The following is a 267,799-nucleotide window of genomic DNA, read 5'->3' as shown; positions in this document are numbered from 1 at the left end:
TGTCTGTCTGTCTGTCTGTCTGTCTCTCTCTCTCTCTCTCTCTCTCTCTCTCTCTCGCTGACTCTCTCTCTCGCTGACTCTCTCTCTGTTTATCTCTCTCTGTCTCTCTGTGTCTGTCTCTGTGTCCCTGCCTATTTCTATGTGTCTCTCTCTGTCTCTCTCTGAATGACTCAACATGCTGGCTTCAGTTCATATTCAAGATGTAGATCTTTCAGTTTCAACTTCTACAGAACTGACGACTTTGTCAAAAAAACACCTTTCCACAGAACATAACACACACAATGTCACAATCATAGCAACACACTCACACTTGCAATGGCACATAGAAACATGTTCCTTCAGACATACATACACTGGTCCACTGTTATAACATGGAAAATGTACAACTCCACAAAACTTTACAAATCTCCTCTCAAAATGATCAATAGAAATCCACATGATTGTCTCCAGTCTCAGCTGTAGTTCATGTCACATGCAGGGTCATGTCATTTAAATGAATACATCTTACAACCACATCTTTTTTTTAACAACTTAAAAACATTTGGAAAACACTGGGAGAGTTTTGCTTAAAGGGATAGTGTGAGATGTTGGGGATGAAGCCCTCTACTAACCCAGTCAGATGATCCCATGGGCACCATGTTTATGTCTACATGCAGTTTGAAGGAAGTTAAAGCTAGTTTTGTGAGACATTGCTGAATATTTCCCTTTAAATAAACAGTTGAGAGAGATTTGTAAGTTCTTTCATTTGATGCTGAGTTTCAGTCATATTCTGACTGTCGTCTCTCTCTCTCGTCTCAGAGTTGCGCGGCCTGAAGAGCGCCCTCGAGTGGCAGGAGGCCCTGGAGGCGGTGCGGAGCGAGGCCCAGCAGAACCCACTGCCCCTGGAGGTGTTTAAGGTGAGGGTAAGCCACACAGGAAGTAGCCCTGTGACACAGGAAGTGCTTCTACACGCAACCATCTTAATGTGTACTCTTGTGCAGGTTTGTCAGTTCCTGTGACCATTTTTACTGCGTGGGCTTATCAGGCCATGTGGGGCAGATGGTTTAACTGTTACACGAATCAAATACTCACTTAATCAATGTAGTCAAACCCCTGAGTTCCAATCAGTCATTTAACAGACGATATCAGGTCATAAGATTCCACTCCACCCAGTTAAAACTCTTCTCTGTCCTGGATACCCAATGGTAGGACAAGCTTCCCACTAATGTCAAGACTTCGCCAATCTTCTCGAAAAAAATCAAGAACAAAAAAAATGTATGATACTAAAGAGTATCATGTATAAAATCCCTTGGTAAACAAAAGTACTGACTTTGTGAATAGCTACTTTGTCGAGGGAAAATGTACTTGCTCCGATTGTGGTATGTGGTTGTCTCACCGAGCTATCTTCAGATGGATGTACCAAGTCACTCCGGACAAGAGTGTCTGCTAAATCACTAAAATGTCAGCGTAAAATGATTACGTTACGTAGCTCCGACACCTCCGCTCCTGCCTGTGTGTGTGTGCGTTTATTGTGTGTGGGTTTATGGTGTGTGTGTGTGTGTGTGTGTGTGTGTGTGTGGTGATAAGCTGCTGCCCCTAAGTCTGGGTGTGTACCTGTCGTACAGACGACAGTGATCTGACTAGACCTGTCTGATGGCCTCGGTGTCAGTGGGTTTCAAAGGGCCACGCTAGCTAGCTCTATCTGTCCCTATAGGTCAAACACACCTGTCAGACAATTAGTCAGACTCACATAGCTATTATTTGTTCTAACTCCGAGCATATTTGGGCGGTTGAGCAGACGAGTCAGTAATATCAAAGTAATAACAGTTTCATTGTATAGCCTAGTCCCGCTGCTTAGTGTTTGTTAACAAACGCCTGTTTGCAGTGACCATTAAAAGACGTGTGTGTTTTCCACGGTGACCCGGTGGTTTCAGGACCATGCAGACCTGACCAAGCACTCCTTCCGGACGGGGATGAAGCTGGAGATGGTGTCGCCTTCGGAACCGTTCCACATCTGCCCTGTATCTGTCACACAGGTGGGCCGACCTGGCCATCTAAAACCTTAGCCAACTCTACAAACAGTATCACACCCCACCAAACAGTATCACACCCCACCAAACAGTATCACACCCCACCAAACAGTATCACACCCCACCAAACAGTATCAAACCTAGTCATACCCTTAAGTGTTTCTATGTGTTAATGCAGCCATGGTAATATCGCACCCATCATTCTGTCTCTCTGTAGGTCTACAATGAGCACTACTTCCAGGTCACAGTGGATGACCTCACTCCAGAGGCCACACCCCTGTCCCTGGTGTGCCATTCTGAGTCGCCGGGCATCCTCCCCGTCCAGTGGTGTCTGAAGAACGGGATTGGTCTAGAGCGGCCCAGGGGCTACCAGAGCCAGGACTTTGATTGGGCGGACTACCTGAAACAGAGTTGGACTGAGGCTGCCCCCGACGCATGCTTCCCTGATGTAAGATACATTCTCTTCCTTCCTCCTTCAATTCCTCATCCTTCTCTCTCCTTCCCTGTCTCCATGCCTCTTCTCCCCAATGTCCTCATCCTTCTCTCTCCTTCCCTGTCTCCATTGCACCTTTAAATTAACGATTATTCATAAACAACAGACATTCCCTCTCAATCAAACGAGACCAAGGAGAATGTGTGTGGCTTAAGTCTTTTGTGCAGAAGGATCCATTGTTATGTCTACTGTTTATCCCATTGTGTGTGTGTGTGTGTGTGTTTATCCCATTTTGTGTGTGTGTGTGTGTGTGTGTAGGCGTGGCAGAGCCGAGGCTTCGCTAAAGACATGTGGCTGGAGGCCGTTAACCCTGTCAGGCCCACCGAGGTGTGTGTGGCTCAGATCACACAGGTCAGGGGTCGCCTGCTGTGGCTCAGACTGGAAGGTGAGTCCTGTGTGTGTGTGTGTGTGTGTGTGTGTGTGTGTGTGGACAGCTGTCTTACCCCATGCTCTTTTGTCCCTCTCCAGGCCTGCCTAAGTCCGTCCCTGAATGTATTGTGGATGTGGAGTCCATGGACATCTTTCCTGTAGGGTGGTGTGAGACCAATGCTTACCTCTTGACTCCACCACTGAAGCCTGTCTGTAAGTATCCCCGTATCTTTCTCTCTCTCTCACACACACACACACACACACAGTGAAAACCCTATTATTTTGTGTTGATTGCAGGCCAGCAGCAGAAGAAGATAGCCGTCGTCCAGCCAGAGAAGCAGTAAGTTCGCTGATGCTCCAAAACTACAGAGAACCACTCCAATTTAAAACCCTCACTGTTCCATTCCCTTTTTTAAAAGCCCCATCCAGCACTTTAACAGTTCCATCACACAGATTGCTATTCCACAAAAAAAAACAAATCAATGCATTGCCAAGCCATGTCAGCAGACACAGAAATGTCTGGCCTATACTTTACAATACAACCTCCTAGATGGAGAACACACTTAAGTGCATAACCTTAAAAGCCTTGAGGCCCCTCTCTCTCAACCCCCCCCCCCCCCCTCCAGAACAGTAGCTAGCTGTTCACTTGGAAATTGCCATTTTATTTTCAGAGGACAGATTTATTATTGATAAATGACATGTTTCAGTCGCGGCTGGGAAACGCAGCTCTGAAGGATCAGGGTAGTGGTCGTTCAGAGACGACATATGAGGCTTTCAGTAACACTTTGTCAACCTCTCCCGTCTAACCTCTTTTACCATATCTCTCACCCAAGGGACTCATTCATCAATAGCCCTCATTGTTTTCCGTTGTTGTTCAGTTGTGTTAGGGGAAGGACATATATCACACTCAGCTAAATCTGACAGGGTCTTAAATAGCTGTGTCTTTGATTGGACGACTTTGCTGTTCACTCGATTGATTGATTGGCTCATGGGTTGATTGATATTCCGTCTGTAGGTTGGCTCCGCCGCAACCCGTGGAGACAATCCCTCTCGACCTCTGCGAGCCCGTTGCCATGGATACAGGTAAACAAGATTCATAATTAAAATATGAGTTGATTTATTTACAGCTATTAATGAAAATGAGAGTTAATGATGATCATGATTAGCATGGAAAAGCCCTGTAGAGAGAGAGAGAGAGAGTGTGTGTGTGTGCCACACCTGTTTCAAAGCAGATTCATATTTATGAACAAACAACATTCATCTGTCTAACAGTTGCTCTACACAATCACGGTTGGTACCTCACAGCTTGTCTCAGAAAAGTGTTGAGTTCGAACAAGCTTCTACATATTAATCAATATTACACTTCTGTTAGCACTCCTCTCAACATTTTACACAGCCAATGTTCTGTTTATGTAGTGTGTGTGTGTGTGTGCGGGGGGGGGGGGGGGTGTACATCAGTATTGTGTCCATGAGACTCATGCCCTTCTGTAAAAAAAAGTAACTTGCTCATATGCATATTTATAATTTTACTATTCAACCGGAGTTGTGCTATTCCAGTTGTATGAGTAACAAAGTGTAACTGAGGCGTGGCATCACACTACATTATGTACAGCACACCCCGAATACAAGCCTCGTTAACAAGCCAGTGGAGTTTTAAAACAAGTCATACATAATGTAAGTGTTGGGCTGCTTTTACTCAGGCAGCCCAATTCTGATGTTTTTTCCACTCATTTGTCTGATCTTTTTCAGGGCTGATCTGATCGGTCAAAAGGCAAATTAGTAAGAAAAAATATCACAATTGGGCTGCCTGTCTAAACTAATTGGACTTCTATATAGTCTATCAAGAGTTTGAACTTGATAGGCTGCCTGACATTCTAATACCTGTCTGTCATTGGATGATTGTCTGATGTCCCATGATGCTTCTCTCTCTCCTCCCCAGGCTCAGCCAATGGGAGATACTGTTGTTCCAGGATCTACGTGAACCACCGCTGTTTCTCTGGCCCTTACCTGAACAAGGGGCGCATCGCTGAGCTGCCACAGGCTGTAGGGCCGGGGAAATGCACTCTGGTCCTCAAGGAGGTAGGTAGAGGAACATCAACATACTGACATCCAGATCTATTCCCACTACTGTTGACCAGAGTCCTATGGGATCAGAAGACTAACAACAGACTCTGGAGGAGGTAGAGCGGCAAATGCCTAATTAAAGGACCGGAGGGGGGGTGAGAGAGAGAAGGAAATGTCTTGTTAACCACTTGCTGTCTCTCAGCTTCAGTTTAATTTGAACTGTCAGTAATTTCTGTTTACACACACACACACACACACACACACACACACACACACACACACACACACACACACACCCGCAGTAACTCAGCAAAAACAGCCTTTAATTTCCCTGATAACCCCTGTGAGTGTGAATGTGTGTTGACTTGAGTGTGTTTGTGTTCTACTGGTTTTAGTAGTTCTCGAGTTTTTGTGTCATGTTCACTTCACAACTAGGGAGAAAAAAATGACAATGTCTTGAAGAAAGTGTGTTCTCCTGTGTGTCCCCGTGCAGGTGCTGAGCATGTTGATCAATGCGGCCTACAAGCCTGGGCGTGTCCTGAGGGAACTACAGGATGTGGAAGAGCAGCACTGGGACTGCCACGAGGAGACCCTCAAAGCCAAGTGAGTCCCACCTGGAGGAGCTCGACCAGGATTGGAGCGACCATTAGCCGGTGAACATGCTGAGTGTAAGGTCCGGTATGAGCAATTCCGTTGGCCCGAGCTGACGCGGTTTCTCTCCGCTCCTTAGATACAAAGGGAAGACGTATCGATCGTCCATCCGGATCGTGCGTCTGGCAGAGCAGATCCCAGACTTCTGTCGTAGAGTGTGTGGGAAGCTGCAGTGCTGTCCCAACCTCTTCAGCCCCGTCCAAGTCACAGGCCGGTGTCCTGAGAGCTGCTCCATGCAGACCAAGACCAAATATAGTGAGCGTATGTGTGTGTGGTTACTCTACTTGTGTGTTCATGTGTGGGTTTCTGCTGATGGGAACTAAGATCAACTTCATATATGTTTGTAGGTTGGTGTGTGCGTGCGCGAACAAATACAGTAATTTTCTACAAGTGTGAGTTTGTGTGTCTGTCACAAAAAACACACACACACACGAAAATACACACAGCCATTTGTTTGATTAAACCTCCTTTTACATGAATAGCTGACCTGCATCAGAATTGAGCCCATATGAACTGTGTTGAGTGTTGTACCCAGCGTATTATTACGGTAAGAAGAAGAAGCTGTCTAAGCCGTTTGGAGGAGAGGAGAGTCTGGAGGCCAAACCCACACGACGCAGGAAGAAGAGGAAGGCCATCTTTGTCCAGAAGAAACGGCGCTCGTCTGCAGTGGACTACACTCCTGCAGGGTCACCACAGGTCTGACAGAGCTCTCCATCTATGTCGGTCTGTCTGTCGCTCTCTCATGTCTCTTTCTCTTGTGTGTAAGAGTGAAGGCTGTGTTCCCCTCCCCCTCTCTTTTTCGTTTTCTTTCTTTCTCGCTCTCTCTCCGTGTCTCTCTTTCTCTCCGTGTCTCTCTTTCTCTCTGTCTCTTTCTCTCTGTCTCTCTTTCTCTCTGTCTGTGTGTCTCTTTCGCTTTCTCTCTGTCTCTCTTTGTCTGTCTCTCTCGCTTTCTCTCTTTTTCTCTCTCTCTCTCTCTCTCTTCGTGTGTCTCTTCTCTCTCTCATCTCTTTCTCTCTCTCTTCGTGTGTGTTTCTCTATTATATAATGGACTTGATTGTCACTGCACTAAGATGGACCCTATAACTCCTTACAGGACAGTGATGAAGACGAGGATGAAGATGATCTTATGTTGCAGTCGGGCAGTGAAGAAGGCACCAGCTCTGAGCCACGCGAGGACCACATAGACACATCCTTTGTGGAGGTGGCTAACAGCCGGCCGCGGCGCGCCGTGACGCTACGTAGGGCCACCCATACCGGCATAGCTTCGGGCAGCCGTGAGGGTCCTGAAAGCAGGAGGCGGAGCACTCGGTCCCTGTCATATAACCAGGGGAACAAGTACCACCCACCCAAGAGACAGGAGATGCAGGTGAGAGCAAATGCTACACGCAGAGACACACACATACACAGACCCACATTAATGCAGATGTGATTAAGTATTTGACAGGTTCTTTGGCTCCCTGGTGGCCGGGTGGCCCAGATATGGTCAGTGAATGGCGCCCGGCTGTCATATCCAGTCAATAAAGGTCCTGTATGGAGATGAATCTTTGTGGCCATGTGTCCTGTGGCCCTCCAGGTGGAGTGTAGTGAGGCGGAGTGCCGGCTGGTGTTGGAGAGGAACCCTCTGGAGTGGTCCGTAGAAGATGTGGTCACCTTCATCACCTCCACCGACTGTGCTGCTCTCGCCAACATCTTCCAGGAGCAGGTACACACACACACTCTGAAATACATGCAGACACACACGTCCCCAATTCAACACACTTTCTCGTTTGATGTACAGACTCTCTCTTCACATTATCATTGACATCGTCAACCTTTCCTCTGTCTCTCTGTCCTGATTCTCTGTATCCCTGTCCTTATTGTCTCTGCAGGACATAGATGGCCAGGCGTTGTTGTTGCTGACCCTGCCCACAGTCCAGGAGTGTATGGAGCTGAAGCTGGGTCCAGCCATCAAGCTGTGTCACCAGATAGAGAGGGTCAAGGTGGCCTTCTATGCCCAGTATGCCAACTGATCCTGGGCATATCACCTGGCACCTTTTACCCTGTAGAGCACAGGCTGTCTGGAGACACCCCGCCCAGTACACCTTCATCTGAGGAAGAGGAGGAGAGATGATTTCGCTTAATGCCAAGTCTGGGATTACCTGGTATGGAAGGCTGGGAGGAAAGTGGGAAAACTGGTAATGCTGTCGTTTGGGAATTCCTCAATTCTGGACATGGATTACCCAGCCACTTTTCCGTGGATTACTGATGTCACATAGAGAAGGAAGTGACATCAGGGGAAGTAGAAGAGGAGCTACCCACGTACGGAGCTCAGGACGTCATCTGCGACAACAGGCAGAGATGGATTGGAAGGTTCAGATTTCCATAGTACTGTGTGGAAGGATCAGTCAACTGTGAATGGTTGAGTACGATACATATGAGTCAATCCATATGGAATACAGATCTGTGAAGAAACTGATCGAAATTGAGGATTATTTTCTTGGAACATTTTGAAATCGAGGATTATTTTCTTGGAAAATCGTATTTTTTTTTTTTTACATGCTGTTTGAGACTAATTGCCCTGGCAGCGTTTAACTTATGAACAAATGTTATTAATTATTTGTTCAATGTTTTCCCTCTTTGTTATATTTAAGTAAATTAGCTTAATATATTTCATTAACGAAAATCGGTTAGTAACCTACAATATATTTGCAATATTTATTGTATTCCTTATTGAATAGATGTCATATCTAATTTGGATGTAAGAAAAATATATTTAGCAAGAGTTGATAGGCTATTGAAATGTCCAAGTCTTTGGGTTCAAATATGTATTTAAGGAAGTTCATGAGTTATTCCAGTCAATAGTAATTTAGTCCTGTTATTAAATCATCCGTTTTTTCTTGTGTGCATAGGGAAATATTAGGTCCGTTGCATTTTCTCATTAAGTTTGTAAAAAATCCTGGTTACACTTTATTTGGATAGTCCATCTGTAGATGCTCTACGGGCTATCAATAACATTTCAACTAACTACTAACCCTTATTCTAAACCTTACCGTAACCTAACCCTTATTCTAAACCGTACCCTAACTGTAACCTAACCGTTATTCTAAACCGTACCCTAACCCTAACCCTTATTCTAAACCGTACCCTAACCTAACCCTTATTCTAAACCTTACCCTAACCCTTATTCTAAACCGTACCCTAACCGTAACCCTTATTCTAAACCTTACCCTAACCATTACCTAACCCTTATTCTAAACCTTACCCTAACCGTAACCTAACCCTTATTCTAAACCGTACCCTAACCATTACCTAACCCTTATTCTAAACCTTACCCTAACCGTAACCTAACCCTTATTCTAAACCGTACCCTAACCATTACCTAACCCTTATTCTAAACCTTACCCTAACCTAACCCTTATTCTAAACCGTAACCCTAACCCTTATTCTAAACCGTACCCTAACCGTAACCTAACCCTTATTCTAAACCGTAACCCTAACCCTTATTCTAAACCGTACCCTAACCGTAACCTAACCCTTATTCTAAACCGTACCCTAACCATTACCTAACCCTTATTCTAAACCTTACCCTAAACATAACCCTAACCCTTATTCTAAACCGTACCCTAACCGTAACCTAACCCTTATTCTAAACCTTACCTAACCCTTATTCTAAACCTTACCCTAACCTAACCCTTATTCTAAACCGTACCCTAACCGTGACCTAACCCTTATTCTAAACCTTACCCTAACCCTTATTCTAATCCGTACCCTAACCGTAACCTAACCCTTATTCTAAACCGTACCCTAACCGTAACCCTAACCCTTATTCTAAACCTTACCCTAACCATTACCTAACCCTTATTCTAAACCTTACCCTAACCTAACCCTTATTCTAAACCGTAACCCTAACCCTTATTCTAAACCGTACCCTAACCGTAACCTAACCCTTATTCTAAACCGTACCCTAACCATTACCTAACCCTTATTCTAAACCTTACCCTAACCCTTATTCTAAACCGTAACCCTAACCCTTATTCTGAACCGTACCCTAACCGTAACCTAACCCTTATTCTAAACCGTACCCTAACCATTACCTAACCCTTATTCTAAACCGTACCCTAACCCTAACCCTTATTCTAAACTGTACCCTAACCATGACCTAACCCTTATTCTAAACCTTACCCTAACCGTAACCCTAACCCTTATTCTAAACTGTACCCTAACCATGACCTAACCCTTATTCTAAACCTTACCCTAACCATGACCTAACCCTTATTCTAAACCGTACCCTAACCGTAACCCTAACCCTTATTCTAAACCGTACCCTAACCATTACCTAACCCTTATTCTAAACCTTACCCTAACCGTAACCTAACCCTTATTCTAAACCTTACCCTAACCCTTATTCTAAACCTTACCCTAACCTAACCCTTATTCTAAACCTTACCCTAACCGTAACCTAACCCTTATTCTAAACCTTACCCTAACCCTTATTCTAAACCGTACCCTAACCGTAACCTAACCCTTATTCTAAACCGTACCCTAACCGTAACCTAACCCTTATTCTAAACCGTACCCTAACCCTAACCCTTATTCTAAACCGTACCCTAACCCTAACCCTTATTCTAAACCGTACCCTAACCGTAACCTAACCCTTATTCTAAACCGTACCCTAACCCTAACCCTTATTCTAAACCGTACCCTAACCGTAACCTAACCCTTATTCTAAACCGTAACCTAACCCTTATTCTAAACCGTACCCTAACCGTAACCTAACCCTTATTCTAAACCGTACCCTAACCCTAACCCTTATTCTAAACCGTACCCTAACCCTAACCCTAACCCTTATTCTAAACCGTACCCTAACCGTAACCCTTATTCTAAACCGTACCCTAACCGTAACCTAACCCTTATTCTAAACCGTACCCTAACCCTAACCCTTATTCTAAACCGTACCCTAACCCTAACCCTTATTCTAAACCGTACCCTAACCGTAACCTAACCCTAACCCTTATTCTAAACCGTACCCTAACCCTAACCCTTATTCTAAACCGTACCCTAACCCTAACCCTTATTCTAAACCGTACCCTAACCCTAACCCTTATTCTAAACCGTACCCTAACCCTAACCCTTATTCTAAACCGTACCCTAACCCTAACCCTTATTCTAAACCGTACCCTAACCCTAACCCTTATTCTAAACCGTACCCTAACCCTAACCCTTATTCTAAACCGTACCCTAACCGTAACCTTAGCAAGCAGTTGCTTATCAACAGAAGGTCAGTTGCTTATCAACAGAAGGTCAGTTGCTTATCAACAGAAGGTCAGTTGCTTATCAACAGACGGTCAGTTGCTAGTATCTACAATGTGACCAAAGTCCTGAATTAGCTTTTTACCCTTTTCAAGAAGTTGCTTTCACAATCATGTAAACAGTCAAATAGGTTGTATCCATCTATGCAAAACCCAGTGCAGATATTTTTGATAAGTGTTGATAAGAAAATACATTTCTACTGATTTTGTAATGACGTTTTGTTTTCTAGTTTTTATAGAGATGAAGAATTCATCAAAGTGTTTTTTAAAACCACGTATAAACTCACAGGCGGGTAGGCCTGAATGAACTACGTAGGTAGTCATAACCATTCCATTACTGATCTGGATTTCATTGTGTTTCTTCATGCAGGCAGTGACTAATAGCCTGTTGTATTTCCAAGACTGTAACATGTTCTTAATGTAATATACATTGAATTTAATACAGACAGCACATATTCAGATGAGAGTATTTCACAGCAGCAAGACGAGTCGTGCTTCACCAATTCTCTGTTACTGCACAGTTGAATTAATTTAATAGCACATACACCAACTCTGACACTTTCGATTGAGCCAGTCTGAAAAGTGTTTTAATCAACTGCTACCTAAAATGGTTGCTTGGCAACACAATCTCTACCGTCTGTTTTGCATGATTTTTTTCCCCCTTTTCCCAGCTGTATCTGAAAACAAACTGGATACATTTTGATTGCAGAGGAGTAAACAACCATTTAACTGGTTAAACATTTTTTAAAAGCTGTTTAATAAAAAACAATTATCTCATGTACAAGACAATCTTCTGAAGTCAGTTGATGTTTTTAATGTATTCAAACATTGAATGTAATAGTACATATTTTGTTAACACAATAGTCCAATATTAAGAGTAAGAGCTGGCAACCGCAGATGACTACAATATTTTGTCATATCGTCTATAAGGCTTCAATCCTTACCGTGTCTTGTATTTCCTCAATTTTTGGGGGCAAGTGTTGAGAGGCCTGTCACTTAAGATGGAGGGTTGTGATTGGATATGATCCCAGGTTAGTGGATCCTGGTAAGACCTACATAACTCCATTCATATAGAGCAGTAGTACTGTGTGTCAGGACTCCGCTATGATAGACTGTACAGGCCTGGGAAACAGAGCACGTAGAGGAAGAAGAGTTAACCATGTGTGTTTGTGGTTAAACACCTCTCTGTGCTCTCGCACTACAGCACTCCCATTGCAGCAGGCCTATATCTGGGTCACGACAGCACTGGTCTGGTCGTTCAGAGAGAAGGATAAGGACAGAGGGACAACAATCAAGTTAGAAAATGATTAGGCTATACCGTTTTCAGTAATTGTCTTGGTTAATATTCACACACACCACATTGACACTCGCACTCAAAACCCAAACACATTCACATAAACGACCACACACGCGTGTTTGCAGACCGACACAATACAAATACACATACATACAGTTGAAGTCGGAAGTTTACATACAATTTGGTTGGAGTCATTAAAATTTGTTTTTCAACCACTCCACAAATGTCTTGTTAACAAACTATAGTTTTGGCAAGTCAGTTAGGACATCTACTTTGTGCATGACGCAATTAATTCTTCCAACATTGTTTACAGACAGATTATTTCACTTATAATTCACAGTATCACATTTACAGTGGGTCAGAAGTTTACATAGACTAAGTTGACTGTGCCTTTAAACAGCTTGGAACATTCCAAAAAGTTATGTCATTGCTTTAGATGCTTCTGATCATTTAACATCATTTAAGTCAATTGCAGGTGTACCTGTTGATGTATTTCAAGACCTACCTTCAAACTCAGTGCCTCTTTGCTTGACTTCATGGGAAAATCAAAAGAAATCAGCCAAGACCTCAGAAAAAAATTGTAGACCTCCACACGTCTAGTTCATCCTTGGGAGCAATTTCCAAACGCCTGAAGGTACCACGTTCATTTGTACAAACAACAGTACTCAAGTATAAACACCAAGGGACCACGCAGCCGTCATACCGCTCTGGAAGGAGACACATTCTGTCCTAGAGATGAACGTACTTTGGTGCGAAAAGGGCAAATCAATCCCAGAACAACAGCAAAGGACCTTGTGAAGATGCTGGAGGAAACGGGTACAAATGATCTATATCCACAGTAAAACAAGTCCTATATCGACATCACCTGAAAGGCCACTCAGCAAGGAAGAAGCCACTGCTCCAAAACCGCCATAAAAAAGCCAGACTACGATTTGCAACTAAACATAGGGACAAATATTGTACTTTTTGGAGAAATGTCCTCTGGTCTGATGAAACATAAATAGAACTGCTTGGCCATAATCGTTATGTTTGGAGGAAAAGTGGGAGGCTTGCAAGTCAAAGAACACCATCCCAACCGTGAAGCACGGGGGTGGAAGTGTCATGTTGTGGGGGTGCTTTGCTGCAAGAGGGACTGGTGCACTTCACAAAATAGATGGCATCATCAGGAAAGAGAATTATGTGGATATATTGAAGCAACATCTCAAGACATCAGTCAGGAAGTTAAAGCTTGGTCACACATGAGTCTTCCAAACGGACAATGACCCCAAGCATACTTCCAAAGTTGTGGTAAAATGGCTTAAGGACAACAAAGTCAAGGTTTTGTAGTGGCCATCACAAAGCCCTGACCTCATTCCTATAGAAAATCTGTGGGCAGAACTGAAAAAGTGTGTGCGAGCAAAGAGGCCTACAAACCTGACTCAGTTACACCAGCTCTGTCAGGAGGAATGGGCCAAAATTCACCCAACGTATTGTGGGAAGCTTGTGGAAGGCTACGCGAAACGTTTGACCCAGGTTAAACAATTTAAAGGCAATGCTACCAAAAACTAATTGATTGTATGTAAACTTCTGACCCACTGGGAATGTGATGAAAGAAATAAACGCTGAAATAAATCATTCTCTCCAGTATTATTCTGACATTTCACATCCTTAAAATATAATGTTGATCCTAACCTACCTAAGACAGGGAATTTTTACTAGGATTAAATGGCAGGAATTGTGATACACCTTAGCCAAATACATTTAGACTTAGTTTATGTAATCTTCCGACTTCAACTGTACATACATACACATTACACACTCCCGCACACACACAGTTTTACACATCATTTGCTGCTGCTACTCTACTCTATTTGACTCTTATCATCTATCCTGATGCCTAGTCACTTTACCCTGCCTTTATATAAACCAAAGTATCTGGATACCCCTTTAAATTAGTGGATTCAGATATTCCAGTCACACCAGTTGTTGACAGGTGTATAAGATCGAGAACAGTTATGCAATCTCCATAGACAAACATTGGAAGTTACTGAAGAGCTCAGTGACATTCAACGTGGCACTGTCATGGATGCCATCTTTCCAACAAGTCAGTTCGTAGAATTTCTGCCCTGCTAAAGATGCCCCTGTCAACTGTAAGTGCTGTTATTGTGAAGTGGAAATGTCTAGGATCTAGACTCAGCCACAAAGTGGTAGGCCAGACAAGTACACCGAACTGGACCGCCGAGTGCTGAAGCACGTAGCGCTTACAAATCGTCTGTCCTTGGTTGCAACACTCACCACCGAGTTCCAATCTGCCTCTGGAAGCAACGTCAGCACAAGCAATGTTAGTCGAGAGCTTCATGAAATGGGTTTCCATGCCCAAGCAGCCTCACACAAGCTTAAGATCACCATGCGCAATGCCAAGCTTCAGCTGGAATGGTGTAAAGCTCGCCACCATTGAACTCTGGAGTAGTGGAAACGCGTTCTCTGGAGGGATGAATCACGCTTTACCGTCTGGCAATCCGACGGACGAATCTGGGTTTGGCGGATGCCAAGAGAACACTACCTGCCCCAATGCATAGTTCCAACTGTAAAGTTTGGTGGAGGAGGAATAATGATCTGGGGCTGTTTTTTATGGTTCGGCTAGGGCCCTTAGTTCCAGTGAAGGGAAATCTTAACGCTACATCATACAATAACATTCTAGATGATCCTGTGCTTCCAACTTTGTGGCAACAGTTTGGGGAAGGCCCTTTCCTGATTTAGCATGACAATGCCCCCATGCACAAAGCGAGGTCCATGCAGAAATGGTTTGTCGAGATTGGTGTGGAAGAACTTGACTGGCCTGCACAGTGCCCTGACCTCAACTCCATCTAACGCCTTTGGAATGAATTGGAACGCCGACTGCGAGCCAGGCGTAATCGCCCAACATCAGTGCCCGACCTCTCTAATGCTCTTGTGGCTGAATAGAAGCAAGTGCTCGAAGCAATGTACCAACATCTAAACTCTGCATTGTTGGGAAGGGCTTGTAAGTAAGCATTTCACAGTAAAGTCTACACCGGTTGTATTCGACGCATGATAATAAACAAATACAATTTAATTTGTTTTCTTGAAAAACGTATTATTTAGTAAAAATACTCTCAGTAAAGGAGCTGAAGTAGAGGACTTTTCCAAAGGGAATATACTTTGTACATTACAGTAGTTGATCAAAAACAGCGTAATTCAAATGAACCTTGTCTTCCGTTAATTGTCTGCCACGAAGCCATTTGATAAACAAGTAGTTCAAGCAGACAGATATGAAGTGGCGCTGTGGGTGCATCATCATTCAGAAATGATTCACTATTGATTAAGGTTTATCTGTGTGGAACGACTGTGTATCTATAGCATCACACCTCTGTGTAACCAGCCAAACAATTTCCTCTCTATTCTTCATTATTCATAAGTCATCTGTACTGCCTGTGGGACCAAATCACCATCTGCTCCTCTCCCATTTCCATATGCCTTTACAAAGGATGCATCTGAAATGGGAAAAACAGACAGAGAAAAGAGAGAGATGGAGAGATACAATATGAATCTTTCTCTGGACCCCCTCATCTCTCTCTCAAAGATAATGAATTCACTGATGTTATCTTTGGGGGAATGGATAAAATTATAAAAATGGAAATAAATTGCTCCTTTGAAAAATAATTAGCAGTGAAACACAACAGGAGTGTGTTGGAGGGGGAGGGAGGTGTGTGTGTGTGGGTGGGGTGGGGGGGTATAAAATAGCAAAAAGCCATCAGTTGGATTTGAATTTCACTGCTTGTCTTTAGGCTTTCATACCAAATAGAATGCATTAAATGCATTAAAATGGTAGAAAATTATTTTTCAAAGAATAATATTCTCAAATGATATGCACTGTCTACATGTCCTGTTTCTTCAAGATGTATCCAATCAGGCTGTCAGTAAGCCTTTGATTTCCTTTATCATGTATTAATGCGCCACTGACTGCCAACCAGCCAAGCAAAGCTAGCAGAGAAAAAAAGAGACGAGTCGTGAGCCTCTCGAGGCAAAAAATACATCACTCCTTTATGAGAAATATCAAACACATCTTTCCTCAGCTCTAACAATAAGACTGAAGGTGAGTTTGAACCAAATCATACACAGAGAGAGGTCAAGGAGGCTTCAAACTCAGTACAATGGAACCCAGTGGAGAAGGACAGTGGAGGGCAAACTCTTCATACAGGCAGAACCAGGAAGAGTAAGCAGATCTTATATCTGCACGACATATAGGACAGCTAGCTAAAGCTACAAGTAATGAACACAACTAAACTACAGCTCCACTTGGAGGTCAACTTCAGCTATTGGGTACTCTCTTTAACTACCTGTCATAGAGATCCAATTAAAGACTATGGGTGCCACCGAAATGGCACCCTATTCCCCACTTTTTACCCGAGCCATGGGTAGTGCATTATAAAGGAGTGCACTACATTGGGAAAAAGGGTGCCATTTCAGATCTATGAGTGGGATTTATCCCTGTTGTTCTGGTAAAGGGATGTTATTGTGTGGTCCGTTAAAACCTCCCTAAGAGGACTATCTGTTAGTAGTTGGCCTAATGTGAGATGGAGGGGGTCTGTTGAAGGTTTTTTGTTCATCTCTCTAAGGTCATAGTGTTCATGGTGATCACTAAGGCTTCACGCTGCGTCAGTGAAATGTAAAGCCTGCAAGGCTGAGAGCTGACAGGACATTACAGAGCGTCTACTCTTCTTTTCTCCTCTCTTCCTCTACTCTATCTCATCCCCCTCTCCCATGCTCCATTTTGAACCCATTTCCCTCTCATGGTGATCAGTATTGTATCCTATTGGAGTGATCAGCCCAGATGGTTAACGCAAGACATGTTCTAATTATCATGCTCCATTTCTGTGTGTGTTGGTGCGTACGTACAGGACATACAGTACCAGTCAAAGGTTTGGACACACCTACTCATTCCAGAGTTCTTCTTTATTTGGACTATTTTCTATACTGTAGAATAATAGTGAAGACATCAAAACCATGAAATAACATATGGAATCATGTAGCAACCAGTGTTAAACAAATCAAAATCTATTTTATATTTGAGATTCTTCAAAGTAGCCACCCTTTGCCTTGAAGACAGCTTTTGACAATCTTGGCATTCTATAAACTAGCTTCATGAGTTAGTCACCTGGAATGCATTTCAATTAACAGGTGTGCCTTGTTAAAAGTAAATTCCCTTCTTAACCTAGGACCCGGTTCCGCGAGCGGAACCCCTTGCTAACAGCCAATGAAATTGCAGGGCGTCAAATACAAATCAACAGAAATCTCATAAATCAAATTTCTCAAACATACAAGTATTAGGCATCATTTTAAAGATTAAATTCTCGTTAATCCAGCCACAGTGTCTGATTTCAAAAATGCTTTAAAGTGAAAGCTCCACAAATGATTATGTTAGGTCACCACCAACTCACAGAAAAACCCAGCCATTTTCCAGCCAAAGAGAGGAGTCACAAAAAACACAAATAGAGATACAATTAATCACTAACCTTTGATGATCTTTATCAGATGACACTCATGGGACTTCATGTTACACAATACATGTATGTTATGTTCGATAAAGTGCATATTTATATTTAAAAAATCTCATTTGACATTCAGTAGTTCTAAAACATGTGGTGATTGTGCAGAGAGCCACATGAATTCACAGAAATACTCATTATAAATGTTGATGAAAATTCTAGTGTTATGCATGGAACTTTAGATACACTTCTCCTTAATGCAACTGCTGTGTCAGATTTAAAAAAACTTTACGGAAAAAGCATAATCTGAGAACGGCGCTCAGAGCCCAAACCAGCCAGAGAAATATCGTCATGTTGGGTAGTCAACATTATTCATAAATAGCATTATAAATATTCACTTACCTTTGATGATCTTCATCAGGATGCACTCCCAGGAATCGCAGTTCCACAATAAATGCTTGTTTTGTTCCATCATTTATGTTCATTTACTGTATGTCCAATAGCTTCTTTTGTTAGGGCGTTTGGTAAACAAATCCAAAAGCGCGATCTGGTCCAATCGGACGAAACTTTCAAAAAGTTATATTACAGGTCGAAGAAACTTGTCAAACTAAGTATAGAATCAATCTTTAGGATGTTTTTATCATAAAAGTTCAATAATGTTCCAACCGGAGAATTCGATTGTCTATAGAAAAGCCATGGAACGAGAGCTAACTCTCTCGTGACCGAGCGTCATAAGGATGTGACACTGTGCCAGACCACTGCCTCAAAGAGCTCTCATCCGGTCCCAATTCACAATAGAAGCCTCATTCAAGTTTCTAAAGACGGTTGACATCCAGTGGAAGCCTTAGGAAGTGCATCTTGACCCATAGCCCACTGTGTATTCGATAGGGCTGAGTTGAAGAACTACAAACCTCAGATTTCCCACTTCCTTTTTCTCAGGTTTTTGCCTGCCATATGAGATCTGTTATACTCACAGACATCCTTCAAACAGATTTAGAAACTTCAGAGGGTTTTCTATCCAATACTATACAATATAATAATATGCATATATTAGCATCTGGGACTGAGTAGGAGGCAGTTCACTCTGGGCACGCTATTCATCCAAAAGTGAAAATGCTGCCCCCTAACACAAAGAAGTTAATGCGTTTGAGCCAATCAGTTGTGTTATGACAAGGTAAAAGACCAAATCCATATTATGGTAAGAACAGCTCGTAAACACAAAGAGAAATGGCAGTCCATCATTACTTTAAGACATGAAGGTCAGTCAATGCGGAAAATTCCAAGAACTTTGTTACTTCAATCGCAAAAACCAGTTACTTCTGCTGCAGAGGTTAAGTTCATTAGAGTTACCTGCACCTCAGATTGCAGCCCAAATAAATGCTTCACAGATGTCAAGTAACAGACACATCTCAACATCAACTATTCAGAGGAGACTGTGTGAATCAGACCTTGGTTGAATTGCTGCAACAACAAAAAACGACTAAATGACACCAATAATAAGAAGAGACTTGCTTGGGCTAAGAAACACGAGCAATTTAAAAAATATATATATTTCACCTTTTTTAACCAGGTAGGCAAGTTGAGAACAAGTTATCATTTACAATTGCGACCTGGCCAAGATAAAGCAAAGCAGTTCGACACATACAACACAGAGTTACAGATGGAGTAAAACAAACATATGGTCAATAATACAGTATAAACAAGTCTATATACTATGTGCGCAAATGAGGTGAGATAAGGGAGGTAAAGGCAAAAAAAAGGCCATGGTGGCGAAGTAAATACAATATAGCAAGTAAAACACTGGAATGGTAGAGTTGCAGTGGAATAATGTGCAAAGTAGAAATAGAAATAATGGGGTGCAAAGGAGCAAAATCAATAAATACAGTAGGGAAAGAGGTAGTTGTTTGGGGTCAATTATAGATGGGCTATGTACAGGTGCATTAATCTGTAAGCTGCTCTGACAGCTGGTGCTTAAAGCTAGTGAAGGAGATAAGTGTTTCCAGTTTCAGAGATTTTTGTAGTTTGTTCCAGTTATTGACAGCAGAGAACTGGAAGGAGAGGCGGCCAAAGGAAGAATTGGCTTTGGGGGTGACCAGAGAGATATACCTGCTGGAGCGTGTGCTACAGGTTGGTGCTGCTATGGTGACCAGCGAGCTGAGATAAGGGGGACTTTACCTAGCAGGGTCTTGCAGATGACCTGGAGCCAGTGGGTTTGGCAACGAGTATGAAGCGAGGGTCAGCCAACGAAAGCATACAGGTCACAGTGGTGAGTAGTATATGGGGCTTTGGTGACAAAACGGATGGCACTGTGATAGACTGCATCCAATTTATTGAGTAGGGTATTGGAGGCTATTTTGTAAATGACATCGCCGAAGTCGAGGATCGGTAGGATTGTCAGTTTTACGAGGGTATGTTTGGCAGCATGAGTGAAGGATGCTTTGTTGCGAAATAGGAAGCCAATTCAAGATTTAACTTTGGATTGGAGATGTTTGATGTGAGTCTGGAAGGAGATTTTACAGTCTAACCAAACACCTGGGTATCTGTAGTTGGCCACATATTCTAAGTCCGAACCGTCCAGAGTAGTGATGATGGACGGACGGGTAGGTGCAGGCAGCGATCAGTTGAAGAGCATGCATTTGGTTTTACTTGTATGTAAGAGCAGTTGGAGGCCACGGAAGGAGAGTTGTATGGCATTGAAGCTCGTCTGGAGGGTTGTTAACACAGTGTCCAAAGAAGGGCCAGAAGTATACAGGATGTTGTCGTCTGCGTAGAGGTGGATCAGAGACTCACCAGCAGCAAGAGCGACATCATTGATGTATACAGAGAAGAGAGTCGCCCCATGAATTGAATCCTGTGGCACACCCATAGACTGTCACAGGTCCAGACAACAGGCCCTCCGATTTGACACACTGAACTCTATCAGAGAAGTAGTTGGTGAACCAGGCGAGGCAATCATTTGAGAAATCAAGGCTATCGAGTCTACCGATGAGGATGTGGTGATTGACAAAGTCGAAAGCCTTGGCCAGGTCAATGAATACGGAAGCACAGTATTGTTTCTTATCAATGGCGGTTAAGATATTGTTTAGGACCTTGAGCGTGGCTGAGGTGCACCCATGACCAGCTCTGAAACCAGATTGCATAGCGGAGAAGGTGCAGTGGGATTCGAAATGGTCGGTAATCTGTTTGTTGACTTGGCTTTCGAAGACCTTAGAAAGGCAGGGTAGGGTAGATATAGGTCTGTAGCAGTTTGGGTCAAGAGTGTCCCCCCCTTTGCAGAGGGGGATGACCGCAGCTGCTTTCCAATCTTGGGGAATCTCAGACGACACGAAAGAGAGTTTGAACAAGCTAGTAATCGGGGTTGCAACAATTTCGGCAGAAAATTTTAGAAAGAAAGGGTCCAGATTGTCTAGCCCAGCTGATTTGTAGGGGTCCAGATTTTGCAGCTCTTTCCGAACATCAGCTGACTGGATGGGAGAAGGAGAAATGTGGAAGGCTTGGGCGAGTTGCTGTGGGGGATATAGTGCTGTTGACCGGGGTAGGGGTAGCCAGGTGGAAAGCATGGCCAGCCATAGAAAAATGCTTATTCTCAATTATAGTGGATTTATCGGTGGTGACCGAGTTTCTTATCCTCAGTGCAGTGCGCAGCTGGAAGGAGGTGTTCTTATTCTCCATGGACATTACGGTGTCCCAGAACTTTTTTCAGTTTGTGTTGCAGGAAGCAAATTTCTGCTTGAAAAACTATTATCCATTATCTGAGGATAGCACCTTAGTAAACAAAAGAGAGAAAACATATTTCAACCCTGCAGGCGCGACACAAAACGCAGAAAAAAATATAAATCATGCCTTACCTTTGACGAGCTTCTTCTGTTGGCACTCCGATATGTCCCATAAACATCACAAATGGTCCCTTTGTTCGATTAATTCCGTCCATATTTATCCAAAATGTCCATTTAGTTGGCGCGTTTGATCCAGAAAAACACCGGTTCCAACGGTTCCAAAATATCTCAAAAGTTACCTGTAAACTTTGCCAAAACATTTCAAACTACTTTTGTAATACAACTTTAGGTATTTTTTAAATTAAATCATTGATAAAATTGAAGACTGGATGATCTGTGTTCAATACAGGAAGAAAACAAATTGACGCTAGCTTTCTGGTCACACGGCTCTATCAAACAGTACACATGAAGTGACCCTCGTTCAAGATGGCCATACTTCTTCATTTACACAAAGGAATAACCTCAACCAATTTCTAAAGAGTGGTGGCATCCAGTGGAAGCGGTAGGAACTACAAGCAAGTCCCTTAGAAATCTGGATTCCCAATGAAAGCTCATTGAAAAGAGAGTGACTTCAAAAAAAGATCTGAATGGTTTGTCCTCTGGGTTTCGCCTACTACATAAGTTCTGTTATACTCACAGACATGATTCAAACAGTTTTTGTGTTTTCTATCCACATCTACTAATAATATGCATACATTATCTTCTGGGGATGAGTAGCAGGCAGTTGAATTTGGGCATGCTTTTCATCCAAAATCCCAAATGTTGCCCCCTATCCTAGAGAAGTTAATTTTAAGCATGTTCCAGTTTAGGTCACCTAGCAGCACGAGCTCTGAAGATAGATGGGGTGCAATCAGTTCACATATGGTGTCCAGAGCACAGCTGGGGGCAGAGGGTGGTCTATAGCAATGGTGAGAGACTTGTTTTTAGAGAGGCGGATTTTTAAAAGTAGAAGTTCAAATTGTTTGGGTACAGACCTGGAAAGTAGGACAAAACTCTGCAGGCTATCTCTGCAGTAGATTGCAACACCGCCCCCTTTGGCCGTTCTATCTTGTCTGAAAATGTTGTAGTTAGGGATGGAGATTTCAGAGTTTTTGGTGGTCTTCCTAAGCCAGGATTCAGACACAGCTAGGACATCGGGGTTGGCAGAGTGTGCTAAAGCAGTGAATAAAACAAACTTAGGGAGGAGGCTTCTAATGTTAACATGCATGAAACCAAGGCTATTACGGGTTACAGAAGTCATCAAAAGAGAGCGCCTGGGGAATTGGAGTGGAGCTAGGCACTGCAGGGCCTGGATTCACCTCTACATCGCCAGAGGAAGAGAGGAGGAGTAGGATAAGGGTAGGGCTAAAAGCTATGAGAATTGGTCATCTAGGACGTCTGGAACAGAGAGTAAATGAGATTTCTGGCGGTGATAAAATAGCTTCAAGGTATAATGTACAGACAAAGGTATGGTAGGATGTGAATACAGTGGAGGTAAACCTAGTCATTGAGTGATGATGAGAATGATATTGTCTCTAGAAACATCATTGAAACCAGGTGATGTCATCGCATGCGTGGGTGGTGGAACTGAAAGTTTGGCTAAGGTATAATGAGCAGGGCTAGAGGCTCTACAGTGAAATAAGCCAATCAACACTAACCAGAATAGACGGTGGAAATCTGTCCTTTGGTCTGATGACTTTGGTCTGATGGCCGTGTCTATGTGAGACGCAGAGTAGGTGAACGAACGATCTCCGCATGTGTGGTTCCCACCGTGAAGGACGGAGGAGGAGGTGTGATGGTGGCACACTTAACCAGCATGGCTACCACAGCATTCTGCAGCGATTTGCCATCCCTTCTGGTTTGTGCTTAGTGGGACAATCATTTGTTTTTCAACAGTACAATGACCCAAAACACACCTCCAGGCTGTGTAAGGGCTATTTTACCAAGGAAAGTGATGGAGTGCTGCATCAGATGACCTGTCCTCCACAAACACCCAACCTCAACCCAATTGAGATGGTTTGGGAAAAGTTGGACCGCAGAGTGAAGGAAAAGCAGCCAACAAGTGCTCAGCATATGTGAGAACTCCTTTAAGACTGTTGGATAAAGCATTCCTTGTGAAGTTGGTTGAGAGAATGCCAAGAGTGTGCAAAGCTGTCATCAAGGCAAAGGGTGGCAAAATATATATTGATTACACTTTTTAGGTAACTTTGTGATTTCATAGTTTTGATGTCTTCACTATTATTCTACAATGTAGAAAATAGTACAAATAAAGAAAACCCCTTTAATGAGTAGGTGTGTCGAAACTTTTGACTTTTACTGAAAGTAAGTGTGTAACTTTTCATTCCATGTGGAAAATGACAGTAATGAAAGTACTTCATTGGTATGTCTTTGCTCATAGGCAACATGATTAGATGGTAGATGTTTCCCTGAAATCGAAGGTCGCGGTTTGTTTTCTCTGTAGTAGCTGAATCATTTCCTTGCTTGTCTATCTCTCTCTGTTCTCACTGTGCATCTCTTTGTAGGTCTGTGGGTCGCAGCTTTCAGTTAACTTTTTAGGGGAACTCAGTCGAGGTCTCATCTTACTGTTCAGAGTTAGAATAGTAGAATACACAAGGTGCAATTTCAAAATTTGGTTGTGCATCAGCAGTTTTCCACTTTTTATATGCCACTCACTCAACTCAATTAGCCCCATGTCAGTTAAAACTCTTCAAAACTCTTGGTGTAGTTAGTCTAGCCAGCGAACTAAACGTAGGAATCATGACCAAATTACTGACCGGGCACGCAGCTCATGTGCCAAGGGGCCTTGACCTCCAGGGGTCCCCCATTGATTTTGTTAGTCACTCTCACTCAGATATCATACTAACATGGTGTAAGTCATGACAAAATGTGTAGAATTACAGGGAATTAGCTTTTAAAACGGCTAATTTCTGCTAACAGATTCCGCTGTACGTATTGATTTATAGATTTTAATCCAGGTGTTGATTAAATATGTAGCGGCTAATTGTCTAGCTAATAGCCTGTGTGTCTGTAGATGGACTGAGGTAAATGAAGCTACAGCAGCCAAGGTCATAATGGCTGGGGTCATTTATGCTTGTTTTTGTTCTTCTCCAAATAGCACTTTCGTGTTTTAAAATGGTATTAGAGGATTGTCCCTGGATACTAGAGGAGAGTCCCTGGATACTAGAGGAGTGCCCCTGGTTACTGGAGGAGAAGAGCCCCTGGATACTAGAGGAGAGCCCCTGGTTACTGGAGGAGAAGAGCCCCTGGATACTAGAGGAGAGCCCCTGGATACTAGAGGAGAGCCCCTGGATACTAGAGGAGAGCCCCTGGATACTAGAGGAGAGCCCCTGGATACTAGAGGAGAGCCCCTGGATACTAGAGGAGAGCCCCTGGATACTAGAGGAGAGCCCTAGGATACTAGAGGAGAGCCCCTGGTTACTAGAGGAGAGCCCCTGGTTACTGGAGGAGAAGAGCCCCTGGATACTAGAGGAGAGCCCCTGGATACTAGAGGAGAGCCCCTGGATACTAGAGGAGAGCCCCTGGATACTAGAGGAGAGCCCCTGGTTACTAGAGGAGTGCCCCTGGTTACTAGAGGAGAAGAGCCCCTGGATACTAGAGGAGAGCCCCTGGATACTAGAGGAGAGCCCCTGGATACTAGAGGAGAGCCCCTGGATACTAGAGGAGAGCCCCTGGTTACTAGAGGAGTGCCCCTGGTTACTAGAGGAGAATAGCCCCTGGATACTAGGGGAGAGCCCCTGGATACTAGAGGAGAGCCCCTGGATACTAGAGGAGAGCCCCTGGTTACTAGAGGAGAGCCCCTGGTTACTAGAGGAGAGCCCCTGGTTACTGGAGGAGAAGAGCCCCTGGATACTAGAGGAGAGCCCCTGGTTACTGGAGGAGAAGAGCCCCTGGATACTAGAGGAGAGCCCCTGGATACTAGAGGAGAGCCCCTGGATACTAGAGGAGAGCCCCTGGATACTAGAGGAGAGCCCTGGTTACTAGAGGAGTGCCCCTGGTTACTAGAGGAGAAGAGCCCCTGGATACTAGAGGAGAGCCCCTGGATACTAGAGGAGAGCCCCTGGTTACTAGAGGAGAGCCCCTGGTTACTGGAGGAGAAGAGCCCCTGGATACTAGAGGAGAGCCCCTGGATACTAGAGGAGAGCCCCTGGATACTAGAGGAGATGCCCCTGTTTACTAGAGGAGATGCCCCTGGTTACTAGAGGAGTGCCCCTGGTTACTAGAGGAGAAGAGCCCCTGGATACTAGAGGAGAGCCCCTGGATACTAGAGGAGAGCCCCTGGATACTAGAGGAGAGCCCCTGGATACTAGAGGAGAGCCCCTGGATACTAGAGGAGAGCCCCTGGTTACTAGAGGAGTGCCCCTGGTTACTAGAGGAGAAGAGCCCCTGGATACTAGAGGAGAGCCGATGGATACTAGAGGAGAGCCCCTGGATACTAGAGGAGAGCCCCTGGATACTAGAGGAGAGCCCCTGGATACTAGAGGAGAGCCCCTGGTTACTAGAGGAATGCCCCTGGTTACTAGAGGAATGCCCCTGTTTACTAGAGGAGTGCCCCTGTTTACTAGAGGAATGCCCCTGTTTACTAGAGGAGTGCCCCTGGTTACTAGAGGAATGCCCCTGTTTACTAGATGAATGCCCCTGTTTACTAGAGGAGTGCCCCTGGTTACTAGAGAAATGCCCCTGTTTACTAGAGGAATGCCCCTGGTTACTAGAGAAATGCCCCTGTTTACTAGAGGAATGCCCCTGGTTACTAGAGGAGTGCCCCTGTTTACTAGAGAAATGCCCCTGTTTACTAGAGGAATGCCCCTGTTTACTAGAGGAATGCCCCTGTTTACTAGAGGAATGCCCCTGGTTACTAGATGAATGCCCCTGTTTACTAGAGGAATGCCCCTGTTTACTAGAGGAATGCCCCTGGTTACTAGAGGAATGCCCCTGTTTACTAGAGGAATGCCCCTGTTTACTAGAGGAATGCCCCTGGTTACTAGAGGAATGCCCCTGTTTACTAGAGGAATGCCCCTGGTTACTAGAGGAATGCCCCTGTTTACTAGAGGAATGCCTCTGTTTACTAGAGGAATGCCCCTGTTTACTAGAGGAATGCCCCTGTTTACTAGAGGAGTGCCCCTGGTTACTAGAGGAATGCCCCTGGTTACTAGAGGAATGCCCCTGTTTACTAGAGGAATGCCCCTGGTTACTAGAGGAATGCCCCTGTTTACTAGTGGAGTGCCCCTGGATACTAGAGGAATGCCCCTGTTTACTAGAGGAATGCCCCTGTTTACTAGAGGAGTGCCCCTGGTTACTAGAGGCTTTACAGGGGTTCTGCTAAAAAATCAGGTAATTTCATGCATGCGTTGTTTCCCAATATTCCCAGGTTTTCCAGAAACCGACTATAGGATTCCGGATTTCAAATCAAATCAAAGTTTATTTGTCACTTGCGCCGAATTCAACAGGTGTAGACCTTACAGTAAAATGCTTACTTACTGGCTCTAACCAATATTGCGGGAAAAAAGGTGTGTGTGTGTGTGTGTGTGTGTGTGTGTGTGTGTGGGGGGGGGTAAGTAAAGAAATAAAACAGCAGCAAAAATACATTTGAAAATATGAGTAGCAAGGCTATATACAGGCAGTTAGTTAGGCTTATTGAGGTAGTATGTACATGTAGATATGGTTAAAGTGACTATGCATATATGATGAACAGAGAGTAGCAGTAGCGTAAAAGGAGGGGTTGGCGGGTGGTGGGATGTATAGTTAAAGTGACATATATGATGAACAGAGAGTGGCAGCAGCATAAAAGAGGGGTTGGGGGGGTGGCACACAACGCAAATAGTCCGGGTAACCATTTGTTTACCTGTTCAGAAGTCTTATGGCTTGGGGGTAAAAACTGTTGAGAAGCCTTTTTTCCTAGACTTGGCATTCCGGTACCGCTTGCCATGCGGTAGTAGAGAGAACAGTCTATGACTGGGGTGGCTGGGGTCTTTGACAATTTTTAGGGCCTTCCTCTGACACCGCCTGGTGTAGAGGTCCTGGATGGCAGGCAGCTTTGCCCCAGTGATGTACTGGGCCATACGCACTACCCTCTGAAGTGCCTTGCGGTCGGAGGCTGGGCAATTGCCGTACCAGGCAGTGATGCAACCGGTCAGGATGCTCTCAATGTTGCAGCTGAAGAACCATTTGAGGATCTCAGGGCCCATCCAAATCTTTTCAGTCTCCTGAGGGGTAATAGGCTTTGTCGTGCCCTAGTCAATTAATAGCATTCTCACATAGGTGTTCCTTTTGTCCTGCTTATTCCCTCCATATTTTGGAATTTTTACAACCATGTTTTCTGGAAAACCAGGGAATTTGAGGATATTTACCTGATTTTGGGATAATTACCTGATTTTGGGATATTTACCAGATTTGGGGATAATTACCTGATTTTGGGATAATTACCTGATTTGGGGATAATTACCTGATTTGGGGATAATTACCTGATTTGGGGATAATTACCTGATTTGGGGATAATTACCTGATTTGGGGATAATTACCTGATTTTGGGATATTTACCAGATTTGGGCATAATTACCTGATTTTGGGACAGTTACCTGATTTTGGGTCAGTTACCTGATTTTGGGATATTTACCAGATTTGTGAAACCCTAATTGTGGATGGGGGAGATGTTTATGTGTGTACTATATGTATGTATGTGATGGGGAATGTGTGTGTGTGGGAGGTTATGTATGTGTGTGTGCATGTGTGTGTAGTATGTGTGTATGGGGGTGGGGTAGTATGGGGAGAATGTGTGGAGGAATTTCTTGGGATTCATACAGCTGCTGGGTGGCTGCTGGGCTGGTTTCCATGGCAACGTGTGAAAAAGAGGTACAGTCTGGCTCCCTCTGTACCGTATCTGTGAGCCGTACAAAGGAACAACACTTTGAAATCACCTCCCCTCTCTCTCTCTATCTCTCTCTCTCCCCCTCTCTCTCTCTCTTGCTCTCTCTCCCCCTCTATCTCTCTTGCTCTCCCCTCCCTCTCTCTCTCTCTCTATCTCTCTCTCTCTTGATCTCTCTCCCCCTCTGTTTTTCTCTCTCTTGCTCTCTCCCCTCTCTTTCTCTATCTCTCTCTCTTGCTCTCTCTCCCCCTCTGTTTTTATCTCTCTCTTGCTCACTCCCCTCCCCTCTCTCTCTCTATCTCTCTCTCTTGCTCTCTCTCCCCCTCTGTTTTTATCTCTCTCTCTTGCTCTCTCCCCTCCCCTCCCCTCTTTCTTTCTTTCTTTCTTTCTTTCTTTCTTTCTTTCTTTCTTTCTTTCTTTCTTTCTTTCTTTCTTTCTTTCTCTCTCTCTCTTTCTTTCTCTCTCTCTCTCTCTCTGTCTCTCTCTCTCTCTGTCCTCCATCTTCCCATCCTTACTCTCCTCATGTCGATAATATAGCTCTATCGTACTGCTGTGCACTAACTCACACACTAGGCATCATCTCTTTGCCCATTCATTCACATACTCAGAGAGATTTGCACAGATGGAAGAGTTGCCCCATTATAGGTTCATGTTAATAAGTGCAGTTTGGTGTGAGGCTTTGGTTGAGAGATTCTGAAGATACATTGAATTTCCATGTATTAATAAATGGTATCATTAAACAGGAAAAGGATTGAGGAGTTTTATGCTATCTTTGTCAGCTAAATCCATATGTAACGTAACTCTGGCTGCTTAATTTAGCTGGAAACTAAGACGTTGAAGGTGTAGGGAATTCTAGGGGTTTAACACACCTGAGTCACTATCAAAGAGGATTCCTGGCAAGGCAAAATAGATTCCCCCAGATATAGGCTACTGCAGAAAAGGAGAGAAAGACAGAGAGAGATGGGGGGGACAGATAAAAACTTAAAACATGAACATGCTTTCCTCTTTCCGTGGAACAGAATCTGCTGAATCTCTTGGATTTTATTAGATGAATTTAATAATGAATAGATGTTTTTTTCCAAGAGGTTACGTCATAGTTAATAAAAAAGAAAAGAGAACTGAAAAATAAATGATGACTTTGTAAAATGTCAGAGAGTTGCTGTCAGTGAGTGGCATAACCCCAAAAGGGTTATTCAGCAGTCCCCTAGGAAAACTATTTTTGGTTCCAGGTAGAACCCTTTTTAGTTCTCGGGAGAACCATTTTGCATTCCATGTAGAACTATCTGTAGAAACGGTTGTACAAGAAACCCAAAAGGGTTCTACCTGGAACCAAAAAGGGTTATTCAAAAGGTTCTCCTATGGGGACAGCTGATAAACCCTTTTATGTTCTAGATACAGTAGCACCTTTTTTTCTGAGTGTACTGTTACTATCATGTCTAACAGTAAGGGGCATTGACTACCAGTGTAGAGCAGAACTATTGAAAGATCATGATCTTTTATTTTATTTTTTCCAAAGAATCTCTTGTTTACCACAGAAAAATGGAGAGAGAGAACGAGAGAGAGAAATTTCCCATGTGCTACACCATATGAGTCCGTCATAGGATTTTTTTTTTTAAAGGATATGACATTGTGAAGGGTTTTCAACGAAAAATAGAAGAAATGAATATGAAACTGCCCCGCAGTACTGTGTTTAAGCATGGCACTGGCTGTAGTAGGGGAATTACAGCCCAGCCTGGCTATCTCTCCTATCTCCTATCTCCTATCTCCTATCTCCTGACTCAGAGACAGCCTGGGCTGAGGCTGCAGGCTGGAGCGAGTGGGAGAACTGGTTTGCATGACCAGCATGGCATAAGACGCACATTGCACAAGCGCTGAGATTCCAGACTAACAAGCACCTACTGGGTGGAAGACAACTAACAGTCATTTTTTACCAGTGATAGAATAGCCTTCTTTCAAGTGTTTTTGGAAAGAAAAAGACAACATTGCAATATATCTAACCCCCCCCCCCCATATCTCCCACATCACAACCACATGGTTTAAGTATCTGCCTCCAGATATGAGGCATTGTGGATAATGTGTTGTGCATTCGCCAGACACCATTTACCTCATAGTCAAGTATCGCCATCTAGTGGATGCAGCTGACATGCTCGAAATGACTTGAATTAATAGAATTACAGCTGGGATGGGAATTGAGCAGCTCAACAGCTGCGGGACAGCTGGATTATCGTCCATCTTCCAATGACCCTTTACTGCTGACCCTTTTCTGGCGTGATAGCCTACCCCTGGTTTTCGGGAATTTTCCTATCCAATTATAAACTGATCAGACCCATACTGTTATCTATTTGATTTATTTTGCTCCTTTGCACCCCAGTATCTCTACTTGTACACTCATCTTCTGCACATCTATCACTCCAGCGTTTAATTGCTAATTATATCGCCTCTATGGCCTATTTATTGCCTTACCTCCGTTATCCTACCTCATTTGCACACACTGTATATATACTTTTTCTATTGTGTTATTGACTGTGTGTTTGTTTATTCCATGTGTAACTCTGTGTTGTTGTTGTTTGTGTTGCACTGTGTTGCTTTATCTTGGCCAGGTCGCAGTTGTAAATGAGAACTTGTTCTCAACTAACCTACCCGGTTAAATAAAGGTGAAATATATATATATATATTAAATGCGTTGCGGAGATCCATTCCAGCCTACCCGTGCTTTGCACACCAGTAATACCACTTCACTCCACATGAGGGCAGCATTGAATCCTTCATTAATTGATCAGATTTATAGTAAAGGGGCGTTACCTTGATGTCTGCGGTAGTGCTGCTGGTGCTAAAATAGAGGTGCACTTATTCTGATAGGTTATCATTGGTGCCTCCACAAGGCTACTTCGACACAGTTATTACAAAACTCTGAATCAGCAAGATGGACATTAGCTTTAAATGAACCGCAACACCAAAGAAGTTGTGTTTTGGAGTTTGGAGTTTGACTTTCAAAGGTATGCATGAATGTTTTTCATTATGCCTATTCATCATTTGCATATTGACTAATTTCCAGTCTGTAATAGAAGAGTTTTGTATATTACTAGCTATGACTATTTATATTTGATTTATTTGGGTATTTTGATCATTCCACTAGTCTGAAATATAGACTACTGCATAAATTAAGAGACAATTTCAAGTTTAAATCCCGATTGGCATGCACTTATAACCTTCCCACCCATGCACCAACTTGTCAGAGACTTTAAAACGATGTAGGCCTATGGTCAACGGTAGAGAAAGATGAATGAAATATGCTGCATCGTAGCCTAATATGCATATGTGTGGAGTAGAGTTAGTTAGAATTAGTAGCCTACCATGGACACTTATTTGCTGACATCATTGTCGTGTTTCATGTCTTCAGTGCTGCAAGACTTACCGCGTTTCTAAATGTCAGCCAGGAATGAGTTAAGTAGTTGTACTTATGGACACAGATTTTGTTATTATGACGCACACCTCAAGGGTTGACGCTACACTCTTAGAAAAAAGGGTTCCAAAAGGTTATTTAGTTGTCCCCATTGCAAAACCTTATTTGGTTCCAGTTAGAACCATTTTGGTTCCAGGTAGAACTATTTTTCGGTTCCATGTAGAACCCTCTCTGTAAAGGTTTCTACATGAAACTCAAAAGAGTTCTTCAAATGGTTTTTCCTATGGGGACAGCCGCAGAACCCTTTTAGGTTCTAGATAGCACCTTGTTGTAATTCCTTTCAAAGGGATTTTGTGGAAACAGAGGCCAATCACTTTGCTCTTATTTTCCCCTTTGGTCTCATAACACTCTACCCACCAGCCACTAGTTAAGTGCCTTGTCGAACCGTCACATGTTCGAGGACCTCTGCAGATGTCACACACATGAGTCCTTGTCAATTACAACAAAGGGAAGTTCTTCAAAGACTACACACACACACACACACACACACACACACACACACACACACACACACACACACACACACACACACACACACACACACACACACACACACACACACACACACACACACACACACACACACACTCCTCTCTGATGGTGTAGTCTACAGAAGAAGGTTTGATGGGAGGCTCTTTGACCCTCATGAAAGGTCCACTAAAGGTCAAACTGAGGAAAAAGTTGTTCATATGGCGATGGTCATTGTGTTTGAACTCCCGACTCTGTGTGTGTGTGTGTGTGTGTGTGTGTGTGTGTGTGTGTGTGTGTGTGTGTGTGTGTGTGTGTGTGTGTGTGTGTGTGTGTGTGTTTGAAGTGGGGAGGTCAGGATGAAAGAGATCGCTAGTCTTTCATGAGGGGCTGTGGGGAGACACACATTACAGTAAGTTGAGTAGTTGAGGGAAACAGTATTGAAAGAGTTCATCTTGTGTCAAACCTCTATGACCCTTAAGGTGTCCACAGAGGATCATAACCAAAACATAACGATACAGGACATGAAGTGATTGTGTTCACAACAGAAATACCAGGGTTGCTAATCTATTGTAAGAACCTCTGGGTGTAACAAGGACCACTGTTGTTGTTCCAGCATAAATACATGGGAATTAGGACAACTTATATATAGAGGGAGAGAGAGAGAGAGAGAGAGAGAGAGAGAGAGAGAGAGAGAGAGAGAGAGAGAGAGAGAGGGAGAGAGAGAGAGAGAGAGAGAGAGAGAGAGAGAGAGAGAGAGAGAGAGAGAGAGAGAGAGAGAGAGAGAGAGAGAGAGAGAGAGAGAGAGAGAGAGAGAGAGAGAGAGAGAGAGAGAGAGAGAGAGAGAGAGAGAGAGAGAGAGAGAGAGAGAGAGAGAGAGAGAGAGGGGCTCTGTTCACTAACACAAACAAACCCCACAGAGCCCCAGGACAATTAGACCCAACCAAATCATGAGAAAACAAAAAGATAATTACCTTACACATTGGAAAGAATTAACAAAAAAACAGAGCAAACTAGAATGCTATTTTGCCCTAAACAGAGAGTAGACAGTGGCAGAATACCTGACAACTGTGACTGACCCAACCTTAAGGAAAGCTTTGACTATGTACAGACCCAGTGGGCATAGCCTTGCTATTGAGGAAGGCCGCCGTAGGCAGACCTGGCTCTCAAGAGAAGACAGGCTATGTGCGTACTGCCCACAAAATGAATTGGAAACTGAGCTGCACTTCCTAACCTCCTGCCAAATGCATGACCATATTAGAGACACATATTTCCCTCAGATTACACAGATCCACAAAGAATTCGAAAACAACCCCAATTTTGATCAACTCCCATATCCACTGGGTGAAATTCCACAGTGTGACATCACAGCAGCAAGATGTGTGACCTGTTGCCACAAGAAAATAGCAACCAGTGAAGAATAACCACCATTGTAAATATAACTCATATTTTCCCTTCCTTTATTTTCCCTTTTGTACGTTAACCATTTGCACATTGTTACAACACTGTATATATACATAATATGTCATGTCTTTATTATTTTGGTGTGTAAGTGTAATGTTTACTGTTCATTTTTATTGTTTATTTCACTTTTGTATTATTATCTACTTCACTTGCTTTGGCAATGTTAACATATGTTTCCCATGCCAATAAAGCCCCTTTAATATAATTTAATTGAGAGAGAGAGAGAGAGAGAGAGAGAGAGAGAGAGAGAGAGAGAGAGAGAGAGAGAGAGAGAGAGAGAGAGAGAGAGAGAGAGAGAGAGAGAGAGAGAGAGAGAGAGAGAGAGAGAGAGAGAGAGAGAGAGAGAGAGAGAGAGAGAGAGAGAGAGAGAGAGAGAGAGAGAGAGAGAGAGACCCATGTGTAATTTCACAGAACCAAACTCAGAGACAGGAAGTGTGACTAACGAGTTAGACTACAGGAAGTCCCATCATGTTAACGAGAGCTTTATGTAACATGCAGAGAGGTGGTGGGTGCTAAAGAGAGCTGCAAGTAGTTTGGAGGTGCAGACTCACAGTTTGGGAGGTGTGTGTGTGTGTGTGTGTGTGTGTGTGTGTGTGTGTGTGTGTGTGTGTGTGTGTGTGTGTGTGTGTGTGTGTGTGTGTGTGTGTGTGTGTGTGTGTGTGTGTGTGTGTGAGTGAGAGAGTGTGTGTGCGTGTCTGCGTGTGTGTCAATGCTTGTTAATTAAAGAGACTGAGCACTTTATATTGTTGTATGCCATTATAGATGTGTTCCCAATAGTTCTCGAGAACAGAAGAGGTTTGTATCTATCCTGGAGCACAACTGAACTTTGTTCATCAATAGTGGTGTTTTAGCTTATGTACAGTAGCATATGGGGATTACTCCTCAGCTGGGAAGTGTCGCCACTTGCGCCGACTGGTTAGTCAGGAGGGCAGTCACGTGTGCAAGTAAGAAGTCCTCGGTTCGAGACTCGGTGTGAGACGAATCAAGAGGAAGCAGGCAGCGTGACGTCCGTTACGTTTAGTTGTTGCTCCGTTGGTCCTTCTGCACAAATCATACCTGTCAACAGAAGTAATGGTGACATCACACATAGCATTTGGCAGTGTGTGTGTGTGTGTGTGCACTTGTGCGTGGGTATGGGGGGTTTACGGGAGGTATGTTTGTGGGTGACCCAGGCCCGGGTTGGGCTGGAACTGCTGGAAGTTCTTCCCGATCAGAGTTTAGCATTACACATCTATTAATAGGGCCTTCCCAGTCTCCTCTCTGACACTGAGGCTGACACACAGCTCTCTGACAACCTGGCCTCAAATATCACTCTGACACTCAGTCTCTTTCTCCACCATCAGCACTGCCACCAAGCTAACCACAGACAGCTCACTGGTGTTGGGAGCACCACAGCTTAGAGCTAGTTGGTAGCGCCTGATACTCAGGGATTATACTGGACTCCGACGTTCCTGGGGAAATAGGCTCGCTGAGGTTTATTAGCCCCTGGAGGTATGAGCTATTTTGGATACACAAAGAGGGCTGGTTTGTTCGGTCTTTAGTGCTAAATATATGGTGTTTTGCACTAAGAGAGCTGATTAGTTTGTTTGTAATGGTAACAAGGGGTACTGGTTTGTATTTGTTTGGTGTACTATGTACTGGTCTGGTGGAATGTATTCTAGAGAATTGGTAACTAATGCTGATTTGTGACTTGTCTCTCATCCTCTCTGTCTCTCTATTTCTCTCTCTTTATCTCTCTCCTTCTATCTCTCTATTTATCTCCCTCCCTCTCTTTATCTCTCTATCTCTCTCTCTGTCTCTGTCCTTCTATCTCTCTCTTTATCTCTCTCTTTCTCTCTCTCTTTCTCTCTTTCTCTCTTTATCTCTCTCTCTCTCCCTCTCTATCTCTCTCCCTCTCTCTATCTCTCTCTCCTTCTATCTCTCTCTTTATCTCTCTCTCTCTCTATCTTTATCTCCATCCATCTCCCTCACTCTCTATCTCCATCCATCCACCTCTCTCTCTCTCCCTTTCTCTCTCTCTTGCTCTCTCCTTCTCCTTTTCTCTCTTTTTCTCTGTCTCTCTCTCTCTCTCGCGCTCTCTCTCCCTTTCTCTCTCTCTTGCTCTCTCTTTCTCCCTGTTTCTCTTTTTCTCTGTCTCCCCCCCCTCTCTCTCTCTTTCTCTCCCTCTCTCTCTTCCTTTCTCAGGGTGACGGACAGCTCTTATCAGTACCAGAGGAGCGAGGCGTCAAGAGCGGAACTGCCGCTGCGAGCCAGAGCCCTCCTCTCCTCTCTCTCCCTCCCTCCCATGCCAACCCATCTCTCATCTGGAGGAAAAGGGCAGTCAGCTCATGGGGCCTGTGCCAGAGAGGGGGGTGACATCCACACAAAGACTACTCTCCCCAAAACAACACTGACACTATCTGCGAAGACAAGGACTAACTGAAACACAACTCTCCACTGAGAGGATCACTGTTTCTGTGGCGAGGGAGGTTCTCTGAAGGTTTTCTGGAGGTTGTGTGACCATTGAGGTTTTTGTCTGGAGGTCAGTGAGGGAGTGGTACCTGCAGCCATGTCTCCTTTCCTGCGTATCGGCTTCTCCAGCTTCGAGATGGACCCAGGTCTGGCCTACCATGAAGAGGTGATCAACCCGTACTGTGCTGTCTACATGAAGGAGGCTATAGACACAGGTCAGTTGGAGCGTGTGTGTGTCTGTCTCAGAGAGATGTGATGGGGAAACATGGGAACCTCTATGATTTTCTGTAGGACTGTTGTGTCACATGGGCTGCAAGTGAAGGAAGAAGTTGTGCCCGGTGAGTATGTCCCTGTTTACTTCATCTACAGTGTCTATGCATTAAAGAGGGCAGATATATTTATAGACAGACATTTAATAGAACATATCTTTCTTCTCCAGGGGTTCCATTACTGTAAATAGCCTTATGATTCATGTCAGTATTACCTATCAATAGCAGTACTTCAGAGTGCTAATGGACAGTTCTGTTTCCTTGTTGACTATATTTAACCGTTGGTAAAGATGACAGTTACAGGCTAAACAGAGAGAGACGTGGGGAGGAAAGAGGAGGGATCTACGTTGTTTTCTCCCAATTCTTTCTCACTTCAACCACAGAGCTGTTCTGGTAGCTGGACAGAGATAGAGTGGTAGAGAAATGCTGTGTGTGTGTGTGTGTGTGTGTGTGTGTGTGTGTGTGTGTGTGTGTGTGTGTGTGTGTGTGTGTGTGTGTGTGTGTGTGTGTGTGTGTGTGTGTGTGTGTGTGTGTGTGTGTGTGTGTGTGTGTGTGTGCGGGATGTGCCTGGGTGTCTTAGCTCACAGGAAGACCTGTTATTCAGTTTCTTTTCAGGCCAGTTTGTACTGCAGTTTGTACTGCAGTTTGTACTGCTTTTGGTCAGTATGTACTGCAGTTGTACTGCTTTTTGGTCAGTTTATAGTGCAGTTTGTACTGCTTTTTGGTCAGTTTATACTGCAGTTTGTACTGCTTTTTGGTCAGTTTGTACTGCAGTTTGTACTGCTTTTTGCAATGACATCAAAAGGCCCAGATGACAGTAAATAGCAGTACAGTATGAGGTTTAGCACCAATATTCCACTGTTGGTTTAGGTAGCCTACAAGCAGCTGCAAACCGACTGCATTTCATTGTGCCAATAGAGCGCATGGAAATTGAATGGAACACCTTATTGAGGAGGAGAGTTTAAGGTCTGGAGTCAGAGTAGTTTAAGGGAGTCCTTACTACAAAGCTGTGACTGGCTCAGACTCGTTTCTTAACTCCACTGTGACTAAAGCACCGAACAGAAAAATGAAAGCAACACCTCAGTCAAATGTCACATAACCACTACAGAGAAAAACAACAACAAAGGAACGGGTCGTGACTTGGGCTGACAAAAGGGCTGACAGAAGCCTACTCAGAGCTGCGTGGGACTTCTAAAGCAAAACGTATCGCCCTCTCATGCCAAAGGCGGGTTGGAAACATGATGAAAAATATGAGCCGTCTGTCTGGGGAGAATAGGACAGTTTTTTCCCTGTCAGAGAGAAATGATTTTCAGTATAGACAACAGCTGGTAGCGTTGTCTCTGTCCAGAGAAAGTCTATGGACCACTGATAGAGATATACGTATCATTCTATGGCAGGAACTTGCCAAATGGCGGAAGGAAAATAGTGCGAAGTGAAGGTTATGCTGTAGGTATACATCACAGGAGGCTGCTGAGGGGAGGACGGCTCATAATAATGTCCAGAACGGAGTCAAACACCTGGAAACCAGCCGTTACCACCAGCCTATCCTCCCAAATTAAGATGCCACCAACCTCCTGTGGTAAAGACAGACCACTCTGGTCAGGTCACATGTCAGGAAGAATGTAGGACCAATGACAGATGGACTAATGTTAAGATTCTCGACTGTTTCTACCTGTCTTTCTCCCCCCTTTACATACACACCCTGACCCCTCCAGAGAAGGGCCAGGTGTACAAGCAGAAGAAGCCCACCATGTACCCCCCCTGGAGCAGCACGTTTGACGCCCATGTCCACCAGGGTCGTGTTATGCACGTGGTGGTGAAGGATAAAACCGCTGAGCTAAAGTCTGAGGCCGTGGTGCAGCTGGACACCCTGGCCTCACGCTGCAAAAAGGAGAACGGCAAGCTGGAGATCTGGGTAAGACAAGGGGGGAGGGGGAGGGAAGCAGGGAGAGGGAAGAGAGGGAGGGAGGGGTTCCACTGGCTTAGGGTTGGAGCGAAGGGAATGTGTTGTGTCCACATAATTTGATATGGGGATATATCTGTCTAATTCTCTCTCTCTCTCTCTCTGTTTCTCTCTCTCTCTCTGTATCTCTCTCTCTGTGTGTGTCTCTCTCTCTCTATCTATCAAATTATCTCTCTCTCCCTCTTTCTCTCTTTCTCTCTCCCTCTCTCTCCCTCTCTCCTTGTCTCTCTATATCTATTGAATTCTCTATCTCTCTTTCCCTCGTTCTCTATCTATCTCTCTGTATCTCTGTCTCTCTGTCTCTCTCTCTGTCACTCTCTCTCGCTCTCTCTCTCTGTCTGTTTCTCTCCCCCCCCCTCTCTCTCTGTCTCTACCCCCCCTCTCTCTCTCTCCCCCCTCTCTCTGTCTCTGTCTCTCTCCGTCTCTCTCTCGGTCTGTCTCTCCGCTCCCCCCCTCTCTCTCTCTGTCTCTCCCCCCCTCTCTCTCTCTCTCTCTCTCACTCTCTCTCTCTATCTCTCTCCCCCTCTCTCTGTCTGTCTCTTGCTCCCCCCACTCTCTCTCTGTCTCGCTCTTCCCCCCTCTCTCTCTCTGTCTCAGGTGGAGCTGAAACCACAGGGTCGTCTACTCATGGAGGCCAGATACTACTTGGAGAAGAGTGGTGAGGGTTCAGAACCATTGTAGACTTTGTACGGTCTGTGTATGTCTGTTCCTGTGTGGTTATAACCATTCCAGAAGCCCATCTATTCCCAATAGTTTCTGTCAGTTACCTCTCTTATTGGGGTCTTATGAAGTTATATTGTAACAGGCGTGAGGAAAGTCCCACCACTATCCATAATCAGCACTCACAACAGGTGGTCCAATGATTGTCCAGGACTAATCATCTGATCATTTAGCCTTTTCAATTACATTACTCACAAATAGAAAGATATTCACCTTTACCCTTTACCCTTTACCCTTTACACACACACACACACACACACACACACACACACACACACACACACACACACACACACACACACACACACACACACACACACACACACACACACGACAGACTGACGTTGATCATGGAGGGCGTGTTAAATGTGCAGCTGTCAGTGTCTAGTGAATACATGCTTGTGGGGCTGTAGAACAGGAAGTCAGCCAAAGGCCTTCTTCCTCTCTCCCAAACACAAACGTACACACACACACACACACACACACACACACACACACACACACACACACACACACACACACACACACACACACACACACACACACACACACACACACAGTCACTCGCACGCCCACAGCCTGGCAGAAGGACATTCCCATCATGCGTTCACAGAGGAGCAAATATGACTAGCATGTCTCTCTCTTTCTCTTCCTCTGTCTTTTAACTGTGACAAGACTATGCGCTGTACATAACTTTCATGTGTCTGTGCCTGTTTCCCAGACGCCGCAGGTTCAGGTGAGGGAGATGGATTTGGAGAGAGAGACAGGGATCCGGGGGTCTTTGCCCTCCACGCTCGACGCGGAGCCATCAAACAGGCCAAGATCCATGAGGTCAAATGTCACGAGTTCAGCGCCACTTTCTTCCCCCAGCCCACCTTCTGCTCCGTCTGTAAAGAGTTTGTCTGGTACGTCCACTTTCTTCCCCCAGCCCACCTTCTGCTCCGTCTGTAAAGAGTTTGTCTGGTACGTCCACTTTCTTCCCCCAGCCCACCTTCTGCTCCGTCTGTAAAGAGTTTGTCTGGTACGTCCACTTTCTTCCCCCAGCCCACCTTCTGCTCCGTCTGTAAAGAGTTTGTCTGGTACGTCCACGTTCTTCCCCCAGCCCACCTTCTGCTCCGTCTGTAAAGAGTTTGTCTGGTACGTCCACCTTCTGCTCCGTCTGTAAAGAGTTTGTCTGGTACGTCCACTTTCTTCCCCCAGCCCACCTTCTGCTCCGTCTGTAAAGAGTTTGTCTGGTACGTCCACGTTCTTCCCCCAGCCCACCTTCTGCTCCGTCTGTAAAGAGTTTGTCTGGTACGTCCACCTTCTGCTCCGTCTGTAAAGAGTTTGTCTGGTACGTCTACTGAGCCAAAACAACAAGGAACACCTTCCTAATATTGAGTTGCCCTCAGAACAGCTTCAGTTTTGGCGGGGCATTGACTCTACAAGGTGTCCAAAGCTTTCCACAGGGATGCTGGCCCATGTTGACTCCAATGCTTCCCACAGTTCTGTCAAGTTGGCTGGATGTCCTTTGGGTGGAGGACCATTCTTGATACAGACGGGAAACTGTTGAGTGTGAAAAACTCAGCAGCGTCGAATTTCTTGACACAAACCGGTGCGCCTGGCACCTACTATCACACCCCATTTTTGTCTTGCCCATTCACCCTCTGAATGGCACATCTCAATTGTCTAAAGTCTTAAAGTACCTTCTTTAGACTGTCTCCTCCCCTTCATCTAGGCAGATTTAACAGTTGACATCAATAAGGGATCATAGCATTCACCGGGATTCACCTGGTCAGTTTATACACTACATGACCAAAGGTTTGTGGACACCTGCTCGTCGAACATCTCATTTCAAAACCATGGGCATTAATATGGAGTTGGTCCCACCTTTGATGCTATAACAGCTTCCACTCTCCTGCGAAGGCTTTCCACTAGATGTTGGAACATTGCTGTGGGGACTTGCTTCCATTCAGCCGCAAGAGCATTAGTGAGGTCGGGCACTGATGTTGGGCGATTAGGCCTGACTCGCTGTCGGCGTTCGAATTCATCCCAAAGGTGTTTGATGGGGTTGAGATCAGGGCTCTGTGTAGATCAGTCAAGTTCTTCCACACCGATCTCAACAAACCATTTCTGTATGGACCTCGCTTTGTGCATGGGGGCATTGTCATGCTAAAACAGGAAAGGGCCTTCCCAAACTGTTGCCACAAAGTTGGAAGCACAGAACCGTCTAAAATGTAATTGTATGCTGTAGTGTTAAGATTTCCCTTCACTGGAACTAAGGGGCTAAGCCCGAACCATGAAAAACAGACCCAGACTATTATTCCTCCTCCACCAAACTTTACAGTTGGCACTATGCATTGGGGCAGCTACTGTTCTGGCATCCGTCGAACCCAGATTTGTCTGACGGACTGCCAGATGGTGAAGCGTGATTCAGCATTCCAGAGAATGCGTTTCCACTGCACCAGAGTTCAATGGCAGCGAGCTTTACACCACTCCAGCCGACGCTTGGCATTGCGCATGGTGATCTTAAGCTTGTGTGAGGCTGCTCGGCCATGGAAACCCATTTCATGAAGCTCCCGACAAACAGTTTGACGCCCATGTCCACCAGGGTCATGTCATGCACGTGGTGGTGAAGGATAAAACCGCTGAGCTAAAGTCTGAGGCCGTGGTGCAGCTGGACACCCTGGCCTCACGCTGCAAAAAGGAGAACGGCAAGCTGGAGTTCCGGGTTTCCACGTGCTGACGTTGCTTCCAGAGGCAGTTTGGAACTCGGTAGTCAGTGTTGCAACTGAGGACAGACAATTTGTACACGCTACGCGCTTCAGCACTCAGCGGTCCCGTTCTGTGAGCTTGTGTGGCCAACCACTTTGCGGCTGAGCCATTGTTGCTTCTAGACGTTTCCATTTCACAATAACAGCACTTACAGTTGACCGGGGCAGCTCTAGCAGGGTAGACAATTGACCAACTGACTTGCTGAGCTCTTCAGTAAGGCCATTCTACTGCCAATGTTTGTCTATAGAAACTGCATGGCTGTGTGCTCGATTTTATACACCGGTCAGCAAAGGGTGTGGCTGAAATTGACGAATCCACTAATTTGAAGGGGTGTCCACATACATTTGTATATATAGTGTATCATGGATAGAGCAGGTGTTCTTAATATTTTGTATACTCAGTGTACGTGCTCTACAAGTACCCCTTCTATCTGTACAGTATGTATATCACAACCTAACTTTATTTAAAACCTAGTACCCCTTCTGTCTGTACGGTGTGTATATCAGTGTACGTGTGTATATCACAACCTAACTTTATTTAAAACCTCTTCTGTCTGTATGTTAAAACCTAGCTTTACAAGTACCCCTTCTGTCTGTACAGTGTGTATATCACAACCTAACTTTATTTAAAACCTAGTACCCCTTCTGTCTGTACGGTGTGTATATCACAACCTAACTTTATTTAAAACCTAGTACCCCTTCTGTCTGTACAGTGTGTATATCACAACCTAACTTTATTTAAAACCTAGTACCCCTTCTGTCTGTACAGCTGCAGCTGTACATAGTCTATCAGTAAATATCCCACCCAATTTACCTACCTCAACCCCATACTGTTTATATTTATTTACTTTTCTGCTCTTTTGCACACCAGTATCTCTACCTGTACATGACCATCTGATCATTTATCACTCCAGTGTTAATCTGCTAAATTGTAATTATCTGCCTACCTCCTCATGCCTTTTGCACACAATGTATATATACTCTTTTTTTTCTTTTTTTCCACTGTGTTATTGACTTGTTTATTGTTTACTCCATGTGTAACTCTGTGTTGTTGTCTGTTCACACTGCTATGCTTTATCTTGGCCAGGTCGCAGTTATAAATGAGAACTTGTTCTCAACTAGCCTACCTGGTTAGATAAAGGTGAAATAAAAAAAATAAAAAAAATATCACAGCCTAACTTTATTTAAAACCTAGACAATTGGATTGCATCCTAAAGACATCGTTCACATAGATTTATTTCATTGTCACTCTGAAACAAACACTACAGTATTTCTATTTAAACATCACCCACATCATCCAGTGTTTGTTTTCTGGTTCCTGTTAATGTTGTGTTTCTTTTCCCCACAGGGGTCTGAATAAGCAGGGTTATCAGTGTCGACGTGAGTATCTCTGCTCTCTCTCTCTCTGCTCTCTCTCTCTCTCTGCTCTCTCGCTCTGCTCTCTCTCTCCCCTCATTTTCTACCTATTCCATATTCTATCCCTACACTCCTCCGTCCTCTCTCCTGTCTACACTCTCATCCCCCCATCCTTGGTCTTTCAGAGTGCAATGCAGCCATCCACAAGAAATGCATTGACATAATCATCGCCAAGTGCACTGGGTCGGCCATCAACAGCAAAGAGACCATGGTAGGCCTGTACATTGTAGTCCATTTCTATACAACAATGACAGTAAGTGATTTTGAGCATCTTGGATTTGTCATTATATGTAGTTGCTTGGGTTCTAATAATAGTGGCAGTAAATGGTGATGTGTCCACTTTGTCTTGGTGTTTGTGACATGAGGAGCCTCAATGTAAACGACTGGAGGTCCTGTTAGATTGCATGCAGACAGACTGACATACAGTGTATCTGGGCTTCTGGTGACTGTGGTTTGCCTCAGAGGTAACACACTTGTTAATTGTCAGTTAAAGTCAACCACATACACACGGACTAACTCACTCTCTCTCACAGTACACACTGACTAACTCACTCTCTCTCACAGTACACACGGACTAACTCACTCTCTCTCACAGTACACACGGACTAACTCACTCTCTCTCACAGTACACACGGACTAACTCACTCTCTCTCACAGTACACACTGACTAACTCACTCTCTCTCACAGTACACACGGACTAACTCACTCTCCTCTCACAGTACACACTGAGACAGTGGGTTGGTTCTTCGAAGCAGACAGCTCTGTGGTTACCGTACTCACTGTTTACCAGTACTCACCGATCCTAGACAGAGAAAAAAATACAGTTTTATCCCAGGGATTTTACTTCCCTAAAAAGTCCAAAGCAGTTGTTGCCTACTTCCTGTGTCATATTTCCATGGCAACAAAGGGTTGTAGTGCGGCGTGTTCAGGTGACCGAGTGTGTTTGCTGTGTGTTGCAGATCCACAAGGAGCGCTTTAAGATCGACATGCCCCACAGGTTTAAGGTGTACAACTACAAGAGCCCCACATTCTGTGAACACTGTGGCACGCTGCTGTGGGGGCTGGCAAAGCAGGGACTCAAGTGTGAGGGTGAGAGGACAGTCCACAGGAGGCTGCTGAGGGGAGGGCGGCTCATAATAATGGCTGGAGCGGAGCAATTGGAATGGCATCAAACACCTGGAATCTATGTGTTTGATGTATTTGATACCATTCCACCTATTCCGCTCCAGCCATTACCAAGGTGCCACCAACATCACATCACTGTCATTACACAATCACGTCATACCATTACCAACTCAAATCATAACAGTGCCCTATCAAACCATTATATTGCACCATGCCTTTTCACATGATTCCCTATTTCAAATATCAAAATGTATTGATTTCATCGTCCCATTCCATCTGTGTCTGTATACTGTGTAACCATGTGTGTTGTCCATGCAGAGTGCGGTATGAACGTTCATCACAAGTGCCAGAAAAAGGTGGCCAACCTGTGTGGAGTCAACCAGAAACTGATGGCCGAAGCCCTGGCCATGATCGAGACTAAACAGCAGGTCAGAGTTCAGGGGTCGAGGGGTTAGGAACGGTGATGTCAACTTGGCAATTTTGTAGCAACTTTTGAGACTACCCATTTTTTCAAACAGCACCTAGCAACAAATTTAGCTGCTTTTAAAAATGTATTTGGAACTTTTAGCAACTTTTGAAAAGTGACTCAAACGATAAAATGCACACATTTTCCCTCTAAATGACACAAAAACGATTTTCTCTGTCACACACTCGGTCACAACACACTGGCTGCGAAAGTGACTGGCTGCGAAAGTGCATTGTGAGTGACGTCAGCAGCAGGCGCTCAGATCATGCCCAGGCAGAAGCAGGCGCTCAGATCGTACCCAGGCAGCAGCAGGCGCTCAGATCGTACCCAGGCAGCAGCAGGCGCTCAGATCGTACCCAGGCAGCAGCAGGCGCTCAGATCGTACCCAGGCAGAAGCAGGCGCTCAGATCGTACCCAGGCAGAAGCAGGCGCTCAGATCGTACCCAGGCAGCAGCAGGCGCTCAGATCGTACCCAGGCAGCAGCAGGCGCTCAGATCGTGCCCAGGCAGAAGCAGGCGCTCAGATCGTGCCCAGGCAGAAGCAGGCGCTCAGATCGTACCCAGGCAGAAGCAGGCGCTCAGATCGTACACAGGCAGCAGCAGGCGCTCAGATCGTACACAGGCAGCAGCAGGCGCTCAGATCGTACCCAGGCAGAAGCAGGCGCTCAGATCGTACCCAGGCAGAAGCAGGCGCTCAGATCGTACCCAGGCAGAAGCAGGCGCTCAGATCGTACCCAGGCAGAAGCAGGCGCTCAGATCGTACCCAGGCAGAAGCAGGCGCTCAGATCGTACCCAGGCAGAAGCAGGCGCTCAGATCGTACCCAGGCAGAAGCAGGCGCTCAGATCGTACCCAGGCAGAAGCAGGCGCTCAGATCGTACCCAGGCAGCAGCAGGCGCTCAGATCGTACCCAGGCAGCAGCAGGCGCTCAGATCGTACCCAGGCAGAAGCAGGCGCTCAGATCGTACACAGGCAGCAGCAGGCGCTCAGATCGTACACAGGCAGAAGCAGGCGCTCAGATCGTGCCCAGGCAGCAGCAGGCGCTCAGATCGTACCCAGGCAGCAGCAGGCGCTTCAGATCGTACCCAGGCAGCAGCAGGCGCTCAGATCGTACCCAGGCAGAAGCAGGCGCTCAGATCGTACACAGGCAGTAGCAGGCGCTCAGATCGTACCCAGGCAGCAGCAGGCGTTCAGATCGTACACAGGCAGCAGCAGGCGCTCAGATCGTGCCCAGGCAGCAGCAGGCGCTCAGATCGTACCCAGGCAGAAGCAGGCGCTCAGATCGTACCCAGGCAGAAGCAGGCGTTCAGATCATACCCAGGCAGCAGCAGGCACTCAGATCGTACCCAGGCAGAAGCAGGCGCTCAGATCGTACCCAGGCAGAAGCAGGCGCTCAGATCGTACACAGGCAGTAGCAGGCGCTCAGATCGTACCCAGGCAGCAGCAGGCGTTCAGATCGTACACAGGCAGCAGCAGGCGCTCAGATCATACCCAGGCAGCAGCAGGCGTTCAGATCGTACACAGGCAGCAGCAGGCGCTCAGATCGTGCACAAGCAGAAGCAGGCCAGCAACAATTTCAGCAAATTGCAAATCATCGTTCGACGAGCCAAACCCAATGAATATAGTCGGTCATGAATGTTAGATTTTGAACAAACTTACAATGTCAATCAACATGTCTCAATCACAATTGTACAGCCAGAAGTACAGAAATGAGTGGGAGTCTGTACCTGAACAAATGTCAAATCATATTTTTTGCCGAGCTGGCCAGTCAATTTGAGTAACGTTAATGTGTATTCTACGTAATGACGCAGTTTTACGTTATCACGCAATGACATCACAACGTCATTTAGCAACTTTTAGCAACAAATCAACCTGCCTCGAGCAACTTACCCTGACAATGAGTTGGCAACACTGGTTAGGAAGTCAGTGCTGTCCAACAGATCTACAAGTGCATTTCATAAAAAATATTACAAAAATGTATGTTGATTGTAAGTAAGGAATCTATCCCTGCCCGTTATACAGATACCATAGCATTGTGTTATGTTATTAATTATTACATGTGTCTATACATTTTCCTATAGGCCAGGGGCTCCAGAGAGAGTGAGATCTATAGTCGAGGCGGGCCGGTGGGTGTGGGCCAGGCAGGGGTGGTGCGGGAACCTTCAGGTTTAGTGGCAGGTCTCCCCCTGACAGCAGCCACCGCTGGGCGAAAAGGTAAGGAGACCACACATGGTCAACCTGGTCAGTCATGCAACTGTAAGGAATTTGTAGTCAACTTGAGACTTAATAGGACTAAATTACTATCTCCCCTTCTCCACACCCCCACCCCCCACCCCCTCCAGAGGAGCAGGGGATATCGTGGGACACCCCAGCGGTGGGGGACATGCCTGCCCCTGTGCTGGAGGAGCCTGAGACGCTGTACGCCGTCCCCAGAAAAGAACACCTTCACAAGTTCACCCTGGACAACTTCATCCTACACAAGATGCTTGGCAAAGGCAGCTTCGGCAAGGTACCAGAGAAAGGGAAACGACTGCACCTACTGAGCCCCTAGATTCACTGGGGGTGTACGTTTTCTATCTGGGCTTAAGACATATCATCATAAACGGAGACATGAGTTTCGTGCTTCTATGACATACAGGGAGTTTACATTGACGTTTAGATTAGATTTGAGTCATTTAGCAGACACTCTTATCCAGAGCGAGTGAATACATTTTCATAATTTTTTTACATACTGGTCCCTCGTGGGAATTGAATCCACAACCAGTTTCTCAGTCCGTTGATAACTAGGACATTTATCAAGCCCAAGTCTTGTCTCAGTTTATGGTGATTTGTCTCTAACTAATGGAAACCGTGCAGATGAAAGTGTACTTCGTTATTTATAACAAACATATACTGTGTACAAAACATTAGGAGGAGACAGGTTAAACCAGGATTTTTAAGTCTTGAGACAATTGAGACATGGATTGTCTCTGTGGTCCATTCAGAGGACAGGAAAAACTTTTGAAGTGCCTTTGAACGGGGTAGTAGGTGCCAGGCGCACCGGTTTGAGTGTGTCAAGAACTGCAACGCTGCTGGGTTTTTCACGCTCAACATTTTCCCATGTGTATCAAGATTGGTCCACCACCCAAAGGGCATCCAGTCAACTTGACACAACTGTGGAAAGCATTGGAGTCAACACTCACCAGCATCCCTGTGGAACGCTTTTGACACTTTGTAGAGTTCAGTCCCCGACGAATTGAGGCTGTTCTGAGGGCAAAAAGTGGTGCAACTCAATATTAGGAAGGTGTTCTTAATGTTTGTTATACTCAGTGTATATTCGGTTATATATACTCAAGCCTGTTCGCCTGGGTCAGCATGACCTAAGCAGAAGTTTCTAGCAGGGCGAGAGGGCATTGCCATCTGTGTATTGTGGTATAAGGAAGAGAGCCTAGCCATGAGGAGTAAGGTAACCTTAATTGAAGTGCAATGTTGGTGTTGTGATGATTATGTTTGGACCTGTAAACATGTTGGTCAGAATGTTCCAGAACCAGAATGTATTAGAACTTCGCTAGAATGGACGTCAATGGAGGAGTGTCTCGGACACTGATTGGCCTCTAACAATAATCTTTAGTCATAGTTAGGGTTACAAAGGGAGGGTACGTTACCGGTAGCTTTCTAAGTTTACCAGAATTTTGGAAACTTTCAGGATTTTATGAAATGTTCATAACATGTAAAATGTATAAAATAGTAAATTAAGATGATTTGAATAAACAAACTAGAATGACAAGCTTAAAAACATGATCCTAAATATAACCCATGAACTTAGTGAATACCATTGGTGTTGAATATGAGTGTATCAGCATAATATATCCTTTACATTTTTACATACTTTTATTTATTTTACTCTGTCAATGTTTTTATTGCAAATGTTTTTATTACACCAAACTGGTGGCAGCTGTGAAAAAAGTCAATAGTTGGAAGAGTTGCAGAGTTAATTGAAAATGATGTCATTGTTGATTAGATGTTTTTTTTCTGGTGATTCATACTGTCTATCCACTAGAATCTCACCGACAATATGGACACAGATATAAAGATAAAGAAAAAATAAATATTGTGAGTGAAAACATTTTATAAAAATGAATCTGGTATAAATTATTGAAGTTACCATAGATTGCCATAGATTACCTGTTAATTACCAGGAAATGTACTGCGATAAATTACCGGTAGTTTTTCAACGCTTGTAATAATGATGTTATGAAACCAAAAAATCTAAAAGTGTGACTTGTGTTGCCTAGTCTTTGAACATGTTCTAGCCATGCTCTGTGTTCTTGGATCCAGTGGACTGAAGAGACTTCTCAATTGTACTTTGCCTGACTGATCCTTCACCTCCGTTTGACAAGCCCTGAATAGGTGAACGCAGTGATTTCCTACATGTACGTATCATCTGTGTGTGTTGATAGGTGTTCTTGGCCGAGCTGAAGAGCAGCAGAGAGTTCTTTGCGGTGAAGGCTCTGAAGAAGGACGTGGTTCTGATGGATGATGATGTGGAGTGTACCATGGTGGAGAGGAGAGTCCTCTCCCTGGCCTGGGAACATCCCTTCCTCACACACCTCCACTGCACCTTCCAGACCACGGTAACACACGCACATGCACTCAACACACACACACACACACATACATGCACTCAATACACACACACACACTCACACACACACACACACACACACACACACACACACACACACACACACACACACACACACACACACACACACACACACACACACACACACACACACACACACACACACACACACACACACACACACACACACACACACACACACACACACACACACACACACAGAGAGAGACAAACCACAGGTTTTGTTGATATGACGGTGTTGTGTGTGTGACAGGAGAACCTGTTCTTTGTGATGGAGTATCTGAACGGAGGTGACCTCATGTTCCACATCCAGAACTGTCACAAGTTTGACGTGCAGAGATCGACGTAAGTTAACCCGTACACACTACCAGGCTATGTCTACCAGACACACACACACACCCTCCATTCTCTCCACCAATCCCTCTCTCCTCACATCCCCTCTCTCCTCCCTCTGGCTGTAGGTTCTATGCTGCTGAGATTATCTGTGGGCTCCAGTTCCTACACTCCAAAGGCATTGTCTATAGGGATCTGAAGCTGGACAACGTGTTGCTCGACTCTGAAGGCCATATAAAGATAGCAGACTTTGGGATGTGTAAGGAGAACATGGAGGGAGAAACACGGACCTGCACCTTCTGTGGAACACCAGATTACATCGCCCCAGAGGTGACTGCATGTCCACCATCACTATAGGAATCTACACTCTTACTATCAGTATTGCAACACTTAAAAGGTGTATAACCAATAGAAAAGTTCCCTTAGGGAAGTAATGTTTCTCACAGTCAATTCTGATCTCATTGATTTGTATCATTAATCAATTACATACCATCTCCGTCTAATGTACTGCTTTTAGATAAACATCATGAAGTGATGATGATGAGGAAGAGATGTCATGTTGAACTGAACGGTCATGGTTTTTTAGATTCTGCTGGGGCAGAAGTATGGCAGCTCAGTGGACTGGTGGTCGTTCGGGGTCTTGCTGTATGAGATGCTGATTGGACAGTCTCCATTCCATGGTCGCGGTGAGGAGGAACTGTTCCAGTCCATCAGGACAGATGACCCCTGTTACCCCCGCTGGCTGGCCAAGGACGCAAGAGACATCCTCATCAAGGTCTCACTCAATGCAACAACTTGGTCCACTCACTGCAATGCCACAACGAATGAACGATGGCAACGTTGTCCACTATGCACCAGATTACATACATCAACATGAATGATTGACGGTTGGGATGGATGTGACGTGTACCGCGTGTGTCTGCGTGTGATTGGTTACCTTTCATGAGGGTGTTCTTGTGTCTTTTTCCCATTGGAGTGGAGGTTATGAACTTGGCGTCCTCTGTCCTGGTGTGTGTGTGTGTGTGCGTGTGCGTGTGCGTGTGCGTGCATATATGGTATGTTTGTTTTACAGCTGTTTGTGAGGGAGCCGGAGAGGAGGCTGGGTGTGAAGGGGAACATCCGTCAACACTCCTTCTTCAAAGACACAGACTGGAACGCTCTGGAGAAACGAGAGGTGGCGCCGCCCTTCAGGCCAACTGTGGTACGTACATCCTCAGGCTGCGAGTGTGTGTGTTTGTTTACATCTGCATTTGCATGCATGTGTGTGTGTGTGCGTTGTAACCTCTCCCCTCTCTCCTGTCCATGCAGAAATCCCCCAGTGACGTCAGTAACTTTGACAAGGAGTTTATCAATGAGAAACCCAGGTTGTCGTGTGCAGATCGTACCCTCATGAACAGTGTGGACCAAACCATGTTTAACAACTTCTCCTTCGTCAACCCAGCTGTGGGCCACATCAAAGGCCCCTGACCTGTGATAACGTTACAACAACCTACCAGCAACATATTCACAATCCATCAACAACCAACTGTACCAGCAACATATTCACAACCCATCTGTGACCTTCGGACAACCTATTCGCAACGCATCAATTACTCATTACGACAACACATCGCAGACAGGAGTCAAGGACACTTACCTAACAGATCAATAAACGTATCCACAACCTGTCAATAACATCTCACCTGTTTTATAGAGCCAAGGTTCACAGCAGTGGAGGCTGCTGAGGGGAGGACGGCTCATATTAATGGCTGGAACAGAGCAAATGGAATGGTATCAAACACCTGCAAACCAGGTGTTTGATGTATTTGATACCATTCCACTGATCCGGCTCCAGTCATTACCACGAGCCAGTCCTCCCCAAATAAGGTGCCACCAACCTCCTGTGGTGTACAGACTACTGTAGGAGTCACTACCTGATTCCCCAGATTGTGTGGAATACTGAGAATGTTGTATTGTACTCATAACCTGTTATTCAATAGTGTCTGTTATATCCCTGCACATAAGTGTCTGTTCAATCAAATGTAACCATTTCCTGGGACATTTTCTATTTAATTCTGAAAGTGTATCAGTAGTTTTATTAAATAGAGCCACGGTTAGTATATTAAAATGTGTTGCTTTGCCATTGTTATTGCTCAGATCCAGGTAGCTTGTCACACTATCGGACGGTGGAGTGGTTGGTTTCAATGTACATGGATAAATTAATGGTTTATGTTTACATGATACTGTGTTTTATAATGGCCCTTCTGAGGCTTGTGACCGCTGTGACTAAGTTATTATAGAATCTAATGACATAGATGATGCCTAGATTCAGCAGTGATTGTTTGTTTTCATTCTGTACATTAAAATAAGATTTTTGTTAATGCATGTCCCATTACGTATTTGCATTCTAGCATGAGTTTGTGTCACAGAGTGCGAGAATGAGAATTTAGTTGAAGTACTAAAACCGCTATCTTCCTTCCTCTCTCTCTCTTCCTGCCTCTCTCTCTCTATCTCCCACTCTTTCCTTCCTGTGCCTCACCCTCTCAGAGACTAGAGTGACAAACTGGTCAAAGTTACCATTGCTCTTTCTGTCTGCAGTTGGGACCCTGGTGTTACGTTGTGATATAATGTATTATCATCTCACCAGCTATAAAGGTAATTTATGATTAATCTGTGATTTGATACTGTACTTCCTTGATAGATAGATAGATACAACAGTTCTGTGCATTCACAGGGCAGATCAATTAGCAGTGCCTTTTCTCTCCAGTGGGGGGCAGCATGGGGGTAGACTGACTCATTCACTCACCCACCTGTAGCCTACTATCTATGCATCTATAGCTCTATCCTCCCTCCCAAATGTTTGTTCCTTTTTCCGACAAATCTCTCTCTGCCTCACCCTGCCGCCCCACCATCCCTCTCCTCCTAGCGCTGTGGTACCCTGGGACAGACAGACTAATCTGAGAGCGAGCGATCCGTCACTGACCCATAATCCACTTATACACAGCAGCAAACTACTTCCTGCCACTGGCCCAGGTACAGTCGCCACTTGACAACCATGTCACACCATCGAGGGTAGAGATGAGGATGGCAAAGAATTTTAATGTAGAGCTCCAAGGTACTATCACCTTTCAGGTAAGACCCAAATGCAGACTGTGTTGAAGTAACAAGTTTATTACAGCAACAGGGCAGGTAAAGGCAGGCTGGGGTCGATAATCCAGGGTAGCGGGACAAAGGGACAGGACGGCAGGCAGGCTCAGGGTCAGGCAGAGGTCAGTAATCCAGAGTAGTGGGGCAATGGTACAGGACGTCAGCAGGCTCAGGGTCAGGTCAGGCAGAGGTCAGTAATCCAGAGTAGTGGGGCAATGGTACAGGACGTCAGCAGGCAGATCAGGGCGTGACAGGTACAAAGTGGTGAACAGAAGCTGGACTATAAATTTAGATTAGAAATGTTTAGAAAGGTCTGCCCTTTGAAATAGTTTGATTAGATATTGTTTGTGTAAGGTTATCAAACTGTTTGTATCTTCTTGAGCAGTGTTTCTGAAACCTCTTCTGGAGTACCAACAGCCTGTCCACGTATTTCATGAATTCCAGAACTAACACAGCTGATTTAACTAATGAGGGGTCTGATGATTAGGTGACCATTTGAATCAGCTGTGTTAGTTCTGGAATACATTAATGAAGTGGACTGGCTGGGGTTACTCAAGGAGAGGTTTGGGCTGGAGGAGACCATTTGACTACATTCCCTGATAATTAAATCAGCAAAGATGCATTTACACCCAGTGACCACTGGGGGGCAGTGTACTACCACATATCCCCTCAGTTCCTCACAGGAGACCCACAAGTCATGCAGCTAGCTGAGCTCACATGATGAATGCTGTGACTCAGTAAGTGACACATAGCTGGAATGTTTTGAATGTTTGATGTTATCAGTGGACAGGACTACACGCTTTCACAGTCAAACGTCATGCATGTAATCTATGAATGTAGAGTTCTGTAAACGGACCCGGGTAACATTCGATGGCATTATGAATTCTATATTATTTTGAAGGCATTATGGATTGAGTCCTATATCTATAATGTGACCGCCAGTCAGACAGTACGTATACTGTCTCATCACCACATAGGTCAATGCTCATCTCTATACATCTGTGCACACACGCACAAGCACACGCATATACAGCTGGACTCTCACCTCTAGACAGGTGACACTGTCTGTCTGTCTGTCTGTCTGTCTGTCTGTCTGTCTGTCTGTCTGTCTGTCTGTCTGTCTGTCTGTCTGTCTGTCTGACCGAGTGACACTCTCTTATTGTATCTAAGTCATCCTCGTGTGCACGTGGCATTATGCCAACAGAATAGTTTCATACAACAGCCTCGTTGTGGCAATATAATCTGACCTACCTGAGAAGGTCATGGCTATATAAGGCAGGGAATGTCTATATCGGCAGTGAATCAGTCTGTGTTACCCCATCAGAAGACATGTGTTAAGTAGTAGTGGGCCGTGCCTATCTGGCTGAATGTGTGAGTTCTGACTCATTCCCAGACTTACTGTAAACACAGACAGGTCTGCCGACTGGACATTTACAGCTAACGGAAAATAATAATTCCACATACACATACACACCCCAACCAAACACACACACCCACACATGCGTGAATATATGCACACACACGTGCTAAACATTGAGCCATTTAAAAATGGATTCCCCTGGTTTACCATTGAAGCTCCTTGAGTGTGTGTGTGTTCATGTTGTGCTCTGTGGGTATTTAACTAGGCAAGTCAGTTACGAACAAATTGTTATTTACAATGACGGCCTACCGGGGAACAGCGGGTTAACTGCCTTGTTCAGAACACGGAGTTTAACCTTGTCAGCTCGGGGATTCAATCGAGCAACCTCTCAGTTAATGGCCCAACGCTCTATCCACTAGGCTACCTAACTTGAGCCCTTTTTTACCATGCATCCCGTGACAGGGCCAGCTTCCTGGGGCAGTAAGGGAGCTAACGGGATACAGCAGGTATTGGGCCGTCGCGACATCTCCATAGGCCTTCTCTTACGCTCACACAGGAGGGATTCATGCTTAGCTAGTTGGCATGACAGGAACTTCAGGACATCAGTGTTGTCTAAATCCCATCTACTCTACCTTACACACACACACACACACACACACACACACACACACACACACACACACACACACACACACACACACAGGACATCAGTGTTGTCTAAATCCCCTCTACTCTACCTAACACAGCCTGGTGAAACAACACTGAGGGAACAGTCAGAAATCCGCAAGACCGGCGTCAAATCCTATCAAATCAATCAAATGAATGTGCAGAGGTTCAAGGTATTTGATGTAGATATTGTTCTGTATGTACATGAAGGCAGGGTAAAGTGACTAGGCAACAGGATAAACTATAATAGTGAAATAAATGGTGGTTTATGTTCCATATGTTTGATCTGTTTTTTGTTTTTTAAATGTATTTTTTGTTGTCATTGGTCATAAAAAAGGTGTATATTCAATACATATATAACACTGCAGACCAAACTAACAGAATTACATATGAGACATGTCTTATGAGTCATACTAGACAGAGAAAATGAATAAATAATAATAATAACAATAATAATGGAGAAGAGGACAAGGCAGTAATGTCAGCAATAGTTACAATTGAGTAATAAATAATAATAATCTTCATGACAAAAATGTCATTATAAACTGGGTGGTTCGAGCCCTGAATGCTGATTGGCTGACCGCTGTGGAATATCAGAACGTATACCGCAGGTATGACACTGTTTGTGGGATGGAGGGCTGGATTGAAAACACTTTATTGTGATCATTTTCACAGCTGCGGTTAGCAGAATTTGTAACAAATAAATACTTTTCCTGCCTGTGATACCAGCAGGTATGACACCCAATACAGCAGTCTTAAAATCCGGTGGGATTTTTGCCTCAAAAACTTTGCACAGGTCCCAGAAGTTGCTCAACCTTGGCCAGGTGCAAAAATATATGCCTTTTTGTTCTCCACATCCTCGAGCACTCGTGGGTGGCGGTGATTCTGGCTTTTGCTGTAAGTTTGGGGGTTCAGAAAAAATCTCGAAGTCACATTCCACTTAAATCCTCTCCAAGAGTTAGAATTTGTCACTTTGTGTGCTTCAGTACATATTACGCGTCATTCTTGATCTGAGATAAGCTCCTGTATTTCTGTCTCCCATGTACTTTTAAAGTACATAGAGACATAATCATCCATTGAAACAAGGTTCAGGTACGAAAGGGAGATTCTGTTGGTGACACGCTCTTGATTTTGAGACCTCTTCAGGAACCATTCTAGTGTTTTACTGGGTGATCCTAATCTTTATGCCTCTCTAGAAAGTGTCTGGCTTGTTAGAATCTATACAAAAATCTGTCCTAGTGAGGCCGAACTCTTCTGTAAACTGCTGGAATGACTTTAATTGGTCTCTATGGAAAAGTTGGTGTATGAAAGATAGGTTAAATGCAGACCACCCTTTAAAACCTGAGTCCATCAGAGACGGTTCAAGGCCCTGAATAAAAACCATAGAGCTAAGCTTTGAGACTGACGTTTGTATGTGGAATGTTTTCTGAACTGTTCTCCAAATCTTAACTGTGAAGTGAGGCCAGGTGCTTATCGCATGTTGACTGATATCAAATCAGAAAAAGGTAGAGCTGCCAGGGGTATTGAAGTACAAAAGTACTTCTCCGTGTTGAGCCATCATGACCCACTGTCATCAACAAGCCAGGTAGTCAATGGTTTAAGTTGAGCTGCCCAACAGGAAAACTTAAGGTTGGGCACAGTAGGGCCACCTGACTCTTCAATCGCACTCTTGGACGTTTTCCTCGCCAAATAAAACGGGAGATCAATCGGTTCAGGGGGTCAAAAGTAGAGGTAGCTATAGGAATAGGTCACTTCTGAAATGAGTACAGTAATCTTGGCAGGATGTTCATTTGGACTGATTCTCCTCTCTCCATGAGAGAGAGAGACAGAGAGAGAGAGAGAGAGGCAGAATGTTCTGTCTGTCCATATCCACTCTACTTCTATTGATAAGTTTAATACCATTTATCTAGATCAGCAGGTATGGTAATTCATACATATTTAATACCACAGTCTGGCCATTTAAAGGGAAGCAAGGCCTTTGCTTGCTGTGACATTTCGCCTCCTATTTCCTATTTTCTGTTTTGTCAACATTGGCTTTGTACCCTGAGTATAGACCAAACAATGCAATAATCTCCATGAGACATGGGATAGATGCCTGTGGCTCAGATAAATAGAGGAGAACGTTATCTTCATATAGTGAAACCTTGTGTTCCTCTCCAACGATCTTAATACCTTTAATATTCTCTTCATCCCTTTTCAGGTTGAATCTGTTTTCTACATACTGTTCCATTTATTCCAGTCCAGCCATTACAATGAACCTGTCCTCCTATAGCTCCTTCCACCAGCCTCCACTGGTAGGTGTGTGTATATGTGTGGACATGTTTAATTATACTTGTGGGGACCAGAAATCCCCAAAAGAATAGTAAACACATTTTTGGGGGAACCAACTGGGGACATTTTGATAGTCCCCACAAGAAAAGATTATCTTTTTTGGGGTTTAGGGTTAAGGTTAGAATTAATGTCTGTGTTAGAATTAGGGTTAGGGTTAAAGGTTAGATGTAGGGTTAGGGTTAGGTTTAGGGTTAAGGTTAGGTTTTGGGGTTAAGGTTGCACCCTCTACAACCACTGTGATTATTATTATTTGACCCTACTGGTCATCTATGAATGTTTGAACATCTTGGCCATGTACTGTTATAATCTCAACCTGGCACAGCTAGAAGAGGACTGGCCACCCCTCATAACCCAGTTCCTCTATAAATGTATTCCTAGGTTCCTGCCTTTTTATTGAGTTTTTCCTAGCCACTGTGCTTCTACATCTGCATTGCTTGCTGTTTGGGGTTTTAGGCTGGGTTTCTGTATAGCATTTGTGACATCGGCTGATGTTAAAAGGGCTTTATATACACATTTGATTGATTGATTGGAGCACATTTGGAGAAACTTGGCAAAATGTCTCATTCTGCAGTGAGACTGTGAGAGCTTGTTGGTTAGGGGGTAGAAGTTGTAGATGCTCTGGCACCGTTTGCCAGGCGGTAGCAGAGTGAACAGTCTATGGCTTTGGTGGATGAAGACTTTTTCTGGCTTTTCTCTAACACCGTCTTATATGAGGTCCTAGATGTCAAGGAGCTTGGCCCCACTGATGTACTGGGCCGACACACCACCCTCTGTAGAACCTGGTAGTTGATGGGGTTGCATTTGCCAAAAAAGCGCAGATGCAGCCAGTCAAGGTGATCTCGATGGTGCAGCTGTAGGCATGTTAACACACAGGCACACACATACTATGTCATTCCGTTGTGGTAATATGAAATCTAGAATTAGGAAGAAGTTGAGTAAGAAGTATGTTTTTTGTCAGGGTGATAGAAAGTTACTGTTGCAACATGGGAACTTCACAGAGAACTTTAGCCTTTATTGTTTATTGTTCAGTGCACAAGATGTGTTGTTCTGTTTAAATCTAAGGAACCTCAGATGTGTACGCAATAAAGGGTTAGGTTGGTGAATTACACTGTCAATGGAGAGCTTCATGTTCAACATAAGGGCAGGGAGTTGTCCAAATATATACAGAGTGGACAAAACATTAGGAACACCTGCTCTTTCCATGACATAGACTGACCAAGTGAATCCAGGTGAAAGCTATGATCCCTTATTGATGTCACCTGTTAAATCCACTTCAATCAGTGGAGATGAAGGGGAGGAGATGGTTTGAAGAAGTATTTTTAAGCCTTGAGATATGGATTGTGTGTAAAGGGTGCTGGTGGCAGGGATGTCAGGCGCAGGAGAGTGAACTTGGTATGAAGAGAGCAGTTTAATAAATGCTAAAAAAAAACCTCTAAAAACCAAAATATACCAAAAATTATATTAAAGGGTACAAAACGCGTCGCCCACCAGAACATACTTGCACAACAACATACAACAAACAATCACGACAAGGACATGAGGGGAAACAGAGGGTTAAATACACAACATGTAATTGATGGGATTGAAACCAGGTGTGATGGAAGACAAGACAAGACCAATGGAGAATGAAAAATGGATCAGAGATGGCTAGAAGGTCGGTGACATCGACGGCCGAACACCGCCCGAACAAGGAGTGGGACCAACTTCGGCGGAAGTCGTGACATTGTGTATGTATGCCATTCAGTGCCTTTGAACGGGGTATGGTAGTAGGTGCCAGGCACACCGGTTTGAGTGTGTCAAGATCTGCAACACTGCTGGGTTTTTCACGCTCAACAGTATCCCGTGTGTATCAAGAATGGTCCACCACCCAAAGGACATCCAGCCAACGGCAGGCCAGTGGTCAAAAACGGGTCATTGATAAAAGAGGACAATAGAGCCTGACACAAACTGTGCAGAGCAACAGACTGGCTACAGTTAGTCAACTGACAGTCCAGTACAATACTGCTGCCCAGAGACCCAGAAAAGAATGCACAACTTGTCGTACCTTGATACGAATGGGGTTTGGCAGCTGACGACCTTATAGTGTTCCACTTCTTTCAGCAAAAAAACAAGAAACTGCGTTTGCAGTGGGCTAAGGAATGAAAACACTGGACACTGAAGAATTAGAAAAACATTCCCTGGTCTATTGAATCCCGATTCCTGCTGTTTCGTACTGATGGGAGGACGAGGGTATGAAGAAAACCACATGAGTACATGCATCCATCATGCCGCATGTCAACATTGCGGGCTGTGGTGTGATGGTGTGGGGTGTTTTTTAATGGCACACATTGGGCCCCTTGATAAAAGGGGAGCAACGTTTGAATGCCACAGGATATCTGAACCTCATTGCCAGTCAGGTGTATATCTTCATGGCAGCAGTGGATCTTTCTGCAAATCAATTTTTTTGACCTGGATAATGCCCCATTGCCACAAGGCTAGGATTGTCCAGGAATGGTTCTACAAACACGACAGTGAATTCAGCTTACTGCAGTGGCCTGCCCATTCACCAGATTTCAATCCAATTCAGCATATGTGGGATGAGATGGAATGAGTTATTCAGAGTAGAGGTCCACTACCAGTCAACTTGACACAACTGTGGGAAGCATTGGAGTCAACATGGACCAGCATCCCTGTGGAACGCTTTTCGACACCTTATAGAGTCCATACCCCGATGCATTGAGGCTGTTCTGAGGGCAAAAGTGGGTGCAACTCAATATTAGGAAGATGTTCCTAATGTTTTGTACACTCAGTGTATGTGCATCGTGCACAAACATACTGCAAAGTCATCATCTGAACTGTGTTATTCTGGACAGAGTGTTTGTAAGGCGTATATGGGTCAAGGAGGCCAAAAGGAGACATATTTTATTATTGGATATTATAAAAGTGATATAACACCATATTACTTATACTGATGGTTAACTGCCACACTTTACTCACATTTCTGTGTTGACATGCAGACACACACACACACACACACACACACACATAGCTATGTTATTCTGGTGTGATAATGTGATATCTGGAATTTGTAAGAAGTGGAGTTAGAAGTATGGGTTTTTCTCGGGGTGATAGAAAGTCACTGTTGCAACATGGGAATTTACGTAATAGATTACATTACCCTTTATTGCTTAGATTTATTGCACAACATTTGTTGTTCTGTCTTAATCTAAGGAACCTCAGATGTGTACGCAATAAAGGGTTAGGTTGGTGAATTACACTGTCAATAGTCATGCTGTGCGTGATGCACATATACATGAGCAACGTCCACAAACGTACTGCAAATGAATCATCTGAACTGTGTTATTCAGGACAGTGTTTGTAAGGTCACATATGTGTCAAGGAGGACAGAAGAAGACATTTATTTTATTATTGTGTTTGTTATATATTATAAAAGTGATACAACACCATATTACTTATTGTCCTCAATCATTGGAAAAGTGCGTGGGGTTATATCCTTCCTGTTTGGCCCTGTCCGGGGGTGTCCTCGGATGGGGCCACAGTGTCTCCTGACCCCTCCTGTCTCAGCCTCCAGTATTTATGCTGCAGTAGTTTATGTGTCGGGGGGCTAGGATCAGTTTGTTATATCTGGAGTAATTCCCCTGTCCTATTCAGTGTCCTGTGTGAATCTAAGTGTGCGTTCTCTAATTCTCTCTTTCTCTCTTTCTTTCTCTCTCTCGGAGGACCTGAGCCCTAGGACCATGCCCCAGGACTACTTGACATGATGACTCCTTGCTGTCCCCAGTCCACCTGGCCGTGCTGCTGCTCCAGTTTCAACTGTTCTGCCTTATTATTATTCGACCATGCTGGTCATTTATGAACATTTGAACATCTTGGCCATGTTCTGTTATAATCTCCACCCGGCACAGCCAGAAGAGGACTGGCCACCCCACATAGCCTGGTTCCTCTCTAGGTTTCTTCCTAGGTTTTGGCCTTTCTAGGGAGTTTTTCCTAGCCATTGTGCTTCTACACCTGCATTGCTTGCTGTTTGGGGTTTTAGGCTGGGTTTCTGTACAGCACTTTGAGATATCAGCTGATGTACGAAGGGCTATATAAATAAATTTGATTTGATTTGATTGTCACGTATAAAACGGATAGTTTTCATCCTGGACGCTGAAACATAGTTCAAATCTCATTTGATAACCAAATTACAGCTGATAGTTTAAATAGTTTGAAAACCAGTCACATAACACAGTCAGTCATAATTGTGACCTGGCCCCTCCTCTGGGGCTGTCCAAGCATAGTTGGCAAGCACAGGGATGTTGTGATGTAAGAGATTAATTTGCTGTGATCCACTGGGTCCAAACCTGCTGGCCACTGATGTGTTTTCTGTCTGTGCTGCCAGTTGAACTCTCATCAGCTCCTCTCCTCATTCAGAATACGTTTCAGAGAGTTTATACATACTGAAGTTAAGCTCTCACAATTATTCCCTCCATCTCCTTCTGCCTTTTTAGAAAACAACTCCTCCCATTTCCTCCTCTCTCTTTCTTTCTATACTTGGACCACACGGGTAAATAGTCTGTTTTTGTCCCTCTTCTACCCACTTGTTCTGACATAGTGTCTGCCTGAGTGAGACACCAAGCTTTGTAGCAGGTAGACAGTGGGTATGAAGTGTGTGTGTGTGTGTGTGTGTGTGTGCGTGCGTGCGTATGGGAGACATGACTCCTCACCAGATGCACACAGTACAATGCAGCCTTGTTACCAGGGGACTAAACTCAGGGCAAATCTCCATAGTTGTTACTGCCGGGCCTCTGACCACTGCTGCTGCTGCTGCTACTACTATATCACACACACACAGGCTAGAGACCATTCAGAGAGCTCACGGGAAATGTAAATCTTTTTTTTGCGGGCAACTGGGGACCAGGGTCCGCTATGTGAACACGCTTTCAAAACGAGAAACTGTCCTTCTATGTCTGTCTGTCTCACATGTTCACTGGAAAATACTCACTCCTACTGCTCTTCTCATATAAAACATTGATTCCCTGTGTTGGAACAGTCTGAAGCTATGCCCAATATTATTATTCTCATTCTGAACCAGAGTCTCGATGACTGGACAGTATGAAAGCTCACATCCCTACTGGACAGTATGAAAGCTCACATCCCTACTGGACAGTATGAAAGCTCACCTCCCTACTGGACAGTATGAAAGCTCACATCCCTACTGGACAGTATGAAAGCTCACGTCCCTACTGGACAGTATGAAAGCTCACATCCCTACTGGACAGTATGAAAGCTCACATCCCTACTGGACAGTATGAAAGCTCACCTCCCTACTGGACAGTATGAAAGCTCACATCCCTACTGGACAGTATGAAAGCTCACATCCCTACTGGACAATATGAAAGCTCACATCCCTACTGGACAGTATGAAAGCTCACATCCCTACTGGACAGTATGAAAGCTCACAACTCTATCGTAACCTTTCTTCTACTCAATCATCTGATCTGTGTAGTTTACCTTAGTAGATCAATGTAGTAGTTACCTTCCAATGGTAATATAATATAGGTTAGACGATGCCACCACATAGACAGGGTGGGTTACATTCAATGGTTGAAGGTACAAACACGCCTTCACACCTGCCTGGCATAGGTGAGGGTAGACAGGTCACCTTATGTGAGTAAGTGTGTCAGTTGACCATTAATGTGGATGAACGGTGACTTGTGTTGCTGGGTGAATGGTAACTGGGGATACTGGTCTCTCAGTCCACCAACCCCCTTCCATCTGTCACTGGGGAGTGAAGTGGAGCAGAGAGAATGAGAGGCTGGGGGCAGCCTGGATCAGGAGTCTGACTGGTTTCTCATGAGGCCAGACAGGCTGAAGGAGTCGGAAGCTGTAATGTTCAGATACAGCGGTGAGAGAGAAGATACTACACTGTAGTCAGCCTACTGGAACAGTAGTGTTGGAACATACTTTCACACAGCCATCCTGAGTCGTGCCCCTCAATGGGATGTGAGTGAACTCACGTCCACCTAAATGACCCCACCCTCCTTCTATTCCTCTCCCTCTCTATTTCCTCATCCTCACAATTGAGCCTGACCCACTCAGGGGTACGTGAGCCTCCATCGTGATTTTATAATTGATCCCGGAGAGCGATGTAAAGTGATGTGTGGAGGCTCACGTGCCCCTGAGTGGGTCAGGCTCAATAGTGGAGAGGGAGGGAGAGGAGAGGAGACGTCAAATTAAAATGATTGAGGCTAAAAAGTCTGAAAGGGGGATTTGTGCAGACTAAAGTGTATTTCCTGGAGAGGAAAGGAACATGCTCACTCACATGCACACACAGGGTGATGCCATCTGTACCAGTGCCAGTTGGCATTGCTGTGTCCTCCGCAGCCTGTTAGCCCTCAGCAAGCTTTAACCCATTTCCTGTTGTCAGGGAGGCCCAGATTATACCTCCATTTTATAACCCCCTTAAGCTTGTACACCAAATATGTCAGACTGACTGTACTCTAACTTCCTCTCGACAACAATCCTTCCCAGCCCATCTGGCAGTTTCAGCTTGGTCATCATGACTCGAGGCTGTCGTAACTTGAAACACTGCCTTTTGTTTATTTAGTGGAAATACCAAAACAGTCACAGGAAATACTGAAACAGTCACAGGAAATACTGAAACAGTTGGAACCAATTCTTATACAGCAGAACAACTTGTCTATATATCTGCCTATTAATCTGTATTTTCCTGACTCCGATTGGCGCAGCGGTCTAAGGCACTGCATCGCCATGCTTGAGGCATCACTACAGACCCAAGTTTGATCCCAGGCTATGTCACAGCCAGCCGTGACCGGGAGACCCATGAGGTGGTGTACAATTGACCCAGCATCGTCTGGGTTTGGCTGGCGGAGATTTCTTGTTTCAGTGTTTCCATTCATTCTGAAAATCTCCCCATCAATGACCCCCAGACAAGAGAGAGGGATGAAAAGAGGAGTGGCTCTTTTGAAATGTCTCTCATTTAATTTCCTTTTAGGGTTACAGGGGTAGGCCGTCATTGTAAATAAGAATTTCTTAACTGACTTGCCTAGTTAAATTAAGGTTTAAAATAAAAAATTATTACAGACAGGCGGCGCACAATTGGCCCAGCGTTGTCCGGGTTATCGCCCTCTAGCAACTCCTTGTGGTGGGCCGGGAACCTGCAAGCTGACCTTTGACGGTGTTTCCTCCAACACATGTGGCACATGTGGTGTGGCTGTAACTACCAATTCGATATCACAACATTGGGGAGAAAAAGGGGTAAAAATATATAAATGACTAAGTAAACCAGCCTATTCTTTCTTCGTTAGGGTAGTAAAAGGTCCATTCTGTCAGCTCTGCTGTATTCAAGCCCCAGTAATGAATACTCCCCCACTGGGCACAGACATCAATTAAATGTCTATTCCACATTGGTTCAACACAATTTCATTGGAATTAGGTGGAAACAACATTGATTCAACCAGAGTGTGCCCAGTAGGCCCATTCCGTTCACTCTGAAAATCTCCCTGTCAATGACCCCCAGACAAAGAGAGAGGGATGGAATCTCCCCATCAATGACCCCCAGACAAAGAGAGAGGGATGGAATCTCCCCGTCAATGACCCCCAGACAAAGGGAGGGGATGGATCCCTACAGACCCCCAGACAAAGGGAGAGGGATGGAATCTCCCCAGCAATGACCCCCAGACAAAGGGAGGGGATGGAATCTCCCCATCAATGACCCCCAGACAAAGGGAGAGGGATGGAATCTCCCCGTTTCAGTGACCCCAGACAAAGGGAGAATGGAATCCCCATCAATGACCCCCAGACAAAGGGAGAGGGATGAAATCTCCCCGAGTGACCCCCAGACAAAGGGAGAGGGATGGAATCTCCCATTTAATGACCCCCAGACAAAGGGAGAGGGATGGAATCTCCCCGTCAATGACCCCCAGACAAAGGGAGAGGGATGGAATCTCCCCGTAATGACCCCCTAGACAAAGGGAGAGGGATGGAATCTCCCCGTTATTACCCCCAGACAAAGGGAGAGGGATGGAATCTCCCCGTCAATGACCCCCAGACAAAGGGAGAGGGATGGAATCTCCTCTAGTCAATGACCCCTTGTGGGGAGGGGATGGAATCTCCCCGTCAAGACCCCCTTTGACAAAGGGAGAGGGATGGAATCTCCCCGTCACATGACCCCCAGGCAAAGGGAGAGGGATGGAATCTCCCAATTCAATGACCCCAGACAAAGGGGAGAAAAAGGGATGGAATCTCCCCGTAAATGACCCCCAGACAAAGGGAGAGGGATGGAATCTCCCCGTTAGGGACCCCCAGACAAAGGGAGATTCTGGAATCTCCCCCGTATTGACCCCCAGACAAAGGGAGATGAATGGAATCCCCCACTGACCCCAGACAAAGGGAAATGGAATTCCCCATCAATGACCCCAGACAAAGGGAGAGGGATGGAATCTCCCCGTGGACCCCCAGACAAAGGGAGAGGGATGGAATCTCCCCGTCAATGACCCCCAGACAAAGGGAGAGGGATGGAATCTCCCCGTCAATGACCCCCAGACAAAGGGAGAGGGATGGAATCTCCCCGTCAATGACCCCCAGACAAAGGGAGAGGGATGGAATCTCCCCATCAATGACCCCCAGACAAAGAGAGAGGGATGGAATCTCCCCATCAATGACCCCCAGACAAAGGGAGAGGGATGGAATCTCCCCGTCAATGACCCCCAGACAAAGGGAGAGGGATGGAATCTCCCCGTCAATGACCCCCAGACAAAGAGAGAGGGATGGAATCTCCCCATCAATGACCCCCAGACAAAGGGAGAGGGATGGAATCTCCCCGTCAATGACCCCCAGACAAAGGGAGAGGGATGGAATCTCCCCGTCAATGACCCCCAGACAAAGAGAGAGGGATGGAATCTCCCCATCAATGACCCCCAGACAAAGGGAGAGGGATGGAATCTATCCGTCAATGACCCCCAGACAAAGAGAGAGGGATGGAATCTCCCCGTCAATGACCCCCAGACAAAGAGAGAGGGATGGAATCTCCCCATCAATGACCCCCAGACAAAGGGAGAGGGATGGAATCTATCCGTCAATGACCCCCAGACAAAGGGAGAGGGATGGAATCTATCCGTCAATGACCCCCAGACAAAGGGAGAGGGATGGAATCTGTCCGTCAATGACCCCCAGACAAAGGGAGAGGGATGGAATCTCCCCGTCAATGACCCCCAGACAAAGGGAGAGGGATGGAATCTGTCCCCATCAATGACCCCCAGACAAAGAGAGAGGGATGGAATCTCCCCATCAATGACCCCCAGACAAAGGGAGAGGGATGGAATCTAGCCGTCAATGACCCCCAGACAAAGGGAGAAGGATGGAAAGAGGAGTGGCTCTGTGTCTGTCTCGTTTAATTTCCTTTTAGGGTTACAGGCAGCTACAGGCCGGTTTGACAAACACAGGCCTCATAAGTGAGTGTGACAGTGAGTGTGTGTGAAGGTGTGTCTTGTGATTGATGTAGCAGTAATAAAGCCATTTAGGACTGTTTACAACATGATGATTAATGCTCACAAGGTCGCATCATGATGACATTTTCCAGGTGTGTGTATGTGAGTGTATATGTACACGTACAGTGCCTTCAGAAAGTATTCACACCCCTTGAAAAGGTTCATTGCTTTGCCAAATCTTTTGTGGTATTACTTTAGTGCCTTGTTGCAAACAGGATGCATGTTTTGTAATATATTATTATTCTGTACAGGCTTCCTTCCGTAAACTCTGTCATTGAGGTTAGTACTGTGGAGTAACTACAATGTTGATCCATCCTCAGTTTTCTCCTATCGCAGCCATTAAACTCTGTAACATGATGAAATCCCTGAGCGGTTTCCTTTCTCTGCAGCAACTGAGTTAGGAAGGACTCCTGTATCCTTGTAGTGACTGGGTGTATTGATACACCATCCAAAGTGTAATTAATAACTTCACCATGCTCAAAGGGATATTCAATGTATTTTTCCCCCATCATCTACCAATAGTTGCCCTTCTTTGCGAGGCATTGGAAAACCTCCCTGGTCTTTGTGGTAGAATCTGTGTTTGAAACTCACTATTCAACTGAGGGACCTTACAGATATTGTTTGTTTGGGATACAGAGATGAGGTAGTCATTCAAAAATCTGGTTAAACACTAGTATTGTACACAGAGTCCATGCAACTGCTTATGTGACTTGTTAAACAAATTTGTACTCCTGAACTTATTTAGTATTGCATAACAAATGGGTTTAATACTTATTGACTCAAGACATTTCAGCTTTTTGTGTTTTATTAATTAGCAAATATATATATATTTTTAAATCCACTTAGACATTATGATGTATTGTGTGTAGGTCAATGAAAAAAAATCTCTATTTGCTGCAGGAGGGACTGGTGACCTTCACAAAATAGATGGCATCATGAGGTATGAAAAATATGTGGATATATTGAAGCAACATCTCAAAACATCAGTCAGGAAGTTAAAGCTTAGTTGCAAATGGGTCTTCCAAATGGACAATGATGCCAAGCACACTTCCAAAGTTGTAGGACAATGGCTTAAGGACTACAAAGTCAAGGTATTGGAGTGGCCATCACAAAGCCCTGACCTCCATCCTATAGATAATTTGGCCTACAAACCTGACTCAGTTACACTAGCTTTGTCAGGAGGATTGGGCCAAAATTCCCCCAACTTGTTGTGGAAAGCTTATGGAAGGCTACGCGAGATGTTTGACCCAAGTTAAAACATTTAAAGGCAATGCTACCAAATACTAATTGAGTGTATGTAAACTTCTGACACACTGGGAATGTGATGAAAGAAATAAAAGCTTAAATAAATCATTCTCTACTATTACTCTGACATTTCACTCTTAAAATAAAGTGGTGATCTATGCTATAACAGGGAATTTTTACTAGGATTAAATGTCAGGAATTGTTAAAAAACTGAGTTTAAATGTATTTGGCTAAGGTGTGTGTATCAAAAAAGGATCAGATTAGACTGACAGGATTACTGTGTCCGTCTTATCAGACATAAGAAAACATGATCACATGATCTGTTTATGGGGAAGAGCGAATCACCTTGGTGAGGACAGAGAGCTGAGTCATGACGAGAGAGAGAGATAGCAAGTGGAAGAATGAACTTCCCCTGAATGAGGACATGACATATGAGCAAAAATGAAACTACTTAGCACTGCAACACTAGTTTTTTTTTGTTTTTGTATTGTGGAGTGCTGGCTTAGCAGAGACAGCGACAGTGCACCCCATAACCCCATAATGACCAGGCGAAAACATATTTTTAGTAAATATGAGAGAGAGAGAAAGAGAGAGAGAGAGAGAGAGAGAGAGAGAGAGAGAGAGAGAAGAAAGCAAGTGAGACAACACTTTAAAACTAACTTCCCCTGAACGGGGACATGACAATGACACGAGAGGAAATTAAATTACTTAGCGACATTACATTAGTTTTATTGTTCTTTTTTTGTTGAATTTTTACCCCTTTTTCGTGGTATCCAATTGTTAGTAGCTACTAACACGATGTCTCATCGCTACAACTCCCGTACGGGCTCGGGAGAGACGAAGGTTAAAAGTCATGCGTCCTCCGATACACAACCCAACCAAGCCGCACTGCTTCTTAACACAGCGCACATCTAACCCGGAAGCCAGCCACACCAATGTGTCGGAGGAAACACCGTGCAACCTTGGTTAGCGCGCACTTCGCCCGGCCCGCCACAGGAGTCGCTGGTGCGCGATGAGACAAGGATATCCCTACCGGCCAAGCCCTCCCTAACCCGGACGACACTAGACCAATTGTGAATTGCACCACGGACCTCCCGGTTGTGGCTGGTTACGACAGAGACTGGGCACGAACCCAGAGTCTCTGGTGGCACAGCTGGTGCTGCAGTACAACGCCCTTAACCACTGCGCCACCCAAGAGGCCGACATTACATTAGTATTCAGACCCTTTGCTATGAGACTTGAAATTGAGCTCAGGTGCATCCTGTTTCCATTGATTCTACAACTTGATTGGAGTCCACCTGTGGTAAAATTATATTGATTGGACATGATTTGGAAAGGCACACACCTGTCTATAAAAGGTCCATAGTTGACAGTGCATGTCAAAGCAAAAACCAAGCCATGAGGTCGAAGGAATTGTCTGTAGAGCTCAGAGACAGGATTGTGTCGAGGCACAGATCTGGGGAAGGTACCAAAAAAGTTCTGCAGCATTGAAGGTCCCCAAGAACACAATGGCCTCCATCATTCTTAAATGGAAGAAGTTTGGAACCACCAAGACTCTTCCTAGAGCTGAGCAATCAGGGGAGAAGGGATTTGGTTAGAGAGGTGACCAAGAACTTGATGCTCACTCTGACAGAGCTTCAGTTTCTCTGGGGAGATGGGAGAACCTTCCAGAAGGACAACCATCTCTGCAGCACTCTCACAGTAAAAGGAACATGACAGCGCCCTTGGAGACTAAAGGACTCTCAGACCATGAGAAACAAGATTCTCTGGTCTGATGAAACCAAGAATAAACTCTTTGGTCTGAATGCCAAGCGTCACGCCTGGAGGAAACCTGTCACCATCCCTACGGTGAAGCATGGTGGTGGCAGCATCATGCTGTGGGGATGTTTTCAGCTGCAGGGACTGGGAAACTAGTCAGGATCGAGGGAAAGATGAACGGAGCAAAGTGAAGAGAGATCCTTGATGAAAACCTGCTCCAGAGTGCTCAGGACCTCAGTCTGGGGCAACGGTTCACCTTCCAACGGGACAACGACCCCAACCACACAGTGAATACAACGCAGGAGTGGCTTCGGGACAAGTCTCTGAATGTCCTTGAGTGGCCCAGCCAGAGCCCGGACAGGATCACGATCGAACATCTCTGAAGAAACCTGAAATTAGCTGTGCTGTGACGCTCTCCATCCAACCTGGCAGAACTTGAAAGGATCTGCAGAGAAGAATGGGAGAAACGCCACAAATACAGGTGTGCCAAGCTTGTAGAGTCATACACAAGTTGACTCCAGGCTGTAATCACTGCCAAAGGTGCTTCAACAAGCACTGAGTAAAGGGTCTGAATACTTATGTGAATGTGATATTTCAGGGGTGTTTCAAAAAAAACATTTATAAAAAATAAAACTGTTTTTGCTTTGTTATTATGTGGTATGGTGTGTAGATTGATGAGGGAAATAACGATTGAATGCATTGTTCCATTCATGTCTCTGACTGCAGCTTCTCTTTTCTCCCACAGAGATGATCACATACACACATGCACTACAGTCACGCATTCATGCATATACTGTACACACCCATGCATGTACACGTGCATGAACAAACGCACTCGCATACACAGGGAGAACGCCGGTCTGCACCACCACATACAGAACATACAAAGACAGAAACTTGGCCCAATAGCCTACAGCCAAAACCAGGACTCATTCTTTATGTATAACCTTACAAAAGTGAGAGTAGATAGCCTATGCAGGTATCTGTCACGTATAGAAACTTTCTATCTGAGTCTATAAAACATTAGTTTAGCCTGAACTGGGTATGCAAAATCCAATGCAAATTCAATGCAAATTCACTTTCCTGACATTTGCTTGTGTGTCTGCATGAGGTCATGTGACTGGGTCGAGACAGAAGTGTACATGAGAGTAGTCACATACACTCTGGCCGCTGTAGACCAAAACCCCAGCCAACCCAGTACAGGCCAACCACACCAGGCTGTGAATCAGACAGCGCCTGCCAGGGTTGGCAAGTAGCAAAAGTGTACGTTTGGCTGGAGTTGAATCACCGCAGCATGCATGCCACAGTTACCCCACGCTCCCTGCACAAACCCCATCTGAATGAATGATACAACGACAGCACAGCAACAACTACCAAGAGTAACATCTTTAACTCTGCCCAGACAACATAGTCTGACTATTTGCAAGACAAAAAAGCCAAGACCTTGCAATCATGAGTGATTGAGTTACATGTAACTGCAGCTATGTGACCACTGTAAATAGTACTGTATTGCCATCTGAGCTAGAGTGCTTCTGACCTGCCCTTGGTTTACACATCAACCCTCTGGCCTCTGCCATATCAACAACACATGACATGGGCCTGATGGTGCAGCTGTTTTATGGACACTACTGTATCTCACCAGGTCAAAGGGTACTGGACCACCACATAGAAATAGGTTGTGTCCCAAATGTCACTCTATTCCCTACATAGTACACTTATTTTGAGCCCTGTGGGCCTTGGTCAAAAGTAACAGGCTATAGGGAATAGGATGCCATTTGGTATGCAACCATAGATTAGATGGAGAACGTTGCTTGTCCCAGATATGAAGAGGGAGATTGCTATCACTTTCTCTTTCTCTCCAATAGGGCGATACATGGTAGAGCTGGGTATGGGTTGAGAGCCAGTGGTTTATAGACTGCTGTAGTGCTGTGGGCCAGAGTACAGAATGCTAGGCTAATCCCGTTCAGCACAGTACAACACAGGGATTCCCTGAATGTAGGACACAGACAGACATTCTGTACTGCCATGCAGCTCTGTGTGTCTAGACAATAGAGAAACGGGCAGAGGGACAGAGGACAGCGAAGGCTTGGACCCTGCTATTCTAGGAGGATTAGTGACGGATAAATAATGCCCATGTTATTACACACAAGCAGCTTCATTCCGGAGCACTGTTTCAGAGCCTTTGTTGTATCATTGGCTTCTCCTTTGATGTCCGCCTGACTGAAATCTGACAGCCAAATGAGAAGAGTAGGGGAGAGAGGCGACAGGAATAGACGTAAATAACAAGTTCGGACAGAGCTGGACCTACCTCAGTTCAACACAGATTTAATGAATAGTATTGTGTCCAATTACATTACACCAGTGTTTCTTAATCTTGGCTCGGGGGACCCAAAGGTGCGTTTTTGTTTTTGCCTTAGCACCAGACACCTGATTCGAATCATCAAAGCTTGATGATAAGTTTATGATTTGAATCAGCTGTGTAGTGCAAGGGCAAAAACAAAAATGCGCCCCCCTTTGGGTCCCCAGGACCAGGATTAAGAAACACGCATCACTGTTCTTGTGTGTGTGTTCTACTGACCTGTAAAACAGCTTCTCCAACATGTTTTACGCCATGGACTGTTTGGGAGTGTATTTTTAACAGAGAATGTTTTCATTCATTCTCAGCACCAGACACATAAAGTAACTTCCAACACTTGAGTAAATGAGCAATACAAAGTATATTGAAAGCAGGTGCTTCGACACAGGTGTGGTTCCTGAGATAGTTAAGCAATTAACATCCCATCGTGCTTAGAGTGATGTATAAAAATGCCAAGTTGCCCATTGTGGCTAGAATAAGAGATCTCAGTCAACAGATCTCAACCCAATTGAACACTTAAGGCGGGAGATTCTAGAGCGGCACCATGAGACAGCGTTTTCACCAACATCAACAAAAGACCAAATGATGGAATTTCTCATGGAAGAATGGGGTTGCATCCCTCTAATAAAGTTCCCAGAAACTTGTAGAATCTATGCCAAGGTGCATTAAAGCGGTTCTGGCTCATGGTGGCCCAACACCCTATTAAGACGCTTCATGTTGGTGTTTCCTTTATTTTGGCAGTTACCTGTAGGTCAGTTTAGGTGTTGACAGCTAGTGTTTTGCTGGCTCTGGTGACACTATTTAAACAGATGTGTTCAAATGTGGCATGGTACAACAACAAATTCCAGCTCCAAAAAAAAGTTTCTGGTCTCCCTCTGCAAATTGAAACACATTGATAGGATAGGGTGTTTGCCTATCAAGTCGTTTTTCTACAGGCCTCAGCACTCTCAATACACTTCTATATTGTCCTATAGTACCTTTAAGAATCGCAAGTGTTTTGGTGACAATTTAGTTGCTTTAAAAGGCTCTAGCATACTTCTCCAAAGGGAAACACATTGTTTGGGTGTTTGCCTTTCAGATAGTGTGCCCAACACACATAAATAATGAAGATATGACATCCACAAGATGGCTTGTTTTCCCGGAGATTTATTGGCCCAGCAAATGCAGAATATACACGTTGTCCTCTCAGACACTTTGCTTGGCATACACAAGTCATACACCGTACTCAGGCAAGACCAGGTGCCATCCGCTCCAAACGATTATCTAAATCTACATAGAAATAAATAGTTTGAGAAAAAATGTCTTACAAAAAAACTAAATTCAAGTATCAGAAGCAAACAAATGAACAAAAGTAGTACTGCCAATATGATAATGCAGAAAATATTTGGCTGGCTAGCAAAAAAAAAAACTTTAAACATTTTTCTCAGTTTCATTGTTGGCGTAGTTACTGTGTTTTACCTTTGTGAGGCAGAGCAGTACACTCTTTACAATGAACTATTAATCCTTCAAACAGTGAGCAGTACAAACGAGCATCTACAAAATACCTTCCCACTCAATTCTAGACTTGAACATTCCAAAACACTGAGCGTTCCTTCAAGTCTGATATATTTACATGTCTATTTACAGAACGCATTTTCATAACAAAGATATAAGTGCTCACACATGTTAACAGCTGTCATACAAAGAAAAGTGAAACACGTTACACTGCATGTACTCTGAAGGTACCATATATCTGAATTTCTATGGCCAGCTATATGGGCTTGCAGGACAAACACTAGGCACTCTAGGTCCGAATCTCCTTTCGGAGAGAAACACAGAAAGAGACAATTGTGTCTATGGACACAGTCATACACACACAACTCAACAGGGATGTCAACTTTGCTGTGCAAAATGATCATTCATTTCATAGCACACGAGTACACCAGTCGTTCAATTTAACATCCTTTAAGTAACAGTATGATACTCAAATCTTAAATCATAACAAAAAAGTGAATAAGTGCTCAATGTCAACAAGTCAGAGTCATTAACACAATTTGGAGAATCATTATTTCAGAGGCACCCCTATAGTAAAATGTTTAGGTCGTAAACTAAACGTTTCCATCTGTTTTTAAAAGGGTGATATAACCATTCATTACTCAGATCTCAGGAGGGTGTCAAGAAAGGTAGACTTCAAAATTTGGCCTGGTTCCAGCTCTCTGAAGGACGCCTTGCCGACTGCCAAGTAGTCACTCAAACCAGATATAATAGCTCCTTAGAATCAGAGCTATTACCCTAATTAAACCACAGATCCAGGGTGAGCTGTCACTACAGATTCACTTCTGAGAAACCAGAGGAGAAAACAGAGTGGTTGATTCGTTCTAGTTTGCCCCTATCCTCTGTACAAACCTTATGAGAACCAACCGAGCTTAGGTGAGTCAGTGTTCCTCAAGACATTCACTGAACATATTGTACAGTAGCATACATTATGTTTTACTGGTAAATAAATATGCTATAGGCTATACAGAGTCATGGCCGGGTCCACTCGGGTCTATCAGCTGTAGTTACATAGACCCAAGTCCCGATGACAATCAAACAGGATCCGGCCCATACCCGATGGAAAACTTTGAATTTTGGACCCGGGCCTCGAGTCTCAGGTATTTTGGGTTTGGGTGGACCCGAGAAGACCTCTAATGTACAGTGTTCTCACTATCTCTTTCCCAGAGGAAAAGTGTTTGAACTACAAGCACTGGCAGATGACACACAGACCAGACACTCACTAACACGTCTGCGTGAGAAAAGAGAACCATAGTGCCCTGTGATCTCCAGAAAGAGGAAGATGGGGGGGGAAAACACAACAATATCCATTTTTGGTGACATTGTGGAATTTTCTTTGCCGGCATGACTTCCTGGGGTCTTGGATCAGGTGACGAGGCGGTGCGATCTCATTAGCAGAGCTGCAGGATCTCATGGCGATTGTTGGACTTTCTCTTCATGTTCTGAGGGAAACAAAAGCATCAAATTGTTAAGAAGACATGGGGAAACCATTACAAACAAACAAACTAAGAGTCATCTGTGAAACAAGACCCATAAAACATAAAGAGGGGGAAAGATCCTGTCCTATAGGCTAAGTGACACCAGGCTTAGCATGAGATGACGTAACATGACAGAGACTTTGGTTCTGCTCATCCATGTCGCCTGAAGCCTTGATGAGCTACTCATTCATATTCCGTGGTAAATGTAAACCATGTGTGGGCTCAAAAACGATTATCCAATCTCCCTATCCCATGTCTAAGTACACCTCAATAACTAACTATAGAGCTACAATAGGTGTGTAAGAGTGTGTGTCTTTACTTGTCTATGGGTGTTACTGTACACTGAGTGGACAAAACATTAAGAACACCTGCTCTTTCCATGACATAGACTGACCAGGTGAAAGCTATAATCACTTATTGATGTCACTTGTTAAATCCACTACAGTCAGTGTATGTCATGTCTTGTTATGTCTGTTCCTGTCCTTTCTCTTCATTCTCTCTCTCTGCTGGTCTTTTTAGGTTACCTTCTCTGTCTCTCATCCCTCAGCTGTTCTACATTTACCCTAACTAGCTCATTCTCTCTTTCCCCACCTGTTCTCTCTTCCCCCTCTGATTAGGTCTCTATTTCTTTCTCTGTTCCTGCTACTTTCAGTGTCTGATTCTTGTTTGTGTTTTTTGATGCCAGAAGCAAGCTGTCGTCTCGTTTGCTTCCACCTTGTCCTGTCCTGTCGGAGTCTGCATGGCAGGTGCAACCTGCATTATACTACGTTCTTTTGTTCCATTGACTACGTTGGAAGAGGATTTATGCCATTCCTGTTTTTTATTAAAGAACTCTGTTTTCTGTTAAAACCGCGTTTGGGTCTTCACTCAAGTTCATAACAGAAGAATCAGACCAAGAATGGACCCAGCGGCTTTGGACCCTTTTCACTCCGCCGTCGAGATCAGGGAGCGATGCTAGGCAGACACGAGGAGGAATTGTCTGCTGCTCAACATGCTGTTGAGACCCTGGCCGTCAAAGTCTCCGACCTCACAAGACGGGTTCACCAACTCCACCTCGATCCACCGCCCACTTCCAGGGTTTCTGAGTCTCCGGAGCCCAGGATCAACAACCCGCCGTGTTACTTGGGGAGCCCACTGAGTGCCGCTCATTCCTCACTCAGTGTGATGTGGTGTTCTCTCTCCAGCCCAACACTTACTCCAGGAGCGCAGCCCGCATCGCCTACGTCATTTCTCTCCTTACCGGACGGGCGCGTGAGTGGGGCACGGCAGTCTGGGAGGCGAGGGCTGAGTGTATTAACCAGTATCAGGACTTTAAGGAGGAGATGATACGGGTTTTTGACCGTTCTGTTTTTGGCGAGGAGGCTTCCAGGGCCCTGTCTTCCCTATGTCAGGGGAATAGATCCATAACGGATTATTCTATTGAGTTTCGCACTCTCGCTGCCTCTAGTGACTGGAACGAGCCGGCTTTGCTCGCTCGTTTTCTGGAGGGTCTCCACGTCGAGGTTAAGGATGAGATCCTCTCCCGGGAGGTTCCTTCCAGTCTGGACTCCTTAATAGCTCTCGCTATTCGCATAGAGCGACAGTTTGATCTTCGTCGCCGAGCTCGTGGAAAGGAGCTCACGTTCTCCGTTGCTCCCCTCTCCACATCACTGCCACCTGCCGCATCACTGCCATCCTCCCCGCCGGCTCGGATGCTGAGCCTATGCAGCTGGGGGTATTCGCATCTCGGCCAAGGAGAGGGAACGGAGAATCACCAATCGCCTCTGTCTCTACTGGGCTCCGCTGGTCATTTTGTCACCTCATGTCCAGTAAAGGGCCAGAGCTCATCAGTAAGAGGAGGGCTACTGGTGAGCGCAACTACTCAGGCCTCTCCTTCTGGATCACGCACTACCTTTCCGGTCCATCTCCGCTGGCCCAAGTTCATCTGCTTCCTGCAGTGCCTTGATAGACTCTGGGGCGGAGGGCTGTTTTATGGACGAGACCTGGGCTCAGGGAACATGACATTCCTCTCAGACAGTTAGGGAGCCCAGGGCCTTGTTCGCTTTAGATGGTAGTTCTCTCCCCAAGATTCAGCGTGAGACGCTGCCTTTAACCCTCACTGTCTCTGGTAATCATAGCGAAACAATTTCTTTTTTAATTTTTCGTTCACCTTTTACACCTGTTGTTTTGGGTCATCCCTGGCTAGTGCGCCATAACCCTTCTATTAATTGGTCTAGTAATACTATCCTATCCTGGAATGTTTCTTGTCATGTAACCTGTTTAATGTCTGCTATCCCTCCTGTTTCCTCTGTCTCTTCTTCACAGGAGGAGCCTGGCGATTTGACAGGGGTGCCGGAGGAGTATCACGATCTGCGCACGGTGTTCAGTCGTTCCAAGGCCACTTCTCTCCCTCCACACCGGTCGTATGACTGTAGTATTGATCTCCTTCCGGGAACTACTCCCCCCCGGGGTAGATTATACTCTCTGTCGGCTCCCGAACGTAAGGCTCTCGAGGATTATTTGTCGGTTTCGCTCGACGCCGGTACCATAGTCTCCTCCTCCTCCCCCGCCGGCGCGGGGTTCTTTTTTGTTCAGAAGAAGGACGGGTCCCTGCGCCCATGCGTGGATTATCGAGGGCTGAATGACATAACAGTTAAGAATCGTTATCCGCTTCCTCTTATGTCTTCAGCCTTCGAGATCCTGCAGGGAGCCAGGTTTTTCACCAAATTGGACCTTCGTAACGCCTACTCCCCTTAAGACAGCTTCTCGCAAGTTGGCCCCGCGGTTCATTGGTCCGTTCCGTATTTCCCAGGTCATTAATCCTGTCGCAGTGCGACTTCTTCTCCCGCGCTATCTTCGTCGCGTTCACCCGGTCTTCCATGTCTCCTGTGTTAAGCCCGTTCTTCGCGCCCCCGAGTCCCTCCCCCCCCATCCTTGTCGAGGGCGCACCCATCTACAGGGTTCGTAAGATTTTGGACATGCGCCCTCGGGGCCGTGGTCATCAGTACCTAGTGGATTGGGAGGGGTACGGTCCTGAGGAGAGGAGTTGGGTTCCCTCTCGGGACGTGCTGGACCGTTCGCTGATCGATGATTTCCTCCGTTGCCGCCAGGTTTCCTCCTCGAGTGCGCCAGGAGGCGCTCGGTGAGTGGGGGGACTGTCATGTCTTGTTATGTCTGTTCCTGTCCTTTCTCTTCATTCTCTTCTCCTGGTCTTTTTAGGTTACCTTCTCTGTCTCTCATCCCTCAGCTGTTCTACATTTACCCTAACTAGCTCATTCTCTCTTTCCCCACCTGTTCTCTCTTCCCCCTCTGATTAGGTCTCTATTTCTTTCTCTGTTCCTGCTACTTTCAGTGTCTGATTCTTGTTTGTGTTTTTTGATGCCAGAAGCAAGCTGTCGTCTCGTTTGCTTCCACCTTGTCCTGTCCTGTCGGAGTCTGCATGGCAGGTGCAACCTGCATTATACTACGTTCTTTTGTTCCATTGACTACGTTGGAAGAGGATTTATGCCATTCCTGTTTTTTATTAAAGAACTCTGTTTTCTGTTAAAACCGCGTTTGGGTCTTCACTCAAGTTCATAACAGTGTAGATGAAGGGGAGGAGACAGGTTAGGTGCGGCAGGTAGCCTACTGGTTAGAGCGTTGGGCCAGTAATCGAAAGCTTGGTGGATTGAATCCCTGAGCTGTCAAGTTAAAAATCTGTCGTTCTGCACCTAAACAAGGCAGTTAAACCAATGTTCCTATACCGTCATTGTAAATAACAATTTGTTCTTAATTGACTTGCCTAGTTAAATAAAGGTTTTAAAAAATGTAAGAAGGGTTTTTAAGCCTTGTGACATGGATTGTGTACGTGAGCCAACTAGAGGGTGAATTGGCAAGACAAAAGAAAGTGCCTTTGAATGCTTTATGGTAGCAGGTGCCAGGCGCACCGGTTTGTATCAACAACTGCAACACTGCTGGGGTTTTCCTGCTCAACAGTTTCCCGTGTGTATCAAAAATGGTCCTCCACCCAAAGGACATCCAGTCAACTTGACACAACTGTGGGAAGCATTGGACTCAACATGGGCCAGCATCCCTGTGGAACTCTTTAGACACCTTGTAGAGTCAATGCCCCGACGAATTGAGGCTGTTATTAAAAGTGGTGCAACGCAATATTAGGAAGGTGTTCTTAAGGTTTTGTACACTCAGTGTACAAGTGCCCCTTCTGATTGTGACTTAAGTTGACTGGATCTTTCCACACCCTGAATAATTATCACCTGTCAACATGTAGCTGCAGAGTCTGAGACACAATACTACTGCTACTACAGAGTAAACTGGGAGCTAAATCTAGCTGCTTTCTCACTTTACCTTTGAAACACTAAAAGAGAGAACAGTTTCAGACACTGAAGGATTGTGCAGATGGGCGGAGGTCTTTAAACAGATCAGAAAATACATTGAAGATATAGACGTTCTAAAGACGTAAGTCACAGAACAGTGTGTGGGGGTTGGCGTCGTAACATGCAGATAGCAATGCTTGTACAATACTCTGACATCAGCTGGAAGGAATCCGAGGCTGAAATGGTACACAAGGTCATCGTGAGCGGGAAGGGGGGGAAAGGGAGGGAGGCACTTGGCACATGTATTCCTCAGGGAGTAACGGGATGGTTTTCAAAACCACATTGTAGTGTGTCTGTGAGAAACCAGCCTGGGAAAACTACTGGGATCTTACACAGTACTTTCAATGGAACACTGACCAAGGATGATTTATTTAATGCTATGGGGGAGAGGATTGGAAAGAAAAACAAAGAAAGGCGGAGAGAGGAGAGACAGGTACTTACAGGCAGACTTTGCCCAGCCAGTGCTGCACAGTGAAGAGGAGAAGGAAGAAATTATGAAAAGAAAGAAAGAGTGAATGTGAAGCGAGTAAAGAGACAAACCGCGTAGAATGGAAAATTGCTTAGAGCAGAAGAGAAAGGGATAAAAGATGTCCTTCAGTAGGTTTGAGGAGTCAAAGATATGTGTATGTGTGAGAGAGTGAGCGAGAGAGAGAGAGACACTCACCTGCCCGGCCAAGGTGAGGTGGGAAGGAGTACAGAGGGACATGGGCGAGGGGGGCAGCTCCTGGAGGGATTCGTCCAGGCCGTCGATGCGGGGTTTCTTGATGTTGGGTTCGGGGCTGGTCAGGGGGGTCACACTGTTCCTCCTGATCAGAGTCCCAGGATTCTTCTTCATCTCCTCTGGTCTCTCTCTGTGGGTGTTCACTGCTTCCACGTTGAGCGAGATGGACTCTACCTTGCAGCCTGCACACAGAGTCAAAACACACACACACACACACACAACACAGTCAGAACAGATATTTAGACCTAACCTTATTTCTCCTGCCCTGGACAAGCTAGAGAACATAGAATTGAACCGTACTGTCCTGTCTCTGATATTTTCTGGTCATATTGTCTTGGCTCTGTAAAGTGAAAGGTGTACAAGTTCTCACCGTACTCACCATAGGCAATGGGGGTGAGCTTCAGCACCGTGTGGAGGGGACACTTCAGGTAGGGCATCTCTTCTGCACTCTTATCCAGGAAGTAAGCCAGGAGACAGCGCATTACAGCCTGGTGACAGATAACTAGAACGTTCTCCTGTCTCTCCAGCTCCATGATCACTGGCTCCACCCGCTGGACCAGGTCCTGATAGGACTGGAGGGAGGGAGGGGAAAGAGAGAAAGAAGAGAGAAGGGTTAACTTTACATTTTCAGACACATCGATTCGTAGCATTTTAAACACTAGAACTATGTCCATGTGTAACTGTACAGTAGTTGGCAGTAGCAGGTTGATTCTAGTAGTATATTGTACTGTGCTAACCTCTCCTGTGGGGTAGCGGTAGTAATACTTGTCCTGGTCTCTCAGAGCAAACTCCTCAGGGTACTTCTCCTTCACCTCATCGTACGTCATCTCCTCACACACCCCCTGTGCACACAACACACACCTCACATTAGAGCTGTTTAAATGAAGCACCACACACACAGTCCAGTGAGTAGTCTATTCTAGTGTGTGTGACTCACAGCGTCTATCTCGTTAAGGGCCTTCCACTGTTCGTAGGGCACTCCCAGGCTCTCAGCAGTCTGGATGCTGCAACACATCTGATTGGTCCACACCTTCAGATCCGTCAAGTTCTGCTCGTTAACAAACATCGACAACGCCCCAGAAAACTACACAAAGAGAAAGGAGGAGAGTGTAAGAGACCAGTGTGTGTGTGTGTATTTATGTGTCGAACTAGTATGCGTGTGTGTGTACACGTGTGTATATGAGTGTGTTTCTACTCTCGTACCTTTCTCCCCCTTGGCGACAGCCCTGAGTCTCCCCCCAGGCGTCCCTGCAGGTTGTGCATGCTCTCTCCATGGCGACACAGGTAGATGACTCTGGGCTGGACGTGGATGTTCATCAGGTAGTAGACGATCTTACTCTGGACGTGGTCCTGGATCCGGTTCACCAGGAACCTTCTGCCTACATCTATCACCTTGATGAAGGACAGGCTCCTACGTAGGGGGTTAGAACAAGTTTAGTCAAGGGCCTGAATTCACGAAACATCTCAGAGTTCCATATAATCTTATTTATTATTATCTAAAAGGCCAAACTGATTCTAAATCAGGTTTAAGCCACTCTCAGATCACACAGTAAACCGTAGCTAGGGTCAACAGGTATGAATAGTGAATAAGATATGAGGGTTAGGGGCTACCTGTCGTACTGGTCTGGGTCCAGGGGTGCGTAGTGAACCCTGTAACACTCTATCCTCTTATGGAAATCTTCCATGGCGTCTGTCTTGTTGCAGTCCTGGTAGTCTGGGCAGGACACCTTCACTTCCTGTCATGGGAGGAAGTAAAAGGTCAGGTGACAGCGTAAGACACTCACTAAGAATTACATTATAGCTCAGTAGCTAATGTCAGGCTGCAACATTAGAGGAACCTTGCAGGAACATGAGCCAACCAATAACATGTTTCTCAGATGTTCTGTTCAGATTTCTGACTCACCATGATATTTGTGGCGATGACGCTGGGATCATCACACACTGACTCGATGAAGAAGATCTGCACACACACACACACATTTAGAGTCCTTTTATCATCTTTACATTGAACGACATGGTGAGTCATTTGATCGCGTCTCTGTTTGAGATCGCATTAAGCCTCTCGTAACCATAGAAACACCACTGACCTTGAAGCCGTTCTCACTGCCAAAGTCCAGGATCATGTCTCGTCTGTCACGAGTGGTGTTGGTGGCATCGAAGACTGCAACCTGGCCTCCCTCCTCTGTCAGGTAAGACTTAACGTCCCTCAGAGCTGCTAAGGCACATTGTCTAAGCAAGAAAATAAATCATCTCTGTTAGCCTTGTTTCAAGTACACTGATGATCAATGACGTCACATGATGCTCAGAATTTGTCATGGTGAAACACAGAGTAGGATGGGGAGCAGGGGTGGACTCACTGTCTGATCTTCAAGGCACTCTCGTTGTCAGCCTTGAAGAAGTCATACGAGCTGTAGTTCTTGACTGCTTCTCTGCGATACTCTCCCACGTTGAAGACTGGAGGCAAAGAACAAACTAACAATGGTAAATAGAATGTTCTGGAGGGAGGCAGTGAGCCCAAGCCCAGTTTGTGGTGAATCTGCTAACTAAAACAGAGGAAAAGGAACTAGATGAAATGGCAGGAAATTCCAATTCAAGAACAATAATTCAACCTCCACCTTTGTAATCCCAACTTTCCTCTTAGTGAGTAAATACAACAAATAAACATTAGTAAACATTACTATGACTAATAATAAACGTTACTAATCTGTTAGCTACACCTGTTGATGCATCTCGTCATGTGCTGACTGTGTGTGCTGAGTGTGTGTGCTGTGTACCTTTGGTGGGCATGCCGATCCAATTGAGGTATCGGGTGAGTTTCCTGGACATATAGGTCTTCCCCCTGGCTGGCAGACCCACCATCACAATCACTGTGGGGGGGTTGGCCAGATGTGGGGCCCCTGTCACTAGAGACAGAGAGAGACATAAATATTAAAATATGGTTCAATAGCCATAAACACAATCAACCTGATTAATTGTGTACTCTTAATTTACACACAATAATGACACTGCATATTATCCACACAAGCCATTTGCCAATACCTGTCTAAAGTGTAAACACTACTGCATCTTCATTCAGTGCCGAATGCCTCTCATTCACATGCTCCTACCAGCTCTAATCCACTTTCCAGGACACAGTACCTCCTCGATGGGAAAAACAGCTGTAAAGCTTTTAGGCCATCACGCCCTCCTTCTATCCACCCCTCCCTCTCTCTCTATCCACCCCTCCCTCTCTCTCTATCCACCCCTCCCTCTCTCTCTATCCACCCCTCCCTCTCTCTCTATCCACCCCTCCCTCTCTCTTCTTCCCTCACCTGTTCACAGCATCCCACTTGATCTATCTCCCTTCCTCCCTCAGTGTCAGAGAACTGTACATCCTCTTATAGACTTGGGGAGACTGTCTGTGTTACTGGTCCTGGCAGCACAGTGATGGTCATGGTCGTGGATAGACGCGAATACTAATTCCCTCCCACCTGTCTGCTGCCACCAGCTAGACCCTTCCCCAGTTCCCCAGAGGTCAAGATGGTGCGTCTACCTGCAGAGACACTGCTGAAGCTGTCCCTCCCCCTCCCCCACCCTGACTGATAAACCTCCTACTAGATGATTCCAATGTCAGGACCACTGTGCATGAGTGAATGCAAGTCAGTCTTTAAGGCATGAAAGGGTTTATGGAGACAATGCAGGGAAGTGAGACATAGCTAAGACTGGGGAAGAGGTGCCTGTGTTATTTGTTTCTTAGATTTTTCACTGCACTGTTGAGAGGTAGCTTGCAAGGAAGCATTTGATTGCACCATTTTGTAACCTGTGTACATGACGAATAGACTTAGATTTTAGATGGCATTAGCTAAATATTTTGTTATTGTGGTTTAATACAATGCCTATGATGGTGTGTATGTTTGTTTACAGGCTAGGACTTTCTGTGTATTAGTTTTCATTGCCTGAATGTTCATGTGATACAGACATCACCAGCTATTGGTGCTTTCAAGACAATTGGGAACTAGGTCAAATCTTAATGTCAGTGATTTACAGGTCGGAAAGTTGGAATTCTTGAAAGATGCCCGAGTTTCCGATTTGTATTCCGAGTCGGATGACCGTCCAAAACAATTTTCCAAGTCTGAGCTCCTTTTTTTTCAAAGTCAGAGATTTTTCCGAGTTGCGAGTTCACCGTTGTTATGAACGCGGCATAAACTCATTCCCCTCTGTATGACACGCAGCAGGACAAACACACTGACGTCAGTGAATTAAGCAGTGGCTATTCAGGCAGTTGATATTGATCAGTCGGCTCTTTACAAACTGTCGTCACTAGTTACCACAGCCACAAAGTCATAAACCCCGCCTATTTCTGCAATTTTTCAGCCATTATCCAGCTCGCCCCATGCAGACACGCACAATTATCCAGCTCGCCCCATGCAGACACGCGCAATAGTTCATCCAATCCGAGCCCGATGCGTCTCTGCATGTGAAATCCCCCCGTCTCTCCCACCCACACAACGGTTCCTGGCTGTAACGAGCAGAGCGGGAAGCCCTCCGGACCACAGCAATGAAGTCATACAGGTCGCCTATTTCTACAATTTCTCTTCCTAAAATGTGATTTTGAACATAACCCTTACGATAACCACACTGCTAACTGTATGCTTAGCATTAACTTTAAATTAAGACCAAAACGTATTCTTTAAAAAAACATTTACTTTGTGGCTGTGGTAACTAGTGGAGACGTTGGACTGGATGGGGGCTATTGAGTGGTTGCTATGGTGAGCACTATCAACCATTACCCTCTATAGCTACTTGTGAATCCTGACCTGGCTGCGTGCCAATGGCCAGTTTGGATAGGCTAGGCTAATAGGGCATATGCTATCTAGGAACTTTTAGCATAATTATAGTATTTACAAACAAGTGTACTTTATTTAGTCATTTGGTTCACTTGAAAACTAAGCTGCTTTGAAATTATTATGTTGAATGGTTTCAAAAAGTAGGCTACCTAGGCCCATAACAGCCCATTGAAAATAAAGCCATGCGAGTAATGCATCAAAACATGCAATCACATTTCCCCCTATATTATTATAGGCTCAATTAGATTATTATTTGTCTGATTATTGTGAATAAATCAATAGCATAATTATCAAAGATAATGCCAAGTAATACCTTTATCCTATGGACTTTTTTTCTAAGTGAAACATGAATGAATCAGGTGGACGCTGATGCCAGCCGCGGGTTCGGCTTCTACTTACATCGCCGGGGGACTGCCGGTTTGTCATCCTTTGAAGGAATCCAGATCTTTTGTATCCTGTTCTGAGTAAGCATTCCTTGAGGTTAGTGAAATAAAATAAGAAAGAAACCTAGGTTTCCCACTAATATCAGTCCCCCCAAAATACCACCGTTACGCGCTTTCAGCACAGCACAGATCAAATAAAAACAGTAGAATACAATTCAAAATGATTTGGATCAGCAGTCGGTTTTCTCTACCAGACAAGTAGTCTGAAACAGAATATATTGGCGAGCTAAGCAGTCGTTAAGAGCTGCTGTGTTCTATTCTAATATCGTTCAGCCTGTGCGGGTGCATTAATCTACCCGGCTGTGTCCCAGTTCTTTTATTTAAACTGTCCGAGCAGGAAACAACGTGACATTTGATGACTCCACCGGGGCGCGCGCTCTCAGGGAGAGTGACGCTGCGCTTCCTTGTGGCTGATGACGGTAAATCCACTATCATGGCAAATGGGAGTATCCCGGTGGTGCACGTGCAGAATTGCACCTCAGTAAACCTTCAGACAGATAGGTACAAATATGACTCAAGGAGAGTTTATTTGTATTTTTATTGCATTTGCAATATTATATTATATAGTGTCATGCCAATGTCCTATTCGGACACTTTCTGGTGCAGATTAGTATTTATTTTATGCAAATCATTAAAACAATTTGGCAACAACTATATCACCCGATATTTTCAAGTGAAATGTTTTTCATTCCAGCAACACAGGATATGGTGCAGGAAAATACAAAGTAGAGAAGTGCTGTCTTTCAAAATAATGGGCTCCACACTCAATAGGTTCTTTAATCTCTCTTGGACAGAGTTTGCATAAAACTGGACGTGACAAACTTTCGCAAACAATTTTAGTTTTGGGTAACAGAGATGATAGGCGGCACGTAGACTTGCCCTGAGCATGGCTATAGCCTGCAGTCACATAGGACCATTTGAGTTTATATCATTAAGAAACTTAAGATACCAGTGAAAGGATTTGTTCAGTGAATAGAAAGAGAATAATGGTATTGAGCCATTTGGATCTAATTATTTCTAAATTCTTCTGACTCCACGTGCAAGGTGTATATTTCAGAGTGGGGAAGATACAAATAGATGCAGTCTTTTTGCATGTGGGCCCGTCAACCTCTCCACACACACACACTCTTCATAGCCAAGCCTACTTCTTCACCCATCTGTTTCTCTCCTGGTCCAGGCCAGGTCAGAGCCTGACCCCAATCACCCACACTAGGGATTCTGGGAATACCTACCCTTGACAAGACTGTGACCCAGTCTGGGTGCCAGGGGAGAGACACCACCTCCCCCCACACACACACTGTGTCCCCCCTTTCCCTAATACACATACTCTCCGCTCTCTCAGACCCAGTTCAACTCCACCAGTGGTATTTAGGTTAGGCAAAGAGCACTGTCACTCCTCCGCCCAGACACTATCCCACTCCCCCTGCATGAGCCAAGCATGCTCTCCTTCTACCCTCTGCATGCCTGACCTGCAAACCTTCCCTCATAACCTACCCCCCACACACACACTTAATCTCAATTTTGCTTTACCCAAACCTATTTGTATTTCTATCACAGGAGGTTGGTGGCACCTTAATTGGGGAGAACGGGTTCGTGGTAATGGCTGGAGCAGAATGATATTAAATACATGGTTTCCATGTGTTTGATGCTATTCCTGTCGTTCCCAGCCATTATCATGAGCCGTCCTCCTCTCAGCATCCTCCACTGGTTTCTATGTATCTAACCTTTACTTCTTGAGGTTAGTCATAAAATCTGAGTAGAGAGAGTCCATGTCAATTTAATTCCCTTTCTATGAATTAGTTAATTTCTGTGTACTACCCGATCAGAATACATTTGTTCTGATTTAATCCTCCACAGACATCAGTCATTATGACAGTCCTCTAACTCCCCTATGAACCCTGTCTGTTTTACATAAGATCCGAATGAGGCTGGAGAGGGAGGGCTGTGTTCCTTTCATAACTGCCCCAGTACCCCCTCACCGTGTCGGGCTATGTAAAGATGGAAAGCTGGGGGTCTGGTCCTCTGGGAGCCTCTTATGTCAGACAGATTAGAAAGAAACTGGGCTTCCTAGACTACGCTCTGCCCTAGAAGAGTGAGAGATTAAAACCAAAGATTTTAAACAAAAGGAACATTTATTTTCAGGTTTCACTTGTACATGTTCATATCAGGACACAGAGACCAAGACAGTAGTTCATTACCTCACATACAGGATTTTTCTGCTGGCAAAACAAACTACAGGTGAAACACTTCAGTAAATACAGACACATTGTGCTGCTGTTGTGAGTATAATGGTTTAGCTACTTAGAGACAGAAAGAGCTACTGGTGATTATCAATGTGTGTGTGTGTGTCAGAGCATTTCTTCTGTTCCTGTGGGTATGAATGAGGCGGGTCTTAACGATTCAGGTGGGATGGACTGCGCGCGTGTGTCTCACATCTGCTCTCCCAGGTCCAACACTCTGAACTTATCCTGGTTATAGAAACATGCTTTTACCACCCGACCACCAAAGAACCTCCCGTTCAGATCCACCACAGCTAGAGGAGAGAAGACAGGAAACAAACATTATTACTGTGCAACATTACAGACTTGACTTTGTCAGCTTAGGCCAGACAGGTCTGCAATATCACTGCTGATGTATCATGGAGTGAAGACTAGTGAGGAATTGGGTCGTTTTGTTCGTTTGGACCGTGAACAAACACGGTCATCCTAACACGGTCTATGGGATGGTGCTCCTCTTTGATAGTCTAGTGTTTTCATCATTAACCCGTAATTCATTCTTATCAAAGCTTGAAAAACCAAAACGTTGTGGCTATCAGAGGCATGGGTATTTCTTGGTCTTCAAACACTGGAAAACACAGCCGGGACATCACCCAAGTTCCCTTCTCCTTCCCAAGAATGTCACAGATAAACAACAACAAACAGTCCTGGAGGCAGAGTTCAAACACACATCCAGTCTACAATAGTGAGATGGACACAGAGTTCCTTATCAACATTAGGCACATGACCTCATGGGGGCGTGTGTGTTTGAGCAGTGATGACAAGTACCTACTCATCCGAACACCAATGCCGGGACATTCCCAGTAAAACTGGCACTTGTGTGGACAAAGATGGATACATGTGGAGAGCTGTGGTGCATTGGGAAGACTCCCTGGCATAAGTCACACGCGTCTCCTCACCGGATGCCGGGGTTCAAGCCGAGGGCCCACCTTTCCCACGGTTTCTCTAAGACTTGCCTGTCTCCCCCTTTGAATTCCTTACTGTCTAAAGTCAAAAAACCTGGAAAAATATCAACAGTGTGTGTGTCCAGTCTGCTATCAGTAGCACTCACTAGTCTCTATAGAAATTAACAGGGTGCGTGTGTCCAGCCCAGTCTAGTGTGTATATATTATGCAGGCAGTGTTTCTGTTCCCTTAGAGGATGTGATGTAACGGTGTGAGTGGAGGGACAGAGGGTTGCTGGGACAGCTGTGATGTAACACCTGGGAGGGACAGTCTCACCTGCTTTCTGATCTGGGACAACCCATTTAAAACTGGCCCCAGCATTAGCCTTATTACAGACATAACAGTTATACACTCACACGTAACAGTTAGAAACACATACACCCCTAACCGTTAGACGCGCGCACACATAACAGTTAGAAACACATACACCCCTAACCGTTAGACGCGCGCACACATAACAGTTACATAGACACACGCGTAACAGTTATATAGACACACGCACAACAGTTATATAGACACACACACACACACGCGTAACAGTTATATAGACACACACACACACGCGTAACAGTTATATAGACACACACACACACACACACACGCGTAACAGTTATATAGACACACACACACACGCGTAACAGTTATATAGACACACACGCGTAACAGTTATATAGACACACACACACGCGCGTAACAGTTATATAGACACACACACACACACGCGTAACAGTTATATAGACACACACGCGTAACAGTTATATAGACACACACACACACGCGCGTAACAGTTATATAGACACACACACACGCGTAACAGTTATATAGACACACACACACGTAACAGTTATATAGACACACACACACGCGTAACAGTTATATAGACACACACACGCGCGTAACAGTTATATAGACACACACACACGCGTAACAGTTATATAGACACACACACGCGTAACAGTTATATAGACACACACGCGTAACAGTTATATAGACACACACGCGTAACAGTTATATAGACACACACGCGTAACAGTTATATAGACACACGCGTAACAGTTATATAGACACACGCGTAACAGTTATATAGACACACGCGTAACAGTTATATAGACACACGCGTAACAGTTATATAGACACACGCGTAACAGTTATATAGACACACGTTATAGTTTCAGACAAACGAACACACACATCTTACAGAAACCTCAAGGACACACACAAAGTAACCATACAAACACATTAGGTTGTACTGACCTTTGATGGCTGACTCAACTCTCTCAAACTCCAGAAATATCCTCACTGCTTCATCGTCTGTCACCTGAGCAATCTGAGGAGAACTTATAGTTTAATACACATTCTAAACAGAGTGGTTCGAGCCCTGAATGCTGATTGGCTGACAGTCGTGGTAAACCACGGGTATAACAAAACATAGATTTTTACTGCTCTAATTCCGTTGGTAACCAGTTTATAACAGCAATAAGGCACCTCAGGGGTTTGTGATATATGAAGGTGAATTCACCAATTTGTAAGTCGCTCTGGATAAGAGCGTCTGCTAAATGACTTAAATGTAAATGTAAATATATGGCCACTATACCACAGCTCAGGGCTGTGTCTAAGCTCTCTGCGATGCGTCGTGCATAAGAACAGCCCTTAGTCGTGGTATATTGGCCATATACCACACCTCTTCGGGCCTTACTGCTTAATTAGTCAACACAATATGACTCAGCACTTAACTATACACACACATAGACTTATTCCTCTCACCTCAAAGATGACACACTTGATGACCTTGCCGTATTTCTCACACTCTTCTTTGGTCTCCCCTTCCAAATCTTCATCCACCTCTCCTCTGCCCACCATGTTCTAAAACACACACACTTTATTGGACCTATGCACATAAATAAACAAGAATTTACAATAAATACTCATGCACAGACAAAGACACACAATAGCACCCACCCGTAGCAGCACGACTTTGGTGGGGCATTTGAGGATCTCTGTGAGGGGGTTGGCCTCTGACTTCTTGGAGGGGTCCACTGATGGGAGAAAGAGAGCAGAATATTTCAACAATAAGTAAAACAACTGAATATATTGGTAAACAGGAAGTGACTCAGACTGTAGATTGGACCAGAATGTGGACCACAACTGATGTTTTAACAAAGCTAGTTAAATCAATCAGATGAGGGTTACAGGTATTGACCTAAAAACTCAATTAACACATCATATTTTCATAATTTTCTAGGTTATCAACCATCATAATGTAGGCCCAAAATAAATGTGGTTACTAGTTCCATAATGAAACTTGACCCACATTGAGATGAGCAAACTGTATTACAAAAAAAATTGAGAATTTGCCTGTCAAAATGAGAAGGTTTGAGATGCGAATAGATGGAGACAGCAGAGACATGGGACAACAAGACACATGGGGCTAAACCGGATGTGATGCGTCAAGGTAGGAAAGAAGTGATGTGACAGTGCCAAACCTATTGAAGCCGAGCCCCAGCCTAAAGGCTCAGCTGCTGCCGTCTGGCTACTGGATCCTGGTGCTTTAGAGAGGAACACAAACACAAAACGAAAAACAAAAAGAACACCAATACACACAACTAAGATCACAAATGTTGAAGATTAAAATCATCAATGAATGAAAAATACCAATTAAAACTGAATCTTGACTGAGGATGATCACACAGCTACAAATAATGTTACAATAGACAGTCTTGGAACTAGAAACCAAGACCATTAATTCTGGGCCTATGTAATACTTGATAAAAAATTAAAAAAACATCTGGATAGGCTAATGTAACAAGAGGAGACAATGAAAACAAGCTTGTATCTTATCTAGTAGAAAGAGATCATGAGTATTGGTGTTAGAGAAAAGGGGGGGGGGGTGGTGGTGTAAAAAGGAGAGCGGGAGGGAGTAGACTGTGTGCATTTATAATAAGAAAGAGAAATGAAATCTGAGAGAAAGACAGGAGAGCTGAGACAGGAATGAGTGAGAGCGAGCGAGACAGGGCAGTGAGACGGCAGAAAGTGAGATGTGAAGCATGGCGTTACTCTTCTCAGTGGCGTCTCCTATGATGATCTTGCCACCCCGCTTGCTGGTCTTCTCTACAGACAGGGCCGTGCTGAGACCCTGCTCGTGTTTGCCCAGCCCCTGGCCCTCCCGGAAGCCATACTTCTGCATGATCTTATGGGCCACGGTCCCTCTGGGGAGGCAGGGACACAACATCAGACAACACCCCTGGACAGAACATTGAGCTGCTGTACTATACAGGTTGATGCCATTAGAGGGCCAGTGTTCAGGTGTGTTGTGTTTTGAGTAGGGCACGTGAAACTACATACCCCCTACTGGGATAGAATGTCCTGTTAGTTGTATCAGACTCACCCCATGTTGGCCAGGAATGAGTTGGTGGGACCGCCAGGTGGTGAGCGGGGGCGTTCGGAGTCCTCGTACATGGGGGGAGGGATGGCTGCTTTAGAACCACGGGAGGGTCGCATCTCATCCTCATAGGAGTATGACGAGCCTGGAGGAGCGAGACAGTCAGTTAGCACACTCACCTCATCCTGATCAAGCATGTTGAATGTCATCCTAATGTTAAATAACACTGCTATCTACTGGACAAACTCTCCCACATCCCAAACAGACAGACAGACACAAATCCCTCTGTGAGCCATTACTCACTGTCTCTACTATCCACGAGTGAGGAGGGTGGGGCGATGGCTGCTCCACCCATACCTAAGAGAGACACATGGGTAAGAATCCAGCACCACATACAGTCAGACAAATTCACCTGAAGTAATCACAACATTATCCTAACATTAAGAACAAGTCCATCTGCCTAAATGTCTCATCTGCTTTGAAGGCTCAGTGAAACCATAGGTAGTCTACTCACTCCTTTTCCTCTTCTCCTTCTCATAGTCCTCCTCCTCCTCATCAGACTCTCCCTCTGCCGTGGGGAAGCGGGAGAATCCACTTGGAGCGCTGCTGCCCTCGTGTCTGTCCTTCCTCTTCCTGGACAGGAAGCACACATGAGGTCAGAATGAAGGACAGAACATGGACTGAAATGATGTGGTCATAGTCAGGTCCATATTCCTACAGTGTGAAAACGTCTAAACAATACGTCATCCTTAGTTTCCTGAAGGATATAACATTGTAACTTATGTCAACAATAACAACAGAATCCTGTTGAATGTTCTAGACGTGTAGCTTTGGTGCTGTTCGGTAAGAGGTCGTACTTCTCTCTGTCCTCTATCTCCTTCAGTCGTTCCTGCTCTCTCTGCCTCTGCCTCTCCTCACGGTGTCTCTTCACCACCTTCTCGTAGTCGTTGGGGAACATGGGGTCATACTCATCAGCCAGGGGGATTAGCGCATCCCCCGAGGGGAACCCGCTGGGTGCTGTGTCCTGACACACACATCACATAAGTCACACATAATTAACACACATTTCACATAGGACACCCTGACAAATACTTGTGTGACAGAAACACACACAGCCCTCACCTTGAGTCCTGCTGCAATGTGTGGGGGTGTGTCTATTATCTGTCTGTCATCAGCCGAACCTCCTCTCTTTAAGTCAATAACTGGTGCCAGGACAGTACCCTGCTTCATCCGCTGAGTCTGTGGGGAACACACACATCATCATCCATATCTCTGTATGAGGGGAAAAGGTTCATAGATATGGCTAGGGATGCTTTGGTAAACATAGCTTTGAGTCTTCCTGAATCCAGCTTTCATCAACCTGCAGTGCCATTGGAACCCACCTTAGCCTGAGTCAGAGCTGCCTTCTTTACTTTCAGCTGTGATTGCAGTAGCTTAAAATTCTTGGACCAGCCCTCGGTCTTGGTGTCACTGGTCGCACTCCCGACACCCATGTCGTCGTAAAGCGACATCGTTCTCAGAGTTTAAGTAACTTTTTCGGAGCAGGTTAGGAGAACGTACGCAATAAATTAGAATAATTTACTTAGTATGTTAGGAGAATAAACGTAGCAGGTTTGGACACTGGGCTTAAGATTAGGAAAGGGGTTCGGGTTAGCGAAAAGGCTCTCCTAACCTGCTACGAAAATAACTTTGTATCGAAGTGGCGTGAAAAGTGTGTGTCCCCTAAAGATACTCCTGGCAGTGGCAGGGTAAATAGACCTGTAAATAAAAGCAGCGTCAAGACAAAATATATAACTGACTTAGTGGTGGGTATAATTTGTGGAACGTTTCAACAGGAATCTGTTCCAAAAACTTCGTAAATAACATTGCCAACAAACAACGCATACAAAGTTGTATAGCGGCCGAATAATATACCGGATAGAGAGGGGGTTATTTCATTAAGTTTTCGTTCACCACGTTAATTCCGAAGAATGTATCTGGTCGCCTATGGACAAACATTAAGAATAAGCTTCGTGGTGAGTTGATGACTATTCGGCAGCTAGTTAGCTAGGTGAATTGACCATGCTTCTTTGTATGCGTTGTTTGTTGGCAATCTTGTACTTTACGAAATTTTTGGGACAGACTCCTGTTGGAACGTTCCACAAATTATACCCACCCCCCAAAGATAGTCCAGTAGATTTATATTTAAAAAATAACTAATTACATTGCATTTGTGAGGACCTAGCCAGCTAGCTAACGCGTTACTTTTAGCCAACTAACGTTAAAAAACAATTGTATCGGTCTTTTGTCGCGGAGGCACACTAACAATACTTCCCACAGATATAACCCTTTTCCAACTAAGAATCAAATACTAACCTTATAAAATATAACTAGTACACAAATAAATCGATGTAATGCGCGAATACGTGCCTTTTTATTAGCACATATCGCTCCACGGACTTTCAAATCGATACAATAAACGTCATCAAAAATGGTCAACTTCTTCTTTAAAATTATATTGGCGGATCGCAACCAACTGCAAGATGCATACACTGCCACCTACTATACTGGAGTGTAGGAGTACTATCCTACTTTTCATCTATTTCTCTTTTCTAGCCCTGTGTTTCTGCCTACTGTTCTGGAGTGTGAATTACTTACACGTTGTGACACAAAATGGGAAAGGATAGGATAAAGGCAAGAAAATTGCCCTACCGACTATCCCTACAGCCATTAAAACCTCACCACTATTCCACTATTTGGCCCTATCTGATCCGACATCATGCAGGCCCGGCAGCCTGGAAGGACAGGACACTATTGTTCAACACACCTTGCACATTAATGAGCACAGGATTTCTGAACAGGCCTTGAAACCATGCCAGGACCATCAGAAGCACCAGTCCTGACAGTAGGTCCACTTACTACGGGTATATCCATGTAAGCTCCATCAGTCCACACTGTAGTTCTACCAATCTGTTTTAAGGCCTCTGCATATCATAACTGATCCTATATCTCTGAGACTCTCTCTGCACTTGGCATCCACCAAATGCTGCACTGTGTTCTCCCCCACAATTACAGCACTTAACCTTTCACATTCACTGAGGGTGGCAGGTAGTCTAGTGGTTAGTGTTGGGCCAGTAACCAAAACTTTGCTAGATCAAATCCCTGAGCTGACAAGGTAAACATCTGTCATTCTGCCCCTGAACAAGGCAGTTAACCCACTGTTCCTAGGCTGTCATTGTTTAAATAATAATTTGTTCTTAACTGACTTGCCTAGTTAAATAAAAGTTAAATACATTTTAAAAAACACTTTCCCTTCCACACTTGGCACATTTTTCTTTCCTTCACACTAAGCAGCTACATGTCCCATGGGACAGATCCTCTTACATTGAACCTGTAGTTTTCCTGGCAAGACTTTCTCAAACCTCCGAATCACTGATAAGCATTCACTTGTTTAACCCTCTTTCCTGCTGATCAACCTTTTGGCCTCAATCACTCTGCCTCCCTTCACATTTTCTTTAATATCATCTGTGGACATAGATATTGGGACCCCAGTGATGACTCCCCTCAATCTAAGCACCAGGGACATAGCTTTTAATCTTCTTCCCATTAAACGTTTCCATTTTGAGAATCTTCTCTTGATGAGCCTGGCTACCACACAATATTAATAACCTACCATTTCCAATTAACCAAACTAATTTCACCTACCTCTTTCTCCACACCATTATTTTATTTTTATTTTACCAGGTAAGTTGACTGAGAACACATTCTCATTTACAGCAATGGCCTGGGGAATAGTTACAGGGATGAATGAGACAATTGTGAACTGGGGATTATTAGGTGACCATGATCATTTGAGGGCCAGAATGGGGAATTTTGCCAGGACACCAGGGTTAACACCCCTACTCTTACAATAAGTGCCATGGGATCTTGACTGACCTCAGAGAGTCAGGACACCCGTTTTAACGTACCATCCAGAAGACAGCACCCTACACAGGGCAGTGTCCCCAATCACATCCCTGGTGCATTGGTATATTTTTTTAGACCAGAGGAAAGAGTGCCTCCTACTGGCCCTCCAACACCACTTCCAGCAGCATCTGGTCTCCCATCCAGGGACTGACCAGGACCAAGCCTGCTTAGCTTCAGAAGCAAGCCAGCAGTGGTATGCTGCTGGCATACATAGTTAGCGGGATACCTTGGGTGTAAGTGAGGCCCTGTGGTCTCATCAAACACTATCTTTTTTCCAACTAGCGTTCGAATGACCACAACTGGAAAACAAAAATCAAACGACCACTAGATGGGGCTAGATTACAACTTTTATACAAGCGTTGACCGTGTGCGGACCTCAAAGGATATGAAATAGTCACGTCGAGCAATGAGCCAGATATTTCTCCGGATGTATAATTGTGAAGCATCCGGTTAGCGTTTCCGCTCACTACCAACTATGATGAAGGCAAGAAGGCCAGTGGCTGACAATAGGAGAAGATGGAGCGAGATGGATTTTGGCTGACATTCTGCACATTTTCCCACCGATTAAATATTTGATTTCAATATAGTTTTCTGTTCCCAAAACTATAATCTGTTACTAACAGAGTAGATCAAGTTTAGTAGATTTTACCCTTTGCCGAAGTCTAAGAAATGCCGTTGTTTAGAAGGAGTGCAAGGGCGAATTGAGTTATTGCTCAGGCACACTTCACAGAGTAGGCGTTCCCTAACGGATATGCGCAAATATATGCTAGAACGCGCATATAGGATCTCGCTAGCTCGCGCTTGGCTCTGCCCTCCTCCTTGCTTGTTCTGCCCACTATGACTAATTTGTTCACATCAGAAACGGCAGGCTGTGGTCTATCGTTGGTTAGTTATAAAAATCTATGACATAGTCTTACAATTGGAATCAATGATTGTATATTGGAATCCAACCAACACGTCTAGCAATCCAAAGGTTGTGTGTTCAAATCCCATCATGCAGAACTAGCATACTAATTTTAATAAAGACGATTTACATTGACGACGTTACTTCTACCCCTGAGTCCAGGTTACAGCAGCATACCTGAATGATTGAGAATGAAAGTGAAAGTGCCAGTGTGGCAGCAACACATTTGGATGAAAGGTTTGCGGCGTTATCACATACCACTTCAAAAGTTCGGAGATGCATATTATTTTCCTGTGGCTCAGTTCATCATCAAAGAGACTTTATAGACACTCCTTTATTTAAACATTGGAATAGCAGGCTCCAGTGTCATGCGGCTGTGTCTCCTTTCCCTCCTTTTTATCATCAAAGTGTGTCGACTCAATATTGTAAGGCGAGGTCAGTACATTTTGTCTGTTACAATTATGTATAGTAAGGGATAAACTTCGTCCATGTGCAGAGTTCATTTTTCCAATGTATTTCACAGAACTGACTTGTTTATCCCGCTTATAGTACAGTTGCCAAATAAAACGTTTACCTGTGGATTTTTTTTCTTCCGTAGATTTTTTTATAAGCGAATTCATAGTCTTATATTTTGGTTGCTAGTTCGATATTTATCCTCCCATGTTTCTAGTTTGACCAGCTGTTTTCAGAAACTGATATTTCTAAATTAATTTGTCATATAAGCAGGTTTGCTGGCAGCAAACAATTTATCTTGCTAAATAAGCGACCCAGTCGTTCGTTCTTTATGTTCGGTTGCCATGCTCAGTGGCAACGTTCGAATCCCTTGCTTTACTGCTAGCTAGCCAACTAGCTACGGCTACAAAGTCACGCCCCGGCTCTGGTGTCAGAATAACAGCCACTGGTAGTATTTTGCCTTTGTTTACCCTGTTTATCCCACTTATGCCACAGTTACCAAATAAAATAAAACAATACTATGAACATACATTTACCGTTAGAAATAACATTTAACCAAATGCTAGTCTAAAAGAAATGGGAGATAATGTCTAGATGCGTTTTATAGTGTAGATCTAGTGTAAACCCTGAACAAAAATAGTGGCCTCAGATCATCCCACAGGTTCAAGAAGCTGGATGTGAGGGGCTAGCATGATTACACGTGTCTTGCAGTTGTGAGGCTGTTTGGATTTACTGCCAAATTCTCTACAATGAGATTGGAGGAGGCTAATGGTAGAGAAACTAATATTCAATTATCTAGCAACAGCTCTGGTGGACATTCCAGCAGTCAAAATACCAATTGCACGCTCCCTCAAAAAATTGCTGGCATTCTGTTGTATGACAAAACTGCAAATTTTTTAGTGTCTTTTTATTGCCCCAAGCACAAGGTGCACCTGTGAAATGATCATGCTGTTTAATCAGCTTCTTGATATGCCACACCTGTCAGGTGGATGGATTATCTTGGCAAAGGAGAAATGATCACCAACAGGGATGTAAACAAATTTGTGCACAACATTTGAGAGAAATAAGCTTTTTGTGCGTATGAAATATTTCTTGGATCTTTTATTTCAGCTCATGAAACACTTTACATGTTGCGTTTATATTTTTGTTCTGTATACATTGCCTGGCTGAGCTGATGAGACAGTGGATTGCGCAGTCAGATGGAAGAGTAAATTCAATGTCATAGATTTAGTAGGTGGAATAGACACCGGCTAGAATGTCGTTTTAACCAATTGGCATACAGGATTAGACCCACTCGTTGTATAATTCCAAGGTAATGTACAGAATGTCAGTGTTTTATCCCTTACTTACTATTTATTCATTTATTTCACACTGAATAATAAGCATATGTTTTTTTCTTTCTGTTACTTATTCATTAATGGTTATTTGGTGTGTCTGTGTGTGTTGTTGAGGATGCTACTCACCTGTTGGGGCTGCCATCTGCATAGATTGAACAACACTCTTAAAAGGTGTTATCTAGAACCTAAAATAAACATTTTTGGTTCCAGGTAGAACTATCATTCTCTCATACACTCTTTGAAAAAAGGGTTATTCGACTGTCCCCATAGGAGAACCGTTTTTGGTTCCAGGTAGAACACCTTTTGGTTCCATGTAGTACCCTCTGGTGAAAGGGTTCTACATGGAACCATGTTATAGACTGACCAGGTGAATCCAGGTGAAAGCTATGACCCTTTATTGATGACACTTGTTAAATCCACTTCCATCCGTGTAGATGAAGGGGAGGAGATGGGTTAAATAAGGATTTTAAAATCTTGAGTCAATTGAGACATGGATTGTGTATGTGTGCCATTCAGTGGGTGAATGGGCAAGACAAAATATTTAAGTGCCTTTGAACAGGGTATGGTAGTAGCTGCCAGGTGCACAGGTTTTAGTGTGTCAATAACTACAACGCTGCTGGGTTTTTCACACTCAACAGTTTCCCGAGTGTATCAAAGATGGTCCTCCACCCAAAGGGCATCCAGCCATCTTGACTCAACTGTGGAAAGCAATCAACATGGGCCAGCTTCCCTGTGGAACATTTTTGACACCTTGTTGATTTCATGCCCCACAAATTCAGGCTGTTCTGAGGGCAAAAGGGGGTGCAACTCAATGTTTTGTACACTCAGTGTGTTTGTGTGTTATTTAGTGCAGTTTCATCAAATTATTTTTACACATTTGTTTCAGATACTACCAGGTGTCCTAAAATAGAGAATGAAATAGCTTGATTTGTCACACCCTGACTGTAGATTGCATTGTAGGTTTGTATTTTTAGTTTGGTCAGGGTGTGACGTGGGTGGGTATTCTATGTTGTAGGTCTAGGTTTTCTTTTTCTATGTGTTTGGCCTGGTATGGTTCTCAATCAGAGGCAGCTGTCTATCGTTGTCTCTGATTGAGAGCCATACTTAGGTAGCCTATTTTCCCGTTTTGAGTTGTGGGTGATTATTTTCTGGTTAGTTTTTGATGCACCTGTCAGAACTGTTCATTTATCGGTTTTTTGTCCGTGTATTCATTCTGGATTAAAAGTATTATGGACACGTACCACGCTGCACTTTGGTCCTCTTCACCTTCTTCCACCAATGAAAATCATTACATGATTGTCCATGTTATTACTATCTTAAATCAATCATAGCCTATGTGTTAGTAAAGAAAAATGTGTTTTTAATTTTACAAAACAATGGGCAATTATTCTTTACCCAAATGGTCCCCAGAGGAAGAGGGCCTAATCACCGGTCCCTGTTTGAGTAATGCTGAAAGACACCATGTTACCCTACCCTGAAAGCAGTCTAAGCCGAAAGAGGCCAATTATGGACCTAAACTCAAACACTCATAAAAACATGAAATTGTCTTTAATCAAAGAATGTAATTTTGGCCATAAGAAATAATTTTATATAAGTTATAGAAATCGATAGAAATATATGTATTTTTTAAATACATTTTGGAGAGATTTTTGAAATGTAAAACCACCTCAGCAGCTTCCCAACCTGAGTTTGGAATGTTGGGAGTTCAATCCCAGGGTGAGTCCTCCCAAAGACTGTAAATGGGACCTGATTCCTCTCTGCTTGGCACACAGCATTAAGGAGTGGATTCGGGGTAAGGCCCAGTGACAGATTAGGGGGTATACTTGCACATGAAGTGGCTTCATACTACAGAAACAGAAGATTTGATACCTGGGACTTGTTGTGGATAAAAGCCTATACAGACAGATTGGTATAATATATTTGCTTGTTGACAAGATGATAGGGATTCACCGAAGGGAAATATTGAACAGAGCATCGTTGAATAGTACTCTTCATGTACACCTCAAAAACAAACTAGTTTTTTTTAATGTTTTGAGCTTCTGTGTTGTATGTTAGTGTAATATTGGGATGTAAACTCAGACTGCATTTCAACTCAATATCTGACATGGTACAGGTGTCTTCTTTAATTTGCGCCAATACCCATGTGTGTGTGAGGTGTATGCTTTTGATACCATGAAGATTTTTAAGATTACCAAAAAACACCATGTGTGACCCTGTTTTAGCCCATTGTGAAACAGGGGTTGAACACAATTTGGCAGTGGACACTATTTAACATGACAGGGACCTGCCACATCTGTGGGCCAACCCAATGAAGGTTTTTTTAAAGGCTCTCTGAAATGTAATAGTTAAACATTTTCACACCTAGGGTTGCACATTTTGGGGAATATTCAGGGTAGGGCAGGGTGGTATACCGTTTTTTTGCGATATTGATGCACGGACCGGTTTGGGTTTTTACTTTACCTTCTATAACGGCATTTGAATGTTTGGTTTGTTAAATGTAATACGCAGTGTGTAACACCCATTTCCTCTCTCTCCATGCCGCTTTCCACAGACCTAGCCCCAGCTCGTGTCACTCAAGGAGCGCATTTGTTTTTCCTCGACCACGAGACACTTGCGTTCAGTCTGCATGGTCAATACAGCACATGCAACAATGTTGATGACAACGATGCAGTTGTCCCTTTGTTTCTTAATATAAATCTACTAGCATTCTATAATTACACTATTAACTTGTGTTTCTTAATCTGCAAACAGCTAGTTGTTCCTAAATCTTGTTAGCTGCTAATGCTAATAAATGCACTGAGTAAGAGCGAGCGTAATTAGCCATACAGCCTGAGAATACCAGTGATGGTGTAGACCTAAATCAGCGTGTTGTTTGTGCAACAGTGTCTTCTAAATTAAATAGGTAAACACAAAGCAAGAATGTCTTGGCTACATGAAGTAAGTATCTAAGAGAAAACATTCAATGTACCCAAAGATTATAGGGTCTCATAGAAAAGGCATATAAACACTTTAGAGCCTACCCTGTCGCAATAACTCCTTGGCATTTTCATTCGTTGTCATGTCAAACAACACAGTATTAAAATTGCTCACTATTATATTCTAACTAAATAATTAGAATAGACATTCTATTTCCATGATTCCAACAGTTGACATATGTGTTTTGCTCTAAATTGCAACATTTGGTTAAAAACAAGGCCCAGATTGCTTGCCCATATTGTGTAGCCCTACGTGGCAGAGTAGAAATTATCTCATTCAGATTTTGTGGGGGGTTGAAGTTGAATTGAACAGTATAAAACAATCAGAATGGAAAAAGACCCATTGAAATCACTTAGAATGTATGTGTTGCCAGCCTAGGGTCACATACTACTCATAAAGCAAATATTGAACTTTTATTATTAAAAAAACATAAAATACCGTCATACCGTAAAAAATTCAAATACCGTGATATACTATTTTTGCCATATTGCCCAACCCTAATTCAGAGGTGGAAACTTTCCGTGGGAATATATAGGAATTAATGGAAATATATGCAAATTAATATCATTAAAATGTAGATGTTTTTTGCATTGGATATATTTACCATATCATATGGACATAAACTTTTTACCTTATCATAAGTAGACTTAATTGCAAATTATTAAATCCTTCCAAAATACATTTTTTTAAACTATTTAGTAAACTTTAATTAAAGGAGTTGACTCTTCACATGGGAGGATTTCACTGAACAACAAAAGAAAGGGAATTTTGAATGATCCCCAATGATCCATTGCATCTCCCAAAAACGTTTTCAACATACATCTGTAAAATGATAGTCTAGAAACTAAAGCTTTAGTTGTCTTCCCCTCAGGCTTCCATGTCTTCTCCCCGGACCTCCTCAATGTCCACCTCTTGAACATCAGACTCTGAGGCCTCATCTTCACTGTCACATTCCAACCTTGTTGAGGATGGCTCGTTGACAGGCTCAAAAAGCCTCAGATTTGCCCGGGTGGCCACCAATTTTTCAACCCTTGTATTGGTCAACCTTTTGCATGCTTTGGTGTGTGTGCTCCTAAACCAGGACCAGTTGCGCTCTGAGGCGGCTGATGTCGGTGGGATTTGGAGGATGATGGAGGCAACAAGGGAAAGAGCCTCAGATCCACAAAGTCCCTTCCACCAGGTGGCTGATGAGATATGTTGGCACGACTGCCATATTGCATCTCCATCCCAAAGACCTTGCTTGGAAGTGTACTTCACCAGACTGTCAAGAACCTTCCCATCATCCAAGCCAAGGGGGCGAGACACGATAGTGATGACACCAGAGTCCTTGTTGATCTCTGCACCAGACAGGATGCTCTTGCCAGCATACTTGGGGTCCAACGTATTTGCTGCGGCATGTATGGGTTTCAAGCAGAAGTCTTCACGCTTTTGATGTATTTCAGAACTGCAGTTTCCTCTGCTTAGAGAAACAATGAAGTGGGCAGGGCAGTACAGATTTCTTCTTTACATCTGCAGCAGAGTCTGAATATCAGACAGGAAGGCATTGTCTCCCTCAATCCGTGCAATGGCTACTGCTATAGGTTTCAAGAGTTTCAGGCTGCTTACCACTCTCGCCCAAAATACATCATCCAGAAGGATCCTCTTGATGGGGCTGTCCATATCGGCAGACTGTGATATGGCCATTTCTTGGAGAGACTCCTTCCCCTCCAGGAGACTGTCAAACATGATGACAACACCACCCCAACAGGTGTTGCTGGGCAGGTTCAATGTGGTGCTCTTATTCTTCTCACTTTGCTTGGTGAGGTAGATTGCTGCTATAACTTGATGACCCGTCACATACCTAACCATTTCCTTTGCTCTCTTGTAGAGTGTATATATTGTTTTCAGTGCCATGATGTCCTTGAGGAGCAGATTCAATGCATGAGCAGCACAGCCAATGGGTGTGATGTGAGGGTGGGACTCCTCCACTTTAGACCAAGCAGCCTTCATGTTCACAGAATTGTCTGTCACCAGTGCAAATACCTTCTGTGTTCCAAGGTCATTGATGACTGCCTTCAGCTCATCTGCAATGAAGAGACCGGTGTGTCTGTTGTCCCTTGTCTGTGCTCTTGTAGAATACTGGTTGAGGAGTGGAGATGATGTAGTTAATTATTCCTTGCCCACAAACATTTGGCCACCCATCAGAGATGATTGCAAAACAGTCTGCTTTCTCCATGATTTGCTTGACCTTCAGATGAACTCTGTTGAACTCTGTATCCAGCAAATTACTAGATAAAGCATGTCTGGTTAGAGGGGTGTATGCTGGGTGAAGAACATTCAGAAATCTCTTCCAATACACATTGCCTCTGAGCATCAGAGGTGAACCAGTTGTGTACACAGCTCGAGCAAGACATCCATCAGCATTTCTTGACTACGTTCCTCCATTGAGTCAAAAAACTTCTGATTCCAGGAGGACAATGAGCTGTTGCTATCGAATAAGGTGTCTGATTCATCATTTTCACCTCGAATAGAAGTAGAGGGACTTTTGTCAGAGGTTGCTTGTTGTGAGCGCTGAGGGAACTTTATGCACTTGGCCAGATGATTCTGCATCTTTGTTGCATTCTTCACATATGATTTGGCACAGTATCTGCAAATGTACACAGCTTTTCCTTCTACACTAGCAGCAGTGAAATGTCTCCACATATCAGATAGTGCCTGTGGCATTTTCCTGTAAAGATTAGAAAAAAATGAGTAAAAAAAAACCCAAACCAATACAATTCAATGTACAGATAAATAGTTAAGCAGATTAAACAACTCCTTTTGTAAGATACATGTTTTAAAATTAAACATGTATGGAAACAGGTGAATTAACACTCCAGATAGCAGGCTGAAGCAAGCTAAAACCCACATGGTAGCAAAGACTAACTAGCAGAAATAGTTAGAAATGACTTAAACAAACTTTGCTGTAGGCTACTATTTACTAGTTAACAAAAATACATGTATGTCATATAAAATATATTCACCCCACCCATTATTGTAATCAAAACTTACCAGATAGCATGTAGTCCTTGGCTCAGACAGTGTAGTAGTGTGGGCTCAATAGCATCTCATTAGTGTGCAAGATCTTGTACATGTGATGGAAGAATGCTCTGTGCAATTCAATTGAATAGGGGATAGTTTAACCATAATATACCACAAGACTTAGAATTGCCTTATGTGTATCCCACAAAAAAAAGGTTCACTGTTATAAGCTAACTTTTTTTGATGAATTTAAGCAAAATTCCCCAAATTAACTTCCCATGGAAAATTTGCGGAAGATTTCCGGAAATTTACCGGAAAGTTTCCGACCCTTTGCAACTCTATTCACACCCATTGTCTTGCTTATATTGTCCTTAAAACACTACTCAAACATATCTTTCCTGTCTTGCTATGTTTTCTACTAACCTTCCAGAGAGGCCATGAGTAATGGCGAACATTGTTAAAGGCCAGGTTCAGTCAAAATGCATTTTCTTTCTCTATTATTTATTATATTATGCAACAACTGAAGAAACTAACACTGTAAAAGTGTGATTTGTTTGTGATAATGTGTGTTGGTTGAAAATACAATCTACACAGGACCTTCATCCATGTAAAATGTGCTGATTAGGAGTTTTGGCTTGCCTGGTGACATCACCGGATGGTATAAATTAGTTGACCAATAACAAAGAGAGTTTGAAACCTCTCTGCCAATAACAGCTAATTTTCAGATGACATATCCCTCCCAATAGGTCCCTCCGCTCTGGTGGATTGAGCCACATTGTGGTTCGTGCACTGCTTAGATGCCCTTTCCTCCCCACTCAGACAACTCCCAGACAGTCCAAGCACAATTTTATTTTTTTTAAACTTTGGATCCACCCCAGTATTATGGGAACACACCTTATTTACTTAGTCACCTTCTCATCACCCCTCAGACGTGTGCCCACCCCTGCCTCAGTGTGAGCTCGCCAAGCCCTTGAAAAAGTTGGATAGCTATCAAGAAAACTACTCTGTACACTACCAATGTGTGGATGGCTATGTGAGGATGGCGGGGACCTCCAGTCGCATCAGGTGCAAACGAATTAATCAGGTTCTTCAGTGGGACGGCCCAACACTGATATGCATTCGTAAGTAGATGTGCTACCCACCTATGACACATTAAGACAGACAGGCCACACCTATCAGATCAGGTATTCCAATAATGCAATAACTATAGACTACATCTGTAATGCATATCATTTACATATAAAGAGCAGGTATGAGACTAGATATTTGGAACAAATGTGTGTATTTTCTGGCTGATTCTTTCATGCTTATTCCAGCCGACCCATCTATTCCAACTACGATAGTACGTGAGTATTGCCTGTCTGCATGCCTGCCTGTCTGCCAGAGAGAGAAGAAGAGACATTCCTGAATGTTGTTAATAATTGCCAAAGCGGGATGGCAGGAAATGGTTGTAGTGAGTTTCATGTCAGGGGAGATCAGTGAGATTAAAGCCAGCATTTCTCTAGTTTTAGTTTAGTTTTCAGGCTGTGAAAGAGAAACAGTGCAGATAAAAACTCTATAGAGTTGTTCTCAGTTCCTTATTGGTACTTTTCCATCTAGACTTACTCCCACACCAGGGTGTCACCAGTGTTAATGTCACCAGTGTTAATGTCAGCTCTAGTGTTTCCATCAGGAGTTTGACACTAAAGACTTGTGGCGAGCGGAATCATCAACCTCGGCATCATTCAAGATGGTTGCGTTTGGAAGAAGGTGTTAAATTTCACGGTTAGCCATTGTTATGTAAATGCTCCCGAGTTGCGCAGCAGTCTAAGGCACTGCATCTCAGTGCAAGAGGCGTCACTACAGTCCCTGGTTTGAATCCAGGCTGTATCACATCCGGGCCGGGATTGGGAGTCGCATAGCGCGGCGCACAATTGGTACAGCATTGGCCGGGGTAGGCCGTCATTGTAAAAAGAATTTGTTCTTAACTGACTTGCATAGTTAAATAAAGGTTACATGTACAGCTGAAAAGTACCCAGGTCCTTGCCTTGGCTCCAAGTCAGAGCAGGTCCACTGGAGACACGGGTGCCAGCCCGCATAGAGGGAAACAGAAAAGTCTGATTCTTTTGGGTTAAACACTGGGTTAAATTGTCAGTAGAGAGCCTCCAGAGTTGAGAAGTTGTCTAAGGCACTGCATCGCAGTGCTAGCTGTGCCACTAGAGATCCTGGCTCTGTCGCAGCCAACCGGGAGACCCATGGGGCGGCACACAATTGGCCCAACGTCGATCGGGTTAGGGGAGGGTTTGGCCGGCAGGGATGTTCCTGTCCCTTCGCGCACTAGTGACTCCTGTGGCGCAGTGCACCCTGGCACGGTCGCCAGGTGTATGGTGTTTCCTCCGACACATTGGTGCGGCTGGCTTCCGGGTGAAGCGGGCATTGTATCAAGAAGCAGTGCGGCTTGGCTGGGTTGTGTTTCAGAGGACGCACGGCTCTCGACCTTCACCTCTCTCGTTGAGAGAATGCCAAGAGTGTGCAAAGCTGTCATCAAGGCAAAGGGTGACTACTTTGAAGAATCTCAAATATAAATATATATTCTGATTTGTTTAACACTTTTTTGGTTACTACATGATTCCATGTGTTATTTCATCATTTTTATATCTTCACTATCAATCTACAATGTAGAAAACAGTCAAAATATAGAAAAAACCCTTGAATGAGTAGGTGTGTCCAAACTTTTGACAGGTACTGTATAATGCAATGCTAGGTTGGAATAATACTGTTAAAATGATGTCGATACCCTTTTAGTGTAGGAGCTGTTTGAAAAGCCCGTCTGAAATTTCAAACTGTTTTGGGGGGATGACGTTTTGGCCTACATGGTGACATCACCATGCAGTAAATTAGTTTATAGACCAATAAGAAAGAGTTCCAAACCTCTGCCACTAACAGCAAATTTTCTTTCCCCCTCCGACTCAGACCACTCCCAGACAGTCCTAGCAGAATTGTTGCTATTTTGGTTTCTTTATAACCATTTCGCAGTAAGTTACCCAGAAATTATTTGATATTAAGCTAAAAACAGCTGCATTAGACCTTTTAAACGCTATTATTGCACACAGAGTGAGTCTATGCAACTTGTGTGGCTAAGCAACATTCAAAATATTTCAGATTTTCATTTTAAATTCACTTGTAAACATTTTCTTAAAACATAATTCCACTGATACTATGGGGTGTTGTGTGTAGATCAGTGACACAAATGTTTAATTCAATCAATTTTAAATTCAGGCTGTAACACAACAAAATGTGTAACATTTCAAGGGGTGTGAATACTCTCTGAAGGCACTGTAAGTCCCTGCCCTGGCTGTATTGATTTCTTATGACTGACCTATTTTATCCTCTCTCCACCAACAGCTTCAATAACCCACAAGAGGACTCCATCTTCCATAGTGCATCTCTCAGTGCCCACAGAGAGAATTAGCCCAAGACCAACCACTCCCAGTTCACTTTTATCTCCAATACTGCGTATGTTCCTCCCAATTTTCACCAATTGCTGCCTTTCTTCTCTCCGTATGTTAATGATCAATGTGATGCATGGTTGGACAGGTCAGTTAAAACTGTTGCTCTGAACTTTGCCCCCTAACCCTGGATCCTGTCACAGAGAACCAAGAGGTCATTACTACTGTTACAGTGACAACCACCATCATCGATGACCTTACATTAGTGCCAGTGGATAAGTCCAGTGCGGTGACCTCTGTGTTCACGAAGACTGTTTCTCCATCAGAGAGTTACTGTGTCTCCAACAGAACCCCAGCCTCCAGTGAGGATCCAGTTAGCGGTGAGGAGACTTGTCCCATAGTATATCACTCTACTGAATGTACAGATATGTTTTTGTTGCATTTATTTAAAGATCTATGTTTGGTAATGGTCCATTCTGGTGTACTGTTCTTTGTTGTTCATGCTAGACCAGGGGTTCCCAAACTTTTTTGGCCCACGATCCCATTTTGATATCTGAAAATTCTCATGGCTCCAACTGTAACAGATGTGAAACGGCTAGCTTAGTTAGCGGTGCGCGCTAAATAGCGTTTCAATCGGTGACGTCACTTGCTCCGAGACCTTGAAGGAGTAGTTCCCCTTGCTCTGCAAGGGCCGTGGCTTTTGTGGAGCGATGGGTAACGATGCTTCGTGGGTGACTGTTGTTGATGTGTGCAGAGGGTCCCTGGTTCGTGCCCGGGTATGGGCGAGGGGACGGTCTAAAGTTATACTGTTACACAACCATGTGGAAAAAAAAATCGAATTAAAATGTTATTAACAGCCAATGCTACTTTTTTATTTGGGGCCTTTTCCTTACTGATGCTGTTTTCTGTTAGAAACATGGTTGGCTTTTGAAAGACTCTACAATAACAAGTCTTTCCTCTGAATTCACTGATTTGGTCAGTCATCTGTAGAATGTTTTTTTATTTCCCCATCCAGCATGCTTGTGTTCAGTTTGTTCAGTTTCCCAAATGTGTCTATTACATAGGCAAAGAGACACATTTTCTTTTCATTACACAGAAATTCAACCAAGTCTGTTTTTGTTACATCCATTATGAATGACAAGTTACTCCATCAATGTGAAAAATCGTTCCAATACTCCCCTCCATAACCACCAAGCCTCGGTGTGAAGTAGAACGTTGTCATGCTCTGATCCCATATCTCCACATAGTTTTGTGAACAGGCGTGCGCGCAGTGGATGTGGTTTGAAGTAGTTCATAATCAAAGTTACCTGCTGCAGTATATCTCCCGAGTTCTGTGCTCAGGTCTTTTGCCGCCAGTTGCTCTCGGTGTATCATACAATGCGTCAATATGGCAGAGGGAGACATTCATAACTAGGGTGCAGAGGCCTGCCCACCTTCCCACCATAGATGGAGCCCCATCTGTGCAAAGCCCACCATTCGATCACATGGAATCTGTTTTTTGTCAATATAGCCACGCAGCACACTGAACATCCCCTGTGCTGTTTCATGCTCAGTAATCGTGAAACAGAACGTTATGTCCGACATGTATAGAGAACAAAAGTCAATGCATGGGCATCTCTGCTCTCACAACTAACGTTAATTTGGAGCATAAGCTGGGAAGTGTTTGAGTCGTTCACTCAGTTTCCTCTTGAATGCTAGCAATCACATACATTCTTTTTTTAACAGTGTTATCTGACAAAGGTATTGATGTGAGCTTCTGTGCTGGTGCCTCCCCACACATTGAACATTTTCCTGTAACCCCATTTTTATATCCGGTAACCACACTTAGGGTCGCGACCCCTCGTTTTGGAACCGTTGTGCTAGACGATGCTAGTCGTCTAGAGAAAACTTCCTGTGTTCCTCTGTCAGCTGGCTTCACTCCCACTGATCTCTCCTGGCAAGGGCATGCTAACCACACACTCACTACACCAATTTCCTGGCATCATTCTTTGATCATTATTACCACACTCATGAATCACTCAAGACTTTTAATTACTTATTCAGTCTCTCTCTCTCTCTCTCTCTCTCTCTCTCTCTCTCTCTCTCTCTCTCTCTCTCTCTCTCTCTCTCTCTCTCTCTCTCTCTCTCTGTCTCTCTCTCTCTCTCTCACCCTCCCTCTCTCTCTCTCTCTCTCTCTCTCTCTCTCTCTCTCTCTCTCTCTCTCTCTCTCTCTCTCTCTCTCAGATGGAAGCACTGGGAAGAGCTCTGCTGCAGCCATATATGCGGGTGAGTAGGCTACCACACAGATTACAGGGAAGGAGTATAACAGAAAATAAGTCTGAGTCCTTTCTCCTGATGGTTTTGTTTTTCTCTTGTTCCCATTGAATGGAAATCCTAGGTGTAGGTGGGGTGGTAGTAACCATCTTGCTGGTTGCAGCGTTTGGAGTACTTATGTTTTGGAGAAGGAAATGGTAAGATTGGCTGGTCAACCAGTCTTTCCTTGTGGGGAAAGGGGTCTTATTATGTCTCTGTTGAATTCCAAACACTTTCTCTCTCTTATGACAGGATGCAGCGGCTTGATCTGTCGCCAACACCAGACGAAATAGTGCAAATTAATGTTGTGACATGAGCCACACTCCTTAGTGCCCGGACTGACAACCAGCAGACACTTAGAAAAGACAAAAGTGCATCAGTTTGATGGTGGGGGGACAATGACCTTGGATTGGACAAGAGGTGGACCAAAAATGTATGGCCCCGACCTCGTTGTCCTCGTGTGGAAAATTAAAATACCTAAAGCATCACCCAAATGGATTAATTTAAGACATATTGATTAATTTCATTTATTAATTAATATCCTTAAACTATTTTGAGGATAGATTCTAAATTAATATGGAAGCATATTGGTGATATTAAAAAACAATTAACTACAGTGCATTTGGAAAGTATGCAGACCCCTTGATTTTTCCACATTTTGTTACAGCCTTATTCCAAAAATTCCAAAAATCAAAACATAATGACAAAGCAAAACAGATTTTTAGACATTTTTTGCAAATGCATTACCAATAAAGAACTGAAATATCAAATTTACATAAGTATTCAGACCCTTTACTCAGTACTTTATTGAAGCACCTTTGGTGGCGATTACAGCCTCAAGCCTTCTTGGGTATGATGCTACAAGCTTGGCACAACTGTATTTGGGGAGTTTCTCCCATTCTTCTCTGCAGATCCTCTCAAGCTCTGTCAGGTTGGATGGGGAGCGCGTGACACAGCTATTTTCAGGTCTCTCCAGAGATGTTCGATCGGGTTCAAGTCCGGGCTCTGGCTGGGTCCCTCAAGGGTATTGAGAGACTTGTCCCGAAGCCACTCCTGCGTTGTCTTGGTTGTGCTATTAGGGTTGTTGTCCTATTAGAAGGTGAACCTTCGTCCCAGTCTGAGGTCCTAGGCGCTCTGGTGCAGGTTTTCATCAAAGATCTCTCTGTACTTTACTCTGTTCATCTTTTCCTCAATCCTAACTAGTGTCCCAGCCCCTGCCACTGAAAAACATCCCCACAGCATGATGCTGCCACCACCATGCTTCACAGTAGGGATGGGATTGGCCTGGTGATGAGCGGTACCTGGTTTCCTCCAAATGTGACGCTTGGCATTCAGGCCAAAGAGTTCAATCTTGGTTTCATCAGACCAGGGAATCTTGTTTCTCATGGTCTGAGAGTCCTTTAGGTGCCTTTTGGCAAATTCCAAGCAGGCTGTCAAGTGCCTATACTGAGGAGTGGCTTCTGTCTGACGACTCTACTATAAAGGCCTGATTGGTGGAGTGCTGCAGAGATAGTTGTCCTGGAAGTTTCTCCCATCTCCATAGAGGAACTCTAGAGCTCTGTCAGAGTGACCATCGGGTTCTTGGTCACCTCCCTCCCCACCTCCCACCTCCCTGTCTGAATACTTCTGTAAATAAGGTATTTTAGTTGTTTTTTTTATACATTTGCAAAAATGTCTAAACCTGTTTTTCCTTTGTGTGTAGATTGATGAGGGGAACAAATTTGTTTCATCCATTTTAGAATAAGTCTGTAACCTAAATCAAAAAACGTGGAATAAGTGAAGTGAATCATTTCCGAATGCACCGTATAACTTGGGTTACTATACAGATCTAACAATTGTTTTACTATCCATTACAAAGACCATAGTAACCCAACTGTTGCTTTCTGTCCATGATTATGGTGACATCTATCAAAACACAACCAAGACCTTACTTTGTGAATTAAATGTTATTAAATGAATTCATGTTATTATAAGACACAGCATTGCACTGTGTATTAATCACTAAATTGTCTGTCACTCCCAAACAGAAGACATCTGCATTGGTACCAATTTATTTTTTAAATGTTTTAACTTACATTTCCTTGTTTATACATTACCAGCCATAAATGTTCACACCTACTCATTCCAGGGTTTCTTTCTTTTTACCAGTTTCTACATTGTAGAATAATAGTGAAGACATCAAAACTATGAAATAACACATATGGAATCATGTAGTAACCAAAATAGTGTTAATCAAATCAAAATATATTTTATATTTGAGATTCTGCAAAGTAGCTACCCTTTGCCTTGATGACAGCTTTGCACTCTTGGCATTCTCTCAACCAGCTTTATGAAGTAGTCACCTGGAATGCATTTCAATTAACAGGTGTGCCTTGTTAAGTTACTTTGTGGAATTTTTTTCCTTCTTAATCTGTTTGAGTCAATCAGTTGTGGTAGGGTTGTTTAACTGGCCTTTTGTATCTTTCTTTCAGATACAAAAGGCCCAACTGGTTGGAATAATAAACCTGTAAAAATCAGGGCATTAAAATTTCAGTGAATTTAATAAAGCACTTTTTCAAATGTTAAGAACAAACTGTTAATATAAAAATATGGTCACAAATGTTTTTTATTTTATTTGTATTATGTAAGTTGAATGTTTTATTATTCGACAGTAGTTGCCATATTACAGTTGCTTTGTTTTTTAATTTGGACACTTAAGATTTGTAGTTACATCCATTACAGTTTTTGCTATATTTGTGTACAGTGCTAAGAGGTTGAAAATGTAAAATTGGGAAGATTGCACCTTTCCCTAATAAACATTTAGTGGTGCCAGTGGCTTCCTGCTTGTTTGTTCAGTATTCTTGCACAAATATGATCACACTGAAACATACCAAACAGCCTTGATTTAATGACATGAGTTGGAATGTGGCAAGAAAAAGTATGTGAACCTTTTCCAAATAACTAGATTTCTGCATAAACTGGTGATACATTTTGATCTGATCTTCTAGGTCACAACATTTTGATCTGATCTTCTAGGTCACAACAATAGACAAACAAAAACTAATGACACAAATAATTATACGTTTTTATGTCTTTATTGAACACACTGTGTAAACGTTCACAGTGCAGAGTGGAAAAAGTATGTGAACCCTTGGATTTAATAACTGGTTGCCCCTCCTTTGGCAACAATAACCTCAACCAAGCATTTTCTACAGTTGCGGATCAGACCTGCACAACTGTCAGAACGTTCCACAGTAACCGTTCCACAGTAGCGCTGTGGAGCATCCGGGTGCACTTTTGCAAACTTCAGACGTGCAGCAATGTTTTTTTCGACAGCAGAGGCTTCTTCCGTGGTGTCCTCCCATGAACACCATTCTTGTTTAGTGTTTTACGTATCGTAGACTCGTCAACAGAGATGTTCGCATGTTCCAGAGATTTCTGTAAGTCTTTCGGTCAGCAGGGCGCTGGTTAACTCTGTCTTAGGAAGTACTCCTGTGGAACAACAGGAAGCTATTAACCATGGGAGGAGTTAGCCTGGTCCCGGACTCACAGAGTCTCAGAGTAGGAGTGCTGATCTAGGATCAGTTTGGCATTTTAGCTCACACGGAAAATAATGATATGGACAGGTGGACCTGGCCCTAAATCAGCACTCCTGCTCTGAGAAGCTTTTTGAGCCTTGGTCCCATACTGTACGTCCTGTAGTATTTCCTACTTTCCAATCACTGTCAAGCCATACACACAGAGGGTTGGCTAACAACACAGACTAGACCACCAGGCTATGGGAGGAGGCTTTCACAGAACACAAATTAAATTGGAACACATTCACTTGCACAGTGACGTGCTCATTTGCATCACATAAATGTCACCCAAGGAGGAATGAGGCTTTCTCAGAATTACATTACCACAACATCCTGCTTCAATGAACAACTTGTACATTTCTCTGTGATCTGAGACGGTGTTTGAGAAAGAACACACATGAAAGAAAGAGACTGGGAATAAGAGTTAAGTATAATGAAGGAGTGTGTTGGAGAGGATTATGGAGGGGTAGAGGGGGTAGAGTGGAAGAATAGAGAGAGAGAGACAAGTGAAGAGGGATGGAGTGTAGTGGAGAGGTTCAGTGCCAGTGGAAGCTGCTGAGGGGAGGACGACTCATAATAAATGGCCTGAATGGAATCAAACATGGTTTCCAGGTGTTTGAAACCATTCCATTACACTCCATTCCAGCCATTATTATGAGCCGTCCTCCACTCACCAGCCTCCAGTGATCAGTGCTCTCACCCCAGCCAGTGTGAGGATGTTGGTGATGTTCTTGGTGATGACCAGAGAGCTCTTGGCCCGTGTCCTTGCCACATACAGCAGGTTCCACTCATCATTTGGGATGTCACCCCGAGGACGAGGGAGAAAACAGTGGAGTCAGCCACTAGCAAACATTGGTACTATAATCTGGACTGTAATACATTAACCAATGTTCTGATTGGGCGTAGGCCGTGGACCAATGCAAACAGTCATTGGCCTTAGATCATGGTTGGTATTTGGATAGGTTTCCCAACTTCCTAATGATTGCACACACACACACACACCTCCTGAGCAGCTGGAAAGTCTGGGTAAATTGTGGGCGGCACAGGGGACCTTAGCAAAATCATCAGTGATCACCACTGTGTCAAACTGTTTATGTGTGTGTGTACAGTATGTAACTGTGTGTACCTGCGTGTTGGGCCTCTCTCTCTGTGCAGCCGTAGAGGCATTCCACCAGCTCAGGGATGTGGCTGTTGTATTTCTCCACCATGGAGAGTATACCCTCCTTTTTTTAGACTCTGCTGGGTGAACCTACGGATGAATCTGTCCTTGATGACTAGAGAACAGAGAGAGAAGGGAGCATGTTTAAAAAGGGAGAGAGCTAGTTACACTGCAGGGTAGAGCTAAACCTATTGACACAAAAGACCCTACCAATAAAACAATGAGCGAGCCACTGCAGGATACTGGCTTACCAAAAACAGGTATATATCACATAGGTACAACATACTAATTTACTTGTATTAGAATTGCGGAACTGAGGCAAGGGGCCGTGTGTGTGCTACTCACCTCAGGAGCGGTTGTTTTCTGGCTGCATCAGAACCCAAATGCCCTTGATTCTGTTCACCCCCTGGAGTGGAAAATAAGGGGGGGGGAGTGATAAAAAAAAAATTGTTTGCCAGCTCAGTGTCTAGCATGGTGTTTGGGGATGGAAAAAGCTCGCTAACGTTATCAAGCAAGCTACAACAACTCCATCAACATAATACTCCACGTTTTACAGAAAATAAATTGTCAAATACCAATCGGATTATTGTAATTGTTTATTTCAAGGTATGCCTCAATTTTTACTGAACTGCCCGAACATTATTGGCCGACATAACCTGCAGGATATCATGGTAGCCATTATACAGTTGAAGTCGGAAGTTTACATACACCTTAGCCAAATACATTTAAACTCAGTTTGTCACAATTCTTGACATTTAATCATAGTAAAAATTCCCTGTCTTAGTTCAGTTAGGATCACTACTTTATTTTAAGCATGTGAAATGTCAGAATAATATCAGATAATTATTTATTCACCGATTGAAACGCTATTAGCGCACACCCTGCTAACTTGCTAGCCCTTTCACATCGGTTACATATAGACGTTCAATATCTATTGTGATGGTAAAGATTTATCTTGATTTTGTTCAACAGTAGGATAAATACTGATGTGCTGAGCTGCTTATATGTGATGTGTTTCAAGGCTGCTAGTGGTTAGCTGGTAGCGGTAAATCAGGGATGTAAAAGGAACTATGCTAAAAGCCTGCGAGCTGTATAAGTTGTTACATTAACGTTAACGTTGAAACCAACGTTAACGTAGTGGGCCAGGAAACCAACGTTAACGTAGTGGGCCAGGAAACTAATGTTAACGTAGTGGGCCAGGAAACCAACGTTAACGTAGTGGGCCAGGAAACCAACGTTAATGTAGCGGGCCAGGAAATAACACTGATTTTTAAAAATGACCACTTTTACAGTGTTGGCTGTAAAATATCAGCTGTTGTACAATATGATACAAAACACAGGAATAAAGGATCTGACTGCACCAGGCCTTTAACTGTCATTAGAGTCCTGTGTTCCTTCACTCACCATCTACTGCATCTTGATGTAATCACCAGCCACTTTAAACAATGCCACTTTATATAATGTTTTCATACCCTACATTACTCAACTCATATTGATATAATAGAAATTCATACGATTTATATGTTTAAGGTAATGAAAAGATAATGACTAAAATAATTCTACCATGTCACTGTATAATAGAGTGAAATGTATTTGAATCATAAGACTATAATTCTTTAATGTGTGTGCATAGGACAAGTTAAGACATTGCCATTTAGCAGTATAGGTGAGACAGTGTGTGCATAGGACAAGTTAAGACTTTTAGCAGTATAGGTGAGACAGTGTGTGCATAGGACAAGTTAAGACTTTTAGCAGTATAGGTGAGACAGTGTGTGCATAGGAAAAAAGGAACTGTTAACAGACTAGGAACTGTGGCCGACAACTTGTGACCACTGAGAAACTGATGACAGGAAAAGAGGTCTCCCCAACCAGGGAGGGGAGAAACCATTAGATTTGCAGTAAATTGTGTAACATGGCAGGATATGATAAGCAATGAATGTGTAGGAGAAGACTTGTAAATAGTATTTTATAGTGTTAGAGAAGAGGGGCATTGATGACCAAATGTGAGGTATATAACCAAATGTGCATTGTATGATTTTTTTAGAGCTCTCGTGAATATACTTTCTGATTATTGTAAGCTGGGACTCTGATCTGTTTCATTCAACTACAATCTTATAACCTCTGGTTTGCAGACTGAGTAGTTTAATTGAAGTTCTGTTTAAGAACATTGAGAACAAAATTATCGTAACACATATGTATATACTGTACTCTATACCATCTACTGCATCTTGCCTTTGCCGTTCGGCCATCGCTCATTCATATATTTTTATGTACATACTCTTATTCATTCCTCTCCACTTGTATGTATAAGGTAGTTGTTGTGAAATTGTTAGGTTAGATCACTCGTTGGTTATTACTGCATGGTCGGAACTAGAAGCACAAGCATTACGCTACACTCGCATTAACATCTGCTAACCATGTGTATGTGACAAATAAGATTTGATTTGTTTTCCTCCTACCAGATTCTCCTACACTTTCTTACACACTTGGAGAATCGTGGCTCCAATGTAGGCAATCTCTGAACCAAACCAAATGCTCAGAGAAGAGAAAGAATACATATTCAATACACACACTGAGCTTTTGTGTAGTGAGTATATACCTGAGTGAGGAAGAAGTGTGTGTACCTGGGTGAGGTAGTAGAGTTGTGTGTGTGTTCCACCAGGTTCAGGGCATTGACTGCTCCTCTGAAGGTATAGATCTGCTGGTGAGAGTCTCCCACCAGGATCTTCCCACAGTGTTGAGGTAGCATGATGTCCATGATGGCTAAGACACACACATACACACACTTATCATGGACCTGCTAACAGACATGCTATCAGGTGAGTGGTACAGATGTAATGTAGACCCAGGTTTGGTCCAGGTGTGGTACAGTGGTGTAGTTGAGTGGTGTACCTGGAGTGCAGTCCTGTGCCTCGTCTATAAAGATGACATCATACTTGTCCAGAGTCGGCCTCCGCAGCTGCCACTGCTTCAGATTCCCTGGAAGACACTGACATATTCAAAACATGTTATGGAGTGAAAAAAAGCTTACCATCATAGTTCATGTGGTATGCATACTCCCTGGTCTCTTCTAAGGCAGCCATTTTGTCCCAGATCTTCTGGGCATCCCTCGCAAACATCTGAAAAATAAAGGCAAGTTTGTTCAATTGTGGAGAGGACCTGCGTGTGTGTGACTTGTTTGTGTGAATATGGGACCAAAACAGAGAGAAGTGTGTGTTTTCTGGTGTGTGAATATGTGTGTTGGATGTTTCTTTGGGAGGAGAGGTTTTTGTGGATTTGGGTATAACACTTACCCTTTTTGCATTGCGGTCAGGCACGGTCACTGTGCCATGTGTGTTTGGGACGTGGTTGGGGGTGATGTGTGTGTCGGTCGAGGCCATATAGGCATTGAGGGTCAGGGTGACCACCTTGTTGATGACGAAGCCCCCGCTGCCCTTAGGAAGCACTCAGGTCACAGAGAAGTGCTTCATGTTACTAGACAACGTCTTCAACTCCTGGTAACTGGGAGAGAGGGGAAAGGGACCTGAACATGACCAACTGGATGACTGATTGAACTGATTGAATGGCTTTACTGAAAGACTGAAGACAACCAGACATATGGAGCAAAACTGTTCTCGACATACGGACAGAAACTGGTCTAGACCGACAGACAAGCAAACCCGAAAGCCATGGAGTTGACCGTCCTGCAGTCCACATTGCTGGGGAAACGGCGCTGGGCCTGGGTGGCCACAGACTTGTTGAAGGCCATGTGGAGGTGTGGCCTCTGCTGAGCGTACCAAATTAGGGTGGTGGTCTTCCCTGTGACTAGAACACAGCAACAACATTTAACCCCTATACTACTTCACAGAAGGAACATTCACACATAGGGCACAATCAACAGCTCACAATGTGGGCATTTTTGTGAAATGGGGTGGACCATTCGTGTGTGTGTATCCACTTGAACTACTCTACAAAGGAGCTGATCGTGGACTACAGGAAACGGCGGGCCGAACAGGCCCCCATTAACATCGACGAGGCTGTAATGGAGCGGGTCGAGAGTCTCAAGTTCCTTGGTGTCTACATCACCAACAAACTATCATGGTCCAAACATACCAAGACAGTCATGAAGAGGGCACGACAACACCTTTTCCCCCTCAGGAGACTGAAAAGATTTGGCATGGGTCCCCAGATCCTATAGGTTCTACTATCGAGAGCATCCTGACCAGTTGCATCACCACCTGGTATTACAACTGCTCAGCATCTGACCCCAAGGCGCTACAGAGGGTAGTCCGAACGGCCCAGTACATCACTGAGGCCAAGCTTCCTGCCATCCAGGACCTATATAATAGGCGGTGTCAGAGGAAAGCCCATAAAATTGTCAGAGACTCCAGTCACCCAAGTTATAGGCTGTTTTCTCTGCTACCGCACAGCATGCGGTACTGGAGTGCCAAGTCTAGGACCAAAAGGCTCCTCAACAGCTTCTACCCCCAAGCCATTAGACTAATGAACAATTCATAAAAATCGCCACCGGACAATTTACATTGATGCCCCCCGAACGAACACTGCTGCTATTCGCTGTTTGTTTGTTACCTATGCATAGTCACTTCACCCCCACCTACATGTACAGATTACCTCAACTAGCCTGTACCCCTGCACACTGACTCGGTACGGTGCCCCCTGTATATAGCCTCGTTATTCTTATTCTTATTGTATTACTTTTTATTATTACTTTTTATTTTAGCCTACTTGGTAAATATTTTCTTCTTCCTGAACTGCACTGTTGGTTAAGGGCTTGTAACTAAGCATTTCATGGTAAAGTCTACACTTGTTGTATTCGGCGCATGTGACAAAGTTTGATTTGACAATTGTCACAATATAGAAAAAGTATCCTCAACCTGAACTGATGAATCACAGACTGAGCTGAACTGACAGGGAGAGGGTGCCCTCTAGCGACAATTCAGAGAATGCTAGCAAAAGTACCAACCCTATATCTAACTTGTTTTCTGTAAAAACACAGCTGTGGCATGATGTTGGTAGTAGCGGTGTGGCGGTACGTGGTCTCTATGGATGTCGTGGTTGAGGATCTGCTGTTTGTGGGTCACCTGAACCTGGACTCTCCTGAGAGAAAGAGGACTGGGCATGAAACACGGGTTATGACTGATTCATTCAAAATACTTCCTTCCAGAAAGATAACAGTCCTCACCCACTCTGATTGGTTATTGCTGTGGGCAGGGCGTTAGAACGTAGAAGATGTAGTGCAACCTGGAATGGAGGAAGGAGAACAGAGGTGGAGAGAGAGACCGTTAATGTCCGCCTGTCTATCCATCTGTTTGTACATGTCCATCTTTCCATCTCTATATAACTTCCATCTTTACCTGTTGCTGATGTTGATGTCATTCCTCCTCACGGCGAGCAGCATGGTTACCATGGCGCTGAGGTACTCTGTGATGGCTGAAGGGAGCGCCATCACAGAGTATGTGTGGGGCTACATACCCCCTCGATACCCTCCATTTTTTGGGAGTCTGTTTAATGCAGGCCTCAGCCTGAGGGAACAGACGATGTGTCCTCACACTCTGTAACACTGCCCCAGGCTTCACCCTCTGACTGGGCTTATACTGGGCCATGAACCTGGGAAAAAAACACACACACACAGAGAATAGCTCAGAAATGAACAGAAATGGCCCAAAGGAACAGTTTAAGGTAAAGAGTCCTTACTCGACCATATGGAGGATGCTCTCCTGGTCGTCCTTTATGATTCTATGGTTTTCCAGGATGGCGTTGATCTCCTTCACGGCGTCGATCTCCTTCTTCATGTAGCCGTAATACAGCTTCTTCCAGGGCCCAAAGACACAACCGAACCCAAAATAATGTATACAGCACATCTATTCAAATGTTTACACTAGCTTATCTTCATAACTTTAACCCTAACGTCCTCCACCTGTCCCAGGCTCTCACCAGTGACTGGGTCACAATGTTCCTCCAGCATTGGCAGACCAGGCTGACATTACAGCATCAGCACCTCCTCTGGGAGGATGTCCACGAAACCTTGGGGATGGGACAGGCCTCTGCTGCTTCCCAAGAGGCAGTAAAGGGCATCAGGCAGGGCCTCCGCCTCCTCATGGTGATTCATTAAGGCTGGGTCTGGATCTGACCAACAGCACTCAAACTCCTTGTCGTCCCCAAACATGTCCGTTGTCAGCCCCTCCAGATAGTCCACCTTCTCATCCTCAGGTTCCTCCTTCATAGGGGTGGCTAGTGCCTCTTCAGTCTCCATTTAGGGGAGGAGCTCTCCATTGATTCCCTCAGTGTTATGGAACCTGAGCCCTGGGACAGGGCTGCTTTCTGAGGACTGAACACCCTGACCACACCGATCACAGGGGAAAACTGAGTGATCCCCTGCTGCTGGTCATCACTCGCATCTGAGAACCAGGGAAGAGAGGAGAAGAGGGAGCAAAGGGAGGGGATGACAAGGTAAATGATATGTGTACAAAATGTTACATCACTTCAGGTCTCAAGAGTTAAAAAAACTAAAATACACAAATGTACAGTACCTCTCTTTCTCGTTGTGGGTCTTCTGGGGTACAACCCACGGGTTGGGGTCTGAGTTGCTGTGCCTGCGAGTGACAGAGTGGGGCTGTGTGAGGTGTTGGCTGCCCTCTGGCCTCCGACTAATTTCACAAAACTCATCTAAGCTCAGGTGCCTTCGCTTGGCTTTTCCTGAAACATCACCAGGGCCATGAGTACATCTCTACATCAATGCTACACTCTCACACACACAACTTCATGACAGTCCTGTGTTTTGGGTCAGTACTGAGGTGAATGCGTACCAATTAACGTACAGTTAAGTTTACAGATGGGTGACATGGAATAGCAAGTTACAGTAGTTGGCTAGCTAGCAATGGCCATGGCAATAGTGGATGACTCCATCAAGTTGTTTCAAGAACACCTGCTGATGTCCAAAAATACAAAAACAAGTCTTTAATTTTCCAGAACTGGTTTGACAACATTATTTGGGTTAAACAATTATTTAATAATGATGGACAACTATATGATTTTCCAGAATTTATGAGAACACACAGTTACATTCACTCCTGAGAATCAAATTGTTGTTAGAGCTGTCCCTAAAGGTGCTATTCTTCTTTTATGAGAATATAACAATACTCCAAGTACAACTGTTGAGGATTCTGTAGCCTCAATACAATTAGAAGGAATTGACATTTTAAACTATAAATGTAATAACATGTATACAAGGAAACTATGTCAATGTGTTACTATTCCCTCTGCTAAAATGTACTGGAATGCAGCCCTAGGACAAGTGAACTGGAACAAAGTCTCGTCGTTGTCTGGTAAATATTGTATATCTAATAAGGTGAAATAAGTATCATAAACTCATTCATAGAATCTACCCTGTAAAGACCTTTATTATACACAGATTTAAAATAGCTATTGTTAACAAATGTGTATTTTGTGGTTGTGACCCAGAAACTCTTGACCATTTATTTTGGGACTGTTCTTATGTCAGAAGATTTTGGAGTGAGTTAGATTCTATTTGAAAAGAAACAACTATTAATGTTAATTTGAAAGATTCTGATATTATGTTTGATTTTGATCCAAATGATATGGACCCTGATTTAACTTCCATTGTTAATTTGTTTATCTTTCACGGTAGATTCTTTATCCATAAAATGAAGTGGGCAGAGAACAAATCCCGTTTCACATTATTTAAGATAAATTTCAAAATAGAACTGAAATGTTATCTGTAAAAAAAAAAAGCAATACGCACCATAAAAAGTATTTAACAAATTGAAAATTAATCTTTATATGTAATACACCTGTCTGTAAGGTTTATGTACTCTTGTTTGTATATTTCTGTATTTGTGGTGTTCATAATAAAAAAAATACATTTAAAAAACCTGCTCATGTCCAATCATTCGTTTCCTGCTTTTTCGAGAGAAATAAAGTTCTCTAAATGTTAGCGTATATGCTACATTCTAGCGTGAGCACCCAAACAACTCTAGCCCGTAATTTCACTTGTGGATCTAGCTGGAAGACATTCACCGTTTTAAATACTATTGCATATTACCGATATGATGTCTAGCGTTCATTGATTGTTGTTGATAACACAGCTAGCTAAGCGTTTATTGGCTACTTCTTCTTTGGTGAATTTACTTAGGATCAAGTTCAATGTGTTTTTGCTTGTACAGCGCCACCTATTTGTCAGTAGGAGAATAGCAAAAGAGTCAAAAGAAAAGTAGGCCCACATGTTGCTTTAAGAATAACATGTTTATTGACATCAAGTTAATTCAATTACTGTTAATTGCTCAATAAAATGTGAGGATCAGCTGCATGTCAGCTTTATACCAGTAAGGAGACATCTACACCTGTACCTTGGTCTAACAGAGCATTGGTGTGAACTAATGGGTGTCAACATAAATGCACCGACATGCACAAAAGTATTTTCGTTGCAAGTAACATCTTTCAAGGCACATTATTATAACACTACCTTTTAAAAGTTATTTTATAGTGAAGCTCAGTCAGTTGAGTTAGTGACAGTTGGGAATGTTCCAGTATGTAATCACAGTTATCATTTAGAAATTATATTCCAATCAGTGTAAGAATTTGTATTATCAGACAGCTTGTAATATCACATTAACCACAAATATGGTATCTAATTATGACTATCCCCACAGGTAAAGGTGCATGGACGTATGGCACATACCTCAATATAAAGACAGGATACTGATAAAGGCGGTGGGTCTGGATAATACAAGCTGTAGGGTAACACTCCATAAATCTCATGGCCTGATCCCCAAGATGACAGCTTAAAGCCACAAAATGGCCACCCTGTTGACAGTTTCGTCCCTGGCTTAGTCCATATTCGTAGTGTAACAGAGAGACTACAAAAAAAAGGAATCGGCAGCCTAATACCCTCTCCCTCTATTCCCATCCATCTAGTCTACTCTCTCCACTTTACTTTCTCTCCCCATCCTTCTCTCACTGTTTGAGCACTCGGAGTTCATTGGGTTTAAAAAAGGCCTGGGACATCCCCATGCCGTAGATGTAAACCTTAGAGTCCACCACAATCTTCTCCTTCTTCATCAGGTCTGTATGAGGGGGGATCGTGCAAATATGATCTCTTCAGCTAATCACTAGCAGAATATAACAACAGTAATAATATGCTTTTCTGTCTCAAATTGGATTCCATTATGACTTAAAAATTGTGAGGAAGAAACTTCAAATTGTTGCTCACCATCAATTTCCCTCTGGAATTCATCAAGAGGTAGAAGAAGAACATCAACAAATTCTGGAAGTAAAACAGATGCCAGAATAAGATTTAGTTCAACGTTATTCTAATAGTGAAAAAATAACAAAATGTGTTAAAGAAAATAGTATTTACCTCCATCACCTGCAAACGAGTAAAAGAGAGAGGAAATCAGAGAAATAAGAACAAGTTCAGGAAAAACATGTACAATACATGTCAGCTTGACAATAAAAAACATGTTCTAGATTCATAACATTCCAAGAGTGTGACCCTAACTTACCCAGCTGTTGTGTGGGGTTGGTGTTTTCGAGGTCGTCTCCATTGATGTTAACCATGACGATCTGTGTGGTGCAGTTAGAGAGGCCAGGGTCCAAGCAGGTCACTGAGAGGTCAGGAGGAGAGGAAAGGGGAGATGAAGAGGAGTTCAAACTTGTAATCTGCTGTGTGCTACTGCCCCACTAGTCACTGACATCATACTGCACTCTCACATGCCCAATGGTAAAACTGGCCACTCAGAAGATCACAGGCATATTGAATTTGTCTTCGCTGATGGAACTGGTACATGGACATAATCTGCCCTGTGTTTTGAGAGTGTGTGTGTGTTCATAAGACCTTACCTGGGGTGACTCCTACCACCTCCCCCTTGTAACCAGTCTCCTCCTTCAGCTCTCGCAGAGCAGCAATCTCTGCACTCTCACCCTCGTCAATCAGACCTGAGCAACAGCAAAAACACACACAGACAGCAAACACGGATATCAGAACACAGCAGGAAAAATACAGCAATGACAGGCATACATACACTGTGTCTGAACAGAGTCTCGAGATGTGACCGTAAACCCATGTCACCTGCAGGGAACTCTAGGGTACAGCACCCCATTGGTGGACGGAACTGCTTCACCATGACAACGCAGTCTTTGTGGAGGGTCCTCTTCAGGAGGGCGATGATCCCCACACCTGGAATATAACTCAGGAATCAATTTCTATAATGTCACTGCTTATCCATCAGTATAAAATGTATGTACACACACCATCTGCTGCATTGGCCTGTCTGGTTGTCCTTTTCGTAGTCTCCCAAGTTCTATTGAAAGAAAAAATGTATTGTAAAATGGAGAAGGGAAAAAAGTGTTTATCAAAAGCCGCTTATGGAACTCATTGAGCTGTTCCAAACCTTGTGTTTCCAACAGGGTCCACATAGGTGGTCTTCTCAAGTTTCAACCATTTCCCAGATGCAATGACCTGAAGAGAATACCGTTGAGTAATGTGATATATATAAACCAAGAGACTCTTGTAATATTGTCATTTACACCACACAATGTGCATGATATTGTATCATATCTACCTCCTCTTTTACAATGTGAGGTATGGTTGTCGGTTTGGGAGGGCTGCTCATCTTTCCAGTACTGTTCTCAGGAAAATGGATGGAGGATTTAGTTTGTATGCCCAAATCCAGAAAAAAAATGATTACAAGCAAGAGTTCATAATTAATAGAGCTTTGTACAATGCTGATAGTTATAAGGCATGCATTAAGTTTATTATACATAAACTTCATCGCAGGCCAGTTTTACCAACTTTTATTGTCCAACACAAGAAAGTTGCTAGCAGCATTGGCTGAAGCAGCTAGCTAACTAATCTGATTAATCAGGCTGTAATACACAGGTAATTGGTATATACAACCTGAAACAAATGCCTGAAAAAAATGTGTAAATGTTCCTTGCAAGCCAGAATGTTAAATAAAATTACATTTAAAAACGTACTCTACCTGTTGTCTGTGGAAATAGTACCAATCTTTTTTCCACCATTCATTTTAGAATCCCTTAAAATAAGGTCTGTGTTTCATGTAGGCTTAACCTGGCATGACGTTTTGATAAACATGCAAATCTCTCACGGACAAGGTGACTATTAATGTATTCGGATCTATTCACTTTCAGATTAAAAAATGCTAGTTAAAGTCAAAGTAGACTTCTTGCAAGACTACAAATCCGTTATATTGATAAAAGTAATCTTGTCGGAGAGAGATTTAAACAGTTATCAAAACGTCACGCCTGGGTAAGCCTACACAAAACACAGCCCTTATTTTAAGTGTTTCTCAAATCCCCTATGGGAAAAATGAATGGCAGAAAAACGATTGAGACCATTTCCTTTTTGACTGCAAGGTTTTATGGGTATTATGATTTATACTGTGTCCTCTATATGGTTCGGTTTGGCACCTAGGTCATTTTACATGGGTCATTCTGAATCGGGGTGGATGGAGAATATTTACATACTTTTTAGTGTGTGAAGTTTTCATTGTTTCATATTTTAATTCGAATTTCAATCTTAACATTTTTTTTTTGATTCGGAATACACAAATGTCATGGCAAGCTTGGTTAAATAGTTAGACGAGAGAACCTAATATCCCACATAAAACTAACTTTATCTCGATGCTGAACCGAACCAACTACCAGCTCAGTAAAATGTCGGGTAAACAATAGTTTTGACAAACCGCACAGAAAACCGGTATAGCAAGTTAAAGTAATTATATTCAACATTCTGGCTTGTAAAGAACATTCACACTATTTTGTAGGCATTCGTTTGAGGCTGTAATTTTGCTAACTAGTCAGCTATATACACCAAGTAATTGTCTATTACAGCCCGATTAATCAGACAACTAAATTAGCTAGCTACCAAGCTAATTTCTAGCGGACTAAACTAGACTGCACTCCATGGTGAAGAGAGGAGCATAGTCTGCTCGCTCATTCCTAGCAAAACCCACATGCATGCTGTTATGTAAATATTCTTAAAACATATCAATATATTAAAATTAAAATAAAAAACATAGTTACTTCTAAATTTGATACATATGCAGTACTCACATGAAGATGAAGTGGTTTTAGTCACAAGTCAAGTTAAAGAAGTAAAAAATAAATAAAGCATTGATCACGCCTACGTGTGCAACGCACAAATAATCTCCCTCTTCTGTAAAATATTATAATACATTAGAGAATGTCTACAACCATTCCAGATAACCTAACCTGAAATATAATTAAATTAAAACTCGATAATAAATACAAGCCATTGTAATTTTAGTGTTATGGAAAGGTTGAAAACTACATGAAACCAATATTAATCGCCTTTTTCTTAGGGGAACTATTATGTGGTTGGACTCACTTCCGGTAAATAATTTGCAGTATGAAGAAGGAGCAAGTTGTAAATTGTCAGTTTTCGGTCTGGTATCCGATATTTAAGAAGCATACTATCAAAAGGTGAACTCCTTAACTTGACCAGCACAGTCTCAGATATGTTGTTGATCTCGTCACTATCAAATAAACACTGGTTGTGCTATAATTTGAGGAGCTAACGTCTGTTTAGCTAGCAAGCTGTGTTAGCCAATATGATATCACTTGTGTGTGTGATACCCGTGTGCGTCTGATATTGTAACACAGCCAAACTGTACTTTTATCAGCTAATTGTCAATTCTCACAAACCACACCTGTCCTTTACTGTTATTAAACATTTGAATTTGTTAGAAGTGCCAGGTGTAAACGCTTCTGTGATGATATTGTCATTGATTATTGCATCAGATCAATCTCTCTACCTTTGAGACTGTTTGTTTTCAGGTCTCTTATCTTTTGTCAATACTAGTCTGATAGTTTGTTATGTAGGCCTAATGTTTGGTGTTATCTTTTTTCAGTTTGATCCTCCCACTGCCTCAGAATGTAATAGATTATTTGCTGGACGATGGAACACTAGTAGTTTCTGGAGGGTAAGCATACTTACCCTTAAAGCACATACATCCAGTGTCCTGTATCTATTCCCATACACTATAATTTATGGGCAATTTCCATGCTAACGGAATTACTCAGAGACACCCATTTTAAAATTAAAATGTATACCCAAAACAAACACAAAAAAATGGATTTTCAAAGTTTAACAAATCATAAAACGTTATGCACGATGACTACTTTGAACAATTTACACAGTAAAAAAAATTAACTGCCAATGCAAAGTGGTAGCATAGTTTTGGTAAAAGCTCCCTCAGTTATATTCTGTTGCCAAACTTTGTATCTGCATAGTTCTTCCTGTAAATGTGTTTTTGTAGAATTTTCAATGGAAATTGTTGAAAGTAGTCCTTGTGTATAGAGTTGATTTATAGAAATCAATGGTTCTTGTTTGGTATACATTTTAAAATGAAAAATCTTAGTCTCAGCGTAATTCCGTTACCATGGAATTGCCCTTATACTCCCTGATAAAATCTCTCCTCATACCAGGGACAACAACACTCAGCATAATCAGACCAACAACAGTGACTCAGAGGAGGAAGACGTTCAGGTAATTTTGCTCCAGACAGAGATTGCACTCCATCTCGGCTCTCTAGTAAAGTAGAGACTGAGAAGGCAGACTTTATGCTCAGTGCTTGGCTGTTTGATTTACTGATTGATTATATTTTCTTCTCTCAACAAAATTAGTGGTCAGATGATGAGACAACCACCACTGTAACAGTAAGTAATGTAGATAATGTGAAATATGATCAACCCCTCTGCATATAAGTTTTGTCAAGTTTGTAAAATGATATGCATACAGTGAAGATCTTTTGTGATGCTTTGTTTTCCAGGCTCCAGAGTTTCCAGAATTCAACTCTAAAGTGCTGAAGGCCATCAACACCCTAGGTGGGTGTGTCTTTCCCAAACTGAACTGGAGTGCACCGCGGGTGAGAGACACAACCCTCTAATGCCACCAATATAATGTTAAAATACTGTCCACAGTGTGTCTGTCTGAGTGGTAATTTTGAGTGAATAAGTGTGTGTGTGTGTTTCCTTCTCTCTTGCAGGATGCTAACTGGATTGCTCTGAACAGCTCCCTGCAGTGTCAGAGTCTGAGCGATATTTTCCTGCTCTTCAAGAGCTCTGACTTCATCACCCATGACCTCACACAGCCGTAAGAATCCCCTCCACTCACTCACACTCTCACATTCTCACTTGGGCTGTTGCGGTGACCGTATTATCAAATTCCACGTGACCGTTGAGTCACAGTAATTTCCTATTATGCACTCTGGACATGTGTTGATAGTACCCAACTCACTAACAACCATCCGGTCCTAATGACCTGGTACTCAGGACTCTATTGTCCCTCCATCAGTTCGCTAATGGCCTGGTACTCAGGGCTCTATTATCCCTCCATCAGGTTGTAATGGTCTGGTCCTCAGGACTCTATTGTCCCTCCATCAGCTATGAATGATCTGGTACTCAGGGCTCTATTGTTCCTCCATCAGTTATGAATGGTCTGGTACTCAGGGCTCTATTGTCCCTCCATCAGGTCCTAATAGGCTGGTACTCAGGGCTCTATTGTCCCTCCACCAGGTCCTAATGGTCTGGTACTCAGGGCTCTATTGTCCCTCCACCAGGTCCTAATGGTCTGGTACTCAGGGCTCTATTGTCCCTCCACCAGGTCCTAATGGTCTGGTACTCAGGGCTCTATTGTCCCTCCACCAGGTTCTAATGGTCTGGTACTCAGGGCTCTATTGTCCCTCCATCAGGTTCTAATGGTCTGGTACTCAGGGCTCTATTGTCCCTCCATCAGGTTCTAATGGTCTGGTACTCAGGGCTCTATTGTCCCTCCATCAGGTTCTAATGGCCTCGTAATCAGGGCTCTATTGTCCCTCCACCAAGTCCTAATGGTCTGGTACTCAGGGCTCTATTGTCCCTCCATCAGGTCCTAATGGACTGGTGCTCAGTCCTCTATTGTTCCTCCACCAGGTCCTAATGGTCTGGTACTCAGGGCTCTATTGTCCCTCCACCAAGTCCTAATGGTCTGGTATTCAGGGCTCTATTGTCCCTCCATCAGGTCCTAATGGGCTGGTGCTCAGTCCTCTATTGTTCCTCTAACCACTCTGACATCAATGCAAATACAATGGAACATGACATCAAACACTTATCAAAACAGTATGTGCTTTTAAAACTCACCTCACTGTGATGATCACAAAATGAACAGCGCTTTCTAAGGTGATGATTCATTCGAAACACCCATATATAAACACCCATATATATATGAGCCCAAGCTCCCCCCAAAAAATGAATTAAAATGTTTGTGCTTTTTATACAATACATAGTCTAATAGCCTACCACATATTACGCACTATAACATTTTTAATGTCTTTGTTGCATAATAGGTCTAGCCTATAAACAAATTCTCGTTATGCCTTTGAGTGTGGACTGTATTATTATGCCTACTGAATGGAACATATGCTATTCTCCAAACTTTCTATCCATGAGTCTGGGCGAGAACATATAGGCCACTGATTGTGCAGGGCGACTTGCAGAGTTAGCCTACAATTATAGTGAATTTGATTTTTAATAATGGGGAATTTTTTATATTTTTTTTATACCTTTAACTACAGAATATCTCACCACCGTGTGCCTTTTCTCTCTCTCTCCTTCCTTTCTCAATCGCGCAGAGAGATAGGGCGTAAACAGTTTAATTCAATATTTTTAGTTGGGAAAACATGTTACTATCGATGTTCCCGAACAAATTTCAGTTTGGGTGGAATATCACCTGTCGCGCAGTGAGAGGCTGAATGCTCCTCAAACAGTGGTTGATGTGTGGAGTTTTGATGGTTGGCACTAAAAAGAGGAGGATTCCAGCTGCTACTATATTTATTTCTCAGCTGCTAATATGAAGCACATGCTTCGCTATAAAACAGGAGTAGCTTACACGCATAATTGAAAAACGAACCGTGGGAAAGTGGCCTCTATTCGCTATTCGAGTGCATACGGATGACTTCTTTTCTCCCTGCCCCTGTTCCTACCTATTTTATAATGGGCCATTCTAAATCGAAAACAAATTTGACATATTAGTAAAGACATGATTAAATTGAGAGTAATTGTTTACATACTGTTTTACTCTCTTCATATGTGTATATACTGTATTCTAGTTAAGGCTCATCCTATATACAGTGTATTCAGTGCCCTTGACTTTTTCAACATTTTGTCACATTACAACCTTATTATAAAAATTAATTCAATAAATAGAAATACTCATCAATCTACACACAGTAACCCATAATGAGAAAGTGAAAACAGGTTTTTAGACATTTTTGCAAATGTATTAAAAAAACAAAATAACAGATCACATTTACATAAGTATTCAGACCCTTTGCTATGAGCGTCAAAATTGAGCTCAGGTGCATCCTGTTTCCATTGATCATCCTTGAGATGTTTCTACAACTTGATTGGAGTCCACCTGTGGTAAATTCAATTGATTGGACATGATTTCAAAAGGCACACCCCTGTCTTTATAAGGTCCCACAGTCGACAGTGCATGACAGAGCAAAAACCAAGCCATGAGGTTGAAAGGAATTGTCCTTAGAGCTCTGAGACAGGATTGTGTCGAGGCACAGATCTGGGGAAGGGTACCAAAAAATATCTGCACCATTGGAAACAAAGTGGCCTCCATCATTCTTAAATGGAAGAAGTTTGGAACCCCCAAGACTCTTCCTTGAGCTGGCCACCCGGCCAAACTGAGCAATCGGGGGAGAAGGGCCTTGGTCAGGCAGGTAACCAAGAACCCGATTGCTACACTGACAGAGCTCCAGAGTTTCTCTGGTTTGATGAAACCAAGATTTAACTCTTTGGCCTGAATGCCAAGCATCACTTCTGGAGGAAACCTGGCACTATCCCTACGGGGAAGCATGGTGGTGGCAGCATCACGCCTTGGGGATGTTTTTCAGCGACAGGGACTGGGAGACTAGTCAGGATCGAGGGAAAGATGAACGCAGAAAAGTACTGAGAGATCCTTGATGAAAACCTGCCACAGGAGAACGACCCAAACCACAGAGCCAAGACAACGCAGGAGTGGCTTCAGGACAAGTCTCTGATTGTCCTTGACTGGCCTAGCCAGAACCTGGACTTGAACCCAATCGAACATCTCTGGAGAGACCTGAAAATACGGTGCAGTGATGCTCCCCATCCAACTTGACAGAGCTTGAGAGGATTTGCAGAGAAGAATGGGAGAAACTCCCCAAATACAAGTGTACCTTTACTTTGAATAATTTGGAAAAAGGACCAAATTATTAGCATGTGAGGCACATGGGCTACTAACAGCTTACTACACAACATACACTTAGTATTAAGTGGGAGATGGGTATACTGTATGCTAAAGTATACCTATCTCCCTGGAATATTACATCATTTATTCAGCAGCTCCAACATCATATTAGAGAATTTGGCAGCACGTCCATCTGGCTTCACAACCGCAGACCATGTGTAGCCACACCAGCCCAGGACCACCACATCCTATGCCATCCCAGGCCCACCAATGGCTGCGCCCCTGCCCGGTCATGTGAAATCCATAGATTAGGGCATAATGAATTTATTTCAATATATTTCAATCCTTATATGAACTGTAAGTCAACAAAATCTTTGAAATGGTAGCGTTTTATATTTTTGTTCAGTACAGATGGGTTTTCTACCCGCTGTGGAAAACACTGCAGGCAGTGAGTCAGCCTTTCTGACAGCAGTGGGCTGGGAAGAGGTTTGGTGAGATTGCTTCATCATAGATGTACTGCTCCCATTGGGGCGCTCTGATTTTTAAATTTTATTTCACTTTTATTTAACCAGGTAGGCAAGTTGAGAACAAGTTCTCATTTACAATTGCGACCTGGCCACAATAATGATAATGGGCCCAGTTGGCAGACAGCTCTGGCATGGTGGAAGACTTAATACAGAACTTGATTTAGTACTGAACTTTCAAATGTGAAGGGGCCAATGAGGAGCATTTGAGGAGCATTTGTTAAGTGTGCATGTGTGTGAAGCGCTTGTATTTGTGTGAATGCAAGTGTGTGTTAGTTTAATGTGAGTCTAGAACCGAATGGTCACTGTTCCAATCTCCCTCTACAGATTCCTTCACAGCAGTGACGAGGATTCTCCAAATCCAGCCATAAACTATGAGGTATTTAACACGCACTCACCTGCATTCACTCTCTTTTCCACACACACACACACACACACCTTCCCACTATTTAATAGTGTTGTGTTATACCCCTGAGTTCAGCTGGTCCTGAGGAAGTGGAGTGAGCTGCTACCTGGTGGGGAGTTCAGGTGTTTCATCAAAGAAAACAAGCTGATTGGTTAGTACTGTATGAAGAGGTTAACATACCATTCACATTTACTCTCACCCTCCATCAGCCACATTCAGAGAGCCTGTGTTCACTTGCACTGTTCCCAAGACAGTGTGGCAAGCGTTAGGGCTGTTGTGTGGACTGAAGATCTTTTCTGAGAGCTGTGTGTGTGTTCTTTAGGTATCTCCCAGAGAGACTATACCCAGTACTACCACCACATCTCTAAGCAGGAAGCCCAGATCTGCCACTCCATCCAGGAGTTCTTCAGCCAACACGTCCAGTATCAGTTCCTGGATGAGGACTGTGAGTGGGATTCAGTGTGGTGTGATAATTAGAATATATTGTAATAAGAGTAATGCAGTATATTTTCTGTTTTACAGTTGTGTTGGATGTCTACAGAGATAGCTGGGTAAGTCTTTTGTCATTTACTTTTCCAGACATTATTTCCTGCCTCTGTTTGGTTGTCGCCAAAGCTTTTCTATGAGTATGGGCATCTTTGACCCTGTGTGTATTTGACAGGGGAAGGTGTGGCTGATCGATCTCAACCCCTTTGGTGAGGTGACAGATTCACTGCTGTTCACGTGGGAGGAGCTTACCTCCGGGAACAGCCTGTCAGCCAATCAAGAGGAGGGTGACACAGCCCAGCAGGTCAGTGACAAATATGTGACACAGGCTGTGGCTTTGTTGTGCATATGCATGTGTATGTTTGTTCATGTGTGAAAGTCTTTCTGTGCTTATTATCCAGTTAACACCAGTTTGTGGTACATCTGTATCTGTAGGAAGGCCCTGTGTTAACACCAGTTTGTGGTATCTGTAGGAAGGCCCTGTGTTAACACCAGTTTGTGGTATCTGTAGGAAGGCCCTGTGTTAACACCAGTTTGTGGTGTTTGTATCTGTAGGAAGGCCCTGTGTTAACACCAGTTTGTGGTATCTGTAGGAAGGCCCTGTGTTAACACCAGTTTGTGGTGTTTGTATCTGTAGGAAGGCCCTGTGTTCCGCTACACCACCAGTGATGTGACGGTACAGCCCAGTCCCTGTCTGAGCTACCGGATCCCGAGGGACTTTGTGGACCTCTCCACTGGCGAGGACGCATACAAACTCATCGACTTCCTCAAACTGGTGAGAACCAGTGCAGTGGTGTTCACACAATTTAAGATTGCCACAGGGTTGTTATAAGACAATCTTAACAACCATCTTACAAATAAAATGTGGTATTTAACCTTTATTTAACGAGGCAAGTCAGTTAAGAACCAATTCTTATTTATAATGACAGCCTACATCGCCAATTGTATGCCGTCCTCTGGGACACCCAATCATGGCCGGTTGTGATACAGCCTGGATTCGAACCAGCACTGAGATGCAGTGCTTTAGACCATTGCGCCACTCGGGAGCCCGGCATTAGTTTTTATGATCTCACATTTTCCCTCTTTGCTGCAGAAGAAACACCAGCAAGAGGACTCTGAGGAAGAGGTGGAGGAAGAGGTACGACAGTGACAGCCCCTGAGGAGCAGGGTCTCTACACGGTGACTGTTCCCTCAGACTGTTAGCCTAGCATAACAATAACCCTAAAACTGTAAGGCTAGTGTTAGCGGTTAGCACAGAGACCACTATACACATGGAGGTTTGTCCTTATCAGCTCTTGAATCTTCTGATGGAATCCATACACTTTTGGTCATCACCTTAGACCAATCCAGAATGCTGCAGATAGAAATGTTTTGAATAGAACAAACAACAAACCATAATGAGGAGAAAAGCATCATGACCGCTCTATGCGGTACATTTCTACCTGCAACACTGTAAAAGTCCCATTAAATCTCATGGTTTTGTGTATTTAAGAGGGGAGTTCTCAGCAGTGCCCCTGTTCTATTGGCCCGGTGTGTCTAATGTAAATATAAATACTGTAACTTAACATTGTGTAAAGGTAAAGGGGAGTCTGTTACAGGAGTCTGTGTATAGGAATAAAGAATGCTCAAATGTATAATATATAATACAGTCCTGGGGAAGAGACGTGTCTTAGTTTGTGTGTATAGCAGGTACATCATGGGATTGCAATTTCTGAGGGAGATACCCAAAGGGTCAGAGTTTTCTGACTTAATCCACTGGACTTTCTCTCTTCACACACACCAAATGCACACTTTTCCATGTGCTTTCTGATGGTTTCGTTAGACACACATTTGTATGTAATAGCAATACAAAGGTTTACTCATGAAGTCTCTGTGAAACAGTATATCAAACATTCCAGTTCCTTACTTACTCTCTCTGGTCATTATAGTTCTATGTTATTGTATAATTAGTTTTGATTCTTCTCATTGGTTTATTTTCTATGTGCTGGCAAAGAGAGGTGTTCTGATTGGGTAATAAATCGCTGGTGTGTGCTCTTTGTTGTCAATCTGTTTTTGTGTAGACTAAAATATAAGGCATACTACTTTCACTGGTAGATTATTACATTTCTCTACAGTGGATGTGATTAAAAAAGTAGAATGGAACTTTCCACCAATGACTAGACCAGCAGGTTGAGAAAGAGAGTAGTGTATTTTTATTAGGGTCCACTTGGGGGAGTTGTTTACCTAAAATGAGAACCATCGGAGATGGTGAGCTGTCCTGGGCAGAGACAGTGGTCTGGAATAACAACATCACCATTCATGTGAAACGCATTTCCGTTAGGATGGAATGCCTGGATGATCTGTTTTGTCTTGAATAGTTACCTCTAGTGTATAGCCTAACAAGTAAAATGCGATAGCAAAGCATTGTTGGGATAGAATATTGCTGGTTAACCAATAGATCCTAGCCTGTATACAGATGCAGTTCATTGTTCAGAGAGCTGCAGTGTTGTATTATCTGAGCCTGGAGGCGGGGGCTTGTGTTTTCAGCACACTGCCCCTGCATGTGTGGGGGGGGGGGGGGGTGCAAAAGATCAATGATGGGTGATGCCACACCCATCTGAGGGAAGGTGGGTGCCAGACTGCTGATAGAAAGAAGATACTACACATCCATCATCCTCCTACCTCCCTTTTCAATTCCCCCTCGCTCTCTTCTCCTCTTCAGTGTGCCAAGATGGACATAAATCCTAGCCTACATCTCAGCCTGGGTTGACTAATCATCCTTCTGTGAGGGAGGGAGGCAGATATGTGAAAGTCTAACTTGAGAGAGCTGGAGATCAAACGAGGGAGAAAGGGAGAGTTATGGTAAGTGGGGAATAGATTTTCTTGAGCTGAGAGGGAACTGCAGTAGTTTGCAGCTGGAATACTCATGAGCGTCTAGAGCACACGCGCAGACACACTCTTGGCCCCTCTCTCACACACTCTTTTCTCCTATACACAACCTTTGGTAGGCCTGTCAGATGAAAAAAGTCTGCAGTTATGCTCTTCACGACTGGAGGATACTATTCTGTGTGTGTTTTTAGGTGGATTACAGCGCCTTTCCGATAAGACACTGCAGTCAAGACTCCTTTGCTGGAGATGGGAGTATTTAACCATCTAAATATTAACACCCAAACTCAAATGTATTTATTAGTACATCAGAATATAATATGACCATTATAGTGTCTAAGATATTAAACTTGTGTAGGACCCATGAATTGCATTTCATTGCATCACCTGTCAACACTGTTTTGATCAAGACATAGTAATATGGCAAGTTTTCACATTTTATCTGGAGACACCCTTTCTCAAACTTCACAGCAAGTTGCATGGGTCCCAATGTAGACTCCATCATCTGACCTGGAATAGCCCAACATCCATCATAATAAACATTGGTCAATATAAAATAATTTACTTATTTAGAAACAGGTTTGTCCGTTTTTGATGGTTTGCAAATACTCTGGTTTCGTGAACGTATCTTTGGTGCAATGCGAATTATCTCTAGACATCCAGTCACACGCACACACACACACACACTTGTGCGCAACGCTGTCAAATCGAGCGATGAGCAGCATCCTAGCCTCCCTCATTGCCATAACAACCGATGGCACAATCAGCATGGTTAGATGAAATAATGCTCCTCGGTCCTTGCATTACGCACCACACGGCTCAACAGAGGACTTCATTAAACGGGAACATTTATTGCGAGAGAGAGACAAGGCGATCGCGCAAAGGTGACACGTAGACCCAAACCATTTACGTCAAAATAATCTAGACCAGTTGAACCCTGCAGGTGCAACCGCAAACGGTGAAAGCTCATTGTCGGTCAAACGGAACGCTGTAGACAGAAAAAGAAGCGAAGAAAACAGGAGACCTGTTTTAGAGAGCTGCGGAGATATTTCGACAGCGGGAAAGCCACGAGCTCGAAAAGGTTTCTGCCTAGCTCGTTCTATGCGCGTGGGTCTGCTCCCCACGAGCAGGACGTGTAACTCGAAGCGTGGGAAAGCTGCGTTATCGCGGGGGGCTGCTGAGACTCACTGGCATCGTTTGCCCCGGTTTTCCCCTGTTCCACCATGGATCGGGAGAATGGAGAGTCCGGGAAAGGGACTTGGAAAAAGCAAGTCGACGATATCAAGAAAATATTTGAATTGAAAGAGATCCTCGGAACGTGAGTGTGTTATTACTTAATACCATTTTCAAAAGCCCTATTGTTGTGAATGCTAATTGGGTATTAATTTACATTTGTAAACCGCGGTAGGCCTTTGATAACTTTGTTGCCGAATGTAGCGGGACGCTCGCGCTGTAGACTTTGTATCCGTTTCGGTTTAATGACCGTTAAACTCCCGGTTTAACTGGAAGCCAGTAGAGCTGTTAGGTTATCTATGACGAGGTATTTAACGGACTGTAGCGTTAGCCCATGTCTGGTTTGATGAGACGAGTGTTTGTTGGATACGCTATGATAGAGAAATATCGAATGTCACTTTTTGTAGGCTAGCCTATGTCATTACAAATTACTATGAGGCCTATTTGTAGGTTAAACTATATGTAGTAACTGTTTGTAGAAAAACCCAGACCGTATCATGTGCCTTAATAAGGGGGTCTTGTGTGTTTTAGTAAACTATTTTACAACCGGTTACGCATGTCTTGTTCCGTTGTCTCTGTTGGTTTTATGCCGTCCTGGCTATTGTTTAGGTTAGCCTACTACACTCATCCTCCCTCTCTTCCCGGCCCACCGCTCTGACAGCTCCAGTTGTGCTGCTATCTATCACAGGAATGACCTTTTGGAGACGCAGGCAGTTAAACACTGATAACAATTGAGTCTCCAACCTTGTAAAAAATATATATGAGCATTGGTGAGTGGTTATCATGGTTTTCTGTGTTTATCTAATCCAGAATGATTTATCGTTCAATGTTTAATCATATTTATCACTAGGCGTATTAGGCCTACTGTGTAACTAACCTCAGACATGAACGACTGGTTTTGGTTTGACAGCATCATAACGGTTAATTTGCAACCCATTTGAACAGCTTGTTGAGATGAAATGCTTGGCCAAATACCCCAGTCTCTTCTTGAAGACCGTTATGCCGACCGGACGGTGCGGTGCTGGAGGATATAGCATATTTTCTCTCTGGCCTGTTACTTCATTCTGTTTGGCACAGAGGAACAGTTTGTTGACTGGACAGGCAGAATCGAGGGAGGATGGTTGGATTAAAGCGGATTAGCTGGCCATGGAAAACCTCCTAGTCCTGAAATAGGCCACTGTGACAGTTCAGACATGTTGCATAACAGTGATGGTAATAAATGATCATTATTACAAGTTTTCAACAGATCATTTCAGTGGGCAATGTGTCGTGGTTATTGAGTATATTAATAAGGTTGTGGAGTGTTGAAACATGGTTCTGCACTGTGTGTGCATGATGGCCTTTGCAGAATTCCAGGTATGCCCATTTGGAGCAGAGAGTGCATAAATTAGGCTCAAAGGTGATGTCTGATCTTTGTTTTTCATAAGGCAACATCAGTTTCACTCAAATCAACAAAGAGGAGATCGGAATTTCTACCGTGTGCCTGGAATTCACATAACAGATGGAAGTATGGACAGGTGCATTTTGGGTGTGTGTGTTTTACAGATGGACTAATGAGGGGCCACTCAGTTTCTCTGCTTATAGCGCAAGTCTCCCCTCTTTTACCATGGTGTCTATGTCCTAGCACCATTCAGTGGGCTCCCGAGTGGCGCAGCGGTCTAAGGCACTGCATCTCAATGCTAGAGGTGTCACAACAGACCCTGGTTCGATTCCGGGCTGTATCACAACCTGACGTGATTGGGAGTCCCGTAGGGCGGCGCATAATTGGCCCAGTGTCGCCCGGGTTAGGGTTTGGCCAGGGTAGGCCGTCATTGTAAATAAGAATTTCTTCTTAACTGACTTGCCTAGTTAAATAAAGGTTAAATAAATTCACAGCGTGACAAAGACACCGATTGGCGTTATTTACAAAGGATTTCCAGAGGTGCTGTTCATCCCCTTCACACGCGCACCACACTGGTACTGAAGACAGGTTTTCAGCACACCTCTGTTGTTCCCTGGGTCCTGATCCTCCAGATTCCTTCCTGGTGGAGACATCTTTCTCTGTTTCCTCAGGGGCGTGGCTTGGGGACCTGTCCTCCCGTCTGGTCTCTGGCCAGCGCGTTGTGCTTCGGACTCTGGAACACAAAAGGGCCATCTGGGCACACACACACACACACACACACACACACTTGGCCTCAGGTTATAAGTATGACCTGGAATTTTTCTTCGTCAGGAAAAAATTCTCTGCCCTAAAAATATTACTCAGACATTTCATGTTAACGCCATAGCAACACATTAACCAGAGTTGTACTCAGCCTCAGCCTTTGACCTCGCTCCTGCTGATGTCTGGTGTTTTCCCTTTTTAATTCTCTATCAGCAGAAAAATAAAGGGAGAGGAGGGAGGGAGAGAGGAAGGGAAGAAAGACAGCAGGGAGTCAGGGACATTGACCGTATAGTCTATTATCTTGCTCCAGTCTCTTGACCATTGGAGTCTTGTTGTCAACACTAAGAGGGAGGAGAGGGAATGGAGAGAGGGGTTAAGAGTAGAGAAGGAATTGGAAGAGGAGAGGAATAGATAAGAGAGGAGATGAGGACAGAAGTGAATAGGAGAGGTTTGGAGGAGAAATACTGTTACATTGAATAGAGGTTAGGTAAGAGTTGGGGCTGAGCTACCAAAACATGTTGCTCTGACACATTATGAGCTAGTCTTTACAAATTGGATGAGAGATGAACATTTTTATTCACCTTGTAAAAAGATGGGCAGAGCCTTTCACATGGCACCAGTCACGTTGGTCTTTTGTGCCTTATTGCTTTGCTATACCGTTTCATAATGCTATATGACTGCATTTCTAAGATGTATGCATGTCTATAAGGCAATATTAACACTTCATAAGACGGTGCTTCAAGTCAAGCAGAATGTCACGTCTTTTGACCCCTTTTGCCATTTGAGTCATTTAGCAGATGCTCTTATCTAGAATGACTTGCAGTTAGCTAGGTTTGACAAGCACATATCTCAGTCATAGTAAGTACATTTTTCCTCTAAAGTAGCTATCAGCAAAGTCTGAGCTAGCAGGAGGAAAAAGTCAAATCCAAGTGTTTTTTTTGTGGGGGGGGAGTGGTGAGGAGGGGATGTGATGGGGGATTCTGTGGGATTATTTAAGATACTCTTTGAAGAGGTAGGGTTTCGGATGTTTTCGTAAGATGGGCAGGGACTCTGCTGTTCTAGCTTCAGGGGGAAGTTGGTTCTATCGTTGGGATGCCAGGACCGAGAAGAGTTTGGACTGAGTTAAGCAGGGGCTGCCCTCCCATAAAGGTGGGAGGGCCAAGAGACCAGAGGAGGCCGAACAGAGTACTTGGATTGAGATGTAGGGTTTGCTTATAGCCTGATGGTAGGGAGGGGCTGCTCTATAGGTAAACACCATGGTCTTGTAGTAGATGCAAGCTTCTACTGGAAGCCAGTGGAGTGTACGGAGGAGCGGGGTGACGTGGGAGAATGTATGAAGGTTGAACACCAGGCGGACTGCAGTGTTCTGGATAAGTTGCAAGGGGTTGACGGCACAAGTGGGGAGCCCAGCCAACAGTGAGTTGCAGTAGTCCAGACGAGAGATGACAAGTGCCTGGATTAGGACCTGCATCGCTTCCTGTGTAATGTAGAAGAAACAGATTAATTTGGTCTCACTCCATAGTCAAATGGGCTGATTGCTGCTGCCGGTTTTAAAATGTCAGTCCGGAGACATTTCTCTATCAATTGGATCAGTCACACAAGCCACTCTGTTGGCTATAGCTTGGATCCATAGAGCTACTATGAGTATTTAATGTACAGTCGTGGCCAAAAGTTTTGAGAATGACACAAATATGAATTTTCAAAGTCTGCTGCCTCATTTTGAATAATAGCAATGTGCATATACTCCAGAATGTCATGAAGAGTGGTCAGACGAATTGCAATTAATTGCAAAGTCCCTCTTTTCCATGCAAATGAACTGAATCCCCCCAAAACATTTCCACTGTATTTCAGCCCTGCCACAAAAGGACCAGCTGACATCATGTCAGTGATTCTCTCGTTAACACAGGTGTGAGTGTTGACGAGGACAAGGCTGGAGATCACTCTGTCATGCTGATTGAGTTTGAATAACAGACTGGAAGCTTCAAAAGGAGGGTGGTGCATGGAATCATTGTTCTTTCTCTGTCAACCATGGTTACCTGCAAGGAAACACGTGCCATCATCATTGCTTTGCACAAAAAGGGCTTCACAGGTAAGGATATTGCTGCCAGTAAGATTGCACCTAAATCAACTATTTATCGGATCATCAAGAACTTCATGGAGAGCGGTTCAATTGTTGTGAAGAAGGCTTCGGGGTGCCCAAGAAAGTCCAGCAAGCGCCAGAACCGTCTCCTAAAGTTGATTCGGCTGCGGGATCAGGGCACCACCAGTATAGAGCTTGCTCAGGAATGGCAGCAGGCAGGTGTGAGTGCATCTGCACTCACAGTGAGGCAAAGAATTTTGGAGGATGGCCTGGTGTCAAGAAGGGCAGCAAAGAAGCCACTTCTCTCCAGGAAAAAACATCAGGGACAGACTGATATTCTGTAAAAGGTACAGGGATTAGACTGCTGAGGACTGGGGTAAAGTCATTTTCTCCGATGAATCCCCTTTCTGATTGTTTGGGGCAGCTGGAAAAAAGCTTGTCCGAAGAAGACAAGGTGATCGCTACCATCAGTCCTGTGTCATGCCAACAGTAAAGCATCCTGAGACCATTCATGTGTGTGGTTGCTTCTCAGCCAAGGGAGTGGGCTCACTCACAATGTTGCCTAAGAACACAGCCATGAATAAAGAATGGTACCAACACATCCTCCGAGAGCAACTTCTCCCAACCATCCAGGAACGGTTTGGTGACGAACAATGCCTTTTCCAGCATGATGGAGCACATTGCCATAAGGCAGAAGTGATAACTAAATGGCTCAGGGAACAAAACTTGGGTCCATGGCCAGAAAACTCCCCAGACCTTAATCCCATTGAGAACTTGTGGTCAATCCTCAAGAGGCGGGTGGACAAACAAAAACCCACAAATTCTGACAAACTCCAAGCATTGATTATGCAAGAATGGGCTGCCATTAGTCAGGATGTGGCCCAGAAGTTAATTGACAGCATGTCTGGGCGGATTGCAGAGGTCTTGAAAAAGAAGGGTCAACACTGCAAATATTGACTCTTTGCATCAACTTCATGTAATTGTCAATAAAAGCCTTTGACACTTATGAAATGCTTGTAATTATACTTCAGTATTCCATAGTCACATCTGACAAAAATATCTAAAGACACTGAAGCAGTAAACTTTAGGGAAATTAATATTTGTGTCATTCTCAAAACCTTTGGCCACGACTGTAAGTCATGTAAGGTAGCTGCTGGGAGTTAAGCACTATAGAGGCCATAGAGCCACAGGGCTTTGTCTGGCCTGGTGTCCACTTTCAGAGCACCAGAGTAATGTTTCCAAGTGGCGCGTAGGGAAGCTTTAGTCAGTGTGCGTGTGTTTGTCCCTGGTGTCCTATTTTGCTGTACTTGTGTGTGCGTGTTTTTCTGCAGCATGCTGTTGTTGAATTATTAAACACTGTGAGCGCCTGGGCCCAGGTGTTCACATGATGCTGCAGATGGGTGTTTTTCAGGTATGCCACACCTCACTGCTGAACTGAGAGACAGTAGGGCAAAGAGAGGGAGAAGGGACAGAGGGCAAAGCAGAGATGCATTGTGGGAGTGTACCATCTAGGCCACGATGCCCTTAATTGAATGCTCTACTTCCTGGCTCCTGGCATTGTCCTCTTTCTGGGACTACAGTTCTCTCTCTCTCCTGGCCTCGCTCTCTCTATCTCCCCCTCTCTCTTTCTGCTTAGCTGTCCCTATTATCCAACCTTGCTGCCTCAGATGAAGTGTATGCAACTTTGAAAGCCAGCCTTGATAGTTTAGCACTGGGTCTCAGGTGTATAACTGGGTCTCAGGTGTATAACAAGTGTACAGAAAGCATACAGCATTTTTGTATTGTGATCATTCAGTGTGTGTGTGTGTGTGTGTGTGTGTGTGTGTGTGTGTGTGCGCGCACACGCATTTGGGCCTAATGGATTAAGGGTAGACTGTAATCGGGCATCTTCATTATAGGAAGAGACACGGATTATCCATCCATCCCTCTCACCTCTTTCCCCCAATCATTATCTCTCCACTATTTTAATCTGTCCTTGTTCCATCAGATGTTCCCTCTTCTTTTCTTCAGGTTTTTCTTCAGTGATGGTTATTTTTGCTCGTTGTTCTTGTTATGTGTGACTCCCGGTGCGTGGCCTCATTTAGTTCCTGGGATTCAATCCTAGATTATGTCTGATATTTTTGTCATATTTTCGTCATTAATATATATTTTTAAATCTATAAAAATAAAAATGTCATGTCTTTCCAGATGGCAAAACAGATCCAACCTTTTTGAGCGGGAGTGTATCCAGACTCGAATACACACTTGTTTGTATTATCAAGACATATACAACCATGTTCAGAAGTGCTCTAGTAAACTTAAGGGTGTTTTCACATAGTCCTTTTTTTAAATAACTGATCTCAGTCCTCTTTAAAGTGAACTCTGGAGTAAAAAAAGAAAGAGCAAAGCAAATGTTGTCTCTATTCATACTGCCCTTGACTTTGAATGAGAACTCAAATATTTTGCCAGTTCACTTAACCTATTAAGTGGTTCTAGTCTTCTTTGCATTCACATTGTTATATTTAGAAAGGAAAAAAGGACAAGCCATTCCATGAGATCAGCAGTGTTGGGTTAGTGAAGTACAGGTAGTTCAACTAGAAATGTAACTAAATTTTACAGTTGCTTGGTGGTAGTAGAACTAAATTTAGATCTTGATAATGTTTTCAGTAGTTAATTACTATTTTTTTGCCTTTTAACAGTTTAGCTAACTACTGGAACTACACTTTATTTAATTAAAAAAATATATATTTTAAAGAAAAAATGTGATGGACCTGCCTAATTCCTCATTTTGTTTTAATGGGCTAAATTGCACATTCTGTTAACATCTGACTCCAGGGTGATCTGTTCTGTTATTTTGTAGTCTGGCATTTCATATTTAGATAAGATCATTTTTCATGTAGTAGTTTGAATGTAGTGAACTTCTTTATTTATTAAGGGTAGCTTTAGTGTAGTTTAACTTCTTCCAGTCTGAAGTAATTGGTAGCTTGGTAAACTACTCTGTATATATACTTTATATAGGGCTCCCGAGTGGCACAGCGGTCTAAGGCACTGCATCTCAGTGCTAGAGGCATCACAACAGATCCTGGTTCGATTCCGGGCTGTATCACAACTGTCCATATTTGGGAGCCCCAAAGGGCGGTGCGCAATTGACCCAGCGTTGTTTAGGTTTGGCCGGGGTAGGCTGTCATTGTAACTAAGAATTTGTTCTTAAATGAAATATTTTCAGAGTGGCTTCTCCAACACTGGTTATCGGACAGCTACAGTTGAAGTCGGAAGTTTACATACACCTTAGCTAAATACATTTAAACTGTTTTTCACAATTCCTGACATTTAATCCTAGTAAAAATTCCCTGTCTTAGGTCATTTAGGATCACCACTTTATTTTAAGAATGTGAAATGTCAGAATAATAGAGAATTATTTCTTTCAGCTTTTATTTCTTTCATTACATTCCCAGTGGGTCAGAAGTTTACTTACACTCAATTAGTATTTAGTAGCATTGCCTTTAAATTGTTAACTTGGGTCAAACGTTTCGGGTAGCCTTTCACAAGCTTCCCACAATAAGTTGGGTGAATTTTGGCCCATTCCTCCTGACAGAGCTGGTGTAACTGAGTCAGGTTTGTAGACCCTCTTGCTCACACACGCTTTTTCAGTTCTGCCCACAAATTGTATATGGCATTGAGGTCAGGGCTTTGTGATGGCCACTCCAATACTTTGACTTTGTTGTACTTAAGCAATTTTGCCACAACTTTGGAAGTATGCTTGAGCTCATTGTCCATTTGCGACCAAGCTTTAACTTCCCAACTGATGTCTTGAGATGTTGCTTCAATATATCCAAATAATTTTCCTTCCTCATGGTGTCATTTATTTTGTGAAGTACACCAGTCCCTCCTGCAGCAAAGCACCCCCACAACATGATGCTGCCACCCCCGTGCTTCATGGTTGGGATGGTGTTCTTTGGCTTGCAAGCCTCCCCCTTTTTCCTCCAAACATAACGATGGTCATTATGGCCAAACAGTTCTATTTTTGTTTCATCAGACCAGAGGACATTTCTCCAAAAAGTACTCTTTTGTCCCCATGTGCAGTTGCAAACCGTAGTCTGTCTTTTTGATGGCGGTCTTGGAGCAGTGGCTTCTTCCTTGCTGAGCGGCCTTTCAGGTTATGTCGATATAGGACTCGTTTTACTGTGGATATAGATACTTTTGTACCTGTTTCCTCCAGCGTCTTCACAGGGTCATTTGCTGCTGTTCTGGGATTGATTTGCACTTTTTGCACAAAAGTACATTAATCTCTAGGAGACAGAACACTTCCAGAGCGGTATGACAGCTGAGTGGTCCCTTGGTGTTTATACTTGCTGAGGTCTTGGCTGATTTCTTTTGATTTTACCATGTCAAAATAAAGAGGCACTGAGTTTGAAGGTAGGCCTTGAAATACATCCACAGGTGAGTAGGTGTCAATTCATCTTCTCCTTTTTGTGGCACCAATGTGGAGAGGTTATGGCAGGGGAAACAGTGTTGCAGTAGTCTAGTGTTGGGTGCTGGAATAATGACAAGCAAACCTGGGGAGCTTTGTGTTCACATTGCCCTAAAAAAGGTAACTGGACCACTGAATTCAAGCGCACCGATCTCCGACCACCACACGAGATGTTCTCAGTTCAGTTCATTTCGGGGGCTCTTTTGGGGGTTGTCAGTTCCTTTTGAGTGTTCACTTTGCTGAGTGTTCACTTTTTCAAAAGATTAAGCGAGCCGCACTGACTTCACCACAATTGGCTGAAACAAAGGTGTGTGCATCAATACATGTGTACAACACTCCCTCTTGGGGAGGTTCCATGACGAGTGACTGTACAGACTGAGTATTAATGATCATCAACACCAGTCCATTATCGGATCAGAGCCCTATGTAGATACTCCAAACGGCCATTGCGTGGGAATAGGATTGGTATCAGGCGAGGGAGACCTAAGTCTGACTTACTCTAAGTTGTTTTTGATAGTAGCTGGTTTATTCCAGCTAGGTCTATACAGATTAGTCATGATGATTCTGTAGATTTGTATAGACCAGTCATACCGAATGACTTGGGTTTCATACACCTCATGGCCTAGTTCCTATACGACTCTGTTTTCTAGTTGGTCAGGCACAGAGCATGTTTGTGTGAGGGTGTGTGCTTTCAGATTTCACACACTACCTCAACTCCATGTTAGCGTCTCCAGTCTCATCTGCTGCTCGTGCTCTGCAATTGGAGACTGATGAGACGCGTGAGAGGAGCTCGTGGGGAGAAACTCTTAATTGGCCACCAAATTAATGTCATGGCCGCATCAGATCTGGAGCATGACACGAAGCTACATGTTAAGTGGTTCCTCTGTGTCTTCTGGGATGTGTTTTAATGCTGCGGCATTACTGAAGCCTACCCTTCTAAAGCAGCCCAGTTTTCAGGGCCATACAGGGTGTGGGAACAGTCTTGTTGCGAACACAAAGAAAAAAGCCTCCGTAACAGACATTTCACTAGGAGAGGTTTAAGTGGTGCTGCGGTGTATATAGAAAGATCGCTAGATTACACACACACACATATTCTTACATGGCAATCCCATGGCATTTACGGCAGATTGCATCACCAGTCCCCACCATATCAAATAAAGCAGACCTAATAATACTCATATCTCTGTTTTAAACTGTCAGCGTATCAGTGAGATGAGCAAGGCTGGAGTCAGACTGCCTGTGATCTGATCTGTCAGGGATGTCTGTGTGTTTCCCGGAGACCCATAGGACCTCTCCCACAGCAGATTAACAGGCCCTCTATTGCCCAGGCTCTCCTCACACACAGCCTAGGCTTGTTAGAGGAGGATCCTGTATGGATATTGGGATCATACCTGTAACGTGATGAATTCCCATAGCATCAGAAGTTTGAGAAAGGACAATGGCTGTTAAAAGTAGGGAAAAGAGAGGGAGAGAAAGTACCTGCATGCAGGTGTGTGTACGTACATTAATATTTATGCATGTGTGTATTTGTAACCAGCTCGGCTGGTTAGAATGTATAACAACATACAGTGCCAGTCAAAAGTTAGGACACCTACTCATTCCAGGGTTTTTCTTTATTTTTACTATTTTCTTCGTAGAATATTAGTGAAGACATCAAAAATATGAAATAACACAAATGGAATCATGTAGTAACCAATATTTTAGCGTGCAAAGCTGTCATCAAGGCAAAGGGTGGCTACTTTGCAGAATCTCAAATTTGTTCAACACTTTTTTGGAAACTTCATGATTCCATATGTGTTATTTCATAGTTTTGATGTCTTCACTATTATTCTACAATGTAGTAAAAATAAAGAAAAACCCTTGAATGGGTGTGTCCAAACGTTTGACTGGTACTGTATATAAATACTCCTCAACGGGTTAACAGCATTGGTGGGACTCCAGATGCACTATATATACAAAGGTATGTGGACATGCCTTCAAATGAGTGGATTCAGCTATTTCAGCCACACCTGTTGCGAACAAGTGTATGAAATCAAGCACAACAGCCATGCAATCTCTGGAAGCAACGTCAGCACAAGAACTGTTTGTCGGGAGCTTCGTGAAATGGGTTTCCATGGTCGAGCAGCACACAAGCCTAAGATCACCATGCACAATGCAGCGTCGGCTCACCACTAAAGCTCACCACTTTTGGACTCTGGAGCAGTGGAAACCCGTTCTCTGGAGTGATGAATCACGCTTCACCATCTGGCAGTCCGACAGGCGAATCTGGGTTTAGTGGACGCCAGGAGAACGCTACCTGCCCCAATACATAGGAGGAATAATGGTCTGGGGCTGTTTTTTCATGGTTTGGCTAGGCCCCTTATTTCCAGTGAAGAGAAAATCGTAATGCTACAGTATACAATGACATTCTAGACGATTCTGTGCTTCCAACAGTTTGGGGAAGGTCCTTTTCTGTTTCAGCATGACAATGCCTTTGTGCACAAAGCGAGGTCCATACAGAAATGGTTTGTTGAGATCTGTGTGGAAGAATTTGACTGGCCTACACAAAGCCCTGACCTAAACCACATCGAACACTGTTGGGGTGAATTGGAACGCCGACTGCGAGCCAGGCCTAATCGCCCAACATCAATGCCCGACCTCACTAATGCTCTTGTGGCTGAATGGAAGTCCCCGCAGCAATGTACCAACATCTGGTGGGAAGCCTTTGCAGAAGAGTGGAGGCTGTTGTAGCAGCAAATGTCGTGTCTTTGGCTTATTTATCAAATCACTCTCTGTAATTATTATTACGCGATTAAACTGATTTAAATCATGTAACTGTAAATAACTAGGAAGTCGGGGCACCAAGGAAAATATTCAGATTATAAAGTTAGAATTTTCCTAATATAACTTTCAGATATTTTAGTCTTCGAATTAATGAATTATTATTTACCTCATGTTAGTCTCATTCCAAACGTCGTAAATTGTTGGTTATCTGCACGAACCCAGTCTTTACTATGAGTCATCCATACACCAATTGTCTTAAATCATTTATTTACTAAGTAATTCACAGAAATGCATAAACAAACAGTAGATAGTTACAAGGAAAGGATAACGGAGTTTCCCTAGTGGGATAAACAGGTATCGCGGCTTGTACAAAAAGGGAAGTGGGGGTCAACTGAGATGAGACACTACAAAGTTGATAATTATAACAATTGAAATTCTAATCCTTTGCACATGAACGCTCACTCATTCGGGAATAATTGCAATCAATATATATATTTACGCTCAGTGTGTCGTCGGGATGTCTGTTAAAGTTTGTTTCTGTTGGAGAGTCTGTCCCCCCTCTCTGTCGCGGTTAGAATGGATAGTTCAGAGTGACATTCATTCATGTCGTTATAGAATAGATGTTTCGGCGGTTGTCGGTCTTCGCGTTCAATGATACAGAATTCCTAGCTGCAGACTAGTAATTAATATCAAAGACTTGTTCTTATTCTGTCGGTATCTATAGTCTGAGTTTAACCACGTGGTATGGTTAAAAGATTCAGCCATCTACTCAAATCTTAGGTTTATGGTCTCCTCTCAAACCTTGGCCTCTCGTTATCGAGGGAAGCTGGTCTCCTCTCAACCCTTAGCCCCCTTGAAATTGAGGTAAGCCCGGTCTGGTGACAGAAAACCCAGGTGGGGGTTTTATTCATAAGAGCAGAAAATGGGCTGTCCCAGGACGCCAGACCATAACTGTGCTCATGAGCGGTCCTCTGATTTAGTTATTCTCCAAAGGGAATTGGAGTTTCCTTCATTAAATAGTCCAAAATCACACAACACAATTTCACAAGCAGTATCATCCTCACTCATTCATCTTATACAACAATTAGATGTAAGCCTCAAATCTGAGGCTATTGTATAAACAGCGTTATGGTAATGTAGCCGTATTGTCTCATGATTTTCACAAAATTGTACCAAACTGACCAGTTCGTAGCTGGATTCTTCACCGATCTTTTATACGTTCTCCAGAACATAAATACTTTTCTGACCTCCAGTTCTGTGAGTGGGAAGAAATTCCTTTGTTCTCTCTATGAAAAATCACTCTCTCTATACTGTGGCCATGGGGAGATAATCTCCTCCAGGAATTTACGACCTGAGGTCGCAGCAGCCTGAGTGGAGGAGACAGAGAGGGGGGGGGATGGTGCTCGCTGTACCCAAAGAGGGCAACTTCATGACGGAGGGGACCAACTCCATATTAATGCCCATAATTTTGGACAAAGATGTTCGACCAGCAGGTGTCCACATACTTCTGTTCATGTAGTGCATCTACATGCTATGAATTGATGGCTTTGAGCCAAGGAACCTTCCCTTAGTTACATGGGGTTAAACGCTATAGCCTTGATGGGATGGGACCTGACTGCTGTCCCTGACTATTGCTCCCTGCCCTTTCTCAACTTATCAACGGTGTGTTCCTCTCACCTTCACTTCCTGCTCTCTGAGGGCCAATCCTATCACCCCAACTGATGAGTGGAAGGGAGGTGGGATTTAAGGGAAGGAAAATATAGGCCTAGAGAGGGTGAGTTGAGGGATATGAGGACGTAAAAGAGAATTCTCTTGTCATTCTCTATTGTTGCCAAGTGTCTCAATAGCATGGCTGATGGTAAACCTTCAGATTGGTGGGAGGAAATGTCTCATCCAAACAAAACCTTTTGCGACTTCTTACCTCTGACCCCTAACCCTGCCAGCTTTAAGTCTTTAGCTAAAGCATCTCTAACATCATTCTTCTTTCCTATCATCTTCTGTTTTCTCCGTCCTGCTCTCTCTCTCTCTCTCTCTCATTCTCTCTCTCACATTCTCTCTCTCACTCTCTCTCCAGTGCTATAGTTAGGTAGCAGCTACAGTTTCTCTCTGTAACGGTTTTCTTCTGGGGAAAGAGAGGCGGACCAAAATGCAGCGTGGTTAGTTTTGTCCATGAAAATACAACAATCTACAAAACAAGAAACGCGAAAAAACCGAAACAGTCCTATCTGGTGCCACAAACACAGACAGGAACAATCACCCACAAAACCCAACACAAAACAGGCTACCTAAATATGGTTCCCAATCAGAGACAATGACTAACACCTGCCTCTGATTGAGAACCATATCAGGCCAAACAAAGAAATAGACAAACCAGACACACAACATAGAATGCCCTCCCAGCTCACGTCCTGACCAACACTAAAACAAGGAAAACACACGAACGATGGTCAGAACGTGATAGTAGTACCCCCCCCCTCTAAGGTGCGGACCCCGAACGCACAACCTAAACCTATAGGGGAGGGTCTGGGTGGGCATCTGTCCGCGGTGGCGGCTCTGGCGCTGGACGTGGACCCCACTCCATAATTGTCTTAGTCCACCTCCTTAGCGTCCCTTGAGTGGCGACCCTCGCCGCTAACCTTGGCCTAGGAACCCTAACAACGGGCAGCTCGGGACTGAGGGGCAGCCCGGGACTGAGGGGCAGCCCGGGACTGAGGGGAAGCCCGGGACTGAGGGGAAGCCCGGGACTGAGGGGAAGCTCAGGCAGGTTGATGGATCTGGCAGATCCTGGCTGACTGGCGGTTCTGGCAGATCCTGGCTGACTGGCGGTTCTGGCAGATCCTGGCTGACTGGCGGTTCTGGCAGATCCTGGCTGACTGGCGGTTCTGGCAGATCCTGGCTGACTGGCGGTTCTGGCAGATCCTGGCTGACTGGCGGTTCTGGCAGATCCTGGCTGACTGGCGGTTCTGGCAGATCCTGGCTGACTGGCGGTTCTGGCAGATCCTGGCTGACTGGCGGTTCTGGCGGATCCTGGCTGACTGGCGGTTCTGGCAGATCCTGGCTGACTGGCGGTTCTGGCAGATCCTGGCTGACTGGCGGATCCTGGCGGATCCTGGCAGACTGGCGGATCCTGGCAGACTGGCGGATCCTGGCGGATCCTGGCTGACTGGCAGTTTTGTCAGATCCTGGCTGACTGGCAGATCCTGGCTGACTGGCGGATCTAACTGATCCTGGCAGACTGGCTGCTCTGGCGGCTCCTGGCTGACTGGCGGCTCCTGGCTGACTGGCGGCTCCTGGCTGACTGGCGGCACTGGCGGCTCCTTGCAGATTGGCGGCACTGGCGGCTCCTTGCAGATTGGCGGCACTGGCGGCTCCTTGAAGACTGGCGGCACTGGTGGTGCTGGGCAGACGGGTGGCTCAGGCGGCGCTGGGCAGACTGGCGGCTCCTGGTTGACTGGTGGCACTGGCGGCTCCTGGCTGACTGACGGCACTGGCGGCTCCTGGCGGCACTGGCGGCTCCTTGCAGACTGGCGGCACTGGCGGCGCTGGGCAGACGGGTAGTTCAGATGGCGCTGGGCAGACGGGAAGCTCCGGAAACGCTGGAGAGGAAGGCTCTGGCAGTGCTGGACTGAGGAGCTCTGGCGCCTCAGGAATGAGGGGCGGGAGCTCTGGCAGCGCCGGACAGGCGGGAGACTCCGGCTGCGCTGGAGAGGACGAAAGCTCTGGCAGCGCTGGACTTAGGAGCTCTGGCGCCTCTGGACGGAGGGGCGGAAGCTCTGGTAGCGCCGAACAGGCGGTAGCACCTGTATTGATGGGACGGAGAAACAGCCTGGTGCGGGGAGCCGTCACTGGTGGTACCGGGCTGGGGACACGCACCTCCGGGTGAGTGCAAGGAACAGGACACACCGGGTTGTGAAGGTGTACTGGAGACCTGGTGTGTATAGCCGGCATCAAATCCCCCGGGAACTCCAACACACGTTTCAGGCTGAGTACGAGGAACTGACACCGGTGGCATCGGACAGCTAACACGCTCCTCAGGACGAATGCCGTGCATACTATGCCACACCAACAGCTTTCTCTCTACTCTGTCCAATAACTCCTCAACACTCTCAGACTCAGCCCTCAGCTTCACCGACAGCTCCAATTCCATCCATGGCTCCTTACGGTAAACAGGGGGAGTTGGCTCAGGTCTGACTCCTGACTCTGCCACACTCTCCCTGTGCCCCCCCACCAATAAATTTTTGGGGCTGCCTCTCGGGCTTCCAGCCGCTCTGCCGTGCTAGCTCCTCATAATGCCGCCTCTCTGCTTTCGCTGCCTCCAGCTCGGCTTTGGGGCGGCAATATTCCCCTGGCTCTGCCCAGGGTCCTTTCCCGTCAAGGATCTCCTCCCCAGTCCATTTCTCCAAATAGTGCAGCCTCTCCTGCTGCTGCTGCCTCTGTTGCTTCTCCTGCTGCTGCTTTTGCTCCTGCTGCACCTGTCGCTTCTCCTCCTACTGCTGTTGCTGCTGCCTCTGTTTACCACGCCGCTTGGTCCTTGGTTGGTGGGTGATTCTGTAACGGTTTTCTTGAGGTGAAGGAGAGGCGGACCAAAACGCAGAGTGGTGGTTATTCATGGTTCTTTAATATAGAAACTATACATGAATAAACTAACAAAACAAGAAATGTGGAAAAACCATAACAGCCCTATCTGGTGCAAACACAGAGACAGGAACACTCACCCACAAAACCCAACACAAAACAGGCTACCTAAATATGGTTCCCAATCAGAGACAATGACTAACACCTGCCTCTGAGAACCATATCAGGCCAAACAAAGAAATAGACAAACCAGACACACAACATAGAATGCCCTCCCAGCTCACGTCCTGACCAACACTAAAACAAGGAAAACACACACGAACGATGGTCAGAACGTGACACTCTCCAGTTCTCCTTACAACGAACTTCTCTCTCCCCCGAGTCAACACTGTCACACCTTACTGTGGGAAAGCAATTGTGTGTGTAACGTGTAGTATGTGTGTTTATGTGCAAATTGTAATTTTAAAAAAATCTGAGGAAATCCGCCATGGTCTTGGTAATTAAAGAACGGTATATCCAGTCCAGTAGTAAGTGATTAGAGGTAATGGAATCAGTGCATTGGCAAACTCATATGGAGACGGAGGAACAATTTCTCATCTCCAGAAAGACCAAAGTCTAAATAACGTTTGGCATATATAGTAGAACAATTTGTCTTCCAGACAGGCAATTTCAGCACACACAAGCAGAAAGGCACAAATGCATGAAAGCACACGTGTAGAACCTCTATAAACATACTCACAGTACACACACTATGTACACACACCTTTCTCTGTTTTATAGGTGACACTTACCTCAGGTCCATTATCTTATTTCTCTTTAGAAGCAGTGTGTGTCTGAGTCATATTTTAAAGAATGTCAAAGCCCTTGCTGTGTTGCACTGCATCTTGATTCATGATCTGTTAGTGTGTGTGTGTGTTTGTTATAGCTTGGCTAGTGTTGTCCTTAAACGGTACTCAAGGCTGCGCTCAGACTGGCTCTGTCTGGCCAGCCAGCAACCGCTGCTATCACACACGCATGTGCACATAATGCAGTCTTGGTCACCACCATGGTTGCAGTAATGGTCACAATGTACACATGCACGCACACACACACTATTCAGTAGGTACCCTCATCCAGGATTTTCCATGCACTGTGCTCCGTCCCTCAATCCCTAAGAGCTCTCTTTCCCTCTTTCCATCTCCCCCTCCCTCCGTATCTCACTCTCTTTCTCCACCTCCTCCTGTCAGAATGGTGTTCTAGAGTCAGCTCAGATCCCAGAGCCAGACTCTATAACTAGATTTTACATATTTAACACCATTATAAAACTACCTATCCATGTCTGTAAGAGAGCCCTGCCTTTGGGAGTGAGCGAGGGAGAGGTGAGGGTGAGAGAGCGGGTGTAGATAAGACTACCCTGATACATGCCCTTGTAGCTCCAAAACCACTCTATATGAGAGAGTGAAGTGTGGAGGTGGGATGACGGTCGCTCGTCAAGTAGGTAACGCCACCCAGTGCCCTGTGTCTGAGGAGCACTCTCATCATGCCTGGTGTTTTGATGTGGGCCACTGATCACATTTCCCCTGCTGCCTGTCCTTTTGTTTCGCTTGAAGCCAAACACTAAGACTACACACAGACACTGAAATGCAGTGTACCCTGAAAGACGGGACACAAAGCAAGACTGCCTTATGTAGTTATTACATTGACGTCTCATGTTCCCATATCACAGGTGTGTGTGTGTGTGTGTGTGTGTGCGCGCGTGCGCGTGCGCGTGGGTGTGCGCGTGCGTGTGCGTGCGTGAAGGCAGACTCTGAGCATCACATCAAGATCTCCCGGTTTTACCAATTTGACTTCAGATTCTGACATTTCTCCAAATGTCAAATTTCGAAGTGGTTCCAAAGAGTCAAGGGCTAGGGTTTGGGATAGGGTCAAAACATTAAGTTTAGGCATTCATTCTGAATTGTTCGGTTAAGGTTTGGGATAAGGTTAAATCTATAAAATGTGAAAACGAGTGTTTTGCTATTTCTTCATGGTAATAGCGCTCACTGTTGCCCCTCGTGGCCGGTTTTGAAGGCATCTCCCGACGTCCTCAGTCCATGTACAGATGTCCAATTTCGAAGTCAATCCTGGCTGCATCCCTCCCCCCTCTTCCCTCCTCTTAACACACTGTGTGCTCAGGTACAATGTAACTACAGATAGGGGAATTCAAAACGGCAGCTCCTAAACATCTCCATAATTGCATTGTTAGCATAATTGCCAGCGGTTATTAGCTATGTCAGAGCAACAGGTCTTTTTTTTAATAAATTGGGGCTTTTGTTGGAGCTGCGGGTTCACTCATGACAGCATCCTACTACATCCAAGCCCCCCTTCTCTCTCCCCCTCCCTCTAGTCTACACTGCCCCTCCTCTCCCTCTCTTTTTCCATCCCCTCCCTCACACGTTCTTGTCATTGTAATGAGGCAGTGCTGGAGATAATGTAGCTAATCAATGACTATGCTAATAAGCTTGCTGACAAACAGTTGTGTTGTTGGTAAGGCTGGTCCAACAGCTCTTACAATCAGCTTCTACTATGACTACGGTTAGGCAACACCCGAACGAGGCACAATCATGCAATCTTGTGTGTGTGTGTGATGAAGTGGATGACTGAGTGAGTGTGTGACTAATGTGACATTAATGATAATTTATATTAGTGGAGATGTTGTTTAATCACTGTAATGCTGTGTCAAACTGTACCCCGTCCTGCTTTCCTGTGAACACCTGTATGTGTGTGTGCACTGTTCTTCTGCTATTAATGAAGAGGATGTAATGGTCTGAGTGTTGCTGGTGCAGAGGAGTCAGGCGCAGGACAGCAAAGACGAGTACCGTAATTTCCGGACTATAAGCCGCTACTTTATTCCCACACGTTGAACCTCGCGGTTTATACAATGACGCGGCTAATTTATGGATTTTTCCCGCTTTCACAAGATTCATGCCGCCAAAAAACTGAGCACCGTCACATAATGTGACGTAAATCGAGCGCGCTCAAACTTCCCATCATTCTGATTACGGTAGTAATTTTGCCACCCTCATCATGGCAAAGACACGGAGAAATGCATATGATGCAGCTTTCAAGTTGAAGGCGATCGATCTGGCTGTTGGAAAAGGAAATAGAGCTGCTGCATGGGAGCTTGGCCTTAATGAGTCGATGATAAGACGTTGGAAACAGCAGCGTGAGGAACTGACTCTGTGCAATAAGACAAAAGCTTTCAGAGGGAAGAAAAGCAGATGGCCCAACGTATTTGCAGCCACTCGACATCAGTGTAAATCATGCATTTAAGGTGGCGCTCCGTGTTCAGTGGGAGGTTTGGATGACAAGTAGGGAGAAATCCTTCACTAAAACGGGCTGCATGCAAAGAGCAACTTATGGTCAAGTCTGCCAGTGGGTCCTGACAGCGTGGAGCATTGTCAAAAAATCCACTATCATCAACGGGTTTCGAAAGGCTGGACTGCTGCGTGTTGAAGGGGCAGCATGAGCTCAGCGGGAATTTGCCTCCGGATGAAAGTGACGAGAGCGACAATGAAAACGATCCAACATCGGATGAAGCAATTCTGAGGCTCTTCAACTCCGACACCGAAGGAGATGACTTCAGTGGTTTCAGTGCACAGGAGGAGGAAGATAGTGACCAATGACTTTCTTGGTAGGCTACTGTTTAATTTTTGTTACAAGCCGTGTTTCGTTAAAGCCTATTTATTTTTGTTACAAGCCGTGTTTCGTTTAAAGGCTGTGTAAAGTTCATTTGTTTCAATGTACCGGTAGGCACCTAAAGGCTTATAGACATGTGCGGCTTATTTATGTACAAAATATTATTTTTTTTTATAATTCAGTGGGTGCGGTTTATATTCAGGTGCGCTTACTAGTCCAGAAATTACGGTAACACAAGTAACTTTACTCAAATATTCCAATGACATGTCGTAATACAGAGCTCACAATAACGGACCAAACATACATAAAACAATCATGCACAAAAACCATGGGGAAAACAGAGGGTTAAATAATGAACATGTAATTGGGGAATTGAAACCAGGTGTGTTAAACAAAGACAAAACAAATGGAAAATTAAAAGTGGATCGGCAATGGCAAGAAGGACGGTGATGTCGAACGCCGCCCGAACAAGAAGAGGGACCAACTTCGGCAGAAGTCGTGACAGAGGAGCACTGAAGGGGAACATCTCTTTCAATATCTCTCTCTAATTGCAGATGTGAGCAGAATGAGACTAGCATGCTAACAAGCTAAAAGGAAGCCGTGTCTGTGATTTGACCAGGACTCTCCATTTAACCCCAGCCTTCCTCTGACACCATGTGTTGTGCTGCCATGAGTTGGTGTAGCAGCATTCACTCTCTTTGTTAGCAGACCGTGTGGCTGTGTCTGACCTCTCAGCAGGTGTATGTATAGCGAGAAAGCTGAGCATAATGCCCAGTGGTCCATCAGGTGTGCGTGTTTGTGAGCCCTCCTATCAAGGGAACACACGGTACAGGGTCTGCTGATGCTAGGCTATCCCTCTTCTCTCTAAGAGTAAATAGGATATCTGCAAGGTCATGATAAAGATGAACTGCTGAGTCACCTTCTAAACTCCACTGGCATCAGCGAGTCTCTGGTCTGTCATCACAACAGCTCTCTCTCACCTCTCAACATACAGAGCAGAGAGCTGCTGTTGGCGTAATAGATTAACCACAAACACACAGGTCATATTGATTTTTGCACTGTGGTTGACTGACTGTTAACCACAGTGCAAAGAGGGCTGAGCCAGTCCTCTGTTGGCTGCGGCCCAAAGGTTAACCAGTGGTTGCCATGGTAGTATGTTTTTAAAATACGTATTTTCCAGGAAGTTGAAAACGCATCTTTTCCGGATGTTGAAAAAAAAATTCTAGGTGTTGAAATCAGGAACATTTTTGATTCTGAATGAAAGTTGAAAAGAAGTCATTTATAGACATCTATGTTTGGATCAAATCAAGGCTGGTCCAGACCAGACAAAATCTGAACCAAACATAGACATCTATGATTGGTTCAGATTTAGTCCGGATGGGACCAAAAATCATTGAATGTGGAAATCAAGGCCGGTCGGGATTGCACCAAAAAACCAAACATACAGAAGGTGTCGGTCCGTGCTTACTGAGTTGTAGCCTACAGTGTATCTTGAAATTTAATTTGATGAATGCCCAACTATGTGGTAAGCCTACTGTTTGTAAAACACAAAAAAACACATCCGGACAGGACCAAAAAAGGACATCCAAAAGATGTTGGCTCGTGCATACTGGGGTGCAGCCTACCATGTCGGCTGCAATGGAATGTTATGAATGCCCATTTATATTGTAGGGCTACCATTTGTGAAACAGGCTGTTGCCATTGGCTTTATTAATCCTGATTCCTGTGACTAATCAATTTGGCTATTTGAGCTCTGAATATCAGCTACTCAACTTTATCAGGAGTTATCGTGAGCCTATTTGCAATGTGTTTACACAGCGGGAGACGCAGGAGTATTTTATTTTTCACAGTGATCAGCTTGTCAAAAATTGACAGATACAAACTTGAACCCAATGGGGTGACACTACTGAACAACAGTGATTGTCCATTCTAGAATGTCCATTTGACTTGTACTGTTTTTGGGATATGTTATTTGTTGACATGAGAGTTGTTGTTTTTTTGTTGTTGTTTTTTAGCACAATTTAGGTTATTTGATGGGAGAAACCTGCATGATGTAAAAAGTGTCTGTCTCAGATTACATTGTCATACATTTTATCTCCAGCCTGTAGGCTACAGAAAAGGCTGCATACTCTTTCTACCATAGACTACATCTGCTATGTGATGTTTGTGACGGGACGTTGGTGGATGCATCTCTCCAACATCACCCTGGTGAGGCATGCTGGGAATGGACCAGCAAAATATTTTGCAACCCTGCCTTTGACAAAGTGGGCACTGCTTATCACAGGGCGGCATCAGCGTTCACCTAAAACTCCCATATGCCCATATGTTTGAGAGAAATTGTCATTGTTTTTGGGCAGAATTTTGTGAGGTTTGATGCGTTGTTATTGGAAGTGCGTCTTGGTTAGTTTAGCTCAGAAAATGCTGCCCTCGTCAATCTGCAACCATAGGCGGCCACCTAATGAGCGGGCCGGCCGTGACGGTACCAGCTTCTAATGGCCACTAGCCGTTACCATGGTGAATGTATCCTTTGTGGTTTGAAAACATCTACACCTCCCAGTTTGTATGTATACATTATAGATGTAAGAGAGAGAGAGGGATATGTCCATGTTCATTTCTGATTTCCACCCATTCAACAATAGGTTGTAGCATTTTGAAGGTAGATTGAAGAGGACAAATAGGAGAGAACGTAGTTAGGATCACAGTCCCAGACTGGTAGAGATCTTTATTTTCATTTTATGATGTAGTGGTGGACACAATGATACGTGTCCTCTCCTCTCTTCATTACTACTCAAACAGGCCATTTTTCATTGAATTAAACAGCCACACGTTATCCTTATGATTATAAACCATCATCACTATCCCTCCCTCTCCTAATTCCCCTCCTGTTTCTCTCTCCCTCTCCTCTTTCGCTCCCTCCCTCACCCTCTCTCCTGAACATCTTTCTTTTCTGTCTACCCTTTTCCATAATCTCTATCGCTCCATTCCTTTTTCTCTCTCTCTCTCTCCATCCCTTTCTCTTGCTCTTTTTTTCCCTCTCCCTCGCTGTCTGTTCCGCTTGTCTGCGTTGAATAGTCTGTGTTTACTGGAATGGAAAGAGTCAGGATGCGGGAAGCTGAGGCAATAAGACAGTATCACCGTCCTTTTGGATTTTAGAAAGGGCTGACTGCTCTCACCCCCCCCCCCTCTGCGTGAGGGTCAATATAGTGGCCCATGTAGTTGGGATTAGGCAGGTTCAATCCCCTGTATCTAATCATCAATAAGCCATTACTCACTCTGATAGGCTGGTAAGCTCCTTAGCAACACCGCCGCTCTGTTGCTAACATCAGGAACAGGGGAATGCAAAACACAGGCTTGTTTTTCCCTGAGTTTTATAGCATGATGTTGGCGACAGAGATTGATATGTGACCCACCACCTGGAATTGGTCCTATGTAGCAACATTTGACATTGATTAAAAGTAGACAGATCTAGAAAATTGTATATCATACATTGCAGTTGAGGAACAATTGGAAAGTAATTCTGCTTTGAAAGTTAATAAACTTGTAACCCCACTTTTGAGAAAATGGGCCGTGAATGTTTTGGTAAACCTACTGGAGTGCTCTTCTTTGTCTCCACCCATTGATCATCGTTCACACCCTCTTAAGCCTTAGCACCACCCATCTCTTTAAGGATACACATGTGAAGCTATGGGCTAAACAGAGTGATTTAAGATAGTGTAGTGAACAACCACAGATTTCAAGACTAAAAGTGGTGAAATTAGTACAATAAAGTAGTAGTAAAAATACACTCTCGTCCTTGGCCTATATCATTCTAATCTGACTTTGATGCAGGTCATGTTCTAAACATTACCATCTCTGGTAAACGCACACGACAAATAATCTTTATTTGTCACATGCACAGGATACAGAAGGCGTAAGCTTTTTTGATCTGAGTGTATAGAACTAGTATTTATTTTATTACTTGACCCGCCGTAGGCAGACCTGGCTCTCGAGAAGACAGGCTATATGCACACTGCCCACAAAATGAGGTGAAAACGGCGCTGTACTGCATTTCCTAACCTCCTGCCAAATGTATGACCATATTAGAGACCCATATTTCCCTTAGATTACACAGACCCACAAAGAATTTGAAAACAAATCCAATTTTGATAATCTCCCATATCTATTGGGTGAAATACCACAGTGTGCCATCACAACAGCAAGATGTGTGACCTGTTGCCACAAGAAGAGGGCAACCAGAGAAGAATAAACACTATTGTGAATACAATCCATATTTATGTTGATTTATTTTCCATTTTGTACTTTAACTATTTACAAATTTCGACTCGTGGGCCATTCCCTGATGAATTGAGGCTGTCCTGAGGGAAAAAGTGGGTGCAACTAAATACTAATGTTTTGTACACTCAGTGTATGTGCCGTAGTACGCAATTCTCAGGGACCAGTTTTGGCTCGTGATTGCTGCTTTCTCTTTGAGGTTCTCTTGTCTCTATCTGTTTGAACTTGAGGGACACTGTATACACACATACAGGCACATATATGTAGGCATAACAAATGCACACCCATTCCCCTCTCTCTCTCTCCCTCGCGCGCGCTCACTCTCTCTGGCAAAGCTTTCACAATCACACAGTCGTCCGCGTGTAGATCCGCTCGTAGAACACGAATGCAAACCATAATTGGCAGATAATTGCTGCTGTGGTAACAGCGCTATTTTTAAAAATATATGCCCGGCATAAAGCATTGTGACGAGAGGGTTGGTCGCCTGGTTAAACACGCATCACACAACACTAGGCCTCTGGGGCTGAATCACTGGCATTCACTGCTCTCCAGTGCTTTCAGACAGACATACACTGAGTGTAAAAAAACAGTCTCTTTCCACAACATTGACTGACCAGGTGAATGCAGGTGAAAGATATGATCCCTTATTGATGTCACCTGTTAAATCCTCTTCAGTCAGTTTAGATGAAGGGGAGGAGACTGGTTAAAGAAGGGTTTTTAAGCCTTGAGACAATGGAGCCCCACAGTGGAGCTGTCATAATACCCATTAAACCTAGCTGTCAAACAGGGAAATGGTTCCAATTGTTTATCCACCATAAATCTTTCACATTGGGGTTTTTATAAACACTTAAAATAAGGGCTGTGTTTTGTGTAGGCTTACTCTGACATGACCTTGTCCTAGAGAAATTTACACGGTTATCAAAATGTCACGCTAGGGTAAGCCTACACTAAACACAACCCTTATTCTAAAAACCCCTATGGGGAAAATGAATGGTGGAAAAACGATTGGCACCATTTCCCTGTTTGACCTCTAGATTTTATGGGTATTGTGACTCTTACTGTGGTACTCTATAGAGACTTGGATTGTGTATGTGTGCCATTCAGAGGGTGAATGAGCAAGAAAAAAGATTGAAGTGCCTTTGAATGTGATATGGTAGTAGGTGCCAGGCGCACCGGTTTGTGTCAAGAACTGCAACGCTGCTGGGTTTTTCATGCTCAACATTTACCCGTGTGTATCAAGAATGGTCCACCACCCAAAGGACATCCAGCCAACTTCAACATGGGCCAGCATCCTTGTGGAACACTTTCGACCCCTTTTTGTAGAGCCCACGCCCCAGTAAATTGAGGCTGTTCTGACGGCAAAAGGGGGTGCAACTCAATATTCGGAAGGTGTTCCTAATGTTTTGTACACTATGTATATTCTCACGGGACTTGACCGTTCAGAATTGAATAGGCTCAACCATCCAACCTATATCTTACGAACTGTTAGCATGTGCCAATGACAGTCTTCATGATTGCACACCATTTTCAATGCAACTTCTGTAGATATTGTAGCATACAGTATTGTGCCGGTATAGTGATATTTTATGGTGGAGCTGTAATTGCGATATGAGTATAGGGCTGATTGTGGGCACCTTGATGGGAGGGCTGATTGTGGGCACCTTGATGGGAGGGCTGATTGTGGGCACCTTGATGGGAGGGCTGATCGTGGGCACCTTGATGGGAGGGCTGATCGTGGGCACCTTGATGGGAGGTCTGATCGTGGGCACCTTGATGGGAGGTCTGATCGTGGGCACCTTGATGGGAGGGCTGATTGTGGGCACCTTGATGGGAGGGCTGATTGTGGGCACCTTGATGGGAGGGCTGATTGTGGGCACCTTGATGGGAGGGCTGATTGTGGGCACCTTGATGGGAGGGCTGATCGTGGGCACCTTGATGGGAGGGCTGATCGTGGGCACCTTGATGGGAGGATGGGAGGAATGATGAGCTATCTTCCACAGTGAATGTATTTGATGGAGGGATGTTTTGTGTGCTGAGGTCAGAGCAGAGATTTGTGCATGGGGACATTGGGAACAGAACAGTTTCTGCTGGGAGGACAATGTAGGCCAGGGAGATTGGGGATTAATTTTATATGAGAGGCCCTGGTAATCTGGGCTGTGTTTAATCTTCAGTTTTGGGAATTGGAATGATGATGCTGGCTTAGAAAACCAAATATGTGTGTGTGTGTGTGTGTGTGTGTGTGTAATGCAATGCATTTGTTTTGTCTAAGTAGAACACATTCTGCATTTTGATGCAAGACCTTTTTTTTAAATTCACACTTTAGTTGCAGTTCGCTAATTCTGAGATGTTTTGTCCTGAATGCTAAAAAGCTGTTAAGCTCCATTTAAAAAGAAGATGCTACATTAACCTCATAGCAAAGTTTATGACTCTAGAGGAAAGAGGGAGCGAGAAGGAGAGCGAAAGGGAGAAAGAAAAAGTCTAGAGAGTCTGGCTGATAGTCTCCATCCCATAAGTCCTAAAACACATTTAATCAACTCTAATGAGAGCAGCTTTGTAGATTTAGCTTCTCCTTCTTTTTTAAGTCATTTAATCACGCACCATTCTTCTCCGTACCCCCCCTCCTCTCCAGCACCTGTTCTAACTCCCACCTCCTATCTGCGCAATGCCTGTATAATGATGCATCTCTATCTGAGCAGTGTGTGATACAATTAGCCAGTTAGCTATATGAGACCATACAGGAGCTGTTCTATATCAGACCGGCCAAGAGCTCCATCTCATCTGCATTCAATCTCATCCTTCTCTTTTTCTATCTCTCCTTCTCTCTCACTGTCGTAATACTAGCACATTCTCAAACACACACACACATGCTCGTTCTTGGCTGCTTCATTTCTGTTTTTCTCTCACTGCGTCCCTCTCTCTCGCCTTCCTCTCTCACTCTCTCCATCCCAGCTCTCTTTGAATTTGTGTGTGTGTGTGGTGTTAGTGTGGAGCTTGGCAGTGATGACGGTAGTTTGGTGGTGTATAATTGTCCTTGCTTTGGTTTGTGTCTGTCTCTAACATGGAGCATGGAGTCCAGTCACAGTCTAAAGAGACATTTCTGTTCTGCAGTGCCCTGTTTGATTGAAATGGAATTGAACAGACGTCTTTCACCTGCCAAACCAACGGCCGGATAGATTAAATGATCCCCTTCTTTCTCTGTGTGTGTGGGTGTGCCTCAGCTCTCAGCCTTACCCAGTAACACAAAAGGGAAGGCGTTCAGTCTAAATGTAATTTATTGCCCCGAGCCCCTCCCATCAGACACCTTACATCTGCAACAGTGGTTGGTCCCTTTGTCACACAGCGGGGTGAGTGGTTCTCTAGATGGATCTGAAGTCTACACGTCAGGTATGTTGTGCGTACAGGGCTAGTGTAATGGCAGGCAAACATCAGACAAAACCAAAGTTGCACTTCTGAAGTGCTGGAGTGCTTCCATACAGGCTCTTCACGTTCATACTCCCAGTACCTTATGGGAAAGGTTAGAACCCAACAATTATCATCCTGGCTTTTTGAAGTTGTCTCATGTGAATGTATTTCAGCAGCAGTTGTCATCAGCATGTCTAGCCTGCAATCAAGATTTAATTGTAGACGGTTGTTTTGTCAGGGCCATTTCCATCGAAAAAGACCCATGAGCACCAACATTCATAGCTTTCATTTGACATGCTCCTATAAAAACTAAGCGTCTATATTTTTGGGAAATGAAGGCATACATACAATTTTCTACCATTTTCCATCTTAAATATTTGGCAGAAGTACTGTCTTTGATTTGTGTTCGAACAGATTGAAAAGGGGTCTTAGTAAACATCTACCAGGAAGTCTTAAAAGGCATCATAAATACACAGTAATGTTGCAGTAAAGAGTTCTGCCAACTAATATCAACATTTGTATTTCATTTTGGAGAGATTGTTTATCTTCTGTAAATGTAAGAAATTGTGCCTTGTAATTCCGTTACCGAAAACCCGCATATCTTTAAAATATATTTTTATTTCCAATCGTCTTGTGGTCAAACCAAGGATCTTAAAACCGTCTGAGTCTGGACAACCCCTCCCTCTCTCTCTCCTCTCTTTTTCACTCTAGTTAATGTCACCTCTCCCAGCTCTTACTGACACCGACCCATGACCCCCCTCGCTTTCCATTTACTGTAACCAACATCCTCACCCACTGAACATTGACACTGTACACTGAAAAGTAGTCCATTTGTTCATTCCACCTTGGCCTTGATTTTAGCGTCCACAGACTGACCGGACTGGAACAAATCTAAACCTCATAGGCGTACTGTATGTTTCAGAAGTTTGGATAGTACAGTACAGTGATTAGAACACAGTACAATACAGTGCAGTAAAGAAAAGTATAGTACAGTAGAATATAGTTTACTGTAATGTACTCTCCTGTGCTGTCCAAACTTGTGAAACATGAGGAGAATGACATTCATATCCATAATTATGCATTTCTGTGAAGTACAGATCTAGGACACATTATGTATTTTTGCATTTATTAGGGATCCCCATTAGTTCCTGCCAAGGCAGCAGCTACTCTTCCTGGGGTCCAAACACATTAAGGCACATCACACATAAAACAGAATCTAAAACCGTACGTCATATAACATTATTACACCACTACATCTACAATACAAAATGTATAATACCGCCGAACAACAATATGACGGTGTGAGTGCGTGTGCTACCATGTGTGTCTGTTCCTGTGTATCTCTTCACAGTCCCCGCTCTTCCATAAGCTGTTTTTTAAATATCGGATTCTACTGCTTACATCAGTTACCTGATGTGGAATTGAGCTCCATGTAGTTGTTGCTCAGAGGGTTTTGTGATTTTAATGAGGCATCTGAATGATGCAGCTGAGTTTGCCTTTTGTCCATTTCATTTTAGGTGCTCCAAAGCTTTTTACTATCGTTCTTTATATATTTTATCTTTGTTTCATGGAATAGTTCCTTTTTATTCAGTTTAGTCACATGATTTCTCAATTTGCAGTATGTTTGCCAATCCGTTGTGCAGACAGATTTATTTGCTATTTCTTTTAGTGGTATCCTCTCAACCATAACATTTTTCCATTCCTCATCAATCCACGGGGATTTAACAGGTTTTACAGTAATTGTCTTTATGTTTGCATGCTTATTAGTAACTGGAACAAGTGGGCAGCTTGATGAAAGCCAGTCAATATTTAAATCACCCAGAAAATATACCTCTCTGTTGATATCATTTACACTATTAAGCATTTCACACATATTATCCAGATTCTGACTTAGCACTTGGTCTATAGCAGCTTCCTACAACAATGGACTAGGTGTTTTTCCGTTACCGGGTGTAAAATCTACTTCACCTACTATAGTTCAATAACCAAAAGAGATTTGTTCAAATTCAAGGTAGCATGTCATATCTGACAACCCATTCTTTCTGCAGACATATTTGAATCTTAATTTGGAGCAAGTGTGTTAGATTTTTGGAGAACTTGGTTGAATAGAAGCTGGAGATAAATTCCGTTACTAAAGTTAGCCTCTGCACAGTTCTTCCACTAAATTTGTTTTTGTAACATGTTCAGTGGAAATTGTTAAAAGTAGTCCTTGTAGATAGATGTGTATTGTATGTTAAACTTTTGAAATCAATGGTTATTGTTTGACATATATTTTAAAGTGAGAGTACTGAGTAAAAGTGTAATTCCGTTCCCATGGAATTGCCACCAGTCTGTGTAGTCACCTGTACACTAACAACTGAACCCTTCAACTGAAGAACCATATCTCCGTTTTATATCTCGCTAACAGCCAGTGAAATTGCTGGTCGCCAAATTCAAAACAACAAAATCCCATAATTTAAATTCCTCAAACATTCCAGTATTTTACATAATTTTAAAGATGAACTTCTTGTAAATCCAGCTACAGTGTCTGATTTCAAATCGGCTTTACGGCGAAAGCACACCAAACGATTATTTTAGGTCAGCACCTAGTCACAGGAAACCATAAAGCCATTTTCCAGCCAAGGAGAGCCCTCACAAAAGTCAGAAATACCTATTTAAATTAATCACAAACCTCTGATCTTCATCAGATGGCACTCACAGGACTTCATGTTACACAATAAATGTGTGTTTTGTTCGATAAAGATAATCTTTATCTTCAAAAACCTCATTTGAAATTGGTGTGTTATGTTCAGAAATGCATTGTCTCAAACAAACATCCGGTGAAAGTGCAGAGAGCCACATCAAATTACAGGAATACTCAAAATAAATATTGATAAATGATACAAGTGTTATGCATGGAATTATAGATAACTTCTCCTTAATGCAACAGCTGTGTCAGATTTCAAAAATACTTGACAGCGAAAGCACACCTTGCGATTATGTTAGGTCAGCACCGAGCCACAGAAAAACATACAGCCATTTTCCAAAGAAGGAGAGGTGTCACAAAAGTCAGAAATAGCATTATAAATATTCACTTACCTTTGATCTTCATTAGAATGCACTCCCAGGAATCCCAGTTCCACAATAAATGTTTGTTTTGTTCGATAAAGTCCATCATTCATGTCCAAATACCTCCTTTTTGTTTGCGCATTTAGTTCACAAATCCAAACTCACGAGGCGCGGGCAAGTCCAGGCGAAAGTTCAAAGTCCAAAAAGTTATATTACAATTTGTAGAAACATGTCAAACGATTTATAGAATCAATCTTTAGGATGTTTTTAGCATAAATCTTCAATAATGTTTCAACCGGACAATTCCTTTAGAAAGGAAAAGGAATGCAGCTAACTCTCACGGGAGCGCGCGAGACTGAGCTCATGGCATTCTGCCAGACACCTGACTCAAACATCTCTTATTTGCTCCCCCTTCACAGTAGAAGCATCAAACAAGGTTTTAAAGACTTGACATCTAGTGGAAGCTGTAGGAATTGCAGTATGACCCCATAGACAGGCAATGACTTGAAAAACTACAAACCTCAAATTTCCCACATCCTAGTTGGATTTATTTCTCAGGTTTTTGCCTGCCATATGAGTTCTGTTATACTCACAGACATCATTCAAACAGTTTCAGAAACTTCAGAGGGTTTTCTATCCAAATCTAGTAATTATAAGCATATTCTAGCTTTTGGGCCTGGGTAGCAGGCAGTTTACTCTGGGCACCTTATTATCCAAGCTACTCAATACTGCCCCCCAGTCCCAAAGAAGTTAATGAAGACTTGGAGAGACATGACACCTTTCTGAATAGCCTGGAAGATGGTGCAAATATTTACTTCGACAAAGTGGTGACACTGGAAGAGCAAGTCACCCGGCTATCATTAGATGTCGTCAAACTTACTTCCAAGGTTGAGGATCTCGAGAACAACAGCGCCGGGGGAACTGTCACATTTTTGGCATGAGAGGGACTCGAGACGCCCACAACATTGACCGTGCGCACAGAAGCATACAGTCCACACCGAAGAATGGAGAGCCGCCCAGACCCATAGTAGTTAAATTCCACTTCCTTCAGGAGAAGGAGGATGTCTTCCGTAAGGCAGCGCGAGAGGCTCCCATCACCCACCACGGCTAGAATCTCTTCCATAGGTGTAAACTTATTATGTTCGCCCTGGATAGAGCTCTACCGAGGTTCAGTTTAACATGAAAGGTAGCATTTTGCTCTAGTCTAGGAGAGGTAGAATCCATCCTTCCAACAGGGGGAAGGCCAGCATAGGGGTCCAAGGTTTTCTTCTGGGTATTTTGTAGTTTTTAGCTGTTTTTTCCTTTTATTTATGTTTTATTACTCTAACCTTTCAGCACACTGGCCATGATCGTAATAACATTCATTTCTGATTACTATGACTGCCTAATTCACATGCTCTAGGCTCCACATGCTTTATCAGCTGGAACGTGAAAGGAATTAAATAGGTGGTCAAGTGTAGCCGAGTGTATGCTCATCTTAAGTCCGGACATTGTTTTTCTCCAAGAGACCCATCTCCGGGCCAGCGACCATGGTAAACTAAAGAGAGGATGGGTAGACCAAATACTTCACTCCAACTTTGGTGCCAAGGCCAGAGGGGCAGCCATCCTTATCAGAAAAGGTACCCCGTTTGTCTCCTCCAAAGTCATTTCAGATACTAATGGCAGATATAGGGATGGGGAAATGGTTTAGCACACAGGTTATTCTGACTAACCTCTATGGTCCTAATTGGGATGACACTCAATTTTTATCTGACCTCATCGCAACATTTCCCAACCTTAACTCTCATCATTTGATATTGGGCGGAGATTTTAATTGTGTATCGCATCAAAGTCTAGACAGATCCAGAGCGAAGCCCAACAATGTAATTTCAAAATCAGGCAAAACTCATTTCTAGAATCCTATAATTTGTCTGATCCATTGAGGAGGCGCAGTCCCACTGCTAAACAGTACTCCTTTTTTCCCTCCAGTCCACCGCTTATACACTATGATTTATTTGTTCCTGCTGGACAATAGAGTTCTTCCTTTTGGAACTAATAGCCAATATCATAGCATCATCATCTGACCATAGCCCTGTCCAGTTAGATATCCGCTTTCCAGACAGTACTGTGCCACTACTACTATCCTGTGGTGTGTTTGAAAAATACATATTGACTCACATTGTTGTCTTTTACAGATAAACCGCACCCCTGATGTGTCTCACTGTGTGGGAGTCGTTAAAAGCTTATCTAAGGGGCCAAATTATTTCATACACAGCGTATGACAACAGTGCACCAAACACTTACCGGAGCTATCTCAACTCATTCTAAATGTGGACAACAGATATGCCTTTTCTCTGACTCCTGAACTCTACAAAGAGAAACTGTCAAATTCCGATTCATGTATCAATCTTTCCACCAAACAAACAGAGCAGTGTCACGAACCGGCTCAAAGCCCGTAACAAAGGGAGACAACGTGGAGATAAGGAGTAACAAAATATATATTTATTAACCAAAGCAACTAAGGAAAATATACAATGGTGTGTGTAATCAGTAGTGTAAGTGAGTGTTTTGCATGCATGAATGTGATAATGCAGGGTGTTGAAAGGTGCCAATGCAAACAAAAAAAGGCCACCAAGAACCACAACACAATCTACAAAGGTGTCTGCATGGAGAGAGTCTCCTCCATGAATGTGGAAGAGGTCCATTTATTCTGGGACACACCTGGCCCAGGTGTTTCCCATGTAGCTGACGACCCTCCTTAACTCCACCCACCGGCATCCTAATAAGGAAACAAGAACAAAGACAGAATACGGCAGACAGAGTGGGAGGGTCGTCACATTCCCCCCCTTAAAACCGGGGACCAACAAGGACCCCGGAACATACCAGCCTCTGCAGTCCCAAATTGACACAGCCTCTGCAGTCCCAAATTGACACAGCCTCTGCAGTCCCAAATTGACACAGCCTCTGCAGTCCCAAATTGACACAGCCTCTGCAGTCCCAAATTGACACAGCCTCTGCAGTCCCAAATTGATGAGGGGTTATGTATTCACACCTCCACCTGCGCCAACCAACCTCCTCCTCCCCAGACCTCAGCAACCTTTGCGCATAGGAAGCAATATTTAAGAGGAAAGAAGAAAACGAGACCAGGAGGGAACAGACAGGAAAGAGAGATGACAACCCCAACCAATGGTCAGTCACGTAAACATTCAGTAACATGGCACAAAAGACCACAACAGCTACAAACTACAACGAAAAGAACATCAGGGTCCTTAATTTTTACAACTCCCAACAATTCATAGTCACTTCCAACGATTCAGAATTTCACTAATTTCAATCATTTAACCTTGTAGTGTTCAGCCATCTTCAACAGCTGTTCTTTAGTACATAATTCTAACAGGTCCTCTGATGGAAAGCGAATGAACTTGTGTACATGAGACACCATAGTCATAAGTAAAGTCAATAATCTTGCTCAACCCCTCTGCTGAGCACATCAGACCACAACCAGAGAAATGACAATCACCCTGAGCACCACAGAAGAGAGATGAGATATGGAGCTTCCCCAAACCTACAATAACTCAACCCTAGTCTTCATGCAGATTTGCGGTGGGAATTTACGCACTGTAGCCCGCTGGCAAGGAAAAACTCCCCAGCATGCTGGCAAATTCCACCAAGCCACGGATGTGCCCCCGAGACAACTGCTCAGTCCACAGACACCACACAAAAATAACAAACATTTAACCATGCCAAACATGTCCAAAAATGAAACACGTCGCTAAGCCTATCAGGGGTAAAAGGCTATAGCTCCAGGTAGCAAGTTCCACTACCCTACACAAATCTCCTACCGAGGTACACAGCCGATTTACTCACCTCCTCAGACTGACTTCCCAACAGAAAGCAGAACAAGAGTTCAGGCTAGGCAGGGCCTGGAAACTAACCATTATCTCTCTCCAACGCAGCACACAAACCAAGCAACAAAAGCAACCAATACTGGGCCTATCAAACTCAAACACAATATGCAAACCAAACATGTACCTCCACGGTCTCCCAAACCAATAGTTCAAAGATGCCGGATGAGCCCCCACTTGTCACAAACCGGCTCAAAGCCCGTAACAAAGGGAGACAACGTGGAGATAAGGAGTAACAAAATATATATTTATTAACCAAAGCAACTAAGGAAAATATACAATGGTGTGTGTAATCAGTAGTGTAAGTGAGTGTTTTGCATGAATGAATGTGATAATGCAGGGTGTTGAAATGTGCCAATGCAAACAAACAAAAGGCCACCAAGAACCACAACACAATCTACAAAGGTGTCTGCATGGAGAGAGTCTCCTCCATGAATGTGGAAGAGGTCCATTTATTCTGGGACACACCTGGCCCAGGTGTTTCCCATGTAGCTGACGACCCTCCCCAACTCCACCCACCGGCATCCTAATAAGGAAACAAGAACAAAGACAGAATACGGCAGACAGAGTGGGAGGGTCGTCACAGCAGCTTCTGTTTAAGTCGAGGCAAAAATTCTATGAACACGAAAGGAAAGCTGGCAAGTTCTCACCATCTTTGACAATCCGCTGCTCGTAGCGCCATACCTGAAATCTGTGTTGCAGCTGATTTAACTTCTACCAATCCCAAGGAAATCAACAATCAATTTAAGCAATTCTATTCTACTCTTTACTCTTCAGAGGCTCTTCCTGACCCTCCTCATATGCCTGCATTTCTAGACTATTTGGACATCCCCTGACTCAATTCAAATGAACAAACCAACATGGACGGCTCAATAAGTGATCATGAAGCTACTCTGGCAATCCAGTCCATGCAGAGCGGTAAAGCCCCTGGGCCTGATGGCTTCCCTGTTGAATTTTATAAAGCTTTCTTTAAATGATCCTCTATCCTCAGCTCAATGTACAATGAAATCATTTCTAGTCAGAAACAGCCACAGACACTTACCCAGGCGACTATTTTGGTTTTGCTTAAAAAAGACTAGAATTCCCTAGATTGTGGTTCATACCGCAAAACGGATTGCACTGTGATAGACTGCATCCAATTTGTTGAGTAGGGTATTGGAGGCTATTTTGTAAATGACATCGCCAAAGTTGAGGATTGGTAGGATGGTCAGTTTTACAAGGGTATGTTTGGCAGCATGAGTGAAGGATGCTTTGTTGCGAAATAGGAAGCAAATTCTAGATTTAACTTTGTATTGGAGATGTTTGATATGGGTCTGGAAGAAGAGTTTACAGTCTAACCAAACACCTAAGTATTTGTAGTTGTCCACGTATTCTAAGTCAGAGCCGTCCAGAGTAGTGATGTTGGACAGGCGGGTAGGTGCGGGTAGCGATCGGTTGAAGAGCATGCATTTAGTTTTACTTGTATTTAAGAGCAATTGGAGGCCACGGAGGGAGAGTTGTATGGCATTGAAGCTTGCCTGGAGGGTTGTTAAAACCTGATGGGGCTACGGGTTCCCAACTAGGAACCCCCCCCCCTTCAGCCCACAACAAAAATATTTAACCTCCACACATTAACAAGTCCAATAGCTTAAATGAAAGATAAACACCTTGTTCATCTATCCAGCATGTCAGAATTTTAAAATGTTTTACAGCGAAAACATAGCACATATTTATGTTAAACCACCACTAGGGAAACATACAATATGTAGCCACATGGCTATGCAAAATAGCACAATCACAAATGCAGGATTAAAAGAAAAACAATTCACTAACCTTTTGAAAATCTTCATCAGATGACAGTAATAGCACATGTTACACAGTACATTTATGTTTTTTTCAATAATATGCAATTTATATCCATAAATCTCCATTTACATTGAGCCATGTTCAAAAAATGCAGCAGAAATGACCGGAGAAATTATAAATATCTCCAGCAGCTAACGCCAGATAACAGCAATAAACATCATAAACTTTGACTAAATATACATGTTCTACATATATTTAGAAAAATACACTTCTTCTTAATGCAAACGCTGTGTTACATTTATTTTTAACGTTACAGAATTTGTTCACTATTCAATAATCTGAGACGGCGCTCAGCCATTAGCATTATTTCTCTACTATGTTGGATTCGACAAAAATACAATTTTATAACATAAATATTCCCTTACCTTTGATGGTCTTCGACAAGAATGCCGTGGAAGGAGTTATACTTACCTAATATAACGTTTGGTTGCAGTTGGTGTGTCTTTGTATTAGCAAAAGCTAACATCTTCAGGTGAATTACCCCAAAAAGGACTTCTGATCACGAAAATTGCACATCAAAACTTCACATTTACATATTATATGTCGACTAAACTGGTCAAACTAAGTGCAGAATCAAGCTTTAGGATGTTTTTAACGTACAAAACAATTGGCGATTAAATCAAACGTAACGAACTCACTTCAACCAGTTTGGAAAAAAACGTCCGTTTTTCCAGAGCGCGCTCCTGAAAACTCGTGACACCTCAGTATTTGGCCCACCAAGCAGTCAAAGCTCGTGCTATTTTCTCCGTTGCACGTCTCACTGTAAGACGGGAGCGCGCTGAAGAAATAGAAACTGTTCCCAGAGCCATAGCTGGTTGGCAAGGGTGGGGGCGATGACGTCAAAGTTGCAGGAAGTTTCTAAGGAGAGAGAGAGTTTGGGAGAATGGCTGCCCTGTGAGTTCTGCTTTACATACAGACATAATTCGAACGGTTTTAGAAGCTTTAGAGTGTTTTCTATTCAATAATAATTATTATATGCATATATTAGCAATTTTTGACAGTTTTTTTTAAAGTTTACTTTGGGCACACAATTCATCCAAAAGGGGGCAGTATTTCCCATAGCCCCATCAGGTTATTAACAGTGTCCAAAGAAGGGCCAGAAGTATACAGAATGGTGTTGTCTGTGTAGAGGTGGATCAGAGACTCACCAGCAGCAAAAGCGACCTCATTGATGTATACAGAGAAGAGAGTCGGTCCAAGAATTGAACCCTGTGGCACCCCCATAGAGACTGCCAGAGGTCCGGACAGCAGACCCTCCGATTTGACACACTGAACTCTATCAGAGAAGTAGTTGGTGAACCAGGCGAGGCAATCATTTGAGAAACCAAGGCTGTCGAGTCTGCCGATGAGGATGTGGTGATTGACAGAGTCGAAAGCCTTGGCCAGATCTATGAATACGGCTGCACAGTAATGTTTCTTATCGATTGCGGTTAAGATATCGTTTAGGATCTTGAGCGTGGCTGAGGTGCACCCATGACCAGCTCTGAAACCAGATTGCATAGCAGAGAAGGTATGGTGAGATTCGAAATGGTCGGTAATCTGTTTGTTGACTTGGCTTTCGAAGACCTTAGAAAGGCATGGTAGGATAGATATAGGTCTGTAGCAGTTTGGGTCAAGAGTGTCCCCCCCTTTGAAGAGGGGGATGACCGCAGCTGCTTTCCAATCTTTGGGAATCTCAGACGACACGAAAGAGGTTGAACAGGCTAGTAATAGGGGTGGCAACAATTTCGGCAGATAATTTTAGAAAGAAAGGGTCCAGATTGTCTAGCCCGGCTGATTTGTAGGGGTCCAGATTTTGCAGCTCTTTCAGAACATCAGCTGAACGGATTTGGGAGAAGGAGAAATGGGGAAGGCTTGGGCGAGTTGCTGTGGGGGGTGCATTGCTGTTGACCGGGGTATGAGTAGCCAGGTGGAAAGCATGGCCAGCCGTAGAAAAATGCTTATTGAAATTCTCACTTATGGTGGATTTATCAGTGGTGACAGTGTTTCCTATCTTCAGTGCAGTGAGCAGCTGGGAGGAGGTGTTCTTATTCTCCATGGACTTTACAGTGTCCCAGAACTTTTCTGAGTTAGTGTTGCAGGAAGCAAATTTCTGCTTGAAAAAGCTAGCCTTGGCTTTTCTAACTGCCTGTGTATAATGGTTTCTAGCTTCCCTGAACAGCTGCATATCATTGGGGCTGTTCGATGCTAATGCAGAACGCCATAGGATGTTTTTGTGTTGGTTAAGGGCAGTCAGGTCTGGGGAGAACCAAGGGCTATATCTGTTCCTGGTTCTAAATTTCTTGAATGGGGCATGTTTATTTAAGATGGTTAGGAAGGCATTTAAAAAAAATATCCAGCCATCCTCTACTGACGGGATGAGATCAATATCCTTCCAGGATACCCCGGCCAGGTCGATTAGAAAGTCCTGCTCGCTGAAGTGTTTCAGGGAGCGTTTTACAGTGATGAGTGGAGGTCGTTTGACCGCTGACCCATTACGGATGCAGGCAATGAGGCAGTGATCGCTGAGATCTTGGTTGAAGACAGCAGAGGTGTATTTAGAGGGCAAGTTGGTTAGGATGATATCTATGAGGGTGCCCGTGTTTAAGGCTTTGGGGAGGTACCTGGTAGGTTCATTGATAATTTGTGTGAGATTGAGGGCATCAAGTTTAGATTGTAGGATGGCTGGGGTGTTAAGCATGTTCCAGTTTAGGTCGCCTAGCAGCACGAGCTCTGACGATAGATGGGGGGCAATCAGTTCAAATATGGTGTCCAGAGCACAGCTGGGGGCAGAGGGTGGTCTATAGCAGGCAGCAACGGTGAGAGACTTGTTTTTAGAGAGGTGGATTTTTAAAAGTAGAAGTTCAAATTGTTTGGGTACAGACCTGGATAGTAGGACAGAACTCTGCAGGCTATCTTTGCAGTAGATTGCAACACCGCCCCCTTTGGCAGTTCTATCTTGTCTAGAAATGTTGTAGTTTGGAATTAAAATTTCAGAATTTTTGGTGTTCTTCCTAAGCCAGGATTCAGACACAGCTAGAACATCCGGGTTGGCAGAGTGTGCTAAAGCAGTGAATAGAACAAACTTAGGGAGGAGGCTTCTAATGTTAACATGCATGAAACCAAGGCTATTACGGTTACAGAAGTCGTCAAAAGAGAGCGCCTGGGGAATAGGAGTGGAGCTAGGCACTGCAGGGCCTGGATTCACCTCTACATCGCCAGAGGAACAGAGGAGGAGTAGGATAAGGGTACGGCTAAAAGCAATAAGAATTGATCATCTAGAACGTCTGGAACAGAGAGTAAAAGGATGTTTCTGGGGGCGATAAAATAGCATCAAGGTATAATGTACAGACAAAGGTATGGAAGGATGTGAATACAGTGGAGGTAAACCTTGGTATTGAGTGATGAAGAGAGAGATATTGTCTCTAGAAACATCATTGAAACCAGGAGATGTCATTGCATGTGTGGGTGGTGGAACTAATAGGTTGGATAAGGTATAGTGAGCAGGACTAGAGGCTCTACAGTGAAATATGCCAATAAACACTAACCAGAACAGCAATGGACAAGGCATATTGACATTAAGCAGAGGCATGCTTAGTCGAGTGACCAAAAGGGTCCGGTGAGTGGAGAGGTTGGTTGGGGGTCACGGCGATTTAGACAGCTAGCCAGGCCATCGGTAGCAAGCTAGCATAGGATGGAGGTCTGTTATTAGCCACCTCTTGCGTTCCGTCAGTAGATTAGTGGGGTTCCGTGTGGTAGAGGGGATTAATCCAAATCACACAACAACAACAAAATAAAAACAATAGATATAGTTATGGAGGCCCAAGAAGAAAAAATAAAAATAATAATAAAAATAAATAAATAAATTGTCCGATTGTCTATTCAGATAGCAGCCAATAAGACAGCTAGCGGTTAGCAGGCCGCAGATGGGTGTTCAGGTAACGTCGCGATGGAGGAGCCAGCCGGATAACTCCTTCGGGTAGATAACGTCGGCAGTCCAGTTGTGAAGGCCCTGTGGGGCTCCACGTAGGCAGTAAAAAGGATCCGGATTGGTGACTGCAGCCCAGGAGTGATTGATGGAACTCTAGGTCTTAGGTCTTTACTTATTTGTGGATAAAGGTCACACTCATTTAAGGCTATGTTTAAACATAACTTCAAAACACTAGACAATAAAGGCTTCTAGGTAGTGTAGTCACAGGAAGGTTAAAGCAGCCACTCAATCGGCCCCCCTAAAGCCACTGTATTTAATGGGGAAGCCACTAATCTTGCATGTCTGTATCAGTGTTATTGTGTCACTGTCACCTTGTGAGTCGATTGTTCTTCTCACTCTCTCTGAGACAAAGACTCTCTCTCTTTAGAGGAGAAACCCAGGATGTGTGTCTGATTTTGACAACTCTTCCCTTGGGAAAATATTCACACACACTCACACATGCATCTGTGTGCATGTCTGTCTGTGCGTGCTTCTCCCATATGAGAGCTTATCTTTGTCTCTGTAGGAGAGATCACTTAGCGCCAGCATTATTCAATTGGGCCCCCGTTAACCAAGAGGACCTGCCACAATGGATATCAGTCTAAGAGTGACACTCACACTCTACACTGGCTGCAGGCTGCCCATGTAGTTTCCATTCAATGCAATCACAGACCCACTGGAGCCTCGCTGAGACAATTACCCAGGTTTATACACCTGAGGAAAGCAATCGCCCAATGTCGCCATCAACTGCAATAGCAGCAGGGCCAAACTTGAACTGCATAACCCCTAGTCAATCCCCAATAACCACTAACACACACACACACACACACACACACACACACACACACACACACACACACTAAAAATCCCTTTGCGTGTGAACACAGCTGGGGAGATGCTGTATTACACTCTCCCTCTGCTCCCTGTCTATAAAATGTAGAAAAAGAGATTTCCAGCCAATCTACGGGGTTGATACTGTAATGTATGTACCCTGTAGTGGTTCTATTCAACTCGCTTCTATCTCTGTTCTGTGTGAATGCTTTAAAGGTTGTCTTTGTTGTACTGCACCACCGCCGTTCAGCTTTTCTCTTATTGGTCTCATTCACACATACAGGTATTTTCTGTCTCAAACCCACACACAGGATTCTCTCTCTCTCTCTCTCTCTCAATTACAGGATTCACCCACGCATGCCTCCCTCTCTTCTCTACCATTTCTACTGTATATGTCTCTATCTCCTGTTTCCTCTTCTCTCTCCTTCCCTGTCTTTTGTGGCCTTTTGGTTTCACGGTATGTGGTCAGTCTCTTTCCTTCTCCCTGGGCAGTGACTAAATCCACATTCATAGTATAAAGAGATGGTGACCCAGTTCTAGCCTTCCCAATGGGACTGCTGCTTACACGGACCAGCGGGTGAGTGAGTGGGTGGGGGACCAGCTGGCTCTTGCAGCCCAGGGAGATGGGTGGAGGCTGGGTGACCTCGTCCTGGGTAAGAGGGATTGCCTGTGTATGTGTACTCCCAGGACATGCTGGTAGGATTAGGGAGCTCAGTTCAGACCCCTCTGTAAGGTGTGTAGCAGGTGTGTGCTCTTGCTTCATTAATTCATGCACGGAGTAAAAGTGACGACCAGCACCCAGCTTAATCACAGATCACTTGTTTTAATGTGTTTACAGTATTTTATAAGGCTGTGTGTGCTTTGATTAACTTCAATGGGTCTGTTACTAGTTTCCATTGAGAAATAACCTTCTTCACATGAAGAGACCTGAACACCCGATAAGATCAGCTGCCAGTGTGACAGATGTGTGAGCAACTCAGCGAAAGGGCAGAGGGAGTGAGAAGAGGAGGTGAGGGGTGGAGAAGGGAATCATCTTTTGGTGATAAACGTGAGAAGAAGAATTCCAGCAGAGAGAAATGGAGGAAGAGAGGATGGCGATGGAGGCTAGGAGAAAGGAAGGAAAGCGAAGGACTGAGGAGGGAGATGTATGAGAATCATGTGTGTGTTCCCAGAACAATGCCTAGCTGTTATGTCCCTGCAATAGTAATTGAAACGTGTGCGATACCGAGCAAACACTCTGAGACCATGATTTTGTGAATAATCGACCAACCATCAAGTGGGACCAGAACTATCCAGTTTGTAATTGCGAATCACAAATGAAAGGGAGTGTGTGTGTGTGCAGCATGGCGACAGGCCTGCATTGCTGTTTTATCTCTGCGTCAGTGTTTTTAGAGCTTTTCAGTGTTGTGTCAAATGGTGATGTTTTGGAGTTGGCGGTCATCAACAAATGGGGGCTTCTAAGTGGCTCTAGGGCTATCTGGACTATAGCACTAAACACACACACAGGTTGAATATTACCAAGGTTGTATTACTAAAATTGTACACTTTCCAAAATGATGTTGTCATGCTTGTTGTGCCTTATGTAAAGGCCATCAGCAGAGTGAAATAGAAGGACAGAAAGGAGGGAGGAAAGGAAGTATGAATTAATTCATAACCAGTACCATGTCCCGAAGGCAGGAGCGACGAGAGCGGGAAGAGGAGAGGCAGGGAACGGAAGAGTAGAATAATAGTGGAGAGGAATAGGGAGGATGTGTACCCTGTCTCTCCCCTCGTTCCTTCATTGCTGATTGACATAGCAGCATGGACCATTAGTCAGCTGATGAATGAAAGCAAACCAGATATGAAATTTGATTTCCTACCGAGCTAACAAGAAGAACGCAGCAGGAAAACAAGGTGAGGGAGGGGCAGGGAGAGAAGGAGAGGAAGTGGGAAGAAGGGAGCCGATATATGGAGGAGAGAACATAGTAAGAATAAACATGAACTGTGGAGAAATGGAGAGCGAGAGAGACCAAGGGAACTTGGACAAAGGATAAGGAGGAGATCAAGCATATTATAGAGCGATTGAACATGAAACAATGAGTGAAGGACAACGAGAGAGTGATAAATAAAGAGAAATGAGAGAGGGGGAGACAGCGATGGAGAGAGCGAAAGAGTGATAGCTGAGTGGCTGTGAAGTGTGTTGGAGATGGTGATATAGTGAGTGAGTGGTTTGGAGGGTTTCAGATGAGCTGGACAGAGAACAATGAGATTCATGGAGCTGAGACTGCATTAATGAACTACGCTTCATAAATCTCTCTCTCTAGCTCCCCTCTACCACCTCTCTCGCTCTCTCATGGAAACAGTGTCAACTTGTTTTGCTGTTTCATGTCTGTGTTTAGTATCTCTACTTGTGTTGAACTGTCTTACACAATTGCTAATTGATTAATCAAATATTTTCTTTCTCTCTCTCTCTTAGCGGGGCGTTCTCTGAGGTGGTGTTGGCCCAGGAGAGGTCTACAGGGAAGATGTTTGCTGTGAAGTGTATCCCCAAGAAGGCCCTGAAGGGGAAAGAGAGCAGCATCGAGAACGAGATCAACGTGCTCCGCAAGTGAGTCTCCCACCTACCTTCTCCTCCCTAACACCTGTTACCCTGGCGACCGAACGGAAACTTCACCACCGCGCATCACGCTTGCATCCCTCCCACTACTCCCCATTCACTGTTATCTTTAGGTCACCGTCCACAGTCTCACACTGACAGAACAGGAGATTAAGTTAGGTAGCGACTATAGAAAACACCCTCTCTGTCTTCTATTTCTTTGCTTAGCGACCTTGTGTCCTAAGTACTGATGCTGTACTGACTGTACCTTCTAATCTTTTCTTCCAGTGAGGAACACATTATGTATTTTACACATATTATTCATACATATTGTCAGGTAGCTGAGTAGAGACCTGAATGAACACACACACACACCAGGGGATAAAACCAAAGATATGCATCTCCACGTCACTGGATAAACAGTAATCCCTCTCTACTGCTTGGACTTGGACGTGTGTTCAGATATCACCTTGGATCTGGCCCAATGCTCAGTAGTTCCACAAGGTCTCACTCACTCAGTCACTCAGTCACTCACTGTCCAGAAGTAGGCGGCTACAGTATGTGTTGGTGTTATTATTGCAGTATACCATGCTTGTTCCCTAGGGACAGGAGAGACACCACTGACCCTGACAATATTCATGCAGTATAAGTGTTGTCACAGTGATCCAGTTAGTGGAAGGGGGGTGTTTCCTAGCCTCTGACGCCTTCCATGTTTGATCTTCGGGTTTTTGCCACTCTCAGCATCTCCTGGCAACCAGCTGATTGACAGGCTAATATGGCCTGCAGAGGTCACAAGACACACCTCCTCAGGGTCGATGCTTCGTACCCAAACATTGTCATTCACATGTGCACTATTTATACAAAAGTATGTGGACATCCCTTCAAATGAGTGGATTTGTCTGTTTCAGCCACACGCGTTGCTGACAAGTGCGTAAGATCAAGCACACCGCCATGCAATCTCCATAGACAAACATTGGCAGTAGAATGGCCTTACTGAAGAACTCGGTCAACTTCAATGTGGCACCGTCATAGGATGCCACATTTCCAACATGTCAGTTCGTCAAATTTCCGCTCTGCTAGAGCTGCCTCGCTCAACTGTAAATGCTGTTATTGTGAAGTGGAAACTTCTAGGAGCAGAAACGTCTCAGCAGCCAAGTGGTAGGCCACACAAGCTCATAGAATGGGGCCGGCGAGTGCTGAATCACGTAGCGTGTGGAAATCGTCTGTCCTCGGTTGCAATACTCACTACCGAGTTCCAAACTGCCTCTGGCGGCAACATCAGCACAAGAACGGTTTGTTCGAAGCTTCATGAAATGGGTTTCAATGGCAGAGCAGCCTCACACAAACATAACATCACCATGCGCAATGCCAAGCTTCGGCTGGAGTGGTGTAAAGCTCTCCGCCATTGGGATCTGGAGCAGTGGAAACGCGTTCTCTGGAGTGTTGAATCACGCTTCACCATCTGTCAGTCCGACGGAGTAATCTGGGATTGGTGGATGCCAGGAGAACGCTACCTGCCCCAATGCATAGTGCCAACTGTAAAATTTGGTGGAGGAGGAATAATGGCCTGAGCTGTTTTGTCATGGTTCGGCTAGGCCTCTTAGTTCCAGTGAAGTTAATCTTAACGCTACAGCATACAATGACATTCTAGACGATTCTGTGCTCCCAACTTTGTGGCAACAGTTTGAAGAAGGACCTTCCCTGTTTCAGCATGACAATGACGCTGGGACCACCCATATGTAAAAAAGTAGTGGCCCCAGCCGACTTGTAAGTCGCTTTGGACAAAAGCGTCTGCTAAATGGGATATATTTAATGACCCCGTGCACAAAGCGAGGTCCATACAGAAATGGTTTGTCGAGATCGGTGTGGAAGAACTTGACTGGCCTGCACAGAGCCCTGACCTCAACCACATCGAACACCTTTGGGATTCATTGGAACACCGATTGCGAGTCAAGCCTAATCGCCCGACCTCACTAATGCTCTTGTGGCTGGATGGTAGCAAGTCCCCGCAGAAATGTACCAACATCTAGTGGAAAGTCTTCCCAGAAGAGTGGAGGCTGTTATAGCAGTGAAAGGGGGACCAACTCCATATTAATGCCCATAATTGTGGAAGGAAATGTTTGATGAGAAAGTGTCCACATACTTTTGTAATATATATGTATACACTAAAAATAGATATATGTAATATATATGTGTACACATGCGTCAAAAATAGAGAACTTGTACACACACATTCACAAAGATATAATCAGGCTCTCTCCCTTTATGTGAAGTTGGGGTATAGTGTCGTGCCACAGTCTCTGCCCACTATGTCGCCTACTAGTTTATTTGGATTCTGCCGCACAACAGGGATTCACACACACACGCGCGCACACACACACACACACACACACACACACACACACACACACACACACACAGCCTTCTCTAAGACACAAAGAATCAGTTGTCAAATAATAAGGCATTAACTGTGGAAGGATTTGTCATGTAATGAGAGGGGATCAGGTATCCTCTATCTCTACTCTTAGGTTCATATCTGCTTTACCCTTCCAAGATCCCAGAGAGTTTAAACACATTCTCCTCCCTGGTGATCTCATCTCAGCCATCTTTCCTCAGACTGTCTATGACTCATATCTCTACTCTCCACCGCTCGCTACGAGCTCAGAGATCTCACACACTCCTAATGTACGTACTGAACTCCCCACCTGCTCACGCTTCCTGTGTGTGTGTGTGTGTGTGTGTGTGTGTGTGCGCGACAGGTGTGTACAGTATTATTCCCCTTTGCAATAACATAATCGGCAAATGGGTCATGAGGCACACATGCATACATACACACACACACACACACACACACACACACAGACAGGCACACTGACCACCACCACCACCACAGCAGCACAAGCATGTCCCATGTGTACACATTATACACTTTCACCATGGAGCAGTTACCATGGCAAGGCCTGAGTATGGTGTTGGAGGGAGGGAGAGATGGAGGGAGAGAGAGCTTATGTTTAGTAAGTGTTTGAGATGACTCTAGAGCGGAGGTAAAGGGGGATATAGATGGTCTGGGATCTGTTTAAAGGGTTATGGTTGTACATGACTAATATACTAACATTTTCTGCATTTTCTGTCCCTCCAGAATCAAGCATGAGAACATAGTAGCATTGGAAGACATCTATGAGAGTTCCAACCACCTCTACCTGATCATGCAGCTGTAAGTTCTCTTTTCTCTTTTCTCTCTCTGTCTCTCTCTCTCTCTCTCTCTCTGTCTCTGTCTCTGTCTCTCTCTCTCTCTCTCTCTCTCTCTCTCTCTCTCCTCCATTCATCTAGTCCTATTTCTTGATCTTAATTCCTGTCATTCTCTTTCCCCCCTTCTACGTCTTACTGTCTCTTCTTATCACCCTCTTTGTCTCTTCTCTCTCCTTCTGTGTCTCTCTTTGACTGTCTGTCTCGCTCACTGACCTGACCTGCCGTACCCTCAGACTGACTCAGCACTGAGGAATGAGGCAGGGGGTGACTGTTTTAGCTTACACACTCACACACTTTACAAGCCCTCATTACTCCAATTAGACTTCCATTAAAACGGACGACAGGAGAGGGAATGGGACCTGGCTCGTAGCGCTCAGCTAACGTTTACATAATGTTACTCTAACATTACAGCAAGGCCAACGTGCCACTATGCAGTCCTGGCCAAATTAATCAGCTGGAGTTATATCAGTCTGTCGAGGAGGGCGTGTGAGTTATGGATTTAAATGTGTTGTGAGTTATGTGTGTGTGTGTGTGTGTGTGTGTGTGTGTGTGCAGGAAAGTAGAGCAGTTCTTAACTTTGATCATTTTGTTTATTGCTGAGTCACGGCACACTTAATGTTATTAGTTTCAGTGCTAACAGGCTGTTGATTTGAGAAGAGAGGAGAAAAACACACACCCATCAGAACCATCTTTCACTTCAGTCTTCTGCCTCTCATCCTCCCCTCATCTCTCTTCTCCTTTCTTCCATCTCACCCCTGTTCTCCTCCCCCCTCACACCTCACCTCTCCTCCCCACCTCTCCTCTCACCTTTACCCATTACCTCTCCCTTCACCTGCAGCAGGTGTGAAATGATTCTCCCCTGTCTCTTCTGCAGCAAGGCACCTTCTCATATCAGGCTCTGTTACCACGGATACAGAGGTGAAAGGTCACCTCACTCCCCTTATGACAGGGCTTAACTTGGTAGAACCAGGAATAACACCTCAGCAGTACTAATCTGAGCTCTGAGCCGGTACCTATCATCTGTGTAGAAACGTTGGACCAGGTCTGCCGTCTTTACCAGCCCCCTGTGATCCTGCCTGGATATGAATCATCCTCAGAGGTTGACAGGTGTGGTCTGATTAAACTTTTCTGAGTTTGACACGTCAGGTCTGATATACAATACCTGTGCTCGGAGTTTGATTTAGATTTGATGTGATTTTGACACGTCAGGTCTGATATACCTGTACTCTCTCGGAGTTTGACATATCTGATTTAACTTGGCTCTGAGTTTAATACGTCGGGTTTGGTGTAACGGCATCTGTGCTCGGAGGTTGTCATGTTGTCCGATCTAGCTGTGATTAGTTAGTTGAGTCTGGTGTGATGCTTCCATCTCTGGTTGGATGAAGAGCTGCTGTCTCCAGCGATCTACAACCATGTCATCACCACATGGCTGATACATCCAATCCTGTTCAAATAAATGAGGGAGAGAGGGAGAGGCAGATGGAAGTGTGATGAGAGCGGGAAGGAGAGAGAGAGGGGGGAGAAAGAGAGAGAGAGAGAGAATGAGATTGGATTCAGAATATACTCAGTGGGTCAATGTATCAAGGAGATTGCTTTAGGAGGAATTTGGTATATGAGTGAAAGCCAAAACTGAGAAAGTGAAGCCAAGAACAAGAGGAGTGGATTTGAAGGGGGAGACAAATAGAAAGCAAGCAGGCAGAAGACAGAGAGCGAAAAACGAATCTAAAGTAGAGCAAAGCTTGAACCTTTTCGACTCAGTCGGTGGCTAATTAATGATGAATGAAAAGGGTTGTAAAGGTGCGTAGTGTTTACAAACACGGCTATGTTTTTTCTCTCTTCTCCCCAACAACACTGAAACCATGTGAGTTAAACAAACCAAACAGTTGTACAGTCAGATCTGTTCTATGGAAGCAGCGGGTTCAGCCACAGGCTTGTGAGTGTTACTGTTAAAACTCCTTCACACCACTACCTTACTGTAGGAACCACTACAGCAGGGTCAGCAACACCTTCACACCACTACCTTACTGTAGGAACCACTACAGCAGGGTCAGCAACACCTTCACACCACTACCTTACTGTAGGAACCACTACTACAGGGTCAGCAACACCTTCACACCACCACCTTACTGTAGGAACCACTACAGCAGGGTCAACAACACCTTCACACCACCACCTTACTGTAGGAACCACTACAGCTGGGTCGGCAACACCTTGACACCACCACCTTACTGTAGGAACCACTACAGCAGGGTCAGCAACACCTTCACACCACCACCTTACTGTAGGAACCACTACAGCTGGGTCAGCAACACCTTCACACCACTACCTTACTGTAGGAACCACTACAGCTGGGTCAGCAACACCTTCACACCACCACCTTACTGTAGGAACCACTACAGCAGGGTCAGCAACACCTTCACACCACTACCTTACTGTAGGAACCACTACAGCAGGGTCAACAACACCTTCACACCACCACCTTACTGTAGGAACCACTACAGCAGGGTCAACAACACCTTCACACCACTACCTTACTGTAGGAACCACTACAGCAGGGTCAGCAACACCTTCACACCACCACCTTACTGTAGGAACCACTACAGCAGGGTCAGCAACACCTTCACACCACCACCTTACTGTAGGAACCACTACAGCAGGGTCAGCAACACCTTCACACCACCACCTTACTGTAGGAACCACTACAGCAGGGTCAACAACACCTTCACACCACCACCTTACTGTAGGAACCACTACAGCAGGGTCAACAACACCTTCACACCACTACCTTACTGTAGGAACCACTACAGCAGGGTCAGCAACACCTTCACACCACCACCTTACTGTAGGAACCACTACAGCAGGGTCAACAACACCTTCACACCACCACCTTACTGTAGGAACCACTACAACAGGGTCAGCAACACCTTCACACCACCACCTTACTGTAGGAACCACTACAACAGGGTCAGCAACACCTTCACACCACCACCTTACTGTAGGAACCACTAAAACAGGGTCAGCAACACCTTCACACCACCACCTTACTGTAGGAACCACTACAGCAGGGTCAGCAACACCTTCACACCACCACCTTACTGTAGGAACCACTACAGCAGGGTCAACAACACCTTCACACCACCACCTTACTGTAGGAACCACTACAGCAGGGTCAACAACACCTTCACACCACCACCTTACTGTAGGAACCACTACAGCAGGGTCAACAACACCTTCACACCACCACCTTACTGTAGGAACCACTACAGCAGGGTCAGCAACACCTTCACACCACCACCTTACTGTAGGAACCACTACAGCAGGGTCAGCAACACCTTCACACCACCACCTTACTGTAGGAACCACTACAACAGGGTCAGCAACACCTTCACACCACCACCTTACTGTAGGAACCACTACAACAGGGTCAACAACACCTTCACACCACCACCTTACTGTAGGAATCACTAAAACAGGGTCAACAACACCTTCACACCACCACCTTACTGTAGGAACCACTACAGCAGGGTCAGCAACACCTTCACACCACCACCTTACTGTAGGAACCACTACAACAGGGTCAGCAACACCTTCACACCACCACCTTACTGTAGGAACCACTACAGCAGGGTCAGCAACACCTTCACACCACCACCTTACTGTAGGAACCACTACAGCTGGGTCAACAACACCCGCTGGATTTTAGTTTTTGGTCAAACAAATACTGTTAACTCACCAGGAATTCAGCTAAAAATGTGTATTACCACGAATTAAAGAGATGTGATTGTGTCTCAATGTCATCAAGGTATGACATTTTTGTTATTTTATTGTAATGGTCTCTTTTTTTGAGCTTAGTTGTGGTTCATTTGCAGTGCATCAATTATTATAATTATGTTACGGCCCTCTGACCATCCTCTACAACAAAAACCTTAGGGGGGGAACCAAGAGCAGGGATGGAGAACACCTTCACAGACCATGGCAGGAACCACTACAGAAGGGTCAGTGAGATTCAAATGGAAAGACAATAGGGTGTGTAACACCTTCACACCACCACCTTACTGTAGGAACCACTGAAAGGGTCAGCAACACCTTTGGCCACCTGTCTGTTGCCATGGTCTCCCTACGCAAATGGTTCACACCACCACCCTACAGGATGGTGGCCCACTCCAGCAGGGTCACTTCACCACACCTTATGTCCAGCCAACGTGTGTGTGTTGTCACTACAGCCTTTTGGTCATTCCACCTTCACACCACCACGTCTCGGCTGGAAAAACTACAAGTCACTGTTGGCACACCACCACCTTACTGTAGGAACCACTACAAGGGTCAGAATGGACCGTGGGGATACCACCACCTTACTGAAGGGAACCATGGAGCAGGGTGATAACACCTTCACACCACCACCTGGACGTGGGGATAGAGCAGGGTCAGAAACCTTCACAGATGGAGCATGGGGAACCACTACAGCAGAAGTCAGAACAGGGACCACCACCTGGACGTGGGGATACAACAGGGTCAGCAACACCTTCACACCACCACCTTACGTGGGGATACAGCAGGGTCAGAAACCTTCACACCACCACCTGGACGTGGGGACCACTACAGCTGGGTCAACAACAAGGGAGAGATTTTAGTTTGGGGGGAAACAAATACTGGAAATGGACCGTGGGGATTCAGCTAAAAATGTGTGGATTGGGGATAGAGAGATGAAGAGAAGGGAAATGGTCTCTGAGATGGATCTGTCTCAATGTCATCAAGGTATGACATTTTTGTTATTTTATTGTAATGGTCTCTTTTTTTGAGCTTAGTTGGATAGAGTGCATCAATTATTATAATTGGACGGCGTGGGGATAGACAACAAAAATGGAGCGTGGGGAGAAGGAAGAGAAAGGGATGGAGAACGTGGGGACAGAGATGGCAAGAAAGAGGTGGACGGGGGAGATCAAATGGAAAGACAATAGGGTGTGATGGCCTACGTGGGGAGAGTGTATTGAAAGGGAGAGATGGCACCTGTGGGGATAGATGGTCTCCCTACGAAATGACGAACCCTGCAGGATGGATGGCCCATCTCCTGGGGATACCAGACCGTTATGTCCAGCCAACGGGAGAGATGGAGCGTGGGGATTTGCTTGTCATTCCCTGGAGAGATGGAGCGTGGGGATAGAAAAAACAAGATGGACTGTGGGGATAGAGAGAAGGGAGAGATGGAGCGTGGGGATGGAGCATGGGGATAGAGAGAAATGGAGAGATGGAGCGTGGGGGAGAGAGAGAGAAGAGAAAGGGAGAGATGGAGCGTGGGGATAGAGAGAAAGAGAAAGGGAGAGATGGAGCATGGGGATAGAGAGAGAAGAGAAAGGGAGAGATGGAGCGTGGGGATAGAGAGAGAAGGGGAGAGATGGAGCGTGGGGATGGAGCATGGGGATAGAAGAGAAATGGAGAGATGGAGCGTGGGGAGAGAGAGAGAGAAAGGGAGAGATGGAGCGTGGGGATAGAGAGAGAAAAGGGAGAGATGGAGCGTGGGGATAGAGAGAGAAGAGAGATGGAGGTGGGGATGGAGCATGGGGATAGAGAGAGAAGAGAAAGGGAGAGATGGAGCGTGGGGATAGAGAGAGAAATGGAGAGATGGGGCGTGGGGAGAGAAAGGGAGAGATGGAGCGTGGGGATAGAGAGAGAAGAGAAAGGGAGAGATGGAGCGTGGGGATAGAGAGAGAAGAGAAAGGGAGAGATGGAGCGTGGGGATAGAGAGAGAAGGGAGAGATGGAGCGTGGGGATAGAGAGAGAAGGGAGAGATGGAGCGTGGGGATAGAGAGAGAAGGTGAAAGGGAGAGGAGAGATAGAGAGAGAAGGGAGAGATGGAGCGTGGGGATAGAGAGAGAAGAGAAAGGGAGAGATGGAGCGTGGGGAGAGAGAGAGAAAGGGAGAGATGGAGCGTGGGGATAGAGAGAGAAGAGAAAGGGAGAGATGGAGCGTGGGGATAGAGAGAAATGGAGAGATGGGGCGTGGGGAGAGAGAGAGAAGAGGGAGAGATGGAGCGTGGGGATAGAGAAAGGGAGAGATGGAGCGTGGGGATAGAGAGAGAAATGGAGAGATGGAGCGTGGGGAGAGAGAGAGAAGAGAAAGGGAGAGATGGAGCGTGGGGAGAGAGAGAGAAGAGAAAGGGAGAGATGGAGCGTGGGGATAGAGAGAGAAGAGAAAGGGGGAGAGATGGAGCGTGGGGATAGAGAGAGAAGGGAGAGATGGAGCGTGGGGATAGAGAGAGAAGGGAGAGATGGAGCGTGGGGATGGAGCATGGGGATAGAAAGAGAAATGGAGAGATGGAGCGTGGGGAGAGAGAGAGAAGAGAAAGGGAGAGATGGAGCGTGGGGATAGAGAGAGAAGGGAGAGATGGAGCGTGGGGATAGAGAGAGAAGGGAGAGATGGAGCGTGGGGATAGAGAGAGAAGGGAGAGATGGAGCGTGGGGATGGAGCATGGGGATAGAGAGAGAAGAGAAAGGGAGAGATGGAGCGTGGGGATAGAGAGAGAAATGGAGAGATGGGGCGTGGGGAGAGAGAGAGAAAGGGAGAGATGGAGCGTGGGGATAGAGAGAGAGAGAAAGGGAGAGATGGAGCGTGGGGATAGAGAGAGAAGAGAAAGGGAGAGATGGAGCGTTGGGATAGAGAGAAGAGAAAGGGAGAGATGGAGCGTGGGGATAGAGAGAGAAAAGGAGAGATGGAGCGTGGGGATAGAGAAAGGGAGAGATGGAGCGTGGGGAGAGAGAGAGAAGGGGGAGAGATGGAGCGTGGGGATAGAGAGAGAAGAGAAAGGGGAGAGATGGAGCGTGGGGATAGAGAGAGAAAGGGAGAGATGGAGCGTGGGGATAGAGAGAAAGGGAGAGATGGAGCGTGGGGATAGAGAGAGAAGGGAGAGATGGAGCGTGGGGATAGAGAGAGAAATGGAGAGATGGAGCGTGGGGATAGAGAGAGAAGGGAGAGATGGAGCGTGGGGATAGAGAGAGAGAAAGGGGAGAGATGGAGCGTGGGGAGAGAGAGAGAGAAAGAGAGGAGATGGAGGAGAGAGAGAAGAGGGGAGAGATGGAGCGTGGGGATAGAGAGAGAGAGAAAAAGGGAGAGATGGAGCGTGGGGATAGAGAGAAGAGGGAGAGATGGAGCGTGGGGATAGAGAGAGAAGGGAGAGTGGAGCGTGGGGATAGAGAGAGAAAGGGAGAGATGGAGAGAGAGAGAGAGAAGGGGAGAGATGGAGCGTGGGGATAGAGAGAGAAGGAAAGAGGAGGAGCGTGGGGAGATGGAGCATGGGGATAGAGAGAGAAGGGAGAGATGGAGCATGGGGAGAGAGAGAAGAGAAAGGGAGAGATGGAGCGTGGGGATAGAGAGAGAAGGGAGAGATGGAGCGTGGGGATAGAGAGAGAAGAGAAAGGGAGAGATGGAGCGTGGGGATAGAGAGAGAAGGGAGTTGGAGAGATGGAGGGAGAGATGGAGCGTGGGGATAGAGAGAGAAGGGAGAGATGGAGCGTGGGGAGAGAGAGAGAGAAGGGAGAGGGAGCGTGGGGATAGAGAGAGAAGAGAAAGGGAGAGATGGAGCGTGGGGATAGAGAGAGAAGGGAGAGATGGAGCGTGGGGAGAGAGAGAGAGAAGGAGAGGGGAGCGTGGGGAGAGAGAGAAGAGAAAGGGAGAGATGGAGCGTGGGGATAGAGAGAGAGAGAGGGGAGATGGAGCGTGGGGATAGAGAGAGAAGAGAAAGGGAGAGATGGAGCGTGGGGATAGAGAGAGAAGAGAAAGGGAGAGATGGAGCGTGGGGATAGAGAGAGAAGAGAAAGGGAGAGATGGAGCGTGGGGATAGAGAGAGAAGGGAGAGATGGAGCGTGGGGATAGAAAGATAAAGGGAGAGGTGGAGCGTGGGGATAGAAAGAGAAAGGGAGAGGTGGAGCGGGGGGATAGAGAGAGCGAGAGGGAAGGAGAGAAAGGGCAAGAGAGAGCGGAGCGGATTAGCAATTAATTTCTTATCTCCTTTTTTCAGAGACTTCCTTAGAATGTAACTTTCTTCCTGCTCTTATTTGATCTGTCACTGTGACGATGCCCCCCAGATTCACACGCACTCCTCCAATGTGTGTATGCATGTGCTATTTTGTTTGTGTATTCAATATTCATCCAATGCAAATCTCTGCAGTTTTAGAGAGAAATATATTTGACCCTATGCTCATTCTCCATCTCCCTCAGTGCAGCAACGGGAGAGGTGCAGTGAACCTTGTTGTTCTTGTGTAGTATATAGGTTATTATTTTATATTGATAGTTATGTTTGTATCTTATGGCGGTTAAGGTTAGAATTGAGATTGATTTAAGCTGATCCAAGATCAGTATTTAGGTTCAGAGAGTAACTAGAAGACAATAAGAGATCTAGTTGTGTGGGTTAATATGAATACCAGTAATGATCATGGTTACAGCTCCCCCATGGGGATCAGAGGAGAGGAGCAGCCCCTCAGGCTCCTGCTGCACAATCTGTCAAGTCAGTACTGAGGAAGAAGGCACAGTGCATCTGCCTCCCAAACGCCATACACAGAGAGAGAAGGAGGGACTATTGGGTCAATATGAAAGCACTAACGTCAGCGGATCAAAACAGTACTTGTTGTCACCGCTGATTCCTGGTGGCCCTTGGCGTTCTATTGAAGGTCAGCTGTCTGTTTATCAATATAGTGTTTATAGAAGGACTGCAGCCAGATGCCTTCAGGGGACATGTCAAACATGAGAGAGCGAGACAACAGAAACAGTGGATGGGGTCAATACAGGAACCAGGAGAGGGAGCTGTGCACCTATGGAAATGCAAAATGTCCTTCCTCTGTTGATTCCATATTGTGCTTGTCAATACCAAGAGAGACCTTCATAAGAGACAGATTCTACCTCTTTAATGTTCTTACCGTACATACTAGGCATTTGAATGTATCTCTTTGTTCTAACGCATGTTAAACCTAATATAGAGTCATTTGACTTAAAATTTTAAAAAATGTATCCCTATCTCCTCCCCTCCTCCCTCAGAACTAGTCTTTACGGACTATGGCACTATTAGAGATGAGTGGCTGGCTACTCCCCCTTGTGGTGGAATGTGACAGAAAGATGCTTTACCCCGACAGACCTACAGTGTTACATGGGTTCTCTGCAGTGAAACAAAGTGATGACACCCTGCTCACATACAGCAGAGTGCCACTAAGCTAATGACCAGTGCACTGAGCTGTTCTACTAGTGGCAGACCCAGGATCAATTTACCCTTTCCATAACCATATGGGACGGCCGGACATACTACAAATCTGTCCTTAGATCAGTGCTTAGCAGCCATCTATACTGCCCTGTGCCAGTTGGCTGTACAGGACTGAGGAAAGTTATGGGATGTTCAGCTTCTGGCCTGTGGCTGTTCTGGCACTTTAAAAACCCCATAATCTGGCTAAGAGTCTTAAAACAAACCTGTAAAACAGCAAGGGCACCGTCTGACACACACACACACACACACACAGTCTGAAGCTTAACTATCCTCCACGGTGTGAATCTATGGTCCGAGAAATATGAGGCACCTTTTTCTCTGTTTCTTTTAGATTTTGTATCCCTGCCATCTCCTGTCCTGTCTCTCTGCTACAGTTCTCCCTATACAGTTAGGTTTAGACTGTATGGTGCACTTAGATTGGTTGTGATAGTATAGAGCATGAAGGGATACGTTTAGTGGCACAGAGGGTTGGAATGGGTCAAAGCACTCCCCACTGTGGGGTACACACACACACACACGGTTGAATGGAGGCAGATTCGTGTAGCTCATAAATGAAGTCTCAGTGGATCTGTCTCGTAACAGGTTCCCTCCAGATGTGTGTCTGCGTGTGTGCACATCTGTTTTACTCTCCTCTTTACTGACCGCCTCTCTGTCTGTGTCTACAGAGTGTCGGGAGGTGAGTTGTTTGACCGTATCGTGGAGAAGGGGTTCTACACAGAGAAAGATGCCAGTACGCTCATTAGACAAGTGCTAGACGCTGTCGACTACCTCCACAAGTTGGGCATCGTCCACAGAGACCTGAAGGTGATGGTGACACACAAGCTTGCACTCCCCTCCCTCTCTCCCATCACACACACACACAATCACACACACACACACACTGAAACACAGACACAAAAACCCTGTCTACTCTCCCCTGCATCTCGACATGTGCGGATCACTTGTGTTTTATGGACCATGATTCATTGCGGTGATGTGGTGCAGCATGCGTTTGTGATTTAGGCCACTCAGCGGGTCACAACACGCAGTGGCTTCTGGGAAATACACCACAGAGCGGAATCGCCTGAGAGAGAGGAGTACGGTCATACGGCTTCATAAAACAGACAGCAACATAACTGTATTGTGTGGCCGGTTATAGCCTACCTAACAAATTATTACGATTTTATATCTACAGTCTGTTCAGGGTATGTATGTAAGTAAACAGATCAAAGGATGGGAGAGCTCAGTTTGAGTGATAGAGGGAGTGTGTTAATCACAATCTATTGCTCCATCTCTCTCTCTCTCCCTCCGTCCTCTCTTCCCAGCCAGAGAACCTGCTGTATTTTAACCCCCAGGATGAGTCTAAGATCATGATCAGTGACTTTGGTCTGTCCAAGATGGAGGGCAGTGGGGACGTCATGTCGACCGCGTGCGGCACGCCGGGATACGTGGGTAAGAGATGCCTCTCCACCCCTTAAACTTAAATATCCTGACTTAGAAGTTAATGCCACATGTTAATATACCTTGTGTCGTTGGCTACTGAAATGTTAATACTGGAAGCAAATGAAAGCCTTTTAGGTTTTTAAGCTTCCATCCCTTCCAAAAGTCATATGCTACGTTGTGTTCACTCTTACTGAGTGTGATGCCCATCACTGTGCTTCACAGTGACACACTTTATAATATAGTATAGTGTAGGAAAAATCACACTGCTTTAATTGTGTGTCTGCAATTGGAGAGGGTGCATCTGTGTGCCGCTCACACACACAGACATCCTGCCTCTGGAGTAAGAAGCTCTTATCACACGCTGACAGACCCTGCCCCCAGTCGCCTGCTTTCCCCTTTTTAACAGAGCGACTGAGTCAGAGAGCCAACATGGCGGGGCGCTCTACTGCAGTGCACTACGCGCCAGACGACTGCCATCCCTGTGTCAGACATGGGGATTTATATACTGCATCCCTGTGTGTGTGTGTGTGTGTGTGTGTGTGTGTGTGTGTGTGTGTGTGTGATTTTTCATCTCAACGGAGTGTGTGGGAGACAGATGTTTTACATTATTTCCATGACAGATCCTGTCAGACACTCTGAAGACTCATCATGTTGACGTGTAGGACGGTGCCTCTGGTAGTCAGACACTCTGAAGACTCATCATGTTGACGTGTAGGACGGTGCCTCTGGTAGTCAGACACTCTGAAGACTCATCATGTTGACGTGTAGGACAGTGCCTCTGGTAGTCAGACACTCTGAAGACTCATCATGTTGACGTCTTATCTGCCAGGTCCTATCCACGCTCCTACATCGACACTTAAGTCAGTTAGCAGACACTTGTTTAAGCTTATCCATAGGGAACTGTAGCCGATGTACTGTAGGCCAGCTAAACAACACCTTACTAGTTAATGACATTGGAACTGTCCCATGCACATGACATTGGCTTTAAATGCTCAGACACGCCTTTGTTCTCCTTCCTCATCCCTCTATCCAACAATCTTGTGAGATGAGGCCACTGCAGTTTTTGTCCCTCCATCCCTCCCTCCCCATCTGCTGTGGGCTGCTGTAGGCCTTTTCCATTCTAAGAGGCTGTAATGTGATGGTTGCTGCATTAGAAATGCTGCTAAATATAGCAGGTCCTGGATGATGGCATTGAGAAGCCTGCATTCCTGAGGTATGAATAGCCCAGGGTTAGCGCCTGGGATGGCTGAATTAAGACCAGACTCTGTGGTTTGGACAGGCCCACCATCAGAGTGGACACATGCATACACATACTGGGTACACGCACACACACACACACACGTTGGCCGTATTGTTAAAGGAGATACGTACCACACACACTCAGCCCAGCACAAGTTTAAACAAAAAAAAGTATTACATTTGAGCCTCTCAGTGCACACGCATCTATGCGTGTCCGACTGTATGCGTGTCCGACTGTGTGTGTGAGTCTATGCTTGTGACTGTGTGTGTGTTTCCTGTTCCGTAATCTGTATTTACCTCAATCTTTGATTTTGTCCTGTCTGGCGGCTGTTGTTTGGGTGATATCAGTTTTATTTTGTCTGGGCCTTTATCATTGATTAGTCTGGACAGGCTTCTCTGTCTCTAATCGCCCACGGAGGGGGGGTGTCACAGCCTCTGATAGGATGAGCCCCAGCTCTGGGCTCGACAGCGGAGAACATGTCTCTATGTCCGTCTCTCTCCATCTCTGACTGTCTCCAGTTATGTCATCCAAGTCACATATCTGTCTCTGTCTCTCTCTCAGCTCCGGAGGTTCTTGCTCAGAAGCCCTACAGTAAGGCAGTGGACTGCTGGTCCATTGGAGTCATTGCATACATCCTGTAAGTATTTACAGTCTGTTGTACTCCTACAGACATGCTATGTCTTCTCATACCCAGTCAATGCCATGAGGGCAGAATTCACACCTTTATATTGAGGGCCTTGGTTTGGATCCTTGGTCACTCTGTGATTTTCATGTCTTCTAGAGTGCAGATGCATTACACAAGTTCACACAAGTTTGACTTATTGTGTGTGTGCGTGGATGTTTGTGTTTTGTAATGGCCATTAATGGAGAATGACACAACATCATACCTCTCTCTATTCCTTTCATCAGAGCCAGATGTTAGTCTGCTACACTCTGCTCTGCTCAGTCACCATGTATGTGGATGTTTGTGTTTTGTAATGGCCATTAATGGAGAATGACACAACATCATACCTCTCTCTATTCCTTTCATCAGACCCAGATGTTGGTCTGCTACACTCTGCTCTGCTCAGTCACCATGTATGGACATAGTGCTTCTGAGGAGAAAAAACAGACTTTTCAACATGTCTCTTTTGTTTTTCATTTGTCTTTCACCCCTCTGTCTGTATGTGGACAACCTCTGAGTCAGAGCAGATTTAGCGCTATGTGTGTTTCAGCTCTCGCTGACTGAGTTCCAGATGTATGTGTGTTTAGGGGTTAGAGTTCAGGGTTAGAGACAGGGTGAATAGGGGTAATAGAACAATAAAGGCTGTGAGAACAGGAGAAAGGCGTGCCTTACCTCAGTCATTAGAGCATCAGTGCAAATCTTCCTCATCCCCTGAAAACATTCCTCATTTTTGCTCCTCTCTCCCTTTCTGTGTTGTTCTTGGCTCTCAATGGTTTGTCGCAAGATGAGCTCTGTGAAGTGCAAAGCAGGCTCTGCCCTCTGGTTCTCTCTCATCCTTCCCCTCTCCCCTTGTTCCTTCTCCCGCCCCAATTGCTCAGACATCCTCTGTTCTCTGTTTTCACCTGTTTATATACATCTCTGTCAGTTTATTGATGTAGCTGTTATGTAACTATCCATGCTTACACAGCTTTGGATATAAGGATCACTAGGTGTCACTAGGGTCCTTAGAGGTGTGTGTGGGTGTGTGTGTGTGTGTGGGTGTGTGCGCGCGCGCGCTCCTGTCACCTCTACACATGTGAGCGAGGAGAAATAATGGTCTGAGAAACAGCGTTCACACAGTCAGTCAGTCCAGCTGGTGGAATAAACTGTGAATGTTTGTATATATTCAATAAGTAGTCCTCAAACATCCTTGTGAATAGCCTAGGCAATATTAAATTAGACCAAATATGTGTTTAGAGTTCAAGTAAATACATTAAATCCAAGAATATGCAGTTCTGGACGGTAGACCCCTGATGTTTCCATAGTGAGTTCCCATTGATCAGTGAGCTACTCCCGTCTTGTCATTTAGCCATTAGCACCATTAGAACAGGCCTCGGACCTCGTTAGCCGATCCTGAGCACCACAACACAATCCGGCTCGGCATGCCTGGTTGGGCCTCTCCTCAGGTGTGAAGCGATCGCATCAGGTAATCAGGTGGAATAATCGCTCGGGCTCCTGCGGGGGAATCTTTTAACCAAATTTGAAAGCACAAAAACAAAAAGCTCATTGCGACCACATCAGGCAGAACAGAGTTCGATGGAGAAAGGCATTTTAATGAGGTTTGATCATAATGGCGGCTAATGTTTTCTATGGAAATCGTTTTGCCACTTGAAGAAGCTCAATTAGTCCAGAATTAGTTTAGGAGAGCAGACAGAGAAAAGGGTTAGGATACATTACATTCACCTTGTCAGTTTATTGTTATCAATTGAATAGTTGTTTAAGCATTTATCTCATTCATCCTCATGGTATTCTATTATCATCTTAAAAGTAAACTATTCCCTGAAGTAGGAAGTGAATGCATGTGTTAACTTTTATGAGCTCACTTCCTGTCTGTCTGCAGGTTGTGTGGCTATCCTCCATTCTATGATGAAAATGACTCCAAGCTCTTTGAGCAGATCCTCAAAGCAGACTACGAGTTTGATGCACCGTACTGGGACGACATATCTGATTCAGGTATGCTGTGGGTGATGGAGTTAGGATCCCCTTCAGACAGAGCACCTTCCTCCTCTTCTACCTCCCACCTGGCACATATGGACACCACCATGGCTACTTTCTCTATGCTGTGATGTCGTCCTCTTGGAATTTGTGTATTGTCAAATCACATTTTATTGGTCACATACACGTGGGTAGCAGATGACATTGCGAGTGTAGCGAAATGCTTCTAGATCCGACAGTGCAGCAGTATCTAACAGGTAATATCTAACAATTCCACAACAAAACCTAATACACACAATCTAGTAAAGGAATTGGATGAGTATATAAGTATAAATATATGAATGTAATTATATGGATGAGCAGTGACAGAGCAGCTGAGATGCAGTAGATAGTAAAGAATAGATACAGTTGAAGTCGGAATTTACATAACTTGGATTCATCAAAACTCGTTTATCAACCACTACACAAATGTCTTGTTAACAAACTATAGTTTTGGCAAGTTGGTTAGGATATCTACTTTGTGAATGACACAAGTAATTTTTCCAACAATTGTTTAGACAGTTTATTTCACTGTATCACAATTCCAGTGGGTCAGAAGTTTACATACACTAAATTGACTGTGCCTTTACACAGCTTGGGAAATACCAGAAAATTATGTCATGGCTTTAAAAGCTTCTATTAGGCTAATTGAAATAATTTGAGTCAATTGGAATTGTACTTGTGTATGTGTTTCAAGGCCTACCTTCAAACTCAGTGCCTCTTTGCTTGATATCATGGGAAAATCATAAGACCTGAGAAAAAAAATTGTAGACCTCCACAAGTCTGGTTCATCCTTGGGAGCAATTTCCAAATGCCTGAAGGTACCACGTTCATCTGTACAAATAATAGTACGCAAGTATAAACACCATGGGACCACGCAGCCGTCATACGAAAAGTGCAAATCAATCCCAGAACAACAGCAAAGGACCTTGTAAAGATTCTGGAGGAAACCGATACCAAAGTATCTATATCCACAGTAAAAAAAGTCCTATATCGACATAACGTGAAAGTCCGCTCAGTAAGGAAGAAGCCACTGCTCCAAAACTGCCATAAAAGCCAGACTACGGTTTGCAACTTCACATAGGGACAAAGATCGTACTTTTTGGAGAAATGTCCTCTGGTCTGATGACACAAAAATAGAACTGTTTGGTCATAATGACCATCGTTGTGTTTGGAGGAAAAAGGTGGAGGCTTGCAAGCCGAAGAACACCATCCAAACCGTTAAGCACATTGGTGGCAGCATCATGTTGTGGGGGTGCTTTGCTGCAGGAGGGACTGGTGCACTACACAAAATAGATGGCATCGTAAGGTAGGAAAATTATGTGGATATATTGAAGCAACATCTCAAGACATCAGTCAAGAAGTTAAAGCTTGGATCCAAATGGTTCTTCCAAATGTACAATGACCCCAAGCATACTTCCAACGTTGTGGCAAAATGGCTTAAGGACAACAAAGTCAAGGTATTGGAGTGGCCATCACAAAGCCCTAACCTCAATGCTAATGAAAATTTGTGGGCAGAACTGAAAAAGCGTGTGCGAGCAAGGAGGCCTTAAAACCTGACTCAGGGGCCAAAACTTATTATGGGAAGCTTGTGGAAGGCTACCTGAAACATTTTTTTTCTTTTCACCTTTATTTAACCAGGTAGGCTAGTTGAGAACAAGTTCTCATTTGCAACTGCGACCTGGCCAATATAAAGCATAGCAGTGTGAACAGGCAACACAGAGTTACACATGGAGTAAACAATTAACAAGTCAATAACACAGTAGAAAAAAAGAGAGTCTATATACATTGTGTGCAAAAGGCATGAGGAGGTAGGCGAATAATTACAATTTTGCAGATTAACACTGGAGTGATAAATGATCAGATGGTCATGTACAGGTAGAGATATTGGTATGCAAAAGAGCAGAAAAGTAAATAAATAAAAACAGTATGGGGATGAGGTAGGTAAAATTGGGTGGGCTATTTACCGATAGACTATGTACAGCTGCAGCGATTGGTTAGCTGCTCAGATAGCAGATGTTAGAAGTTGGTGAGGGAGATAAAAGTCTCCAACTTCAGCGATTTTTGCAATTCGTTCCAGTCACAGGCAGCAGAGAACTGGAACGAAAGGCGGCCAAATTAGGTGTTGGCTTTAGGGATGATCAGTGAGATACACCTGCTGGAGTGCGTGCTACGGGTGGGTGTTGCCATCGTGACCAGTGAACTGAGATAAGGCGGAGCTTTACCTAGCATGGACTTGTAGATGACCTGTAGCCAGTGGGTCTGGCGACGAATATGTAGCGAGGGCCAGCCGACTAGAGCATACAGGTCGCAGTGGTGGGTGGTATAAGGTGCTTTAGTGACAAAACGGATGGCACTGTGATTAACTGCATCCAGTTTGCTGAGTAGAGTGTTGGAAGCTATTTGACCCAAGTTAAACAATTTAAAGGCAATGCTACCAAATACTAATTGAGTGTATGTAAACTTCTGACCCACTGGGAACGTGATGAAAGACATACATACAAGCTGAAATAAATCTTTCTCTCTCCTATTATTCTGACATGTCCTATTCTTAAAACAAAGTGGTGATCCTAACTGACCTAAGATAGGAAATTTTTACTAGGATTAAATGTCAGGAATTGTGAAAAACTCAGTTTAGATGTATTTGGCTAAGGTGTATGTAAACTTCTGACATCAACTGTAGATAGTGGCTCGTATAGTTATTGTCCTTGATAATCTTTTTTGCCTTCCTGTGACATTGGGTGTTGTAGGTGTCCTGGAGGGCAGGTAGTTTGCACCTGGTGATGCAGACCGCACCACCCTCTGGGATAGGCCTGCGGTTGTGGGCGGTGCAGTTGCCGTACCATGCAGGGATACAGCTCGTCAGGATGCTCTCAATTGTGCATCTGTAAATGTTAGAGGGTTTTCGGTGACAAGTCAAATTTTGTCTGCCTCCTGAGGTTGAAGAGGCGCTGTTGTGCCTTCTTCACTGCACTGTCTGTGTGCATGGACCATTTCAGTTTGTCGGTGATATGTACACCGAGGAACTTAAAACTTTCCAACTTCTCCACTGCTGTCCTGTCAATGTGGATGGGGGAAGCTCCCTTTGCTGTTTCCTAAAGTCCACGATCATCTATTTAGTTCTCCTGATATTGAGTGGTTATTTTCCTGACACCACACTCCGAGGGCCCTCACCTCCTCCCTGTAGGCCGTCTCGTTGTTGTTGTTAGGGTAAGAAACAACATCACCACTCCGCTGTTTCTCAACACTGGGGTCCCACAAGGGTGCAAACTTGATGACCCTACCACTGTAGTGCCTACCACTGTAGTGTCATCTGCAAACTTAATGATTGTGTTGGAGGCGTGCATGGCCACAGTCGTGGGTGAACAAGGGAGTACAGGAGAGGGCTGAGAACGCACCCTTGATTGACCCCAGTGTTGAGAAACAGCGGAGTGGTGATGTTGTTTCTTACCCTCACCACCTGAGAGCGTCCCATCAGGAAGTCCAGGACCCAGTTGCACAGGGTCCCAGACCCAGGGACTCTAACTTAATGATGAGTTTGGAGGGTACTATGGTGTTGAATGCTGAGCTGAAGTCAATGAACAGCATTCTTACATAGGTATGTATGCCTCTTGTCCAGATGGAATAGGGCAGTGTGATGGTGATTGCATCATCTGTGGACCTATTGGGGTGGTAAGCAAATTGGAGTGGGTCTAGGGTGTCAGGTAGGGTGGAGGTGATATGATCCTTGACTTGTCTCTCAAAGCACTTCATGATGACCGAAGTGAGTGCTACGGGGCGATAGTCGTTGAGTTACCTTAGCTTTCTTGGGAACAGGAACAATGATGGCCATATTGAAGCATGTGGGGACAGCAGACTGGTATAGGGATGGATTGGATATGTCCGTAAACACACCAGCCAGCTGGTCTGGGCATGCTCTGAGGACGCGGCTTGGGATGCCGTCTTTGCCGGCAGCCTTGCGAGGGTCAACACATTTAAGTGTTTTACTCACATCGGCCACGGAGAAGGAGAGCCCACAGTCTTTGGGAGCGGGCCGTGTCAGTGGCTCTGTATTGTCCTGGAATTGTGCAAAGAAGTTGTTTAATTTGACTGGAAGCAAGACGTCGATTTCCGTGATGGGGCTGGTTTTCTTGTCGTCATCCGTGATTGTCTGTAGACCCTGCCACATATGTCCGTGTTTGAGCCGTTGAATTGCGACTCCACTTTGTCTCTAATGACGCTTTGCTTGTTTGATTGCCTTGCGGAGGGAATAACTCCACTGTTTGTATTCGGTCATGTTTCCAGTCGCCTTGCCATGACTAAATGTGGTGGTACGTTCTTTCAGTTTTGCGCGAATGCTGCCATCAATACACTGTTTCTGGTTATGGAAGGTTTTAACTTCTTGACACTACCCATCCCTTTAGCGGGATAATTGTCATCAGCAACCGCTGAATTGCATAGCGCCACATTCAAATAATATTACTAAAAATATTTATATTCATGAAATCACAAGTGCAATATAGCAAAACACAGCTTCGCCTTTTGTTAATCCACCTGTCGTGTCAGATTTTGAAAATATGCTTTCAGCGAATGCAATCCAAGCGTGTGTAAGTTTATCGATCGCTCAACAAAACATTATGTACACCTAGCATCAAATAGCTTGGTCACGAAAATCAGAAAAGCAATCAAATTAATCGTTTACCTTTGATCTTCGGATGTTTTCACTTACGAGACTCCCAGTTACACAATAAATGTTCCTTTTGTTCCATAAAGATTATTTTTATATCCAAAATACCTCAATTTGTTTGGCGCGTTATGTTCAGAAATCCACAGGAAAGAGAGGTCATGACAACGCAGGCAAATTCCAAATAGTATCTGTAATGTCCACAGAAACATGTCAAACGTTTTTTATAATCAATCCTCAGGTTGTTTTTTAAATATATAATCGATAATATATCAACCGCAACTGTCTTTCTCAGTAGCAGAGAGAAAGGCAATGGCTACCCAAACTCTGTTGCGCCAAGTAAAACGCTGCTGGCTACCGGCCACACAATGACGCAATATTATCTTTCTCGCTCATTTTTCGAAATAAAAGCCTGAAACTATGTCTAAAGACTGTTGACACCTTTAGGAAGCGATAGGAAAAGCAATCTGGTTGATATCCCTTTAAATGTAGCAAAGGCAGGCTATGGAACATGGATTTTTCAAAATAGAAGCCACTTCCTGGTTTGATTTTCCTCAGGGTTTCGCCTGCAATATCAGTTCTGTTATACTCACAGACAATATTTTGACAGTTTTGGAAACTTTAGTGTTTTCTATCCTAATCTGTCAATTATATGCATATTCTAGCATCTGGTCCTGAGAAATACGCTGTTTACTTTGGGAACGTTATTTTTCCAAACATAAAAATAGTGCCCCCTAGCGTCAAGAGGTTAATAGTCACAGTGTGCACCACATCTCCTATACACTTCCTTATATACTCACTCACCGAGTCAGACGATACGTCAATGTTATTGTCTGCGGCTACCCGGAATATATCCCAGTTCACGTGATCGAAGCAAACTTCAAGCGTGGAATCCGATTAGTCAGACCAGCGTTGGATAGACCTAAGCACGGGTGCTTCCCGTTTTAGTTTCTTCCTATAGGAGGGGAGCAACAAGATGGAGTCATGGTCAGATTTGCCAAAAGGTGGATGGGGAGGGGTGTTTTTAAGAGTTCTTCACAGACATGATCTGTGAACTTTATATTCTCCAGTTTGGCACCAGTCTAACCATTCCCCCTGCCTGCCAGTAAACCGTAAAACAACAATAGTTATTACAGGAAAGAGAGCTGAGCCTTCGACCAGGTATTCAGTACACTGGCCAGGGAGTGTGGGAAACCTTACACTGACTGTTTACTGTTTGTGTATGATGTGATGAGTGTGAGCAACTGTTCTGTTTTTCACAGCCAAAGACTTTATCGGCAGTCTGATGGAGAAAGACCCGGCGAAGCGTTTCACCTGTGACCAGGCCCTCAGACACCCATGGTGAGAGAACACACTGATCTTAAATGCGCGCACACACATTAACGTCCCATAATACCCACATGAGTGTGTGTGTGTGTTCAGGATCGCTGGGGACACAGCCCTCTGCAAGAACATCCACGAGTCTGTGAGCAGACAGATCAGAAAAAACTTTGCTAAGAGCAAATGGAGGGTACGTTTGCATGTATGGTAATAAATGTCTGAGTGTCCGAGTGTGTCTGAGTGTTTGCTTATTTCGTGTAGATTTTATAAATCATATACTGGTCTCTCTCTCTCTCCTCCCTTTCGCTCTCTCTCTTTCTCTCCCTCTCTCTTTCTTTCTTTCTCTCTCTCTCCCCCTTTTTCTCTCTCTCCCCTTTTCTCTCTCTCTTTCTCTCTCTCTCTCCCTTTCTCTCTCTCTTCTCCTTCTCCAGCAAGCCTTTAATGCCACTGCAGTGGTGCGACACATGAGGAGACTGCAGTTGAGCAGCAGTATGGGCCACAGCATGGACAGCTCTCACCCTCACCCTCCTAACAGCCGGGCCGCACAGATGCAGAACCAAAGGAACCAGGCCAACCAGAACCAGGCCAACCAGACTCCCAACCAGACCCCTAGCCAGAGCTCTACTCAACCCTCTCCGAGTCCAAGCCAGACTCGGAGCCAGAACCCTAATGCAGCCATTATGAAGAGCTTTTCTGTGGACTCGCCTCACAAGGACTGTAAGTGGACATGTATGCATCCACACACACACACAAACCATAAACTAGTAAACACCAACTACCAGTTTGTTAGTTCTGACTGTGTGTTCATAGCTTCTGTTCTCCCTCCAGGTGCCCCAGCTACTCCCACCCCCTGCAGCCTGGCATCTGCAGCCTCCTCTTCCCCCTCCGGGGGGACGGAGCTCACCCGGCCCCACCCCTCTACTGTTGCCACAGTACTAACAGAGACTAAGTGACGCCAGGTCCCGCGGGGACCAGCTGGGAGGCTACGGCACTGTGAGAGAGAGCGTGGGCGAAAACCGCACCCTCCCTTTCCTTACCGTGCCCCTACTACCCCCGCCCTGCCCCTCCCCCATGCTGCATCTGGGAGGACTGGGAGAGCAGAGGACTCTAAACCCATTACACCAATAACAACATGCCATACTCACCTTGGACACGCCCATTGTGTCGACTGTGGAACCACACCCACTCCGAGATCATTACTGATTGGTTTACCTTTGAGTGTTTGTTTCTGTCAGAGACCATGATGAGTGAAGTGGGTGTGTTTTCAGAAGCTTCTGTCGAATTGGGTGTTGTCTATGTCAGTCAAACTCAATTTCCCTCTAGTTTTTCCTACATCTTCTATAAGGTTCTACTTGTGAGTTTTTAAAATTCTGTTTATTTTCTATATTTCATCCGCTGGGCTAACAGTTACCAACTGGGTTATTTTTCATTTCTATTTTCTTGCGCTTTTTTTCCATGTTCATGTTGATTTCTCTTCGTTTGCGTCCATGTTTAAGACGTGCTTTAAAAGTACCATAAGACTGTTGAGTGATGTTTCATGAGTAAGCGCTTGATCTATTTGCACATGAGGTTTGGACGCGGTTTCAGACGTAGATAATGTGTGTACAGCCACCAAGTTAGACTCTCATCTACGTGAATTTATCAGACAGAGAATAGAGAATGTAAACTGTTTTAAAATGCCCAAAATGGGGTCAGAGCATTGTACAACATCTTTGTTAAGGAAACATGCACAATGTTTAATTATTGTCTTACTTTAGAAGACTTTCATAACGACCATCCTATAGGGGACGCATATACAGTATATTATGAAACGCACTGCAGGTTTAGGATAGAGTTGGAGAGTGCTGTTAGTTTTAACCATCACCAGTTATATGTGGGGTTTCCCACCCTAAAGATCAGGGGCTACAGGTAGGAAACCAGGCACTTCCAAATGGGCCTCAGAAAAAGTCCATGTAGAAGAGCAGCCATTTCTGTACTGTTGTGTAAGCATGGGAACCCCTGACCTACAGTATCAGTTTCCCACGATCCAAGATGGTGGAGCTGTTGTCTCTACCCCCATCCCTTTTACAAAGCCATGACCTCACCACAAGAGCCATCATCATGATGACATCATCAATCGGCACCCAGTACACAAGTTCTCAGGGATTTGGACTGGGCGCCGTGGTGACCCTTGTTGCTGTAGAAACTGCTCGCGAGCACAGATTTGTCTACAGAGTGTCCAGTGGTCAGCCTCTGTTAAATGCAAGTCCAACGATCCCTTTATGTCATTGTAATGTCTAGCCAAAGCAGTCTTGAAACAGGGAACATGAGGACAAACTGATTTTACCTGATTAAAAACTGATGGTTAGCTATGAGCTAGACCTATAACCCTGGCCGATCCCCACTGAGAAATGGATTGTTTTGAAACTTAAGGGCTGAACTCTGATAATCTGGAGAAAGATGACCGAAGACGAGATGTTTTCGATTTCTCTCCCCCTTGCCTTCTCCTTTCTTCTCTGTCCCACCCTCCCTCCCTCTCTTTTTCTTTCTAGTTTCTTTAAGACCAGTTCACTGTATACTGTAGAAGTTTCACACAACACTGGGACTGTTACGCTCATGACACCAGGGTCCCCTAACCAGACAATGGCCAGACACAGCATGCATATAGCCTACATTTAGGGGTCATAATGCAGTATTATCACCTGGTTTCGTGGTGCTGGGTCAACCATCATTAAGAGTGATGTCATGGACTGGATTCTTTTAGGGGGTGGGTAGACTTTACTTTAAGGGTCTGTTTTTGTTTATTTATTTATTTTTTATCGAGGCAAGCATTTTGTTTTCTGATACGAATGAATATATTTGTTGAAAACGTCTTGTAAATAAATTGTGAATGATAATTTTTAAGAGAACCTTTGCGAATGTCGTGCAATGCCGGCGTGTGTGTGGGGGGGTTGATTGTATTTTCTTTGGAATGTTTAATGTGTTTTAAATTAGCTACAGCCCCCCTCACCCCTACATCCCACACCATACTGGGCTTTGATACCACGATATTCAGAGCATACTGTACCAAACACTCAGTAACTGCCATCTACAGAGTTACCATGGAGATAACGCCATCAGCATTCTAAACAATATCTGATCAAATAAAAAAATGTGTAAAAGTAAACTCAGGCTTTAGTTTGCAATGTGTGTAAACGTTGAAGCTTTGACTGATACGACATCCACTGTTATGGAACTGTGCTTTTTTTTTTTTCTTTTTTTTTTAACACGTATCTGCCTAAGTCATCGGTCGTCCACTTTGCCCCCTTGCTCACTGACACTACGGCAACAGGCAACACAACACACCGAAACACATGCCCATGATCAACTGTCATGAGAAAAAAAAATCCCACAATGCATCACAAGGTTTTTCTGAAGATGAAATGCAAAGCATGTTGAAAAGTGCTTAAAGAAATTCACCTCCACAAGTGTTTGCATTAACGTTATATGCCATTGAATGATGTTTGTATCTATATCTAAAGAAGAAGATCAATGTGTCCATAGAGAGCAGAGTATTGTTGGGGACCACTGCATCTCCCTGTGGGTTCCTGTGAGGTCCAGACCCTGGGGAATTGGCCTTATTTACTCTGCATGTGACCAAAACAAACCTCCATCTTGTGTGGCGGTCTCTCACTAGCGACTCCTGGTAGATGTTCCCTTTATCCACAGATCTAGGATCAGAAAACTCTCCCTTAATCTAAACCTTAACTGTTAGATACTAACATAAACATAGATCTCGGATCAAAATATCCTCCCTAAATCTGAACCTTAATCAATAGATACTTACAACTGTAGATCTAGGATCAGAATACCCTTCTTTGATCTGAACCTAAGCCATTAGGGGGATGAGAAAATATCTGACCTTGTATCAGTGGTAAGGGGCAACATTCTTCCTACTTCGTTAAGCAGACACCTCCTTCCACTTTGTGTGGCAGAGTGAGTTGCCCTGCTACTCTTACTGTGCTGTGATGACCTTCTGTTATGGGGCTTGTATATCCGATGCCTTCGACAATCATGTGCACATATCAGTTACCATGACGATGACAGAAGCCAGAATGACTGAGTTGTTTTTTTTTCTCTCCTGAAATAAATCCTGAACGATCATAAAGCAACCGTCTCCGTGTGTGTGTGTGTGTGTGTGTGTGTGTGTGTGTGTGTGTGTGTGTGTGTGTGTGTGTGTGTGTGTGTGTGTGTGTGTGTGTGTGTGTGTGTGTGTGTGTGTGTGTGTGTGTGTGTGTGTGTGTGTGTGTGTGTGTGTGTGTGTGCAGCGACTGCTACACTTTAAGCCATTCAAAGTTTGCTTTTGCACTTAGATTGATTTCCACTTCTAATTGGCTTGTCTGCTGACCCCTGACCAGTTTCCGTTCAACCAGAGAAAGATTAGAAAGAAGTCGCGTCCCTCCATAACCCTTCCACACACCCTGACTTCAAAAAGACGACGCATACCCCGGATGCTCAACAGACATCAGACACATTTGACAGACGTTTAGCAGATGTAGGGCCAGATGTTACTCTCACACACCCACTTCAGGTCCAGCCATGACACTGTGTCTGAGTGAATGTGAAGACCCTGATCTACATGCTCACAAAATCAAATCAAATGTATTTATATAGCCCTTCGTACATCAGCTGTTATCTCAAAGTGCTGTACAGAAAACCAGCCTAAAACCCCAAACAGCAAGCAATGCCGGTGTAGAAGCACTGTGGCTAGGAAAAACTCCCTAGAAAGGCCAAAACCTAGGAAGAAACCTAGAGAGGAACCAGGCTATGAGGGGTGGCCAGTCCTCTTCTGGCTGTGCCCGGTGGAGATTATAACAGAACATGGCCAAGATGTTCAAATGTTCATAAATGACCAGCATGGTCGAATAATAATAATCACATCATAAAACATTCCACGAACAATTGTCTCAGACATCAACGTTGTTTTCCCAATACACATTATTTCTAATTGTATAGCAAATGACTGTTAATTCACTAATATATTTAGAACTCGCCACTTATAGCAAAGTGTGATTGTAATTGTTTTTTCCATTGTTGAGCTGCTCCTGGGTTAAGGTATGACAGTAATTACAGATAAGTGCTGTTGGGACTTAATTGGTGAAAGTGGTCTCAGATTGCCCTGAAGTTCTTCTGGCACTGGGGGCCAATTCAAACTGCAGCCACATTAAGCACCACTCATACTCACTCCCAGCACATCAGCCTCTGTCCTCTCTCACAGTTATTGACCTTTGAACCTGTACAATGGATCTGGACTCTGAGTAGTGTGCAAATTCCTCCCCATTCTTCTTGTTTACATCGTCCCCCCTGCTCTCTCTCCGTCTGTCTTGTGCTCAGGGCTGGCCAGAGGAATGCTCAGGGAGATCATTCTCTCATACACGTTAACAAACTCAAAGCAACACACACACTTAGACACACGCACAATGTGACATTCTCAGAGCGAGTTGAGCCACTCAGTGGGGGTAAGTGTGGGTGGGGGGGCTGCTGTTGTTGGACGAGTGGTCATGGTGTGGGTGGATAGTTGACCGAGGTTTCACTGGGGTTTTAAAGTGTTTCTCCCTCTCTCTCTCTCCTCTGTGCCCAGCTTTTGCCTTTTGCCCAATACACAGCCCCTCATCCCTCCCTCTCTCTCTCCTCTGTGCCCAGATTCATCCTCCCCTCTCTCCTCTCTGTGCCCAGATACACAGCCCCTCATCCCTCCCACTCTCTTTCCTCTGTGCCCAGATACACAGCCCCTCATCCCTCCCTCTCTCTCTCCTCTGTGCCCAGATACACAGCCCCTCATCCCTCCCTCTCTCTCTCCTCTGTGCCCAGATACACAGCCCCTCATCCCTCCCACTCTCTCTCCTCTGTGCCCAGATACACAGCCCCTCATCCCTCCCTCTGTGCCCAGATGCACAGCCCCTCATCCCTCCCACTCTCTCTCCTCTGTGCCCAGATACAGCCCCTCATCCCTCCCTCTCTCTCTCCTCTGTGCCCAGATCTCATCCCTCCCACTCTCTCTCCTCTGTGCCCAGATACACAGCCCCTCATCCCTCCCTCTCTCTCTCCTCTGTGCCCATACACAGCCCCTCATCCCTCCCTCTCTCTCTCCTCTGTGCCCAGATACACAGCCCCTCATCCCTCCCACTCTCTCTCTCCCCATCTGTGCCCAGATACACAGCCCCTCAGCCCAGATACACAGCCCCTCATCCCTCCCTCTCTCTCTCCTCTGTGCCCAGATACACAGCCCCTCATCCCTCCCTCTCTCTCTCCTCTGTGCCCAGATACACAGCCCCTCATCCCTCCCACTCCCTCCTCTGTGCCCAGATACTGTGTGCCCAGATACACAGCCCCTCATCCCTCCCTCTCTCTCTCCTCTGTGCCCAGATACAGCCCCTCATCCCTCCCTCTCTCTCTCCTCTGTGCCCAGATACACAGCCCCTCATCCCTCCCTCTCTCTCTCCTCTGTGCCCAGATACACAGCCCCTCATCCCTCCCTCTCTCTCTCCTCTGTGCCCAGATACACAGCCCCTCATCCCTCCCACTCTCTCCTACGTAGGCTCCATAGGGGGCCTACAATGGATGGGATATACTGAAATGGCAGCCAGAACTATCCTTCTCTCTTTCCTCCTCCTGCTTTTCCTACTCCATCACATCTTCCTGTCTTGCTTTTTCACCTCTTCATCCTTTTCCTCATTCGTCTCTGTCACTTTCCTCTGTAGATGGATCTAAACTGGTATGCAGGTGACGATCTGTGAAACGTATTACTCTGTTAATTCATTTTGCTGTCACTCTCTCCTCTCCATATTCTCTGTCTCTGAGGCATTGGTGTTTTTCTCAGGGCCAGTCCAGAGTCTAATAGAGCATCAAAAAGAACAACAGTGATCCAGGGGTTATTTGAAGGCAGAATTAAATAAATATTTCAATAAAGTCCTGCTGTCTCTCCCTCTCTCCTGCCCAGCAAAGCACATAAGCACATTCCATTCTGCTCTGTGTCCCTAGCATAGACTGACAGACTATAGAAGAGTGGGGATCTGTGTTAGTGCATGTGTGTCGAGTGTGTTGTCCCCTACAGTTGCAGGTATTAGTCTGAGACTGTAGGGGTCTTCGTGATGAGGTTCAAGTCTTAGGACACGAACTCCAGCAAAGGAGGAGGGGAGAAAAGACTCTGTGTGAGTGTGTGTGTGTGTGTCTCTGTGGGGGTGGCACATCTGGCTTTGTCCCGCAGTGCCTGGAGGAGAGAGGGAAACCCATTAAGAAGAGCCCATAACAGCAACCCACAACTCTCTCTCTTTCTCTTCCCTCACTCTCTCTTTTCTTTACCTCTCTCTTTACTGAGAATGGAATTTTAGTTGGTGTGTTTAGTTTGTTTGGCCAAAAACAACACATTGTGTAATCTGGAAATAAAACACCCAAGCGTTAGTAATGCCTGATTAGAGTTTATATGCAGCTTCAGTAATACATTCATATATAATGATCCCAATGCCTCATGGACATTCTCTTTGGTGGTGTTGGCACGAGGACAGCAACAGACAACACATGGCACAAATGCCCACAGACACACCTACCAGAAAGTAACCTCACTTTCTTCATTCACTCTAGTCATTCACTCATCATATACTCACTCTAAATTAAATCATTTCATCTGTCTAGCCATCAGCTGTATGACGGTGCTGTGTATTAATAGGAACTATACACAATATCTCTCTCATTCTCTCTAGTCATTCACTAATACCAATTCCCTCTGTCTGCTATTCGAGGGCTACTGGATGCCCTCTCTATGTAATATGTGTAGGAGCTACAGTATATATAGCTGAATATGACACTAAATGAGTATTGTGTGAGTTTGTGGATGCATGCGTGCGTGCCTGTGAACAACAGGAATTAGAGAGACTGCCCAGCAGTCTTTAACAACATCCCGTCTAGAGACTAAAGCGGTGTGTGTGGCGTGCGGTGTAACACAGTCTCCTGGAATCTGTTGGGCGTAGCCTCCTGTGTGATAGTATTGAGGTGGTGCCCAGCTCGTCTCTCCGCTGACCTCAGCCTCTCCTCCAGCCCTTGCCTCTCCTGCTCCGCTTGGCGCTGGCTCTTCCTGGCGTTCCGGAGGGAGCGCTTCACCTTCCGGACACGCTCCTTCAGCTGCCTGTTCCTCCTCTCCAGCTGGCCCAGGCGCTCCTGCTGCTTCCTGCTCTTCTCCTCCTCCTCAAACAGAGCCCCCTGCACCGAGGAGCACAGGAGCTGGAGGGGAGGGGAGGAGAGAGGAAGAGAATGAGAGAGAGAAAGAGAGAGAGAGAGAAATTAAATCAACATTGGATTGGAATATCTATTAGCAGAAGTGCCATTCACTTAATCATTTTAAATGGGGTGCACTAACTGGTGAACTTTTTAGTGTACAACTCAATGATACTTGTGTCTCGACCTTTTCAAAAGGCATGACACTCAATTTGTGAGATCAGTCTCTGAGTATTTATCTGAGCATAGAGCAACAGGGACGTTGAGCTGAGGGTATTCAGAAAATACAGGGCAGAATACAGCATGCCAGTTAGTATGTTGTCGGTTGGCATCAGGAGGAGAGTGTGTGAGCCCCAGTGACATCATCTTCCCATCAGTGTGTGTTCCTTTTGTTCATTTAACTCCACTGCCTTAGTTACTTCTCCTTGGCTGGTGCTTTTCTTCTCCCCCCTCTTCCTATTTCCCTCCAGTGAATCAAGGTGCATTGGAGCCTCTGTCGAGTACAGTACCCTGTCATCTCGCCCGGAGTTATGACAGCTCTGAGGGGCCACAATTTTCCAGCTCATTGGCGGGGCGAGACCTCTCTGTGGGACTTCCCTTCCTAATGCTACGTTAGGCTACAGGTCAGCATTGCGGAGGGCCCCATTCTGCCCTAACAAGCATCCCATCTCCGTTTAAACATAGAGTGGTATCTGGAAGGAAAAACAGAATAGTTCAAATAATTTATCTCTTCTATACTGTTACTCCTAGTACTAGAGTACTGACTGTTAAATGTGCGGACAGTGTGCAATCTAAAAAATGTTGGGTTGTTTGGATGACCCAAATGTTGGGTTGCTGGTATTGGGTCACTTAGTTGGATTGTTGATGCTGGGTTATTGAGATATGACCCACCGGGTCAGATCAGAACACTGGAGGCATGGCTTAGTAGGGGCGTAGCTTTCAGGAAGTTGTTTTTGGCCACCTGTAAGGGTAAATGTAATTCCGGTTCATCTGTTGTATTGTCATCACATGTTAAGGTTGAACAATGACACTTTTGTAGCTATGAGTTATATAGTTGGATAGTTACCACTTTGTTACAATATGTAAATAATAATGTTGTTAATTGTATATTAGAACATAATGTGCAAAAATATTCAAGGAACATTGAAATTTTAACCGTAATGACATTTACTCTCACAGGTGGCCAAAAAAGAACCCTGAAAGACTTACCCCTAATAGGCCATGCCTCCTGCAAATAACATACCCAGCTGCTGGGTCAACCCAGCATAAAACTGAATAAAAACTGAATAAATGAACCAATGTTTGGGTAATCCAAACAACACAACATGTTGGGATATTCACACCACCCAACTGTCTGGGTAAAGATAACCCAGCATGTGTTCAATATTTACCCAATATTTACCCATTTTTTTAGAGTGTAGTGATAGTTTACCTCAAAAAACCTAAACCACCCAATCAATGTTCCCTTGTATTTTTGGGGGCACTGAGCAAATTTTAGGTCTTGTGAGTGGAAACTTGAACGTTGTGAGAATTCTTCTGCAACTTCCGCCGCACATTTACAGTGAACACTAGATAGTAGCCAATAAGCTATTGTGGCTACTTGATTATAATGTCGGCCTACCAACAAAACCAATGGAGCAAATCCCATAACATTTGAACATGGAAATAGCTTGTGATTTCTGTGATAAAGCCTAATATGTGGCGTTCAATTCAGGCCTACATTGAATTAGACTTTTAAAAACGCTTATACATTATGAAGTGCTTGACATGAATTCATGATTTTTACTTGCTCTGTAACTCAAATTTCAAAAGGCACTCGCACGTCCGAGCTGTCTTTATTGCAGTTGCACGGTACCAGTTGAATAACATGAGAGAAAAATAAGAAACCTGCACACTGCTCTTGCTAGTATCACTGCTTGTTATTAAGCTTTATATATCGGACTCGTGGCCTTCGTCGGAGCTTTGTGAGTGTTTTTAATTTGCACCCTTGTGTAGACATAGCTCCACCCACATCCGTTCAGTGCATCTAAATGGGGTGGGAGTCGAGGGAAAATAAACATGTGTTACCAAATAGAACAATGTGCATTTCATAAGTATTCGAATAAAGTGTCTACATAAAACCTATTAAACACGTCTGTAAAACCTCAACGAGGACATCAACCTATCAAGTAAGTTTTCATGTTTATTTTCCCTCGACTCTGACGAAGGCCTTCAGGTCGATACGCAAAGCTTAATAAAGAGCAGTGATACTAGCAAGAACAGTGTGCAAGTTGTTTTTCTCTACTTGGTCTGTAACACCTTGGGACAAATAGATGGCTGTAACTTGCATTGTATTGTGTTGTATGATGCAAGAAACAACTTTACAAAATAAAATGCATTATTATTACCATACAGAGAATTAGACATTGTCGGCTAACCCTCTGCCTATTGGCTTATGTGTATATTCAAGCCTGTGTCAAAATACAACACTGGCCCTTTAATTAAGACATAAGCTTTTTTACCAACTACCTTTTCAAAGACAGCTTGAAATGTAGCAAACACGTTTGTGCTCTTGTAGGAAGAAGTTCTCCCCATTGCTGACCTATACTCATCTATAACTGGGCTAGTAACTCGCTAACTAGCAAAGAATCAACAAATGTGCACACCATGGCTCTGTGCTCTGATCTGAACTGATCGCTCATGGGCTACCCCTGCCAGTAGAATTCTACTTCCTTGCTCTCTGGCTCTGCCTGCAACAAGATATCAGACTCAGTCTTACAAAGTTAGATTTGTTTTGGTTTGTTTCATTGAAAAGGGGCTGATATAATGTTGATTCGATCACAGAATGAGCGTTGATCTATATAGTGCAAACTAATGGGGTGAACTCAGTGAAGTTCTATTGCTTCTCTGTGCAGTCTGGCATTTCTTCTGTGCGGCAGTCCTGGAGGAGATGCGTGGCCACGCAAACACGCGCAGTTTAGAGGGAACATTGCACCCAATCCGACACTCCCTCGCTGTGTACCATGTTAGTCGCGGGGCTAGAGACCTGGTACTTTGGGACATTATCCAAAGCTAACTCCCAACCATCCACCCATCTATACCCAGCACCACCTGTCAAAACATCCGGGTGTTACCTACCTGCTGTGGAGGATCATCTGTGTAAACACCACTTAGAGAAACAGGCACACCAGCACACAGACACACACAGAAACACACGCACACAGACCCATAAACATACACAGCAGTCTCCCCTCTGACCTGAACTGAGGTCCTCCTTCTTACAGCCTCTGAACAGCTGTAAAACCTTCATCTAAACACCGTCTGTGTGTGTGAGTAATCCAACTGTGTGTGTGTGTGTGTGTGTGTGTGTGTGTGTGTGTGTGTGTGTGTGTGTGTGTGTGTGTGTGTGTGTGTGTGTGTGTGTGTGTGTGTGTGTGTGTGTGTGTGTGTGTGTGTGTGTGTGTGTGACTGAATGTGCAACAAGATCTCACTGTTTTACCAATTTGACTTCAGATTCCGACGTTTGTTCCCGTTTCACCTAACATAACACTTAGAAATGTATCCAAACGGCACATTTTGGCAGTTAAGTTTGGGATAGGGTTACAGTCACAAAAGAAACAGCAACAGTTACATTTAGGCATTCATTCCGAATTATTAAGTTAAGGGTTAAGGTTTGCACTGGGATTGAACACACGACCCTTGGAGCCAGAGCTCACAGTTTACACTGGGATTGAACACACGACCCTTGGAGCCAGAGCTCACAGTTTACTCCCGTCCACAACACCCTAGCAAGTCGCAAGCTACTTCATGGTAATGGTGCTCACCGTTGCCCCTAGTGGAAGGTTTTTAAGCCCTCTCCCGACTTCCTGGGTCCCTGGATGGACATCAAATTTCACCTTGGTTCTTGGTTGGTATGTATACATGCTTGAGTTACAGTGCAGCAGCCACAGTATGGAGCAAACACTGTCCTTCTGTTTGGCAGAGTACACACACTGTGAATACTCCACTGAGAGCATGTGTGGGGGAGTTGTGCGTGTGTGTGGGGGGGGGGGGTCTAATTTGATATTTCCATGCCCTAGGGAAGAACGCTAGGGTGCATTAGATGACAAAGTATTTCCCATTGCTGTGACTGAATTCACCGAAATGAAACTTCCATTAAAAGGGGTTAGAAAGGGAGGGTTATTACACTATTGTTACTACAGTTCCTGACATCAGGTAGCGACTCAGAGCTGACTCACAGAACACACTGACTGTTATGAAGATGCAGCATTTAGGCTGGAGAAGCATTGAGGTACAATGCCATTTGTTCATATAAGAGACCCAGCTTTGTCCTTCATCTCCCTATAACATTTACATTTACATTTAAGTCATTTGACCCATCCAGAGCTTTGTCCTTCATCCAGTGGAACCCACTTTACAATAATCTAAATCATATAACTCCAGTCTCTTTATCTCTCCCTCCCTCTCTTTTCTCTCTCCTATCTGTCTTTATCTTTTCCTCCCTCCCTCCCTCTTTCTCTCTCCTACTGGTCGCTATTTATCTCTCATTTATCAACCCCTGCAGGCTTTTCTCTACAATAAAGGAGAGGAAGTCTGAAGAGAGAACACTGAGGGAAGGAATTCTGAGGACAAAGTGTCCATGGATTCGTTTTGGCGCTCCGGAACCGCTCTGGAGTGCATAAGAAGGGGTTTAATCCAGTGCTAATTGGGGGTTTGGGTGTAAGTGGAGGCGCTCTCATCTTTCCTTCCCCTCCAGCAGGGCCAGCCTGCATGAGATGTCCATCTGCAACCTCAGCGTTCCCACAGGAAATCTCCAGAGCAGACTACTGTAGCCTCATCATCCTAGCCTCCCAGCCATTCCCTAACTAACCACCTCCATCTGCCCAACACATCACTGGAGAGAGCCTCAGTCACACGTTACACAGGTGTAGAGGTTGTGTGTGTGTTGCGTTTACCCTCCACTACACCACTGCGTGTGTGTGTGGGTGTGTGTGAGCTGTGGTTCCATTGTACAGTTCCCACAGGGTTTGTAGTATCATTTTTAAGCCTGTTTTTCCTCCTATTAACTTTGTCTATATTTCTATAGCGTAACCTCTGACAACACACACACATCTGCTCCTCCACATGGACACACAGCCCTCCTAAGGTTGCAACCCCTGCATGCCAGCACCTGCGCTCACGCCACGCAGAGTGTCTTTAACCCTTAACTTCTAACCTCTCAACCTGTTAACCCATCAGAAACCCGACACCTGATGTGTCACAAGTCTTCCGTCAACGTAGTAAGGCTCTCTGGGATAGAGACAGGAAGAGGAGAAGACCTGACCACTGTACCTCTGAGGTTTCACATGGCATCACCCCTCCTCTCCAGTCTCCCAGAGACCCGTAGCATTTCAGTGTCTGCAGGTCTGAAAAGAATGGGTACGTAGGTGTAAGCCATATATATGGGGCGGCAGGTAGCCTAGTGGTTAGAGCGTTGGGCCAATAACCGAAAGGTTGCTGGATCAAATCCCTGAGCTGACAATGTAAAAATCTGTCGTTCTGCCCCTGAACAAGGCAGTTAACCAACTGTTCCCCGGTAGGCCAATGTAAATAAGAATATGTTCTTAACTAGTTTTAATTAGTTAAATAAATAGAAAATATAGTCACGTGAAACTACTAGCATGTTGCTAACACCTGTGAACACCGAAGGGGTATGACTATGAGCATGTGGCCAGGTCAGCGACAGTCTTTGGTCCATTGGGTGTTTTGACATTAATATCATGCCTCGGGAATCAGAGGAGGTCACATGACTTAATCAATGACTGCTTTGATCTCAGAGTCAAGTTAAAGGAGCGTGACCTAGACACACACAAACACACAGCTTGCTGGGCAGGCAGTCTGTCTGTTGGTGCGGTCTCTGTGTCTGACTCTTAAACTGTGTGTGGGGGTGGGGGGGGGGGCTGTTCAGGCCCAGAGGACCCTGCCCTCTCATCTCTCTTTTCCTGACCCTTTCTCTCCATATCTCTCTATTCATCTCCCTTCTCTATCTTTCATCTCTTTCTCTTTCGCCCACTCCATTCATCTACCCTTTTCTCTATTTTTTTTAATTTTCTCTCTGTCTTTATCCCTCTCAAACCCATATTCCCTCCATCTCCCTTTCTCACCCCCCCTCCCAATTATGTACAGTGGATACAGTGTGTTGAGTAGTCCTACCCTGCTGTCCTCCTGGGGGTCCCATTCTGGGGAGAAGGTCTGGAGGGGTTGGCTGTGGGAGCAGTTGGCGAACTGGAACAGGCTGGAGAATGTACGGCGGTTCTCTAAGGTGTCTGGGAAGATGGCGTCCTGGAAGTTGACCCCGTGGGGCAGGATGTTGTAGTTCTCATCCATCCTGTAGGAGGTAAACAAACAAACACTGTGAGTGAATGAGTGCATGCTTCCTATAGGTTCAAAACGTGACCCCTAAAGGGGCTCAAGTCTGTATTATATCACCCAGTGCATCCAGAAAGGAGAGCATAGAGGAGCTAAATATTGTAGGCCAATATGCTATAAAATCTATGTCATGCTTTTGTGTGTGTTTATGATGTATCACGCTCTTTTTAATGTATTTGTGATTCTGTGCGCTGTACACAGGTTCCCGGTCACTAGGTCATCCTGACTCACCAGGTCATCCTGACTCACCGGAGGAAGAAGATGTAGGAGTAGTTCTCCATCACGGTGTGAGACTGGCACGACAGGTACCCCAGCCCTGTCAGGTTGAGGCGCGAGCCCGCCGGCACCTCCAGCATGCTGCCCCACGCCTGGTCGCACATGAGCTCCACCTCTGCGGAGTAGAGCAACCCTTCCTCGGCGCCTTCATAACCATACCCGTACGGGAATGGCAGGGAGTTGTGGAGGCCCTCTGCCCCGCCGTACTGCTCCCGGTGAATTGCCAGCACCTTGGCGTACACAATGATCTCCGCCAGTTCCGCACGGCAGTTCTCACTCAGTGGACGCCACTCGGTTGGCAGTTGGCACCCGTGCGCAAAGCTCGCCATGTACCCAAGAGCGAGAAACAAGGGCGCAAAGATCATCATATCTGGTGTGCACGTAATTCTTGTCTTTCACTTTGGGTAGTCCTGTTATTCGTTTCTCCTCTAGGGCACAAATCCGTTAAAACGTATTCTATAAATAAATCCTACTTTTTTCCAATAAAAAGTCAAGCTCATTTATATAGGGGCATATGATAACGGCACTGTTATCGTACCGTTGAATTGTAGTCAGTTAAAACTTCATTGGTTCCAGTAAAATGTTGGATGAAAACTATTTGACAGATCACACACAGAGCGAAACAGACCTGCTCCCGGTTTTTAATCTGGGTCTCCTTGAGCAGTGGCATACGTTTGTCAACTGTTAATTCCGTTAAAGACAGAGAACTTCAAGTATATCCACAGACAGATAATCCAATGTTATGACCCGGTGTTTAAATGTGCATTTTTTTTAGCCCGATGCAGCGCAAATCCAGTCCCATTCAAAGACATTCCAGAAGGCTCCTCAAAGCCCCTTCATTCGCAAAGATCTCTCCGACCAATCAGACTGACCAAAAGTTTACACAGCCAATCATTGAACCGCCCGGTTTTACTACAACAACGTTTTTATAGGCTTATTAAAGAAATATTTGTAATGGAGAGGAGGAATGCGGGCATGCTCTCGAGTGTGCGTAAAGCCTTCTTTTGCTTTTGTTGTTGTTGCTTGTTTATTCATTTTGACACGTCAAGCATTGTGTGCTTTCTTAGGCAAATCAAATGCATGCACTCTTGTCTATGTTGTGCGTTAAAGCCTTTGTCAAAGAATAGTAGGAATGCTTGCTTGGCCAAATGTGTGTAAGCATTAATCGGATAATATGTGATTGTTAATAAATAGCCAATGACATAATGTTGGCCTACTTTTTAATATCATATGGCGAAACATACATACCCAGAGGAGGCTGGTGGGGGGAGCTATAGGGAGATTGAAATGGCTGGAATGGATACATTGAACGGAGTCAAACATGTGGTTTCCATATGTTTGATACGTTCCATTGATTCCCTTCCAGCCATACAATGAGCCCGTCCTCCTATAGCTCCTCCCACCAGTCTCCTCTGATTTGCACCCATGTCACGTGGATGAACACATGGCGCACAAGAGACAAGAGCCTACTTTGCTGCAGGGACATTCTATAGACATGTTTTCTCTCCAAGTTAATGTTGCCATCTAGTGGTCATGTGAATGACCTGCAAACCAAGGCAAGCCAACTATACCCCACTGTATTATTCATTCAGGGGTGCCCATATAGCCTCTCATCCTTCATAATCATACACTCATTTTACTATTCAGTTTCTATGTTTTTATTGTGATACAGTGCCATAGTGCGGTAGGCGGATGGTGGGGAAATTAGGCAAAATGTTTTTCTATTTGATTAGACTGATGTGAAAATAGTCTACAATATAGGCTGAATAAATTCTCAATTCTCCAATGAAATTGCTAAATAAATGATTGGGGAGTCGGCTTTCTGATCTTATATGTATTGGGTTTATCAGGCAAATGTCACTCCTTTCCCAAAAGTGCAAGGTCATTCCCAAAGGGAAAACCCGCTGGAATTGCAGTCCATGACGTCACCGTCAGCTGCTCTGTACGCTCTTGTAGGCCAGTTCGAGGACGTCACTAACGCAGCATATTCACTGATTTGCAAAATATATAGATGCGTCTACGGCTTTTGAAGGAAAATCACCGTAAGCCATCCATCTGATTGAAGATTTGATCCTTTCCGCAGGTGATACAATGTTTACACACACTTTATTGTGACGTTAAAACAAGGAAATTCTGTAAACCAATAACAAGTCAGAAGAAAACGAGACAGAAGTGTTAAGGTCTGATCTTCAACAAGAAGTATCCGTGTTCTTTCGAGGTGTACTTTAATCACGTGTGAGTATTGAAATTACGATTAATTTGTTAGGCCCTGGTGAAATGTGACGCATTGGAACTACCATTTCGTTCTCACCCAAGCTAGCTGAAGAAGTAGTCAAATATGGTACCTTGTTTTATTGTCGAAGGTAGGTAGAATGTCAAATGTGAAAGGAATATGAGAAAAGGAGGTTAGCCTTGACAGATGTCAGTCAACCCATGTTCTGAGTCGGTAGTCTAGTTTGTTTTGATCGTTCACGTTATTTTAGAGAATTTGGGGTTTAGTCCCGACTAGGACTGAAACCCAGGTCCAGCGAAAGCCAGCACATTATGCCTCGTTCAAACCAACTGGGAACTCAGCGCTTTCATGACAACTGAGAATTCGGGAGTTGGGAACTCGGGCCTCTTTCTAGAGCGCCGAATTCCCGAACCTTAAGATCACTGGCGTCATGATTTGACCTCGCACCCCTCCCATCATTTTTTTATTTTAAATTTTATTTAACCAGGTAGGCCTGTTGAGAATGGAATAAACAAACGTACAGTCAATAACACAATAGGGGAAAAACATGAAAGTCTATATACAGTGTGTGCAAATGGCGGGGAGGTAAGGCAACAAAAAGGCCATAGTAGCGTAGTAATTACAATTTAACAAATTAAAACCGGAGTGATAGATGTGCAGATGATGATGTGCAAAAAAGTAAATGAAAACAATATGGGGATGAGGTAGGTAGATTGGATGGGCTATTTACAGATGAGCTGTGTACAGCTGCAGCAATCAGTTAGTGAGTGAGATATAAGTCTCCAACTTCAGAGATTTTTGCAATTCGTCCCAGTCATTGGCAGCAGAGAACTGGAAGGAAAGGTGGCCAAAAGGGGTGTTGGTTTTGGGGATGACCAGTGAGATATACCCGCTGGAGCGTGTGCTACGGGTGGGTGTTATGGTGACTAGTGAGCTGAGATAAGGTGAGGCTTTACCTAGCAAAGACTTATAGATGACCTGGAGCCAGTGGGTCTGGTGATGAATATGTAGCGAGGGCCAGCCGATTAGAGCATACAGGTCGCAGTGGTGGGTGGTATATGGGGCTTTGGTGACAAAACGGATGGCACTCTGATAAATTAAATCAAATGTATTTATATAGCCCTTCGTACATCAGCTGATATCTCAAAGTGCTGTACAGAAACCCAGCCTAAAACCCCAAACAGCAAGCAATGCAGGTGTAGAAGCACAGTGGCTAGGAAAAACTCCCTAGAAAGGCCAAAACCTAGGAAGAAACCTAGAGAGGAACCAGGCTATGTGGGGTGGCCAGTCCTCTTCTGGCTTTGCCGGGTGGAGATTATAACAGAACATGGCCAAGATGTTCAAATGTTCATAAATGACCAGCATGGTCGAATATTAATAAGGCAGAACAGTTGAAACTGGAGCAGCAGCACGGCCAGGTGGACTGGGGACAGCAAAGAGTCATCATGTCAGGTAGTCCTGGGGCATGGTCCTAGGGCTCAGGTCCTCCGAGAGAGAAAGAGAGAGAGAGAGAAGGAGAGAATTAGAGAACGCACACTTAGATTCACACAGGACACCGAATTGGACAGGAGAAGTACTCCAGATATAACAAACTGACCCTAGCCCCCCGACACATAAACTACTGCAGCATAAATACTGGAGGCTGAGACAGGAGGGGTCAGGAGACACTGTGGCCCCATCCGAGGACACCCCCGAACAGAGCCAAACATGAAGGATATAACCCCACCCACTTTGCCAAAGCACAGCCCCCACACCACAAGAGGGATATCTCCAACCACCAACTTACCATCCTGAGACAAGGCTGAGTATAGCCCACAAAGATCTCCGCCATGGGACAACCCAAGGGGGGGCACCAACCCAGACAGGATGACCACATCAGTGAATCAACCCACTCAGGTGACGCACCCCTTCCAGGGACGGCATTAGAGAGCCCCAGTAAGCCAGTGATTCAGCCCCTGTAATAGGGTTAGAGGCAGAGAATCCCAGTGGAAAGAGGGGAACCGGCCAGGCAGAGACAGCAAGGGCGGTTCGTTGCTCCAGAGCCTTTCCGTTCACCTTCCCACTCCTGGGCCAGACTACACTCAATCATATGACCCACTGAAGAGATGAGTCTTCAGTAAAGACTTAAATGTTGAGACCGAGTTTGCGTCTCTGACATGGGTAGGCAGACCGTTCCATAAAAATGGAGCTCTATAGGAGAAAGCCCTGCCTCCAGCTGTTTGCTTAGAAATTATAGGGACAATTAGGAGCCCTGCGTCTTGTGACCGTACGTGTAGCGTACGTGTATGTGTAGGACCAAATCAGAGAGATAGGTAGGAGCAAGCCCATGTAATGCTTTGTAGATTAGCAGTAAAACCTTAAAATCAGCCCTTGCTTTGACAGGAAGCCAGTTTAGGGAGGCTAGCACTGGAGTAATATGATCAAATGTTTTGGTTCTAGTCAGGATTCTAGCAGCCGTATTTAGCACTAACTGAAGTTTATTTAGTGCTTTATCCGGGAAGCCGGAAAGTAGAGCATTGCAGTAGTCTAACCTAGAAGTGACAAAAGCATGGATTAATTTTTCTGCATCATTTTTGGACAGTTTCTGATTTTTGCAATGTTACGTAGATGGAAAAAAGCTGTCCTTGAAATGGTCTTGATATGTTCTTCAAAAGAGAGATCAGGGTCCAGAGTAACGCCGAGGTCCTTCAGTTTTATTTGAGACGACTTGTACAACCATTAAGATTAATTGTCAGATTCAACAGAAGATCTCTTTGTTTCTTGGGACCTAGAACAAGCATCTCTGTTTTGACCGAGTTTAAAAGTAGCTGGTTTAGAGGCCATGATTATTTTCATCATTGTATCAAGAGATATAGTACTAAAACACTTGAGCGTCTCTCTTGATCCTAGGTCCTGGCAGAGTTGTGCAGACTCAGGACAACTGAGCTTTGAAGGAATATGCAGATTTAAAGAGGAGTCCGTAATTTGCTTTCTAATAATCATAATTTTTTCTCAAAGAAGTTCATGAATTTATCACTGCTGAAGTGAAAGTCATCCTCTCTTGGGGAATTCTGCTTTTTAATTAGCTTTGCGACAGTATCAAAAAGGAATTTCGGATTGATAGACTGCATCAGGTTTGCTGAGAAGAGTGTTGGAGGCTATTTTGTAAATTACTTTGCCGAAGTTGAGGACAGTTAGTTTTATGAGGGTATGTTTGGCAGCGTGAGTTGCGAAATAAGAAGCCGACTCTAGATTTAATTTTAGATTGGAGATGTTTAATATGAGTCTGGAAGGAGAGGTTACAGTCTAGCCAGTCTAGTCTAACTACAAATACCTAAGTCAGAACCGTCCAGATTAGTGAATCTAGTCGGGCAGGCGGGTGCGGGCAGCGATCGGTTGAAAAGTATGCATTTAGTTTTACTAGTGTTTTAAGAGCAGTTGGAGGCCACGGAAGGAGTGTTGTATGGCATTGAAGCTTGTTTGGAGGTTTGTTAACACAGTGTCCAAAGAAGGGCCAGATGTATACAGAATGGTGTCATCTGTGTAGAGGTGGCTCAAGGAATCACCCGTAGCAAGAGCGACATCGTTGATATATACAGAGAAGAGTCTGAGAATTGAACCCTCTGGTACCCCCATAGAGACTGCCAGAGGTCCGGACAACAGGCCCTCCGATTTGACACACTGAACTCTGTCTGAGAAGTAGTTAGTGAACTAGGCGAGGTAGTCATTTGAGAAACCGAGGCTGTTGAGTCTGTCGAGAAGAATACGGTGATTGACAGAGTCGAAAGCCTTGGCCAGGTCAATGAAGACTGCTGCACAGTACTGTCTTTTATCGATGGCGGTTATGATATCGTTTAGTACCTTGAACGTGGCTGAGGTGCACCCGTGACCAGCTCGGAAACCGGATTGCACAGTGGAGAAGGTACGGTGGGATTCGAAATGGTTAACTTTGCTTTCGAAGATTTTAGAAGGGCAGGATGGATATAGGTCTGTATTTTTGGGTCTAGAGGTCTACCCATTTTGGGTCTAAAGTGTCACCCCCTTTGAAGAGGGGGATGACTGCGGCAGCTTTCCGATCTTTAGGAATCTCGGACGATACGAAAGAGAGGTTGAACCGACCGGTAATAGGGGTTGCAACAATGGCAGTGGATAATTTTAGAAAGAGAGGGTCCAGATTATCTAGCCCAGCTGATTTCTACAGGTCCAGGTTTTGCAGCTCTTTCAGAACATCTGCTATCTAGATTTAGGTGAAGGGGAAGCTGGGGAGGCTTGGGCGAGTAGCTGCGGGGCTTGCGGAATGGTTGGCTGGGGTTGGGGTAGCCAGGGGGAAATAGACTTTAGTGTCCTATAACTTTTTGGAGTTAGAGCTACAGGATGTACATTTCTGTTTGAAAAAGCTAGCCTTTGCTTTCCTAACTGACTGCATGTATTGGTACCTGACTTCCCTGAAAAGTTGCATATTGCGGGGACTATTCAATGCTAGTGCAGTCTGCCACAGGATGTTTTTGTGCTGGTTGAGGGCAGTCAGGTCTGGAGTGAACCAAGGGCTATATCTGTTCTTAGTTCTACATTTTTTTGAAAGGTGCATGCTTATTTAAGATGGTGAGGAAATTACTTTTAAAGAACAACCAGGCATCCTCTACTGACGGAATGAGGTCAATATCCTTCCAGGATGCCTGGGCCAGGTTGACTAGAAAAGCCTGCTTTTTTTGGGAGCGTTTGACAGTGATGAGGGGTGGTTGTTTGACCGCGGATCCATAGCGGACGCAGGCAATGAGGCAGTGATCGCTGAGATCCTGATTGAACAGCAGAGGTGTATTTGGAGGGCAAGTTGGTCAGGATAATATCTATGAGGGTGCCCATATTTACGGATTTAGGGTTGTACCTGGTGGGTTCCTTGATAATTTGTGTGAGATTGAGGGCATCTAGTTTAGATTGTAGGACTGCTGGGGTGTTAAGCATATCCCAGTTTAGGTCAACTAACAGAACGAACTCTGAAGATAGATGGTGGGCAATCAATTCACATATGGTGTCCAGGGCACAGCTGGGAGCTGTGGGGGGTCTATAACAGGCGGCAACAGTGAGAGACTTATTTCTGGAGAGATTAATTTCTTAAATTAGAACATGAACACAGGGGTGTCAAATTCATTCCATGGAGGGCTGAGTGACTGCTGGTTTTTGGTTTCTCCTTTCAATTTGTGTGCAATTAAGACCTACAACCAAGTGATGGGAGTTCTGAACTAATCAGTGACCTTAATTCATCAAGTACAAGGGAGAAGTGAAAACCAGCAGACAATCGGCCCTCCAGGGAATGAGTTTGACACGTGCCTTAACAGTCAACCAGTGTTTCCCAAACTCGATCCTTGGAACCCAAAGGGGTGCACGTTTTGTTTTTTTTGCTCAAAGCTTGATGATTAGTTGATTATTTGAATCTGTTCTGTAGCGCTAGGGCAGAAACGATCACATCCACCGAGGTTGGGAAACATGTGAGTTACACCAAAAGGTCTGAACCTCTTGAAGAGTTCGCTAGGTGTTGCTTTAACATCGCAACAATCAGTTTATTAAATGACATGAAAAGTGGCCAGCCAACTCCGGCAGGCTGCAGGCCTCTCTCTGATTGGCGCTGTGAGGAGCCGCCTAACACATGACAGCTGCTGATAAGATGATTCAATAACGGATATTGCCCAGTGTACATGATTCATCGGGCAATAGTACTCCTTCACACCTCTGACAAGGTGTGTGGTGTTTGCTGTTTTGATGCATGCAGCTCTAGAGAATATAGAGCGTGATTGTCCTAGCACGGGCCTTCCCTCGAATCCCAGTCCCTGTTCTCATTCTAGTGTATTCCATGGTCTGAGAATGTATTGTCCACTTGCATGTCTCCACACCGACTCACCTTGCTGTAGAGTGATGGCGTCCAGCTCCCCCATGGTGAACGGGGACGTCTCCCGGGGTCCGAGCTCCCACCCCGGCCACAGCCCCACCACAGGCACCCTGGAGGAAACGCTGCAGCAGATGAACCGCCTCATCCAGGAGAACCGAGACCTGAAGGGTGAGGCATGGAGAGGGGACCAGAATGTGGTTCCTTAAAGCTCATTGAGAATTTACTGTATGGGTCGGAGACATTAGGATGTTACGGCATATGAGGTTCTGATTGTCTTGCAATGGCGGATGATGTTATTGACTGCTCTGTCAGTGTGTGTTTCTGTGTGTTTTTACAGTAATGTACTCTCTGTGTATCTTCCCCTGTAGAGGCACTGAAGCAGACTAACATGTCGATGAAGGAGCGCTTCGAGGGTTTGTCTGTGTGGAGGGAGAAGCAGAGGGAGGAGAAGGAGTTCCTGGAGGAGAGGCTTGATGAGGCGCGTGGCCGTGTGGAGGCCCTCTCCTCGCACAACCAGGAGCTTAGCATGAAGGTGGAGGAGCTGGAGGGCGAAGGGAAGGGACAGGTGAGAGAAAGGGAAGGCTAATGTTCACAAGATTAGTTCTCTGGCTAGATCAGACATCAGCTTATTAATAGAGGAATGAATGTTTGGAAGATGAATGATTGTCTGTAGTTTTAGCTAGATTTTGTATAACAAAAGAAGAGACTTGGAAAATAACAATGGATTGTTGATTTATTTATATGTATGTGTGTGTGTACAAACACGTGTGTGTGTGTGTGTGTGTATATGGGTATAATGCTGGGCAGACTTTTGTCTTATCTGTGCTGTGTCACCTCCAGCCCGAGACAGCCAATCAGAATGCAGAACTGGAGGCGCTGCATGCCCAGGTGGTGCGTCTGCAGGCAGAGAAGAGTGACCTGGTGGCCATGAACTCTGAACTCCAGCTCAAGACAGGTCAGGGGTCAGAGGACGACTCCTTCATAGAGATCAGGATTGCTGTGAGTAACACGCACTCACTCACTCCATCCATCCATATTATAAGGGTGTGTGTCCTGACTTAAGCACTGCTGTGTGTGTGTGTGTGTGTGTGTGTGTGTGTGTGTGTGTGTGTGTGTGTGTGTGTGTGTGTATAGAGAGGATACTGGAAAGGAGCTGTATCATAATGAAAGGGACCCCAGGTATGACATGAGTGTATCCAGGCAGGAGTCTGAGGAGCTGACTGTCAGCCAGCTGCTCCAGTCCCTGAGGAAGGAGACCCAGAGGGTGGAGAGGCTACAAATCGAGCTCCAGGCTACCAGATCCAGGTAGGCCGCATTTCTGCCTGGGCTTTATGTTTGGGTGGAACCGAAGACTGATGTTCCTATGTCTTTCAGAGTCACAGAGCTGGAGGAGAAAGAAACTAACACGGAGAGCTCCACACAGACCTCACTACTACCAGAGGTTGTTTCCCCAGCGCTAGCCAACACAGCATGTGGTACTGAGCCAGAACCAGAGGAGGAGCCCCAACAGAACTCTGGGAAGGAGAAGGTAGATACGCAGATAAGCTCTTACCCAGCCTGTCTCTCACCCTGTAAGAACAGGGAAGTTAATGAGATTGAAATGTATTAATGTACAATATGTATCAGGGATTTTCCAGGGGAATTAAAGAAGTTACAGAGAAAGTAAATCAATGTGGTTTAATGCAAGTTGCAACAGGTAGACACTTCCAGCAGAGAAGCAGGACCTTATATTCTAATCTCACAGCACCAATGTTCTGTAAACACCCGCCGAGAGGCTTGTAGGAAGTCACAGCATCAGCTGCTACAGATTCAGTGTCCCAGAATACAATAACAATCAGCGTCCCCTGTCCTCATACCTCCAGTCTGGCGTCAATCACTATCAGATATGAACAATCTATGACATTCAGTATCAAGTCTAGTGACCATCAACCAGAAAGTTTCCCAAATAAAACACTGGAAATCATGTGTATTACAGAATAAGAACATAAAAATGCTTAGCATTGTTAATTACTCTTAACTGGATATTAACTTTATTCATCTTACATTTCCCCATTACAATGTCCTAACCCTTAGCTTCTTGATCAGAACTGTCAGTATGTTGGACTGTTGCCTGTTCTGTGTCAGGCTGCGTCAGAGGTGGAGGATCTGAAGGCTCAGATGTTGACCTTGTTTAATGAGCTACAGCAGGCTCAGAGCAAACTGGATGAGGCAGAGGGCATGAAGATGAACCTGCAGGACAGGTGAGCCGAGACTGAGAGGAGAGAGTGAGAGCTACATAGACAGTGAAAATGTGCAAACTATGCTAACCTTTGCTCATTCCCTTTCCCCCAATACCACCCTTTCGCTTTGCCTCTATCCCTCGTGTCTTTCTCTATCTCCCCATCCCTCCCTCTCTCTCTGTAGATGTAGGGATGTGGAGCGTGACGTGGTGACTCTGAAAGCCCAGCTGGTAGAGAAGCAGGAGGTACAGAGTGAGAATGACAGACTGAAGCTGCAGGTGGACAGTATGAAGGCCCAGAGCCAGCTAGAGCAGAGGAAGGTTGCAGAGGAGAGGTGGGACGGCAGTCAAGCATGCACACACACGCACACACTCTGACATATGCCTACTCCATCTGACACTATTGGGCCCCTTGGGTGGGGTCTTGGGACATAAATTCCCTGCTCCTCTTTTGAAATCATCCCACTCCCCCCTATCGGTTTTCACAGGTCAGTGTCATGAGTTTCCATATCTAAATAATATCTTAGTCGTCATGAGTCAATTGCCCCTCCTCCCCTCCTCAGGACTAACCTGACCCAGCTGAAGGATGCCTACACCAAGCTATTCGAGGACTACAATGAGTTGAAGCAAGAGAGCAAGAACAGAGAGGTTACCACACTACTTAGCCTCTGTTAAACAGAAATCAGTCTAGTTTGGCACATTGCACTGCTTTGTCCTTTGTCAAAATGGTATGGCATGGCGAATGTGATGAATCTGACCATTGCCTCTTGTGTGGCCTCCAGCCACTGGTCACTAAGGAGGTGGGAGACCTGCAGACCAGACTGGATGCAGCAGAGAAGGCCCTGGCTGCTAAGCAACAGCAGATAGATGTTATGAAGCAGGAGATATATCAGAAGGAGAAGGAACTGGAGACCATCTCTGTGTTCCAGGCTCAGGTAGGTTTTCTGTGTGTGTGCGCTCCATCTAGTTGTGTGTGTGTGTGCGCTCCATCTAGTTGTGTGTGTGTGTGTGTGTGCTCCATCTAGTTGTGTGTGTGTGTGTGTGTGCTCCATCTAGTTGTGTGTGTGCTCCATCTAGTTGTGTGTGTACTCCATCTAGTTGTGTGTGTGTGTGCTCCATCTAGTTGTGTGACAGGTTATTACAGTGGTGAACCTATAGATCTTCAGTGTGTGACAGGTTAGTACAGTGGTGAACCTATAGGTCTTCAGTGTGTGACAGTGGTGAACCTATAGGTCTTCAGTGTGTGACAGTGGTGAACCTATAGGTCTTCAGTGTGACAGGTTATTACAGTGGTGAACCTATAGGTCTTCAGTGTGTGACAGTGGTGAACCTATAGGTCTTCAGTGTGACAGGTTAGTACAGTGGTGAACCTATAGGTCTTCAGTGTGTGACAGGTTAGTACAGTGGTGAACCTATAGGTCTTCAGTGTGTGACAGTGGTGAACCTATAGGTCTTCAGTGTGTGACAGGTTAGTACAGTGGTGAACCTATAGATCTTCAGTGTGTGACAGGTTAGTACAGTGGTGAACCTATAGATCTTCAGTGTGTGACAGATTAGTACAGTGGTGAACCTATAGGTCTTCAGTGTGTGACAGGTTAGTACAGTGGTGAACCTATAGGTCTTCAGTGTGTGACAGGTTAGTACAGTGGTGAACCTATAGGTCTTCAGTGTGTGACAGGTTGGTGTTTCTGAAAGGACAGCAACTGTAATACTAGTACACTCATGTAGGAGGGTGGACTTTTTATAAAACACAAAGGGCCAGTGGTGTAGTGCAGGGTATATGCAGGTATCTGGCTTCTGATGGCATAGGAATGGATGACTTGGCTGGCTAGATGTATCTCCCCAGAGACCAGCAATGAAAAATCCAGATTGGATCTTTTCTCTTTAGTATTAAACCTTTCCTTTCCAACAAAAATTGAAGAGATTTATTAGAAAAATTGAAAATAATAATTACCATGTTATTATAATCATTATTTTATAAATCATTAGCCCTTGTCTAAAGGCTTAGAAGGCCATTGTTCTCCAATGTGTTTGGGTTAGTAATATTTGTAGAGCGGCTCTATTTTCTCTCAGCATGCATTTTTTAAAACTTTTCTATAAGGCTAAAGAATCTATATGTTGTTCTGAAATATGAACACGGATATACTGGACATTTTGAACTCTTGTGGTGGTGATTTGACACAATTACAACCATGGTCTTGAATTGGACTCGCATTTTTCCGATCTTGACTGTCTCGCCCACCCTCCGGTCTCGACTGTCTCGCCCACCCTCCGGTCTTGACTGTCTCGGCCACCCTCCGGTCTTGACTGTCTCGGCCACCCTCCGGTCTTGACTGTCTCGCCCACCCTCTGGTCTTGACTGTCTTGCCCACCATCCGGTCTTGACTGTCTCGCCCACCCTCCGGTCTTGAATCGGTCTCGCTTTAGGTGGTCTTGAACACAACACTGGCACTTACTGGTCTATGCAGCATAATGAGATCATTTTGTTCATAATTGATGAAAAGTAGAACAGCACTAACGATTAGAGAACACGTTTCATTTTGGGAATCAGTCAGTGAAAGTGCCTATGCAAAAAGAAAGGCCACTTTGGTTGAATATTGATAGTAGGCTAATTTAGTGCCTTTTCTCACTTTTTTTATGTAAGAGATGGATTGTCTTGAAGGGCAGTTAAAATGTAAGGGCTTGTCAAATTGGTTTTCCCATTGAAGGCCTGCAACACACAAGCAAGGGCACAATAACTGAATAGTGTTATTATGTCAATTACGCAAAAGGCATAATCATATGGTAATGGTAGTCTGCATCTGCATCTCCTAGACATTTTGGTTACTCACTCTTCATGTATTTCGACTGTAAGCCAATTATAAATGTTTTCCTGATACCCAACCTCTTACACAACGAAATGAACACTTCATTCAGCCTACAACTTAAAACAACAACCTAAGTTGACCAAGACACCAGCAAGAAGCAGAATATAGAAATTGGGTCCATTCATGGCTTCTCTGAGACGTGTGGTCTTTTAACACAACAGCACAAGCAAGGGTAATGATCAATTTATAGAGCCACACCCAAGCAGTGTTCTTGGGCCATGTACTTGGTAATTGTTGTGTTTGTTGTAATGTTGTAAAACTGAAATTTTTCATGAATTATCCCTCATAACTTTATGGTTTAAAACATTTATTTTATTCCCCGGGGGCTTATTGGTTGGCTGTTCCATACTTCTACAACAATTTAAAGAACATTGAATATGAACATATGAACACTACATTCTGTTGATGTTATTCACATTAATCTGTACAACAGTACAGCCATGCCTTGTAATCATTGACACGTATAGACAAATGTTTTTCTGTGATTATGTGCATGTCATTTTTAATGTTTTTTGTCATTTTTAATGTTTTTTGTGTGCGTGTTCTTTTTTTTTTTTGTCCAGGCGGAGGTGTACTCCTCTGACTTCTACGCGGAGCGAGCAGCTCGGGAGAAGATTCACGAGGAGAAGGAACGTCTGTTTGCTCAGCTGGAGTTTGTCAAGAAACAGAACACTCAGCTACAGGACGAGATAGACTCACTGGGCAGGTGCGCATCAGATTACATATTGATGATATGACCACAGACTGGTCATATTAGGTGACGTTCACTGCCATTTTGGATCCACCGCCTGACTACAACTGGTTTCTGTAGGCAATCTCTGAGCGATATGCAGAGAAGACACATGCCACGTGGAGGCAACATGCAGGGAGCCAGAGGTACAGGACAGTACAATGCTTTAAGTCATTCACCTTGCTGAGAGGCTCAAGCCAGGGCACATCATATTGTTTTCTGTCAATTTAAATCTTCTCCTATTTATTTTATCACGAAAAACACTCTGCTCCTCTTCATCCCATCAAATTATTTACAACAATGATAATTACATAATTTATGCTGTGTGTGTACATTTGTGGCCAAAAGTTTTGAGAAGGACACAAAGTTTGCTGGATAAAAGGCTTTTATTGACAATTACATGAAGTTGATGCAAATAGTCAATATTTGCGGTGTTGACCCTTCTTTTTCTAGACCTCTGCAATCCGCCCTGGCATGTTGTCAATTAACCTCTGGGCCACATCCTGACTGATGGCAGCCCATTCTTGCATAATAAATGCTTGGAGTTTGTCAGAATTTGTGGGTTTTTGTTTGTCCACACGCCTCTTGAGGATTGACCACAAGTTCTCAATGGGATTAAGGTCTGGGGAGTTTCCTGGCCATGGACCCAAAATATTGATGTTTTGTTCCCCGAGCCATTTAGTCATCACTTTTGCCTTATGGCAAGGTGCTCCATCATGCTGGAAAAGGCATTGTTCGTCACCAAACTGTTCCTGGATGGTTGGGAGAAGTTGCTCTCGAAGGATGTGTTGGTACCATTCTTTATCCACACATGAATGGCCTCAGGATGCTTTACTGTTGGCATGACACAGGACTGATGGTAGCGCTCACCTTGTCTTCTACGGAAAGCTTTTTTCCAGATGCACCAAACAATCGGAAAGGGGATTCGTCAGAGAATATGACCTTACCCCAGTCTGTCCCTGATGTTTTGGAGAGAAGTGGTTTCTTTGCTGCCCTACTTGACACCAGAACTTCCTCAGTCTTCGCCACTGTGAGTGCATATGCACTCACACCTGCCTGCTGCCATTCCTGAGCAAGCTCTGTTCTGGTGGTGCCCTGGTCCTGCAGCTTAAATCAATTTTAGGAGACAGTTCTGGCGCTGGCTGAACTTTCTTGGGCGCCCTGAAGCCTTCACAACAATTGAACCGCTCTCCTTGAAGTTCTTGATGATCTGATAAATGGTTGATTTAGGTGCAATCTTACTGGCAGCAATATTCTTGCCTGTGAAGCCCTTTTTGTGCAAAGCAATGATGACGGCACGTGTTCCCTTGCAGGTAACCATGGTTGACAGAGAAAGAACAATGATTCCAAGCACCACCCTCCTTTTGAAGCTTCCAGTCTGTTATTCGAACTCAATCAGCATGACAGAGTAATCTCCAGTATTGTCCTCGTCAACAATCACACCTGTGTTAACGAGAGAATCACTGACATGTCAGCTGGTCCTTTTGTGGCAGGGCTGAAATGCAGTGGAAATGTTTTTGGGGGATTCAGTTCATTTGCATGGCAAAGAGGGACTTTGCAATTAATTGCAATTCATCTGACCACTCTTCATAACATTCTGGAGTATATGCAAATTGCCATCATACAAACTGAGGCAGCAGACTTTGAAAATGTATATTTGTGTCATTCTCAAAACTTTTGGCCACGACTGTATATAAGGGAATATCGTTACCATACCACTGTGTCTCTGATAGGTGGTGATGCCAGGGACTGGCAGCAGCAGGGGAATATACCGGAGCACGTCTGCCCCAAGTGTAACGAGATCCTACCAGACCTGGATAGCCTGCAGATTCACATCATGGACTGCATCATCTGAGCCTTCATAATAGTCATCAGCAACAACAAAGACAACTGCCGCAGATGCACCTTACTCTGATTCTTCCTCTACTTCATCATCATCCCATTTATGGCAGAGTGAAATGCAGCCTTTATGCTCTAAAAAGTGCATTTATTTTGCAGTTCACGGCTATGTTGCTCTGGTCTATGTTTTAGAACATATAACTATAGTATAAAATGTATTCTTACAGTGCACAACTAGACACATAATTGTTTTGTTTTGTTAGAGGGGCGAAAAACATCCTGTAAAATGTATCACGTTTAATATTAAATGTTAGGTGATAAATGGAGAACTGGAATTTGTATTTTTAGTTTGGTAACTTGTTTATTTTCTTATGACAGCTGTCTGTCACATAGTTTAGAATTAACTCTTTAGCAAGAAACGACTTGGTTTATTAAATGCTTATTATGGATTTTCGGGTGGCTTAATTTAATCCAGCGGTAATTCTGTTTCGTTGAAGGTTATGAATAGATTGTGATTACAGCATAGACATTTCCTTTTGAATAATTCAACGGAGGGAAGGATGCCCAAGACAGTTTGTTGTTTTTTGTAAATGTATATTGCACATACATTGTATCCATCATCATCATGGTCTGTACATTTTATAATTAAACCTATGTAGCCTGCAGGATGTATGACTATGCAAGGGAGTGTACTGCTTTAGCTAACTACTAACTTCTGTATCCAGATGGATTCACAAATCCTGTGATTCTGTAAAATAATTATGAACATATGTAATAAAGGTTATTGGTACAGTAGGCTGTTTCTGTCTCTTTGTTGCACACACATCTAGAATATAAAACTCTTATTGCACCTGAAAACATGCAACATGAGAGTACCCACCATGGATATGGAACAGAATCGGCTTTATATCTACGGTGTAAAGCAGCTCGAGCTGCAACAAACACTCAAACTGGACAGTTTTATCTCAATCTCTTCATTCAAAGACTCAGTCATGGACACTTACTGACAGTTGTGGCTGTTTTGCATGATGTACTGTCTCTACCTTCTTACCCGTTGTGCTGTTGTCTGTGTCCAATGTTTATAACCTGTTTTGTGCTGCTACCATGTCCTGCTGCCATGTTGTGTTATGTGTTGCTGCCATGCGATGTCTTAAATCTCTTTTCATGTAGTGTTGTCTCTCTTGTCTTGATGTGTGTTTTGTCTCTCTCTCTCTCTATATATATATATATATATATATATAAAAATGCCGTCATTGTAAATAAGAATTTGTTCTTAACTGACTTGCCTAGTTAAGTAAAGGTTAAATATCTTCAGATTTGTTCCGTCAATGCAAATCCGGGTTCTTTGGGACTCACCGTAAACTGACCTCTAACTCTTACCTTAACCATTCAAATTCAATATAGTCTTGATCCCGGATCCCGGATAGCACAAACCATGTTTGTTGACATTCACCACCCTTGTGTATATATTAGCACAGCGGCTGTTGCCTATATATAAAATGAGCCATGCCTACTTTAGAGACACCTGTCAATAAAATGAAATAAACGTATCAAATGTGGATAATAATTACAAAAAAAAATGTAAATTAAATATACACTAGGGATACATTTATGATTTTATTGGCGATATGCGAGTAATTTGCAGCAGTGTAAAGTAGTTTTTTTGTGTATCTGTATCTCACTATTTGTGTTTTAGACAACTTTTACTCCACTACATTACTAAAGAAAATAATGTACTTTCTACTATACATTTTCCCTGACACCCAAAAGTACTCGTTACATTTTGAATGTTTAGAAGGACAGGAAAATAGTCTAATTCACGCACTTAAAGAGAAAATCCCTAGTCAACCCAACTGCCTCTGATCTGGTGAACTCACTAAACACAAACGCTTTGTTTGTAAATCATGTCTGAGTGTTGAAGTGTGACCCTGATTATCTGTAAATTTAAGCAAACCGCCTGGTTTGCTTAATATAAGACATTTGAAACGATTTCGATAGTTAAGGTATCTTTACTTTTACTAAAGTATGACAATTGGGTCGTTTTTCCACCCCTGGTGATCTGTGAGAGGAAACGTCTACCACAAATTATTTGGACAGGCGAAATAGTAGCCGCTATTCTATTTGATAGGGGTCCTTCGTTTGGCGCCAGATTTCAGTTCTTTCTCCGTAGTAATTTGAAGAAACGAAGATAGCTACCTAGAGAAGTGACTGAAACCATCAAATAAGGTGAATAACATAATTATTTGCAAGAAAATACCGTTTTCTTGGTCACTACACAAAAAGTATACAATCGACAACGTAATTTGACCAGAAGTGACCTTCATTACCTCAAAAGTGGCATTGTTGCTTGCCGTGTGATACACACTCACTGCTTGCTACGTTGACCCCCCGGATTTCGCACTGGCTGGAGTGGTGATAATATGCATCATTTGTTTGCTAGCTTGTTGTACGCTTTGTTGCGAGTATACGCATTGTGGGAAATATATGGCTTTCATCAAAACAAAACTCTATAACACTGTGTGTGTGTCAGGTGATGATGACAAGGACCTTCTAACAGAGCTGCTGGCTGAGAACGAGGCTGGAGAGGAGCAGCAGGCTAGCCAGGAAGCAGAGGACAACCTAGATGACCTGTTTGACAACGATGATGATGATGAAGATGATGAAGGGTATTGGAGGGGGACTGTGAGGACAGGGAGGAAGAGGATGGAGCCGTTGCTCTCTTTGGAGATGCGGATGGCATTGAAGAGGAGGAGGAAGTTGAACCACAGCCGTCTGGAGGGAAGGCTCCAGACAACCTCAATAAATCCCAAGACAATTTACAAGGTTTGTCCACAAGAATTCAGTACCTCAAAATGATTATGATAGCGCTGTAGCGTAGCATCAACGCCTATAGTATGTACACAGTAAATGTTTCTAAAAATGCAGATACCTACTCTTAAAGTATGTCAGCTTCGCAGGCTGTCTCCTTTTCTTTTTAATTCATGGCAGCTTTCTGATTGTAATCATATTTGTTGTGTTTCTGTGTGTTCTCAGGGGAGCTGAGGCAGAGGCTGCAGCAGCAGCTAGAGCCCCCCAGAAGAGGTCTACAGCCACCTCTACCCCAAACAGCATCCCAGGAACAAAGGCACCTTCTAAAGCTAACACTCCCTCACAGAGTCCCCCCAAACAGAGCTCCTCCAAGCCAGTTCGTCCCACACAGAAGACCAAGCAGGTATTACTTTCATATGTTTCTTTAGCCCAGGTAGTTCCATTTGAGTTTCAGAATGTATTCCCATCAAAGTCAAGGCTGACCATACAGGAACACTGGTGACACCATGTCATGTAAGGAGCATCTGTGTAAAGTGTAATGGGTGACGGTGGTGCCTGTGGATGTGTGTGTTTTAAAGGAATCTCTTCATCTGTTGTTTTTGACAGGGGGAAAGCCCTCGTCTGCCCCAGACCGAGGAGATGGCACCAAGCTACAGGAGTCCTCCGACTTCACCGCTCAGCTCAACAACGCTGACCTGTTCAAAACGCAAAGGTCAAAGGACAGCTCACCAGGTCCAGCCCAGCACTACAGCAGCTGCTACAGACACCAGAGGTCCACTGGTAGAGATTAAGACTCACAGCTCCTTCCAGCCAATGGCAAGCAGTAGTAGGACCAACTGTACGTTACGTTCATCGCTACCTTCCCAGTCCAATGTGGCTGCAGCCCTGTCCACCGTACGACAGGCCAATCCCCTTCCATCTCTCCCTAAAGACGTCGCTATCGAGAAGCACTCTGGACTGCAGCTGAGTTCAGAGCACACACACACCTCTCTCGCACACGCACTCATCTACCTATAACACACACAAACACTCCAAGGTTTCTTGTCCGAAGCTCAGATCTGGATTCTGAGTGTTTAATTGGTTTCAGGCGACCACGCGTGTCCTCCACGGAGATGGATCGTAAGATGGCCGACCGCTAGCTGATTCGGCTCTCCCAGTTGCCTGAGCGCCTGTCCCGGGAGAAACTGGAGGAGTGTGACTCGGGTCACCTTCGCTGTGCTGGTCAACAAAGCCACACCACAGAGCAACAGCCGTGTAAGCCCAGAATTACCTCCTTTCTACCACATGAGGTTGGTGGCATCTTATTTAGGGGGGGATGGGCTTGTGGTAATGGATGGAGCAGAAATAGGTGGAATGGTATCAAATACATCAAACACATGGTTTCCTTGTGTTTGATGCCATTCCATTTGCTCCGTTCCGGCCATTAATATGAGCCTCAGCAGCCTCCACTGCTCCATACTGTATACCAACATGCAACTTCAACATCTACAGTAGGTCAATGATCATGTGGTTTTATTGACATGGACACTCAGGACTCCCGAAGTATGTAAGGTTGACCAATGTTCATTAAAATAAGTCATTGACTTGATAAGACGTGGGCCAACCTGTGTTCACCTCGGATGGGTCAGAGATCGCAACGCTAAGACTTGTCTCCCTCCCTCTACTCACAGGGTAAGACGTTCAGCATCTGGAAGCTGTCTGACCTCCATGACCTGGAAGTGTACGTGCCTCTCTTCCTGTTTGGAACTTGTGAAGTGACATATTTGAACGCTTTTCTCTGCAATAGGAGGGTGTAGGACTGTTGTCATGTGCTATATCTCTCTCTGCAGTAGGAGGGTGTAGGACTGTTGTCATGTGCTATATCTCTCTGCAGTAGGAGGGTGTAGGACTGTTGTCATGTGCTATATCTCTCTCTGCAGTAGGAGGGTGTAGGACTGTTGTCATGTGCTATATCTCTCTCTGCAGTAGGAGGGTGTAGAACTGTTGTCATGTGCTATATCTCTCTCTGCAGTAGGAGGGTGTAGGACTGTTGTCATGTGCTATATCTCTCTCTGCAGTAGGAGGGTGTAGGACTGTCATGTGCTATATCTCTCTGTAATAGGAGGGTGTAGGACTGTCATGTGCTATATCTCTCTCTCTCTGCAGTAGGAGGGTGTAGGACTGTTGTCATGTTCTCTCTCTCTGCAGTAGGAGGGTGTAGGACTGTTGTCATGTTCTCTCTCTCTGCAGTAGGAGGGTGTAGGACTGTTGTCATGTTCTCTCTCTCTCTCTCTGCAGTAGGAGGGTGTAGGACTGTTGTCATGTGCTCTCTCTCTCTCTCTCTGCAGTAGGAGGGTGTAGGACTGTTGTCATGTTCTCTCTCTCTGCAGTAGGAGGGTGTAGGACTGTTGTCATGTTCTCTCTCTCTGCAGTAGGAGGGTGTAGGACTGTTGTCATGTGCTATAGCTCTCTGCAATAGGAGGGTGTAGGACTGTTGTCATGTGCTCTCTCTCTCTCTGCAGTAGGAGGGTGTAGAACTGTTGTCATGTGCTCGCTCTCTCTCTCTGCAGTAGGAGGGTGTAGGACTGTTGTCATGTGCTATATCTCTCTCTGCAGTAGGAGGGTGTAGGACTGTTGTCATGTGCTCTCTCTCTCTGCAGTAGGAGGGTGTAGGACTGTTGTCATGTGCTATATCTCTCTCTGTAATAGGAGGGTGTAGGACTGTTGTCATGTGCTCTCTCTCTCTGCAGTAGGAGGGTGTAGGACTGTTGTCATGTTCTCTCTCTGCAGTAGGAGGGTGTAGGACTGTTGTCATGTGCTCTCTCTCTGCAGTAGGAGGGTGTAGGACTGTTGTCATGTTCTCTCGCTCTCTCTCTGCAGTAGGAGGGTGTAGGACTGTTGTCATGTGCTCTCTCTCTCTGCAGTAGGAGGGTGTAGGACTGTTGTCATGTTCTCTCTCTGCAGTAGGAGGGCGTAGGACTGTTGTCATGTTCTCTCTCTCTGCAGTAGGAGGGTGTAGGACTGTTGTCATGTTCTCTCTCTCTCTCTCTCTCTGCAGTAGGAGGGTGTAGGACTGTTGTCATGTGCTCTCTCTCTCTGCAGTAGGAGGGTGTAGGACTGTTGTCATGTGCTCTCTCTCTCTGCAGTAGGAGGGTGTAGGACTGTTGTCATGTGCTCTCTCTCTCTGCAGTAGGAGGGTGTAGGACTGTTGTCATGTGCTCTCTCTCTCTCTGCAGTAGGAGGGTGTAGGACTGTTGTCATGTTCTCTCTCTCTCTCTGCAGTAGGAGGGTGTAGGACTGTTGTCATGTTCTCTCTCTCTCTCTGCAGTAGGAGGGTGTAGGACTGTTGTCATGTGCTCTCTCTCTCTCTGCAGTAGGAGGGTGTAGGACTGTTGTCATGTTCTCTCTCTCTCTCTCTCTGCAGTAGGAGGGTGTAGGACTGTTGTCATGTTCTCTCTCTCTCTGCAGTAGGAGGGTGTAGGACTGTTGTCATGTGCTCTCTCTCTCTGCAGTAGGAGGGTGTAGGACTGTTGTCATGTTCTCTCTCTCTCTGCAGTAGGAGGGTGTAGGACTGTTGTCATGTTCTCTCTCTCTCTGCAGTAGGAGGGTGTAGGACTGTTGTCATGTTCTCTCTCTCTCTCTCTGCAGTAGGAGGGTGTAGGACTGTTGTCATGTGCTCTCTCTCTGCAGTAGGAGGGCGTAAGACTGTTGTCATGTGCTCGCTCTCTCTGCAGTAGGAGGGTGTAGGACTGTTGTCATGTTCTCTCTCTCTCTGCAGTAGGAGGGTGTAGGACTGTTGTCATGTTCTCTCGCTCTCTGCAGTAGGAGGGTGTAGGACTGTTGTCATGTTCTCTCGCTCTCTCTCTGCAGTAGGAGGGCAACAGCCTGAGGACTGTTGTCATGTTCTCTCGCTTCTCTCTGGTAGGAGGGTGTCCTGTTGTCATGTGCTCTCGCGCTGCTGCAGTGGAGGGTGTTGGACTGTTGTCATGTGCTTTTACTGCAGTAGGAGGGTGTAGGACTGTTGTCATGTTCTTCTGCAGTAGGAGGGTGTAGGACTGTTGTCATGTTCTCTTTTCTCTCGCTACTCTTTGCAGTAGGAGGGTGTAGGACTTTGTCATTTGCTCTTTCTTTCTGCAGTAGGAGGGTGTAGGACTGAATGTCAAGATGCTCTTCTAGTGATCTGTTGCATTAGATAGGGTGTGCCTGTCATGTGCTCTCAATCTCTCTGCAGTAGGAGGGTGTAGGACTGTTGTCTGTTTCTCCTGGTACAATTTGTGCTCCCTGCAGTAGGAGGGTGTAGGACTGTTGTCATGTCATCGTGTCTCTCTCTCTCTCTCTCTCTGCAGTAGGAGGGTGTAGGACTGTTGTCATGTGCTCTTTTCTGCAGTAGGAGGGTTATTTACTTTTCATTTGCTCTCTCTCTCTGCAGTAGGAGGGTGTAGGACTGTTGTCATGTGCTGGTGATTGACAACTGCAGTAGGAGGGTGTAGGACTGTTGTCATGTGCTCTGTCTTGAATCTCTCTGTATCCCTTTGCAGTAGGAATCCTGTAGGACTGATTGTCATGTGCTCTCTCTCTCTGCAGTAGGAGGGTGTAGGACTGTTGTCATGTGCTTCTCTCTCTGCAGTAGGAGGGTGTAGGACTGTTGTCATGTGCTCTCTCTCTCTCTCTGCAGTAGGAGGGTGTAGGACTGTTGTCATGTGGCTCTCTTATCTGCAGTAGGAGGGTGTAGGACTGTTGTCATGTGCCTCTCACTCCAGCAGTAGGAGGGTGTAGGACTGTTGTCATGTGCTTTATTGACCTCTCTCAACTAAATGCAGTAGGAGGGTGTAGGACTGTTGTCATGTGCTCTCTCTCTCTGCAGTAGGAGGGTGTAGGACTGTTGTCATGTGCATTTCAGATGCATAGGAGGGTGTAGGACTGTTGTCATGTGCTCTCACTCAAATATTTCTGCAGTAGGAGGGTGTAGGACTGTTGTCATGTGCTCTGCTCTCCTTTTTAGGAGGGTGTAGGACTGTTGTCATGTGCTCTTGCTCTGCAGTAGGAGGGTGTCTGACTGTTGTCATGTTTTGCCTACATTTCACTGCAGTAGGAGGGTGTAGGACTGTTGTCATGTGCTCTCTTCTGCAGTAGGAGGGTGTAGGACTGTTGTCATGTGCTCTCCTCTCTGCAGTAGGAGGGTGTAGGACTGTTGTCATGTGCTCTCTATAAGGAGGGTGTAGGACTGTTGTCATGTGCTCTCTCTCTCATGTCATTCTCTCCTGCAGTAGGAGGGTGTAGGACTGTTGTCATGTGCTCTCTCTCTCTCTCTGCAGTAGGAGATTAAAAGGGTGTAGGACTGTTGTCATGTGCTCTCTTCTCTGCAGTAGGAGGGTGTAGGACTGTTGTCATGTGCTCTCTGCATCTCTCTGCAGTAGGAGGGTGTAGGACTGTTGTCATGTGCTCTCTCCATGACCCTAGCCACAGCAGTAGGAGGGGGTAGGACTGTTGTCATGTGCTCTCTCTCCTGCAGTAGGAGGGTGTCAGGACTGTTGTCATGTGCTCTCTTTCTCTGACCCCCAGTAGGAGGGTTAGGACTGTTGTCATGTGCTCTCTCTTTAGTCAGCAGTAGGAGGGTGTAGGACTGTTGTCATGTGCTCTCTCTCTCTCCCTGCAGTAGGAGGGGGTAGGACTGTTCCTGTCTGTGCTCTTCTCCTCCTGGTGCAGTAGGAGGGTGTAGGACTGTTGTCATGTGCTCATCTCTGTAGTAGGAGGGTGTAGGACTGTTGTCATGTGCTCTCTCTCTCTGCAGTAGGAGGGTGTACGACTGTTGTCATGTGCTCTCTCTCTCTGCAGTATGAGTGCCAGTACCACGCCAAGGCCCAGTATAATAAGATGAGTGCCCAGCAGGCCGAGCTGCAGTCGTCTTTCTCAGGGAAGGCCAAGGGGAAGGGCAACAGCCTGAAGGAACGACTGTCAGACCGGCTTCCACTATGGAGGCATGTCCTCACCAGCCTGCGCTGCTGCACTGTGAGTGTGTTGGTAGTTCAGTGTGTTTTACCTATGTAAGCGTCAGTCGTCTCTAAGCAGTTTTTCTATTAGTGCCGGTAATCAACCGGTTACAGACTCATTTTCAACCGGCTACTTTTTCCACTTCATATTAAGTAGGCTACTTTTCATTTAAACCTTTAATTTCGCTAGTCCACCGAGTCCTCTCTTGCTAGAATGCAAGATATGCATCTTCTAGTGATCTGTTGATAGGATAGGTGCCTGTCAGTCAGCAATGACGAGCAATGACAGGGAAACGCAGTCTACTGTCTGTTTCGCCTCCTGGTACAATTTGTGCTCCCTGTGGTTGGTTGCAGTCAGATTTCTTTACACAGAGAAGGGAGAGTGCATGACGCTCGTGAATTTCCACATCCCACGTAATGTAAGTGGTAACGATGAGTCGAAACCCACTTAGCCAAATGATAGTTTTCTGGCTCATTTATTTATTTTATTTTGCGTGTTTCACATAGCCAGTCACGTGGCGGCGCATTGGCTATTTACTGTGTGGTGATTGACAACTTTTACCCCCTGGTGTAACGCTGTAATGATTCCCTCTTCCCCTAGTCCAGGGTTAACAGTTCCTATCTCTCTCTTTAGTCAGAGTACCGGCAGCAGGAAATCACATTTTGATTTTCGCTGTAATGATTCCCTCTTTGCCCTAGTCCAGGGTTAAAGTTCCTATTTGGTCAATAACAAAAGTTTATCTCAGGAGCTCTTTGTTATATACAGTGTAACGCTGTAATGATTTCCTCTTCCCCTGGTGAAGGAGGAGGCGATGGAGGACAAGATGAGGAACATCAGAGAGCAGAAGTGTCGAGCCGTCAGCTGTAAAAAGGTCCGTGTCCAATCACAGGTCTTGTTCACTAGTGTCATTAGCTATCCTAAATCAAAAACTGAAAAATTGGGCGTGCAAAATTATTCAGCCCCCTTAAGTTAATACTTTGTAGCGCCACCTTTTCCTGCGATTACAGCTGTAAGTCGCTTGGGGTATGTCTATCAGTTTTGCACATCGAGAGACTGAAATTTTTCCCATTCCTCCTTGCAAAACAGCTCGAGCTCAGTGAGGTTGGATGGAGAGCATTTGTGAACAGCAGGTTTCAGTGCTTTCCACAGATTCTCGATTGGATTCAGGTCTGGACTTTGACTTGGCCATTCTAACACCTGGATATGTTTATTTTTGAACCATTCCATTGTAGATTTTGCTTTATGTTTTGGATCATTGTTTTGTTGGAAGACAAATCTCCGTCCCAGTCTCAGGTCTTTTGCAGACTCCATCAGGTTTTCTTCCAGAATGGTCCTGTATTTGGCTCCATCCATCTTCCCATCAATTTTAACCATCTTCCCTGTCCCTGCTGAAGAAAAGCAGGCCCAAACCATGATGCTGCCACCACCATGTTTGACAGTGGGTATGGTGGTGATGGGTGATGGGCTGTGTTGCTTTTACGCCAAACATAACGGTTTGCATTGTTGCCAAAAAGTTCAATTTTGGTTTCATCTGACCAGAGCACCTTCTTCCACATGTTTGGTGTGTCTCCCAGGTGGCTTGTGGCAAACTTTAAACAACACTTTTTATGGATATCTTTAATAAATGGCTTTCTTCTTGCCACTCTTCCATAAAGGCCAGATTTGTGCAATATACGACTGATTGTTGTCCTATGGACAGAGTCTCCCACCTCAGCTGTAGATCTCTGCAGTTCATCCAGAGTGATCATGGGCCTCTTGGCTGCATCTCTGATCAGTCTTCTCCTTGTATGAGCTGAAAGTTTAGAGGGACGGCCAGGTCCTGGTAGATTTGCAGTGGTCTGATACTCCTTCCATTTCAATATTATCGCTTGCACAGTGCTCCTTGGGATGTTTAAAGCTTGGGAAATCTTTTTGTATCCAAATCCGGCTTTAAACTTCTTCACAACAGTATCTCAGCTCTGCCTGGTGTGTTCCTTGTTCTTCATGATGCTCTCTGCGCTTTTAACGGACCTCTGAGACTATCACAGTGCAGGTGCAAACATTGGATCATTCAGAGACCCTCACTGAACTTCTGGAGAGAATTTGCTGCACTGAACGTAAAGGGGGCTGAATAATTTTGCACGCCCAATTTTTCAGTTTTTGATTTGTTAAAAAAGTTTGAAATATCCAATAAATGTCGTTCCACTTCATGATTGTGTCCCACTTGTTGTTGATTCTTCACAAAAAAATACAGTTTTATATCTTTATGTTTGAAGCCTGAAATGTGGCAAAAGGTCGCAAAGTTCAAGGGGGCCGAATACTTTCGCAAGGCACTGTACCCTTTGTTGGCAATGACAGAGGTCAAATGTTTTCTGTAAGTCTTCTCAAGGTTTTCACATTGGCCTCTCATCTTTTTAAGTGGGAGAATTTGCACAATTGGTGGCTGACTAAATACTTTTTTGCCCCACTGTATGTGTTTTATCTGTGTCTTGTCTCTAGTGTAAGTACACATACTTCAAGCCTGCTGATCGCTGTGTGGAGGAGAAGCATGAGCTGCAGTGGCTCGACGCCACCAAATGCTTCTTCTAGGGCCCCTGTGGACAGAGAGCCATCGCCTGCCACACAAACACTGCAGGTGAGACACATACACACACACTACAGTCGAGGCGCACACTCAAACACAATGCTGGTCACGTGCTACTGCGCTCATCAGATATGATAATGCTGCGTTCTCTATTGCAGTAACTGTGTCCTATTCAAATGGGAAAGAGACGGCATGTTGAAGGTAAGTGTCGCGTTTTAGTGGGTTTGGAGTTCAGATGGACCCAAAGCACTTCCTTCTCCCATCTGATTGGTCCTGGGTTTGGGGCCTAAGATAGCTGGGAAGCTGCTGATGCCTCGAGGTGACGAGCAGCCCATTTTCCTCAACGGCATGCTGTAGTCCTCAGTCACTTAGTCACCTTCATCATTGTCTTCATCATAGGAAGCGACTGCTACTGGTGCTATTGGACTTTCTGGTGTATATTTCTCTGCGTGTTGTAGAGTGCTTTTTAAATGTCCTTTTAATGTTTGTTTTTTTTTTACTGTGGATATAATTTGAAGCTGATTATGGATTTTAAATTGCTGTGTTTTGAATGGATTCAATTGTATTTCCGAATTAGTTGTTTGTTGTTCCCTCCTGCTGGCTTTGATGGGAATGTGCTGATTAAATCGTGCTGAGTAATTTTACCAACCATCTCCTCCTTTGTTTGACTTGTGCTCGCTGGAAGAAATTGTCTCCTGTGCTATATTTTGTCCTTCCTCTGATGGGGTTTTCAAAACACCCAAAATGGTAACAGGAGCAGGATAAAGAGAAGATCAAGTAGGTCTGAACAAGGGAACTAGCTCACTGTTTAGCTTCTCCCAAATGTGATTTAATACAGCTTGACGTGATAGCCTGCCTCCTCAAAGTGATTAACAGTCAGTTGTATTGATCTAAGCAGGTTGTATAGAACACATCATCTATCAACCACACCATGTGACCAGGTTATGGCTCAAATATAGGTACAAACAGGCACTAGTTCAACTCCTGAGGTAGAGACCTGTCTGTCAGTGTCCTTATAGTCCCTCTCTGTCTGTCCTCTGCTCTCGGCCCAGTGCTGTCTAAAGTTGCAGCTGTGGAACGTTGGTAGTCTCACATGGAGTCACGACATTAGTCTCAGTCTGAGTTACCCAGCACTCACTCGCACACTTTCATTTTATCATCCCTTCTTCAGCTTCCCCTCTCTCTTTTCACTCGCTCTTTCTCTCACTCACACATTTAATTCAGGTTATGAATCTAGGTGCTTAAGAATTCACCCCCTGATTTAGTGACACTTACTGTAACAATGCGAAGCTCTATATATGCCAAAAAAGTATTTTTTTTCACAGCAGTACATTTTGGTGTCTGGTTCTGAATTACAGTTACAGGTTTCATATTTGCGATTGCAGTTGGGTTACAATACAGAAAAGACCGTACAGTTTGATACACAGACAGATGTGAAAGATACACAGACCACACCACACAGATGCATGTACAAACACAGAGATAAGCGTACAATCACAAACTTGACCTGCCAGTCTTTAATAGTTTTGAATATAAATGTTGCAAAACTGTTTTATCTACATAATACTACCATTTTAAATGATTGACTTTAATAGTTTTGTACGTCAACATTTTTACTCCTAGGTGAGTGATGTTTTGGCCACCTCCCATGCTCTTGTTATGTCCGTCTGATAGGCTAGGTGTCTTAAGTGGCACAGGGTCCTGCCAATCACAGGCTGGTGCACCATGTTCGGATCTCCTTGGCCTATGGAGCATGCTCACCAACCGCGGGGATAACGGGGGTAGAGTCCATAGTGGAACTCACGCCACTGCTCTGTCTTCTCCCGTGTCCTCTCATCCTGCTCTGTGGATGGAGAGAGGAGGAGAAGGGAAAGAGGGTTGAGGGTTTTTTGTTTGTGCCAACCTGCAGAGTGTAGAACTCAGAGGACTGAGAATGTGTATTTCTGTCCTTTATGTGAAACACTTCGGTTTACTTATGTGGGAGAAAACACTTCCCAGAAACGCAATAGGCACAAGAACTACCACAAACCCAAAACATCCCTATACAGACGTGTGGTCAACGTGTTCAGTGCAGCACACTGTGAAAACAGATTAGACTCTGTCATTACTGCAGACAAATCAAGCTGTGGCGTTTACCACTAAGAGGTATAAGGGTCTGAGTTTAACCAAATGGGCACTTATGGTTTTAAACCTCATCTTTGGAACAGAGTTAGTCGGTCTTACCATCGCGCTCCTCTTCCACGTAGTTCTCAAACTCGTTCGTCATAGTACTCCCTCCTCCTCTCATCAGCTGACAGCCTTACCCTCTGCTCGGCTACGGAGGGAGGGGGGAGGGGGAAAGAAGGAGAGATGGAAGAAGGTGTTATGGTCACTAAGGTAGAGTGAGAGGTGTTGTCTGAGTTACGTCATGAACCTCAAAGATGTTTGGCGCCAAACTTCCAACCTGTCCACAACTCACACGTTCCTCACGCCACACACTGCAGGCAGTCCAACTCTATCACACAGTTTTTGGGAGAGATACGATACCTGTTGCTTTATATATATATCTATATATACACACACACACACACACACACATACATACACACAGGGCGGTACTGTATACATTGGACACTAGCCCTCATTGGGGTACTCACATAAGTTTTAAGGTGACATCACAATATTTTGGAGTACACACACACACAACAAGAACACACACACACTGAATAGTAGGTTGTTTTCTTACAAAACGGTCTGGTGGAATGAGGCTTTGCGGAATGGAAACTTTCTCAGGTACTAGACTTACTGGTTGGGTTCACTATCTCTCCCTATTGGCATGAGAAACATATATTTACATTGCCAGAGCAAGTGAAATAAACAATCAAAAATGAACAATAAACATTACAATCACAATTTTCTGAGGGAAATAAACATTTCACATGTCATATTGTGGCCATGTACAGTGTTATAATGATGTGGAAATAGTTCAAGTACAAAAGGGAAAAGAAATAAATATTGGTTGTATTTACTGGTCTTGTGGCAAACAGGTCACAAATCTCTCTGTCTCTCTGTCGTCGTGGCAGCAGACCTGCTCACATGTCTTACTGTAACCCAGTGACCAAGTTAACAGACCTTTCCATTATCCTCCTCAGGTTTCTTCTCTATCTTTTCTCTCTCTCATTTCCTCTTGTTGTCTCTCTCTCTCTCTCTCTGCACTAGAAAGGTGAATTGGTCCACACATTCCTGTCTCAGCTCCTGCAGTGCCTTCCATTTGACCTGTGCATCACTCCACTAACACGGTCACAACAAAGTCGTATACACACATACACACACATTCACACATACCCTCATGCACGCGCACACACACACACTTCTCTCCCTTCTCTCTCGTGCACACCCAGCTCCTTGGTGACTGGCTGGCAGGCGATATAAACATTATTTTGCAACTAACGCTTTCCAGGAATGTGGGCTTGTTTTCTCTGAGCAGTGGCCCAGAGAGATGCACTGACAGGGAGCTGGAGCAGACGACAGACGATCTGTCTCTGGGACTGGCTGAGAGGGACAGAGAGAGAGAGAGGGAAAGAGGCTGCTCCATACAACCCTGTGACTCCTTCTGCTGCCTCCAGCCTGTGTGTGTGTGTGTGTGTGTGTGTGTGTGTGTGTGTGTGCGTGTGTGTGTGTGTGTGTGTGTGTGTGTGTGTGTGTGTGTGTGTGTGTGTGTGTGTGTGTGTGTGTGTGTGTGTGTGAAACAGATGGCTTCAAATGCGTTTAAGCTTGTGGAGCAGCTGCCAGCGATACACCTGTGGGAGTCTTCAGTCTGCCCTCAGAGTTCACAGCCATGACCTCAAACCACACCACCCAACATTTTAATCCACAGACCATAAAATGAATAGACTTTGAACACACACACACACACACACACACACACACAGCAGTCTCTACAGAGTGCTGTAAATCTCACAAAACAAACTGTCCATAATGGCACCGGCAACTTCAACCACATGCAAACACTAACATCATCAACCCCCATGTCCCCTGTCCTGCCCCTGCCCCTGCCCCTGCCCCTGCCCTGGCTCCATAGTAATGCCCCATAGTGATGGTAAACAGCCTCACCGAGGACCTCCGCCTCATATTTGCCCGAGCGCCGACTACGCTTTTGAAGAAGTTTGCTGCATCCGCCTCGGGCATGAAGACTCTCAGCGCTTACCCTGGGGGCAGAGAGTAGCAGGGAAGGGTCAAAGAGGGTCATTGGGGTCACTCAGGTTGGGGAGGGGGAATGGAACATATGACACTCACCTTTGGGCTCTGCAGCTTTTCCCTCTCTTCCATCTGCCACCGATGCACTCCACACCCCGGGGGAGACTGGAAAGAGAGAGAGAGGTTTTTTTCAATTTTACACTTGAGCTGATCAGCAAGGCCTCTTTCTAGACGTTCTGCACAAGCACCTTTCAGAAAAGGTCATAAACATCAAACCTACACCCTAAAAAAGTTTGAAAAATGTGACCCTCCACCTCCTCTCCCACACCCTACCTTGACCCCCCCCGCCCCGCCCGCATGTCAACCCCCTATCGGGGTACTTACGTGTGAGGATGAGGAGGGTGGCGAGCAGAGAGAGAAAGACCAGATGAGTCCAGGACATGATGAAGAATACAGTGAAGCAGCGCTGCGAACAGTCAAGTTATGAACTGAGAGAGGGAGGGAGGGAGGGGGGAGGGAGAGGCGAGGGAGGGAGGGGCAAGGGGAGGGAGGGGGAGGGAGAGGTGAGGGAGGGAGGGAGGGAGGGAGGGAGGGAGGGAGAGGGAGGGAGGGAGAGGCAAGGGATGGAGAGAGTGGGTGTGAAGAGAAAGAGAAAGAGAGGGAGTTTTGGGGAAGGGGGACAGCTGGAATTTCATTTGCCTTGAGGAGGGGTGAGGAGGGGGCCATGAAATATAACCTGAGACAGAATCTGTTGTCGAAACTGAGGAGAGACACTTAAAAGAACACACAAGAAAAAGGGGGTAGGTGGTAAATGACCTATTAATGGCATCAGACCGAGGCTTTGCATCTGTCCACGTGCTCCTAGACCTTAGTGCTGCTTTTGACACCATCGATCACCACATTCTTTTGGAGAGATTGGAAACCCAAATTGGTCTACACGGACAAGTTCTGGCCTGGTTTAGATCTTATCTGTCAGAAAGATATCAGTTTGTTTCTGTGAATGGTTTGTCCTCTGACAAATCAACTGTAAATTTCGGTATTCCTCAAGGTTCCGTTTTAGGACCACTATTGTTTTCACTAAAAAGTTTACCTCTTGGGGATGTCATTCGAAAACAATGTTAACTTTCACTGCTATGCGGATGACACACAGCTGTACATTTCAATGAAACATGGTGAAGCCCCAAAATTGTCCTCGCTAGAAGCATGTGTTTCAGACATAAGGAAGTGGATGGCTGCAAACTTTCTACTTTTAAACTCGGACAAAACAGAGATGCTTGTTCTAGGTCCAAAGAAACAAAGAGATCTTCTGTTGAATCTGACAATGAATCTTAATGGTTGTACAGTCGTCTCAAATAAAACTGTGAAGGACCTCGGCGTTACTCTGGACCCTGATCTCTCTTTTGAAGAACATATCAAGACCATTTCAAGGACAGCTTTTTTCCATCTACGTAACATTGCAAAAATCAGAAACTTTCTGGCCAAAAATGATGCAGAAAAATGTATTCATGCTTTTGTCACTTCTAGGTTAGACTACTGCAATGGTCTACTTTCCGGCTACCTGGATAAAGCACTAAATATACTTCAGTTAGTGCTAAACACGGCTGCTAGAATCCTGACTAGAACCAAAACATTTGATCATATTACTCCAGTGCTAGCCTCCCTACACTGGCTTCCTGTCAAGGCAAGGGCTGATTTCAAGGTTTTACTGCTAACCTACAAAGCATTACATGGGCTTGCTCCTACCTATCTCTCTGATTTGGTCCTGCCGTACATACCTGCACGTACGCTACGGTCACAAGACGCAGGGCTCCTAATTGTCCCTAGAATTTCTAAGCAAACAGCTGGAGGCAGGGCTTTCTCCTATAGAGCTCCATTTTTATGGAACGGTCTGCCTACCCATGTAAGAGACGCAAACTCGGTCTCAACCTTTAAGACTTTACTGAAGACTCATCTCTTCAGTGGGTCATATGATTGAGTGTAGTCTGGCCCAGGAGTGGGAAGGTGGACGGAAAGGCTCTGGAGCAACGAACCGCCCTTGCTGTCTCTGCCTGGCCGGTTCCCCTCTTTCCACTGGGATTCTCTGCCTCTAACCCTATTACAGGGGCTGAGTCACTGGCTTACTGGGGCTCTTTCATACCGTCCCTGGGAGGGGTGCGTCACCTGAGTGGGTTGAGTCACTGATGTGATCTTCCTGTCTGGGTTGGCGCCCCCCCCTTGGGTTGTGCCGTGGCGGAGATCTTTGTGGGCTATACTCGGCCTTGTCTCAGGATGGTAAGTTGGTGGTTGAAGATATCCCTCTAGTGGTGTGGGGGCTGTGCTTTGGCAAAGTGGGTGGGGTTATATCCTTCCTGTTTGGCCCTGTCCGGGGGTGTCCTTGGATGGGGCTACAGTGTCTCCTGATCCCTCCTGTCTCAGCCTCCAGTATTTATGCTGCAGTAGTTTATGTGTCAGGGGGCTAGGTTCAGTTTGTTATATCTGGAGTACTTCTCCTGTCCTATTCAGTGTCCTGTGTGAATTAAGTGTGCTCTCTCTAATTCTCTCTTTCTCTCTTTCTCTCTCTCAGAGGACCTGAGCCCTAGAACTATGCCTCAGGACTACCTGACATGATGACTCCTTGCTGTCCCCAGTCCACCTGGCCGTGCTGCTGCTCCAGTTTCAACTGTTCTGCCTTATTATTATTGGACCATGCTTGTCATTTATGAACATTTGAACATCTTGGCCATGTTTTGTTACTATCTCCACCCGGCACAGCCAGAAGAGGACTGGCCACCCCTCATAGCCTGGTTCCTCTCTAGGTTTCTTCCTAGGTTTTGGCCTTTCTAGGGAGTTTTTCCTAGCCACTGTGCTTCTACACCTGCATTGCTTGCTGTTTGGGGTTTTAGGCTGGGTTTCTGTACAGCACTTTGAGATATCAGCTGATGTACGAAGGGCTATATAAATACATTTGATTTGATTTGATTTGGGTACCGGTACAGAGTCAATGTGTGGGGGCACCGGTTTGTTGAGGTAATATGTACCTGAAGGTACAGTTATTAAAGTGTTAGATGATAACAACAGAGTAGCAGCGGTGTAAAAGAGGGGGAGGGGATGAGGGGCAATACAAATAGTCTGGGTAGCCATTTGATTAGGTGTTCAGGAGTCTTATGGCTTGGGGATAGAAGCTGTTTAGAAGCCTCTTGGACCTAGACTTGGCGCTCTGGTACCGCTTGCCGTGTGGTAGAAAAAAGAACAGTCTATGGCTAGGGAGACAATTTAAAACTTCTAACCAAAATAAACTCAAATAAACCCAAAATAAACGCAAAAAAAGAAACATCCCTTTTTCAGGCCCCTGTCTTTCAAAGATAATTCGTAAAAATCCAAATAAATTCACAGATCTTCATTGTAAAGGGTTTAAACACTGCTTCCCATGCTTGTTCAATGAACCATAAACAATTAATGAACATGCACCTGTGGAACGATCGTTAAGACACTAACAGCTTACATACGGTATACAATTAAGGTCACAGTTATATAAACTTAGGACACCAAAGAGTCCTTTCTCAAAAGAAAGATGCCCAGGGTCCCTGCTCATACGCGTGAACGTGCTTTAGGCCTGCTGCAAGGAGACATGAGGACAGATGTGGCAGATGTGGCCAGGGCAATAAATTGCAATGTCCGTACTGTGAGACGCCTAAGACAGCGCTACAGGGAGACAGGATGTACAGCTGATTGTCCTCGCAGTGGCAGACCATGTGTAACAACACCTGCACAGGATCGGTACATCCAAACATCACACCTGCGGGACAGGTACAGGATGGCAACAACAATACCTGGGCCTGTACTCTGGAGAGGGATCGATTTGGAGGTTGAGTGTCCATCATGGTCTGGGGTGGTGTGTCACAGCATCATCGGACTAAGCTTGTTGTCATTGCAGGCAATCTCAATGCTGTGCATTACAGGGAAGACATCCTCCTCCCTCATGTGGTACCCTTCCTGCAGGCTCACCCTGACATGACCCTCCAGCATGCCACCAGCCGTACTACTCGTTCTGTGCGTGATTTCATGCAAGACAGGAATTTCAGTGTTCTGCTATGGCCAGCGAAAAGCCTGGATCTCAATCCCATTGAGCACGTCTGGGACCTGTTGGATCGGAGGATGAGGGCTAGGGCCATTCCCCCCAGAAATATCCGGGAACTTGCAGGTGCCTTGGTGGAAGAGTGGGGTAACATCTCACAGCAAGAACTGGCAAATCTGGTGCAGTCCATGAGGAGGAGATGCACTGCAGTACCTAATGCAGCTGGTGTCGCCTTTGTTCAAGGACACATTATTCCATTTCTGTTAGTCACATGTCTGTGGAACTTGTTCAGTTTATGTCTCAGTTGTTGAATCTTATGTTCACACAAATATTTACACATGCTACGTTTGCTGAAAATAAACGCAGTTGACAGTGAGAGGACGTTTCTTTTTTTGCTGAGTTGATGTCATCCAGAAAATAGGGATGAAGGAGAGAGAGAGAGAGAGAGAAGGATGAGAGTAAGGGACATATAGGAGAAGGAGAGAGCGAGTGAGAAGGAGCAGAGGCAGAGATTGACTTTCATTACACCTCACAAATCATAAGGGTGTCACTGATCTAAATGACCGTGTAAGAACCACACAGCACAGGGAGTGGAGGAGGACAGTGTGTGTGGTCTGCTCCGGATTACTGATCTGAGGTCAGTTCAGGCCAACGAGGACACTTCTTTCATCACTGTCCAATCAGTGACCAGGGTCTCGCTGGAGATGTCAAAGATGCTTTTGTATCCGTCAGTTTGTACGCGTGAAGATGTAGTATTTCGCGTTTTCAACTCTGATGTTTTCGCTGCTTGGAAGACTTGTTGACCAGGAGACTCTTAAGAAGGAGATGGGGATTAAAATGTGTTTGTGTCACGACTTCTACCGAAGTCGTTGCCTCTCCTTGTTCGGGCGGTGCTCGGCGTTCGACGTCACCGGTCTTCTATCCATCATTGATCCATTTTTCATTTTCCATTGGTTTTGTCTTGTCTTCCCACACACCTGTTTTCAATCCCATTCATTACCTGTTGTGTATTTAACCCTCTGTTTCCCCTCATGTCTTTGTCAGAGATTGTTTATTGTCAGTGTAGTGTTTTGGTTGTATAGGTGCGCGACGGGTCTTCGTACCATATTTGTTTATGTTCTTTTTCCTGTTTAGTGTTATGGAGCATGTTACTAGGACGTTATTAAAAGACTCCATTTTACACTCCGTTTGTCACTCCTGCGCCTGACTTCCCTGCCACCTATACACATATGCCTGACAGTTTGTCTGTGTGTTAACTTGCTGTGTGTGTCCCTCTGCTGTATTGTGTATGTGGATGCATATGTTTTCCCCCTGAGGAGAAGCAGGTGTGTGTGTTTTGTGTTGATGCATGCAAGCCTTGCCAGGCCTGGGCATATGCAAAGCAGCAGAGCCCATTCACCTCTCTGGTATGGATGACCTCAGTACTGTTCATTGCCCCGATGGGCACAGCTCCCATAAGTTACAAACAATGTGCTATACCCTCCACAGGAGGTTGGTGGCACCTTAAAACTTCTTCTCGATATGACAACAGCCAGTGAAAGTGCAGGGCGCCAAATTCAAAACAACAGAAATCTCATCATTAAAATTCCTCAAACATAGAAGTATTTTACATCATTTTAAAGATTAACTTGTTGTTAATCCCACCAAATACTTATTTTCCACCATAATTTGCAAATAAATTCATTAAAAATCCTACAATGTGACTTTCTGGATTTTTTTTCTCATATTGTCTGTCATAGTTGAAGTGTACCTATGATGAAAATTACAGGCCTCTCTCATCTTTTTAAGTGGGAGAACTTGCACAATTGGTGGCTGACTAAATACTTTTTTGCCCCACTGTAAGTCAGATATTACAAGAATATTCTATGAGTCTTGATTGTTGTATTACTGACTAGAACATATAAGAATCTCGTTAAATGATTCTATATCTTTTCCATATGGGCAAGTGGTGATGCAGCCAGTCAAGATGCTCTCAATGGTGCAGCTGTATAATGAGGATCTTAGGGCCCTGAGAGCTGAATAACTTTTACTGTTTCACATTCAAGCTTCAAGGTGAAGTTCAGCTTTTTTCTTCTTTCCTCGAAAAGGAATCTACCTTCAGTATCTATGTAGCCACAATTATGACAAACAGCCAGACCACCTCCACAAATACTGCAAAAGACATCATGCAGTTTACTATAATGCAGTAACCCAAGGACGCCACCTTGAGGACTGTTTATGCATTTACATTAACACATGCAGGTGTCTATCTTTTGGAAAAATCAAGAAGAGAAGGCTATGTAAGACTGAAGTAGGAAACGGAGCAAAGGAGTCTGTCCTTGGCTTTTGTTTTTCTGAGTGAATGAGTGGCTAAGAGACCTGTGTGTGTGTGTGTGTGTGTGTGTGTGTGTGTGTGTGTGTGTGTGTGTGTGTGTGTGTGTGTGTGTGTGTGTGTGTGTGTGTGTGTGTGTGTGTGTGTGTGTGTGTGTGTGTGTGTGTGTGTGTGTGTGTGTGTGCGTGTGTGATCATGAGTATAAGGTTTGTGGGTCTTGATTTTGACACTGAATTATATGTGTAGGGTTGGTAGGATTTCATGTATAGTGTATGTCTGATTAACTGGTAGACTTAAGGGCTTTACTCTGAATGGAATGGCTGTTCTCCTTTCCATGACACACAGACGCGCGTGGCACGGCACACACACACACACACACACACACACACACACACACACACGCACACACACACACACACACACACACACACACACACACACACACACACACACACACACACACACACACACACACACACACACACACACACACACACACACACACACACACACACACACACACACAGCCCTCAGGTGTTTTCTTTGGTTCCACAGGAGAGGCATCAGCCCAAGTCAGGAAACATCTCAGCCTCCATTTGAAAACACAGGGCAAACACTTCCTCACACACAGGAACTCTCCTTCCTTCACACATAGGATTTACATATCGCTTGCCAGGTATCCAGACTGGTGCTGTATATGGAAATTGGAGGTGGACACTATTCATCTTAATTGTAATGCTCTTTCTCTGTCTTTAAATTGTCCTTATTGTCTCATCCCCCTATCCCTGACTCCCAGCCAGCTCCTCCCCCCAGCCCCATCCGAATATTCAGCAGCTAAAGCTCTGTGAAATCTCCATCACCGTGGAGACACGTACAATCCCAGTGTCCCGCCTTGTTCCAGATCCAGATATAGTGTTGGGGGGAGGTAGAGTTCTTAGAATGGTGTGGTGTCTGGAAAGCATATTGGGTCGAGGGGGAAGGTTTAGGTTAAACACGTCAGATTTAGGGGATCAAGAATGGTCTCCGAGGTGGTGTGTGTGTTTGTGTGTGTGTGTGTCTGGGATGTGGCACAAGGAGTGAGGAAACCAAGAGAGTATCTCACCCTCATTAGAATCTCACCATCCTCACTAGAACTCTAAGGAACAGATGATAAAGAGAATAAAGCAATTGATTCTGAGTCCCGTTTATTGTCAGTTACATCGACAATAATGAAAGGAAATCACATAAACTAATTTACAAAGTACTCATTAAAAACTCTTTAAAAGCAGCCTCGATTTGATTGTTAAGGCGGTGATGTCAAATACACCTAGGATTCTGTTATATTAAGGCATCAAGGTTACTGGAATTTCATGGTGGACTGGTCTACAAAGCGACACCCTGAGTACCTGGTTTCCAAAGTGTACTAAAACACGCTCATATTCATAACAGAAATAGCCTCCTATTCACCTTCATCCACTCACCTCTCGTACACACTCTCTTTCTCCTAGTCTATCACGCTCTCTCTCTCTCACACACACATTCTACCTCTGCTCCTCTCACTCCAGTCCACCACACAGTAAGTGCTTTATTGTCAGGCAGAAGATGATCATTTCAATCAATGCTTAACTGTGCAATAAACATCCCTTTAGTTTAATATATATATTATATATAATATACAGTCATATCTAACTGACAGGAAACAGTCCACCTATATAAATGGTTCATTTTCTTCCCCTCGTGTGTTAAACTGTGGAATACCGCAGGGCTGCTGCCTTGGGCCACTTCTTTATTTAATATATACCAACGACCTTCCCTATGCCTTAGCTGAAACTCAAGCTACTATATTTGCAGATGATACTACAATTTATGCAGCAAGCTTTACAAGGAGATTTGGGGAATATCAGGGAGTGGGTTTGCCCAAAAAAACTTGTTTTAAACACCAAGAAAACCAATGCTATAGGAAATGGCCAAAACAGCATGGGATACAATTAAGTTTGGGAGGAGTACAAATTGAAGAAGTGGCAAAAACCAAACTATTGGGAGTGCAGCTAGACAACTGCTTATCATGGTTGTCTCAAATAACTAATCTATGTAAAAAAAAAACATTAAAACAGCATGCATAATCAGAAGGATAGCTAAATATTTACCAGGAAAAATGATTCAGCAAAAAACACAAGCGTTAACTGAGAGTCAGGTGAACTACTGTTCTGTGGTCTGGGGAAATGCATCATCAAGTGAAGGTAGGAGGCTGCAGAATGCACAGAACAAAGCAGCAAGAATTGTTTTAAGGTGGAGATATGGTTCTTCTGTTACAGTCATGCGCAATGTTCTTGGTTGTTCATCAATCGACAAGGTAATTGAAAAAAAGCATGTTATTTTTAAGCATGTTATTTCATAATATACATCATTTAAAATGGCCAAGTTCTATTCACAACGTTATTCAGCTGTTAAGAGACACACATTCCGTAAATACTAGGAATAGATTGTCCACCACAAAATATCATTTCGATTTAGAGCATTAAAGAAATTGAATAAATTAACTGAGCAAACCAGAAACCTTTCAATATATAAATTTAAACATTATTTTAAAATTATTTAAATATAATACATAGAAATGTTGTGGGACTATAGTAGATGAAGAATCAATATTTTTTAGATTGAGTATTTATTGGGTCATTATGTTAGTATATTATGTATGTTTGTAATAGTGTGTTATATGTGAAAATGTGTTTGTATTATAAATTGTATTTTAATGTTTAAGGACTCTTGGAAGATTAGTCCAAATGGGGACTAAAAGAGATCCAAATAGAATCAACTCAAAATCAAATCAAATATGTTAAACAAACCCGGCAAACAGCCCTGACTGGACTCTTGGACACTCACTCTTGCCCAACGAATAAATTACTCCCGTCAATGAGTCTCAGTTTATTGGCTGGTGGATTAGCCAACTTTTTCAATCTCCTTTGATTGGCAGGTTGTTAGTGGTGAGTGACCGTCACACTGTGGTGGGCGGGCTCTCTCACAGATTGGTCCTATCCCCTTGCACCAGACGGCCCCTTACAGCCCAGGTATCCTATACCACACACAAAACAGACAGTGTTACACACAACACACTGTTACCCACAGTTTATTAACAATGTGTTTGATGTATACTGTATCACTCCTGCAGAGATGTGATGTACCTCAAATGTGACGTCATTAACAGCGTATTTCCTTGCTGCGATCTCTTTCACCTCCTGGCCTATGTTCTCCTGGGTGGTTCCCCTCACGTCAATGTAATAGCAGTCAGCACTGGCATAGTGGCAGGAGATGGCCTACACACACACACACACACACACACACACACACACACACACACACACACACACACACACACACACACACACACACACACACACACACACACACACACACACACACACACACACACACACACACACACACACACACACTTCCATGATTTCGGGATCCTAGAATGGTAAGGTATCTATGGCTTCCAGAGTGTTTTTCAGTGTTGAGTGTGATACCTTGCGGAAGCCCTGCGTCTGGTTCATTCCAGATCCATGGATCAATAGAGGGTGGAAGAACACTGTGTCTCCTTTCTCCATTTCCAGGTGCACCCTGGGATGATTGGGGTCATGGTCACGGACACCGTGGTACATCTTATTGACCCCACCCTGAGGAAAAGAAAAGGGAAGTGATGTCACAAGATCTAGTGGGGGTAGTCGTGCTTGTTGAGGATGCAGGTGTGTGTGTATCACCTCCCACTCTGGGTAGTCGTGTTCTTTGAGGGTCCCGTGGTGAGAACCAGGAAGGACCACCAGACAGCCGTTCTGGCGGTGAATCTTCTCCATGGCGGTCCAGGAACAGACAATACGGTCCGCCGGACGGAATGGAAAATAATGCAGGTCCTGGTGCATGGGGTGGCGAGATGTCTTATTACCTGAGATAGATCACACACACAAATAAACATACATTACATGGACAGGCTCTCTGTTTTCACTCTCTAGAACAGGGGTGGGCAACTCCAGTCCTCGATGCCCTGATTGGTATCACACTTTCTCCATCCCTAGCAAACACAGCTGATTCATCAAAATGCATTCTAAACTGAAGATCATGATTAGGTGATTGGAGTCAGGTGTGTTAGCTGGGGCAGAACTGTGACACCAGTCAGGCCCTCGAGGACTGGAATTGCCCATCCCTGCTCTAGAAGGTTTGTCTATGTGTGTCTTTTTGGATAGGGGTCAGTGTTAGAGGTTGAGGGTGAGGGGTTAGAGGTTAGATATGGGTCACACTGTTCTGTACCTGTGTCTGGGGGCTTGTTGATCAGCATGGTGTGCATGGCCATGATGTTGGGACCAGTGAAACACTCCACATAATTCAGGATCTGAGAAAGACAAAGACAAGTGAAATAATAAAAACTAGATGTGGAAAAAAATAAGAAAAAAAGGAAAGAAAGACTGTAAGAAGAACGTGTGTGTTCTGAGCTTATGTGTGCGCTTGAGAGTGTGTGCGTGTGTGTGTGCATGAATGCGTCCGTGTCAGCCTGATCACTAGAAATAGACTTTGATTTCGGATGTTTGAAAAGGTCCTGAGAACGTGGATATCTATGCCTTCCTAAGCGCTCACCAAAAAATTAAATAAAAACGATTGCCTGGCACGAACTCGTGATGCTCGGAGACGAAGCGCTCTGCCCATACCACGGCGATACGGCAGTTCCCAATGCTCTAGCAAAAATAGATGTTCATCCAAAAGACGTCGAATTTCGATGGGAAACTATGAGATCTTGATGCAGCCCACCTGCGTGGGTCCGTGGGTGTGTGTCCATACAGTGTGTGTACCTGAGGCAGGCTACAGTAGCGGAATAACTCAGGCTCTTCTTGGAAGTCCTGCAGCTTGGAGATGGCCTTCTGGTTAGGGACGAACTCTGACTTGACGATGGACACGTCCCTCATCACCACCAGTCCCGGGACCTGCACCTCCCGACGGCATATCCGCTCAAACGCCACCCTGCCTCACACACACACACACACACACACACACACACACACACACACACACACACACACACACACACACACACACACACACACACACACACACACACACACACACACACACAAACAGTCCTTGTTCAGTGTAGCATCACTAATTAAGCCCAGCTGTTAAAGCCATGTGTCTCTGGTACAGAGGAGCAGTGTTCTGGAGTTCTACTGGTGAACCATGCTGCATGTGGGGTCAAAGACAGGGGACATATTGAAGCGCTGGTGGAGACAGTCAAGTGATCTTCAGGCATTCTTCTCTTCTGTGGTCTCTTTTGTACTTTCATCGTGGCGCATTCTTACATTAGACGCCTGTTTTTTGTTTATCTAGAGTTATCCTTTCAGTAACATCTGAGACCTTTCTGTTGTCTCGCTCATGGTGTTGTGGTCTTACCTGAATCTGTCAATGTCCTCCCCAGACACCAGGCCCTTGATAAGGAGGAACCCATCCTCCTCATAGGAGATTCTCTGCTCAGTGCTCAACAGATCATTGTCAAAGGAATACCTGGATACAGCAAGTGAATAACAGTGTGATAAACGCTTATTAGACTCTGTGCCTGACAGTGTGATAAACGCTTAATAGACTCTGTGCCTGAGTGTGATAAACGCTTATTAGACTCTGTGCCTGACAGTGTGATAAACGTTTATTAGACTCTGTGCCAGACAGTGATAAACACTTATTAGACCCTGTGCCTGACAGTGTGATAAACGTTTATTAGACTCTGTGCCTGACAGTGATAAACACTTATTAGACCCTGTGCCTGACAGTGTGATAAACACTTATTAGACTCTGTACCTGATAGTGTGATAAGCACTTATTAGACTCTGTGCCTGATAGTGATAAACACTTATTAGACTCTGTACCTGATAGTGTGATAAACACTTATTAGACTCTGTGCCTGACAGTGATAAACACTTATTAGACCCTGTGCCTGACAGTGTGATAAACACTTATTAGACTCTGTACCTGATAGTGTGATAAACACTTATTAGACTCTGTGCCTGATAGTGTGATAAACACTTATTAGACTCTGTGCCTGATAGTGTGATAAACACTTATTAGACTCTGTGCCTGACAGTGTGATAAACACTTATTAGACCCTGTGCCTGACAGTGTGATAGACACTTATTAGACTCTGTGCCTGACAGTGTGATAAACACTTATTAGACTCTGTGCCTGATAGTGTGATAAGCACTTATTAGACTCTGTGCCTGACAGTGTGATAAACACTTATTAGACTCTGTGCCTTTCAGTGTGATAAACACTTATTAGACTCTGTGCCTGACAGTGTGATAAACACTTATTAGACTCTGTGCCTGACAGTGTGATACACACTTATTAGACTATGTGCATGACAGTGTGATAAACACTTATTAGACTCTGTGCCTGACAGTGTGATAAACACTTATTAGACTCTGTGCCTGACAGTGTGATAAACACTTATTAGACTCTGTACCTGACAGTGATAAACACTTATTAGACTCTGTGCCTGATAGTGTGATAAGCACTTATTAGACTCTGTGCCTGACAGTGTGATAAACAATTATTAGACTCTGTGCCTGACAGTGTGATAAACACTCTGTGCCTGACAGTGTGATAAACACTTATTAGACTCTGTGCCTGACAGTGGGATAAACACTTATTAGACTCTGTGCCTGAGTGTGATACACGTTTATTAGACTCTGTGCCTGACAGTGTGATAAACACTTATTAGACCCTGTGCCTGACAGTGTGATAAACACTTATTAGACTCTGTGCCTGATAGTGTGATAAACACTTATTAGACTCTGTGCCTGATAAACAGTGTGCCTGATGTGAAAACACTTATTAGACTCTGTGCCTGACAGTGTGATAAACACTTATTAGACTCTGTGCCTGACAGTGTGATAAACACTTATTAGACTCTGTGCCTGACAGTGTGATAAACACTTATTAGACTCTGTGCCTGACAGTGTGATAAACACTTATTAGACTCTGTGCCTGACAGTGTGATAAACACTTATTAGACTCTGTGCCTGACAGTGTGATAAACACTTATTAGTCTGTGCCTGACAGTGTGATAAACACTTATTAGACTCTGTGCCTGACAGTGTGATAAACACTTATTAGACTCTGTGCCTGACAGTGTGATAAACACTTATTAGACTCTGTGCCTGACAGTGTGATAAACACTTATTAGACTCTGTGCCTGACAGTGTGATAAACGCTTATTAGACTCTGTGCCTGACAGTGTGATAAACACTTATTAGACTCTGTGCCTGAGTGTGATACACGTTTATTAGACTCTGTGCCTGACAGTGTGATAAACACTTATTAGACTCTGTGCCTGACAGTGTGATAAACACTTATTGGACTCTGTGCCTGAGTGTGATAAACGTTTATTAGACTCTGTGCCTGACAGTGTGATAAACACTTATTAGACTCTGTGCCTGACAGTGTGATAAACACTTATTAGACTCTGTGCCTGACAGTGCGATAAACACTTATTAGACTCTGTGCCTGACAGTGTGATAAACACTTATTAGACTCTGTGCCTGACAGTGATAAACACTTATTAGACTCTGTGCCTGATAGTGTGATAAACATTTATTAGACTCTGTGCCTGACAGTGTGATAAACACTTATTAGACCCTGTGCCTGACAGTGTGATAGACACTTATTACACTCTGTGCCTGATAGTGTGATAAGCACTTATTAGACTCTGTGCCTGAGTGAGAAAACGTTTATTAGACTCTGTGCCTGACAGTGTGATAAACACTTATTAGACTCTGTGCCTGACAGTGTGATAAACACTTATTAGACTATGTGCATGACAGTGTGATAAACACTTATTAGACTCTGTGCCTGACAGTGTGATAAACACTTATTAGACTCTGTGCCTGACAGTGTGATAAACACTTATTAGACTCTGTGCCTGATAGTGTGATAAACACTTATTAGACTCTGTGCCTGACAGTGTGATAAACACTTATTAGACTCTGTGCCTGATAGTGTGATAAACACTTATTAGACTCTGTGCCTGACAGTGTGATAAACACTTATTAGACTCTGTGCCTGACAGTGTGATAAACACTTATTAGACTATGTGCATGACAGTGTGATAAACACTTATTAGACTCTGTGCCTGACAGTGTGATAAACACTTATTAGACTCTGTGCCTGACAGTGTGATAAACACTTATTAGACTCTGTGCCTGACAGTGTGATAAACACTTATTAGACTCTGTGCCTGACAGTGATAAACACTTATTAGACTGTGCCCGACAGTGTGATAAACACTTATTAGACTCTGTGCACATGTTACAATGTGTTTAGAAACAGAGTGACGGCAACTCATAGTTGAATGAACTACTGAGAGGATCTCAGCATTGTGTAATGTGCACAGTAAGTAGGGCAAGGGTCAATACCTGTACTTTTAGACTGTCCTGATATAAGGCCATTGACATAGTCAAAAACAGCTCAAATAGGTGATTGATGTGTCACTTACCTCAGTGCTTGTGGTTGATAGTAGGTAACGTTTTGGCCAGAGGTAGATGCTTGCTTTATGCAATGAATTAAGGCCATACATGAATGATGTCTTATAACAAAATAGTTATTTGTAGCTATTACACATTTATGCAAAATATGTCATACCGTTAATTATAAGAATACATTTAATTGTGAATACCTATAACCTAATAGTTACACGCGCGCCGTTTACGCATACATAGCCTATAAGATAGTGTAGTCTTATATGGATAAATAAACACATTTACAGAAAATAAATACATTTTGCAATGTTGTAGTTCCACTCCCAATGTTCAGTTCGCTCTGAAAAGGCCGGATAATTTACTCATGCCCCGGCCTGTCCTGCGAAGCTGTACCGACGCGCAGTCCCTGAAAGTCGGTCAGAAATCCCAGCACCGCGCAGGCATGGAGAAACACACGACATTTACAGTAAAACACTTGAAAAGGATACAACAAAAGAAGATGGTCGATCGAGATGATTCACGACCACTTTCAGTCTGTCTGCCGCTCGAGACATCTTGCAAGAATATGTTTTATTCTGTATTCCCTTCGATGCGCAAACAGTCATATGCCCACTGTTATGTAGAGCTACAGTATGCTGCCGCTGTAATACTCTCCAAATAGGTCGAAGTCCACAAGCGAGAGTGACATTGACACACGTGCACTTTTGTTTCACTATTCTTGTGGGGTAAAAACAATTTGGTCCCATTCAATATTCTATTTCCCCTTACACCTAACCGTCACCCTAAACCTAACCCATAACCCTAACCCTTACCTTAACCCGCAAACCCCCTAAACCTAACCCATAACCCTAATGCTAACCCTATTTGTAACCCTAACCCTTTTGGTCCCCACAAGGATAGTAAAACCAAACACACACACACGCACACACACACACACTATGGATGGAAGCATTCCCTAATTTCAACCTGACCTCAGAGCTCATTTCAGTCATAGTGAACAACAACAACAACAAACAAGCAAACAAATATTTAGACACAAAACAATAAATACCACTCCTCAATCCCGTCAGATGGCAACCATCCGCATAAGCCCACAAGACATGAGAGAATAAAATAAAACAGAGCATCTTTGTGACAAATGTGCAAAACATGCAACAGATATAGCCTTATAACTGAATAAACTATTAGGGGACAGCGATCAACAGATATAGCCTTATAACTGAATAAACTATTAGGGGACAGAGATCAACAGATATAGCCTTATAACTGAATAAACTATTAGGGGACAGAGATCAAAAGATATAGCCTAATAACTGAATTAATTATTAGGGGACAGAGATCAACAGACACAGACTCAAAATGAGAATTAATTCCCTTAGCCTAAGTAGATCGAGTATCAAAAGTAAAAGTATAAATAATTTCAAATGACGTATTTTAAGCAAACCAGATCGCACAATTTTCTTATATTTTGAATTTATGGATAGCCAATGGCACACCAACACTCAGACATAATATACAAAGGAAGCATGTGTGTTTAGTGAGTCCGCCAGATGAGGCA

At 44.5% G+C, this 267,799-nt stretch overlaps 11 protein-coding genes, 1 long non-coding RNA gene and 2 pseudogenes across 25 annotated transcripts in view; 7 read left to right on the top strand and 7 right to left on the bottom strand.

Moving 5' to 3' along the window:
* The window catches only part of LOC135514892 (scm-like with four MBT domains protein 2), a 58,504-nt gene extending 46,841 nt beyond the window's left edge, over positions 1–11,663 (top strand). For 3 of the 6 annotated variants that reach the window (XM_064938573.1, XM_064938574.1, XM_064938572.1), the window contains 15 exons: positions 799–896; positions 1,914–2,015; positions 2,227–2,457; positions 2,761–2,887; positions 2,971–3,084; positions 3,169–3,211; positions 3,887–3,954; positions 4,811–4,950; positions 5,429–5,538; positions 5,666–5,841; positions 5,934–5,978; positions 6,122–6,282; positions 6,680–6,952; positions 7,160–7,288; positions 7,455–11,663. In XM_064938573.1, coding sequence (XP_064794645.1) covers positions 799–896; positions 1,914–2,015; positions 2,227–2,457; positions 2,761–2,887; positions 2,971–3,084; positions 3,169–3,211; positions 3,887–3,954; positions 4,811–4,950; positions 5,429–5,538; positions 5,666–5,841; positions 5,934–5,978; positions 6,122–6,282; positions 6,680–6,952; positions 7,160–7,288; positions 7,455–7,595 — 1,958 coding nt within the window. In that variant the 3' untranslated portion in view covers positions 7,596–11,663. Of the gene's footprint in view, positions 1–798; positions 897–1,913; positions 2,016–2,226; positions 2,458–2,760; positions 2,888–2,970; positions 3,085–3,168; positions 3,212–3,886; positions 3,955–4,810; positions 4,951–5,428; positions 5,539–5,665; positions 5,848–5,933; positions 5,979–6,121; positions 6,283–6,679; positions 6,953–7,159; positions 7,289–7,454 lie in introns of all 6 variants that reach the window. The other 3 variants (XM_064938579.1, XM_064938576.1, XM_064938575.1) reach the window with 2 other exon arrangements.
* Positions 11,664–31,144: 19,481 nt separating this feature from the next.
* On the top strand, positions 31,145–52,186 carry LOC135514890 (protein kinase C theta type-like). 2 transcript variants are annotated; one of them, XM_064938571.1, is made up of 18 exons: positions 31,145–31,288; positions 35,031–35,178; positions 35,872–36,353; positions 38,123–38,322; positions 38,968–39,028; positions 39,812–39,995; positions 43,192–43,223; positions 43,385–43,470; positions 44,220–44,349; positions 44,704–44,813; positions 46,930–47,062; positions 47,191–47,357; positions 49,288–49,461; positions 49,747–49,838; positions 49,955–50,156; positions 50,413–50,601; positions 50,899–51,027; positions 51,135–52,186. In XM_064938571.1, the coding sequence occupies exons 3-18, from the start codon at positions 36,236–36,238 to the stop codon at positions 51,291–51,293; spliced, it is 2,166 nt and encodes a 721-aa protein (XP_064794643.1). In that variant the 5' UTR covers positions 31,145–31,288; positions 35,031–35,178; positions 35,872–36,235; the 3' UTR covers positions 51,294–52,186. The 2 variants fall into 2 exon arrangements, with proteins under 2 accessions (XP_064794643.1, XP_064794642.1); XM_064938570.1 differs by lacking the exon at positions 35,031–35,178.
* Positions 52,187–73,287: 21,101 nt separating this feature from the next.
* On the bottom strand, positions 73,288–85,817 carry LOC135514889 (6-phosphofructo-2-kinase/fructose-2,6-bisphosphatase 3-like). Its single transcript, XM_064938569.1, has 12 exons — positions 85,469–85,817; positions 83,018–83,146; positions 82,601–82,697; positions 82,331–82,472; positions 82,147–82,203; positions 81,855–81,979; positions 81,447–81,654; positions 81,181–81,327; positions 80,981–81,085; positions 80,623–80,815; positions 80,187–80,425; positions 73,288–75,134 (listed from the first exon to the last, which is right to left on the bottom strand). Exons 1-12 carry the CDS (start codon positions 85,539–85,541, stop codon positions 75,084–75,086), a joined length of 1,566 nt encoding a protein of 521 aa, XP_064794641.1. The 5' UTR covers positions 85,542–85,817; the 3' UTR covers positions 73,288–75,083.
* A 1,808-nt stretch (positions 85,818–87,625) lies between these two features.
* Positions 87,626–94,604, bottom strand: LOC135514888 (splicing factor 45-like). 2 transcript variants are annotated; one of them, XM_064938568.1, is made up of 13 exons: positions 94,521–94,604; positions 93,494–93,869; positions 93,234–93,350; positions 92,969–93,135; positions 92,626–92,744; positions 92,415–92,468; positions 92,118–92,256; positions 91,787–91,938; positions 91,216–91,278; positions 90,692–90,768; positions 90,497–90,595; positions 89,987–90,059; positions 87,626–88,045 (listed from the first exon to the last, which is right to left on the bottom strand). In XM_064938568.1, exons 2-13 carry the CDS (start codon positions 93,620–93,622, stop codon positions 87,942–87,944), a joined length of 1,293 nt encoding a protein of 430 aa, XP_064794640.1. In that variant the 5' UTR covers positions 93,623–93,869; positions 94,521–94,604; the 3' UTR covers positions 87,626–87,941. The 2 variants fall into 2 exon arrangements, with proteins under 2 accessions (XP_064794640.1, XP_064794639.1); XM_064938567.1 differs by having other exon boundaries at positions 94,467–94,576.
* A 2,365-nt stretch (positions 94,605–96,969) lies between these two features.
* Positions 96,970–113,257, top strand: LOC135514886 (interleukin-15 receptor subunit alpha-like). Of its 3 annotated transcripts, none has more exons than XM_064938566.1 (8): positions 96,970–97,395; positions 105,656–105,847; positions 106,043–106,072; positions 108,111–108,221; positions 108,358–108,534; positions 110,378–110,419; positions 110,532–110,604; positions 110,699–113,257. In XM_064938566.1, the coding sequence occupies exons 1-8, from the start codon at positions 97,329–97,331 to the stop codon at positions 110,760–110,762; spliced, it is 756 nt and encodes a 251-aa protein (XP_064794638.1). In that variant the 5' UTR covers positions 96,970–97,328; the 3' UTR covers positions 110,763–113,257. The 3 variants fall into 3 exon arrangements, with proteins under 3 accessions (XP_064794638.1, XP_064794635.1, XP_064794637.1); XM_064938563.1 differs by having other exon boundaries at positions 96,971–97,385; XM_064938565.1 differs by lacking the exon at positions 106,043–106,072 and having other exon boundaries at positions 96,976–97,385.
* Positions 113,227–123,271, bottom strand: LOC135514887 (F-box DNA helicase 1-like; annotated as a pseudogene).
* Positions 123,272–123,409: 138 nt separating this feature from the next.
* Positions 123,410–127,362, bottom strand: LOC135514885 (ADP-sugar pyrophosphatase-like). 2 transcript variants are annotated; one of them, XM_064938562.1, is made up of 10 exons: positions 126,163–126,984; positions 125,743–125,803; positions 125,572–125,639; positions 125,432–125,481; positions 125,250–125,357; positions 125,021–125,116; positions 124,684–124,785; positions 124,539–124,547; positions 124,392–124,445; positions 123,410–124,245 (listed from the first exon to the last, which is right to left on the bottom strand). In XM_064938562.1, the coding sequence occupies exons 1-10, from the start codon at positions 126,204–126,206 to the stop codon at positions 124,136–124,138; spliced, it is 702 nt and encodes a 233-aa protein (XP_064794634.1). In that variant the 5' UTR covers positions 126,207–126,984; the 3' UTR covers positions 123,410–124,135. The 2 variants fall into 2 exon arrangements, 1 of the variants encoding a protein (XP_064794634.1); XR_010451744.1 differs by lacking the exon at positions 126,163–126,984 and adding an exon at positions 127,256–127,362 and having other exon boundaries at positions 124,392–124,785.
* A 174-nt stretch (positions 127,363–127,536) lies between these two features.
* LOC135514884 (translation initiation factor eIF2 assembly protein-like) lies at positions 127,537–135,872 on the top strand. The gene is made up of 13 exons (XM_064938561.1): positions 127,537–127,645; positions 128,074–128,145; positions 128,651–128,711; positions 128,849–128,881; positions 128,995–129,090; positions 129,211–129,317; positions 133,274–133,325; positions 133,428–133,503; positions 133,675–133,797; positions 133,875–133,903; positions 134,014–134,142; positions 134,476–134,613; positions 134,932–135,872. The coding sequence occupies exons 1-13, from the start codon at positions 127,572–127,574 to the stop codon at positions 134,986–134,988; spliced, it is 1,047 nt and encodes a 348-aa protein (XP_064794633.1). The 5' UTR covers positions 127,537–127,571; the 3' UTR covers positions 134,989–135,872.
* Positions 135,873–137,403: 1,531 nt separating this feature from the next.
* LOC135514882 (calcium/calmodulin-dependent protein kinase type 1D-like) lies at positions 137,404–209,355 on the top strand. 2 transcript variants are annotated; one of them, XM_064938559.1, is made up of 11 exons: positions 137,404–138,021; positions 181,291–181,422; positions 184,550–184,624; positions 194,569–194,707; positions 195,208–195,334; positions 197,127–197,202; positions 199,109–199,221; positions 205,168–205,246; positions 205,328–205,415; positions 205,657–205,942; positions 206,054–209,355. In XM_064938559.1, the coding sequence occupies exons 1-11, from the start codon at positions 137,927–137,929 to the stop codon at positions 206,176–206,178; spliced, it is 1,335 nt and encodes a 444-aa protein (XP_064794631.1). In that variant the 5' UTR covers positions 137,404–137,926; the 3' UTR covers positions 206,179–209,355. The 2 variants fall into 2 exon arrangements, with proteins under 2 accessions (XP_064794631.1, XP_064794632.1); XM_064938560.1 differs by lacking the exon at positions 137,404–138,021 and adding an exon at positions 169,854–169,945.
* Positions 209,356–212,641: 3,286 nt separating this feature from the next.
* Positions 212,642–221,104, bottom strand: LOC135514546 (coiled-coil domain-containing protein 3-like). The gene is made up of 3 exons (XM_064937973.1): positions 220,091–221,104; positions 219,626–219,800; positions 212,642–213,460 (listed from the first exon to the last, which is right to left on the bottom strand). Exons 1-3 carry the CDS (start codon positions 220,483–220,485, stop codon positions 213,152–213,154), a joined length of 879 nt encoding a protein of 292 aa, XP_064794045.1. The 5' UTR covers positions 220,486–221,104; the 3' UTR covers positions 212,642–213,151.
* A 1,136-nt stretch (positions 221,105–222,240) lies between these two features.
* On the top strand, positions 222,241–236,662 carry LOC135514881 (optineurin-like). 3 transcript variants are annotated; one of them, XM_064938556.1, is made up of 13 exons: positions 222,241–222,352; positions 228,236–228,381; positions 228,582–228,778; positions 229,054–229,212; positions 229,346–229,518; positions 229,588–229,741; positions 230,338–230,453; positions 230,617–230,766; positions 230,995–231,079; positions 231,214–231,366; positions 233,862–234,004; positions 234,110–234,174; positions 235,762–236,662. In XM_064938556.1, the coding sequence occupies exons 2-13, from the start codon at positions 228,240–228,242 to the stop codon at positions 235,881–235,883; spliced, it is 1,659 nt and encodes a 552-aa protein (XP_064794628.1). In that variant the 5' UTR covers positions 222,241–222,352; positions 228,236–228,239; the 3' UTR covers positions 235,884–236,662. The 3 variants fall into 3 exon arrangements, with proteins under 3 accessions (XP_064794628.1, XP_064794630.1, XP_064794629.1); XM_064938557.1 differs by lacking the exon at positions 222,241–222,352 and adding an exon at positions 222,386–222,480; XM_064938558.1 differs by lacking the exon at positions 234,110–234,174 and having other exon boundaries at positions 222,242–222,352; positions 235,762–235,855.
* A 1,689-nt stretch (positions 236,663–238,351) lies between these two features.
* On the top strand, positions 238,352–247,852 carry LOC135515099 (protein MCM10 homolog; annotated as a pseudogene).
* A 922-nt stretch (positions 247,853–248,774) lies between these two features.
* LOC135514545 (uncharacterized) lies at positions 248,775–250,302 on the bottom strand. Its single transcript, XR_010451696.1, has 3 exons — positions 250,217–250,302; positions 249,432–249,522; positions 248,775–249,051 (listed from the first exon to the last, which is right to left on the bottom strand). It is a non-coding gene; the product is annotated as an uncharacterized LOC135514545 (long non-coding RNA).
* An 8,614-nt stretch (positions 250,303–258,916) lies between these two features.
* On the bottom strand, positions 258,917–266,897 carry LOC135514880 (phytanoyl-CoA dioxygenase, peroxisomal-like). Its single transcript, XM_064938555.1, has 9 exons — positions 266,730–266,897; positions 266,259–266,311; positions 263,165–263,275; positions 262,570–262,738; positions 262,034–262,115; positions 261,490–261,671; positions 261,256–261,405; positions 260,911–261,042; positions 258,917–260,801 (listed from the first exon to the last, which is right to left on the bottom strand). The coding sequence occupies exons 1-9, from the start codon at positions 266,844–266,846 to the stop codon at positions 260,748–260,750; spliced, it is 1,050 nt and encodes a 349-aa protein (XP_064794627.1). The 5' UTR covers positions 266,847–266,897; the 3' UTR covers positions 258,917–260,747.
* Between the last annotated feature and the right edge of the window lie 902 nt (positions 266,898–267,799).

The sequence above is a fragment of the Oncorhynchus masou genome, chromosome 26, assembly GCF_036934945.1.
Source record: "Oncorhynchus masou masou isolate Uvic2021 chromosome 26, UVic_Omas_1.1, whole genome shotgun sequence".
Lineage (NCBI taxonomy): Eukaryota > Metazoa > Chordata > Actinopteri > Salmoniformes > Salmonidae > Oncorhynchus > Oncorhynchus masou.
The sequence above is the reverse complement of the archived record's forward strand: the minus strand, read 5'-3'. Positions and strand labels throughout refer to the sequence as shown.

Coding starts and splice junctions, on each gene's coding strand:
- LOC135514889 (XM_064938569.1), bottom strand. CDS start 85,541: ATGCTTACTCAGAACAGGATACAAAAGATCTGGATTCCTTCAAAGGAT. Junction 83,147..85,468: donor ACCGGCAGTCCCCCGGCGAT/GTAAGTAGAAGC, acceptor CTCTGTCTCTAG/TGACAGGGGCCCCACATCTG. Junction 75,135..80,186: donor ACCTCACCTTGGCCGGGCAG/GTGAGTGTCTCT, acceptor TGTTTCCCTCAG/AACATGAAGAGAAAGTCCAA.
- LOC135514885 (XM_064938562.1), bottom strand. CDS start 126,206: ATGAATGGTGGAAAAAAGATTGGTACTATTTCCACAGACAACAG. Junction 125,804..126,162: donor ACTATTTCCACAGACAACAG/GTAGAGTACGTT, acceptor TCCTGAGAACAG/TACTGGAAAGATGAGCAGCC. Junction 125,482..125,571: donor GACCCTGTTGGAAACACAAG/GTTTGGAACAGC, acceptor TTCTTTCAATAG/AACTTGGGAGACTACGAAAA.
- LOC135514880 (XM_064938555.1), bottom strand. CDS start 266,846: ATGACTGTTTGCGCATCGAAGGGAATACAGAATAAAACATATTCTTGC. Junction 261,043..261,255: donor AGACGCAGGGCTTCCGCAAG/GTATCACACTCA, acceptor GTGTGTGTGTAG/GCCATCTCCTGCCACTATGC. Junction 260,802..260,910: donor TTAATGACGTCACATTTGAG/GTACATCACATC, acceptor TGTGTGGTATAG/GATACCTGGGCTGTAAGGGG.
- LOC135514888 (XM_064938568.1), bottom strand. CDS start 93,622: ATGTCGCTTTACGACGACATGGGTGTCGGGAGTGCGACCAGTGACACC. Junction 92,745..92,968: donor GAGATAGAGGACAGAGAGAA/GTACGACCTCTT, acceptor CTTCCTGTCCAG/GAAGAGGAAGGACAGACACG. Junction 92,257..92,414: donor ACTCGTGGATAGTAGAGACA/GTGAGTAATGGC, acceptor TCGCTCCTCCAG/GCTCGTCATACTCCTATGAG.
- LOC135514884 (XM_064938561.1), top strand. CDS start 127,572: ATGAAGAAGGAGCAAGTTGTAAATTGTCAGTTTTCGGTCTGGTATCCG. Junction 133,326..133,427: donor ATCCAGCCATAAACTATGAG/GTATTTAACACG, acceptor CCCTGAGTTCAG/CTGGTCCTGAGGAAGTGGAG. Junction 133,904..134,013: donor ATGTCTACAGAGATAGCTGG/GTAAGTCTTTTG, acceptor TGTATTTGACAG/GGGAAGGTGTGGCTGATCGA.
- LOC135514881 (XM_064938556.1), top strand. CDS start 228,240: ATGGCGTCCAGCTCCCCCATGGTGAACGGGGACGTCTCCCGGGGTCCG. Junction 229,213..229,345: donor TCATAGAGATCAGGATTGCT/GTGAGTAACACG, acceptor GTGTGTGTGTAT/AGAGAGGATACTGGAAAGGA. Junction 230,767..230,994: donor AGGAAGGTTGCAGAGGAGAG/GTGGGACGGCAG, acceptor TCCCCTCCTCAG/GACTAACCTGACCCAGCTGA.
- LOC135514882 (XM_064938559.1), top strand. CDS start 137,927: ATGGATCGGGAGAATGGAGAGTCCGGGAAAGGGACTTGGAAAAAGCAA. Junction 181,423..184,549: donor GAGATCAACGTGCTCCGCAA/GTGAGTCTCCCA, acceptor CTGTCCCTCCAG/AATCAAGCATGAGAACATAG. Junction 205,943..206,053: donor GGACTCGCCTCACAAGGACT/GTAAGTGGACAT, acceptor TTCTCCCTCCAG/GTGCCCCAGCTACTCCCACC.
- LOC135514890 (XM_064938570.1), top strand. CDS start 36,236: ATGTCTCCTTTCCTGCGTATCGGCTTCTCCAGCTTCGAGATGGACCCA. Junction 36,354..38,122: donor GAAGGAGGCTATAGACACAG/GTCAGTTGGAGC, acceptor TGACCCCTCCAG/AGAAGGGCCAGGTGTACAAG. Junction 44,350..44,703: donor GCAGGGACTCAAGTGTGAGG/GTGAGAGGACAG, acceptor TTGTCCATGCAG/AGTGCGGTATGAACGTTCAT.
- LOC135514886 (XM_064938563.1), top strand. CDS start 97,142: ATGATTGAGAATGAAAGTGAAAGTGCCAGTGTGGCAGCAACACATTTG. Junction 105,848..106,042: donor CCCAACACTGATATGCATTC/GTAAGTAGATGT, acceptor TGCTTATTCCAG/CCGACCCATCTATTCCAACT. Junction 108,535..110,377: donor CAGTGAGGATCCAGTTAGCG/GTGAGGAGACTT, acceptor TCTCTCTCTCAG/ATGGAAGCACTGGGAAGAGC.
- LOC135514546 (XM_064937973.1), bottom strand. CDS start 220,485: ATGATGATCTTTGCGCCCTTGTTTCTCGCTCTTGGGTACATGGCGAGC. Junction 219,801..220,090: donor TCCTACATCTTCTTCCTCCG/GTGAGTCAGGAT, acceptor TACCTCCTACAG/GATGGATGAGAACTACAACA. Junction 213,461..219,625: donor ACCCCCAGGAGGACAGCAGG/GTAGGACTACTC, acceptor CCTCCCCTCCAG/CTCCTGTGCTCCTCGGTGCA.